General features: G+C 42.5%; 1 protein-coding gene across 2 annotated transcripts; it reads left to right on the top strand.

Moving 5' to 3' along the window:
• Positions 1–62,823: 62,823 nt before the first annotated feature.
• lrrc4ca (leucine rich repeat containing 4C, genome duplicate a) lies at positions 62,824–186,037 on the top strand. 2 transcript variants are annotated; one of them, XM_082957297.1, is made up of 4 exons: positions 62,824–64,561; positions 91,184–91,222; positions 132,922–132,993; positions 181,088–186,037. In XM_082957297.1, the coding sequence occupies exon 4, from the start codon at positions 181,144–181,146 to the stop codon at positions 183,079–183,081; it is 1,938 nt and encodes a 645-aa protein (XP_082813423.1). In that variant the 5' UTR covers positions 62,824–64,561; positions 91,184–91,222; positions 132,922–132,993; positions 181,088–181,143; the 3' UTR covers positions 183,082–186,037. The 2 variants fall into 2 exon arrangements, with proteins under 2 accessions (XP_082813423.1, XP_013980585.3); XM_014125110.3 differs by lacking the exon at positions 91,184–91,222.
• The last annotated feature ends 102,321 nt before the right edge of the window (positions 186,038–288,358 follow it).

Consider the following 288,358-nt stretch of genomic DNA (forward strand, 5'->3'; position numbering starts at 1 on the left):
AAGTGGCTCATAAATGGTAATGTAACTGCCATGGATCATGGGCAGAATTAAAGCTACGTATGATTGTTTCAGTTAACATTGAGCCTGATACACCATCAGTGTTCATTGCAGGGGTGTCAACAATGGGAACATGAGGCCTCCAATGTTGTCCAGTGGTGTATCAAGTAAATGAAGGGATTTTGTGCACACACATGAATCAAAGACTTAATGCAATTGATGTCGACATTTGTTTCTATGCTGTGCTTTTTCGTAACTCAAACCAAACCAGGCCCTTTTGGTTAAATCTGCACCTGTTTTGAAGCATCCGTTTTGACCGGGCTGCTGTTGCAGAATGATATCAAAGCAGCTTCTCCACTAGCCTCCATGGCTCAGTGGCTGGGGGTAGAGACAGTCCTGGGGCAGCCTTGTCACCTGCGGCAAGAGCCAGGTGTCCGCTAGCTGCCTGTGCCCCTTTCCGCTGGCTCTACTGCTCCCCGCTTCCAAGCCCCCACCTGGGGGGACCTGGGAATTGCGGCAAGAGCCTAGAGCTGAGGCTGCCCTGTGAGGCAGAGGATGAGTCAGACAGTGTGCTGTGCAAGGCCATGTCCCCTTTGGCAGGCCCTGAGGCCTGGAGCCACATCACTCAGCCTCCCCAGAGCAGGAGCAGCAAGGCTGGGGTGCTAACAGGGACAGGCAGGGAGCAGAGAGTGGAGAGTGGGGACCTGGTTCTCTGAAGCAGATGACAGAGAGCTGTTGAGGAAGTATTTGAGCTCGCTATCGCGCTTTCTCTCTGTCTCTATCTCTGTGTATAGCTTTCCTGTAAGTAGGACACATACTTAAGTTTATGGAGCTCTATAATGTCAGTCAGAAGAAGAGCGGGTCTCTGTAGACTGGATATTGTCAGATTCAATACCAAAAAGTATTTTCTGGGTAGGCTAGCAGAGATCCCTTTGTTCATCTGTCATTTACTCACAATATCCAATTGGATAGAAAAAGTATATCACTCAGGGTTGCCATGCCTGGCTCTTTTAATTCCATTATTTTGCCTCCAATTAAACTGTCAGGCCTTCTTCCCCATCCACGCTATTCCCCTTTATCCTCAGTCACTGTGGAGTCCCTAAGTGGGGCAGCGGCAAGCAGCAGAGAGGGCTGGGGCTAGGGCCGTGGCTGGGTGGCCTGGGAGAGATGAGGGCTGCTCCCCCTGGGGTCGTTTGCTCTCTCTTCTGAGGGCCAGAGCTAAGGGGGTGAGGACCGGCCAAGCAGTCAATCAAACACAATTGGCAGGGGGGACCAGGGTAATGACTCCCATCTGTTGGAGCCACCAATGAGAGAGGGAGAGGAGAGAAGGGGTGGGAGTGCCAGTAAGGGAAAGAAGAAGAAGAGAGGAATGATGGGATGAGAGATGAGGCGAAAGGGAAAGTGGAGCAGAACAGATTCAATGACTGAGAATGGTGATCACAAGAAGTATACACACCGTCAAACCAGGGAAATGGGGGCCTGGGCTTTAGTACATTTACATTACTTTTACTGTGCTACTGGTGTACACTTGGAACTCGGAAAGGAAACTCTCAAAGGAGAAAAGTTATTCCCATACACACTATGTTCTCACATTGATCATTTTTGTGACCTGTCTCAGTGATGAGGCAGCAGGTTCAACTATGCTGTAAGGGATCCTATAGGTATAAAACATAGACCAACGACTGTTTCTCACAGCACCTCTGCCAACTTGGCACGTGTCAGTCCAGTTACCTGGCATGGTGTTCAGCTACCATGGTGTGTTATGGAGAGGCAGGCTGACAAACACCTGGAATTAGAGTACATAGTGCTGTTGACAAGCTATTCTAAGATGAAAGGAGAGACAAATTAAATATGCTTTCTTTTTATATAATTAGTTGGTTTTATCAATGTTTCAACTAATTGCTTGATCATTTGAGTTGACCTCTTACATGTAATGTTTGTTAAACATTACACTGTGTATTCAAGGACACAGTGTAGATCTAGGAATGTGTATATAAAGCTGTCACACTGATTCAATTGATCATATTCTGACCTAAGATCTTTATCATTTGCATCATTGGTGTATCTGGTTGGCCCCACACTGGCCTTGCTGGACAAGATGTAATACATTTGATGAGACAATAGATGGTTGGAGAACCAAACTGCACTCACACTGGCTGCCCTCAGGTTTGATATGGAGTTTGTACCTTATAATTCCTGTACTGTACATTATATTACTTCAGCCAATATACACTACATGACCAAAGCATGTGGACACTTGCTCGTCGAACATCTCATTCCAAATCATGAGCATTAATATGGAGTTGGTCCCCCCTTTGCTGCCATGACAGCCTCCACTCTTCTGGGTAGGATTTCACTAGATGTTGGAACATTGCTGCGGGGACTGGTTTCCATTCAGCCACAAGAGCATTAGTGAGGTCCGGCACTGATGTTGGGCGATTTGGCCTGGCTCGCAGTCGGTGTTCCAATTTATCCCAAAGGTGTTCAATGGGGTTGAGGTCAGGACTCTGTGCAGGCCAGTCAAGTTCTTCCACAACGATCTCGACAAAACATTTCTGTATGGACCTCACCTTGTGCATGGGGGCATTGTCATGCTGAAATAGGAAAGGGCCTTCCTCAAACTGTTGCTACAAAGTTGGAAGCACAGAATCATCTACAATGTCATTGTATGCTGTAGCATTAACATTTCCCTTCAGTGGAACTAACGGGTCTGGCCTGAACCATGAAAAACAGCCCCAGACCATTATTCCTCATCCACCAAACTTTACAATTGGCACTATGCATTGGGGTAGGTAGTGATCTCCTGCCATCCGCCAAACCCAGATTTGTCCGTCGAACAGCCAGATTGTGAAGCGTGATTCATCACTCCAGAGAACGCATTTCCACTGCTCCAGAGTCCAATGGCGTACACCACTCCAGCTAACGCTTGGCATTGCATATGGTGATCTTAGGCTTGCTCGGCCATGGAAACCTGACGTTGCTTCCAGAAGCAAACTGGTACTGAGTGTTGCAGCTGAGGACAGATGATTTTTACAAGCTATGTGCTTCAGCGGTCCCGTTCTGTGAGCTTGTGTGGCCTACCACTTCGCGGCTGAGCCGATGTTGCTCCTAGACATTTCCACTTCACAATAACAGCACTTTTAGTTGACCGGGGCAGCTCTAGCAGGGCAGAAATTTGACGAACTGACTTGTTGGAAAAGTGGCATCCTATCACGGTCCCACTTTGAAAGTCACTAAGCTCTTCAGTAAGGCCATTCTACTGCCTATGGAGATTGCATGGCTGTGTGCTCAATTTTATATAGCTCTCAGTCAACGGGTGTGACTGAAATAGCCAAATCCACTAATTTGAATGGGTGTCCACATACTTTTGTATATATAGTTAATTTTCCCAGGGGAGAGAAAACACACTGCAAGCACAACCAGCAAATACCTGAACTTCATGAGGGTGACCGAGGCCTCATACCTGGAGACACTTGAAGTCCAGCGTCAGCAGCAGGATCAGCACTTCAATCAGCTGTGTGAAGATGAGGCAGCAGCTAGTGCAGCAGACAGGGCAGCTATGGCGGCTGAGATTGCCCAGACCGCCTCGTTTAACATCAGCTTCATAGCAGTCTTTGGACAGTTTGTCCAGGCCATAAAAGGACTATAGACACCAGCAGCAGACATGTCACTAGGCTAAACTGGACTAAACTAGACTAAAATGACTGAAGTTCTATGTAAATTTAATTTAGCATAACATTAAACAATGAAAATAATGTACATTTGGAGCAATACACTTATTTAACATGCTTAATTGTGTTGATTTTACATTTTTGAAATAAAGATTAGGCATACTATGATTTTGACACACTTTTATTTGACAACAAACATTGGTTGAAAAAAGAACATACAATTGTGTAGTTGGATATTCACCAGGGATAAACAAATAGACTTATAAGAACATAGGTCTAGTGGTAAAGGGAGTATAGTAGTACTTTATGATTCCCCAAGATTAAATGAATGTGATAGGGGGTACAGTAACCAAAAAATGGAGAGAACCACTGAGCTAAGGGACCAGGCATGGTCTGTCATTATAATAGTTCTGTTTTTGGTCAAGGTACTTTGTTTTCCAAAGGGTGTTGGTGGAGCTGGGTGTCTGTGAGAGGAAGGAGAAAATCACAAAGACAGAAAAAATTTAAAATCTGTTATTTGTCCCCCTAAACACCTGACAGCACCTGTCTATCAAGCACACTGTTTGCATTAGCCCCCATCCTCTCCGGAAGTGGCAATGCAGGCTGCTGAAATGTTGCATTACCTGGGGCAGCATTCCACTCCCTTCTGAGCACTTCATTATGTTGCTCACACTTTTGTGCAGTACATAACATGGAAGAGTCATCCGTTTGACAAAATCCACATTGCAGTCATTGCATTTCATAAGACACCACCAGAAATGCCAAATCCCGTGTGGCTCAGTTGGTAGAGCATGGTGTTTGCAACGCCAGGGTTGTGGGTTCGCTTCCCATGGGGGACCAGTACGGAGAAAAAAAAATGTATGAAATGTATGCGTTCACTACTGTAAGTCGCTCTGGATAAGAGCGTCTGCTAAACGACTAAAATGTAAATGTAAATTCTTTTTCGACCACTACCCTGGCCCTGCAGATTTTCTCACTGAATCTCTGTTGTTGTTTATTCAGTCTGCCAGTATCTGCAAAAGGCTTCGCCAGTGCCACAAAGTTGTATTCCCAACTCTAAAAAGGTCTTCTATGCTGCGGTATTGTGAATTTGTGGCCAGCTTCCAGAGGGCAATGGTAATTCGCTTCCAGAGATGGAAACAAAGGTGGAACACTGTATCCTGTCTCTTCAAAACAGGATTCAGCCTGTTGCAGAGGACCTGGAAAGTCTTTGACGACATGCAGAATTGATCAATCCATTGGGTGTCTGTAAATTGTGGAACACAGTGGTCCCACTACTCAGTTGACTGGCATTTGGTCCAGAAAGTGGTTGTTCGCCTGCGGCTCTGCAGCATGTGATAGATCTGAAACAAAAGATTTTTCAGATTGTTAATATAGGTTCATGATATTTTTCCTTATGGAAATAGTACTTTGTTTAGCCAATCCAGTCAATGGGAAGCACATCAACTCACCATAGCATAGGTGGAGATAATATATACTGCTCAAAAAAATAAAGGGAACACTTAAACAACACATCCTAGATCTGAATGAAAGAAATAATCTTTTAAATACTTTTTTCTTTACATAGTTGAATGTGCTGACAACAAAATCACACAAAAATAATCAATGGAAATCCAATTTATCAACCCATGGAGGTCTGGATTTGGAGTCACACTCAAAATTAAAGTGGAAAACCACACTACAGGCTGATCCAACTTTGATGTAATGTCCTTAAAACAAGTCAAAATGACGCTCAATAATGTGTGTGGCCTCCACGTGCCTGTATGACCTCCCTACAACGCCTGGGCATGCTCCTGATGAGGTGGCGGATGGTCTCCTGAGGGATATCCTCCCAGACCTGGACTAAAGCATCCGCCAAATCCTGGACAGTCTGTGGTGCAACGTGGCGTTGGTGGATGGAGTGAGACATGAGGTCCCAGATGTGCTCAATTGGATTCAGGTCTGGGGAACGGGCGGGCCAGTCCATAGCATCAATGCCTTCCTCTTGCAGGAACTGCTGACACACTCCAGCCACATGAGGTCTAGCATTGTCTTGCATTAGGAGGAACCCAGGGCCAACCGCACCAGCATATGGTCTCACAAGGGGTCTGAGGATCTCATCTCGGTACCTAATGGCAGTCAGGCTACCTCTGGCGAGCACATGGAGGGCTGTGCGGCCCCCCAAAGAAATGCCACCCCACACCATGACTGACCCACCGCCAAACCGGTCATGCTGGAGGATGTTGCAGGCAGCAGAACGTTCTCCACGGCGTCTCCAGACTCTGTCACGTCTGTCACATGTGCTCAGTGTGAACCTGCTTTCATCTGTGAAGAGCACAGGGCGCCAGTGGCGAATTTGCCAATCTTGGTGTTCTCTGGCAAATGCCAAACATCCTGCACGGTGTTGGGCTGTAAGCACAACCCCCACCTGTGGACGCCGGGCCCTCATACCACCCTCATGGAGTCTGTTTCTGACCGTTTGAGCAGACACATGCACATTTGTGGCCTGCTGGAGGTCATTTTGCAGGGCTCTGGCAGTGCTCCTCCTGCTCCTCCTTGCACAAAGGCGGAGGTAGCGGTCCTGCTGCTGGGTTGTTGCCCTCCTACAGCTTCCTCCACGTCTCCTGATGTACTGGCCTGTCTCCTGGTAGCGCCTCCATGCTCTGGACACTATGCTGACAGACACAGCAAACCTTCTTGACACAGCTCGCATTGATGTGCCATCCTGGATGAGCTGCACTACCTGAGCCACTTGTGTGGGTTGTAGACTCCGTCTCATGCTACCACTAGAGTGAAAGCACCGCCAGCATTCAAAAGTGACCAAAACATCAGCCAGGAAGCATAGGAACTGAGAAGTGGTCTGTGGTCACCACCTGCAGAACCACTCCTTTATTGGGGGTGTCTTGCTAATTGCCTATAATTTCCACCTGTTGTCTATTCCATTTGCACAACAGCATGTGAAATGTATTGTCAATCAGTGTTGCTTCCTACGTGGACAGTTTGATTTCACAGAAGTGTGATTGACTTGGAGTTACATTGTGTTGTTTAAGTGTTCCCTTTATTTTTTTGAGCAGTGTAGTTGATTGGGTTGATTCATTATCATCTGATTAGGCCAGTAAGTTTTTTCATGTATGTACAGTTGAAGTCAGAAGTTTACATACACTTAGGTTGGAGTCATTAAAACTCATTTTTCAACCACTCCATACATTTCTTGTTAACAAGCTATAGTTTTGGCAAGTCTGTTAAGACATCTACTTTGTGCATGACACAAGTAATTTTTCCAACAATTGTTTACAGACAGATTATTTCACTTAAAATTCACTGTATCACCATTCCAGTGGTTCAGAAGCTTGCATACACTAAGTTGACTGTGACTTTAAACAGCTTGGAAAATTCCAGAAAATGATGTCATGGCTTTAGAAGCTTCTGATAGTGTAATTGACATCATTGGAGGTGTACCTGTGGATGTATTTCAAGGCCTACCTTCAAACTCAATGTCTCTTTGCTTGACATCATGGGAAAATCAAAAGAAATCAGCCAAGACCTCAGAAAAGAAATTGTAGACCCCCACAAATCTGGTTCATCCTTGGGAGCAATTTCCAAACGCCTGAAGGTACCACGTTCATCTGTACAAACAATAGTACGCAAGTGTAAACACCATGGGACCATGCAGCCGTCATACCGCTCTCTGTCTCCTAGAGATGAATGTACTTTGGTGCGAAAAATGCAAGTCAATCCCAAAACAACAGCAAAGGACCATGTGAAGATGCTGGAGGAAATAGGTACAAAAGTATCTACATCCACAGTAAAACGAGTCCTATATCGACATAACCTGAAAGGCCGCTCAGCAAGGAAGAAGCCACTGCTCCAAAACCGCCATAAAAAAGCCAGACTACGGTTTGCAACTGCACATGGGGACAAAGATCGTACTTTTTGGAGAAATGTCCTCTTGTGAAACAAAAATAGAACTGTTTGGCCATAATGACCATCGTTATGGTTGGAGGAAAAAGGGGGAGGCTTGCAAGCCGAAGACCACCATCCCAACCGTGAAGCACGGGAGTGGCAGCATCATGTTGTGGGTGTACTTTGCTGCAGGAGGGACTGGTGCACTTCACAAAATAGATGGCGTCATGAGTAAGGAAAATGATGTGGATATATTGAAGAAACATCTCAAGACATCAGTCACGAAGTAAAAGCTTGGTCACAAATGGGTCTTCCAAATGGACAATGACCCCAAGCATACTTCCAAAGTTGTGGAAAATGGCTCAAGGACAAATACTAATTGAGTGTACGTAAACATCTGACCCACTGGGATTGTGATGAAATTAATAAAATATGAAGTAAATCATTCTCTCTGCTATTATTCTGACATTTAGCATTCTTAAAATAAGGTGGTGATCCTAACTGACCTAAGACAGGAATGTTTACTAGGATTAAATGTCAGGAATTGTGAAAAACTGAGTTTAAATGTATGTGGCTTTGGCTAAGGTGTATGTAAACTTCTGACTTCAACTGTACATGTAGGAAGTGTTATTGAAGTGACTATGCATGGGGGGGGCAATGCAAATATTCTGGGTAGCCATTTGATTAGATGTTAAGGAGTCTTATGGCTTCGGGGTAGAAGCTGTTTAGAAGCCTCTTGGACCTAGACTTGGTGCTCCGATACTGCTTGACGTGCGGTTGCAGAGAGAACAGTCTATGACTAGGGTGGCTGGAGTCTTTGACCATTTTTAGGGCCTTCCTCTGATACCGCCTGGTATAGAGGTCCTGGATGGCAGGAAGCTTGGCCCTAGTGATGTACTGGGCCGTTCGCACTAGCCTCTGTAGTGCCTTGCGGTTGGAGGCCGAGCAGTTGCCATACCAGGCAGCGATGCAACCAGTCAGGATGCTCTCAATGGTGCAACTGTAGAACCTTTTGAGGTTCTGAGGACCCATGCCAAATCTTTTCAGACTCCTGAGGTTTTGTCGTGCCCTCTTCACGACTGTCTTGGTGTGCTTGGACCATGTTAGTTTGCTGGTGATGTGGACACCAAGGAACTTGAACCTCTCAACCTGCTCCACTGCAGCCCCGTCGGTGAGAATGTCTTGATCACATTGAGGGAGAGGTTGTTGTCCTGGCACCACACGGCCAGGTCTCTGACCTCCTCCCTATAGGCTGTCTCATCGTTGTTGGTGATCAGGCCTACCACTGTTGTGTCAACGAGCAAATTTGCCTTGTTATGTTTGTTAATGCTTTGTAACTTAAGCTTTATGCCTTGTATTTAGAATTCCATTCTCAGACCTTCCTTGATAGTTTATTCCTGTAGCTATTGAAGAGTATTGGTTGCACATTCCTATTTATCCTTTATCTTTATGGAGTCTGATATACTTTTAATAAATTGTATAGTCTTATTTTCAAAAGATTCACATGTGAAAATTACATTTGCAGTTTCATATGTGAAAAACTTCCACATGTGAGCTTGCAATTTCACATTTAAAAGTAAAATACCAGCTTCACCTGCAAGAAAACTCCAACTGTGAAAATCTCACTCTCACATGTGGAATTGTAGAATCACATTGTGGGGTTGACATTAGGTTTTTCTCCTCACACGTGAAAAGATGATGTTAACATGTTGCAGTAGCAATGTTTCCACCGGTGTAATTAGGGTGACCACATCTCAGTTATGAACAGTTTTTCTGAATTGCCTTGTGAAAGCCTAACATTGTAAGATCATATTTTGTAACTTAGCGAGTCATGTTGGCAATAGAACAAGCTTTCAAATGATGCCCACCTGAACCAGATTGTGATTTAGAATGTGCCGTTTTTTGATTGCGTAAACCACAACAGTAATTGTGTGATTGCAGGGTTGTGTTCCATACAAAACAACTACAAGTGTGCTTGCTCTAGTTCCTCAACAGCACAGCTAGGAGAGATTTTAAAAAAGCACCTTCTAGTTGAAGACTCTTCTTTTAGTAAAAAAGTGCATTAAAACTTCTTAGTAACTATGCACACTTTGGAGAGGTGAGTGGCCACTTGGAGACAGCAGTTAGCCTAGTCCTCTCACTCAAACCCTTGTCATTTTTTGTCTTATGTTGCACCTACCCCACTATCTACAGGAATGTTCTTATCATATTACTGAATGTATCCAAAGTATTTTCAGATTTCGTTATCAACAAATGTGACAGTAAATGTAAAATGTACATAAAATCAACAGTGCAATGTTTGAATTCAGTCTCGCATCAGGTGAATTCTTGTGTCCTCAACTTTGGTATAATCATTTTTACATAATCTCCAAAATGTTCCCTTTCAATTGCTACCATGCTTATTCATTTTCATATTTCTTCTGTAAGAAACGTTTAAATTTAGACCTCCAATTCCCATGAGTGTGAAGGGTTGACAGAGTAATAATGTTATTATATCTGTCACGTCCTGACCAGTATAGGGGTTATTTGTTATTGTAGTTTGGTCAGGACGTGGCAGGGGGTGTTTGTTTTATGTGGTTCAGGGTGTGTTTTGTGTATGTGTTTAGGTAGAGGGGTATTTGATTTATTAGTCTGGGGTTTGTTAGTCATTGTTCTATGTTAGTATTTTTCTATGTTCTATCTAGTCTTTTGTATTTCTATGTTTAGTTAATTGGGGTTGACAGCTGGTTATTGTTGCCTCTGATTGAGGGTCTTATAATTAGGAGTTTGTTTTTCATGGGTTTTTGTGGGAGATTGTTCTTGTTTAGCTGTTTGCCTGACAAGACTGTCAAGTTCGTTTTGTTTTGTTTTGTTTTGTATACGTTTTATGTGTTTTCCTTCTTCACCAAATAAAAAAGATGAGTGTACATTTTCCCGCTGCATCTTGGTCTCTAACCTACGACACCCGTGACAATATCGTGCAATCCTTTAGTGAATAAATTACTTTTGTACCATCAATATCATGCACAACTTCTGAAGTCGAGAAATTATTGCAAACAAAAAATAATGATATTGAAAGCAAAACATAAACCCAAAAGTATGGATAGCAAAAAAATATTGCATAGAAATAATTTCGAAATCTGAGAATGATGGCCGAATATTTGTTTTATTTTTTATGATAACGTGATTAAATAAAATGCCTGCCATTTTCATGCAATTGTCTCTTTCTTTGGTTATGGTACCCTGGCCTTTGCTTTCTCTGCCTTTTTTCCAGTTGCAAGTTTTGGCACATTCATTCCTGCAGCCTAGCATCCCACTGCTGGTTTACATCTGAAGCTAAGCAGATTTAGTCCTGGTTAGTCCGTGGATGAGAGACCAGATGTAGCTAGAAGTGGTGAAAAAAAGAAAAAAATTAACATGTCAAAGTTCACGTGTCCAAAAACCACTTGTGTCTGACACATTTTTGTGATTTGTTCACACGTGTCCGAAGAATCATGTGATTTGTTTTGTTGTTATAAGGGTTGTGTTGTGAGATAGTAAGTCTTCAAATAGTTCATGAGTCTTTCAGATCTACTTATGGTGTTTTGAACACACACACACACAAACACACCAAGCTGGACATATTCACAACACAGTGAATATCCTTCCACTAGGAGCTCAACATTTTTATTTGTATGAAGTGTATTCCTGTCTATTGATTTGTTCTCTCCAGCCAAAGCAGTGTGTCACGGATCTGTCCAGAACTTTCATTACGCACACCTGGCCCCTATTCCCACTGATTGTAGTTGTATATATGTGCCCTTTGGTTTCCATTGGGCTGTCGATTATTGTTACAATGTCCGTTGGTGCGTGTGAGTACCTGCGCTGTGTTTTAGCTTTCGTGCCATTGTGGATTGCGCAGATGATTACGGGTCTCGTCCCGTGTGATAATCATTGTGCGTGTGTGTTATTTATTCGAGGTACTCCTCGCTCTTTTGTTTGGTTTTCAACCCTGTGTTTTGTTACGTGTTTGTTTGGTTTTCGTCTTCGTGCCTTTACACGGCACGCCGTAATTTGGGCTGAAGAAAAAACCCTATTACGCATTCCTGCGCCTGTCTCCCGAATCATATATACCAGCGTGACAGTATAAACGGTGGACACAGTGTATCAGTGATTACTGATTAAGCCTGGCTCAGATCACATCTCCCAACTCCCTGCTCCTGGTACCTGTTACTTTCTGCATTCAGCTTCCTCCTTTCATTCTGTCAGTTTTTCTCCTCCACTGTATCTTTTTATTCCTGCCGTCAGCCAGCCAGCAGACTGGACAGAAGGTCAGAGCGTCTAGTGCTGCCAAAACTCAGAAGATATTTGCCCCCCTCTTTTTTTTGTTATTTTTCCTCAGAAGTGCAGATTCTGGACCTCCTAATGAGTGTGTGTTACTCCCAGATACCATCTGTTACTCCATGCTCGCTGTGTGAACCAAATAAATGAAGAACATGTGAAATCTTTCCAATGAGCCTGGTTAATCAGTCACAAGATATCCCGCCCAGTAATCTTCTCATAGACAAGAAAATGATTCATTTTATGTCTGAAAACATGTAAATTCAACATCTATCCCACATTGATTCAACATAATTTAATTGAAATGACGTGAAAACAACGTTGACTCAAACAGTGTGAGCCCAGTGGGTTGTTGTTCAGACTCTGATTTACTATACTACTCTTGATATATTCTGGATATACTTTACAGTACACTGTGTACTTGAGCCAGCTACTCTGACTGGGTCATTGCAATGGCAGAGAACACATAACCCGGCATCCCTTAAATCTCTTTAGCTACAAATGGAGGGAGCTTATTTGATCAAAGGTTTGGAAGATTAAAGACATTTCTCAGTGGGACCGTAGCTCTCAAAGGAGGCAGGATAATATGCCCTCTGTTCAACCTGGTCATAGAGATGCCTTGTTTCCATATCCTTTAAATAAAAATAAAAAACTCTCTCTCTTTCTCTTGCTATACAACTCATCCTATCAATTGATGAGGCATCAAAGGGATATGTCCACAGCAAGTTTGTGATAAAATAGAACAAATGCACTGTCATAGCGTCTCTAAGAAACCAGGAGTTAGCATCACAGTGACAATTGGCTCACAGTAATACAAAATCCAGGTAAAGCTTGTTTCAATTTCACCCGCTCTAATTGCGAGTCATTTTTAATCTGAGTAGCGAGGTGGGTCCGTGTCTCTCCAGACAAACAGAGCGGGGGTGTTCTGTGTTCACCAGTGTTATTCCAATTAAATCCATCTCTGTCACAAACCATGAGCGTCCTTCCATTGCCTAACGACAAGTGACATGTGAGAGCTCAGCTCTGGTAGGCCAATCTGAGAACACAGAGAGGATGTTTTACATTGATTACCACGGTGACACGGAACAAGAACAGGACCAGCTCTAGGAGGAATACTGGGAGACTATAACCATCAAAACGCCATTAAGCAAAAAATATTTGATATTACCCTGTCCCAATGCACATTGCTTTTTCACATTGTAAGGGGGCTGGTTGAAGCACTTACCTCATCCACTACCAATATGCAACACCCACCAGTGTGATGATGCGACGGCATCTATTTTGCAAAGGAAGCTAACCACACAACAGCTATCACGGTGGAGAAGATAGGAGTCAATCATGCCAATAGGCATGACATTCCATTTCTCACAGACACTACTGTAATCTTAAGACATCATTTAGATATTGCTCTCTAGATGTCTTGATGATTGTTAGAAGCCATAGTATATTGATGAGACAGCGGGTAGAGAGACTATAAATGGCACATATGCCTGGAGTCATCTAGGCAGAGTGATTAAAGCTGAAAGTGATTTTAGTACTCCGAGCTAGGCCGTGCCAGACCTCCTCTGCAGTTCAGACGCCCACATGCAATATGTGTGTGTTTAAGCCCACTTGTTCTTTTGGCTCTCAGTGGTAACAGGGCTGTGGTTATTCAGTCTTTTGGTGGACACCTAACCTGGGGTTTTCCTCTGGGCTGTTCTGAGTGCAGTGGAGTCAACCTCATAGAAGAGCAACCCAATAGAGTCGATTGACACACCGGTGCATCAATCTAAGTAACATAACAAAAAAGTCCACATCAAAATCCGTCAGTTTAAGCTAGAGATATCTGTCTGTAGCGGCCAAACCATTTGGCCTACAAACTAATGTGATTCTAACGAACACGATGGTATTCTCCATTTTGCTCTAAGACCCCCACAAGTGTCACAGTACTCATCTGAATGTAATGTAAGTATGGAGGTAGTTTTGTGCCTAACCAAAATAAAAAGGGGTACTTATAGCTCATAGATATAGGACTGTCTTTTTTTCCATTTATGAATGTGTTATTCAATGTGTTTCTTATTTTTTTTATCCTTTATTTAACTAGGCAAGTCAGTTAAGAACAAATTCTTATTTAAAATGACAGCCTAGGAGCAGTGGGTTAACTGTCTTGTTCAGGGGCAGAACGACAGATTTTTAACTTGTCAGCTCAGGGATTTGATCGAGCAACCTTGCTACCTGTTGTCTATGGGCTACAGTAGTAAAATCCAAATTCAACATTTTATCGAATAATTTTTAAAATATGTTTTTGGGATAGCTAAAGGGGTCCTAAAATGTCAAATGAAATATCTAAATGATCCATGTTATGACCATCTTAAAACAATTCCTTATGTCAGCTCACTTCCTCCTCCTCTTTGTGCAGTATGGGGGCTCTGAAAAAACATGAACAAATGCTCCAAAAACACTCAAATACGTCCTTTTAGAAATGAAAGATCTCTGTATAGTGATGCAGGTCTTTGGATGTTTATCATTTCGAACTTCATCCACAACATTGTATTTGATTTTGTGAGACTCGAGCGATACATCTCAGTACATTCTAGGAGCATTTGTTAATGTTTTTCATAGCCCCCTCACTGCACAATGAGTGTCTGGACCCTTCTATAAAATGCCATTTACATAAAAATAATATATTATATTTTTGAGTCTAATGGCTGTGCCATGATATGTCATAAATATAAAACTTGGCACTTTTGTCCAATTAAAAATGATACTGTCAAAATGATGAGCAATCCTCTGGTTTTGCTATGCTGCACCAATCAATGCTTTGTCAAACATCATGACCTATACAAATTAATTTCATCTCAATGTTTGCTTAATATAGTGATCTTCTTTCCATCCAGCTCCTGTGCAAAAGTTTTGAAAACCTTTTGACCTTTTGACCTAAATAAGATACATTGAGTAGTAAGAGCTGACCTTATTGCATCAGAGATTGTGAATCTGTGCTACATTTAGTATAACTTGAGAACTTCACTTCATGTATAGTGCATCATCTGTATAGTTCAGCTCTGTACCAGAATGTATAGTGCAGAGTCCTACTGAACAGGACAGGTGCTACATGCAGGGCCCAGATAAACATGGTATGTGTGTGTCTTTGTGTATGTTTGTTGTTTGTGTCCACACGTGTGTGTGTGTGTGTGTGTGTGTGTGTGTGTGTGTGTGTGTGTGTGTGTGTGTGTGTGTGTGTGTGTGTGTGTGTGTGTGTGTGTGCCTGTGTGCGTGTGCCTGTGTGTGTGTGCGTTTGCTCGAGTGTGTGTGTACACACTGCTGCAGCCATCCACAGGCTCTCTCAGTAAATAATTCACCTGGTATGAATATCTCTCCCGCTGCCATCGTTAAAAAAAAAAAATCCAACAGTATGCATTCCATAAATCATGCGTGTTGTTACTTCACAAGCCGCAGTCTCCCACTGTCAAGCTGCATCCTGTGGCAGGCAGGGGATCCTCGGCCCTCACAGCACGTCCTGTCCAGCACCATCACACTCCCTTCCACAATATTGATCTCATCCCTTGGCAAAAAACATCTCTCAGGCAAGGTCAAATTCCTTCCACAAGGCTCCGGGTAGAGACAAGTGTTAGTGCATCAAAGTAGTGCTTACACATGCTTGAATAAAATGACCAAGCAGTGGTTTTCTTTATGTAGGTGCTCAATCTGTCTCTCTTCTGTCCTTCAACCCATCAATCCATCTATACATTTACTGTATCTAGGCTGAAAGGGTGTGCTTCGAGTCTTTGAAAAGAGGTTTGGAGTGCAATGAATTTCCTCTTGGACCTGGATGAATCAAAACAGATTTAATTGTATTTTTCCCATTGACTTTTCCATTGTCTTCTCAGAAATACAGTAGGCCCTCACGCATGCACACTCAGCCTATGATAGTCTATGTACTGTATTTTTCTAATATGTTCTTATCAAATGGCTAGAGCTGTTGAAAGCGCTATGTTCACAAACACAGTAATATGTGTGTGTTGAGGACGTAGCGCTGACCTCTGTGTGAAGGGCTGTGCACAGCTGCTCAAAGTGAAAGTGCCTGTCTGTGTGTCATTATGGCTGTGTGTATGTGTGTTCAAAGAGAGCCATACTCATTACCAGTATGATATGATTCTCTCTCTCTCTCTCTCTCTCTCTCTCTCTCTCTCTCTCTCTCTCTCTCTCTCTCTCTCTCTCTCTCTCTCTCTCTCTCTCTCTCTCTCTCTCTCTCTCGGCAGCTTGGAGAGAGAGACTGCAGCGAGCGTTACAGTACTAACTGCTATGTGAGGGCTGGCTGTGGACCTCTCTAAACACTTCCTATATTATGTCTCCATTAATGAGATCTCTCAGGCCAACCTTCACAGCTCAGAGAGGGAGGGTGAATGATAGGGGGAGCAGTGAAGAGAGAGTAAGAGATGGGGAAAGGGAGGGAGAGAAAGTGATGGAGAAAAGACAGGGAGAAAGGGATAGAGTGAGAAATGGTGCGAGAAAGGGGAGAATCCTTCATTAGAGATTTGGATTAATAGAGTAATATCATTCAGTTCAATGCATAAAATAGAGCTAATCTCTCTGTGTTTTTATTTAGTGGACTAATCTAAATAGGATAGGGTAGACTGCATGCAAGGCACAAGACCCAAAATACATTATTATGATCATATACTTTCCATGGCTATCTATCCTGTGGTCAATCAAACAAGCGCTCTCTTATTCATTACACATTCAAAACATGTGTGATGCATACTGTAGAAGTCATGATGAATACTTAGAACTGTAAAGGGAACAATGGGCAATTTCACTCACCCCATGGCCAGAATCACACACTAAATGAGCAAAGTAAAAACACACACTGCGAACCAATCAGCTCCCAGACCCCCAGAGAAGACATGTTTGTTTCCTGTGTTTGGTGTTTTATGTTTGAGGGTATTTAGACATCAAGCAGGAATCAGGGACAGTGGCCACAGAGAATAAGAATGAAGGGCATAATGAAAGAGAGAATAATCCATGCATCAGCTGGAAACCTGCTTGTCACATTTGAAACATGAAGCTCATTTACTCGAAAGGGCATTATTGTAATGGGAGAGGAAAGTGTTATAAATGCGAGTCTGGCTTTCTTCTGGCCTGTGCATGGGCAAAGATAGATTTATTTCCTCCTTTGAACCTGTCAGATGAATCTGATCATCATACACAAGACAGATTTACACTAGAAAGTCCTGTTCTGTAGAGACATCATTTTTCAGGGACATCAGATGCCTGTAACATAATACCAATTGTTTGTTTTGTGAAATCAACTACACTGTATGTGCATATGATATCAGAATGGTCTGTGCTGTGTCAGCAGAAGGGCCCTAAACCTTTTACCATGTCTCTTTGTTCTGCTCTGACATACCTGCAGAGTGAGAGAGGAATGGAGAGAAAGAGAGAAAGAGTGATTGACAAAGAAAGAAAAAGAAAAAGGGAGAGAGAGATTGAGATGGGTGTTTACGCTCAGACAAAGAGCTCTTAAGTGGGCTGACTTTCATAATGGGCGGCCGATTAGAGGGCTGTAGGAATATACAGGAGCTGCAATATTGTCACGACTTCAGCTGAAGTTGGGTCCTCTCCTTGTTTGGGAGGCGCTCGGCGGTCGGCGTCGCCGGTCTTCTAGCCATCATCGATCCATTTTTCATTTTCCATGTGTTTTGTCTTGTTTTTCCTCACACCTGGTTTCAATTCCCGCAATCACTTGTTGTGTATTTAACCCTCTGTTCCCCCCTTGTCTTTGTGTGGGATTGTTTATTGTAAGTGCTTGTGCACGTGTTGATTGGTACGCGACAGGTTTTGTACCCATATCTTGTTATTTTTATGCCGTTGGTTTTGTGATTAAACTGCTCCGGCTATTACCAAGTTCTGCTCTCCTGCGTCTGACTTCCCTGCCACAGGTTACACACCCCTTACAAATATATATTCATTGGCACTTTAAAAAAACCCTAAGGTCGATGTCCACGCACCCGTGGAAATCGAATTAGCATAATAAAGAAATCCCCATTAAAATCTATCAGTTTAAGCTAGAGATATCTGTTTTACATTGGATGCATCTCAATCCACTACATCCACCTATCCAACACTTCCGCATCTGCGGTGAAAGGTGACAAAACTAGACAGGTGTTTGTCAGACCATGAGACATCCCGAAAATCAGTTTTCTCACAAAATCGTCTGCTGCGTCTGAACTGTTTGGCCTTCAAACTATTATGGAAAGATGAGACTCTCACGACCCCCAAAAGCACCTTGGGACTCTTCCGAAGTTGGTACGGCCGATCTGCCAACTTCTGTCTGTAGCGTACGAACAGTTTGGGCTACACACTAATGTGACCCCTCTGTGTATAGCTGAGACTCTCACAAACACGTATACATGTCAGTTGTTTGAGGCCTCACAAGACTTGTCTGAAAGTCCCCTGGTATCAGTTGAAAACAGTTATGGAAGTGTATATGGAGACTGTTTATTGACAAAAATTAGGGGTTGAATGTACAAAAAATATGTTTCATGTCATGCCTTTCCTATGTCATGGCCCCCTGGCTTAGTAGACAGGGCTTAGAATCTTATGTGTTAGCCTCTTGGGGCTAGGTGGGACGCTAGCGTGCCACCCGTGGTGCACTCCATCAACAGCAGGTGCATTTCAAGAGCGGCAAATTTGAATCCAAATAAATGTCAAAATTCAAATTTTTCAAAAATACAACTATGTTACACCATTTGAAAGATAAACATCTCCTTAATCTAACCACGTTTTACGATTTCAAAAAGGTTTTACGGCGAAAGCATAAATTTAGAGTATGTTAGGACAGTACATTTACAAGAGTTGTGTGTAATGTTTTGTCAAGTCAAAGACAGGGTCACCAAAACCATAAAACCAGCTAAAATGATACACTAACCTTTTACAATCTCCATCAGATGACACTCCTAGGACATTATGTTAGACAATGCATGCATTTTTAGTTCTATCAAGTTCATATTTATATACAAAAACAGCGTTTTACTATGGCATTGATGTTGAGGAAATCGTTTCCCTCCAATAACCGGCAGTCAAGTCAGCGTCACAAATTAAATAATTAAAATTAGAAAACATTGGTAAAATATTATATTGTCATTTAAAGAATTATAGATTTACATCTTTTGAACGCAATCAACTTGCCAGATTTAAAAATAACCTTACTGGGAAATCACACTTTGCAATAATCTGAGCACTGTGCCCAGAAAAATACGCGTTGCGATACAGACTAGACGTCATGTTGGGGAGATCTAAAATCGAAAATACTATGTAAATAATCCATTACCTTTGATTCTCTTCATCAGATGTCACTTCCAGGTATCACAGGTCCATAACGAATGTAGTTTTGTTCAAAAAAGCTCATCATTTATGTCCAAAAATCTCCGTCTCGTTAGCACATGATGTAAGCCAGCCGGACTTCTCGTCATGAACGAGGGGAAAAAATATATTTCCGTTCGTTCAAACATGTCAAACGTTGTATAGCATAAATCATTAGGGCCTTTTTTAACCAGAACATGAATAATATTCAAGGTGGACGAATGCATAGCCTTTTATAACGTATTGGAACGAGGGTACCCAACATGAAGTAGCGCGCCAGGTGTCTAATGGGACATCACCGTTCCATGGCTCTTGTTCGGTCAGATCTCCCTCCAGAAGACTCAAAACACTTTGTAAAGGCTGGTGACATCTAGTGGAAGCAATAGGAAGTGCCAAAATATTCCTAAACCCCTGTGTTTTTCAATGGGATAGGTTTAAACTCAATACAACACATCAGGTATCCACTTCCTGTCAGAAAATGTCTCAGGGTTTTGCCTGCCAAATGAGTTCTGTTATACTCACAGACACCATTCAAACAGTTTTGGAAACTTTAGAGTGTTTTCTATCCATATATAATAAGTATATGCATATTCTAGTTACTGGGTAGGATTAGTAACCAGATTAAATCGGGTACATTTTTTTTATCCAGACGTGCAAATGCTGCCCCCTAGACCCAACAGGTTAAGAGGTAACACGCTGGATCCGTCATAGCCCTTCATAAGGCGTGGGGGCTCACGGGTTTGAAGAGAGAGGGAGGGAGGGATACAGGGGGGACATTGAGAGAGTGTGTTGTGTCCATTTTTTGTACCCCTAGGATTGAAATCAACTCCTAGACAGTAATTAACTGAATATTTGTAACTGTCAGCGGTGTGTACAGTCTAGCAACGTTTTGGCCGCCACTGCCTCCCCAAATGGACACAGAGATACTATCTGTCAGAGGTTGTCAAGGCGACCTGGCTCATCTGACACTCAGCGCTGTATTCCAGAGTTTGTGACGCAGAGGGGCTTCAGAGGAAGTGCACTCAATGGCTTATATAGCCTCACTGTACTTACTGTCATTGAAATGATATGTATTACCGGTATGGCACTCAATACTTTAGTTTTCCTTTCATTTCTATATTATTATCTGTGTATGTATTGTTTGCTCTCTGGTCAACGGGGTGAATTAGAAAGCTACCATCTAGGCAAGACAGAGCTGGAAGTGGGGCCATGCAATAGTATGCTTTACTGTAACTAGTAGTACTGGTTACTAACCCTGTAGCGTTGCAGTTCTTGACACAAACCGGTGCAACTGGCACCTACTACATACCCTGTTCAAAGGCACTTAAATCTTTGTCTTGCCCATTAACCCTTTGAATGGCACAAATACACAATCCATGTCTCAATTGTCTCAAAATCATTCTTTAACCTGTCTCCTCTCCTTCATCTACACTGATTAAAGTGGATTTAACAAGTGACATCAATATGGGATCATAGCTTTCATCTGTATTCACCTAGTCAGTCTATGTCATAAAAAGAGCACGTGTTCCTAATGTTTTGTACACTCAGTGTACATTAAGTAGATAGATATGCTATCTGTTAGCTTACTGTTCAGAAGTGTGCACCGCATGTCTCAAAGGTGATTTGTCTAGGACTACTCAGGCCCTAATCCAATTTCCAGCCAAGCCACTTGTCTGCCCTTTGAGCAGAATGTGGGAGCTTTGCTGGTCGATCGGGAGAGAATGAGTGTTGGTGAAACAGGTTGAGTAGTGGGTTGAAAACACAGGGCTAATGCCTCTGCCAGGGTGTACAGGCGCTCTCTTGCCTTCTCTCTTTGTGTTTCCCTCTAATTATCTGATATCCACAGGCTGCAATTTGATGGTATTGATTTGTGTTGGTTGTGCCACACACATACCATGTGTACACACACACACACACACACACACACACACACACACACACACACACACACACACCAAGCTGGGTGGGTTCTGCCCCCGCTGGGTGAGATGTGAGCTGACTGGAGAAAGTCTCTTCATGCTGCGGGCCACAAAGTGATTATCTGCTGGAATCAAATTCCCTCCACATCATCTCGATTGTCTTGGATATGAATCTTTAGCCACAAACCCAAACCATTATGTAATATGTACTGTCACAAGGATTGCTTTTAAGAGTTTGTGTGTGTGTGTTAATGTTGGAAGCTGGCAAGTTTATTACTAATGGCATTAATATAGGGAGGTCAAGCGGCACACCTCGCTCCTCCACAGATTAAACAATGCATGGATTATTGTCTCCTACACACCAACACAAACACTCACGCACGCACACACGCACGCACGCACACACATTTCAATAAGTGAACTGCTGTACCCCGGTCTCAGTATCTCAGTGTTATTTATGGATGTCTGCACTTATAGCCTGAAATAATAGACTACACCATCCAAGACGCCCGATCCCAGCTGATACTATGAACTGAGTTTTTTCTGTCTCCACGTCTGGCAATCTTAGTGGATTGTCTTAGACATGAAGCACTCCTCTTTGGAAGTCAGATGGTTAGATTACACCACAAAGAACCCTCTTGCTTCTGTGCACATATTGTTCTTGATATTTAGTAGAAACTAGATAGGCATATATACAGAACCAGTCCAAAGTTTGGACACACCTAGTCATTCAAGGGTTCTTCTTTATTTGTACTAATTTCTACAATGTAGAATAATAGTGAATACATCAAAACCGTGAAATAACAAAGTGTTAAACAAATCAAAATATATTTTTGATTTTAGATTCTTCAAAGTAGCCACCCTTTGCGTTGATGATACCTTTGCACACTCTTGGCATTCTCTCAACCAGCTTCATACGGAATGCTTTTCCAACAGTCTTGAAGGAGTTCCCACATATGCTGAGCACTTGTTGGCTGCTTTTCCTTCACTCTGCGGTCCAACTCATCCCAAACCATCTCAATTGGGTTGAGATCAGGTGATTGTGGAGGCCAGATCATCTGATGCTGTCACACCCTGATCTGTTTCACCTGTCCTTGTTATTGTCTCCACCCCCTCCAGGTGTCACTTGTTTTCCCCAGTGTATTTATCCCTGTGTTTCCTGTCTCTCTGTGCCAGTTCATCTTGTATGTTCCAAGTCAACCAGCGTTTTTTCCCGTGCTCCTGCCTTTGCTATTCTCCTTTTTCTAGTCCTCCCGGTTTTGACCCTTGCCTGTTCTGGACTCTGTACCCGCCTGCCTGACCATTCCGCCTGCCTTGACCTCGAGCCTGTCTGCCACTCTGTACCTCCTGGAATCTGAACTGGTTTTGACCGTTTGCCTGTCCACGACCATTCTCTTGCCTACTCCTTTTTGGATTATTAAACATCTTAAACTCCAAACATCTGCCTCCTGTGTCTGTATCTGGGTCTCGCCTTGTGTCATGATAGATGCAGCACTCCATCACTCTCCTTGTTGGTCAAATAGCCCTTACACAGCCTGGAGGTGTGTTTTGGGTCATTGTCCTGTTGAAAACAAATGATAATCCCACTAAGCAAAAAACTTATGGGATGGCGTATCGCTGCAGAATGCTTTGGTAGCCATGCTGGTTGTGTGCCTTGAATTCTAAATAAATCACGTCAGTGTCACCAGCAAAACACCACCGCACCATCACACCTCCTCCTCCATGCTTAACGGTGGGAACCACACGTGGAGATCAGCCGTTCACCTACTCTGTTTCTCACGAAGACATAGTGGTTGGAACCAAAAATGTCAAATTTGGACTCATCAGACCAAAGGACAGCTTTCCGGTCTAATGTCCATTGCTCGTGTTTCTTGGCCCAAGCAAGTGTCTTCCTATTATTGGTGTCCTTTAGTAGTGGTTTCTTTGCAGCAATTCGACCATGAAGGCCTGATTCACGCAGTGTCCTCTGAATGAGACGTGTCTTTTACTTGAACTTTGTGAAGCATTTATTTGGGCAGCAATTTCTGAGACTGGTTTACTCTAATGAACTTATCCTCTGCAGCAGAGATAACTCTGGGTCTTCCTTTCCTGTGGCGGTCCTCATGAGAGACAGTTTCATCATAGAGCTTGATGGTTTTTGCGACTGCACTTGAAGAAACTTTCAAAGTTCTTGAAATGTTCTGCATTGACTGACCTTCATGTTTTAAAGTAATGATGGACTGTCGTTTCTCTTTCCTTATTTGAGCTGTTATTTCCATAATATGGACTTGGACTTTTACCAAATAGGGCTATCTTCTGTATACCACCACTACCTTGTCACAACACAACTGATTGGCTCAAACGCATTAAAAAGGAAAGAAATTCCACAAATTAACCTTTAAGGCACACCTGTTAATTGAAATGCATTCCAGGTGAATACCTCATGAAGCTGGTTGAGAGAATGCCAATAGTTTGCGAAGCTGTCATCAAGGCAAATGGTGGCTACTTTGAAGAATCGAAAATAAAACATATATTTTGATTTATTTAACACATTTTTGGTTACTACATGATTCCATATGTGTTATTTCATAGTTTTGATGTCTTCACTTTTATTCTACAATGTAGAAAATAGTAAAAATAAAGAAAAACCTTGAATGAGTAGCCGTGTCAAAATGTTTGACCGATACTGTGTACTGTATATATCTTTTTACTAGACTGATGGCCTGTATCTAATGGTCAGTCTGAGGGGAGTGAGGAAGCAGCAGTGAGGCTGCCTCTCACCCGACTCATCAACATCGTCCCTCCGCTCTCACTCCCTCTGCTGAGAAAAGGGGACACAGTCTTCCAGGTGATGGCAAAACTCAAGTCGCACTGCAGTATTTCTGCCTCATGCACCAATTCATGGCTCAAGGAAACTGTGCAGACACGGTGATCTGAGCTATCTGATTGGCCAGTGGTAGGCCTATATGTGCACTTGATTTGCTCGCTGGGCCTGCCGGGTTGGCGGAGTTCTACTTTCAGACACATGAAATGGTTCAAAATGGGAACACTTTGCCTTCCCGATGCTAGGGCTGCTGAATCAAGTGCACCTACCGCCAGCAGAGTGAAACAAATAAAAAAAATAGGAACACAAGGCTTTATCATTGGGTTTTTTACAGAAATTTTTCGACTTGGAATGCCTTGCGAGAGAGACAGAGAGAGAGATATGATGCAGTACAAAAACAGTTTCAAGAATCATGCAAATAATTCAGTGAATCAAAGCGTATTTTTTTCTGAATGAGGAACTAATTCAGATGTGTAGTCACATTAAATGCTGGGTGAGGCTGGGGCAAGGCCACAAGGCTAGAGGTACAGAGGAAGGGTACAACTCATAAAACTATTGGTATTCTTCCCCTGTAAAGTCAAATAATACCAATTGTATGGATGGAAGTGCTATAGGGCCTACAGTCTGCACCAACTGGATTGCGTTTTTGTGGTGACATTTTAGTGTGTTTGTATGTTTGTGTGCACGCTTGTCTGCCCCTGCTCTGTCTCACCACTGTCAGCCTAGGATATTGTCAATGCACGCCACTGCAGCTCTTTCACGCAACTCTGGTGACATGTGTTCCTCCACCAGTATAATCACCACCAGCAATCAACTTCCCACCAGAGGAAAGCCCATTCTTTGCACAAATTCAATTGAATGTTTATGTTGATGTGTTTAAATTTGTTTAAAATATATATATATATATATATACACTGCCGGTCAAAAGTTCAAGGTTTCTTACATTTTTACTATGTTCTACATTGTAGAATAATAGTGAAGACATCAAAACTTTGAAATAACACATATGGAATCATGTAGTAACCAAAAAAGTGTTAAACAAATCAGAATATATTTTATATTTGAGATTCTTCAAATAGCCACCCTTTGCATTGATGACAGCTTTGCACAAGCTTTCCATACTCTCAACTAGCTTCATCTGGAACGCTTTTCCCACAGTCTTGAAGGAGTTCCCACATATGCTGAGAACTTGTTGGCTCCTTTTCCTTCACTCTGTGGTCCGACTCATCCCAAACCATCTCAACTTGTTTCAGGTCGGGGGATTGTGGAGGCCAAGTCATCTGACGCAGCACCATCACTCAACCTTCTTGGTAAAATAGCCCTTAAACAGCCTGCGTGAATTAGGCATTCATGGTCTAATTGCTGCAAAGAAACCACTACTAATGGACACCAATAAGAAGAAGAGACTTGCTTGGGCCAAGAAACACGAGCAATGAACATTAGACTGGTGGAAATCTGTCCTTTGGTCTGATGAGTCTACATTTGAGATTTTTGGATCCAACCGCCGTGTCTTTGTGAGACGCAGAGTAGGTGAATGGATGAAGCAATGAGGAGGAGGTGTGAAGGTGTGGGGGTGCTTTGCTGGTGACACTGTCAGTGATTTATTTTGAATTCAAGGCACACTTAACAAGCATGGCTACCGTAGAATTCCGCAGCAATACTCCATCCCATCTGGTTTGCGCTTAGAGGGACTATTATTTTGTTTACAACAGGACAATGACCCAACACACACCTCCAGGATGTTTAAGGGATATTTGACCAAGAAGGAGAGTGATGTAGTGCTGCGTCAGATGACCTGCCCTCCACAATCACCCGACCTCAACCCAATTGAGATGGTTTGGGATGAGTTGGACCGCAGAGTGAAGGAAAAGCTGCCAACAAGTGCTCAGCATATGTGGGAACTCCTTCAAGACTGTTGGATAAGCATTCCAGGTTAAGCTGGTTGAGAGAATACCAAGAGTGTGCAAAGCTGTCATCAAGGCAAAGGTTGGCTACTTTGAAGAATCTCAAATATAAAATATTTTTTGATTTGTTTAACACTTTTGCGGTTACTACATGATTCCATATGTGTTATTTCGTAGTTTTGATGTCTTCCATAATATTCTACAATATAGAACATTAATGAGTAGGTGTTCTACAACTTTTTACCGGTAGTGTACATCTGCAACTTTTATCTTTGCTGATTATCAATAGTGTTGTGTGAGAAGCTCATTTGCTTTGTTTATTTCCTACACACAGTCCAAATAAGGTATGACTCATGACTGAGGGTTCTTTCAGAATAGAAAGAGCCCTTGCCAAATTCCATCAGATAGCACATCACTCACAGAGAATGACTTTGGGTGCTGCATTACACTGCAAAACAGTCCTTATGTATAGGGCCAAGTGGTGGCAGCTGAGTGATAAAAAAGGGAATCATCATCATTATTGTAATAATCAGTATAAAGGCACTCAGTGTGTCCCCTAATCCTCTTGTGTAAGTCTGACTCATACATCCCCTCTCAAAGTGAGCCTTTGTTGAGCCCATAAAGGCCTAGTGAAAATACTGGATAGGGTTAGGCCCACTCTATAAACAAGCACAATGACTAACCTGTGTGGTTGGGAGGCCCTGTGTTTGCTGAGCTAATTAGCATGGTGAAATATGACAGCTCGGGAAGGGCATAGAACAGGATTTAAACAGCAAAGCTGGCAGGGTTGTGAACTCTAATGGACATACCTGACTCGTTTGTCCTGGGAGTAGGGGATTATATTCTACAGTGGGCCTACTGTTCCACTTCCCTTGTTTTATTGACCTTAACTCTTCCCTTCCTGCCCACATATACCAAATAGGATTAATTTCTGCTGTATTTTCTTTTGTTCAGGTACATTGGCCACCATGCAATGATGATAACTAAAATATTAGGAATACTCATGTAACTACTGTACTAAATCACATTATCAAAAGTGATTCATAAATTTCCCCCGCTAAATTACCATTTAATTTAATTTGAGGCATGTAACACCTTTGAACTTCAGGTGGCCCTACAGAAACTGCCTGCAGATTGCGGGGTGTTACTGTGATGGTGACACCTGTCAACCACATGAATAAATGATTTAATGGAAAGCAGCAGATAACACAGTTATCTGGGTGGCTGAGGGTTGTCAAGGTAGTCAGAATGTCGTTGGAGTCAGAGCAGTGGCAGCGTAGTCAGAGTATTGTTGGAGTCAGAGCACTGGCAGCAAAGTCAGAGTGATATTCGAGTCAGAGCAGTGGCAGGGTAGTCAGAGTGTTGTTGGAGTCAGAGCAGTGGCAGTGTAGTCAGAGTTTTGTGGGAGTCAGAGCAGTGGCAGGGTGGTCAGAGTATTGTTGGAGTCAGAGCAGTGGCAAGGTAGTCAGTGTTGTTGGAGTCAGAGCAGTGGCAGGGTAGTCAGAGTTGTTAGAGTCAGAGCAATGGCAGGATTGTTAGAGTGTTGTTGGAGTCAGAGCAGTGGCAGGGTAGTCAGTGTATTGTTGGAGTCAGAGCACTGGCAGCAAAGTCAGAGTGATGTTGGAGTCAGTGCAGTGGCAGGGTAGTCAGAGTGTTGTTGGAGACAGAGCAGTGGCAGTGTAGTCAGTGTGTTGTTGGAGTCTGAGCAGTGGCAGGCTAGTCAGAGTGTTGTTGGAGTCAGAGCAATGGCAGGATAGTCAGTGTATTGTTGGAGTCAGAGCACTGGCAGCAAAGTCAGAGTGATGTTGGAGTCAGTGCAGTGGCAGGGTAGTCAGAGTGTTGTTGGAGACAGAGCAGTGGCAGTGTAGTCAGTGTGTTGTTGGAGTCTGAGCAGTGGCAGGCTAGTCAGAGTGTTGTTGGAGTCAGAGCAATGGCAGGATAGTCAGTGTATTGTTGGAGTCAGAGCACTGGCAGCAAAGTCAGTGATGTTGGAGTCAGTGCAGTGGCAGGGTAGTCAGTGTGTTGTTGGAGTCAGAGCAGTGGCAGTGTAGTCAGTGTGTTGTTGGAGTCTGAGCAGTGGCAGGATTGTCAGTGTGTTGTTGGAGTCAGAGCAATGGCAGGATTGTCAGTGTGTTGTTGGAGTCAGAGCAGTGGCAAGGTAGTCAGTGTGTTGTTGGAGTCAGAGCAGTGGCAGGGTAGTCAGTGTGTTGCTGTAGTCTGAGAAATGGCAGGGTAGTCAGTGTGTTTTTGGAATCAGAGTGAGCAGTGTGCTTTCTGTCACATGACGCCAGGCCCCAGGGATGAGTGCAAAGCCATACATCATGACAAACTCAGGGAGGAGAAATACAGTTTGTCAACCCATTCTCTGCCCCCGTTATCTGATGCTGAGGCTGCATGAGGTATGCAGAACGCTACATATGTTTTATAACCTCTGAATTTCTCTTCCACTTCCTGTGTTAAATGATTAGGAACATCTGAGGGCCCTTTATGTAATTTTAACGTCCATACAGATGATGTCTATGATGACCCCTATGATGAACCCTGTTTGTGCTTTAACCTGCCAGTGCATTGGCTATATTGGAACTTATCGTTGTTATAGTGTTTCAGAGACGTAGGTTTCTCTATGGCCATGAAAAGACATTGACCCATAAACATGTTGGTATTAATCATGGAGCAAAATCAGTTGTTGCGAGCGATAGTAATAAACTCAGTACTCCTTTGTCGGCTGCTTTGACGTCAAGAATCAATGTGCGTTTGTGAGATCATTTTAAATACATACCTGTCATGGCAGTTGATGGTAACAGGATGAGATGTTGGTGTAGATTTTTATTCTTGTCCGTATCTCAGCTCTGCAGGATTGTCCCAGCTCTCAGGCAGGGGGTGTTGGGGCTTGTAGCCAGAGGCCCTGAAAGCACTGTTACCTTTTTCATCATTCATTTCATGCTTTTCTTATCCCTCAGTTGCCATCAATCTGCAGCTGGAGACAAAGAAAGAGACATAATGATTGACTTGTTGTGAAACAAAGTCAAAAGGCTGGTTTCAGCTGAAAGGGTGGTCCTTTCAGATGATCTCTGTGTTCTGATGATGCTGGATCTCTCTGAGGGCTGTTTCAATGTCCAAGTGCACATACTGGAAGAAGCACACGGGACAGCCTATATGCCACAAGAAAGAGAAATGATTTTCAGAAAAAGTAATTGATGGAGAAAAAAGCTGACTTCTTTAGTATCACAGGTAAGGAGAAAATGTACAGACACTGACAGTACAGACCAACTCTCACCAATTCATCTGTACAGTGTATCAGCCATTAAAACATGATCTTTACTCTTTTACTCACTTGTTGTTTTCCTCCTAGCCTACAATATGTGACCTTTCTCTTCTAACAACATGGGACATGAGATTGGGAAGACACCGTCTTTGCTGGCAACACTAATTATGGAAAATAACTGTGTGTGTGTGTGTGTGTGTGTGTGTGTGTGTGTGTGTGTGTGTGTGTGTGTGTGTGTGTGTGTGTGTGTGTGTGTGTGTGTGTGTGTGTGTGTGTGTGTGTGTGTGTGTGTGTGTGCCAATCACAGATAACTAATCAGGTTAACCCATCCCACGCGCTAATAGTGACCTCAATGCACTGCACTACCAAGTAAAAATATATAATTATTTCAAAAGTTATATTGTCACATACACCAGACAGGTGCAGTGAAATGTGGTGTTTTACAGGGTCAGCCATAGTAGTACAGCACCCCTGGAGAATATTAGGGTTTAGTGCCTTGCTCAACAGCACATTGACAGATTTTTCACCTTGTCGACTCAGGTATTCAAACAAACAAACTTTTGGTTACTAGCCCAATGCTCTAACCACTAGGCTAACAGACTCCCTAAAATAAATAGTGAGGGACAAGATGTGTTGGTGTTTGGATAGAAAAAGAATGTGCGATTGCATCCGTGTCTGTTTAGGAAGGAGGGAAGATAGGGAAGGTGAAATGGAGAGGCAGAGGGAGGGAGAAAGAAGTGGTAAGTGTCATATGATACAGGACACAGGCATGCCATTGTATTTGTGTCAACCTGCCATATGGTAGAGAGGGATATTATGTTGGGATTGATACTCTGGCTTGCTATACGGACCATATAGATAAATCAAAACTCTGCAAGAGAGAAGGACTAGTGAATCCTTCAGGGGGAAAGGATGCTCCTCTCCTCTGCATGTTCTTCTCCAGCCAGAAGTAACACCGGAATGGATTAGTTCAGAGAGGGAAAAAAGGCTTAAATGGAAGGTGATTGGAGCATAGTGTACGACCATTGATTTCCTGGTGCCATTTGGGCAATTTAAGGAATTGAATGGGGACTTATTTGGGGAGGAATGTAACTGTTTTTCTGGGCGATTGTGATGTTTCAAGGGTTTTTCTTTATTTTTACTATTTTCTACATTGTAGAATAATAGTGAAGACATTAAAACTATGAAATAACACATATGGAATCATGTAGTAACCAAAAAAGTGTTAAACAAATCAAAATATATGATTGATTTTAGATTCTTCAAAGCAGCCATCCTTTGCCTTGACGACCGCTTTGCACAGCTTTGCTTTTGGCATTCTCAGAACAGCTTCACCTGGAATGCTTTTCAAACAGTCTTGAAGGAGTTCCCACATATGCTGAGCACTTGTTGGCAGCTTTTCCTTGAGTCAGACTTACACAAGAGGATTAGGGGACACACTGAGTGCCTTTATACTTATTATTACAATAATGATGAAGATTCCCTTTTTTATCACTCAGCTGCCACCACTTGGCCCTATACGTAGGGACTGTTTTGCAGTGTAATGCAGCACCCAAAGTCATTCTCTGTGCGTGATGTGCTATCTGATGGAATTTGGCAAGGGCTCTTTCTATTCTGAAAGAACCCTCAGTCAAGAGGCATACCTTATTTGGACTGTGTGTAGGAAATAAACAAGGTAAATTAGCTTCTCACACAACACTATAGATAATCAGCAAAGATAAAAGTTGCAGATGTTCACAACAGGTTAAAAGTTGTAGAACACCTACTCATTCATTTTCTACATTGTAGAATAATAGGGAAGACATCAAAACTATGAAATAACACATGTGGAATTATGTAGTAAGCAAAAAAGTATTAAACGAATCAAAAAATATTTTATATTTGAGATTCTTTAAAGGATTCACCCTTTGCCTTGATGACAGCTTTGCACACTCTTGGCATTCTCTCAACAAGCTTCACCTGGAATGCTTTTCCAACAGTCTTGAAGGAGTTCCCACATATGATGAGCACTTGTTGGCTGCTTTTCCTTCACTCTGCTGTCCGACTCATCCCAAACCATCTTAATTGGGTTGAGGTCGGGTGATTGTGGAGGCCAGATCATCTGACGCAGCACCATCACTCTTCTTCTTGGTCAAATAGCACTTACACAGCCTGGAGGTGTGTTTTGGGTCATTGGCCTGTTGAAAACAAATGATAATCCCACTAAGCGCAAACCAGATGAGATGGAGTATTGCTGCTGAATGCTATGGTAGCCATGCTTGTTAAGTGTGCCTTGAATTCAAAATAAATCACTGACAGTGTCACCAGCAAAGCACCCCCACACCATCACACCTCCTCCTCATTGCTTCATCCGTTCACCTACTCTGCGTCTCACAAAGACACGGCGGTTGGACCCAAAATCTAAAGTTTAGACTGATCAGACCAAAGGACAGATTTCCACCAGTCTAATGTCCATTGCTCGTGTTTCTTGGCCCAAATCAAGTCTCTTCTTCTTATTGGTGTCCTTTAGTAGTGGTTTCTTTGCAGCAACTAGACCATGAATGCCTAATTCAGGCAGTTTCCTCTGAACAGCTGATGTTGAGACGTGTCTGTTACTTGAACTCTGAACTCAATCTGAGGTGCAGTTACCTCTAAATGAAGTTATTCTCTGCAGCAGAGGTAACTCTGGGTCTTCCTTTCATGTGGCGGTCCTCATGAGAGCCAGTTTCCTCATAGTGCTTGATGGTTTTTGCAACTGCACTTGAAGAAACTTTCAAAGTCCTTGAAATGTTCTGCATGGACTGACCTTCATGTCTTAAAGTAGTGATGGACTGTCCTCAAATTATATTTTAACAAGGGACACCTGTTCATTGAAATGGATTCCAGGTGACTACCTCATGAAGCTGGTTGAAAGAATGCCAAGAGTGTGCAAAGCTGTCATTAATGCAAAGGGTGGCTTCTTTGATGAATCTAAAATAAAACATATTTTGATTTGTTTGACAGTTTTTTGCTGACTACATGATTCCATATGTGTTATTTCATAGTGTTGATGTCGTCACTACTATTCTATAATGTAGAACATTTTAAAAATAAAGAAAAACCATTGAATGAGTAGGTGTGTCCAAACTTTAGACTTGTACTGTATATATATATACATATATCAATTCAAATATTATTAGTCACATGATCCGAATGCAACAGGTGTAGACCTTACAGTGATATGCTTACTTACGAGCCCCTAACCAACAGTGCAAAAAATATGGATATTTTGAATGATAAACGTAACAAGTAATTAAGGAGCAGCAGTAAAAAATAACAATATATACAGGGGGTGTCGGTACGGGGCACCGGTTAGTTCACTCCGTTCACTCATGACTGCACGGCCAGGCACCGGTTAGTTCACCCTGTTCACTTACAGTGGGCGAAAAAAGTATTTGATCCCCTGCGGTACCGGCGCGCCATGTCTTCTACCCCGAAGCCATAAGACTCCTGAATATCTAGTCAAATGGCTACCCAGACTATTCAAATTGCCCCCCCCCTCTCCACACCACTCTCTGTTGTCATCTATGCATAGTCACTTTAATTAACTCTACATACATCGACATACTACCTCAAATGTGTATATATATATATATATATATATATACATATATATGTATATATATATATATATATATGTATATATGCCAGTTGAGGTATATATATGTATGTACACTACCATTCAAAAGTTTGGGGTCACTTAGAAATGTCCTTGTTTTTGAAAGAAAAGCAAATACATTTTTTGTCCATTAAAATAACATCAAATTGATCAGAAATACAGTTCATGTTGTAAATACTATTGTAGCTGGAAATGACATATTTTGTATGTTATATCTACATAGGCGTACAGAGGCCCATTATCAGCAACCATCACTCCTGTGTTCCAATGGCACATTGTGTTAGCTAATCCAAGTTAATAATTTTAAAAGGCTAACTGATCATTAGAAAACCTTTTTGCAATTATGTTAGCACAGCTGAAAACTGTTGTTCTCATTAAAGAAGAAATAAAACTGGCCTTTTTTTATACTAGTTGAGTATCTGGAGCATCAGCATTTGTCGGTTCGATTACAGGCTCAAAATGACCAGAAACAAAGATCTTTCTTCTGAAACTCGTCAGTTTATTCTTCTTCTGAGAAATGAAGGATATTCCATGCGAGAAATTGCCGAAGAAACTGAGGATCTCGTACAACGCTGTGTACTACTCCCTTCACAGAACAGAGCAAACTGTCTCTAACCAGAATAGAAAGAGTAGTGGGAGGCCCCGGTGCACAACTGAGCAAGAGGACAAGTACATTAGAGTGTCTAGTTTGAGAAACAGACGCCTCACAAGTCCTCAACTGGCAGCTTCATTAAATAGTACCTGAAAAACACCAGTCTCAACGTCAACAGTGAAGAGGCGACTCCGGGATGCTGGCCTTCTAGGCAGAGTTCCTCTGTCCAGTGTCTGTGTTATTTTGCCCATCTTAATCTTTTATTTTTATTGACCAGTCTGAGATATGGCTTTTCTTTGCAACTCTGCCAAGAAGGCCAGCATCTTGGAGTCACCTCTTCACTGTTGATGTTAAGACTGGTGTTTTGCAGGTACTATTTAATTTACCCTAATATGCTCCAGGGGTGCTGTACTTCTATGGCTGACCGTGTAAAACAGCACATTGCAATACACCTATCTAGTGTACTTGACAATACAACTTTAAAAAATTGATATATTATAAAAAGTTTTACTTGGTTGTGAAGTGTATTTAGGTAACTGCTAGAGCTTGGGGTGAGCTAACATGTTCTCTGTGAACGCTTTTATGTCTCTCACACACACTTCCACACACTAGGATTTTCATTATTGTCCCAGAATATTCTACAGTTATTGTTTTTATAGCAGTGTTGTGTATTCATTTTCTGGACTAGTAATCATCTACTCATTAAATGCCTCTTATTAACCGCCTCCAACTGAAAACCTCTTGTTTTATTGAAACCATACAAGTATTCAAACCTGAAAATGAGAGAAGTACTCATAAAGTCAGAGGTCATATTTTATCACTTTTGGGGTTGAACATTATCTTTATGCAGCATTTTAACAAAGGTTGTGTGGTAAACATGCAGTGCATTTGGAAAGTAATCAGACCCCTTGACTTTTTCCACATTTTATTACATTACAGCCTTATTCTAAAATTGATTAAAAATATATATATAATCAATCTACACACAATACCCCATAATGACAAAGTAAAAACCGGTTTGTAGAAATTATTGCAAATGTATTAAAAAGGAAAAAAATGAAATACCTTATTTGCTATAAGACTCCAAATTGAGCTCAGGTGCATTCTGTTTCCCTTTATCATCCTTGAGATGTTTCTACAACTTGATTGAAGTCCACCTGTGGTAAATTCAATTGATTGGACATGATTTTGAAAGGCACACACCTGTCTATATAAGGTCCCACAGCTGAGAGTGATGTCAGAGCAAAAACCAAGCCATGAGGTTGAAGGAATTGTTCGTAGAGCTCTGAGACAGGATTGTGTCGAGGCAAAAATCTGGGGAATGGTACCAAAACATTCTGCTGCATTCAAGGTCCCCCTGAACACAGTGGCCTCCATCATTCTTAAATGGAAGAAGTTTGGCCCACCAAGACTCTTCCTACAGCAAGCCCGGCCAAACTGAGCAATTGGGGGAGAAGGGCCTTGGTCAGGGAGGTGACCAAGAACCTGATGGTCACTCTAACAGAGCTCCAGAGTTCCTCTGTGGAGATGGGAGAACCTTCCAGAAGGACAACCATCTCTGCAGCACTCCACCAATCAGGCCTTTATGGTAAAGTGGCCAGACGGAAGCCTCTCCTCAGTAAAAGGCACAGGAGTTTGCCAAAAGACACCTAAAGGACTCTCAGACCATGAGAAACATGATTCTTTGGTTTGATAAAACCAAGATTGAACTCTTTGGCCTGAATGCCAAATGTCACGTCTGGAGGAAACCTGGCCCTATTCCTAAAGTGAAGCATAGTGGTGGCAGGGATAGGGAGACTAGTCAGGATTGAGGGAAAGATGAACGGAGCAAAGTACAGAGAGATCCTTGATGAAAACCTGCTCCAAATGACTCAAGACCTCAGACTGGGGCAAAGGTTCACCTTCTAACAGGACAAAGACCTCTAAGCACACAGCCAAGACAATGCCGGAGGGGCTTCAGTACAAGTCTCTGAATGTCCTTGAGTGGCACAGCCAGAGCTCGGACCTGATCGAACATCTCTGGAGAGACCTGAAAATGGCTGTGCAACGACGCTCTGCATCCAACCTGACAGAGCTTGAGAGGATCTGCATAGAAGAATCAGAGAAACTCCCCAAATATTGGTGTGCCAAGCTTGTTACCCAAGAAGGCTCGAGGCTGTAATCGCTGCCGAAGGTGATTCAACAAAGTTCTGAGTCAAGGGTCTGAATACTTACGTAAATGTGATATTTCAGTTTTGAATTTTTAATACATTTGCAAACATTTCTAAAAAACAGTTTTCGCTTCGTCATTATGGAGTATTGTGTGTAGATTGATGGAAAAAAACATGTCATCAATTTTAGAATAAAGCTGTAATTTATAACCTGTTGGGGCTAGGGGGCAGTATTTTCACGGCCGGATGAAAAACGTACCCAAATTAAACAGGTTACTACTCTTTCCCAGAAACTAGAATATGCATATTATTAGTAGATTTGGATAGAAAACACTCTGAAGTTTCTAAAACTGTTTGAATGGTGTCTGTGAGTATAACAGAACTCATATGGCAGGCAAAAACCTGAGGGAAATCCAAGCAGGAAGTGGGAAGTCTGGTGCTTGTAGTCCTTTCAAGTGATTGCCTTGACTGTATACAGTGAGTTAGGGTTCATTTTGCAATTCCTAAAGCTTCCACTAGATGTCAGCAGTCTTTAGAACGGTGTTTGAAGATTCTATGGTGAATTTGAAGGGAATACCAGCTGTGGTAAACTGGTGTCCCATTATAAGGCATGGGCTCAAGTCACGCACAATGACTTGGGAGCGAGCTGAGTTTATATTCACTCCTAAAGAGAACGGATAGGTCCGGTTGGAATTTTATTCAAGGTATATGATAAAAACAACCTAAAGATTGATTCTATACATCGTTTGACATGTTTCTACAAACTGTAGTATAACTTTTTTGACATTTCGTCTGGACTAAGTAAGCACGCGCGTAGTGGATTTGGATAGTGAACCTAACACGCTAACAAAATGGAAATAAATATGAACTTTATCGAACATTTATTGTGGAGCTGGGATCCCTGGGAGTGCCTTCTGATGAAGATTATCAAAGTTAAGTGAATATTTATAATGTAATTTCTTAGTTTTATTGACTCCAAGATGGCGGGTTTCTGTTTGCTAGTTGTTAGTGTCATCTGGGCTGTACTCAGATTATTGCAAATTGTGCTTTCACCGTGAACCTTTTTTGAAATCTGACAATGCGATTACATTTACGAGAAGTGTATCTATAATTCTGTGCATAACACTTCTATATTGATCAATGTCTACGATGAGAATTTACGTACTATGTGTGCTCATTGTGCTGATTCACCGTTTGAAATTTGGCGCTCTGATTTCTCACTGGCTGTTGTCAAACTCAATCCCGTTAACCTCTCTAGGCTAGGCGGGACGAATTCGTCCCACCTACGTAACAGCCACTGCTATCCTGTGGCGCGATTTTCAAAACCTTAAAAATCCTATTACTTCAATTTCTCAAACATATGACTATTTTACAGCCATTTAAAGACAAGACTCTCGTTAATCTAACCACACTGTCCGATTTCAAAAAGGCTTTACAACGAAAGCAAAACATTAGATTATGTCAGCAGAGTACCAAGCCAGAAATAATCAGACACCCATTTTTCAAGCCAGCATATAATGTCACCAAAACCCAGAAGACAGCTAAATGCAGCACTCACCTTTGATGATCTTCATCAGATGACAACCCTAGGACATTATGTTATACAATACATGCATGTTTTGTTCAATCAAGTTCATATTTATATCAAAAACCAGCTTTTTACATTAGCATGTGACGTTCAGAACTAGCATACCCCCCGCAAACTTCCGGGGAATTCGCTAACATTTTACTAAATTACTCACGATAAACGTTCACAAAAAGCATAACAATTATTTTAAGAATTATAGATACAGACCTCCTCTATGCACTCGATATGTCCGATTTTAAAATAGCTTTTTGGTGAAAGCACATTTTGCAATATTCTAAGTACATAGCCCAGGCATCACGGGCTCGCTATTTAGACACCCGGCAAGTTTAGCACTCACCATAATCATATTTACTATTATAAAAGTTTGATTACCTTTTGTTGTCTTCGTCAGAATACACACCCAGGACTGCTACTTCAATAACAAATGTTGGTTTGGTCCAAAATAATCCATCGTTATATCCGAATAGCGGCGTTTTGTTCGTGCGTTCCAGACACTATCCGAAATAGTAAAGAAGTGTCGCGCGCATGGCGCAATTCGTGACAATAAAATTCTAAGTATTCCATTACCGTACTTCGAAGCATGTCAACCGCTGTTTAAAATCAATTTTTACGACATTTTTCTCGTAGAAAAGCGATAATATTCCGACAGGGAATCTCCTTTTCGGCAAACAGAGGAAAAAATCCCAAAGGCGGGGGCGGTCGGGGTCACGCGCATAAGCCAGTGTCCCTTGATCGGCCACTTGAGAAAGGCGATAATGTGTTTCAGCCTGGGGCTGGAATGACGACATTCTGTTTTCCCGGGCTCTGAGCGCCTATGGACGACGTGGGAAGTGTCACGTTAGAGCAGAGATCCTTAGTAAATGATAGAGATGGAAAACAAGTTCAAGAAATGGTCAGACAGGCCACTTCCTGTAAAGGAATCTCTCAGGTTTTGACCTGCCATTTGAGTTCTGTTATACTCACAGACACCATTCAAACAGTTTTAGAAAATTTAGGGTGTTTTCTATCCATATGTAATAAGTATATGCATATTCTAGTTACTGGGTAGGAGTGGTAACCAGATTAAATCGGGTATGTTTTTTATCCAGCCGTGTCAATACTGCCCCCTATCCTAAACAGGTTAACGGGATGAGAACGGGAAGGGGTCCTATAGAGGTTAAGAAAATGTGGAAAATGTCAAGGCATCTGAATACTTCGCTCAGTGAGCAGGTTTGAATTAATACTATCATGGTAATCTTTGCTCTAAAGGGGCGATAGTGACTTTGTGTGTTGACCCTCTCGGAATCTTGTTAAATATTTAGCAAAATATTAAAAGTGACAGGCTATTTGATTCATGTAGCAACTTAAGTTATCAAATGTTAAATGGGTAACAGTCATGCCAGCAATATAACAGTCATCCTCAGGGCTGGATTAATACAGGAGCTTACTGGGGCTGGAGCCCCTGGGCCCAGGCCGTGGGGGGCCTAAGAGGAAGCAAAAACAAAAATAAAGGAATAGAGGAAATATATACTGTATACAGTAGTGGCGAAAAGTTTTGAGAATGACACAAATATACATTTTCACAAAGTTTGCTGCTTCAGTGTCTTTAGATATTTTTGTCAGATGTTACTATTGAATACTGAAGTATTATTACAAGCATTTCATAAGTGTCAAAAGCTTTTATTGACAATTACATGAAGTTGATGCAAAGAGTCAATATTTGCAGTGTAGACCCTTCTTTTTCAAGACCTCTGCAATCCGCCCTGGCATGCTGTCAATTAACTTCTGGGCCACATCCTGACTGATGGCAGCCCATTCTTGCATAATCAATGCTTAGAGTTTGTCATAATTTGTGGGGTTTTGTTTGTCCACCCGCCTCTTGAGTATTGACCACAAGTTCTCAATGGGATTAACCTCTCTGGGGTATGTGGGACGCTAGCATCCCACCTGTGGGACACACTATTCAACAGCCAGTGAAATAGCAGGGCGGCAAATTCAAAGCAACAAAAATCTCATAATTAAAATTTCTCAAACATACAACTATTATAGCCCATTTTAAAGATACACTTCTCGTTAATCCAACCACATTGTCCGATTTCAAAAAGGCTTTACGGCGAAAGCATAACATTAGATTATGTTAGGACAGCACCTAAACAAGAAAAACCACACAGCCATTTTCCAAGCAAGGAGAGGCGTCACAAAAACCAGAAATACAGCTAAAATGAATCACTAACGTTTCATGATCTTCATCAGATGGCACTCATAGGACTTCATGTTAGAGTTGGGTATGTTACACAATACATGTATGTTTTGCTCGATAAAGTTCAAATTTATATCCAAAAACCGCATTTTACATTGGCGTGTAATGTTCAGAAATGTTTTGCCTCCCAAAACTTCCGGTGAATGAACACATCAATTTACAGAAATACTCATAATTAACATTGATAAAATATTCAACAGTTATTTAAAGAATAATAGATACACTTCTCCTTAATGCAACCGCTGTGTCAGATTTCAAAAAAGCTTTACGGCGAAAGCAAATTTTGCAATAATCTTAGTACAGCGCTAACAAGCCATACAGATACCCGCCATTTTGGAGTCAACAGAAATGACAAAAATGACATTATAAATATTCACTTACCTTTGATGATCTTCATCAGAATGCACTCCCAGGAATCCCAGTTCCAGAATAAATGTTTGTTTTGTTCGATAAAGTCCATCATTTAAGTTCAAATACCTCCTTTTTGTTCGCGCGTTTAGTCCACTACTCCAAATGCAGGAAGCGCATGCAAAATGTCACGACGAAAAGTCTAAAAAAGTTATATTTACGTTCGTAGAAACATGTCAAACGATGTATAGCATCAATTAGGATGTTTTTATCATAATTCTTCAGTAATATTCCAACCGGACAATTCCAATGTCTTCAAAAAAGAAAAGGAACACAGCTAACTCTCATGTGAGGGCGTGCCACTGAACTCATGTCATTTTTCTCAGTCGTCTACTTCCAGGACCTCTTATTCTCTCCCCATTCACAGTAGAAGCATGAAACAACGTTCTAAGGACTGTTGACATCTAGTGGAAGCCTTGGGAAGTGCAAAATGAACCCTAAGTCACTGTATACTGTATAGGAAATCACTTGAAAAACTACAAACCTTAGATTTCCATACTTCCTGGTTGGATTTTTCTCAGGTTTTTGCCTGCCATATGAGTTATGTTATACTCACAGACATCATTCTAACAGTTTTAGAAACTTCAGAGTGTTTTCTATCCAAATCTACTAATAATATGCAAAGAAAGAATCACTGACATGATGTCAGCTGGTCCTTTTTTGTCAGGGATGAATTGCAGTGTAAATGTTTTTGGGGGGATTCAGTTCATTTGTATGGCAAAGAGGGACTTTGCAATTCATCTGATCACTCTTCATAACATTCTGGAGTATATGCAAATTGCCATCATACAAACTGAGAAAACTTTGTAAAAGTTAATATTTGTGTCATTCTCAAAACTTTTGGCCACGGCTGTATATTGTATATACAGTGTATATTATATATGTAGTATCTATATATATATTTTTTGGGGGTGCATCCACCAACCACAGGAGAACTTAGGAGCCCACCTTGAATGAGTGTAGACAGGATGCTACTGCCTGCTGCCACTCTGCTAATCATCAGATGGGGGGAGGAGAGGTAGGCCCGCGTGGGTAACTGGGGGGGGCACTGCCTTGATTGGGTAACTGATTCATAAAATAAAATAAATAAACTGCACAATAAATGTGTCTTGTCAATTGTGTGAGTCAGGGGCTGGGCCCAATTCCATAGGGGGCCAAAAATACATAATTATTTGTATTATTATAATATTTTATCCAACCACCTGAGTCTGTGCTCCAAAATACACCAGAGAGCATAATTTAGCCACAGACGATCAATAGTTGAAAAATAACTGTGGATACATTTTTATCACAATCACATACAGGTAACAAAAATAAAGGAAACACCAACCACGAGCTGCCAGAACAGCTTCAATGTGTAGATTCTACAAGTGGACAAAAACTATGTCAGGAAAATGCACCCCACACCATAACATATACTATGTATTCCTCATTTACTCAGATTTTTCATTTTTTTGCAGTTACCGGTATGCCTACACTCGGGAAGGACACAGTTTGGGCAGCATCCGCGCAAGGAATACAGCTGGTTGCGTTGTGGGCATAGACATAAAATACATAGAAGTGTTTTGTAACCTCTTACCCTGACAATTTGACTGTTAAATTCATGGATACACTAGCAATATAAATAACTAAAGCCACACAACCTATAATTTCTTATTCCAGCCCTGATCAACCGGCATCACAGGGGACACTGGGCCTGAGAACGACATAAATGTTTTCCTTCTGTTTAACCAAAAGAAAATTGTGTGAAATGAATAGAAATTGAAGTGAAATTGTATGTTCAAATCAAATAAATGTTTATTAGTCACACGCGCCGAATACAACAGGTGTAGACCTTACAGTGAAATGCTTACTTACGAGCCCCTAACCAACAATGCAGATTTAAAAAATACGGATAAGAATAAGAAATAAAGGTAACAAGTCATTAAAGAGCAGCAGTAAAATACAATAGCGAGATTATATACAGTGGGGTACCGGTGCAGAGTCAATAGTTGAGGATAGTTGAGGTAATATATACACTGCTCAAAAAAATAAAGGGAACACTTAAACAACAAAATGTAACTCCAAGTCAATCACACTTCTGTGAAATCAAACTGTCCACTTAGGAAGCAACACTGATTGACAATAAATTTCACATGCTGTTGTGCAAATGGAATAGACAACAGGTGGAAATTATAGGCAATTAGCAAGACACCCCCAATAAAGGAGTGGTTCTGCAGGTGGGGACCACAGACCACTTCTCAGTTCCTATGCTTCCTGGCTGATGTTTTGGTCACTTTTGAATGCTGGCGGTGCTTTCACTGTAGTGGTAACATGAGACGGCGTCTACAACCCACACAAGTGGCTCAGGTAGTGCAGCTCATCCAGGATGGCACATCAATGCGAGCTGTGGCAAAAAGGTTTGCTGTGTCTGTCAGCGTAGTGTCCAGAGCATGGAGGCGCTACCAGGAGACAGGCCAGTACATCAGGAGACGTGGAGGAGGTCGTAGGAGGGCAACAACCCAGCAGCAGGACCGCTACCTCCGCCTTTGTGCAAGGAGGAACAGGAGGAGCACTGTCAGAGCCCTGCAAAATGACCTCCAGCAGGCCACAAATGTGCATGTGTCTGCTCAAACGGTCAGAAACAGACTCCATGAGGGTGGTATGAGGGCCCGGCGTCCACAGGTGGGGGTTGTGTTTACAGCCCAACACCATGCAGGACGTTTGGCATTTGCCAGAGAACACCAAGATTGGCAAATTCGCCACTGGCGCCCTGTGCTCTTCACAGATGAAAGCAGGTTCACACTGAGCACATGTGACAGATGTGACAGAGTCTGGAGACGCCGTGGAGAACGTTCTGCTGCCTGCAACATCCTCCAGCATGACCGGTTTGGCGGTGAGTCAGTCATGGTGTGGGGTGGCATTTCTTTGGGGGGCCGCACAGCCCTCCATGTGCTCGCCAGAGGTAGCCTGACTGCCATTAGGTACCGAGATGAGATACTCAGACCCCTTGTGAGACCATATGCTGGTGCGGTTGGCCCTGGGTTCCTCCTAATGCAAGACAATGCTAGACCTCATGTGGCTGGAGTGTGTCAGCAGTTCCTGCAAGACGAAGGCATTGATGCTATGGACTGGCCCGCCCGTTCCCCAGACCTGAATCCAATTGAGCACATCTGGGACATCATGTCTCGCTCCATCCACCAACGCCACGTTGCACCACAGACTGTCCAGGAGTTGGTGGATGCTTTAGTCCAGGTCTGGGAGGAGATCCCTCAGGAGACCATCCGCCACCTCATCAGGAGCATGCCCAGGCGTTGTAGGGAGGTCATACAGGCACGTGGAGGCCACACACACTACTGAGCCTCATTTTGACTTGTTTTAAGGACATTACATCAAAGTTGGATCAGCCTGTAGTGTGGTTTTCCACTTTAATTTTGAGTGTGACTCCAAATCCAGACCTCCATGGGTTGATAAAGTGGGTTTCCATTGATTATTTTTGTGTGATTTTGTTGTCAGCACATTCAACTATGTAAAGAAAAAAGTATTTCATAAGATTATTTATTTCATTCAGATCTAGGATGTGTTGTTTAAGTGTTCCCTTTATTTTTTTGAGCAGTATACATTTAGGTAGAGTTATTAAAACTTCTTCAGGATCGGTGTCCCTTCCACTGGACGGTTGAGCTAACGTAGGTTAATGCGATTAGCCTGATGTTGTAAGTAACAAGACAATTTCCCAGGACATAGACATATCTGATATTGGCTGCAGTGTCCAATTTACAGTTGCTATTACAGTGAAAGAATACCATGCTATTGTTTGAGGAGAGTGCACAGTTTTGAACATGAAAAGTTATCAATAAACAAATGAGGCATATTTGGGCAGTCTTGATGCAAACTTCTGAACAGAAATGTAATGGTTCATTGGATCAGTGTAAAACTTTTCACCCAGACTGATGCCATCTAGTGGCCCAAATCTAAAAAACACCTGGGCTGGAATAATACATTATGGCCTTTCTCTTGCATTTGAAACATGATTGTACAAAAAAAATAAAAAATTATGTTTGGTTTTATCTTTGTATTATATTTTACCAGATCCATTCCTTTCAAATTTCCATAAACGTCAAAGTGTTTCCTTTCAAATGGTACCAAGAACATGCATATCCTTGCCTCAGGGCCTGAGCTACATGCATTTAGAGTTGGGTATGTCATTTTAGGCTAAAGTTTTAAAAAGGGGGTAATCCTTTAAGTGACTATGAATAGATAACAACAGAGAGTAGCAGTGGTGTAAGAGAGAGAGGGGGGGCAATGCAAATAGTCTGGGTAGCCATTTCATTACAAATTCAGTTGTCTTATGGCATGGGGATAGAAGCTGTTTAGAAGCCCCTTGGACCTGGACTTGGTGCTCCGGTACCGCTTGCCGTGCGGTAGCAGAGAGAACAGTTTATGACTAGGGGGGCTGGAGTCTTTGACAATTTTTAGGGCCTTCCTCTGACACCGCCTGGTATAGAGGTCCTGGATGGCAGGAAGCTTGGCCCCAGTGATGTACTGGGCCGTTCGCATTACCCTCTATAGTGCCTTGCCGTCAGAAGCCGCCCAGTTGCCATACTAGGCAGTGATGCAACCAGTCAGGATGCTCTCGATGGTGCAGCTGGAGAAACTTTTGAGGATCTGAGGACCCATGCCAAATCTCTTCTTTCTCCTTAGGGGGAATTGGATTTGTTGCCCACCCTTCACAACTGTGTTGGTGTGCTTGGACCATGTCAGTTTGTTGGTGATGTGGTCACCAAGGAACTTGAAGCTCTCAACCTGCTCCACTGGAGCCCCATCGATGAGAATGGGGGCGTGCTCGGTCCTCTTTTTCCTGTAGTCCACAATCATCTCCTTTGTCTTGATCACGTTGAGGGAAAGGTTGTTGTCCTGGCACCACATGGCCAGGTCTTTGACCTCCTCCCTATAGGCGGTCTCTTCATTGACGGGGATCAGGCCTACCACTGTTGTGTCATCTGCAAACTTAATGTCTTACCTGGCCGTGCAGTCATGAGTGAACAGGGAGCACAGGAGGGGACTGAGCACGCACCCCTGAGGGACCACTGTGTTGAGGATCACTGTGGCGGAGGTGTTGTAACCTACCCTTACCACCTGGGGGCGGCCCGTCAGGAAGTCTAGGATCCAGTTGCAGAGGGAGGTGTTTAGTTCCTGGGTCCTTAGCTTATTGATGAGCTTTTAGGGCACTATGGTGTTGAACGCCGAGCTGTAGTCAATGAATAGTATTCTCACATAGGTGTTCCTTTTGTCCAGGTGGGAAAGGGCAGTGTGGAGTGCAATAGAGCGTGCATCATCTGTGGATCTGTTGGGGCGGTATGCAAATTGGAGTGGGTCTAGGGTTTCTGGGATAATGCTGTTGATGTGAGCCATGACCAGCCTTTCAAAGCACTTCATGGCTACAGACGTTTGTGCTACGGGTCGGTAGTCATTAAGGCAGGTTACCTTAGTATTCTTGGGCACAGGCACTATGGTGGTCTGCTTAAAACATGGTGCTGGTGCTCTCATGCATGTTTCAGTGTTATTTGCCTCGAAGCGAGCATAGAAGTAGTTTAGTTTGTCTGGTAGGCTCGTGTCACTGGGCAGCTCTCAGCCTTGGCTTCCCTTTGTAGCCCTGTCACATCCGGCGTGCATCAGAGCCGGTGTAGTACGATTTGATCTTTGTCCTGTATTGATGCTTTGCCTGTTTGATGGTTTGTCGGAGGGCATAGCGGGATTTCTTATAAGCTTCTGGGTTAGAGTCCCGCTCCTTGAAAGCGGCAGTTCTAGCCTTTAGCTCAGTGCGGATGTTGCCTGTAATCCATGGCTTCTGGTTGGGGTATGTACGTACGGTCACTGTGGGGACGACATCATTCATGCACTTATTGATGAAGCCAATGACTGATGTGATGTACTCCTCAATGCCATCGGAGGAATCCCGGAACATATTGCAGTCTGTGCTAGCAAAACAGTCCTGTGGCTTAGCATCTGCTTCATCTGACCAGTTTTTCATATTAACATGTTCTCTCATATCACTTTCTATGTAATGAGATTTCATTTTCCCAGTGAAAATGTTTGTTTGCCTATGACCGCAGATGTGGCCATCATCACCTGTGCACTATGACTGTAGCAAAGACAGTACAGTATGAACAATAGAAGTCCCTAAACACACTTGTAGGTGATGTCATGGCAACGTTGGCTAGCTAAGCTCATGCACAGAAACGTGATCGGTTCTTGCAGTCGTCTTGTGCTCAACTGCCGTCAAATCGATTTCGATGTAAAGTTGTTATTGACGCAAATGAAAATGTGTCAGTTTGTCCCTTCACAAGGTAGGAGTAATATCATGTTCAACTACGTAACATTGGCTCAAATCTAGGTTGTGACTTTAGATTTCTATAAAATGTTTCACTTTTCTCATTGACTTCTCGATTTGGCAACAAATTCCAGTCTCTAACGTTGTTGTCTATGTTTTCTCTGCCTTTAAGTAATGAATGGGACTTGCGATAGCTAAAATCCTATTCTAAACCTGTCATACATCCGACGTATAACATAGTATTTTTTTTGCATCCTACTCCTCCTACACCGTTTAAGATAGAAACATCATTCAAACTTTAAACATACAGAATGAATTTATATATTTCATACGTTTTAACTATTAAAGCTCCCCATTGTTAGAAAGTCACATGACTTCCAATATTCCATTCACTGGGAACATTGGAACTTTTGGCACAAATCAGCTACTTTGACCACATTCCCAACAAGTTATTAAAAAAGTTCAGTTGTATGAAATATTCCTTTACTTCTCTGCGATTCACATCTAAAATCAGAACAGAAATAACTTCTACCCAAGTTATTCAACTACAACAAAAATACTTTTAAACAGGTAAAGCGAGTCCAATAATTTTACTTCTTGTAAAATTACCATCTTGTTTGATTTATTCTACATTCCATTTTTTATTATTCATTCGTGCTATAAATTCTCAGACAACCCAAAGATTCCTTGATGCCCTTCCAGACTGCCTCTGCCTACCCAAGGACGTCAGAGGACAAAAATCAGTTAACCACCTAACCGAGGAACTCAATTTAACCTTGCGCAATACCCTAGATGCAGTTGCACCCCTAAAAACTAAAAACATCTGTCATAGGAAACTAGCTCCCTGGTATACAGAAAATACACGAGCTCTGAAGCAAGCTTCCAGAAAATTGGAACGGAAATGGCGCCACAACAAACTGGAAGTCTTCCGACTAGCTTGGAAAGACAGTACCGTGCAGTATCGAAGAGCCCTCACTGCTGCTCGATCATCCTATTTTTCCAACTTAATTGAGGAAAATAAGAACAATCCGAAATTTATTTTTGATACTGTCGCAAAGCTAACTAAAAAGCAGCCTTCGCAAATGGAGGATGGCTTTCACTTCAGCAGTAATACATTTATGAACTTCTTTGAGGAAAAGATCATGATCATTAGAAAGCAAATTACAGACTCTTCTTTAAATCTGGGTATTCCTCCAAAGCTCCATTGTCCTGAGTCTACACAACTCTGCCAGGACCTAGGATCAAGGGAGATACTAAAGTGTTCGTGCTCCTAGTGAGAGATCTTAGTGCCACTTTTGATACCATCGATCACCACATTCTTTTGGAGAGATTGGAAACCCAAATTGGTCTACATGGACAAGTTCTGGCCTGGTTTAGATCTTATCTGTCGGAAAGATATCAGTTTGTCTCTGTGAATGGTTTGTCCTCTGACAAATCAATTGTAAATTTCGGTGTTCCTCAAGGTTCCGTTTTAGGACCACTATTGTTTTCACTATATATTTTACCTCTTGGAAATGTCATTCGAAAACATAATGTTAAATTTCACTGCTATGCGGACGACACACAGCTGTACATTTCAATGAAACATGGTGAAGCCCCAAAATTGCCCTCGCTAGAAGCCTGTGTTTCAGACATAAAGAAGTGGATGGCTGCAAACTTTCTACTTTTAAACTCGGACAAAACAGAGATGCTTGTTCTAGGTCCCAAGAAACAAAGAGATCTTCTGTTGAATCTGACAATTAATCTGGATGGTTGTACAGTCGTCTCAAATAAAACTGTGAAGGACCTCGGCGTTACTCTGGACCCTGATCTCTCTTTTGAAGAACATATCAAGACTGTTTCAAGGACAGCTTTTTTCCATCTACGTAACATTGCAAAAATCAGAAACTTTCTGTCCAAAAATGACGCAGAAAAATTCATCCATGCTTTTGTTACTTCTAGCCTGGACTACTGCAATGCTCTACTTTCCGGCTACCCGGATAAAGCACTAAACAAACTTCAGTTAGTGCTAAATACGGCTGCTAGAATCCTGACTAGAACCAAAAAATGTGATCATATTACTCCAGTGCTAGCCTCCCTACACTGGCTTCCTGTTAAGGCAAGGGATGATTTCAAGGTTTTACTGCTAACCTACAAAGCATTACATGGGCTTGCTCCTACCTATCTTTCCGATTTGGTCCTGCCGTACATACCTACACGTACGCTACGGTGACAAGACGCAGGCCTCCTAATTGTCCCTAGAATTTCTAAGCAAACGGCTGGAGGTAGGGCTTTCTCCTATAGAGCTCCATTTTTATGGAATGGTCTGCCTACCAATGTGAGAGACGCAGACTCAGTCTCAACCTTTAAGTCTTTACTGAAGACTTATCTCTTCAGTAGGTCCTATGATTAAGTATAGTCTGGCCCAGGAGTGTGAAGGTGAACGGAAAGGCTGGAGCAACGAACCGCCCTTGCTGTCTCTGCCTTGCCGGTTCCCCTCTTTCCACTGGGATTCTCTGCCTCTAACCCTTTTACAGGGGCTGAGTCACTGGCTTACTGGTGTTCTTCCATGCCGTCCATGGGAGGGGTGCGTCACTTGAGTGGGTTGAGTCACTGATGTGGTCTTCCTGTCTGGGTTGGCGCCCCCCCTTGGGTTGTGCCATGGCGGAGATCGTTGTGGGCTATACTCGGCCTTGTCTTAGGATGGTAAGTTGGTGGTTGGAGACATACCTCTAGTGGTGTGGGGGCTGTGCTTTGGCAAAGTGGGTGGGGTTATATCCTGCCTATTTGGCCCTGTCCGGGGGTATCATCGGATGGGGCCACAGTGTCTTCTGATCCCTCCTGTCTCAGCCTCCAGTATTTATGCTGCAGTAGTTTATGTGTCGGGGGGCTAGGGTCAGTCTGTTACATCTGGAGTATTTCTCTTGTCTTATCCGGTGTCCTGTGTGAATTTAAATATGCTCTCTCTAATTCTCTCTTTCTCTCGGAGGACCTGAGCCCTAGGACCATGCCTCAGGACTACCTGGTATGATGACTCCTTGCTGTCCCCAGTCCACCTGGCCGTGCTGCTGCTCCAGCTTCAACTGTTCTGCCTGCGGCTATGGAACCCTGACCTGTTCCCCGGACGTGCTTGTTGCACCCTCGACAACTACTATGATTATTATTATTTGACCATGCTGGTCATTTATGAACATTTTAACATCTTGACCATGTTCTGTTATAATATCCACCCTGCACAGCCAGAAGAGGACTGGCCACCCCTCATAGCCTGGTTCCTCCTAGGTTTTTGGCCTTTCTAGGGAGTTTTTCCTAGGGAGTTTTTCCTAGCCACCGTGCTTCTTTCACATGCTTTGCTTGCTGTTTGGGGTTTTAGGCTGGGTTTCTGTACAGCACTTTGAGATATCAGCTGATGTACGAAGGGCTATATAAATAAATTTGATTTGATTTGATCCCAGAATTTAAGATAAGCGTTTCTTACCTGTATTATTTCCTTGTTCTCCAGGAGGTGACCATACGTGCACCCACACGTATGGTCACCTCCTGTTCCACACTAGCACTGGCTTCCTGACACAGGGTTTTCAAGTCAGTTGGTTTCAGTCCTTTGGGAGAGAATGAGGGGAACCTACAACTGTGCCTACCTCTCGCCTCCCATGGCCGTGAGACACACACGTTTGCCTTAAAGAATAAATGAAGACAATGAATTTGACAAAAGAGGTTGCAGGTTTGTTATTAGTAAATGATAAGAAAGTACCATTCTGAGTTACCATTCTGAGTTACCTAATGAAATTACAAAGTAGCAATAGATTGTTAAAGGGATACTTTAGGAATTTGGCAATGAAGCCCTTTATCTGATTCCCCCAGAGTCAGATTAACTTGGGATATAATTTTAATGTCTCTGTGTGCAGTTTGAAGTAACTTGCTAACTAGCGTTAGCGCAATTGCTTACTAGCGTTAGTACAATAACTGGAAATCTATGGTAATAGTTAGCATGCTAGTTGTAACCATAGACTTAGCATTGGCTCGCAAAACTACTTCTAACATTATTCATACTGGATGCAGAGACATGGATACCATTTTTATGAGTTCATCTGACTCTGGGGAAGTAGATAAAGGGTTTCATTACCAAAATCCTGAAGTGTCCCTTTAAAAGGAGGGGGAAGTATGCATGAACTCTTTAGCTAATGATCCTTTCTAAATGAGATTTGCAAAATATTATGCAAAAATGTCAATTGGGCATGGTCTCCCAACTTTCTCCCAACTTTGCCTCAGAGAAAAAGCTTGTACAAGCACAGAAAAATAACCTACTGTAGCCTACAAACTAACGATCCAAAACAAAAAAACTGAGATACAATGCTGGTTTGGACTCTCGCCAAGTCTTTGTTTCCAAGTAACTGTGCATTGTTCATTCTATATGGGTTCAAAACACCATTCATGCATTGTTTTATCGACATAGAAATGCTACATGCACAACTAACTCGTCAACGGTCTGCTAAAAGAAAAACAAAATCATTATGGACATGCCTACTATCACACTGCTAATGAAAACGGACAGGGAGCAGCTAAGTAGTGGAATGATGGGATTTTTAACAAGGATATAATGAGGACTTTCTGTGGGGATGGGCACGTATGTTTTTGTTGTCCGAAACTCTGAATGGGCTTTGAATATTGAGTGAGTATTTACTAAGCAGAAAGTAGGCTGTATGTGTGAGTGGTGGGGGAACTTGACAGGACACTAATAGCTCCTGTAGAAAAGTGGTTACAATCCAGTCTGACTCTGGTTACAGAACTGCTAAAGTAGCCCAAAGTTTTCACTCTGTACATTTCACTTGGCATCTGTTCCCACTCCACACTTTTGCAAAATATTTTTCTGGAACAATGTTTTCTGGAACAATGAACAATGCAGAAATACATGGTTTTAATTTAAAATAATTTACTCACTCTGAAAGCGGCCAGAGATCAAGTGTCTTTTTGCCAGCATTTTTTTCTCTGGCAATGTAGCTAGTGAAGCAGCTCTTAAACTGATGCTAACGGAGAAATGCCTAAAAGCTATCTCTGAATTTCACGCTCTGCACTGGACAAAATGTCCATGACATTTCAGGGAGAGCTAGAGCCCTCAGCCTAGACTTCAATAATATCTTCCACATATTCTTCTCCACAGCTGTAATTTTTTTTTTTATTTTTTTTTTTACTATTGAGCAGAGGGTTTGGGAGGATGTGTTAACATTATTGGCCACCGTCTCCTTGATACAGTATATCCACATTCAAATATTGACAACATATTGGCAATGACAGAGCTTTTTAATAGTAAGTGAAAGTGTCTCTGAGTTATGAAATGTGACATCATGTAACATCATTGAAAGTACCCTGTGTCGTGAGTGTCCTGTTGACTTTGAGTGGCCAGGCGGTGCTGAGAATAGTGTCTCTCTTCAGCGAGGAGGAAGGACCAGGTCAAGGGCAGGTGGACTGAACAGAGATGATTTCAGCTGGCAGGCTAGACAATCTGAAAGGGACAATGATAACCGTTACATGCCCTGTCATTTACTCACAACCTCTTAGCCAGGGTTCACAAGAACTCCCATGGAGGTGGTCAATAGCATTGACTATCAGGAATCAAAGTAAGACCCAGAGGCAGACTGTCGAAGTAATCATGTTTAATGTTCCAACAGGGGCAAGGAGAAGACAGGTCAAGGCAGGCAGAGGTCGGTAATCCAGAGGAAGGCAGAGGTGCAGGTCGGCGGGCAGGCTCATGGTCAGGACAGGCAAGGGTAAAGACCGGGAGGAAATGCAAAAGAGAATAGAAGCAGCAGTAAGGGAAAACACGCTGGTTGACTTGAAAAACATACAAGACGAACTGGCACAGAGAGACAGGAAACACAGGGATATATACACCAGGGAAAATAAGCGACACCTGGAGGGGGTGGAGTCAATCACAAGACAGGTGAAACAGATCAGGACTTGACTTTGTCGTGACATCTGCAATAAAGTCCTGTCATTCAATAGAGTAAACACTGTAGTGCTGTGGCTGACATACAGTAGTAACAGTTAATTCCTCAGGCTCTCTGCTGAAGATGTCTTTAGGACGATCAATTCATTCTATTCTATTACAGAGAGGAAGGAAACATTAAGTTTATGATTTCAAGCACACTTTAATAGCATATTGGCACAAGGGTCATCCTAAAACAATCCAACTTACAGCAATTAATAGGTGCTAACTTCACAAAGTATAGCTGTCTAATTCCAAATAATTTAATTGGTGCATGCCCTGATAGCTAATTAGCAGGTAAAAACTAGAACATTACATCCTTAAAATTTGTTACATTTTATTGGAATGGCAGAAACGCATAATTTCCCTGTTAACATGCTATTGTCAGGTTAAAGAGTTAAACCTGGCCATTCACTGTATTTAATGGTTATAGTCACATCACATTTTCCACCCACTCCATTCTTCAACTCTAGGCTAATCCCTATAAGAAATGTTACCTTGCTCATAACCTATGAGCCTCGGGAATATCTAGTTATGAATCTCTTCATTTGCCAGTCATTGACTCTTTATTGTTAGTAGTTATTAACTAGACTGTCAAACGACCTTTCTCGGGGCTGGATGAAAGTAATTGTCACTTGTGTGATGTCTCTCAGTGGGTTGCCAGACCTTTTCAAATGGAACCTCGGTCTCTGTCATGTTCTGAACTCTACTCTTTCCATTTGACCTACGCATGACCCAGTTTTGTTTGTATAAACACGAGGTTCTGATAGACTAGACTGAATCTGGAGAGATACTGTATACAGTGAGGGAAAAAATTATTTGATCCCCTGCTGATTTTGTACGTTTGCCCACTGACAAAGAAATTATCAGTCTATAATTTTAATGGTAGGTTTATTTGAACAGTGAGAGACAAAATAACAATAAAAAAATCCAGAAAAACGCATGTCAAAAATGTTATAAATTGATTGGCATTTTAATGAGGGAAATAAGTATTTGACCCCTCTGCAAAACATGACTTAGTACTTGGTGGCAAAACCCTTGTTGGCAATCACAGAGGTCAGATATTTCTTCTAGTTGGCCACCAGGTTTGCACACATCTTAGGAGGGATTTTGTCCCACTCCTCTTTGCAGATCTTCTCCAAGTCATTAAGGTTTCGAGGCTGACGTTTGGCAACTCGAACCTTCAGCTCCCTCCACAGATTTTCTATGGGATTAAGGTCTGGAGACTGGCTATCCCACTCCAGGACCTTAATGTGCTTCTTCTCCTTTGGTGCCTTGGCCGTGTGTTTTTGGTCATTGTCATGCTGGAATACCCATCCACGACCCATTTTCAATGCCCTGGCTGAGGGAAGGAGGTTCTCACCCAAGATTTGATGGTACATGGCCCCGTCCATCGTCCCTTTGATGCGGTGAAGTTGTCCTGTCCCCTTAGCAGAAAAACACCCCCAAAGCTTAATGTTTCCACCTCCATGTTTGACGGTGGGGATGGTGTTCTTGGGGTCATAGGCAGCATTCCTCCTCCTCCAAACATGGCGAGTTGTGTTGATGCCAAAGAGCTCCATTTTGTTCTCATCTGACCACAACACTTTCACCCAGTTGTCCTCTGAATCATTCAGATGTTCATTGGCAAACTTCAGCATGTGTATGTATTCTTGAGCAGGGGGACCTTGCGGGCGCTGCAGGATTTCAGTCCTTCACGGCGTAGTGTGTTACCAATTGTTTTCTTGGTGACTATGGTCCCAGCTGCCTTGAGATCATTGACAAGATCCTCCTGTATAGTTATGGGCTGATTCATCACTGTTCTCATGATCATTGCAACTCCATGAGGTGAGATCTTGCATGGAGCCCCAGGCCGTGGGAGATTGACAGTTCTTTTGTGTGTCTTCCATTTGCGAATAATCGCACCAACTGTTGTCACCTTCTCACCAAGCTGCTTGGCGATGGTCTTGTAGCCCATTCCAGCCTTGTGTAGGTCTACAATCTTGTCCCTGACATCCTTGGAGAGCTCTTTTGTCTTGGCCATGGTGGAGAGTTTGGAATCTGATTGATTGATTGCTTCTGTGGACAGGTGTCTTTTTTACAGGTAACAAACTGAGATTAGGAGCACTCCCTTTAAGAGTGTGCTCCTAATCTTAGTTCGTTACCTGTATAAAAGACACTTGGGAGCCAGAAATCTTTCTGATTGAGAGGCGGTCAAATACTTATTTCCCTCATTAAAATGCAAATCAATTTATAACATTTTTGACATGCGTTTTTCTGGATTTTTGGGTTTTTATTCTGTCTCTCACTGTTCAAATAAACCTACCATTAAAATTATAGACTGATAATTTCTTTGTCAGTGGGCAAACGTACAAAATCAGCAGGGGATCAAATACTTTTTTCCCTCACTGTATCTATTCACATGTTGTCACTTCAAGCCAACTCTTGAATATCATTGGGGTTCTTATGATGACAGCAGTGGAAGTAAACAATTAATACATTTATGGAAACATCTATTGTAAAGGATAATCCTACAGACTATCATAATGCGGTGAACCCGGAATTCGCTGTTGTCTCAAGGTGTAAATATTATACTAACTGTATTATACAGTGGAAGTGGAACCATCACACAAACACTTACACACACCTCATTACATAGCACCCTGTCTCCCATCAGCTTACAGCTTCAATGACGACACACATCCTCATGAGACAATACCAATTTGACTACCAGCTGCAGAATTAAACATGCACTCTTCCAAACAATTGTCTCTTCTGTATGGTCTGTTCGGTCGCAAGTCTGTGTTCTTCTCAGAACTGTGTATATTTAACAGTTTCTCTCTTTGTGTTTCTTAGCAGGGTTGGTGAGGATGGAGGGCTGCCCACTCCACTGCCAACGTGTCTGAACAGACACGGCCACACAGAGAATTAGAGAAGGGTTCGCCCCTCGTCACATGTATGCCACATATCTGCTCTCCTCCATGCCTCGCGACTGAATAGGTATGCCATTGTTCGGAGTAATGCTTTATTTTTTACATTATTTTTTTACCATGAGAAATGAAGCCGAGCGAGAGTCCCAGAACTGGGGTTAGTCTAAGTCTGCTATGATAGGGGATTACAAGGTTTTACTCCATGCTTATAAAACCATACCCTGATGTTAAGACAAGATATAGAGATTCAGCCTATGTGTTGGTATAGAGCTTCAACGTATCTGCTTACTCAATATGTCTGAGTGATTTCACCCTTTTCCTTTATAGCATGTCCCTCTGGTAATACTCCAAACAAGGGGAACTGACACTAATGTGACCTCACCAGTCAGTAAACATATAAAAACAAATTCCTATTTTATAAACAGAGCTGAACTAAATATATTTGAATTACTGCAGATTCGCTTTCTACATATTTTTGTTTAATTGTTATTGAAAAGCTGTTCCTGTCTACACAAATGCATTGAGGATTTGTGCATCATTTTGTTGTCACAGACATGTAACAATACACTTCACACAATAGAATGGGTGAATGAATGAGAGTGCCCATTACAGCCTGAGGAGAAATGGCAGAGAATTGCTTTTAGTTTGTCATGTATAACCTCATTCTCCGGTTTCACCTGCAGAACAAACCACTGGCTCTTTGAATCACAACATCTGAGTACATTACAAGAAGATACAATATATCTTTTGAGAGTAGCATGCCTGCCATTGAGTTGTTTTCTGACTTAGGAAGTTGTGGCAAATAAGATGGAAGAGCAATATCCATGTGAGCTATGCAAAAGGCAGTGTTAGAGCCAGTATTCCATGAGGACAAACTATAATGTGCACCACTATAATTGCAAAACAACTCTTCCTCTCCTCCTCATCCCAAATTACTAACTCACAATTAATGAGCAAGGTTTGTTTCAAAATAATTAATGAGAGAAACTGTAGCTGGGTTGGTCAGTTGGCTTTGTTTTATTTGTTCCATATCTTGTCATTTGAGGAAATCAAAAGACTGGGGTGGGTCATTTCTTGTTCAAGTGGACCCATTGAAAATTAGAAATCTGATAAACAAATGTCTGAATGGTTGATAAATGAGTCACATCGTATTTTCTATTTTTCTGACACAGTTTTCTCTTCAATTTAATTCAAAATACCCAATCAATATCAGACAAATTGCTATCATTTCAGGAAATCCAACAAACATTTGCTTTACCATACAGATAGTTCTTTGGATATCTGCAAGGGATTTTACTGAATTCCAGATGATGTTCCCCCCACTGAACCAAATACGAACCCCAGTTGACAATCTCTTGTTGAAAGATGAAATACCTTTAATTTCCTAATTTTATGCTGCTATACATTCCGATGTTAAAACTAACTTAAGTGCTCTGATTCGGGTAAGGGAAACGGAGCTGGGAAGAGACCCAGAAATCCAAGCTAACTGTTCACCTGTAACAAGGTGCAAGAGATGCAATATAAGTGTATGCAAAGGGTCCATAGGACTTCCATTATATGTAATAAAATGAATGCCAAATTCTCTGATACCTGCTGTAAGTGTAAGAAGGAAAAGGGCACCCATGGCCACTTGTTTTGGACTACAATTTTGTGGGAAAATGTAAAAACAAAGCTGGATGGCATGTTCAGTTGTCCTATAAGAATGGACCATTGGCTATTTGTATTGGGTGTCACTTACCTTAGCACAGCTCAATCTCCTTAAATAAATACTCTTTGTGGCCTGAAAATGCATCCTCCTGAACTGGATAAATGACCAGCCACCAACAATAAATAAGTGGAGATGTGAGATCTTTAAAGTGCAGCCATTGGAGAAACTGAGTGATATATTTAGGAACAAGGAAGGGGACTTCTACACAATATGGGACCCTTTTAGCTATGTTTCCCTCTAATCTCGCAGATAACCTGAGAAGTGTCAATATGAATACACTATGGGTCTTCCGTTGGTACAATTGGACCACTTTCGTGTTGCATGGTATTCTTTTTGTTGTTGTATAGCTGTAAGGCCTCTATACTCCTTTAGAGGTATTTTGTATTTTACTGTATATACTACAGCCACACACTTTGTGACAGTCAATTTAATAAAACCATGTAATGTAAAGAAAGATCATTAGGGATAATGAAACACTGGAAGAGAGAAAAAAGCTGAAAGTGAACGTATAATTATTAATTTGTGTGTGTTTGTTATAGTTTACAGTTAAGAAAAAATGTCGGTGCTTGTTGGTTATGTTATGTTTTATGTAACCTTGTTTCGTTTAGAAATGCACATACAGTTGAAGTCGGAGGTTTACATACACCTTAGCCAAATACATTTAAACTCAGTTTTTCACAATTCCTGACATTTAATCCTAGTAGAATTTCCCTGTCTTAGGTCTGTTAGGATCACCACTTTATTTTAAGAATTTGAAATGTAAGAAAAATAGTAGAGAGAATGATTTATTTCATCAGGGTTGAGGTCAGGGCTTTGTGACGGCCACTCCAATACCTTGACTTTGTTGTCCTTAAGCCATTTTGCCACAACTTTGGAAGTATGCTTGGGATCATTGACCATTTGGAAGACCCATTTGCGATCAAGCTTTAACTTCCTGACTGATGTCTTGAGATGTTGCTTCAATATAGCCACATAATTTTCCTACCTCATGATGCCATCTATTTTGTGAAGTGCACCAGTCCCTCTTGCAGCAAAGCACCGCCACAACATGATGCTGCCACCCCCGTGCTTCACGGTTGGGATAGTGTTCTTCGGCTTGCAAGCCTCCCCCTTTTTCCTCCAAACATAACGATGGTCATTATGGCCAAACAGTTCTATTTCTGTTTCATCAGACCAGAGGACATTTCTCCAAAAAATACTATCTTTGTCCCCATGTGCAGTTGCAAAACGTAGTCTGGCTTTTTTTATGCAGTGGCTTCTTCCTTGCTGAGTGGCCTTTCAGGTTATGTCGATATAGGACTCATTTTACTGTGGATATAGATACTTTTGTACCTGTTTCCTCCAGCATCTTCACAAGGTCCTTTGCTGTTGTTCTGGGATTGATTTTCACTTTTCGCACCAAAGTACGTTTGTCTCTAGGAGACAGAATGCGTCTCCTTCGTGAGCGGTATGACGGCTGCGTGGTCCACTGGTGTTTATACTTGCGTACTATTGTTTGTACAGATGAACGTGGTACCTTCAGGTGTTTGGAAATTGCTCCCAAGGATGAACCAGACTTGTGGAGGTCTACAATTTCTTTTCTGAGGTCTTGGCTAATTTCTTTTGATTTTCCCATGATGACAAGCAAAGAGCGACTGAGTTTGAAGGTAGGCCTTGAAATACATCCAAAGGTACACCTTCAATTGAAATCATTTTAAGGAATTTTCCAAGCTGTTTAAAGGCACAGTCAACTTAGTGTATTTAAACTTCTTACCCACTGGAATTGTGATAGAATTAATTGTAAGTGAAATAATCTGTCTGTAAACAATTGTTGGAAAAATTACTTGTGTCATTGACAAAGTAGATGTCCTAACGGACTTGCCAAAACTATAGTTTGTTAACAAGAAATTTGTGGAGTGGTTGAAAAACGAGTTTCAATGACTCCAACCTAAGTGTATGTAAAAGTCCGACTTCAACTGTATATGTACAATTTGTTTATGATGATGACCTGAAACAAGGAAAGTTAAATAATAAAAATATATATCTACAAGACAAAAAAACATCAATGTCAAAATAACTATTTTTAGGCATTTTAAGGCATACCCTGTTCATGTACCACCTGACAGAGTAGACTACAGGGTATTCCTCCACCACCTACTCCACTTTAGAGCATCTCTTTTAGTCATAGCATCCTAAACACTTTGTGCCGAGACAAGATATAAGGTGACATGTTTTGCTGTGATTACAACTGAGCCGAGCCATATTGCTAATTAAAATACAACTTATAATGTCACTGGTGCAGTGAGGGAGCGCCCTGGGTACAAAAATGCACATTTTCTCATTGGAAGTATGCCTGAATGCACACGTCACATTTTATCTGTCAATAGGTGTAGAGTTCTCTCAAAATGGAGTTGACTCTCGACTCCTGAAAGGTGCACATTGGATAAGTGCAAACTCTGTTTTAGTTCAGTACAGTACCTTAGCTTGAATTTGAATGAAAATCCATCTACTTTATTGAGACCTCTACATGGTCCGTGCATACATTCACAACAGTACCAAGTACTGATGAGGTTGCTGTGTTTTTTATGTGTATTCTCTTGTGTGTTACTAATGGTAGAGCTTCTGCCTGTGGGCCTGCTGCTACCGCTGCTGCTGAGGAATGGTAATGATCAATGGGATGATAGTAATTATGGTTATCATGAACATCATACATCCTGTTATCCATTCACGTGCAGAACACTGCCCTTCTCCTTTCTCCTTACTGTTCTGTGCTGCAGCCTAAATCCAATAACCCCGTCAGTTATCAAGCCCTCAGTTACCTGTCATGTACTGAAATTCAAGCAAGGCAGAGGATGCTTTTAGGGTGTGCCCGGCGCTGAATTATTAAAATGTTGCCAGCTGAATGGGTGGAATAGAGGAATAAAGGCAGTGACTGGGGGCTGCTAGCAGTGAGTTGAGAATCAGGACTGGGCTGCTGCTCTTCGATCGTGGCCCATAGAATCCTTGGATAACGAGTAGAGTGAGAGATTAGTGTGAATCAAAGTGGATATTAAACAGGATGGCAAACACATTGATGCGCCTAATTATGAAGTCCTTGAAATTTGCTGAACCTCTATGAATCACATTAATGTCGCTGAGGTGTTTGTGGGGATTTTACTCTTCGAGTTTTCCACTGTATTGTATGGCAACATGTGTTTTTCCCCGCTCTGGGCACTTACAGTGCATACAATATGTATCACCAGAGTCCTTGTTGTGTTGCAGGCAAATATTACGTTGGAGGTCAGGAACTAAAAGCATTACTGTAGCAGACAAGAGGAGCTGTCAATTGCTATTTTTATCAACAACTGTGGCTGAACATTTACTGTTAGATTTACTGTTAGACAAGGCAGTGAAAACAAAGAGAAAGCAAGCAATGAGAAAGAGAAGAGAGAGGAGATTGAAAGAGAGGTACGCCTATCACCACTGTAACCTTAGCTGCCACCAGGCCTGCTGGAGCGGAATTGAGGCCAGTGACGAGTGGCACTCTCAGAGACACAAACTAAGGCTCTCGCCTCTCAACACCTGCCTCTTCATTTCCTACATTATTCTATTTTCCTCTGAGTCCCAGGAGGACTAGCGAAGTGACGCTACTCCAAACCCTCCAAAAGCAACAGCATTAATAATAAAAACAACCTACGTCGACTCCACCAGAAATTAGAAATTTCAGAGCCATTCAGGGGTAATGTTTTGAACCAAGATTTGGAAGTGGGGTAAGTCAAGAGATGCACATACTCTGTTAGAGCCATGTGCATTATGTGCTTATCAAGCCACACTGCCTTTTCCTCTTTGCTGTGGCTTGCCTCATATCACCGTGCAGGTTGATCTTAGATTGGTTCACATGTCAAAACAGACAGCTGTAATGTCAGCAATGATGTCTAGCATAAAGTAACAAGACAAGACCCTTTTAACTGTATGCAAGGACATTAATAAAACATATGAAGAGACTAAAGTGCTCTGTTGACCATGTATTAAGGGTTAAGATGTGAAACTAATCAATATATTGTAGAATAATTACAGCTAAATGAAGTTCCTTCTCAAAACTAAAATATAATCTTTAAATAAAGACACTAACTTCAGACTACATAAAGCTGTATACTCAAAATATACTAACAAGAGAACAGGTTGATGTTTTTGACGGTAACAGTGGGATGTATCAATCAACATCCATTCAGTTTCCCCAAAAGGCACATTAATCCAGATAAAATGGCCGTTAATATGACCGCTTGTGATGGCCCCCACAGAGCAGATAGGGTTTTAAGTAAAAAAGGAGTGGTCACCAGATTCACAAGAAAGTGGTCAAATGAAAGCCTTAAATCCAAACCATTAGGCATGGCTGTCATAACATGGCTGCTATTATTGCAGAGTGCTCAATGACAGTGAACTAAAAAATACATGTGAACAGCATGAATCTACTGTGCAGAGGTGAGAGAGAGATTATTAGAAAAGGTTACTACTCTGCCTAGGTGGAAAGTGGCTGTTTGTTGCTGTTTGCAATTGTAATAGGTTACATTTGCATGGTCAGTCTGAGAAAATGAATGGTCAGTGTGTGTGTGTAGTGGGTGTGTGTGTGTGTGTGTGTGTGTGTGTGTGTGTGTGTGTGTGTGTGTGTGTGTGTGTGTGTGTGTGTGTGTGTGTGTGTGTGTGTGTGTGTGTGTGTGTGTGTGTGTGTGTGTGTGTGTGGCGGGTTGAGAGAGTGAGAGAGAGCGAGAGAGAGAGACCGTGACTGACAAAGAGAGAGAGAGAGTGACTGACAGAGAGAGAGAGAGAGACTGACAGACAGACAGAGAGTGTGACTGACAAACAGAGAGAGGGACAGAGACAGAGAGAGTGACAGAGACAGAGAGAGAAACCCTTTAATGTCAAACAATTAAAATTGCTCAATCATAGGCGAGGAATGCAGGATAATGGCAGTGCACTTTTAGTGATGAGTGGCCAACAACTGACAGACAGGCATGTTGACATTTATGAAGACTGATAGATGATGCAACACCTTCACTGTTGAGATGTGATGAGACGCTGACAGCTGGACAGATCCTTGGTCTGGCATAATAATGTTTCTCACATATACAGTACAAACATTAAAAAAAAGGGACTGCAACCACTGCAAGTGGAATGTCTCCCCCTCCCCTATCAGCAAATAGTTCTATCCATATTGTCCAGTTTTAACAGTATATGTATATCCAGTATATGTCATGTCACTCACTGCTGCTTCTTGTAGCCACTGAGAATACCATCATAAGTAGAGTGTGCAGCAGAGGTAGTTTGGTGGGCTACAGTCAAGTGATAAGTACCCTTGTCTGAGACCATAGCAAATGCATATTTATTCAAACATATAAAGAAATCCCAGCTGAACTACATTACTTTCAGTGTTACCAATAGCTTAGATTTAAATACATATTTTATCATTATTGTGATAACATGTTAGACAAGTATATGTACATACTGTGTACTCTGCACTGTATTGACTCTAATTCTATTCTAGCATTTAGAAATCACCCGACACAGCAATTAGCGATAGTACCACGCGTTGGCCTCTTTCTCTGCCTGATGATGATGTGCGTAATTTCGAGTTACATTCAACCAGACAAAAGCGCTGGTGCTTCTCATAGTTGTGTTCCCGAGTCACCCGTTCACTGAATGTTTCCAAACAGTCACATTTTGAGAACCGTTAATGCCATCTGCGCTGCTCTGGTGACGTCGCATTGCGCATCCCAATGTGAATATGGACTGGCTATTTAATTGTATCTGGTCAGGTGCTACAGATATTGCTCGATGGGTGTTTGTAAGTTTTGTTGAAACTCACGCTGAATTATGTTGGCTACAGTGGGTGTGATCTTGAGTCGTGTCTGTGTGCATAATGCACAGCATAGGCTATAAGAAAATGGACCCGTTGTGAAACGTAAGTTGATGAGAAAAGCACCGTGTTCTGCCCTGCTGCTCCAGTAGCCTGTGGCTCTGATGGTGTCATAGAGGGGGGGGGGGGGGGGGGGGGTCGGTAGGTGGCAGTCGTGTCCCATCTGGTGCAGGGAGCCGCTGAGAAACAGGCCTTCCAACCTCTCTCTCTCTCTCTCTCTCTCTCTCTCTCTAACGCACACACACACATTCTTAAGTCGTGCACGCACGGGGGCAAACACACGCGCATCCATATTACCCCCAGACGCATCGCTCCTCATGACATCAAGTGATAATGCAATTGACCAATCAGTGGGTAGATGATGGCAGGAAATTGGATAATTGTATTTCACCCATCAAAAGTGAGAAAGGGTGCGTGGGGAAAATATAGCGGGACCCACAAAAAGGCAGACGCAACACATGAATGCGCGTCAAAGGAGAGGTGTTCAGCCAGTCTAGAGGGAGTATTTCTTCTGCACTGACTGGCGATATACAAATGGTCTTGTTTTGAGTGAGGGAGGAAGCCAGTGCCGTCTGGGTGTGAGGCAACGGCACGCTGCAACAGAGGAGAAACTACTTCCCCGCACTGTCCCCTATCTATTGTCTAGACCTTCGAACTTGCACATGCATGTTATCATATGATCTATGTGAGAGTGCACAAATGCATTGCATGCATAAGTTGTAGATTGTTGGATGTAAACTAATTCTTAGCCTGATAAATTGTGGTCAGAGCTATTGGCCATCATCCCAACGCGCAATTTTTGTTGGCGAAGAGTGCACACGGAGGATCATCACTAAATGGATATTCGTTCCCTCTTGTGAGATATCAGTGGATTGGCGGTACTGGAGAGTCCTATCTGACATACGTATAGAGCAAGAGAACAGAGAGAGGAGACGATGATTGCTGTGGGGGAAAACTGACAGGAGCAGCTTGGTGAACAAACGGCTCTCGAGACGCAATGAGAAGTCGGGACACGAAACCTTTGGAACTATAATAGGCCTAATATTATAGCGTTATATTAGCTTATCCTATGAAACATACTCATACAATTTTCATTGGATTTGAGAGTCAGAGACCAAGGAAGGGGATTTCGTTGTTAACCCTGTAAACAAGGCTATAATGCATTTATAGGCTATACAACCTGCTGGATTTTCCACCTGACTCGCCGCAGGTTCTTACATCAAACATACTGACGCCTATGAACATCGATGGAATAATCTATCAGAAGACAAAGATAAGCCTGACGACTGTATCATTCTTCATCCAATCCACCCGACGAATTCATAGGCTACATCAACTCCGGGACCCCATCCAACGACATTCAATACGGAGGAAAAGATTAGTAAGAATCTTGAAATCCGCACTGGGTTGTGCGTTGAAATCTAATCAGATTCCAGTGGGGTTGCAGAGTAGCAAGGGGAAGCGTGAGAAAAGTTCCAGCTAAAAGCGTGACAGCGGGAAGACAACTATCAATCTCTTTATTTTTGCTCAATATGTCTGTCGATGATGTTCAGCCGTAGATTATGATGAGGTTTGAGGATGTTATCAATCTGGGGGTCCACGGCTGCGTGAGACGGTGTCTTTAGTGGTCTGGCTCTGAAGAGGTTGGTTTTGTTTTTATTGAAAATAAAAATATAAGGGCTGGATCTGGGAAGAGCTCGGATTTCTCCTGATTCAAAAAATGGTACCGGACAGCGACATAGATATAATTGTGCCTTGTTAACCTCACAGCGGGGTATCGCTCTGCATCGAACCATTAGTTTTAACAGTGCCTCCGTATTATTTGCCTCTTGAAAAATATGATTATGGTGATGGATAATGTGACTCTATTATCAATGTGCAAGTCCTAAATCTCAACCGATTGATATTAATTGATGGATTAAATTCTACATCGTTTGCAATCTGGGGACCGGATAAGGTGTGTGAAAGTATCACCACGGAGTCTGCCAAATTGCTTGAGAATTGCGGATGTATTTTCGATGCAGTTTTCGAGGGGAAGGAGCTGAAGAGCCAACTGTCGTTGTTTGAATCAGCTATCCTGCTAACATCAGCATCTTTGGTGACAAGTAAGTTATATGTGCTAATTTTGTTTAGTTGAATTGATTTCTAAATGGCACTAACACCTTGCCCACATTGAATTACGGTTTTAGCTAAAGCATATTGGTAATCTGGTAGAGGTAGGCTATTTAAAATCCGCGTTCCTTTGCTGCTCTATCTCACTTTGCCGTGTTATGTTACGACATAGACTAAACAAAAAGCTTCATCCGACTTCATCTGACAAAAAAACATATTTTGTGTGATGTGATGAATGGACCATTCGATGTGTGTGTGTTCGCGTGCGTATGTGGTGGAGCGCTCTGGCAAATGCTTGTCGATTCAGCCTTTATTCGACTAACCTATACACATGTTATTTTATCATGAGGCTGATGCTGATACCACAAATAGCCCAAACTGATCAAAATGTGTGGAGAGGATGGTTGACTCTGTTTTGTTGAGTAGTGGTGATGCAGTCTGTTGCATCCCATTTGCTGTATTAGGACCGTTGGATTTCAGCACCTACCAAAGGCCAAATAACATTCAGAATATCTAATATTTTATGCTGATTATAATATGCACAGTAGACCCACCAATAGCTATTTGTAGAACACATTGCTGTGCAATTGACTTCAAACTGTTATGTTATTAAGGCTCCTCGCATGCGCCAGGGTGAAAAGCCTAACATAAGAGCACTGCCATGTCTTTGAGAATGATGTTTGCAAGAACACTATAGGGCTGTAGCTAATGCACTTTCATTTCCACCTATCCATGGAGGGTAGTGTCTGTTTTAATGCGGAGGCGCTGCGCTCCAATGTGTGCTTGAGTTCGGCTCGCCGTTGCTGTTTGCTCAGTGCTCGTATTAAGGGAGCTGTCCCTCATAAACGTGGTGCTGAAATGACAAGCTTCGCTTGCGTATGGAGGCCGCTATGCAGTCTGCTGGCTAGAAACGAACGTAGCATAATGTGTGGTGTATAGCACACATACATGAAGCAGTGGTGTTTTGGTTATATTCCAGTTATGATAATTGACCACCATGCACTGATGTACAGTGTGCCATGGTATGGGATATGGTGTATCGGTTGAAACGGATTGGTTCTCCATTCATTCATTCATCCATCTCACCCATTCATCCATTTTTGGCACTAGGAGCACATGGAAATACACACACACACACACACACACACACACACACACACACACACACACACACACACACACACACACACACACACACACACACACACACACACACACACACACACCCTGAACCCTGCACCCTCCTTCTCACACAGTGGTCTCTTTGATCTCGCAGAGGGACAGCAAGACAGAAGACCACAGAGAACATGCACACACAGGGCCTTGCATCTAGCCAGTAATGAATGTTAGATTAAATTTGACTCCTTCAAAATTAGGTTTTATCATATCTGCATCCCTAAAGCAATTGTTATACAGTATACAACTCTCCTACATGTGAATTTAACCAATTGTCTTTTCTTATTTCAACCACCCATTTGTCTGAAAACAATGCAGTGCATTCAGAAAGTATTCACACCCCTTGACTTTTCCACATTTTGTTGATTTACAGCCTGAATTTAAAATTGATTAAATCGAGATGTTGTGTCACTGGAACAACACCCTATAATCTCAAAGTGGAATTATGTTTTTAGAAATGTTTACAAATGAATTAAAAATAAAAAGCTGAAATGTCTTGGGTCAAGAAGTATTCAACCTTTTGTTGTGGCAAGCCTAAATCATTTCAAGAGTTAACATTTGCTCAACAAGTCACATAATAAGGACTCACTCTGTGAGCAATAATAGTGCAATAATGACTACCTCATCTCTGTACCCCATTTCAAACACAGATTCAACCATAAAGACCAGGGAGGTTTTCCAATGTCTAGCGAAGAAGGGCACCTATTGGTAGTAAGGTAAAAAGCAGACATTGAATATCCGTTCAAACGTGTTGAATATCCATGTTTTAAATGACACTTTGGATGGTGTATCAATACACCCAGTCACTACAAAGTTATAAGGGTCCTTCCTGACTCAGTTGCCGGGGAGGAAGGAAAGCACTCTATGACTTCACCATGAGGCCAATGGTGACCTTAAAACAGTTTCAGAATTTATTGACTGTGATAGGAGAAAATTGAGGATGGATAAATAACATTGTAGTTGCTCCACAATACTAATATAAATGACAGAGTGAAAATAAGGAAGCCGGGACAGAAAAAAATATTCCAAAACATTCATCTTGTTTGCAATAAGGCACTAAAGTAAAACTGCAAAATATGTGGCAAAGAAGTCCACTTTATTTCCTGAATACAAAGTGTTATGTTTGGAGCAAATCCAATACAACACATCAGTGAGTACCGCTCTTCATATGTTCAAGCATGGTGGTGGCTGCATCATGTTATGTGTGTGCTTGTCAGCGGCAAGGACTAGGGAGATTTTTAGGATAAAAATAAATGGAATGGAGCTAAGCAAAAATCCTAGTTCTTTCCAACACACTGGGATGCAAAATCACTTTTCAGCAGGACAATAACCTAAAACACAAGGTCAAACTGGATTTGCTTACCAAGACAACATTGAATGTTCCTGAGTGGCCTAGTTACAGTTTTGACTTAAGTTGGCTTGAAAATCTATAGCAAGACTTGACAGAGCCTGATAAAAAAGAAGAATTTGCAAATATTGTACAATCCAGGTGTGCAAAGCTCTTAGAGACTTACCCAGAAAGACTCACAAGTCTAATCGCTAAAGGCGATTCTAACATGCATTGATTGATTCAGGTGTGTGAATACTTACGTAAATTATTTTTTTCAGTATTTCATTTTCAATAAATTGGTCAAGCTTTCTAGAAAACATGGTTTGACTTTGTGATTATGGGGTATTGTGTGTAGATTGGTGAGAAATAAACTATTTAATCTATTTTGAATTCAGGCTATAACTCAACAAAATGTGGAATAAGGCATTGTATATGCTGGATGCAAGCTACTATCGAATAGTATTTTTCCATAATGTTTTTACCATCTTCTCCTATAATACACATACATTGAATCATGGATATATGTAGGTCATTTTAGACGATACAGGTAGTAAGGCTTGGTGAACGCACAGAGAATATTATGACTTGGTTTTAGATTGACTAATGCAGTATCTATCCTACATATCAGTGTTGGAAGTATATACCATGTAGTAGTAATAGTAGTAGTCAGTCATTAATAATACAGCACAGTAGAAGTAATAGGAGTAGTAATGTTATAGCTTCAGTTGCAACTGAGGTTACGCTTGTCATTCTACTGTTGTAGAATTGATCACAGCTTTCTGTCACCTGATTAAAGTGGCCCCCTATTCCCTCAGGTGAGTGAGGGAGTGAACATCTTTCACCCTATTTGAGAAAGCATGTTGCCTTGGGGAGACAAATTAGACTGCTTATTTTATGTTCTTCCCCTGTCAAAGGTTTTAGCATGATAAATCCACTCTATGAATCCCAAAGATGACATTTGTTTGTTGTGGCGTGATGCAGAGCGATTCATGCCTACGAGGAGCCTATCCCTTCTGCATGTTGAGCACTTCTCAAAGGTCCACTTCCCCCCTGAACTTTCCTTTCTATAGAGGTGATAGAAAGACATCATTCTGTGGCAGGGGGTGAGGTGGGGGGTTTGGATGTACTCTATACTAACCAAGGGTAGCTTATGGTAATACATTGTTTTACTTTTGAAATACTTTTAAAAAAATACTTTAGAAAGAAAAGAACTTGGATTCTTGTTTTTTAATATTGCAGTAAGATGGTCAACATTTCAGCACGTAGAGTAGTGCCTTCATCATTGTTATAGGTCCATACTCTGTAAAACGTCAATGATACAATGACAACTTCCCATAATCTCCTAGAGTCATGTGCACCTATGTGTTTGTTTATTTTATTATGTACTGGTGACAACAACAGCATCCCCAGTGTGTCTCAGGCATCCCCAGTGGTGCAGTGGTCTCAGAGCATGTGCAGTGCGGGTACGGAGGACCGAGGGAAAAGTCCTGCTGCTGCTAGCATCAAGCCAGATTTCAGTTGATAACATTGTCACCTCCGCAGACGTCTGTTTCATGTCCAATTCCTCCCCTCGTTGCGGTCTCAGTAATCCATTGAAAATTGTGCCAAGCGGCCCTGTCAAAAAATTAATGAACTTGTCAGCCAGAAAAGGGTAGCATTGCGACAAGATGTCAGCCCCTCGTGAAGCCACAGAGCATATGCCCATGTTCCTTTTCCCACATCCTCCTTTGAAATGTTGCTTATTTCTTCAGACTGTGACTCCGTTCAGATCAGGGCCATCGCTTTGTGCCATTTAATAAATGTTCATTTGTTAAATCGGATTAATCTGGGTAAAGCCCCAGCTTAGGACACCATTAGCATTCATTTCTCTGACTGATGGGGACTTCTATCAATAATGGAACCGCCTGTACATTTTTCATATTCTCTGGGTAGAAATGTTCTCTGGGGATTGGATTGGTCGTGAAAGGGAAATTAAAAAGTCAGGCAGTTCTGTGTCATCTACACTCTTTGAAAAAAAGGTGCTATCTAGAACTTAAAAGGGTTCTTTGGCTGTCCCCGTACGAGGACCCTTTGAAGAACCCTTTTTGGTTCCAGGTAGAACCCTTTTGGGGTAAATGTTGGCTGCCAGACCAGCAGATAGAAACACCATGGGGGAGGTTGAGACAAGGAGGGGGGCTGGGGTACCAAGAGAGAGCGAGAAAAGGTAGATATGTTTTCAGGTCAAGGCAGTGCTGCGGTGCTGTGAGTATACAGTATAAGCTCTAACTGGATGCATCATCTCAGATGATTGGTGGCTTGTTACATGAGTTCAGTCCCTTGATGACTTCCCATGCCTAGGTGCTGATGTAGGCAATGGTTGAGTCTAGGGCTGTTATGGTGATTGCCACACCAGCAGTCACGAGTCATGACTGCAGTCAGATTCCACGTGACCGTTGAATCAAGGTAACTAGGCTTCTCCAAAACCACGCTCTGAAGCCGCTGATTTTCATTAGTAGCCTACCAAACTTGCTTACGGCCAGTCGCTAATGGCCTGGTACTCAGCGCTCTATTGTCCCTCTAATCACTCTGTCATCAATGCAAATGCATTCGAAAATAAAATCAAACACTTCATGAGAGCCCTGGCATTCAGAGTTTGAATGGAAAAGGATCACCTCTTTCGCAGCAAGAGCCCGCTCCTCATAGCTGGTTGATGCATGGAATTAATAAGTGTTCCCATAAGCCCTTGTTGCGCAACATTTCTATAGGCTATGCTATGCAATTACGTGAGAAAACAGAGTTTTGATGGCCTCTATTAAAAATAGGCATATCCCATGAGCTTTAATCCGTTACATGTAAGGGGTTACAAAAAACGCATAACTGTAATACATTATGTTACTATCAAAAATATTGTAATCAGATTACAGATACTTTTGAAAAACTTGATGATTACTTCGAAGATTACTTTTAAATTCAGAAGGGATATTTGTGAAAAAAATCTTTGACACTTCTTTGTTTTCTCAATGACATTCAAATCAGCATTGAAAAAAGCTCAAATTTAAGTTTGTTCCACCTGAGCGAGTCTGACCATAAGTCAGAGACCACTATGATGACAAGCTAGTGGGAAGGTTACTGTCCTTTTCTGTGGCTTAACCAACCTGGCTCGTAATTTAACAATTTGTATTCGTATTTACAGATGGCATACACGTTTGTTATTAAGGCATATGAAAGTTCACATGTTCCAAAATGTATTTCTGCTAAAAAACGCATTTTGATTAAAATAAAAGGTTTACATTCAAATGACTCTCCTGTGATGTAGTGACCTGCGACAGTTGGCTAGTTTCCTGAAATGAGTCACAAATGTGTTTGATGGATCGCGGGAAAAGCTTTTGTAGACTACAGTCCAAGCTATGTCTTCCAATGGTGCAACTGCTGTCGGCATCCAAAGATTATCCAACTTGAATAAACACTTGGAGGTAAGGATGACAGCAGTAGTGTAGTCTACGGCGATACGGATATCACTTATTATCTACATTGTGCATGGATGTGAATCACACTGCTGCTCTCTCATTTAGCTATTTGTGGCTTACTGATTGTGTTTGTTGTGGATGGCTGTTCACAAATCTAAATATGTATTTGAAGTCAATAATGGTTGAATTCAAGAAGTTTAAGCTGCCAATCAATCATTGTTTTTGAAACCAGTGTACAGCCAGTGAAAAATGCACTCCTGCAACAGCTGTACAGGGCAGATCACACCCTATGAAATAAAAGTGGTGCTTTTATTGCTCAATCTAATTCATGCTGATAAAAACAAAAATCAATAGACCTAATGAACACATGCTCAAACTCGTAAACTTTTGATAGACTTAAAGGGGCAATCTGTAGTTGCTACATCCTTTTTTGGACTTATAAGTTATATATATTAATGTATAGATATAATTTAATCGTATTATTAAATGTAGTAGAAAGCAGTGGGTTAGAAGAAGCCTACATAACCAACCCATAAAGTAAAATTTTACCTCCATATATGGCCAGCTATGTAAACTTTAACATTGATTTATCCTGCAATAGATGTTGTTCAATTGGTAACATACACTTTTATCTTCTTCTAATGCCTCTTAAGGGGAAAGTAATCTAAAAGTAACTAAATGTAATCAGATTATGTTACTGAATTTGGGTAATCCAAAAGTTACGTTACTGATGACAATTTTGGACCGGAAACTATTAACTGTAACGGATTACATTTAGAAAGTAACCTACCCAACCCAAAACTCATTGCACACATATATTGTTTAGGATATGTAAAGACAAGATTACATTGAGAATAGTCTGATGTTTGACAATATTATCACTTGTGAAGGAAGGCAAGAAACAGCACATGCATTTTTTGCGACTTTTTCAAATCATAGTCGCATGCTTTATGTAGCCTAGCCCGGTATAGGCGTATTTGTTTGGATAAGGTTTGCATTCCAACTAAAGTGGCCAAATAACTCTAAGTGTAGTCTATAGGCCTATGACCCCTGGAACAGGGTTGGAGAGCCCATAGCCTACAGAGCCTAGTGAAAGGTTTTCTTATAAGCCCAGTCATTGTGCAATCGCGCGTGAGTTTTGACTAGCCACTATTTAAAAGATGATCCCAGCTTTCTCATGCTGCTATATTTATTCCTCAATTCTTAAAATTACGCATATTAATCCGCTTTACAACCTTTGTAGACTACCTGGCATATTAAAAACGCCTCCTACATTCGAGTGCAGCTTACGGATGACATGTTTTTTTGTGGGCCATTCTAAATTAAAAATAATCCCATGCATATATTAGTAGGCTATATGTAAAGAATAGATTACACTGAGAATAGTCAGATGGGTGAGAATATTGTCAAGCTTGTCAAATTGTGAATGAGAGACTGTTGAAGTGTTTGCAGCCTTTGCAAGAAACAAAGCAGAGCACATGCCTTTCATGCACATTTTTTCTAATTATCATTAGAGTCACATCATGCAGCCTGAGAATGTATTTGAAATTAAAACAGCCTAAGGTTTGCATCACAACTAAAGTTGCATAAATAACTCTGATTTAAGCATATAGGAGGACCTGTTTCAAATTATAGGCTATGCGTGGAAGCCCGGAGATGCGAAAGTGTTTATGTTAATTAACGTTCAATTATCGTAAGACCGGCAGTTATTTTCATGACAATAACTGTCTGACAAAATTTCATGACCACCAAAGCCCTAGTTTAGTCACCCCACAACAATTGACCTTAGAAATATGTATTTTGACCCCAGCTGCAGGAAGCCGACACTCAAACTAACATACAGAAGTCCTACACAGGATGTTGGGATTGTGAGCTATTCATGCACATCTTTTCAACTCATTTCTCTTCGAAGTGGTTTATTTGTGGATGAGATGTTGAGTCATTATTTTGCTGTAGAATGGCTTAGCTAAGAGTGGACCTTTTTGTGTATTTTGTTTTATTTGTGGTTGTTATTGTTTTGTCGGCTCAAGCTAATTCTGTAGCACTACAATGATCTACACAGACATGGATGTTTATTGTAGTTCTGAACACCATTAGCGACCCTGTGCAATAGCCTACTACTAGAGTAAATAGGAACAGCAATGTGTTTTCATTCAGGTTTTTGGTAGTTAAGGTAATCAATTCAGTCTTCAAAGAGTTTTCTGATTTGGGTTCAGGCACTCCTGACATTGATCTAGATTCTTGTTAAGGATCAGAGTTACTATTTCAATCATGTGGAGACTGAAGACGTCAGTGAGCTGTGGACCAACGCACTGGCTTTCTAAATAAACTAAGTCGACAGACACGTACAGACATCCTGCACACACACACACACACACACACACACACACACACACACACACACACACACACACACACACACACACACACACACACACACACACACACACACACACACACACACACTCCTGATAAACACACACACACTCACGATCAACACACACACACAGCGGCTGTAGTGGGCTCGCTCATTAGTCATCGTCTCCAGCTTGTCTCTCTGAATCTGCCATCCAGGGAAAGGACAGCCGATCCGGAGGAAAGCAGCACTACATTCCTTCAGTCGATGGATTAATCAATGGCTGCTCCTCTCTCCCATCAATCTCAGGGAATAATCTGAGAGACATCCATTCTGTCACACTGGATGCCGGCATGCACTGCTCCTATTACTGTCCTCTCCTTTACAGCCAATTGTACTGTACCAGAGGAGGGGTAGGGGCATGTGAGGTTTGGATAAGTGACCGCAACTGTAGCGTGTGCATACCTTTTAGGGGTTGGCAGTGGTGGTCAAGAAGTCTTTTCCATAGTGGTGGTCAAGTAGACAACTCCATAGTGGTGGTCAAGTAGTCTTTTCCATAGTGGTGATCAAGTAGTCTATTCCATAGTGGTGGTCAAGTAGTCTACTCCATAGTGGTGATAAAGTAGTCTCCTCCAGAGTGGTGGTCAAGTAGTCTTTTCCATAGTGGTGGTCAAGTAGTCTACTCCATAGTGGTGGTCAAGTAGTCTAATCCATAGTGGTGGTCAAGTAGTCTACTCCATATTGGTGGTCAAGTAGTCTTCTCCATATTGGTGGTCAAGTAGTCTGCTCCATATTGGTGGTCAAGTAGTCTGCTCCATATTGGTGGTCAAGTAATCTACTCCATAGTGGTGATCAAGTAGTCTCCTCCATAGTGGTGGTCAAGTAGTCTCCTCCAGAGTGGTGGTCAAGTAGTCTTTTCCATAGTGGTGGTCAAGTAGTCTACTCCATAGTGGTGGTCAAGAAGTCTTTTCCATAGTGGTGGTCAAGTAGACAACTCCATAGTGGTGGTCAAGTAGTCTTTTCCATAGTGGTGATCAAGTAGTCTATTCCATAGTGGTGGTCAAGTAGTCTACTCCATAGTGGTGATAAAGTAGTCTCCTCCAGAGTGGTGGTCAAGTAGTCTTTTCCATAGTGGTGGTCAAGTAGTCTACTCCATAGTGGTGGTCAAGTAGTCTAATCCATAGTGGTGGTCAAGTAGTCTACTCCATATTGGTGGTCAAGTAGTCTTCTCCATATTGGTGGTCAAGTAGTCTGCTCCATATTGGTGGTCAAGTAGTCTGCTCCATATTGGTGGTCAAGTAATCTACTCCATAGTGGTGATCAAGTAGTCTCCTCCATAGTGGTGGTCAAGTAGTCTCCTCCAGAGTGGTGGTCAAGTAGTCTTTTCCATAGTGGTGGTCAAGTAGTCTACTCCATAGTGGTGGTCAAGAAGTCTTTTCCATAGTGGTGGTCAAGTAGACAACTCCATAGTGGTGGTCAAGTAGTCTTTTCCATAGTGGTGATCAAGTAGTCTATTCCATAGTGGTGGTCAAGTAGTCTACTCCATAGTGGTGATAAAGTAGTCTCCTCCAGAGTGGTGGTCAAGTAGTCTTTTCCATAGTGGTGGTCAAGTAGTCTACTCCATAGTGGTGGTCAAGTAGTCTAATCCATAGTGGTGGTCAAGTAGTCTACTCCATATTGGTGGTCAAGTAGTCTTCTCCATATTGGTGGTCAAGTAGTCTGCTCCATATTGGTGGTCAAGTAGTCTGCTCCATATTGGTGGTCAAGTAATCTACTCCATAGTGGTGATCAAGTAGTCTCCTCCATAGTGGTGGTCAAGTAGTCTCCTCCAGAGTGGTGGTCAAGTAGTCTTTTCCATAGTGGTGGTCAAGTAGTCTCCTCCATAGTGGTGATCAAGTAGTCTGCTCCATATTGGTGGTCAAGTAGTCTGCTCCATATTGGTGGTCAAGTAGTCTACTCCATACTGGTGGTCAAGTAGTCTACTCCATATTGGTGGTCAAGTAGTCTGCTCCATATTGGTGGTCAAATAGTCTACTCCATATTGGTGGTCAAGTAGTCTACTCCATGGTGGTGGTCAAGTAGTCTGCTCCATATTGGTGGTCAAATAGTCTACTCCATATTGTTGGTCAAGTAGTCTACTCCATATTGGTGGTCAAGTAGTCTGCTCCATATTGGTGGTCAAGTAGTCTACTCCATACTGGTGGTCAAGTAGTCTACTCCATATTGGTGGTCAAGTAGTCTGCTCCATATTGGAGGTCAAGTAGTGTACTCCATACTGGTGGTCAAGTAGTCTACTCCAAATTGGTGGTCAAGTAGTCTGCTCCATATTGGTGGTCAAATAGTCTACTCCATATTGGTGGTCAAGTAGTCTACTCCATATTGGTGGTCAAGTAGTCTGCTCCATATTGGTGGTCAAATAGTCTACTCCATATTGGTGGTCAAGTAGTCTACTCCATATTGGTGGTCAAGTAGTCTGCTCCATATTGGTGGTCAAATAGTCTACTCCATATTGACCACCAAGTAGTCTACTCCATATTGGTGGTCAAGTAGTCTACTCCATATTGGTGGTCAAGTAGTCTGCTCCATATTGGTGGTCAAGTAGTCTGCTCCATATTGGTGGTCAAGTAGTCTACTCCATATTGTTGGTCAAGTAGTCTACTCCATATTGGTGGTCAAGTAGTCTGCTCCATATTGGTGGTCAAGTAGTCTACTCCATATTGGTGGTCAAGTAGTCTAGCCCGTAGGAGGTAATGGCTTTAAACAAAAACAAGCTGAAATATTCTTGTTGTGCTGTGACTCAACGATGTCCCCTTTCCTCTCGCCCCTCTCCCCTCATTCTCCCGCCCCAAAACTCAACTAAAAGTAGTGACCTGGAATTCAAGTTGCCATGTTAGTCAGTCACCACAGGCCTTACCTCACCCACCTTGTCAGTCTTGCCGAGGTTCAACTTAATGACTTAGCCCCCCCCCCCTCTTTTCTCCTTCCCCCTTACACCATGCATGAATGTACAAGGTGCAGAATCGAGAGAGTGGCGGCCCCTGAAGTAAGGTTGTGCTGACGTGACAGCCTGGGTGAAGGAAAACATACACACGCATGCATACACACACGGCAACACACCACCGACACACGTGTCTCCAGAGAAACCAATCCTCTTGCCTCCAGGGCAGCGTGACAGCGTCTGCTGAAAGTGATAGTGGCCCAGGTCGCCACATTAATTTCTGCTGCTAAATGAAAAGGTTAAAGGGACTGAGAGAGGGTGACGTGTTGTCTTTCACCTCCTCCCGCCCACTCTCAGGCCTCCTCCTAATGAAGGTGAGACTATAGATCCCTTCCCTTTACTGCGAAAAAGGACCAAAAGAAAGAGACAGAGTATGGAGGGATAAACAGAGAGAGAGAGAGAAATGTTAATGATGGGAGCAGGAGTAATCTGCATGTAATAGGTTATTTGGAAATGCAGAAAAAGGGAGACTGCTGGAGTTGATTGGTCTTATTTGAGTTCATTAATGCAATTTCCCCTCACAAAGAGCCTGTGCAGAACCTTTCAAGCTAAAAGAATGACTAAATCAGTCATGGTGACTGGGCCTATGTGCTCTGTAAAAGACTGTGTCATAGCACACACATGCACACACACGTGCGCACGTACAGACACAAACACAGACTTGTCTGTGTCCCCTGTCAACAAGTGGTGTTTTGAAAGATTATAAATTGAGATGGAAGGACTTTGAGTGAAGTGGTGCCCTGATGCTGGTATGGCTGGGTGACCTGTTACTGGGGAGAGATTGTGTTTTATTTTCTGGTTGCTGCAGTCCTCTCCTCTGCAGTCCCTTTCAAAGGCATACTGTAGCCCAGTCTAGAGGGAGAATGGTGATGGCTGAAGCCAACACTCAGTATGAGGACAGGCATAATATATCACCTGTGTGTATGCATTAACCTCAGAGAGTTTCTCCTTTCATGGGTTGTCTGGAGACATCATTATTCATCACCGTTGGCTGAGAAAATAGGGCAACGGTGGTTGAGCCGAGCACATGCAATGAAAATGTAACTGTCAGCCAGGTGTTTGAAATGTTTCAGATTTACTGTGTCTGGAATCTATTTTACTGTTGCCTCTTAACTTTGGGCAAAGTCAAGGTGCCTCATTATATAATTTAAGGTTAAATTCTAAATTCTCCATTCCACGGGTCATAAGTTAGCATCAAAGGCATGGTATGTTACATTTTAGGCTACGTTTATGAGTGTGTCATTCCTTGCAAACAATAACCTCTGCTTTATGGTGTGAAGCTGTAGCATAATCATGGATTGCTATTGCATCTATTACTATGCAGATGAAAGGGCCTTGCAGAGAGTAGAGAGAGAGAAAGAGAGAGAGAAAGAAAGAGGGAGGGAGGGAGAGAGAGAAGCCTGCATCGCTGATGACTCAAACGCCCACGTATATTACCTCACATCTAGATTAATCAGAGTCTACAGAAAACTCACTAACGCGATTACAGAGCTTAATATAATCACCCCATATTCATAGTATATAATAGCATCAGATTTGATAATGGAAATGATCATGTTTTCTGTGATATGATCATGTACTCTGATCCCATTTTGAGCATTTTTATACTCACATCCTGTTGAGATGTGTGCTATAATGCAAACACAGCTGGGATCAGTCCCTCGTATGGTATCTTTGAGGTTATAGATCAGTGTTTGTCCTGCTTTTTTGCTAGATATGTGTATTACCTGCACTGAGGTGTCTCATAATCAATATTGATGAGTTTTCATATATCTCAATGAGGCAGTGTCCTTCAATCCCAGATTTTTGTACTAACATGTCTAATTCAACAAATGATCAAGGGATAAAAACACTAAGGAGAGTCATGTAATGGCTGCCATTTCCCCTCCCTCCCTCCCTCCCTCCCTCCCTCCCTCCCTCCCTCCCTCCCTCCCTCCCTCCCTCCCTCCCTCCCTCCCCCTCCCTCCCTCCCTCCCTCCCTCCCTCCCTTCCCTCTCTCCCTCCCTCCCTCCCTTCCCTCCCTCCCTCCCTCCCTGTGTGTTGGTCTCCCCCCAGACTGCAGCCTTCTGTAGACCCAGGGGTGTAGGATGAGCGTCTGGGATCTGGACAGCTGGGACGGGCTTCTCCATCTGTCTCCCTGAACCTCTCTTTAACTCCCAGACCCAATCAGCCTGGCAGGACTCAAACACTAGTGCAGCTAGCACACAGCTAGCACACAACTAGCACCGCTCCACTCTGCTCAGCAGAAAGAGCCTGGCCTGCCAGTCAATTAGTTAATACTAGAGTACAGCACAGTACACAATGTCTGTGTTTTCTTCACATCTATCTCAGCCAGTATGTATCACTTTCTCTCTCCCTCTCTCTCTCTCTCTCTCTCTCACTCGCTCTTGCTCTCACTCTCTCCCTCTTTCTATCTCTCTCTCACTCTCTACCCTTCACTCGTTCTCTCTCCCTCTTTCTCCTTGTCTCTGTCCTTGATGCGTCAGTCATTCAGCCACCTGTGTGTAGACTGGATTTGCCCTATGAGGGGAGTTTTGATCTGACAGGAAGAGACTTGAACTTGATGTAATCCTGTGTGTCTCCGGGGAGTCTAATGAGGTACTAGTGTGTCTGCCTGGTAAGGTCAGGGCCCTGTGACAGAGACTGCCAACTCACTCCCAGACAACATGGATGACAGAGGGAAAGAACGACATGGTGGAAAGTGAAAACAGCTCCTTGAGATACAGTATATTGCAGCTATTGTTTTTATATAGAAGCTATCCAATATGGTGCTACCTAAATAGTGTCTTAACTTCCCTGTGCCTTACCAAAACTACAACTTCACAGTTGACATAATCCAATGTATTTGTAATTAGAGATTGCATCTTTAATGTACACAGATAGAGTGGTGTTATGTGTGCCTATCCTATCCCCGGTCATCTACATATTACCCTATCCTATCCCCTATAATCTACATATTACCCTATCCTATCCCCTATCATGTACATATTACCCTATACTATCCCCTATCATGTACATATTACCCTATCCTATCCCCTATCATGTACATTTGACCCTATCCTGTCCCCTATCATGTACATTTTACACTATCATATACCCTATCATGTACTGCACGTTTTACGCTATCCTATCACCTATCCTGTACATATTATCCTATCCTATCCCCTGTCATGTACATTTTACACTAGCATATACCCTATCATGTACTGTACATATTACACTATCCTATCTCCTATCTTGTACATATTACCCTATCCTATTCTCTATCATGTACATATTACCCTATCCCATCCCGTATCATGTACATTTTATTTTATCCTATCCCCTATCATGTACTGTACATATTACACTATCCTATCCCCTATCATGTACATTTTACACTATCCTATCCCCTATCATGTACTGGATACACTATCCTATGCACTATCCTGTAAATATGACCCTATCCTATCCCCTATCATGTACATTTTACACTATCCCATCCCTTATCCTGTACATATTACCCTATCCTCTCACCTTTCCTCCCATCCACAGTCACACATACCCATGCCCAGATCTACCATGCCAACATGATTTAAGACGAATGGTCATTCAAAAAAAATAAAGAATAGTCTGATTGGTCACTTGGAGTGGCAGCATGTTATAGGAGGGTACTGTGACTCCCTTTCTCTCTCAATCTCGCTGTGTGTGTGTGTGTGTGTGTGTGTGTGTGTGTGTGTGTGTGTGTGTGTGTGTGTGTGTGTGGTGTGTGTGTGTGTGTGTGTGTGTGTGTGTGTGTGTGTGTGTGTGTGTGTGTGTGTGTGTGTGTGTGTGTGTGTGTGTGTGTGTGTGTTACCCCATGGCACACCTCCTGCAGCCTGCGCCAGACTCTTCGCCCTGTGGGGCACAATGTTTGGCTGTGACAGGCCCGTCTGCCACAAAACAGAACAACACTGTCACACAATTGCCAAGGTCTGTCCACATACAGTACTTATTATCATCCTCTGGTAATGCAGCAATACAGAATATCACCTCATCTATGCACACATGTACATGTATGGATATATATCTATAAAAAAATACAATGTTAGATAAAGTGAAGATAGCCAGTTAGATATGTAAACTTCACTGTTTTGTACACATCCCATTAGCTACCACATTATACCACTTACTATCCTGTGCTTCATGTGGTTCACATTGATTACAGAGTCTACATGAATGAAGGCTTTATATTCCTGCCAGGTATAGACCTTCAGGAATATATCTTAAAGGGAAAAACTTTATTTGTCACATACGCGGAAATCCACTGTAGAACTTGCCATGAAATGTTATTTTTTTATTTTATTTCACCTTTATGTAACCGGGTAGGCAAGTTGAGAACAAGTTGTCATTTACAATTGCGACCTGGCCAAGATAAAGCAAAGCAGTTTGACACATACAACAACACAGTTACACATGGAGTAAAACAAACATACAGTAAATAATACAGTAGAAAAATAAGTCTATATACAATGTGAGCAAATGAAGTGAGATAAGGGAGGTAAAGGCAAAAAAAGGCCATGGTGGTGAAGTACATACAATATAGCAAGTAAAACACTGGAATGGTAGATTTGCAGTAAAAGAAAGTGCAAAGTAGAAATAGAAATAATGGGGTGCAAAGGAGCAAAATAAATAAATAAATACAGTAGGGAAAGAGGTAGATATTTGGGCTAATTATAGAGGGGCTATGTACAGGTGCAGTAATCTGTGAGCTGCTCTGACAGCTGGTGCTTAAAGCTAGTGAGGGAGATAAGTGTTTCCAGTTTCAGAGATTTTTGTAGTTTGTTCCAGTCATTGGCAGCAGAGAACTGTAAGGAGAGGCGGCCGAAGGAGGAATTGGCTTTGGAGGTGACCAGTGAGATATACCTGCTGGAGCGCGTGCTACAGGTGGGTGCTGCTATGGTGACCAGTGAGCTGACATAAGGGGGGACTTTACATAGCAGGGTCTTGTAGATGACCTGGAGCCAGTGGGTTTGGCGACGAGTATGAAGCGAGAGCCAGCCAATGAGAGCATACAGGTCGCAGGTTTGGGTCAAGAGTGTCCCCCCGATTATAGATTATAGATTATGTCAGCAGAGTACCCAGCCAGAAATAATCAGACACACATTTTTCAAGCTAGCATATAATGCCACAAAAACCAAAACCACAGCTAAATGCAGCACTAACCTTTGATGATCTTCATCAGATGACACTCCTAGGACATTATCCTCTATGGGCTAGGTGGGACGCCTGTGGCGCAATTTTCAAAACCTTAAAAATCCTATTACTTCAATTTCTCAAACATATGACTATTTTACAGCTATTTAAAGACAAGACTCTCGTTAAGTTATACAATACATGCATGTTTTGTTCAATCAAGTACATATTTATATAAAAAAACAGCTTTTTACATTACCATGTGACGTTCAGAACTAGCATTCCCACCGAACACTTCCGGTGAATTTACAAAATTACTCACGATAAACGTTCACAAAAAACATAACAATTATTTTAAGAATTATAGATACAGAACTCCTTTATGCAATCGCGGTGTCCGATTTTAAAATAGCTTTTCGGTGAAAGCACATTTTGCAATATTCTGAGTAGATAGCTCGCCATCACGGGCTAGCTAATTTGACACCCACCAAGTTTGGTACTCACCAAACTCAGATTTACTATAAGAAAAATTGGATTACCTTTGCTGTTCTTTGTCAGAATGCACTCCCAGGACTTCTACTTCAACAACAAATGTTGGTTTGGTTCCAAATAATCCATAATTATATCCAAATAGCGGCGTTTTGTTTGTGCGTTCAAGACACTATCCGAAGGGTGACGCGCGGACGCGGAGCGTGACAAAAAAATTCAAAATATTCCATTACCGTACTTCGAAGCATGTCAAACGCTGTTTAAAATACATTTTTATGAGATTTTTCTCGTAAAATAGCGATAATATTCCGACTGGGAGTCGTTGTTTTCGTTCAAAGACTGAAAAAGTAAAATGGGCTCTTCAGGTGCATGCGCACGCCCGTCTCATTGTTCTCAGATCGACCACTTACCAAATGCGCTACTGTTTTTCAGCCAGTAACTGCAGAGTCATCATTCAACGTTCTGGCGCCTTCTGAGAGCCTATGGGAGCCTTAGAAAGTGTCACGTTACAGCAGAGATCCTTTGTTTTGGATAGAGATGACAAAGAAGGCCAAGAAATGGTCAGACAGGGTACTTCCTGTACAGAATCTTCTCAGGTTTTGGCCTGCCATTTGAGTTCTGTTATACTCACAGACACCATTCAAACCGTTTTAGAAACTTTGGAGTGTTTTCTATCCAAAGCTACTAATTATATGCATATTCTAGTTTCTGGGCAGGAGTAATAACTAGATTAAATCGGGTACGTTTTTTATCCGGCCGTGAAAATACTGCCCCCTATCCATAACAAGTAAAAAAAGAATAACCAGGCATCCTCTACTGACGGGATGATGTCAATATCCTTCCAGGATACCCGGGCCAGGTAGATTAGAAAGGCCTGCTCGCTGAAGTGTTACAGGGAGCGTTTGACAGTGATGAATGGAGGTCGTTTGACCGCTGACCCATTACGGATGCAGGCAATGAGGCAGTGATCACTGAGATCTTGGTTGAAAACAGCAGAGGTGTATTTAGAGGGCAAGTTGGTTAGGATGATATTTATGAGGGTGCCCGTGTTTACGGCTTTGGGGTGATACCTGGTAGGTTCATTGATCATTTGTGTGAGATTGAGGGCATCAAGCTTAGATTGTAGGATGGCTGGGGTGTTAAGCATGTCCCAGTTTAGGTCACCTAACAGCACGAGCTCTGAAGATAGATGGGGGCAATCAGTTCACATATGGTGTCCAGAGCACAGCTGGGGGCAGAGAGTGCTCTATAGCAGGCGGCAATGGTGAGAGACTTGTTTTTAGAGAGGTGGATTTTTAAAAGTAGAAGTTCAAATTGTTTGGGTACAGACCTGGATAGTAGGACAAAACTCTGCAGGCTATCTCTGCAGTAGATTGCAATACCGCCCCCTTTGGCCATTCTATCTTGTATGAAAATGTTGTAGTTAGGGATGGAGATTACAGAGTTTTTGGTGGTCTTCCTAAGCCAGGATTCAGACACGGCTAGGACATCCGGGTTGACAGAGTGTGCTAAAGCAGTGAATAAAACAAACTTAGGGAGGAGGTTTCTAATGTTAACATGCATAAAAACAAGGCTATTACGGTTACAGAAGTCATCAAAAGAGAGCGCCTGGGGAATAGGAGTGGAGCTAGGCACTGCAGGGCCTGGATTCACCTCTACATCGCCAGAGGAACAGAGGAGGAGTAGGATAAGGGTATGGCTAAAAGCTAGGATAATTGGTCGTCAAGGACAGCCGGAACAGAGAGTAAAAGGAGCAGGTTTCTGGGGGCGATAAAATAGCTTCAAGGTAAAATGTACAGACAAAGGTTTGGTAGGATGTGAATACAGTGGAGGTAAACCTAAGCATTGAGTGATGATGAGAGAGATATTGTCTCTTGAAACATCATTGAAACCAGGTGATGTCATCGCATGTGTGGGTGGTGGAACTGAAAGGTTGGATAAGGTATAATGAGCAGCGCTAGAGGCTCTACAGTGAAATAAACACTAACCAGAACAGCAATGGACAAGGCATATTGACATTAAGGAGAGGCATGCTTAGCCGAGTGATAATAAGGGTCCAGTGAGTAGTGAGGTTGGTTGGGGTCACGGCGATTCAGACAGCTAGCCAGGCCATGGGTTGCAAGCTGGCAGAAGATGGTCTGTTTTTAGCCACCTCGTGCATTTATGTCGGTAGATTAGTGGGGTTCCGTGTGGTAGAGGGGACCAATCCAATTGGCAAAAAAGTTATAGTTATAGTGGCCCAAGAAAATTGTCCGATAGACCTATTCAGATAGTAGCCGATAAGACAGCTAACGATTAGCGGGCCGCGTCGCGACGGAGGGGCCAGTTGGATAACTCCCTCGGGCAGATAACGTCGGTAGTCCAGTTGTGAAGGCCCGATGGGGCTCCGCATCGGCAGTAAAACGGGTCCGGATAGGTGATTTTAGCCCGGGAGTGGCTGATGGAACTCTTCAGCTGGCTAGCTCCAAAATAATTGATGTTTGCTCCGGGACCGACGTTAGCCAATAGTCACTCGGATAGCAGTGAACTGGCTAACTTCTGGCTAACTTCTGGCTAGCTTCTGTTGTGGATTTCAGATTTGAGGTGAATAATACTTTTTTTTAAACAATTGGTGAGGCGGGTTGCAGGAGAGTGTTTTGAAGTTGAGTTCTTAGAAAAAAAATATATAAAAAGATGCGAAGCAAATATGTAAATATATATATATACACGGGACAGGACAAGACGAGGACAAAGGACGAAATGCTTACTTACAAGCCCAAGTGTGCAGTTCAAGAAAGAGTTAAGAAAATATTTACAAAATAAACTAAAGTAAAAAAATTATAAAAAGTAACATAATAAAATAACAATAACGAGGCTATACACAGGGGGTACTGGTGCCGAGTCTATGTGCGGGGGTACAGGTTAGAGGTAATTTGTACATGTAGGAAGGGGCGAAGTGAATTTGCATAGATAATAAACTGCGAGTAGCAGCAGCGTACAAAACAAATGGGGGGGGGGTAATGTAAATAGTCCGGTGGCCATTTGATTAATTGTTCAGCAGTCTTTTGGCTTGTGGGTATAGGGTTTTAAGGAGCCTTTTGGACCTAGACTTGGTGCTCCGGTACCGCTTGCCGTGTGGTAGCAGAGAAAACAGTCTATGACTTGGGTGACTGGAGTCTCTGACAATTTTTGGGGTTTTCCTCTGACACCGCCTAGTATATAGGTCCTGGATGGCACTACCTGATCCATGTATGGTGTTATAGTACTAATCGGCCTTCCATGTCACGCCTGTGTCATGTTAATGAGCCAGATGCATCTCATCGGCATATTCATGAACTGGAAGGTTTGCCTTTGCTATGGGACTGCAGAGGTGACTCTGTGTGTGTGTACTCGTGTGTGTTAGTGTGTTTCTCTGTTTCTCTGTGTGGGTGTTTCTCTGTGTCTCCGTGTGGGTGGGTGTTTCTCTGTGTCTCTCTCTGTGTGTCTCTCTCTCTGTGTGTATGTGTGTGTGTGTGTGTGTGTGTGTGGGGGGGGGGGGGGGGGGGGGTGTGTGTATGTGTGTGTTTGTGTGTGTTAGTGTGTTTCTCTATGTCGCTGTGTGGGTGGGTGTTTCTTTGTGTGTCTCTCTCTGTGTGTGTGTGTGTGTGTGTCTGTGTTTGTGTGTGTTAGTGTGTTTCTCTGTGTCGCTGTGTGGGTGGGTGTTTCTTTGTGTGTCTCTCTGTGTGTGTGTGTGTGTGTGTGTGTGTGTGTGTGTGTGTGTGTGTGTGTGTGTGTGTGTGTGTGTGTGTGTGTGTGTGTCTGTGTTTGTGTGTATTAGTGTGTTTCTCTGTGGGGGTGGGTGTTTCTGTGTGTGAGTGTGTGTGTGTGTGTGTGTGTGTGTGTGTGTGTGTGTGTGTGTGTGTGTGTGTGTGTGTGTGTGTGTGTGTGTGTGTGTGTGTGTGTGTGTGTGTGTGTTTCTCTGTGTCGCTGTGTGGGTGTTTCTTTATGTCTGTCTGTGTGTGTGTGTGTGTGTGTGTGTGTGTGTGTGTGTGTGTGTGTGTGTGTGTGTGTGTGTGTGTGTGTGTGTGTGTGTGTTTCTCTGTGTCGCTGTGTGGGTGTTTATGTCTGTGTGTGTGTGTGTGTGTGTGTGTGTGTGTGTGTGTGTGTGTGTGTGTGTGTGTGTGTGTGTGTGTGTGTGTGTGTGTGTGTGTGTGTGTGTTAGTGCGTTTCTCTGTTTCTCTGTGTCTCTGTGTGTGTGTGTGTTTCTCTGTGTCTCCGTGTGGGTGGGTGTTTCTCTGTGTCTCTCTGTGTCTCTCTCTCTCTCTCTCTCTCTCTCTCTCTCTCTCTCTCTCTGTGTGTGTGTCTGTGTGTGTGTGTGTTAGACTAGGGAGGTTATGCACCCTTCACTGTTCTACTTTGATTTATGTTTTAGTCTTCCTGAGAAGCTGTTACAATGCTTGTAGTCTCTGCATCATGTTTTTATGCCACCTCTGTTGAAATGAAAAGATTTGTATAGTTGAAATCCCTGTGGACATGCACTGCATTGTAGAAAAACATGTATCTCTTTGTCTCACAATGTCTGAACGAAGGGATGTAAATAAAGAGACAGAAAAATGCGAAGACCAGGTGGTGCATGTTCAGCCATCCATTTCAAATGTAATATAACCCGAGTTGTTTTTAGGCTGCAGCATCAGACAGGGTATCCCCTCCCTTAGGGAAATGTGTGTTTGCAGGGTGATGCGGCCAGGTTAAAAGGATCCTAAGCCTTGATGGAACAGGAACGACCCCTCAGTTACTGGCGTGTTGTGCTATGCCCATCCCCCCCATCTCTTCTCCCTCCCTACCGGGGTGTTATGTATTAGCATAACACTGATGGGAGCATGAAAGAGACACGGAGTCCTTCTGCATCCATTAGCTTCATCTCAAGGTGTTTCCTTTTATTCCAGAAAGGCCCCATCACAGCCTGGTCATCACAATGACTTCTCTACACTATGCTCAAAGGCACAAATCTGCTGCGTTATTTCTTTTTCTCAGCTTTTGAAATGGAAAAATAGTCTTTGGTTAAAACGTCTTAAAAACTTAGACTCAACAACATGTACTCAGAGAAGCCTGTCCTTTCTGAGGAGCTGAGGCCCATTCCAATGAGGTCATAGAGGTTAGGTTTTGTTGAATGACGGCCCTGAGGATATGTTCAAGGTCAAACAAGTATCATAGCACACTATCAGAGAGACTGCGCTGATTTGGTTCAAGCATTATTATCTCTAATAAGACTACTTCCCATGATTCACACTGATATTTTGGCTGCTACGTACCAAGACCTGTCCACTCCACAGTCGCCCTGTGCACTCCAATCCACTCTCCTGTTCTCATCTCTCCCAGGCACTGTTGGCTAATTGGGATAAGCTCCTTGTCTGTTTGATTTCACTCCTCAGATTCAGGAGATGAACCTCAACAGACAATACAATTGTGTTTCCTGTACAGAACGAAATTACGCATAAAAAAGTGGGAGAAAAAATATTTGAGAGCCGTTGCCTACCCAATGACAAATTAGGCTTTAATGAAGAATGAGTGTCTCTGTGGAGTGTTAGCCATAGCGTCTGATCCAGCACACTGACTTAAACGTGTTGCTGAGGCATTCATTACACTTTGTTAGGAATGGCAGCTATCAATCCGTAAATGAGCCGTACAAGTCATATAAATTATGCCGAAAGCGCGGAAAACCCTTCCATAAGTGTCAAAAATGCAAATGGACTTAAATGGATGACTGGGCGCATGCCTAAAGCTTATAGGAGGGAGTTTACTCCCCAAAGCCATGTTCTCTCTCATCAGCTGTTGTGACAGCACAGGTTCCAGTCCATGTGAAGGAACATACTGTAGATCCTCAAGTATAAGGGAGAAATAGTGCTATTTTGTCCCTGGCTCTGTGGATTCCATGAATTTCTTAGTATATTTACGAAGTTTGAACATGAAAAATAAAAACAGAAACTTTGTCATTTACTTCAACTTTATTTTATTGGTGGTTCAGCATCTGGACAGGTTCTGGGCAGTGAGTCTCCTGTGAGACTGGGTAGTGAATTCAGACTTCAAGCTAAAGTAAACCCAGCAGCCTACTAACCTATGCTGACTTGACAGGAAGGGCTAAGACAAGTCTCCTGTCTCAAGCCATTGCATCCCCATAGAACCATACCTTCCCTTTGGCTGCCATTCAACTTCATCAGATGAGGATTGTTTCCAAATTCTTTACCTTATTTCCCACGTACATTAGCTAATGATGCACTGGCTTTTTCAAATCGAGTGGGCAGAATCTGCTGTTGCAGCTAGACGACAGTCTCTGCTTTCAAAGACCTCCTGATAGAGCAGAAAACTCTGGCTCTTAGTTGCAGGGGTGTACAGGGTAAGTTAGCCTGCCACCTCAGGGTGAGTCCATGTGAGGCTCCTGTAGAGTTATGTAGGAGCATGCCGGTATACACTGAGGGTGGTCCAGAGTTCTATGGGGGCAGGCAGACACACTGAGCAAACTGGCTCAAATGAAGATCCTACATCTGTACTGAGGATGGAGCAGAGATCTGTGGGGGCAGGCAGGGATACGGATCAGTTCTAAGGGGGCAGACAAATAGAGGATGAAGTAGTTGTATGGAGACAGAGAGGAACACAAAGATACTGAGAATGGAGAATAGGGTTTGAGTCTTTCTCAGAAAGACTGTAGGGTAATATGGAGACCTGTACTGTTGGGCCCAACATGAGGCTTCTTTAGTTTCCATATCTGTCTGACACATTGTGTGCTTGTGTGTCTGATACACATGAACACACACACTATGCACTTCTCTGTCAGACACTCTCTTTCACACACACACACACACACACACACACACACACACACACACACACACACACACACACACACACACACACACACACACACACACACACACACACACACACACACACACACACACACACACACAGTAGACACAAGCATTAGCGCTCACACACCAAGACAACTCCCTCTCACTTTCTCTGTTATAATCTCCCCCTCTCTGTCACACAGAAACACACAGTGAGTCTCTTTCTCTCCCATCTTTTTTTACCCCCTCCTGACTCAGTTTTCTTCTGTCTGACTAATCTCAATGTGCTCTGCGTGCTCTATGCTCAGTAATTGGTTTAGTAACTGTTTATCCCCGACCCCCACACTTCCCCACTCGCGCCACACCGAATCCGCTCCCCAGCATGCCTTCAATCAGACAGCCATTTCAGGGAGCAACAATGTCTTGGCTGATTTTGGCGCTGCCGTCCCACAGGTAATGGGAGAGATTTAAAGAAGGCTGCCGCCGACCTGCACAAACAGCCCTGAGGTTGGGGGAAAGAATAGCAGCTCATCTGGAAAGTGACCGCATCAGTGCTTTTGTTAGCCACCTAGCTGGAGATTGTGTACTTGGTGCTGATAGTTTGGCCGCTAAGCTAAGCTACCCCTGCTAAACAGAACACTGCCAACGTGTCACAATTAGCCTTGATGGCTGCAGACATGATTGCTGGGCCTGGTGGCGGTGGAGTCAATCCGTCTCCCGTCACGGTAATATCACTACTGTAGAGATCATTATCAAAGTGATGAATTCTGCAGCCTATTCACCCTGAGGATTTCACGCCTGGACAGGAATCAAGGGAAAATACAGGCAATTGTTAGCTTTGCTAGATCTCCTCCGACTCCTGTATTTAACAAGATCACAGTGGACAAAATGACCCTGGTCTCACTCACATGGTCTAATAGTAAGGCCTCAGGTCTTGGAATTGGAACAGATGAGCACTTTGTCTCTCATCAACACGTGTTCCCATAATGTATTCCTGGAAGCAGGAGCAAACCAGGTCAAATAACCAGGTCAAATAACCAGGTCGAACGGTAAGAAGGCAGAGAATCTTTTTTTTTTTTAAACCACAACCTGATATTCTGAGAAACAAGTTTGTCCAGAAGTAAATACTAACTGGACCCCTCTTACAGTTTGCATCAAGCTTTGGCCCCAGGTCTACACATGCACACACACACACACACACACACACAAACACACTTGAACAGACACATGAATACACGTCAGATTTACACAGACTCATACACCCACCCACCCACCCACCCACACACACACAGACCAAGCAGCTCTGACTGATTAGAGTGCATGATTAATTAGGAGACAGATTGCTAAATGCCTGCGTTCATGGTCTGACGTGGAGAGGTAAAGTGTCTCTGTGGTGCTGAACACCCTCCTCTGCCCCTCTTTTCTCTCTCCTCTCTCTCTCAATTCTCTCTCTCTCTTCTCTCATTTTCTCCCTGTCTATATTAAGCTCTTCTGGGCTAATCATTCCTAGAGGACGGCAGCCGAACAATATTGCCATGACTTGACACACATCTGTGCTCAATCAGATTCCAACAACCACCTTCCTTTAGACTCCAACTACTGCCACAGTCAGAGAGGATGGAAAGTATTTTTCTCCCACACGTCTCTCAATCTTATCATTTTACATTCGTTTTAATAAACTACCTGATTCTGTTTGTCCCTCTCTCTCTCTCAGCGTAATCTCTTCCTGTCCGCCTTTCATTGTGTGATTAATTGTAAGCTTTCACATTTTTTTGTTCCAAATACTGTATCCCTGCTCCTCTCCTCTCATCCCCCCCACTCCTCTGTTGTGCTTTGCTGGTGCTGGACCTTGTGGGAGGTGTGTGCTGTAATTCATGTGTTTGAATATGGAGAATATGTCCAGTGTTATGGATGGCACTGGCTTTGGCAATGCCTCCACTGGCTCTGCTCTCCACTAGTATAGGCTTCAGCTGTCTCAGAGGACCATATCCCCAAAGAGAGAGAGGCATAAATCAACAAACAAATATCACCAAACAGTCACACACACATGTAAGCTAGCACACACACACACGCACACACAAACACACACACACACAGGCTGTGGTGAAGCATGTGTGTCGTCATGAGTATAGAACACACGATCGAGAATAGAACGCTGAAAAGACTCCATGACTATCCTTTTATCTTCTTTAATAGTTTCCCATTCAGGATGGCTAGCTCTCTTGAACCTGTTCTTTTAGAAGGGTTCAAGAGGTTTGAGAAATTAGTTTTATGTCTGGACTCAATGAAATCGAATCTCACTATCCTTGAGGTTTAGAATTGATTTTCAAAGATGATTGAATGAATATTCTCAAGGTAATTGGATTTGTTTAATTGTCTTTATGAAAGATTATGTGATAGGCTGCTTCGATCACAACAAATGAATGCATTAATTTCACATCCCCACTATTTTGTTTAACACTCTCTGGAACTTGACACTTGATCTGTGAAGTGTATGTCAGACAACACTTTCTAGAGCATTGGGGTGTTTGTGGTGTTCGGTCCACAAGAGTTGAAATCAGTGGTTACCAATAATAGCATCTTCCTGGTTCACATTAGTCTGCCTGGGGATTTTCTTAATGAATGTGCTTTCAAGCTGGATGTGATCTGACTGCTAAGACACAGTGCTTGAGGCTCTCGCTGCTCTCTCTCTCCTCACTCATTTCTTTCTCCTCCTTTCTTTTTATCTATATCTCTCTCTGTCCTCTCCCTTTTCTCCTCGGCCTCCGCTACTCTCTCTCTCTTTCTCTCCTCTCTCTTTTTCCTCTCTGTCTCCTCTAATATATGTTTCTCTTTCTCTCTCTCTTTCTCTCTGGATCTTCAGCTAAAGTTGAAACCTACCCAGCTGAACGTGCCTTCAAAGGTGAGCTTTGTTTATCCCCAACTGAAACCCTATCATTTGTGTACCAGTGATCAAATGGATTTGGGATTTGTCACAGCTTAACCATGTGAATATTATATCCACCTATTTAGAAGGTTGATTTCTCACTAACCAACCCTAACCTCATCACTTGAGAGGGTATTTGTAACACTGAAGTTACAACATCTGTTTTGTGCGACTACCCCTCCTCGCATCTAAATGTATTGGGTGTGTTATGACTATTTTGGTTGCGTCCCTAAACAGTGCCCATGGGGAGACCCAGCTGCCCAGGGTTCTGATGGCAGACTGGCTGTTCTCAGGGGTTCAGTCATTTCCTCCTCCTCTGGCTGTTCCTCTGGGCTTGTTTTTTTCACAGTTTTGGAGTCTCTCAGGCCAGGCAGAGAACCACACACACACACACACACACACACACACTCACACTCACTCTGAGCCTGATCAAACACTACTGGACTTCAATTTGTAACTGCACCCATAACTAAAGAGAGAACGGTGCTTGCTTGCACTGAGTGTACGGACGTCATCTGTAATGGAATATTTGCTCCTGTTTGAACTGCAACAAGCTCCTTCTCATGAGCAAATCTGAAACAAAGCCATGAGCTCTGTTCATTTGATCCATGCATTTGATGCCAAATTAAATGCACAAGCTTCAAACTCCCGAGACAACACAGCATCCAAGAACACAGAAGAGGCCAAGACACTTCCCACTACAGTGAGGTGAATGGCAGATGTGGCAAGGGAATGTGCGTCTCTCTCTCTCTCTCTCTCTCTCTCTCTCTCTCTCTCTCTCTCTCTCTTTCTCTCTCTCTTTGTCTTTCTCTCTCCCCCCTCTCTCTTCCCCCGTCTCTATCTCTCTCTCTCCCCTTCTTTTTCTCATTATGAAAATAGTATCACAAACCTGCTTATTATTCTCTCCTACCCAGACAGGAGCAGAGGAGAACAGTCAGGGAGCGGAACTGTGCTTATTCTATTTTTAAATCCTGCTTATGTAAACCGCCAAGTGGCGACGCTGATGAAAGACAATGATCCACACATTGTTTGCTATAATTGTATAACAGGTCTAGATAAACGTGTTACTGAATATACCTGATCTGGATATGTACCTTGATGACCACAAGTAGAGAAGCTGCTCAATGTGTGTGTATGTGTGTGTGTGTGTGTGTGCGCTCACAAGTGCATGCGTACACATATACGTGTTTGCTTGTGTGTGTACCTGAGGCCTGTTCTTCTACAGTGCTACCTCATCCATGACATGCGTATCTGACACCTGAGAGTTAATGAACAGGCCCTCAGCACCTCTGGCCCTGATACATCTTCCAGACATCCACATCATAAATGACTACTTCAGCAGATCAGCCGAGCAGTCTACATATAAAAACACGTTATTTTCATCATCGCTATTCAAACAAGGCTGATTTCCGCGACAATTTCACTTTCAGTTTTCTTTTAGCTAATAAAATGAAAACATTAATTCAAACTACTTTTGGGTACCTTGTTAACATTACAATATGAAATCCATATCTTAAACATTGCTATGTTTCGGAAATGACAAAGAAAACACGTAATCTGCTTGACACATTGAAGTTACTTACCTTACAGATCACGAATCAGCTAATTACCACTCCATTCATATGCAAATCCATTTGATTCATACACTTGCTTGTCTGGCTGTCATGTTTTTATTTAACCTGCCCTTCCATTGTTTACACTGAAATAATATAATTTCGGTAGTCCTATATTATGATAAAAAAAATTCTATCTCGCTTAACTCATTATTACACCCTTGTGGTTGAATATAAATGTATCTATTGTAGGTTCGAGGATACAACAATGAATAATGTGGAACAAATAAATGCCATCAAAGGATACCTTACAACTTACAATAATGAACACCTTGTGAAAACCAACCTGGCAATATTTAAGATTGTAATACATAAACTTTGATAGCTTTTGGTACAGTTGTGTCATTAATTTATTTTCATAGTTTGTTTGTGCACTTACATGGCAATCATCGACTAAAATGCTGAATTCTGGTGTTTGGAATATAGAGGAAGTGGTTGCTGTGTGGGTGGGAGGTTTTGCCTGTCACTTGTTCTCAACAGGCAGTTAGTCTCAAAAGGAGGACTTGAAGAGGGAGACTGCAAAGTCAAGGCACTGCTGCTCACTTTGTTCTGAGTGTTTGCAGTGCTAATGTTTTTCTTTAATCTGTGTATCTCACGTATTATGTGACCAGTGTGATAGAGCAAGAAAACTTTCTTAGCAGATAATGACAACAACAGTAGCTGTAGATGATATAATGACAAGTTGGAGGGTGGTTGGTAATGGAGGACGTCAGGTGGATCCACGTCTGGGTGTTAGGCAGAACCCCTAGGTCTTGGAGAACAGGAGCAGAGTTAAAGGGAACAGGTTAGGAGACAGCGACGTAAACAAGCAAACACACAGGTTACACTTTACTGTGAGAACATTTGATGGACTAGTGCAGTGTTATAAATGGGAGATATGTACTTTTCAACACTTAGGACGGTATAGCTTACCTCAAGCTTGTCCCCCTCCGATTCAGAGCACAGAGAATCAGACTGATCTGAACTCACTGGTTCTGGTGGATGGGATAATACCTGGGGGGCTCGCAAAGTCAATGGTCCTAAAGTCATTTGGAGGTAAATTGAAGAGGTACATTTTTATAAGCTTAGCATAACTACCATTTCTTGCTTTCTTGCTTTCTCTGTTAGGTGACCTAAACTGGGACATGCTTAACACCCCGGCCATCTTACAATCTATGCTAGATGCCCTCAATCTCACAAAAATTATCAATGAACCTACCAGGTACAACCCCAAATCTGTAAACACGGGCACCCTCATAGATATCATCCTGACCAACCTGCCCTCTTAATACACCTCTGCTATCTTCAACCAGGATCTCAGCGATCACTGCCTCATTGCCTGCGTCTGTAATGGGTCTGCGGTCAAACTACCACCCCTCATCACTGTCAAACGCTCCCTAAAACATTTCAGCGAGCAGGCCTTTCTAATCGACCTGGCCCGGGTATCCTGGAAGGATATTGACGTCATTCCATCAGTAGAGGATGCCTGGTTATTCTTTAAAAGTGCTTTCCTCAACATCTTAAATAAGCATGCCCCATTCAAAAATGTAGAACCAGGAACAGATATAGCCCTTGGTTCACTACAGACCTGACTGCCCTTGACCAGCACAAAAACATTCCGTGGCGTACTGCATTAGCTTTGAATAGCCCCCGCGATATGCAACTTTTCAGGGAAGTTAAGAACCAATATACACATGCAGTTAGGATAGCAAAGGCTAGCTTTTTCAAATAGAAATTTGCATCCTGTAGTACAAACTCCAAAAGGTTCTGGGACACTGTAAAGTCCATCGAGAATAAGAGCACCTCCTCCCAGCTGCCCACTGCACTGAGGCTAGGAAACACTGTCACCACCGATAAATCCAAGAGAATTGAGAATTTCAATAAGCATTTTTCTACAGCTGGCTATGCTTTCCACCTGGCTACCCCTACCCCGGTCAACAACCCTGTCCCCCCACAGCAACTTGCCCAAACCTTCCCCATTTCTCCTTCACCCAAATCCAGATAGCTGATGTTCTGAAAGAGTTGCAAATCAGGGCTAGACAATCTGGACTTTCTTTTTAAAATTATCAGCCGCTATTGTTGCAAACCCTTTTACTAGCCTGCTCAACCTCTCTTTCGTATCGTCTGAGATCCCCAAAGATTGGAAAGCTGCCACGGTCATCCCCCTCTTCAAAGGCAGAGACACTCTAGACCCAATCTGTTACAGACCTATATCTATCCTACCCTGCCTTTCTAACCTCTCTAGGGCCGGCGGGACGAAATCGTCCCACCTACGTAACAGCCAGTGGAATCCTGTGGCACGTTATTCAAATACCTTAGAAATGCTATTACTTAAATTTCTCAAACATATGACTATTTTACACCATTTTAAAGACAAGACTCTCGTTAACCTCTCTGGGCTAGGCGGGACGAATTCGTCATTTATAAAATAGCCTCCAACACTATACTCAGCAAATTGGATGCAGTCTATCACAGTGCCATCCGTTTTTTTCACCAAAGCCCCATATACTACCCACCACTGTGACCTGTATGCTCTCGTTGGCTGGCCCTCGCTTCATATTCGTCGCCAAACCCACTGGCTCCAGGTAATCTATAAGTCTTTGCTAGGTAAAGCCCCACCTTATCTCAGCTCACTGGTCACCATAGCAGCACCCACCCGTAGCACACGCTCCAGCAGGTATATTTCACTGGTAACCCCCAAAGCCTATTACTGCTTTGGCCGCCTTTCATTCCAGTTCTCTGCTGCCAATGACTGGGACGAATTGCAAAAATCACTGAAGCTGGAGACTCATATCTCCCTCACTAACTTTAAGCATCAGCTGTCAGAGCTGCTCACAGATCATTGCACCTGTACATAGCCCATCCAACTACCTCATCCCAAAATTGTTATTTTTTTGTTGTTGTTCCTTTGCACCCCAGTATCTCTACTTGCACATTCATTTTCTGAACATCTATCACTCCAGTGTTTAATTGATAAATTGTAATTACTTCGCCACTACGACCTATTTATTGCCTTACCTCCCTAATCTTACCTAATTTGTACACACTGTATATAGATTTTTTTCTGTTGTGTTATTGACTGTACGTTTGTTTATTCCATGTGTAACTCTATGTTGTTGTTTATGTCGCACTGCTTTGCTTCATCTTGGCCAGGTCGCAGTTGTAAATGAGAACTTGTTCTCAACTGGCCTGCCTGGTTAAATAAAGGTGAAAAAAGTCAACCAAAGCGTAACATACTTTGTCTATTGGGCTTCACCGAAGTGTAGGGCGTCAGTGCTTCCAGTGGTTGACCGTCCAACTGCTCCAACTGTGGATGATTGTTGGCTTCCCCCGAGGTAACCCTAGGAAGACAAAGAGGAAATTATCAGTGGTAGGGAAGCTAAAACTAGCTTCAGGTTATTTTGTGAGCAAATGCAAATAATTATTATCTGAGATTTTTTATATTCACTTTAACAGATGGTGATCCCAACTAGGAGTGAAAGAGCTGCAAGGTTTCCCAGGTCTCGCCTTCCTTTTGTCCTTCTTCCAAACTAAGTAATTCACCCGGATGTCATAGCGCTTGGTCCCCCTCTTGATTCGGCTCTGGTAGCTCTCCTTCTGTTTCTCCTGCGCCTTGTCCATGTTCAGTCTCTCCTTGATTGATGACTAGAATACATGCAATTATATTTAATATTACAAATACATTTCTTGCATATCTCTTGGAGGGACAGAAAATAAATGAACAGCAGACAATCCTTTTTACCTGGTCGAAACCTCCACATCCTTCTCAGCCATGCCTGAAGGAAGTTGTCGAAGGCGTTCTGATCTGGTTTGACAACTTCCACCACATCAATAGCCAAACAACAACACTAAGTCAATCACACATTTGATAGACTACCGTATATGCAATAATTGCATGTAATAGAACTTGATTGATAAACAAAAAGTTATTTAACTTGCACAGCTCTCCACCTTCTTGACAATTCCCCATCAGAAGAAAGCGTAGGTTGATTTTGGCAATCATGAGCTTCACTCTGAAATGGCCAGCATGCATCTCGGTCAGCACAGCCGCCTTCTCCTCCTTAGTAAAAATCACCCTCCTGTGTGGCTGGCCATCCTTCCCCGGTAAGTAGATATGACAAGTTGGAAGAGAATAGTTGTTGAAATACCCAAGTCTAAGTACATTTGCACTGCTGTCTTTCTCTCTGTTTCTCTCTCTCCATCTCGCTCTCTATCTGTCATCCAATTTCTTCCAACCTCTCTCTCCCTCTCTCTTTCATCCTTTCTTTCTCACTTTCTCCCCCCCCCCCCCTCCCCTCTGTGTCTGTCTAGCGAAGACACCTAGTTAAGGGAATTTGAAATTACCATAATTCCTTACACCTATCCATTTAATTGATCAGGTTTAACTTATAGCTAGACAACTCAATATGACAGACATATAACTATATAATTGGAGGCTACTGAGGGGAGGATGGCTCATAATAATGTCTGGAATAGAGTCAATTGATTGGAATCAACCACATGGAAATCACATGTTTGATACCATTCCAGACATTATTATGAGCCATCCTCCCCTCAGCAGACTCCACTGAACTGTATGTATAGCTAGCACCTAGCAAACATTAGTTGGAAAATGGTTGTGAATTTCTCTGAATGTTGCGCCTCTTGTTGAGATCAGTGGTGTCTTCATAGAACTTTGCCTGGTTGGAAAGATAAAAGAGAATCTCCTCGAGGGATGCCATTGAAGTGCAAGCTACATACAAACAGAAAGCTCCAATAACAGTTACAGTAGCTTGCTTGCTAGCTAGCTAATGTTATATAAATAAACCTTATATAAGTGCAGTAGCTAACAATGTAAATCTAAAAACAGCTTAACCTCTCTGGGGTATGTGAGACACTCGCCAACAGCCAGTGAAATAGCAGGCCGCCAAATTCAAAACAACAAAAATCTCATAATTCAAATTTCTCAAACATACAACTATTATATCTCATTTTAAAGATACACTTCTCGTTAATCCAACCACAGTGTCCGATTTCAAAAAGGCTTTACGGCGAAAGCATAACATTAGATTATGTTAGGACAGCGCCTAGACAAGAAAAACCACACAGCCATTTTCCAAGCAAGGAGAGGCATCACAAAAACCAGAAATACAGCTAAAATGAATCACTAACCTTTGATGATCTTCATCAGATGGCACTCATAGGACTTCATGTTACACAGTACGTGTATGTTTTGCTCGATAAAGTTCATATTTATATCCAAAAACCCCATTTTACATTGGCGTGTAATGTTCAGAAATGTTTTGCCTCCCAAAACTTCCGGTGAATAAGCACATCAATTTACAGAAATACTCATCATAAACGTTGATAAAATATACAACTGTTATTCAAAGAATTATAGATACACTTCTCCTTAATGCAACCGCAGAGGTCAGATTTCAAAAAAGCTTTACGGCGAAAGCAAACTTTGCAATAATCTGAGTACAGCGCTCAGACATCAAAACAAGCCATAAATATACCCGCCATTTTGGAGTCAACAGAAGTCACAAATAACATTATAAATATTCACTTACCTTTGAAGACTGTTTACATCTAGTGAAAGCCTTAGGAAGTGCAAAATGACCCCACAGACACTGTATATTGGATAGGGAATCACTTGAAAAACTACAACCTCAGATTTCCACACTTCCTGGTTGGATTTTTTCTCAGGTTTTTGCCTGCCATATGAGTTCTGTTATACTCACAGACATAATTCAAACAGTTTTAGAAACTTCACAGTGTTTTCTATCCAAATATACTAATACTATGCATATCCTACCTTCTGGGCCTGAGTAGCAGGCAGTTCACTATGGGCACGCTTTTCATCTGGATGTCAAAATACTGCCCCCTATCCAAGAGAGGTTAAATTATTTATTCCTATTTAACAATATGTACTTATATAAAGACACACACATGGTAAAGAAAGTGTTCTCTTTCCAGTATTTTCGGTCCTCTGAAGCAGCAGGTAGTCAAGCAGGTTGACACCGTCAAAAACACCGTCCTTGGAGAGCAATTCTGAGGTAATACTTTTGCACGGCCTGATCAAGCATTTATGCGGTGAAATTAAACTAGAACTGCCCACATCCTCCTTTCTTCATGACCACTACCAGGTAAAATAGAGCCAAGCAACCAGCATAGCAACGAACGCTTTGGTTCATTACGTAATCCGGTCAAAATGTTTCAAGTTCTAGCAACAGCGCTAGCAACAGAAGCTAGAACTCATCGAATCCCATTGTGACGAAAGGGGGACACTATTTGGCATGACAGGCCAGTAAGTAAACATTTCACTGTTCTTTACGAAGTATGTGACAAATAAAATTGGATTTGATTTTACGCACACGCACGCACACACACACACGCACACACACCACACACACACACACACACACACACACACACACACACACACACACACACACACACCACACACACACACACAGCACCACCCCTCCTCACATACTGACTGAGGTTATCTTGTTTCCTTTGTTTAATTGTGTTTTCAGCTGAATTATCAAAGCAGTTGGATCTGCTCTAATATATGCAAATGCTAACCAAGTCAAACGAGAGAAAAGAGAACAAACAATAAACAATGGGGGCTCTTGCTCTTGACAAGGCTAACCCACTGCTGCTACTCTAGCTGAGTTCTGATGAATGCAGTGATAGATATTTTTTATATTGTAAAAACATTAAAAAGGTATTTGTGTCTTTGCATGTGAGGATATTTTATAGCATACATAGATATATTATAGCATGGTTCCATCACACAGTCATTAGAAAAACACATCATTATACTGGGGTAAAGGGAGTTGAGGACTGTTTTAATTTTAGACTTTATCTCTTCTCCATTGAGCTTATATTAATTGATTACGTAATTTAATTTGGCAGAAGAGGACCAAAACAAAGTGCTCTTTAGACTCTAATTGATGCTGGTTCTCCTGAGTCTGCACCCTCAGCATTCTTCCTCCCTCACCAATGAAGTTAACTAGGTGGGGGATGGAGAGTGGACGCAGGAGGGATGGAGGGAGAAAGGGGAAGACGGAATGAGTGGCTAGTCTGGGCTGGGTGTGTGTGTCTTGTGTGCTTGTGGATAAATACGTGGGTGTTGTTGTGTGTGGGGTGCAAATTTGATTTCCTCCCTGTCTGTCCATTGTTAGTCCAGGGCTTTGAGAGGCAAAGAAAGTGGAGATCCATTTTCTGGGCTCTGTTGTGACGGAGATTAGCTGAGGCTGGGCTTGTTTCTATTTGAATAATCTCCCTCTCTCTCTCTCTCTTTCCATCATCCCTTTTTCTCAATCTCCATGTCTCCTTGTCTTTCTTTCTTTCTTTCTTTCTTTCTTTCTTTCTTTCTTTCTTTCTTTCTTTCTTTCTTTCTTTCTTTCTTTCTTTCTTTCTTTCTTTCTTTCTTTCTTTCTTTCTTTCTTTCTTTCTTTCTTTCTTTCTCTTTCTTTCTTTCTTTCTTTCTTTCTATCTTTCTTTCTTTCTTTCTCTGTCCTTTCTCTGTCCTTTCTCGCACTTTCACCCGCTACGACAATCCACGGCACTGCTGAACAGGGTTATCTGTGACATTCTTCTCAGTTTCTCTTCTGGTTCCCTCACAGCACACATGTGGACAGGGAGGAGGAGGGATGTTTATGTACGCTGGGTCGGGGGGTCAGATTGATAAAGGAAGTGATGCTTAAACAGGAAACAGTCAGGAAGTGTAAATTCACAGGGCGCCACACTCTCATCAAGTGAGAGTTTGCAGGAAGGCTTGCTGCACCTTAATTATGTGGCTTCTCCAGACCTCCAAAATCCAATAAAATCAATGTTATTTGTCACATGCCTCGTAAACAACAGGTGTAGCCTAAGATTGAAATGCTTACTTATGGGCCCTTCCCAACAATTAACAGAGAAAGAAAATAGAGAAATAATAGAAAAGTTTTAAAACGTTAAAATAAAAGTAATAACAAAGAGACAATGAGTAATGGTAACTTGGCTTGTATACACTGGTTACCAGTACCGAGTCGATGTGCAGGGGTATGGGGTAATTGAGGTAGATATGTACATATAACTAGTAATACATGTACTATCCTGTTGGGATAGATAATATACAGTAGCAGCAGCACATGTGATCAAAAAAAGTTATTGCAAAAAGGGTCAATGCAGATAGTCTGGTTAGCTATTTGATAATCTATTTAACTATTTAGCAGTCTTGGCTTAGAAGATGTTCAGGATCCTGTTGGTTCCAGACTTGGTGCATTGGTTTTGCTTGCCGTGTGGTAGCAAAGATAACAGTTTTGGGTGGCTGGAGTCTTTGAAAAACGTAAGGCTTTCCTCTGACACCTTCTGGTATAGAGGTCCTGGATGGCAGGGAGCTCAGCCCCAGTGATGTACTGGGCCATATACACTACCCTCTGTAGTGCCTTGCAGTCGGAAGACACAAGCAGGCCTAGGAGACCCAGCTTTACTCTGCTTTATGTAGCCTCATTTCACTTCCCAACTATAACTTACACAGCAGCCCTGGCAGAGTTAAGGTGTCAGCAGAGCCGCCGTCCTCATCATAAACCTTGTCCGATCCCAGGAATGAAAGGATGAAAGGAAAACACAAGAGAGGACGGAGGGATGAGGACTCTGGAGTGGGATGGGGGTGCCGTTAATGATCAGGGATTGAATAAAAGTGTGTGTGCATGTGTGTGTGCGTGCCTGCGTGTGCACGCTTGGTGTGTGTGTGTGTGTGTGTGTGTGTGTGTGTGTGTGTGTGTGTGTGTGTGTGTGTGTGTGTGTGTGTGTGTGTGTGTGTGTGTGTGTGTGTGTGTGTGTGTGTGTGTGTGTGTGTGTGTGTGTGTGTGTGTGCTCTCCCACATAGAGTCAGACAGGACTGATGAGGAGCCTGGATCTCAGCATGGCTGTCATGGTTCAGTATGGGCTGAAAGGAGTTTGAATTAGAGGTGAGACGGCTGGAGAGGCAGCCGGGAGGAGGAGGGAGACTAGAATGAGCAGAGTGTGAGCTCACTGGGGAAGATCAGAAAGGTGGGAGATAGAGAGAGAATGGTGGGCAAGAGAGGGTAAGAGAAGAGAGAGAGCAAGAGATAGAGGTAAAGCAGAGAGAAATGCAGAAAGAAAAAGGAAGATAGGAAGAGAGAGACAGGGAACCCCAAGAGTGTACATCCCTAGTCAGTAATTCCACTGGGGCTCTCCACACAGCTCTTCAGTTTCATCTCCAGATGAAAAATATATAACCTCTTCAGATGCCCTGCTTCTCCACAGAGAGAAGCGTGCGAGAGAGAGTTGCTCATTTTCCATCTGTCTCTATCTCTATCATTTCACATGCCTACTCTCAGACACACATGTAGACTCTGTCTGGTAAGCCTGCTGTTGACACACACACACACACACACACACACACACACACACACACACACACACACACACACACACACACACACACACACACACACACACCACACACACACACCTCCACTGATAGCCATCAATTACAGAAAGCACATTGCAAGCATGGCTCCTTTCACTGAAATATGGCCTATATCATTTCATTTATCTGACACCGGAACGATCTCGCCCCAGTCTAGCCCATAGCCTCAGTGCCAACAGAGCTTTTACCCAAATACACTCTTAGAAAAAAAGGTGCTATCTAGAAACAATAATGGTTCTTTGTCTGTCCCCATAGCAGAACACTTTTTGGTTCTAGGTAGCACCTTTTTTCTAGGAGTGTAGATATGGCCAATATATCAGATGTCCCTGACTGTATAGATGAGCAAACAAAACCAGCAGAACTATTCAGTCTTGATAACCAAACATGTTTATGGAATACAGGCTGTACTGTAGCTTCTCCAGTTTCTCTTCAGCTCTATCCTGCTATATTTTCTCTGTCCCTCCCTATAGCTCTCGCTCTCTCGTACAGACACGTTCTCACTGACTCTCTTTCTCTCCCTTTATAACTCTTTCTTCCCTCTGTCTGTTACCTCCTCACATCTCTAACCCACCCTTTGTCAAAGCTGCAACCTACTTATTCAGAATCCTGTACTAAATACAACATCCAATCCTACTCTCCTCACTGTGACTCTCTCTGCTATGTTTCGGTGTCAGGGAGTCTGCACGGCAGGCAGTTTTGCTACTGTATCTGACTGTAGTACCCTGACGATTGTCTGATGCGTTGGTGCGTACACTACACCCCCTGGATGGGGAGGGCTGGCGGGCAACAACAGCTGCTGCTGGCACTGAGGCTATGGGCTAGACTGGGGCGAGATCGTTCCGGAAAGCACCGGAAGACGGATGGTTTGGGCAAGACAGAGACGCATGGCTGATGGCGCGTGGCCTGTACTCCTTATCATCAGCTGCCTCTCTCCCTCCCTCTCTTCTTTTATCTCTCTCCTTCTCTCTCTCTCTATATATATATATATATCTGTCTATATCTCTATCTTTCTTCACTGTCCCTCATGCAAGAGATTATCAAAGAAAAGGAAAATATGTCTTCACGCAGTGCTCTCTTTCTCTAGCAGTGCTCTCTTCTCTCTCTAGCAGTGCACTATCTCTCTAGCAGTGCTCTCTCTCTCTAGCAGTGCTCTCTCTCTCTAGCAGTGCTTGCACTCTCTCCAGCATTACTCTTTCTCTCTAACATTACTCTTTCTCTCAAGCATTACTCTTTCAAGCAGTGCTCTCTCTTTCTCTGCCCCCCGCCGCCCCCCTCGCCCTCTCTCCCTCTCTCTCTGGCACTGCTCTCTCTCTCTAGCAGAGCTCTCTCTCTAGCAGCGCTCTCTCTCTAGCAGTACTCTTTCTCTCTAGCATTATTCTTTCTCTCAAGCAGTGCTCTCTCTCTAGCAGTGGTGCTCTTTCTTTCTAGCAGAGCTCTCTCTCTCTAGCAGTGCTCGCTCTCTCCCCAGCATTACTATTTCTCCCTAACACTACTCGTTCTCTCAAGCATTACTCTTTCTCTCAAGCAGTGCTCTCTCTCTATCTTGCAGTACTCTCTCTCTAGCATTACTCTTTCTCTCTAGCATTACTCTTTCTCTCAAGCAGTGCTCTCTCTCTCTCTTGCAGTGCTCTCTCTCTAGCATTACTCTTTCTCCCTAGCATTACTCTTTCACTCTAGCATTTATCTTTCTCTCTAGCAGTGCTCTGTTGTGCTTGCAGTGCTCTCTCTCTCTCTCTCTAGCAGTGCTCTATATCTCTAGCATTACTCTCTCTATTGCATTACTCTTTCTCTCTAGCAGTGCCCTCTCTCTCTATTAGTGCTCTCTCCTGCAGTGCTCTCTCTAGCAGTGCTCTCTCTAGCGATTCTCTCTCTAGCAGAGCTCTCTCTCTCTAGCAGCAGTCTCTCTCTCTAGCAGTACTCTTTCTCACAAGCAGTGTTCTCTCTAGCAGAGCTCTCTCTCTCTAGCATTGCTCTCTCTAGCATTACTCTTTCTCTCTAGCAGCATTCTCTCTCTCCAGCAGTGCTCTTTCTCTAGCATTACTCTTTCTCTCTAGCAGTGCCCTCTCTCCCTTGCAGTGCTCTCTACAGCAGTGCTTTCTCTCTCTCTCTAGCAGTGCTCTCTCTACCAGTGCTCTTTCTCTAGCAGTGCCCTCTCTAGCAGTGCTGTCTCTCCCTAACAGTGCTCTCTCCAGCAGTGCTCTCTCTATCTCTAGCTGTGTTCTCTCTAGCTGTGTTCTCTCTAGCAGTGCTCTCTCCAGCAGTGCTCTCTCTCTAGCAATTCTCTCTCTCTAGCAGTGCTCTCTCTCTAGCAGTGCTTTTTCTCTCTACCAGTGCTCTGTCTCTCTAGTGTTACTCTCTCTCTCTAGCAGTGCTCTCTCTCTCTAGCAATACTCTTTCTCTCTAGCAGTGCTCTCTCTCTCTCAAGCAGTACTCTTTCTCTCTAGCAGGGCTCTCTCTCTAGCAGTGCTCTCTCTTTAGCAGTACTCTTCTCTCTAGCATTACTCTTTCTCTCTAGCATTACTCTTTCTCTCTAGATGTGCACTCTCTAGCAGTGCTCTTCCCAGCAGTGCTCTCTCTCTCTCTCTAGCAGTGCTCTCTCCATCTAGCAGTGCTCTCTCTCTAGCAATTCTCTCTCTCTGGCAGTTCTCTCTCTCTAGCAATGTTTTTTCTCTAGCAGTGTTCTTTCTCTCTAGCAATTCTCTTTCTCTAGCAGTGCTCTCTCTCTAGCAGTGCTTTTTCTCTCTACCAGTGCTCTGTCTCTCTAGTGTTACTCTCTCTCTCTAGCAGTGCTCTCTCTCTCTCTAGCAATACTCTTTCTCTCTAGCAGTGCTCTCTCTCTCAAGAAGTACTCTTTCTCTCTAGCAGGGCTCTCTCTCTAGCAGTGCTCTCTCTTTAGCAGTACTCTTCTCTCTAGCATTACTCTTTCTCTCTAGCATTACTCTTTCTCTCTAGATGTGCACTCTCTAGCAGTGCTCTTCCCAGCAGTGCTCTCTCTCTCTCTCTAGCAGTGCTCTCTCCATCTAGCAGTGCTCTCTCTCTAGCAATTCTCTCTCTCTGGCAGTTCTCTCTCTCTAGCAATGTTTTTTCTCTAGCAGTGTTCTTTCTCTCTAGCAGTGCTGTCTCTCCCTAACAGTGCTCTCTCCAGCAGTGCTCTCTCTATCTCTAGCAGTTTTCTCTCTAGCTGTGTTCTCTCTAGCAGTGCTCTCTCCAGCAGTGCTCTCTCCCTCTAGCAGTGCTCTCTCTCTAGCAATTCTCTTTCTCTAGCAGTGCTCTCTCTCTAGCAGTGCTTTTTCTCTCTACCAGTGCTCTGTCTCTCTAGTGTTACTCTCTCTCTCTAGCAGTGCTCTCTCTCTCTAGCAATACTCTTTCCCTCTAGCAGTGCTCTCTCTCTCAAGAAGTACTCTTTCGCTCTAGCAGGGCTCTCTCTCTAGCAGTGCTCTCTCTTTAGCAGTACTCTTCTCTCTAGCATTACTCATTCTCTCTAGCATTACTCTTTCTCTCTAGATGTGCACTCTAGCAGTGTTCTTCCCAGCAGTGCTCTCTCTCTCTCTCTAGCAGTGCTCTCTCCATCTAGCAGTGCTCTCTCTATAGCAATTCTCTCTCTCTGGCAGTTCTCTCTCTCTAGCAATGTTTTTTCTCTAGCAGTGTTCTTTCTCTCTAGCAGTGCTGTCTCTCCCTAACAGTGCTCTCTCCAGCAGTGCTCTCTCTATCTCTAGCAGTTTTCTCTCTAGCTGTGTTCTCTCTAGCAGTGCTCTCTCCAGCAGTGCTCTCTCCCTCTAGCAGTGCTCTCTCTCTAGCAATTCTCTTTCTCTAGCAGTGCTCTCTCTCTAGCAGTGCTTTTTCTCTCTACCAGTGCTCTGTCTCTCTAGTGTTACTCTCTCTCTCTAGCAGTGCTCTCTCTCTAGCAATACTCTTTCTCTCTAGCAGTGCTCTCTCTCTCAAGAAGTACTCTTTCTCTCTAGCAGGGCTCTCTCTCTAGCAGTGCTCTCTCTTTAGCAGTACTCTTCTCTCTAGCATTACTCTTTCTCTCTAGTATTACTCTTTCTCTCCAGATGTGCACTCTCTAGCAGTGCTCTTCCCAGCAGTGCTCTCTCTCTCTCTCTCTAGCAGTGCTCTCTCCATCTAGCAGTGCTCTCTCTCTAGCAATTCTCTCTCTCTGGCAGTTCTCTCTCTCTAGCAATGTTTTTTCTCTAGCAGTGTTCTTTCTCTCTAGCAGTGCTGTCTCTCTATAGCAGTCTCTTTCTCTCTAGCATTACTCTTTCTCTCTATCAGTGCTCTCGGTCTCTATCAGTGCTCTCTCTCTAGAACTGATCTCTCTCTCTAATAGTGCTCTTTCTCTCTAGCAGTGATCCCTTTCTCTAGCATTACTCTTTCTCTCTAGCAATGCTCTTTCTCTAAAGCATTACTCTTTCACTCTAGCATTACTGTCTCTCTAGCAGTGCTCTTTCTCTCTAGCAGCATTCTCTCTCTCCAGCAGTGCTCTTTCTCTAGCATTACTCTTTCTCTCTAGCAGTGCCCTCTCTCCCTTGCAGTGCTCTCTACAGCAGTGCTTTCTCTCTCTCTCTAGCAGTGCTCTCTCTACCAGTGCTCTTTCTCTAGCAGTGCCCTCTCTAGCAGTGCTGTCTCTCCCTAACAGTGCTCTCTCCAGCAGTGCTCTCTCTATCTCTAGCAGTTTTCTCTCTAGCTGTGTTCTCTCTAGCAGTGCTCTCTCCAGCAGTGCTCTCTCCCTCTAGCAGTGCTCTCTCTCTAGCAATTCTCTTTCTCTAGCAGTGCTCTCTCTCTCTAGCAGTGCTTTTTCTCTCTACCAGTGCTCTGTCTCTCTAGTGTTACTCTCTCTCTCTAGCAGTGCTCTCTCTCTCTAGCAATACTCTTTCTCTCTAGCAGTGCTCTCTCTCTCAAGAAGTACTCTTTCTCTCTAGCACTACTCTTTCTCTCTAGATGTGCACTCTCTAGCAGTGCTCTTCCCAGCAGTGCTCTCTCTCTCTCTCTAGCAGTGCTCTCTCCATCTAGCAGTGCTCTCTCTCTAGCAATTCTCTCTCTCTGGCAGTTCTCTCTCTCTAGCAATGTTTTTTCTCTAGCAGTGTTCTTTCTCTCTAGCAGTGCTGTCTCTCTATAGCAGTCTCTTTCTCTCTAGCATTACTCTTTCTCTCTATCAGTGCTCTCGGTCACTATCAGTGCTCTCTCTCTAGAAGTGATCTCTCTCTCTAATAGTGCTCTTTCTCTCTAGCAGTGATCCCTTTCTCTAGCATTACTCTTTCTCTCTAGCAATGCTCTTTCTCTAAAGCATTACTCTTTCACTCTAGCATTACTGTCTCTCTAGCAGTGCTATTTCTCTCTAGCATTGCGCTCTCTCTAGCAGTGCTCTTTAAATCTAGCATTACTCTTTCTCTCTAGCAGTGTTCTTTCTCTCTGGCAGTGCTTTTTCTCTCAAGCAGTGCTCTCTCTCTCTAGCAGTGCTTTCTCTCTAGCAGTGTTCTTTCTCTCTACCAGTGCTCTCTCTCTCTAACAGCACTCTTTCTCTCAAGCAGTGCTCTCTTTCTCTCTAGCAGTGCCTCTCTCTCTCTTTCAGTACTCTTTCTCTCAAGCATTACTCTTTCTCTCTAGCAGTGCTCTCTCTCTTGCAGTATCTTTCTCTCAAGTAGTGCTCTCTCTCTCTAGCAGTGCTCTCTCTCTAGCAATGATCTCTCTCTCTATCCATACTCTTTCTCTCAAGCGTTACTCTTTCTCTCTAGCAGTGCTCTGTCTCTAGCAGTATCTTTCTCTCTAGCAATGCTCTTTCTCTCTGGCAGTGCTTTCTCTCTCTCTAGCAGTGCCCTTTCTCTCTAGCATTACTGTATCTCAGGAGCTGTGCTTTTTCTCTAGCATTACTCTTTCTCTCTAGCAATGTTCTTTCTCTCTGGCAGTGCTCTCTCTCTCTAGCAGTGTTCTCTCTCTATTAGTGCTCTTTCTCTTTAGCAATGCTATTTCTCTCTGGCAGTGCTCCCTCTCTCTTGCAGTGCTCTTTCTCTCTAGCATTACTTTTTCTCTCGAGCAGTGCTCTTTCTCTCTAGCATTGCACTCTCTCTCTTGCAGTGCTCTTTTTCTCTAGCATTACTCTTTCTCTCGAGCAGTGCTCTCTCTCTCTAGCAGTGATCTCTCTCTCTCTAGCAGTGCTCGCTCTCTAGCAGTGCTCTCTCTCTCTAACAGCGCTCTCTCTCTCTAGCAGTGCTCTCTCTCTCTAGCGCTACTCTTTCTAGCAGTGCTCATTCTCTCTAGCATTACTCTTTATCTAGCATTACTCTTTCTCACTAGCAGTGCTCGCTCTCTCTAGCAGTGCCCTCTCTCTCTAGCATTACTCTATCTCTCTAGCATTGCTCTCTCTCTAGCAATGCTCTTTCTCTCTGGCAGTGCTCTATCTATCTAGCATTACACTCTCTCTAGCAATGCATTTTCTCTCTGGCAGTGTGCTATCATTCTAGCATTACTCTCTCTAGCAATGCTCTTTCTCTCTAGCAGTGCACTTTCTCTATAACAGTGCTCTCTTTCTAGCATTACTCTCTCTCTCAAGCAGTGCTCTCACTCTCTAGCAGTGCTCTCTCGCTCTCTAGCAGTGCTCTCTCTAGCAATGCTCTTTCTCTATAACAGTGCTCTCTTTCTAGCAGTGCTCTTTCTCTCTAGCATTACTCTTTATCTAGCATTACTCTTTCTCACTAGCAGTGCTCGCTAGCAGTGCTCGCTCTCTCTAGCAGTGCCCTCTCTCTCTAGCATTACTCTATCTCTCTAGCATTGCTCTCTCTCTAGCAATGCTCTTTCTCTCTGGCAGTGCTCTATCTATCTAGCATTACACTCTCTCTAGCAATGCATTTTCTCTCTGGCAGTGTGATATCTCTCTAGCATTACTCTCTCTAGCAATGCTCTTTCTCTCTAGCAGTGCACTTTCTCTATAACAGTGCTCTCTTTCTAGCATTACTCTCTCTCTCAAGCAGTGCTCTCACTCTCTAGCAGTGCTCTCTCGCTCTCTAGCAGTGCTCTCTCTAGCAATGTTCTTTCTCTATAACAGTGCTCTCTTTCTAGCAGTGCTCTTTCTCTCTAGCAGTGCTCTTTCTCTCTAGCAGTGCTGTTTCTCTCTTGCAGTGATGTCCCTCTCTTGCATTACTCTTTCTCTCGAGCAGTGCTCTCTTTCTCTAATAGTGCTCTTTCTCTCTAGCAGTGCTCTCTTTCTCTAGCAGTGCTCTTTCTCTCTAGCAATACTCTCTCTCTAGTAATGCTCTTTCTCTCTAGCATTACTCTTTCTCACTAGCATTACTCTTTCTCTCTAGCAGTGCTCTCTTTCTCTAGCAGTGCTCTTTCCCTCTAGCAGTGCTCTCTTTCTCTAATAGTGCTCTTTCTCTCTAGCAGTGCTCCCTTTCTCTAGCATTACTCTTTCTCTCTAGCAGTGCTTTTTGTCTCTAGCATTACTCTTTCTCTCTAGCAATGCTCTTTCTCTCTGGCAGTGCTCTCTCTCTCTAGCAGTGGTCTTTCTCTATAGCATTACTCTTTCTCTCTAGCATTACTGTCTCTCTCTAGCAGTGCTCTTTCTCTCTGGCTGTGCTGTTTCTCTCTAGCATTGCTCTCTCAATCTATTAGTGCTCTTTCACTCTAGCAGTGCTCTATTTCTAGCATTACTTTTTGTCTCGAGCAGTGCTCTCTCTCTCTAGCAGTGCTTTCTCTCTAGCAGTGCTCTTTCCTCCAGCAGTGGTCTCTCTCTCTCTAGCACTACTCTTTCTGTTTAGCAGTGCTCTCTCTCTAGCAATTCTCTCTCTCTAGCAGTGCTTTTTCTCTCTAGGATTGCTCTTTCTCGATAGCATTACTCTTTCTCTCTAGCAATGCTCTCTTTCTCTAGCAGCACTCTTTCTCTCCAGCAGTGCTCTCTCTCTCTCCAGCAGTGCTCTCTCTCTCGATCAGTAATCTTTCTATCTACCATTACTCTTTCTCTCTAGCAGTGCTCTCTCTCTCTAGCAGTGCTCTTTCTCTCTAGCATTACTATTTCTCTCAAGCAGTGCTCTCTCTCTAGCAGTGCTCTCTCTCTAGCAGTGATCTCTTTCTCTAGCAGTGCTCTCTCTCTCTCTTGCACTACTCTTTCTTTCTAGCAGTGCTCTTTCTTTCTAGCATCACTCTTTCACTCTAGCAGTGCTTTTTCTATCTTGCATTACTCTTTCTCTCTTGCAGTGCTCTTACTCTCTAGGATTACTCTTTATCTAACATTATTCTTTCTCACTAGCATTACTCTTTTTCTCTAGCAGTGCTCTTTCTCTAGCAGTGCTCTTTCTCTCTAGCAGTGCCCTCTCTCTCTAGCACTAATCTTTCTCCCTAGCAGTGCTCTTTCTCTCTAGCATTACTCTTTCTCTCTAGCAGTGCTCTTTCTCTCTAGCAGTGCTCTATTTCTCTAGCATTACTCTCTCTTTAGCAATGCTCTTTCTCTCTGGCAGTGATCTTCTCTCTAGCACTACTCTTTCTCTCTAGCGGTGCTCTTTCTCTCTAGCAGTGCTCTATCTCTCTAGCCTCTCTTGGCTAGGCGGGACGAATTCGTCCCACCTACGTAACAGCCACTTGCAGCCTGTGGCGCGATTTTCAAAACATTAAAAATCCTATTACTTCAATTTCTCAAACATATGACTATTTTACAGCTATTTAAAGACAAGACTCTCGTTAATCTAACCACACTGTCCGATTTCAAAAAGGCTTTACAACGAAAGCAAAACATTAGATTATGTCAGCAGAGTACCAAGCCAGAAATAATCAGACACCCATTTTTCAAGCCAGCATATAATGTCACCAAAACCCAGAAGAAAGCTAAATGCAGCACTCACCTTTGATGATCTTCATCAGATGACAACCATAGGACATTATGTTATACAATACATGCATGTTTTGTTCAATCAAGTTCATATTTATATCAAAAACCAGCTTTTTACATTAGCATGTGACGTTCAGAACTAGCATACCCCCCGCAAACTTCCGGGGAATTCGCTAACATTTTACTAAATTACTCACGATAAACGTTCACAAAAAGCATAACAATTATTTTAAGAATTATAGATACAGACCTCCTCTATGCACTCGATATGTCCGATTTTAAAATAGCTTTTTGGTGAAAGCACATTTTGCAATATTCTAAGTACATAGCCCAGGCATCACGGGCTCACTATTTAGACACCCGGCAAGTTTAGCACTCACCATAATCATATTTACTATTATAAAAGTTTCATTACCTTTTGTTGTCTTCGTCAGAATGCACACCCAGGACTGCTACTTCAATAACAAATGTTGGTTTGGTCCAAAATAATCCATCGTTATATCCGAATAGCGGCGTTTTGTTCATGCGTTCCAGACACTATCCGAAATGGTAAAGAAGTGTCGCGCGCATGGCGCAATTCGTGACAATAAAATTCTAAATATTCCATTACCGTACTTCGAAGCATGTCAACCGCTCTTTAAAATCAATTTTTACGCCATTTTTCTCGTAGAAAAGCGATAATATTCCGACAGGGAATCTCCTTTTCGGCAAACAGAGGAAAAAATCACAAAGGCGGGGGCGGTCAGTTACGCGCATAAGCCCAGAGTCCCTTGATCGGCCACTTGAGAAAGGCGATAATGTGTTTCAGCCTGGGGCTGGAATGACGACATTCTGTTTTTTCCCGGGCTCTGAGCGCCTATGGACGACGTGGGAAGTGTCACGTTAGAGCAGAGATCCTTAGTAAAAGATAGAGATGGAAAAGAAGTTCAAGAAATGGTCAGACAGGCCACTTCCTGTAAAGGAATCTCTCAGGTTTTGACCTGCCATTTGAGTTCTGTTATACTCACAGACACCATTCAAACAGTTTTAGAAACTTTAGGGTATTTTCTATCCATATGTAATAAGTATATGCATATTCTAGTTACTGGGTAGGAGTGGTAACCAGATTAAATCGGGTATGTTTTTTATCCAGCCGTGTCAATACTGCCCCCTAGCCCTAACAGGCTAGCATTACTCTCTCTCTAGCATTACTCTTTCTCACTAGCAATGCTCTTTCTCTCTAGCATTACTCTTTCTCTTGCATTGCTCTTTCTCCCTAGCAGTGCTCTTTCTCTCTAGCAGTGCTGTTTCTCTCTTGTGGTGTTCTCCTTCTCTAGCATTGCTCTCTACCTAGCATTGATTTTTCTCTCTAGCATTACTATTTCTCTCTAGCAGTGCTCTATTTCTCTAGCAATACTCTCTCTCTAGCAGTGCTCTCTCTCTAGCAGTGATCTCTCTCTCTGTAGCAGTGCTCTCTCTCTCTAGCAGTGCTCTCTCTCTGTAGCAGTGCTCTCTCTCTAGCAGTGCTCTCTCTCTATTAGTGCTCTTTCACTCTAGCAATGCTCTTTCTCTCTGGCAGTGATCTCTTTCTCTAGCAGTGCTCTTTCGATCTAGCATTACTGTTTCTCTCGAGCAGTGCTCTCTCTCTCTAGCATTGCGCTCTGTCTCTAGCAGAGCTCTTTCACTCTAGCAGTGTTCTGTCTCTAGCATTATTCTTTCTCTCGAGCAGTGCTCTCTCTCTCTAGCAGTTCTCTCTCTCCCTAGCAGTGCTCTCTCTCTCTAGCAGTGCTCTCTCTCTAGCAGTGCTATTTCTCTCAAGTTGTGCACTCTCTCTCTAGCAGTGCTCTCTCTCTCTAGCAGTGCTTTCTCTCTAGCAGTGTTCTTTCTCTCTAGGAGTGCTCTCTCTCTATCAATTCTCTCTCTCTGGCAGTGCTCTCTCTAGCAATGCTTTTTCTCTCTAGCAGTGCTCTTTCTCGCTAAAATTACACTTTCTATCTAGCAGTGCTCTCTTTCTTTAGCAGCGCTCTTTCTCTCCAGCAGTGCTCTCTCTCTAGCAGTGCTCTCTCTATATCAGTACTCTTTTTCTCTAGCATTACTCTTTCTCTCTAGCAGTGCTCTCTCTCTAGCAGTTCTCTGTCTCTCTAGCATTACTCTTTCTCTCAAGCAGTGCTCTCTCTCTAATAGTGCTCTTTTCTCTAGCAGTGCTCCCTTTCTCTAGCATTACTCTGTCTCTCTTGCATTACTCTCTCTCTCTTGCAGTGGTATTTCTCTCTAGCATTACTCTTTCTCTCAAGCATTACTCTTTCTCTTAACCTCTTGGGGCTAGGTGGGACGCTAGCGTGCCACCTGTGGTGCACTCCATCAACAGCAGGTGCATTTCAAGAGCGGCAAATTTGAATCCAAATAAATGTCAAAATTCAAATTTTTCAAAAATACAACTATGTTACACCATTTGAAAGATAAACATCTCCTTAATCTAACCACGTTTTACGATTTCAAAAAGGTTTTACGGCGAAAGCATAAATTTAGAGTATGTTAGGACAGTACATTTACAAGAGTTGTGTGTAATGTTTTGTCAAGTCAAAGACAGGGTCACCAAAACCATAAAACCAGCTAAAATGATACACTAACCTTTTACAATCTCCATCAGATGACACTCCTAGGACATTATGTTAGACAATGCATGCATTTTTAGTTCTATCAAGTTCATATTTATATACAAAAACAGCGTTTTACTATGGCATTGATGTTGAGGAAATCGTTTCCCTCCAATAACCAAGCATTACTCTTTCTCTCTAGCATTACTGTCTCTCTCTAGCAGTGCTCTTTCTCTCTAGCATTGTGCTCTCTTTCTAGCAGTGCTCTATCACTCTAGCAGTGCTCTCTCTCTCTCTCTCTAGCATTACTCTTTCTCTCTAGCAGTGCTCTCTCTCTCTCAAGCAGTGCTCTCTCTCTATTAGTGCTCTTTCACTCTAGCAATGCTCTTTCTCTCTGGCAGTGCTCTCTCTCTCTCTAGCAGTGCTCCCTCTCTCTATTAGTGCTCTTTCACTCTAGCAATACTCTTTCTCTTAAGCATTACTCTTTCTCTCTAGCATTACTCTTTCTCTCGAGCAGTGCTCTCTCTCTAGCAGTACTCTTTCTCTCTAATAGTGCTCTCTCTCTCTAGCAGTTCTCTCTCTCTCTAGCAGTGCTCTCTCTCTAGCATTACTCTTTCTCTCTTGCAGTTCTCTTTCTCTCAAGCAGTGCTCTCTCTCTCTAGCAGTGCTCTCGCTCTAGCAGTACTCTTTCTCTCTAGCATTACTCTCTCTCTAGCAGTGCTCTCGGACTCTAGCAGTGCTCTCTCTCTAGCAGTGCTCTTTCTCTCTAGCAGTGCTCCCCTTCTCTAGCAATGCTCTTTCTCTCTATCAGTGCTCTCTCTCTCTAGCATTACTCTCTCTCTCTTGCAGTGGTGTTTCTCTCTTGCATTACTCTTTCTCTCAAGCATTACTCTTTCTCTTAAGCATTACTCTTTCTCTCTAGCATTACTGTCTCTCTCTAGCAGTGCTCTTTCTCTCTAGCATTGCGCTCTCTCTCTAGCAGTGCTCTTTAACTCTAGCAGTGCTCTCGCTCTATCATTACTCTTTCTCTCAAGCAGTGTTCTCTCTCTCTAGAAGTGCTCTCTCTCTCTAGCAGTGCTCTTTCTCTCTAGCATTACTCTTTCTCTCTAGCAGTGCTCTTTCTCTCAAGCAGTGCTCTCTCTCTCTAGCAGTGCTCTCCCTTTCTAGCAGTGCTTTCTCTCTAGCAGTGTTCTTTCTCTCTAGCAGTGCTCTCTCTCTCTCTTGAACTACTCTTTCTCTATAGCAGTGCTCTCTCTCTAGCAATTATCTCTCTCTGGGAGTGCTCTCTCTCCAGCAGTGTTTTTTCTCTCTAGCAGTTCTCTTTCTCTCTAGCATTACTCTTTCTCTCTAGCAGTGCTCTCTTTCTAGCAGTGCTCTCTCTCTCTAGCAGTGCTCTTTCTCTCTAGCATTACTCTTTTTCTCAAGCAGTGCTCTCTCTCTAGCAGTGCTCTCTCTAGCAGTGCTCTCTCTCTAGCAGTGATCTCTCTCTCTCTAGCGGTGATCTCCCTCTAGCAGTGCTCTCTCTCTCTAGCAGTGCTCTCTCTCTATTAGTGCTTTTTCTCTCTAGTAATGCTCTGTCTCTCTGGCAGTGCTCTCTCTCTCTAGCAGTGCTCTTTCTCTCTAGCATTACTGTTTCTCTCGAGCAGTACTCTTTCAAACTTGCATTGCGCTCTCTCTCTAGAAGATCTCTTTCACTCTAGCAGTGCTGTCTCTCTAGCATGACTCTTTCTCTCGAGCAGTGCTCTCTCTCTCTCTAGCAGTGCTCTCTCTCTCTGGCAGTGCTCTCTCTCTCTAGCAGTGCTCTTTCTCTCAAGCAATGCTCTCTCTCTCTAGCAGTGCTCTCTCTCTATTAGTGCTCTTTCACTCTAGCAATGCTCTTTCTCTCTGGCAGTGATCTCTTTCTCTAGCAGTGCTCTTTCGATCTAGCATTACTGTTTCTCTCGAGCAGTGCTCTCTCTCTCTAGCATTGCGCTCTCTCTCTAGCAGAGCTCTTTCACTCTAGCAGTGTTCTGTCTCTAGCATTATTCTTTCTCTCGAGCAGTGCTCTCTCTCTCTAGCAGTTCTCTCTCTCCCTAGCAGTGCTCTCTCTCTCTAGCAGTGCTCTCTCTCTAGCAGTGCTATTTCTCTCAAGTTGTGCACTCTCTCTCTAGCAGTGCTCTCTCTCTCTAGCAGTGCTTTCTCTCTAGCAGTGTTCTTTCTCTCTAGGAGTGCTCTCTCTCTATCAATTCTCTCTCTCTGGCAGTGCTCTCTCTAGCAATGCTTTTTCTCTCTAGCAGTGCTCTTTCTCGCTAAAATTACACTTTCTATCTGGCAGTGCTCTCTTTCTTTAGCAGCGCTCTTTCTCTCCAGCAGTGCTCTCTCTATATCAGTACTCTTTTTCTCTAGCATTACTCTTTCTCTCTAGCAGTGCTCTCTCTCTAGCAGTTCTCTGTCTTTCTAGCATTACTCTTTCTCTCAAGCAGTGCTCTCTCTCTAATAGTGCTCTTTTCTCTAGCAGTGCTCCCTTTCTCTAGCATTACTCTGTCTCTCTTGCATTACTCTCTCTCTCTTGCAGTGGTATTTCTCTCTAGCATTACTCTTTCTCTCAAGCATTACTCTTTCTCTTAAGCATTATTCTTTCTCTCTAGCATTACTGTCTCTCTCTAGCCGTGCTCTTTCTCTCTAGCATTGTGCTCTCTTTCTAGCAGTGCTCTATCACTCTAGCAGTGCTCTCTCTCTCTCTCTCTAGCATTACTCTTTCTCTCTAGCAGTGCTCTTTCTCTCAAGCAGTGCTCTCTCTCTCTCAAGCAGTGCTCTCTCTCTATTAGTGCTCTTTCACTCTAGCAATGCTCTTTCTCTCTGGCAGTGCTCTCTCTCTCTCTAGCAGTGCTCCCTCTCTCTATTAGTGCTCTTTCACTCTAGCAATACTCTTTCTCTTAAGCATTACTCTTTCTCTCTAGCATTACTGTTTCTCTCGAGCAGTGCTCTTTCTCTCTAGCATTGCGCTCTCTCTCTAGCAGTTCTCTTTCACTCTAGCAGTGTTCTCTCTCTTGCATTACTCTTTCTCTCGAGCAGTGCTCTCTCTCTAGCAGTACTCTTTCTCTCTAATAGTGCTCTCTCTCTCTAGCAGTTCTCTCTCTCTCTAGCAGTGCTCTCTCTCTAGCATTACTCTTTCTCTCTTGCAGTTCTCTTTCTCTCAAGCAGTGCTCTCTCTCTCTAGCAGTGCTCTCGCTCTAGCAGTACTCTTTCTCTCTAGCATTACTCTTTCTCTCTAGCAGTGCTCTCGGACTCTAGCAGTGCTCTCTCTCTAGCAGTGCTCTTTCTCTCTAGCAGTGCTCCCCTTCTCTAGCAATGCTCTTTCTCTCTATCAGTGCTCTCTCTCTCTAGCATTACTCTCTCTCTCTTGCAGTGGTGTTTCTCTCTTGCATTACTCTTTCTCTCAAGCATTACTCTTTCTCTGAAGCATTACTCTTTCTCTCTAGCATTACTGTCTCTCTCTAGCAGTGCTCTTTCTCTCTAGCATTGCGCTCTCTCTCTAGCAGTGCTCTTTAACTCTAGCAGTGCTCTCGCTCTATCATTACTCTTTCTCTCAAGCAGTGTTCTCTCTCTCTCTAGAAGTGCTCTCTCTCTCTAGCAGTGCTCTTTCTCTCTAGCATTACTCTTTCTCTCTAGCAGTGCTCTTTCTCTCAAGCAGTGCTCTCTCTCTCTAGCAGTGCTCTCCCTTTCTAGCAGTGCTTTCTCTCTAGCAGTGTTCTTTCTCTCTAGCAGTGCTCTCTCTCTCTCTTGAACTACTCTTTCTCTATAGCAGTGCTCTCTCTCTAGCAATTATCTCTCTCTGGGAGTGCTCTCTCTCCAGCAGTGTTTTTTCTCTCTAGCAGTTCTCTTTCTCTCTAGCATTACTCTTTCTCTCTAGCAGTGCTCTCTTTCTAGCAGGGCTCTCTCTCTCTAGCAGTGCTCTTTCTCTCTAGCATTACTCTTTTTCTCAAGCAGTGCTCTCTCGCTAGCAGTGCTCTCTCTAGCAGTGCTCTCTCTCTAGCAGTGATCTCTCTCTCTCTAGCGGTGATCTCCCTCTAGCAGTGCTCTCTCTCTCTAGCAGTGCTCTCTCTCTATTAGTGCTTTTTCTCTCTAGTAATGCTCTGTCTCTCTGGCAGTGCTCTCTCTCTCTAGCAGTGCTCTTTCTCTCTAGCATTACTGTTTCTCTCGAGCAGTACTCTTTCAAACTTGCATTGCGCTCTCTCTCTAGAAGATCTCTTTCACTCTAGCAGTGCTGTCTCTCTAGCATTACTCTTTCTCTCGAGCAGTGCTCTCTCTCTCTCTCTAGCAGTGCTCTCTCTCTCTGGCAGTGCTCTCTCTCTCTAGCAGTGCTCTTTCTCTCAAGCAATGCTCTCTCTCTATCAGTGCTCTCTCTCTGATAGTGCTTTCTCTCTAGCAGTATTCTTTCTCTCTAGCAGTGGTCTTTCTCTCTGGTTGTGCTCTTTCTCTCTAGCATTGCTCTCTCTTTCTAGCAGTGCTCTTTCACTACAGCAGTGCTCTCTCTCTAGCATTACTCTTTCTCTCGAGCAGTGCTCTCTCTCTCTAGCATTGCTTTCTCTCTTGCAGTGTTCTTTCTCTCCAGCAGTGGTCTCTCTCTCTCTAGCACTACTCTTTCTCTTTAGCAGTGCTCTCTCTAGCCATTCTCTCTCTCTGGCAGTGCTCTCTCTCTAGCAGTGCTTTTTCTCTCTAGCAGTGCTCTCTCTCTCTAGCAGTGCTCTCTCTCTCTAGCAGTTATCTCTCTCTCTAGCAGTGCTCTTTCTCTCTAGCATTTATATTTCTCTCAAGCAGTGATCTCTTTCTCTAGCAGTGCTCTCTCTCTCTCTCTCTCTTGCAGTGTTATCTCTCTCTAGCAGTGCTCTCTCTCTAGCACCACTATTTCTCTATAGCATTACTCTTTCTCTCTAGCATTACTCTTTCTTTCTAGCATCACTCTTTCTCTCTATCAGTGCTTTTTCTGTCTAGCATTACTCTTTCTCTCTAGCAGTGCTTTCTCTCTCTAGCAGTGCTCTCTCTCTCTACCAGTGCTCTCTCTCTAGCACTACTCTTTCTCTCTAGCATTACTCTTTATCTAGCATTATTCTTTCTCACTAGCATTACTCTTTTTCTCTAGCAGTGCTCTCTCTCTCTAGCAGTGCTCTTTCTCTCTGGCAGTGCTCTATCTCTCTAGCATTACTCTCTCTCTAACAATGCTCTTTCTCTCTGGCAGTGCTCTATCTCTCTAGCGTTACTCTCTCTCAAGCAATGCTCTTACTCTCTAGCAATGCTCTCTTTCTCAAGCAGTGCTCTCTCTCTCTCTCTCTCTCTTGCAGTGCTCTCTCTCTCTAGTAGTGCTCTCTCTCTAGCATTACTCTTTCTCACTAGCATTACTCTTTCTCTCTAGCAGTGCTCTTTTTCCCTAGCAGTGCTCATTCTCTCTAGCATTACTCTTTCTCTCTTGCATTGCTTTTTCTCTCTTGCATTACTATTTCTCTCTTGCAATGCTCTTTCTCTCTAGCAGTGCTCTCTTTCTCTCTAGCAGTGCTCTTTCTCTCTAGCAGTGCTCTCTTTCTAGCATTACTCTTTCTCTCAAGCAGTGCTCTCTCTCTCTAGCAGTGTTCTCTCTCTCTCTAGCATGACTCTTTCTCTAGCAGTGCTCTTTCTCTCTAGCATTATTCTTTCTCTATCATTACTCTTTCTCTTTAGCAGTGCTATTTCTCTCTTGCAGTGCTCCTGTGGTGCTCTCTCTCTAGCATTACTCTCTACCGAGCAGTGCTCTTTTTCTCTAGCATTTATCTATCTCTCTAGCATAACTCTTTCTTTCTAGCATCACTCTTTCTAGCAGTGCTCTTTCTGTCTAGCATTACTCTTTCTCTAGCATGACTCTTTCTGTCTAGCAGTGCTTCTTCTCTCTAGCAGTGCTCTTTCTCTCTTGCGGTGTTCTCTCTCTCTGGCATTACTCTCTCTCCAGCAGTGCTCTTTTTCTGTAACATTACTCTTTCTTTCTTGCATCACTTTTTCTCTCTCGCAGTGCTTTTTCTCTCTAGCATTATTCTTTCTCACTAGCATTACTCTTCCTCTCTAGCAGTGCTCTCTCTCTCTCTAGCAGTGCTCTCTCTTTAGCATTGCCCTCTCTCTCTCTAGCATTACTCTTTCTCCCTAGCAGTGCTCTTTCTCTCTAGCATTACTCTTTCTCTCTAGCAGTGCTCTTTCTCTCTAGCAGTGCTCTATCTCTCTATCATTTCTGTCTCTCTAGCAGGTCTCTTTCTCTCTAGCAGTGGTCTCTTTCTAGCTTTACTCTTTCTCTCAAGCAGTGCTCTCTCTGTCTGTCAGTGCTCTCTTCCTCAGCAGTGCTCTCTCTAGCATTACTCTTTCTCTCTAGCATTACTCTTTCTCTCTAGCTTTACTCTTTCTCTCTAGCATTGTTCTTTCTCTCTTGCAATGCTCTGTCTCTCTGGCAGTGCTCTCTTTCTCTAGCAGTGCTCTTTCTCTCTTGCGGTGCTCTCTTTGTCTAGCAATACTCTTTAACTCTAGCATTACTCTTTCTCTCTAGCATTGTTCTTTCTCTCTTGCAATGCTCTTTCTCTCTGGCTGTGCTCTCTCTCTCTAGCAGTGCTCTTTCTCTCTGGCATTATTCTTTCTCTCTAGTAGTGATCTTTCTCTCTAGCGTTACTCTTTCTCTCTGGCAGTGATCTTTCTCTCTAGTAGTACTCTTTCTCTCTAGCAGTGCTCTCTCTCTCACTAGCATTGCTTTCTATCTGTCTCTTTGTCTGTCTATCTTTCTCTCTGTCTGTCTGACTGTCTGTCTGTCGCTCCTCTTTGTTTGCTTTTATTTTTTTAGGTCTTTCTCCCACCTTCCCTCCCATTATCTCTCCTCTGTCATTCCCCTTATTTCATTTCCATTGTTCAAGCTTAAACCTAATCAATTTGAGTGATATCATCTGACTTCATTATTGTTATTTGTTGTTGCCATTGTTGTTGATGCATAACAATTAGTTGTTATCAAACACATAATTGTCAGCATCATCATTTGTGTCAACATTTTAAGCAATAAAATGATTAGCATCCATATTCAAGTGAAAATGATAGTACTTCTTATCAATTGTGCTTTGTTAAACTGATATATTTGTAAGATAACCAAATGAGCATATTGTTGGCACAGTGTGTGTAATCATTAAACCTCTAAAGAATCCACTCAAAGTTTCTATTGAGAGATCTGGTAGACGTGATCCTTTGAGCTCTATCCGTGGTGCTATGCAGTGCGTGCGTGCGCACACACACATGCACACACTCTAGCACACACTTGCACAAACACATACACACATACACACACACTCGCACCAACAGGCACACACACACATACACACAAGCATGTGTGTCTCCCCTTCTGTATCTGTTTTTTCACACAAGCAATCCTAGCTGTTGAGTAGAAGATGAGTGTGTTTGTGTTTGTGTTTGTGTGTGTGTGTGTGCGCGTGTGTGTGTTTGTGCGTGTATGTGCGGTATGAAGCTATCTGGCTCACAACTCTTCTGATACAAGGCAGTCTTCTAATCTGGCCTACAGACGGTACATTACTCTCTGCTTCTCTGGTACCACGTCAGCAGTTCCTTTCTTAACTCCACCATCCACTTCCCCTCCTCAACACCTGTAATGGACGACATGCTTAGCACTGATATCTGAAATCCTCTTAACCTGTTAGGGCTAGGGGGCAGTATTGACACGGCTGGATAAAAAACATACCCGATTTAATCTGGTTACCACTCCTACCCAGTAACTAGAATATGCATATACTTATTACATATGGATAGAAAACACCCTACATTTTCTAAAACTGTTTGAATGGTGTCTGTGAGTATAACAGAACTCAAATGGCAGGTCAAAACCTGAGAGATTCCTTTACAGGAAGTGGCCTGTCTGACCATTTCTTGAACTTCTTTTCCATCTCTATCATTTACTAAGGATCTCTGCTCTAACGTGACACTTCCCACGTCGTCCATAGGCGCTCAGAGCCCGGGAAAAAACAGAATGTCGTCATTCCAGCCCCAGGCTGAAACACATTATCGCCTTTCTCAAGTGGCCGATCAAGGGACACTGGGCTTAGGCGCGTGACCCGACCGCCCCCGCCTTTGGGATTTTTTCCTCTGTTTGCCGAAAAGGAGATTCCCTGTCGGAATATTATCGCTTTTCTACGAGAAAAATGTCGTAAAAATTGATTTTAAACAGCGGTTGACATGCTTCGAAGTACGGTAATGGAATATTTAGAATTTTATTGTCACGAATTGCGCCATGCGCGCAACACTTCTTTACTATTTCGGATAGTGTCTGGAACGCACGAACAAAACGCCGCTATTCGGATATAACGATGGATTATTTTGGACCAAACCAACATTTGTTATTGAAGTAGCAGTCCTGGGTGTGCATTCTGACGAAGACAACAAAAGGTAATCAAACTTTTATAATAGTAAATATGATTATGGTGAGTGCTAAACTTGCCGGGTGTCTAAATAGCGAGCCCGTGATGCCTGGGCTATGTACTTAGAATATTGCAAAATGTGCTTTCACCAAAAAGCTATTTTAAAATCGGACATATCGAGTGCATAGAGGAGGTCTGTATCTATAATTCTTAAAATAATTGTTATGCTTTTTGTGAACGTTTATCGTGAGTAATTTAGTAAAATGTTAGCGAATTCCCCCGAAGTTTGCGGGGGGTATGCTAGTTCTGAACGTCACATGCTAATGTAAAAAGCTGTTTTTTGATATAAATATGAACTTGATTGAACAAAACATGCATGTATTGTATAACACAATGTCCTAGGGTTGTCATCTGATGAAGATCATCAAAGGTGAGTGCTGCATTTAGCTGTCTTCTGGGTTTTGGTGACATTATATGCTGGCTTGAAAAATGGGTGTCTGATTATTTCTGGCTTGGTACTCTGCTGACATAATCTAATGTTTTGCTTTCGTTGTAAAGCCTTTTTGAAATCGGACAGTGTGGTTAGATTAACGAGAGTCTTGTCTTTAAATAGCTGTAAAATAGTCATATGTTTGAGAAGTTGAAGTAATAGGATTTTTAACGTTTTGAAAATCGCGCCACAGGCTGCCAGTGGCTGTTACGTAGGCAAGCGTCCCACCTAGCCCATAGAGGTTAATAACCTCTACAGGATCACCCCCCCCCCCCCCCCCCCCCACAGGACGGTTAAGCTAACGTAGGCTAATGTGATTAGCAGTGCTCTATCTCTCTAGCCTCTCTGGGCAAGGCGGGACGAATTCGTCCCACCTACGTAACAGCCACTTGCAGCCTGTGGCGCAATTTTCAAAACATTAAAAATCCTATTACTTCAATTTCTCAAACATATGACTATTTTACAGCTATTTAAAGACAAGACTCTCGTTAATCTAACCACACTGTCCGATTTCAAAAAGGCTTTACAACGAAAGCAAAACATTCGATTATGTCAGCAGAGTACCAAGCCAGAAATAATCAGACACCCATTTTTCAAGCCAGCATATAATGTCACCAAAACCCAGAAGACAGCTAAATGCAGCACTCACCTTTGATGATCTTCATCAGATGACAACCCTAGGACATTATGTTATACAATACATGCATGTTTTGTTCAATCAAGTTCATATTTATATCAAAAACCAGCTTTTTACATTAGCATGTGACGTTCAGAACTAGCATAACCCCCGCAAACTTCCGGGGAATTCGCTAACATTTTACTAAACGTTCACAAAAAGCATAACAATTATTTTAAGAATTATAGATACAGACCTCCTCTATGCACTCGATATGTCCGATTTTAAAATAGCTTTTTGGTGAAAGCACATTTTGCAATATTCTAAGTACATAGCCCAGGCATCACGGGCTCGCTATTTAGACACCCGGCAAGTTTAGCACTCACCATAATCATATTTACTATTACAAAAGTTTGATTACCTTTTGTTGTCTTCGTCAGAATGCACACCCAGGACTGCTACTTCAATAACAAATGTTGGTTTGGTCCAAAATAATCCATCGTTATATCCGAATAGCGGCGTTTTGTTCGTGCGTTCCAGACACTATCCGAAATAGTAAAGAAGTGTCACGCGCATGGCGCAATTCGTGACAATAAAATTCTAAATATTCCATTACCGTACTTCGAAGCATGTCAACCGCTGTTTAAAATCAATTTTTACGACATTTTTCTCGTAGAAAAGCGATAATATTCCGACAGGGAATCTCCTTTTCGGCAAACAGAGGAAAAAATCCCAAAGGCGGGGGCGGTCGGGGTCACGCGCATAAGCCCAGTGTCCCTTGATCGGCCACTTGAGAAAGGCGATAATGTGTTTCAGCCTGGGGCTGGAATGACGACATTCTGTTTTTTCCCGGGCTCTGAGCGCCTATGGACGACGTGGGAAGTGTCACGTTAGAGCAGAGATCCTTAGTAAATGATAGAGATGGAAAAGAAGTTCAAGAAATGGTCAGACAGTCCACTTCCTGTAAAGGAATCTCTCAGGTTTTGACCTGCCATTTGAGTTCTGTTATACTCACAGACACCATTCAAACAGTTTTAGAAAATGTAGGGTGTTTTCTATCCATATGTAATAAGTATATGCATATTCTAGTTACTGGGTAGGAGTGGTAACCAGATTAAATCGGGTATGTTTTTTATCCAGCCGTGTCAATACTGCCCCCTAGCCCTAACAGGTTAATCTAACTGCACTGTCCAATTTACAGTAGCTATTACAGTGAAAGAATACCAAGCTATTGTTTGAGGAGAGTGCACAATTATGAACTTGAAAATGTATTAATAAACAAATTAGGCACATTTGGGCAGTCCTGATACAACATTTTGAACAGATATGCAATGGTTCATTGGATCAGTCTAAGACTGTGCACATACACTGCTGCCATCTAGTGGCCAAAATCAAAATTGCATTTGGGCTGGAATAATACATTATGGCCTTTCGCTTGCATTTCAAAGATGATGGTACAAAAAAAAATTAAAACACGTTTTTTCTTTGTATTATCTTTTACCATATCTAATGTGCTATATTCTCCTACATTAATTTCACATTTCCACACACTGCAAAGTGTTTCCTTTCAAATGGTATCAAGAATATGCATGTCCTTGCTTCAGGTCCTTAGATTTGGGTATGTCATTTTAGGCGAAATATGAAAAAGGGGGAAGATCCCTTAAGGAAACAGCACCCCCTCCTCTCTCTGTCTTTCTCTCTCTGGCTGAGAGGGAAGGATGGAAAACCACATCGCATGAATTTCCTCCCGTTGCGTGTTCTGTTCTCTCCTCGACAAGACTTGTGTGGGATGTTACACTTTGTGGTGAGACGTGTCCGTGAGGATTTTGAGATTGGGCTGAGGAGGAGCAGAGAGGTGTAAGAAGGGTGTAAGCGTGCGGAAACACAAGGCTTACATGCTCTGGGAGGCTTCTCTCAAACTGAGACACACAAAGCTTGATTCAATCAGATCTGCTTTAGCCGCATCCGACACCGCCAAAACATCTGCTATGCGGGTAGCTGCTATCACCGGTTAACACTTGATCTGATTGAATCTAGGCCTCAGTCTCCCAAATACTGGCTGCTCCCACCCGAGACAGAGAATCCGGATTGAGGAACTTGTATATGTGTGTGCGTGCTAGATACATGGAAGTCGGTGGAAATGGTTGTTTGTTGGAGTTGTAAGAGTTGGGAGGGACAGAGTGATGTGTTGTGAGCTGAGGCAGTTAGAAGAAGTGACAGAATCTTCAGTTCACACTCTCAGTCACTTCCCAAACCAATAAATATTTTATGCAGTTAGTTCAGCCTGCACATTATCAATGCATATAAACACTTAATGGTTCAGATATTCACTGTTGATTTTATTACACAGTTAAACAATTTAATTGAATTATAACAACAGCTTTATGTGACCATGTAAAATGTAGAATAAAAGCAGCAGCCAACCTGTGAGGCAGCTGAGGAACCAACAGGACTTCCATCCCTGGAGGAGTCTCCTGGGAGTAAGAGAGGGGAACATCAGAGGTGTTGCTCTAATTTGTAAAATACCCCAGTCCTTTAGCATGGCCCTTTGATGAGAGACCAGGAGCCTGAGTCTTCATGGCCCCGGTATGCTCCACGATCCTGCACGTGTGTGTGTGTGTGTGTGTGTGTGTGTGTGTGTGTGTGTGTGTGTGTGTGTGTGTGTGTGTGTGTGTGTGTGTGTGTGTGTGTGTGTGTGTGTGTGTGTGTGTGTGTGTGTGTGTGTGTGTGTGTGTGTGTGTGAGTGATGTGGTCACTTCCCCCTGGCCCAGAGAGACAGACTGACTTCACGCCCTGTGACCCAGACTAGCCTCAGTGGTGGACAGATGAGTAGGCCTACTGAATCACCACGAGCCAATCACTCTACTCTCCTCTACCATCATACTTTATGCCTTTCTCAACTTTTTTGCTCTTTGCCCTCACTCCTCTTCCTTCCCACTGCTCTCCTTTTCTCTTCTTTACTCCATGCCTCCCTCATCACGTTCTCTCTTCTGCCTTTTTTAAAAACTATTTTGATCTTTCCCTCCCTCACTCCTCTCCACTAGTCTTATGCTATTTCTCTTCTCCACTTTTCCTAACCCCTTTCCACCCACATAGGTCCATAGAAAACAGCTGTAATAAACGTGTCATTTGAGGCCAGTTTCAACAGTAACCATGTTATGGGTATTATACAACTCAGCTAGCATGCTCCATGAGAAAGTTAAAACAAGTCATATGAAATGTGCATGTAATGTGTCTTCAGATGACTCCCTCAGTGTCATGCTTAAAGCCCCAAACCTTCCTATGTTCCAGTGTTTGGCAGGCTTTCATAGGACACTCAAGCATTCTGAGGGGTGGGTGATTCCATATATTGTTAATTAACTCCTCTCACCCGGGCCTCACCATATAGGGCTTTCATCTTCTCGGCTTTCTGCTTTTTCACAAACTACTTTTCCCAATCTTCTTCCTCTGCCTGTTGAATTTTTGGCATTGTCTCCTTTTTTCTCTCTTCTTAGGAGGAAATTATCTTTGTACCTGCCTTCATATCTCCTCTCCCCAGTTGAGCACCTTCATAAGGCCCACTCATCTTTAATACCAGTATCTCTCTCAGTAAAATTTTTTCATAATTTATTCTGTGAATCTGCAGTTTTCAAGGGGCCAAAACAATTATCTTCCCCTTCATGAAGAATTGACAGCTGATATGTGTACTACTGAAAACCTAAGACAGAAGGGTGAATAGGAATCAATTTCACAGTCAGATGAATCGGAGGAACATTTCCTTGTCAAAAATAATTAATCAAAGAGAAGAGACGGCCCCACTGTAACTAGACGAGGTAAAACCAGGAAATATTATCTTCTCAGATGGTTCGCTGTCCGTCTGTAATGACATATTTTTTAATATAATTCACTCCCTTCAAAAACCTCCTTACACTCCACATGCTAATTCAGTCAGCCACTTAATCAGACATATTAATCCTATATCTCTCTCCTGATTGTGTTAATTCTACTCGGCAGAGAGTTTATGTGTATATATATTAGGCAGGCAGATAAAGATCCCTGCCTACTTCTGGAACTATATAACATAGCGTGTTAAGTATCCACATTTGTTAATACAATTGTGTATTAGCACTGTGTGGCTAAACCATTGAATAGACTCCATGGCTGTGGTTGTACATTGGGGCAGTTAGGAACTGATAATGCTATAATATGGTAGGTAATGTCCATCACACATTGTTGCTGTTAATCGTCCCTCTTGTCATTGGTTTTATAAGACTGGCAGCCATTTCTGAGGTCTTGACAGATGTTGTGAAAGACCAGATGCAGCAGGCCTGTCACCTACATTACAATAAGCAGGCCTTCTCTGTCGTCATTGTCAATGACTGAGAATGGCATCTGGCTAAAGCACCATACCATTGTTTCTGTATTAGCCTGTCTGTGTGAAACATAATGGTGTCGTATTTTTCAGTATTACAGGCTGGTTGTCAGTAGAGGCGATTACAGGGAAACATGTAAACACATCATGTTGCAAATAATGCACACACGCACGCACGCACACACACACACACTTTTTGTTTCACAAAAAGTGAAACATCGCTTTTGTTCATATTTCCATGAAAGCTGTACACCACCTGGGTACAAAGATTGTCTTGGGGCCATTTTGGACCCGGCAGTTATAAAATGATTTACACACCACAAAAACCACAAAGTCTCTCACACACACACACACATACACACACACACACACACACAGAAAAAAAAAAAAACACACACACACACACACACACACACACACACACACACACACACACACACACACACACACACACACACACACACACACACACACACACACACACACACACAATACACATAAAAGGCTTTGACAGTTTCACAAAATAGGTTGAAACAGAAAAGCCTGTAAGCACAATTTAAGAGAAATTATGTATATGGCTGGGAAATGTGTTAATTACAAATCATATTAAAGTAGAGCTTTAGCTGCATTTTAATTTAATGAAGTCACAGATCCTGTAACACAGAATTACCAAATCATATTCTTTGTTCCAGATAAATGTATTCCCACTTAATTCCCACTTTAGTCTCTAATTTGCCTTATCTCATCACCATCATCTCCCCAGACGTATTTATTATAATAAAAGAAACCAGCATTACTTATAAATCCCTGTCTGTATATGAGACTCGTCAAGACAGGAATAAAGCAGCATTCAATTGTTATGGATCACTGTTAGGTCTTAGTTATGACTCTATTATAACTATCATTGGCAGCTGGGAAAAGCTGTCTGCTTCTCCCCAACCTCCTAGTTAGAGGTCTGCACGGGACTGATTATTCCATCCCGCTCCCACCCACACCCGCAGCTTTTCATACTGCACCCGCCCACACCCGCTGGCTTTCTGTCCGACTCCCACCCGCTACTGCAAAAAACTGGTCCCAAACCCAATTGCAGTCCAGCAATGCTATTTTAAGCATATGTGACGCAGCACACTTGCCAGGCATAGTCCCAGGAAACCTGCGCCCTATAGTTAATATCAAAATGCGCAAAAATAACCTAAGAGAAAATAACAAAAAATCAGCTAAATTACCAGAGATTCTCACATGGCCCATTATATTAGGCTATCGGTATTACTAGTCTTAGTTTGAAGAGAGTAGAGTTGGAAAGACTTGCACTTTCTCCATTTTCAGACGGAGACAAACATATTTATTTTAGGCAATGTAGTAAACTATAGCCTAATCATATTTATAAAGTACATTTCCGTGGACAGATAAACTGCCCCGTGATTCTCCGCCCATGCATAGGCTATAGCCCACTCTTTGAGACCACACATGGCTACTTGAAGCAGCAAGCATGATGACAGCGGGTCACTTGCACTTTCTCTTACGTTTTGTATATAGGATATAGCCTACCTTTTAGGATGAGGATTTGCAGGCAGAGATAAATACATGGGTAATCAATATTTATTGAAACATTTTTGGACTGCACTTTGACTCATGTTGGTTGAGCCCCTTTCACTTCTTTACATTATTAATATTTATTTACAGACACCGTACCAAACTATTATTCTAATCATAATTAAGTTAATTTCCTTGGAAAGATAACTGCCACGTGATTCTCCACTCATTCATAGGCAGCCTACTCTCTTTTATTGAGACCACACATATAGGCTACTACAGGCACACTTGAACACGCAAACACAACTAGAAGAGGAGAGGTAGACTGATTGAAGTCGAAGCAGCTGATTTTGAGTTTGTGAATAATGCAGCAAATATGTGCTATTAATAATAAAGGTAGGCCTATGCTAACCCATGCCAAGCAGAAAAAAGACCGTTTCCAAATAATCTGCAGGACTCAAAAAATATTTTCATCCCAAAGTTGTCTGTCTGACCTCCTGCTCCCACCCACAGCACGAAAAATGACGACCGCAACACAAAGATTGCTGTCGGGCCCGCAACCCTATACTCCTAGTCAACCTCCTGGTGCCTTCATAAAGATATTTGAAGTATGTGTGATGAACAGCTATTCAGATACAAGTCTTTCAAATGTTTCATTGACATTTGTTGTCTCGACACCAATTGTTGTCTGGTCTTCAGACATTGTCCTAACAGCGGGGCATCCAGACATTCTTTATTAGCTGGATTGCACACACAGCAGGCTATTCCCTCCCTTCATTTGATCTCTTTTTCCCAATGTCTTCATTCTTCTCTCCACCCCAAACACATCTCCATCTACGTGTACTATTATTTCTCTTTCTCTATACATCTCTTTCTTCCTTTTCTGTCTCTCTTTCAATTACATCCCCCTCTCCCCTTCCTCCCTCCCTCTCTCTTGTTACTTGGTGGTGAGGTCAGTGTGTGTGTGCTGGCCTGGTGAGAGAGCTGGTCCATCCACAGATGGATTTACCATTAGGTGATGATTAATGGGAGGACCGGCCCAGGTGATTTCAGCATTCACAGCACCTCCGGGACCTCCTGTTCCTGGCCAGGGTGGCCTCACCTTCACCCTTCACCACCCCAGCCTCGACCCCCCCCCCGCCAGCCCAAGCCTTAATTATACAAGCGGCTGTGTTGCCCATTAATTGGGCCTGACAGCACTTCTTGGTCATTTCCACAGGGTGATGGAGGGTGACCTGTGGGTCAGATGGGGATAGGGCGGCCAGAGGAGTAGAAGGAGCGCAGATTGCTGACATCGCTTGATTTGTTGGACTTATACTCCTGGAGCGATACACCTTGTGTCCATGAGTTCAGGAGAGATAAAGAGAGGGAGAGATACGAGTATGGTATATGTTAGCCCCACTGCTGTAGTGGGGAGGTGGTAGCTTACAAGCATAAGTCTCTGGAGATTTGGAGGAGGTATTGCAATCTCTAGGTTTATTGGGTTGAAATTGAGGTTGCACATTGTGTGGAAAATTACTTCAAGGGTTGGTGAATTCAGAGGTTATTATCAGTAGACCAAAAACCACTAGTAAATTGTTGTACTTATCCCATACATAGGACCCATCATTTGATACAATCGGTTAGAGTGCCATTCACCCATATGGAAAGGTAGAACACATTTCACAGAAAAATACAGAAATCGAAGTGAAATGGTGCCTTGAATACAATTTCAGGACTTTTCTGTTAGGATTTTTTATTAATGTTGAGAGATGTCTTGACAACTATTCAAAATATATGCTGCTGTTCTTTCCATCCATTCTCCTCCTCGGAGCATCAGCTGCACTAACCTGAACTCTCTCCATCCCGTGGCTGAGCTGAAATAGACAGCATGTCTATATATTAACTATATATAGTTCAAACAGTGAATGCATATCAATGAACTGTAGGTTACATCTCCCCATCCTCCCATGGTAGGACCCAGCCACAGAGGAGGCTTCTCCAGCCCTTGTACTCGTCTCTCTCTGACATAATATTTGAATATGTATTTTCCTCTGTCCTCATTAGAGAGAACAAATATCTCTCCACGTTATGAGACATTGACTCTGGATCCACAGTTGGAAATGTGATGATGCAGTGTTTTGTCAAAGTAGGAGGTGTGTGTGTGTGTGTGTGTGTGTGTGTGTGTGTGTGTGTGTGTGTGTGTGTGTGTGTGTGTGTGTGTGTGTGTGTGTGTGTGTGTGTGTGTGTGTGTGTGTGTGTGTGTGTGTGTGTGTGTGTGTGTGCATGTGCATGTGCGTGTTTGTTTTATGGAGATATCATTGTTGATGAGGATGAGGATGATGATGATTAGTGTGGCAATGCTCATATCCATCATCTCCGTCATCTTCTTTGTTAGTATAATTAGTCACTCTCAGTTGAATATATGCTTTGCGGCGTCAGCTAGCTCCAGAGAGAAAAAGAGAGAGTGAGCGAGAGATGCACTGTTTTGGGCCCTCAGGGAGTGTATTGTGTGATGTGTGATGAGTTCATTGTTGTACACACAAACCCTCTCTTGCTCGTTCTCTCTCGATACAATTTCTCAAACACACACACACACACACACCCATGCACGCACACACAAACACACACAAACACACACAGACCAAGTCCCACACACAGAGACACACATTTGGATGCTCTGGGCTTACGCAAGGCTTTACTGCCATTAGCTGCGTGCCCCTGCAAATAATGCAACAGTAATGTGGAACAGCGCCCACTGGGCCGCAGCATGGATGAGACAGCGAAAAAGCGAGAAAACCCTGACAAGGGATCTCAATTGTCTACAGAGACTTCCTCTCCATGTCTCCTGCCTTCATCTGCTCTGAGGGGAAGGAAATGTACAGGTGAAAGCAAGTGCTGGATAGGGAACAACCATATTGCTATCACCTGTTCTTTGTTTTCAGAACAGAACAGTGCAGATGAAGGTGATGAGACAAGGAGAGGAGTCCACTGTAGACCCAGTCTGAAAATAAGGACAGCGGTCAGGAAAGGCCTCCACTTTTATGTTCCTGAGGATCAAACACTCCCTTATTAACACTCGTCCCTTTGCATTAATGGATGGAAGGATTGAGGGCTTTATCGGTGTGTTTTTCCCCCCCTCTATCATTTATTCAGTGAGCGGATCCTCTATTTCCTCTCCTCCGTCTATGGTTAGATGTGACTGTCCGCTGTCCCTGGGGTATGTGGAGCAGACCACCCCCCATTGAGTAGAAAGTCTCCTTTTTGGCCCAGCTGGACGTTTGCTCCTCCAGTTATGTAACGCTTGGTTCCTCAAAAGCACCGAAACCTGCCTCAGCAGAGCCGAAAGGGAGATGAGGAGGAGGGAGAGGAGGAGGAGGGAGGGGGCAGGGGATAGAGCCAGGAATGTAGAGAGATATTTTTAGAGAAGAAAGGGTTTTGGGGAGGTATGAGTTATTTTTTTGTCAGGTGGGTGGATAAGATTTTTATGGTTTCCACATGGTTAATGAAAACAGGTTCAGTCTGCCAACATTGTCTCCAGCGATACTCGATATAGGCCTAGCCAGAATTCTGTGTCAGTAATGTATTTTTAAAGGTCTATAGCTGGAGTGGGATATACTAATAAGAGTCTCTGTGATTCCATGCCTATCCGGTAGAACATTTCCTTTCGCTAAGCCCTTGCTTTGGCGGTACTACAATCGCCCCGCTTCAACAAAGACCTTGGCACCCTCTACGCAGTACCAATGCACTCCGCTAGCCGCCGTTGCCAAGTGAGGAGTCCACAAAACCAAGTGTCATCCAAGCAGCTTGGCTTGTCGTTGTAAACACAGTCATTCTTTTCTCTTTTTTTAAGTATTCATAATGAGTAATTTTTCCCTCTTCTCCTTTCAGGGTGAGCCAGCAGCCGAAGCGAGCAAACGTGAGGATGGCCAGAAACCACGGAGACTGTGAATAAATTGGCAGGTGAGAGCAGAACAAGAGGCAAAAGGAGAAAAAGAGACAACCAGAGGCTACAGGCTGATCCTGGATTAGCCGCAGGGCCTGACTCCGCCCAGTCTGATGGGGAGGGGCGGAGCATGGGATTTAGTGACAGGGATATGACTCCTCATTGGCCTGAAGGGAGGTCCAAAGAGACCTGGGTTTCGGGGTGGCCTTTGTCAGGCAGTGGTGTCCTATTACAATAAAAATTGATATCTCAGTTCCAATAATCTTCCTTTATGCAGTTCCAGGAAATAACAAAGCATATAGTAGCACCAAAGGTGCGCTAATTCCTTAGTCATTGTGGATGTATGATTATGTATCTAAAAAACTGTATCAAGTTCAAGTATTCGACTCTTGTTTACTAAGTTAGCCCCTTGATATTTACTCTCCTTAGCACTTTGATAGCAATATTAAATTATCTTAATTCTCTGTGTTGTCCCCTATGCAATGGCGATTTAAGCATGTAAATCTTGGTGGGGCAAACCCCCCAAAAAATAGTTTGATGCATGCCAGCTGTCACAGCTGTTAGAAGGAGCGGACCAAGATGCAGCGTTTTTGTGGTTCCACATATTTATTTAACCAGTGAAACCGAATGCAACAATTAACTTCTCTAGGGCCGGCGGGACGAAATCGTCCCACCTACGTAACAGCCAGTGGAATCCTGTGGCGCGTTATTCAAATACCTTAGAAATGCTATTACTTCAATTTCTCAAACGTCCCACCAACGGTTCACACTATTCAACAGCCAGTGAAAAATCAGAGCGCCAAATTCGAAAACAACAAAATGTCATAATTCAAATTTCTCAAACATACAACTATTTTACACAATTTTATAGATAAACATCTCCTGAATCCAACCACGTTATCCGATTTCAAAAAGGCTTTACGGCGAAAGCATAAAGTTAGATTATGTTAGGACAGTACATAGACAAAAAATTACACACAGACATTTTCAATGCAAGGACAAGCATCACCAAAAGCAGAAAAACAGCTAAAATTATGCACTAACCTTTGACAATCTTCATCAGATGACACTCCTAGGACATTATGTTAGACAATACATGCATTTTTTGTTCTATCAAGTTCATATTTATATCCAAAAACAGCATTGCGTGATGTTCAGAAAATATTTTTCCTCCGAAACTGCCGGTGAATCAGCACAACAAATTACAAAAGTACTCATTATAAACGTTGATAAAATATTAAACTGTTATTCAAAGAATTATAGATTAACATCTCCTGAATGCAATCGTGTTGACAGATTTCAAAATAACTTTACTGGGAGAGCACACTTTGCAATAATCTGAGTACTGTGCTCAGAAAAAAAAAGCAGGCAATTATAGACACCGGCCATCTTGGAGTCATCTAAATGCATAAATAGCATAAGAAATATTCACTTACCTTTAATAATCTTCATCAGAAGGCGCTTCCAGGAATCCCAGGTCCACAATAAATGTTGTTTTGTTCAATAAAGTTCATAATTTATGTCCAAATAACTCCATGTTGTTTGCGCTTTCAGTAGGCTACTCAAAATGTAGGTGCGTGAGTAAACCTTCACGACGAAAAGTAAAAAAAGTACTATTTACGTTCGTTCAAACATGTCAAACGTTGAATAGCGTCAATCTTTAGGGCCATTTTAAGTTCAAACTTCAATAATATTCCAACCGGACCCATGCATTATCTTGAAAAACGTTTTGTAACGCAGGTATCTTCTAATGTGAATGTGCACAATGAACTGAAGTGTTTTTCTGGTCACCTGCTTACCAGCGTTCTCCTTCGGGCTGTGTTTACCGCAAAAGGCTCAAACAACTTTCTAAGACTATTGACATCTAGTGGAAGCCTTAGGATGTGCTATTTGAGTCCTAACTCACTGTGTGTCGGAAAGGCAAGGACTTGAGAAAACTACAGGAACCAGAATTTAATTTCCTGGTTGGATTTCTCTCAGGTTTTTGCCTGCCATATGAGGTCTGTTATACTCACAGACATCATTCAAACAGTTTTGGAAACTTTAGAGTGTTTTCTATCCAAATATACTAATAATTTGCAAATTTTTTACTCTGGGCCGGAGTATTAGGCCGTTTACTCTGTGCACGCTTTTCATCCAAAAGTGAAAATACTGCCCCCTAGCCCTAAAATGAAGGGTCAAAAATGACCCCCCACTATGTTTAACAGCAGAGAAAACCCCCTAAATTATATTTTTTCAACTTGAAATTTGATGACTTTTCCTAGAGTGACCGCAAAATTAGAAAAAGTGAAACATCGCCTTTGTTCATATTTCCATGAAAGCTGTACACCACCAGGGTACAAAGATTGTCTTAGGGTCATTTTTGAACCGGCAGTTATAAAATGATTTACACACCACAAAAACCCACACACACACACACACACACACACACACACACACACACACACACACACACACACACACACACACACACACACACACACACACACACACACACACACACACACACACACACACAAAATGAGAAAATTAGATTATGTGTGCTACTGATTGAACTCAGCCAGCAGCTCCTGAAGAGGAAGATCACCATGGTTGGCACAGTTAGAAAGAACAAGCCTGAGCTCCCCCCTGCTTCTCCTCGCAACAAGGGGGAGAGAGGCCTTCTCATCAAAGTTTGCCTTCACCCCTGCCACCACTCTAGTTTCTTACCTCCCAAAGAGGAACAAGAATGTGTTCCTCCTGAGCATACTGCACAAACATCTGAGATGAGTGATCGTGAGTACAGGAAGCCAGCCATCATCCTGGACTACAACCACAACAAAGGAGGCATGGACAACCTGGACAAGGTGATTGGAACTTACAGCTGCAGGGGGATAACTGCCCGCTGGTCCCTGGTCATCTTCTGTAACATCATTGACGTGTCCTCATACAATGCCTTTGTGATATGGAACAAGATCAACAAGATCAACTACCTGGATGCCTGAAAAGCGGAATAAGTGCCTTTTCCTCCTGGAGCAGCAGGGAAAGGCACTTGTGACCCCACACATTCAAAGAAGGGAGCACCTCCCCCGCACAGCAGCCTCTGCAGCGCTTATGAAAGCTGTTCAGGGGGCTGAATCTTGTCCTGATCCACCTGAGGCTGCAGCGGGGGCAGGCAAGAGGAGGAGATGCCAATTCTGCCACCAAAGAAGGACTGGAAAACAAATACTATGTGCTCCACATGAGAGAAATACATCTGCAAAGTCCATGCACACACACCTGCATACTGTCCTACATGTGCTAATTAGAGTTGATTGATTTATGTTCTTCACATTTTTGTTTTGTATCTATTACCTTATTTTATTCTTATTTATTGTTGTTCTTTATACACCTTGTGGGTGGGGCAATGGTTAAAAAAATGGGAGAAGACAAGTATTTTGTAGTTGAATTCCTCATTGTACAGTATATAAGAATATATCACCATGTTGCCAAAAAGGTTCAATACTGTTATTGTTTCCCTTCAATAAAATGCATTCAAAACTACATTCTGCACATTTCTGCTACTTTCTTATGCTATACAAGTGCAATTTCTTGCAAAAAATATATGTTTACAGCTATGCAGTACCTTTAGCAATAATAATAATAATAATAATAATAATAATAAAACTCTACTTTAGTAAAGAAAACAATTATGACAGGTGTGTTGTAATTAAAAAGAGTGGTGCCCACTGATTAAATGCAGTCTTTCTGCATTGTGTAGAAAGAAAACCCAGATATTCACAAAGTATGTGATGAATGACAGGTTATTTTTTCATGCAAAATGGATTTGAAGTTTAAAATTCAATTAAGCTGCTTTATTTCAGGGGTTTAGTGAAAGCGGGTTATTTTTTACACTTAGGACAAAGGGAGTATACAGCACGTTAAGACTACACAAGGGTTAAACAAATGTGGTTTCTACTGACAATTGAGATGTACAAACTATGGCATTAGGGGATGATGAGTGGATAAGAGGCAATCCGTAATTTAGAATAAGACATTAACCTGTTGAGGACAAACGTTCTGCTAGCGGGAACCCCATTCTGCCTGCGGAACCCCTAGCCAACAGCCAATGGCATCGCACGGCGCGAAATACAAAACCAACTAAAATACCACAATTCAATTTTCTCAAACAATCAACTATTTTACACCATTTTAAAGATAAGACTCTCGTTAATCTAACCACATTGTCCAATTTCCAAAAGGCTTTACAGCGAAAGCAAAACATTAGATTATGTTAGGAGAGTACATAGACACAAATAATCACACAGCCATTTTCCAAGCAAGCATATATGTCACATAAACCCAAACCACAGCTAAATGCAGCATTAACCTTTGATGATCTTCATCAGATGACACTTCTAGGACATTATGTTATACAATACATGCATGTTTTGTTCAATCAAGTTCATATTTATATCAAAAAACAGCTTTTTACATTAGCATGTGATGTTCAGAACTAGCATACCCACCGAAAACTTCCGGTGAATTTACTAAATTACTCACGATAAACGTTCACAAAAAACATAACAATTATTTTAAGAATTATAGATACAGAACTCCATTATGCAATCGCTATGTCCGATTTTAAAATAGCTTTTTGGCAAAAGCACATTTTGCAATATTCTGAGTAGATAGCTCGCCATCACGGGCTAGCTATTTTGACACCCACCAAGTTTGGCACTCACCAAACTCAGATTTACTATAAGAAAAATTGGATTACCTTTGCTGTTCTTCTTCAGAATGCACTCCCAGGACTTCTACTTCAATAACAAATGTTGGTTTGGTTCAAAATAATCCATAGTTATGTTCAAATATCCTCTGTTTTGTTCTTGCGTTCAAGACACTATCCGAAGGGTGACGAAGGGTGACGCGCGGACGCGTATCGTGACAAAAAAATTCTAAATATTCCATTACCGTACTTCGAAGCATGTCAAACGCTGTTTAAAATCAATTTTTATGCGATTTTTCTCGTAAAAAAGCGATAATATTCCGACCGGGAAACCCTGTTTTCGTTCAAAGACTCAAAGTTGAAAATGGCCTCTTCACGTGCACGTGTGCACCCGTCTCATTGTTCTCAGATCGACCACTTACCAAATGCGCTACTGTTTTTCAGCCATGGGCTGCAAAGTCATCATTCAACGTTCTGGCGCCCTCTGAGAGCCTATGGGAGCCGTAGGAAGTGTCACGTTACAGCAGAGATCTTCAGTTTTCAATAAAGAGAGTGTAGAAGGCCAAGAAATGGTCAGAGAGGGCACTTCCTGTACAGAATCTTCTCAGGTTTTTGCAGTATTAATATGGTTTCTGGGCAGTAGTAATATGCAGATTAAATTGGGTACGTTTTTTAATACTACCCCCTACCCTAGAGAAGTTAAAGCAGACAATGAAAGCTCGTACAATATTCAATGATTATATTTCTTTAAAACAGGCTATAAGGTAACATGTGTACCACCAATTCAGAACAGTAGGCTAAGTTATGTGGGGGAAAGGGACCAAATTATTAGGGTGAGGCACATGGGCTACTAACAGCTTACTACACAACATACACTTAGTATTACTTTCTTAGCTACAGTATGCATATCTCCCTGGCATATTACATCATGTATGCAGCAGCATACAAGCCATTTTTGGACTCACCTTGTTGTACTGCGCTCACTTGAACAGGAAGGTGGCACGGCAGTCCTTCTTGTGGGCAAATTTTGTCATAAAACTTTGTCATCAAAGATTGGCATTCACTGGATTCATGGTGCGTTCAAGACAACTGGGGACTTGGGAAAAAATAAGGTTGAATCATGATGTCAGTGATGTTCAGGTCCCAATGAGTGACAGAACACTGAGCCAATCATGGCGCCACTCAGGAACATTCAATGTCATCTTGGTAAGCAACTCCAGTGTATATTTGGCCTTGTGTTTTAGATTATTGTCTTGCTAAAAGGTAAATTCATCTCCCAGTGTCTGGTGGAAAGCTGAACCAGGTTTTCCTCTAGGACTTTGCTGTGCTTTGCGCAATTCCTTTTATTTTGTATCCTGAACAACTTCCCAGTCCTTAACTCTTTCAAGCATACCCATAACATGATGCAGCAAAATGTGGAAAAAGTCAAGGGGTGTGAACACTTTCTGAAGGCACTGTACATGCTTATATAAATGTTTATAACTGTTAGGGGTACCCAAGCTATATTCCATCAACAAGATGCAGTTTCAAAATATTTGTGTCCCATCTATTTTCAAATTAGTCCCTTTCGCAAACTGCTAGTGCCATTTAGACTTGGTTAGCCTAGGGCTACACTATAACCCCCCTAAACATAGACTCGTTACACACTCAAAATATGCAAAAACATTGGTTTGATGAAGACAAAGATAATGTTTTCTTCAGAATCATTAAACCTAGGCCTACTCACCAAACAGATGTGTGGCTGTAATTCATCACCATGCAGTTTTCGATGTGGAATTGTCCATTTAGAAAATTCCAAATAACAGGCAGAATAAACTAAATCGAAAATATTCTGTTCCATTTTATTCTGTTATATTACCTTGTGTTTTTTTACTTTAATATAGGTGTGTCTTGACTGTGATAATGGCTCAGTAAATACGTATCTTGTCTGCTAAATTAACAAAACAAGGCTATGCCATTTCACAGCTATAGGCTTCTACAAGCAAGCACAACTGCTAAGGTTACTGCATTTAAGATTGTGTTCTATGATATAATATCACCAGGTGATATTGTAATTTCAATAAATCAATCTTTTAACTGAGTATACACTGAGTGTAGAACATATAAGGAACACCTTCCTAATAGAGGTGCACCCCCTTTTCCACTCTGAACAGCCTCAATTTGTTGAGTCATGGACTCTACAAGGTGTCGAAAGCGTTCCACAGGGATGCTGGCCCGTATTGACTCCGATGCTTTCCACAGTTGTGTCAATGTTAAGGTAAGCTTAAATAAGTTCAGGAGTAATAATGTGCTTAACAAGTCACATAAGACATTTCATGGACTCTGTGTGCAATAATATTGTTTACCATGATTTTTCTTATGACTACCTCATCTTTATACCCCCACATATACAATTATAGTCCCTTATTCGAGCAGTGAATTTCAAACAGAGATTCAACCACAAAGACCATAGAGGTTTTCCATTGCCTCGTAAAGAAGGGCACCTATAAATAAAGGAGACATTGAATATCCCTTTGAGCGTGATGAAGTTATTAATTACACTTTGGATTGTGTATCAATGCACCCAGTCACTACAAATATAAAGGCATATTTCCTAACTCAGTTGCCAGAAAGGAAGGAAACCGCTCAGGGATTTCACCATGACGCCAATGCTGACTTTTAAACAGTTACAGAGTTTAATGGCTGTGATAGGAGAAAACTGAGGATGGATCAACAACATTGTAGTTACTCCACAATATTAGCCTAAATTACAGAGGGAAAAGACGGAAACCTGTACAAAAAAATATATATTCCAAAACATGCATCCTGTTTGCAATAAGGCACTAAAGTATAACTGAAAACCTTGAGTGAAATGTGGCAAAGAAATCAACTTCAGGTCCATAATACAAAATGTTATGTTTGGGGCAAATCCAACACAACACTTCATTGAGTGCCACTCTTCATATTTTCAAGCATGGTGGTGGCTGCATCATTTTATGCTTATGCTTGTCATCGTCAAGGACTAGGGAGGGTTTTTTTACATAAAAATAAACATAATAGAGCTAAGCGCAGGAATAATCCGAGAGGAAAACCTGGTCTTCTTTCCAACAAACACTGGGAGAGAAATTCATCTTTCAGTAGTACAGTTACCTAAAACACAAGGCCAAATCTACACTGGAGTTCCTTAACAAGACATCATTGAATGTTCCTTAGTGGACTAGTTACAGTTTTGACTTAAATCGGCTTGAAAATGTTTGGCAAGACTTGAAAATGTCTGTCTAGCAATGATCAACAACCAACTTGACAGAGCTTGAAGAATTTTTTTAATAATAATGTGAAAATATTATACAATACAGGTGGCAAAGCTCTTATACATTACATTACATTTAAGTCATTTAGCAGACGCTCTTATCCAGAGCGACTTACAAATTGGTGCATTCACCTTATGATATCCAGTGGAACAACCACTTTACAATAGTGCATCTAAATCCTTTAAGGGGGGGGGGGGGGGGGGGGTTAGAAGGATTACTTTATCCTATCCTAGGTATTCCTTAAAGAGGTGGGGTTTCAGGTGTCTCCGGAAGGTGGTGATTGACTCCGCTGTCCTGGCGTCGTGAGGGAGCTTGTTCCACCATTGGGGTGCCAGAGCAGCGAACAGTTTTGACTGGGCTGAGCGGGAACTGTGCTTCCTCAGAGGTAGGGGGGCCAGCAGGCCAGAGGTGGATGAACGCAGTGCCCTTGTTTGGGTGTAGGGCCTGATCAGAGCCTGAAGGTATGGAGGTGTCGTTCCCTTCACAGCTCCGTAGGCAATCACCATGGTCTTGTAGCGGATGCGAGCTTCAACTGGAAGCCAGTGGAGAGAGCGGAGGAGCGGGGTGACGTGAGAGAACTTGGGAAGGTTGAACACCAGACGGGCTGCGGCGTTCTGGATGAGTTGTAGGGGTTTAATGGCACAGGCAGGGAGCCCAGCCAACAGCGAGTTGCAGTAATCCAGACGGGAGATGACAAGTGCCTGGATTAGGACCTGCGCCGCTTCCTGTGTGAGGCAGGGTCGTACTCTGCGAATGTTGTAGAGCATGAACCTACAGGATCGGGTCACCGCCTTGATGTTAGTGGAGAACGACAGGGTGTTGTCCAGGATCACGCCAAGGTTCTTAGCACTCTGGGAGGAGGACACAAGGGAGTTGTCAACCGTGATGGCGAGATCATGGAACGGGCAGTCCTTCCCCGGGAGGAAGAGCAGCTCCGTCTTGCCGAGGTTCAGCTTGAGGTGGTGATCCGTCATCCACACTGATATGTCTGACAGACATGCAGAGATGCGATTCGCCGCCTGGTTATCAGAAGGGGGAAAGGAGAAGATTAATTGTGTGTCGTCTGCATAGCAATGATAGGAGAGACCATGTGAGGATATGACAGAGCCAAGTGACTTGGTGTATAGCGAGAATAGGAGAGGGCCTAGAACAGAGCCCTGGGGGACACCAGTGGTGAGAGCGCATGGTGCGGAGACAGATTCTCGCCACGCCACCTGGTAGGAGCGACCTGTCAGGTAGGACGCAATCCAAGCGTGGGCCGCGCCGGAGATGCCCAACCCGGAGAGGGTGGAGAGGAGGATCTGATGGTTCACAGTATCAAAGGCAGCAGATAGGTCTAGAAGGATGAGAGCAGAGGAGAGAGAGTTAGCTTTAGCAGTGCGGAGAGCCTCCGTGACACAGAGAAGAGCAGTATCAGTTGAATGCCCAGTCTTGAAACCTGACTGATTAGGATCAAGAAGGTCATTCTGAGAGAGATAGCAGGAGAGCTGGCCAAGGACGGCACGTTCAAGAGTTTTGGAGAGAAAAGAAAGAAGGGATACTGGTCTGTAGTTGTTGACATCGGAGGGATCGAGTGTAGGTTTTTTCAGAAGGGGTGCAACTCTCGCTCTCTTGAAGACGGAAGGGACGTAGCCAGCGGTCAAGGATGAGTTGATGAGCGAGGTGAGGTAGGGGAGAAGGTCTACGGAAATGGTCTGGAGAAGAGAGGAGGGGATAGGGTCAAGTGGGCAGGTTGTTGGGCGGCCGGCCGTCACAAGACGCGAGATTTCATCTGGAGAGAGTGGGGAGAAAGAGGTCAAAGCACAGGGTAGGGCAGTGTGAGCAGGACCAGCGGTGTCGTTTGACTTAGCAAACGAGGATCGGATATCGTCAACCTTCTTTTCAAAATGGTTGACGAAGTCATCCGCAGAGAGGGAGGAGGGGGGGGGAGGGGGAGGAGGATTCAGGAGGGAGGAGAAGGTAGCAAAGAGCTTCCTAGGGTTAGAGGCAGATGCTTGGAATTTAGAGTAGTAGAAAGTGGCTTTAGCAGCAGAGACAGAAGAGGAGAATGTAGAGAGGAGGGAGTGAAAGGATGCCAGGTCCGCAGGGAGGCGAGTTTTCCTCCATTTCCGCTTGGCTGCCCGGAGCCCTGTTCTGTGAGCTCGTAGTGAGTCGTCGAGCCACGGAGCAGGAGGGGAGGACCGAGCCGGCCTGGAGGATAGGGGACAGAGAAAATCAAAGGATGCAGAAAGGGAGGAGAGGAGGGTTGAGGAGGCAGAATCAGGAGATAGGTTGGAGAAGGTTTGAGCAGAGGGAAGAGATGATAGGATGGAAGAGGAGAGAGTAGCGGGAGAGAGAGAGCGAAGGTTGGGACGGCGCAATACCATCCGAGTAGGGGCAGAGTGAGAAGTGTTGGATGAGAGCAAGAGGGAAAAGGATACAAGGTAGTGGTCGGAGATTTGGAGGGGAGTTGCAATGAGATTAGTGGAAGAACAGCATCTAGTAAAGATGAGGTCAAGCGTGTTGCCTGCCTTGTGAGTAGGGGGGGAAGGTGAGAGGGTGAGGTCAAAAGAGGAGAGGAGTGGAAAGAAGGAGGCAGAGAGGAATGAGTCAAAGGTAGACGTGGGGAGGTTAAAGTCACCCAGAAATAGACTTATAGACTTACCCAGAAAGACTCACAGCTGTAATCACTGCCACATGTGATTCTAACATGTTTTGACTCAAGGGTGTGAATATTTATGTAAATTACATATGTGTATTTGATTTTCAATAAATGTTTAAAAGATATATGTCATTGTTTTCACTTTGTTATTATGGGCCATTGTGTGTAGATAGGTGAGAAAAAAAACATATATTTAATCCATTTTCATTTCAGGCTGTACCACAACAAAATGTGAAATATGTCAAGGGGTATGAATACTTTTTGAAGGCACTGTATATTAGGAATTGTTCTGCACTGTTTGCATATAGGCCTAGATAAATGCACACATATTTTTTCTGGCCTTGTGTGTTTCATTCAAGTATTCAAGTTAAATATAATTTATTGTGGCGGAACCTAATAAAAAAGTGGTGTTCTGTTCATAAATATGAAGAAATGTTGTAATATGAATATTTTATTTTTGCACCCCCACTTTCAGACAAAGTCATGCGACCATGCGTGTTGTGAGTATCTGTTTGTCTGTGTGCTCGTCTTGTGTGTTACTGATTGGCTAAAAGCAGAATCACCAGGAGCTCGGCAGCAGTGCAACAACAAACATCAGTGTCATTGCTAAATGTTCCCAAGCGCGTTTGAAAGGTAAACCTGGTTGAACACAAACAATTGCACTGGTGTGTACTGAAATAGACGGGGCATGAGAGAGAGCTCCTGGAGCTCAATTAGCTGTTATTAACTAGATATAGGCACTCTATCGTGGGAATGACACTCCTCCATCCATAGGCTTGGTGTCTAGATTTCTCAGTTGACTCTGTCTCTTCCTCCATTCTTTGGTATGTGTATTGTAGCTCAGTCAACATGAGTCATTAAACTCCTCGATGCAGTGTTCCACACAAGCACTTCAAGATGAAAACTACATATAAAGATACACCTCTGGTTTATATGCTGAAACAGAAATGCAACGGGTTGTTACTGTACTGTGCTTATTCAATTGTATTTGAAACAAAAATCCAAATTCATAACACACCTTTGATTATAGTTACCCCATTCACAGAAACCAAATGGGTCACAAAGGTTATTCAACACAACACTTCCTCCATTCTTCACCAAACACCTGGATTGGTTAGTTGTTGCCCTCCCTGGTAGCCTTTAGCAGACAGCTGTTCCCTGGGAGCTGCCTCTCTGACTCTCTCTCTTCCTGGTCCAGCAGCTGTTGCGTCTGTGGCACGTCTTCCATCACACAGACCAGAAGCTGCTGTTGCTGCTGCTCTAGCCTGCAGCCTGGCGGCCCAGGGTTGTGACCTCTAGATGGCCGGGTCAGACTGGATGTTGTGCATGGTCACCCTGTCCTCTGCCAGACACCCAGGTTGACAGGACTAATGTGGACAGAGAGAGAGAGAGAGATGCTTCTGACTGCCTCACACAGCCATGAAATGACAGCATAATGTTTAGCGGCCATTTTCTAACCACAGTCACTCGGAAACCTTAACAGGATGAAGCATCACAGAATGGGAGGTACACACACGAACACACAGCATGACCAAATGCAGACTCACACAAACGCAAACATAGACAGACTCACAAAGGCACACAAACACAGACTTGGGGATTTTATCCTTGCCTATGTGATAGAGCTATTTGGACATTGATTGTGAAAGAAAACATGCAGGGAGATTGATCTAGACCGATACACATCTCCTGAGTTGTGCCCTCCCCTCCCTCTCCTCAGCCTGAAATGATCGATAAAGCACCTGGGTGTCAGATTCTGCTTAATTGTGGAAATAAATCAGTGACATTAAAGGACAACAGACTACAACAACAGACCTCTCTCTCTCTCATTGGTTAGTGAAGAAATTGGTCAGGAATTCAGTGAGGTATACACAATAGCAATGACAAAGAAAATCTGTGTTTGTGAAAGGAAGGGAGGTATTGACAGAGGGTATGTGTATGTCTGTGTATGTGTGTGTGTGATGTGGGTTTGAATGAATGAGCCTGTGTGTTTGCAGAATGTAAACTTACCTTAACACGACGCTCTGTGCCTTCTGTCTGTGTGTGCATTTGTGTGCCGGTGTGTGTCTATATCCGTATCTATTCATGAGTGTGTGTGTGTGTGTCTGCGTGCGTGTTTGTGTGCATGTGCATGACGCTGTGGTCGTACATGGGTTTCAGGGCCAGCAGTCTAAATGAGCTCTCTGCCCGAAACTCGTGTCTAAAGAGGCCAATCGGAATTACTGCGCCTCATTTGTCATGAAAATGTGTTGCTCCGGGGTCATTCCCCGACTGGGGAATCGGACGATTGCTCCAGCTCTGTGGCTGGCTCGGTGCTGTAGACGTAGCCCGTGGATATGATCCCAGCTCATTTGTATAGAGAATGGGCTGCCCTGCAGACACGTTACATGGTTATTTTCATGCTCCGATGGCCACATCGCCCTCCCTGACACTGGCTGGATGTAGACCGATGGTCAGTGTTGACTCACAAATGAGCCACTGCCAGCCACCCCAGTGGCAGAAATTGAGAAATGTGTTATATATCAAAATAGCGTCAAATAAAAGTGTGCGGTGAGAATCTTAGTTGTGTGTGGTTGTATTTGAATGTATCAGGTGCTTCACAGTAGAGGTGGGAACCTTAAATAGTCTAGTACCTTAAATAATGGTTGTTCAAATTAGCATAATCAAAATGCATGATTATACGTTGCTTCTATATAACATACACTCACTCAGGTGTTTATAGAAGAACCATGTAAGAGTTAATTTAGAACCATTGCAAGGTATCTCTCAAGGGCTTACAAATGACAAGGCTCGTTTCTGTAACTCATAACCTTGATATGTTGCTTTAGTGTACTTTTCTTTTCTTATTTTGATACAAGCATGCTACACATGCAGTATAAGATTCAATGGGTATAGCTACAGTGCATTTGAAAAGTATTCAGACCCCTTGACTTTTTCCACATTTTCCTACGTTACAGCCTTATTATAGAAACCAGGTGTGTAGAAAACAAAGACAAAACAAATGGAAAATGGAAAATGAAAAGTGGATCGGCGATGGCTAGAAAACCGGTGACGTCGACCGCCGAACGCCGCCCGAACAAGGAGAGGGACCGAGTTCGGCGGAAGTCGTGACCATACCCCTCCCACTCCACGAGGTACTGAAGGCCCCTCGCCCGATGCCTCGAGTCCAGTATGGCTCGATCTGCATACGCCGGGGGCGGAGGTACCTCCCGCACCTCAGACTCCTGGAGTGGACCAGCCACCACCAGCCTGAGTAGAGACACATGGAATGAGGGGTTAATACAGTAATCGGGGGGAAGCTGTAACCTGTCTCAAACCTCGTTCAGTCTCCTCAGGACTTTGAATGGCCCCAAAAACCGTGGGTCCAGCTTCCGGCAGGGCAGGTGGAGGGGCAGGTTTCGAGTCGAGAGCCAGACCTGGTCCCCCGGTGCGAACACCTGGGCTTCACTGCGGTGGCGGTCTGCACTAGCTTTCTGACGCCTCACGGCCCGCTGAAGGTGCACATGAGCGGCGTCCCATGTCTCCTCCGAGCACCGAAACCAGTCGTCCACCACAGGAGCCTCGATCTGGCTCTGATGCCAAGGCGCCAGAACCGGCTGGCACCCCAGTACGCACTGGAAGGGGGAGAGGTTAGTGGAGGAGTGGCGGAGTGGCGGCGCGAGTTTTGGGCCATCTCTGCCCAGGGTATGAACGTCGCCCACTCCCCCGGCCGGTCCTGACAATAAGACCGCAGAAACCTACCCACATCCTGGTTCACTCTCTCCACCTGCCCGTTACTCTCGGGGTGAAAACCTGAGGTAAGGCTGACCGAGACCCCCAGATGTTCCATGAATGCCCTCCAGACCCTTGACGCGAACTGGGGACCTCGATCAGATACTATGTCCTCAGGCACCCCATAGTGCCGGAAGACGTGTGTGAACAGGGCCTCCACAGTCTGTAGGTCCGTAGGGAGAACGGGCAAAGGGAGGAGACGGCAGGACTTAGAAAACCAATCCACAACGACCAGGATCGTGGTGTTACCCTGTGAGGGAGGAAGATCCGTTAGCCTGTTGGGGCTAGGGGGCAGTATTGAGAATTTTGAAAAAAATATGTGCCCATTTTTAACCTCTTGGGGCTAGGTGGGACGCTAGCGTGCCACCCGTGGTGCACTCCATCAACAGCAGGTGCATTTCAAGAGCGGCAAATTTGAATCCAAATAAATGTCAAAATTCAAATTTTTCAAAAATACAACTATTTTACACCATTTGAAAGATAAACATCTCCTTAACCTCTATGGGACCGGCGGGACGAATTCGTCCCACCTACGTAACAGCCACTGCCAGCCTGTGGCGCGATTTTCAAAATCTTCAAAATCCTATTACTTCAATTTCTCAAACATATGACTATTTTACAGCCATTTAAAGATAAGACTCTCGTTAATCTAACCACACTGTCCGATTTCAAAAAGGCTTTACAACGAAAGCAAAACATTAGATTATGTCAGCAGAGTACCAAGCCAGAAATAATCAGACACCCATTTTTCAAGCCAGCATATAATGTCACCAAAACCCAGAAGACAGCTAAATGCAGCACTCACCTTTGATGATCTTCATCAGATGACAACCCTAGGACATTATGTTATACAATACATGCATGTTTTGTTCAATCAAGTTCATATTTATATCAAAAACCAGCTTTTTACATTAGCATGTGACGTTCAGAACTAGCATACCCCCCGCAAACTTACGGGGAATTCGCTAACATTTTACTAAATTACTCACGATAAACGTTCACAAAAAGCATAACAATTATTTTAAGAATTATAGATACAGACCTCCTCTATGCACTCGATATGTCCGATTTTAAAATAGCTTTTTGGTGAAAGCACATTTTGCAATATTCTAAGTACATAGCCCAGGCATCACGGGCTCGCTATTTAGACACCCGGCAAGTTTAGCACTCACCATAATCATATTTACTATTATAAAAATGTCATTACCTTTTGTTGTCTTCGTCAGAATGCACACCCAGGACGTCTACTTCAATAACAAATGTTGGTTTGGTCCAAAATAATCCATCGTTATATCCGAATAGCGGCGTTTTGTTCGTGCGTTCCAGACACTATCCGAAATAGTAAAGAAGTGTCGCGCGCTTGGCGCAATTCCTGACAATAAAATTCAAAGTATTCCATTGCCGTACGTCGAAGCATGTCAACCGCTGTTTAACCTCTTGGGGCTAGGTGGGACGCTAGCGTGCCACCCGTGGTGCACTCCATCAACAGCAGGTGCATTTCAAGAGCGGCAAATTTGAATCCAAATAAATGTCAAAATTCAAATTTTTCAAAAATACAACTATGTTACACCATTTGAAAGATAAACATCTCCTTAATCTAACCACGTTTTACGATTTCAAAAAGGTTTTACGGCGAAAGCATAAATTTAGAGTATGTTAGGACAGTACATTTACAAGAGTTGTGTGTAATGTTTTGTCAAGTCAAAGACAGGGTCACCAAAACCATAAAACCAGCTAAAATGATGCACTAACCTTTTACAATCTCCATCAGATGACACTCCTAGGACATTATGTTAGACAATGCATGCATTTTTAGTTCTATCAAGTTCATATTTATATACAAAAACAGCGTTTTACTATGGCATTGATGTTGAGGAAATCGTTTCCCTCCAATAACCGGCAGTCAAGTCAGCGTCAGAAATTAAATAATTAAAATTAGAAAACATTGGTAAAATATTATATTGTCATTTAAAGAATTATAGATTTACATCTCTTGAACGCAATCAACTTGCCAGATTTAAAAATAACCTTACTTGGAAATCACACTTTGCAATAATCTGAGCACTGCGCCCAGAAAAATACGCGTTGCGATACAGACTAGACGTCATGTTGGGGAGATCTAAAATCGAAAATACTATGTAAATAATCCATTACCTTTGATTCTCTTCATCAGATGTCACTTCCAGGTATCACAGGTCCATAACGAATGTAGTTTTGTTCACAAAAGCTCATCATTTATGTCCAAAAATCTCCGTCTCGTTAGCACATGATGTAAGCCAGCCGGACTTCTCGTCATGAACGAGGGGAAAAAATATATTTCCGTTCGTTCAAACATGTCAAACGTTGTATAGCATAAATCATTAGGGCCTTTTTTAACCAGAACATGAATAATATTCAAGGTGGACGAATGCATACTCTTTTATAACGTATTGGAACGAGGGTACCCAACATGAACTAACGCGCCAGGTGTCTAATGCGACATCACCGTTCCATGGCTCTTGTTCGGTCAGATCTCCCTCCAGAAGACTCAAAACACTTTGTAAAGGCTGGTGACATCTAGTGGAAGCAATAGGAAGTGCCAAAATATTCCTAAACCCCTGTGTTTTTCAATGGGATAGGTTTAAAGTCAATACAACACATCAGGTATCCACTTCCTGTCAGAAAATGTCTCAGGGTTTTGCCTGCCAAATGAGTTCTGTTATACTCACAGACACCATTCAAACAGTTTTGGAAACTTTAGAGTGTTTTCTATCCATATATAATAAGTATATGCATATTCTAGTTACTGGGTAGGATTAGTAACCAGATTAAATCGGGTACATTTTTTTTATCCAGACGTGCAAATGCTGCCCCCTAGACCCAACAGGTTAAAATCAATTTTTACGTCATTTTTCTCGTAGAAAAGCGATAATATTCCGACAGGGAATCTCCTTTTCGGCAAACAGAGGAAAAAATCCCAAAGGCGGGGGCGGTCGGGGTCACGCGCATAAGCTAGTGTCTCTTGATGGGCCACTTGAGAAAGGCGATAATGTGTTTCAGCCTGGGGCTGGAATGACGACATTCTCTTTTTTCCCGGGCTCTGAGAGCCTATGGACGACGTGGGAAGTGTCACGTTAGAGCAGAGATCCTTAGTAAATGATAGAGATGGCAAAGAAGTTCCAGAAATGGTCAGACAGGCCACTTCCTGTAAAGGAATCTCTCAGGTTTTGACCTGCCATTTGAGTTCTGTTATACTCACAGACACCATTCAAACAGTTTTAGAAAATTTAGGGTGTTTTCTATCCATATGTAATAAGTATATGCATATTCTAGTTACTGAGTAGGAGTGGTAACCAGATTAAATCGGGTATGTTTTTTATCCAGCCGTGTCAATGCTGCCCCCTAGCCCTAACAGGTTAATCTAACCACGTTTTACGATTTCAAAAAGGTTTTACGGCGAAAGCATAAATTTAGAGTATGTTAGGACAGTACATTTACAAGAGTTGTGTGTAATGTTTTGTCAAGTCAAAGACAGGGTCACCAAAACCATAAAACCAGCTAAAATGATGCACTAACCTTTTACAATCTCCATCAGATGACACTCCTAGGACATTATGTTAGACAATGCATGCATTTTTAGTTCTATCAAGTTCATATTTATATCGAAAAACAGCGTTTTACTATGGCATTGATGTTGAGGAAATTGTTTCCCTCCAATAACCGGCAGTCAAGTCAGCGTCACAAATTAAATAATTAAAATTAGAAAACATTGGTAAAATATTATATTGTCATTTAAAGAATTATAGATTTACATCTCTTGAACTCAATCAACTTGCCAGATTTAAAAATAACCTTACTGGGAAATCACACTTTGCAATAATCTGAGCACTGCGCCCAGAAAAATACGCGTTGCGATACAGACTAGACGTCATGTTGGGGAGATCTAAAATCGAAAATACTATGTAAATAATCCATTACCTTTGATTCTCTTCATCAGATGTCACTTCCAGGTATCACAGGTCCATAACGAATGTAGTTTTGTTCAAAAAAGTTCATCATTTATGTCCAAAAATCTCCGTCTCGTTAGCACATGATGTAAGCCAGCCGGACTTCTCGTCATGAACGAGGGGAAAAAATATATTTCCGTTCGTTCAAACATGTCAAACGTTGTATAGCATAAATCATTAGGGCCTTTTTGAACCAGAACATGAATAATATTCAAGGTGGACGAATGCATACTCTTTTATAACGTATTGGAACGAGGGTACCCAACATGAACTCGCGCGCCAGGTGTCTAATGGGACATCATCGTTCCATGGCTCTTGTTCGGTCAGATCTCCCTCCAGAAGACTCAAAACACTTTGTAAAGGCTGGTGACATCTAGTGGAAGCAATAGGAAGTGCCAGAATATTCCTAAGCCCCTGTGTTTTTCAATGGGATAGGTTTAAAGTCAATACAACACATCAGGTATCCACTTCCTGTCAGAAAATGTCTCAGGGTTTTGCCTGCCAAATGAGTTCTGTTATACTCACAGACACCATTCAAACAGTTTTAGAAACTTTAGAGTGTTTTCTATCCATATATAATAAGTATATGCATATTCTAGTTACTGGGTAGGATTAGTAACCAGATTAAATCGGGTACATTTTTTTTATCCAGACGTGCAAATGCTGCCCCCTAGCCCTAACAGGTTAATAGCCTGTTGGGGATCTTATCCCGGTATAGGGATTCATTGTCAAGAGACCATGGTGGGAAATTCTAAACTGCAAGAATCTAATAATTTCAATTTCTCAAACAATCAACTATTTCTCACAATTTGAAAGATAAACATCTCCTAAATCCAACCACATTGTCCGATTTCAAAGAATAAATGTCAAAATTCAAATTTTTCAAAAATACAACTATTTTACACCATTTGAAAGATAAACATCTCCTTAACCTCTATGGGACCGGCGGGACGAATTCGTCCCACCTACGTAACAGCCACTGCCAGCCTGTGGCGCGATTTTCAAAATCTTCAAAATCCTATTACTTCAATTTCTCAAACATATGACTATTTTACAGCCATTTAAAGATAAGACTCTCGTTAATCTAACCACACTGTCCGATTTCAAAAAGGCTTTACAACGAAAGCAAAACATTAGATTATGTCAGCAGAGTACCAAGCCAGAAATAATCAGACACCCATTTTTCAAGCCAGCATATAATGTCACCAAAACCCAGAAGACAGCTAAATGCAGCACTCACCTTTGATGATCTTCATCAGATGACAACCCTAGGACATTATGTTATACAATACATGCATGTTTTGTTCAATCAAGTTCATATTTATATCAAAAGCCAGCTTTTTACATTAGCATGTGACGTTCAGAACTAGCTCTTGTTCGGTCAGATCTCCCTCCAGAAGACTCAAAACACTTTGTAAAGGCTGGTGACATCTAGTGGAAGCACGTCTGGATAAAAAAAATGTACCCGATTTAATCTGGTTACTAATCCTACCCAGTAACTAGAATATGCATATACTTATTATATATGGATAGAAAACACTCTAAAGTTTCTAAAACTGTTTGAATGGTGTCTGTGAGTATAACAGAACTCATTTGGCAGGCAAAACCCTGAGACATTTTCTGACAGGAAGTGGATACCTGATGTGTTGTATTGACTTTAAACCTATCCCATTGAAAAACACAGGGGCTGAGGAATATTTTGGCACTTCCTATTGCTTCCACTAGATGTCACCAGCCTTTACAAAGTGTTTTGAGTCTTCTGGAGGGAGATCTGACCGAACAAGAGCCATGGAACGATGATGTCCCATTAGACACCTGGCGCGCGAGTTCATGTTGGGTACCCTCGTTCCAATACGTTATAAAAGAGTATGCATTCGTCCACCTTGAATATTATTCATGTTCTGGTTAAAAAAGGCCCTAATGATTTATGCTATACAACGTTTGACATGTTTGAACGAACGGAAATATATTTTTTCCCCTCGTTCATGACGAGAAGTCCGGCTGGCTTACATCATGTGCTAACGAGACGGAGATTTTTGGACATAAATGATGAGCTTTTTTGAACAAAACTACATTCGTTATGGACCTGTGATACCTGGAAGTGACATCTGATGAAGAGAATCAAAGGTAATGGATTATTTACATAGTATTTTCGATTTTAGATCTCCCCAACATGACGTCTAGTCTGTATCGCAACGCGTATTTTTCTGGGCGCAGTGCTCAGATTATTGCAAAGTGTGATTTCCCAGTAAGGTTATTTTTAAATCTGGCAAGTTGATTGCGTTCAAGAGATGTAAATCTATAATTCTTTAAATGACAATATAATATTTTACCAATGTTTTCTAATTTTAATTATTTAATTTGTGACGCTGACTTGACTGCCGGTTATTGGAGGGAAACGATTTCCTCAACATCAATGCCATAGTAAAACGCTGTTTTTGGATATAAATATGAACTTGATAGAACTAAAAATGCATGCATTGTCTAACATAATGTCCTAGGAGTGTCATCTGATGGAGATTGTAAAAGGTTAGTGCATCATTTTAGCTGGTTTTATGGTTTTGGTGACCCTGTCTTTGACTTGACAAAACATTACACACAACTCTTGTAAATGTACTGTCCTAACATACTCTAAATTTATGCTTTCGCCGTAAAACCTTTTTGAAATCGTAAAACGTGGTTAGATTAAGGAGATGTTTATCTTTGAAATGGTGTAAAATAGTTGTATTTTTGAAAAATTAGAATTTTGACATTTATTTGGATTCAAATTTGCCGCTCTTGAAATGCACCTGCTGTTGATGGAGTGCACCACGGGTGGCACGCTAGCGTCCCACCTAGCCCATAGAGGTTAAACATTCTGTCTCCTTCCTAGGGTACCGCATTTCCACTTCAGGGGTGGAGATGGAGAGTGACCGCATTTCAGCCGTGCGTAATTGGCAGACTCACACCACGGTAAAGGAAGTGCAGCAGTTTCTAGGGATTGCCAACTACTACCGAAAGTTTATCCAGGGTTTTGGTCAGGTAGCGGCTCCCATTACCTCACTGCTGAAGGGGGGACCATGTTTTTTACCCGTTTTGTCTTCACCCTGTCCTACAGGCCAGGTTCCCAGAACGCTAAGGTAGACGCACTGTCCCGGATGTATGACACGGAGGAGCGGTCCATGGATCACACTCCCATACTCCCGGCCTCTTGCCTGGTGGCACCGGTAGTGTGGGAGCTGGATACGGACATCGAGCGGGCGTTGCGTGCAGAGCTCACTCCCCTCCAGTGTCCCGCTGGGCATCTTTACGTTCCATCTGCTGTCCACGACCGTTTGATCTATTGGGCCCACACGTCACCCTCCTCTGGTCATCCGGGCATCGGTCAGACAGTGCGCTGTCTTAGTGGGAAGTACTGGTGGTCCACCTTGGCTAAGGACGTGAGGGTTTATGTTTCATCCTGCTCAGTGTGCGCCCAGTGCAAGGCCCCTAGGCACCTGCCCAGAGGAAAGTTACAACCCTTACCCGTTCCACAGCGGTCGTGGTTGCACCTGTCGGTGGACTTCTTAAAGAACAGACATTTCTCAGCCTTGACGTACACGTCATGCTCCAACAGTTGACCAAGCACCTTGCGCACCAGGGACACATGCTCGGCGCTTGTATATCAGAATGTCATCAATATACACCACTACACCCTGCCCGTGCAGGTCCCTGAAAATCTCGTCTACAAAGGCCTGGAAGACTGATGGGGCATTCATCAATGCGTACAGCATGACGAGGTACTCATAGTGCCCTGAGGTAGTACTAAAAGCCGTCTTCCACTCGTCTCCCTCCCGGATACGCACCAGGTTATAAGCGCTCCTGAGATCCAATTTTGTGAAGAAGCGCGCCCTGTGCATTGACTCTATCCAACTGGCTATGAGAGGTAGCGGGTAACTGTACCACACCGTGATCTGGTTGATGCCTCAAAAGTCAATACACGGGCGCAGACCTCCATCCTTCTTCTTCACAAAAAAGAAACTCGAGGAGGCAAGTGAAGTGGAGGGCCAAAGGAATTCGGAGACATATGTTTCCATAGCCGCTGTCTCCTCTTGTGACAGGGGATACATGTGACTCCTGGGAAGTGCTGCGTCTACCAGGATATTTATCGCACAATCCCCCCGTCGATGGGGTGGTAACTGAGTCACCTTCTTTCTACAGAAGACGAGAGCCAAATCAGCATATTCAGAGGGGATGTGCACAGTGGAGACCTGGTCTAGACTTTCCACCGTAGTAGCACTGACGGAAACCCCTAAACACCTCCCCGAGCACTTTCGTGACCACCCCGTGAGAGCCCTCTGTTGCCACGAAATAGTGGGGTCATGACAGACCAGGGTAGGCCCAGCACCAATGGAAACGCAGGAGAATCAATAAGGAAAAGACTGATTCTCTCCTTGGGACCCTCCTGCGTAACCATGCTCAGTGGAGCGGTGGCCTCCCTAATTAGCCCGGACCGTAATGGTCGACTATCTAGGGCATGCACAGGGAAGGGCATATCCACTGGAACAATAGGGATCCCTAAACTATGGGCAAATGAACTGTCAATAGAATTCCCAGCTACACCTGAATCTACGAGCGCCTTATGCTGGGAATGCGGTGAAAACTCAGGAAAATTAATAAACAAAAACGTGAGCAACAGAGGGCTCTGGATGAGCCTGGTGCCGACTCACCTGGGTTAACACGAGAGTACCCTGCCTGCTGCCTCGACTCCTAGAGGAACCTCCCCAGCACCGACCGGCAGTGTGCCCTCTACGGCCACAGATTGTGCATGGAACGGCCCCTCCTCCGGTCGCCCTAAGCGCAACACCTCCCAGCTCCATGGGCGTCGGCGCGGTGGTGCTGGGTGATGGAATCAACAGACCCCGATCTGGACGTCCGCGGGTAGCCAGCAGGTTATCCAACCGGATGGACAGGTCCACCAGCTGGTCAAAGGTGAGATTGGTGTACCTGCAGGCCAACTCCCATCGGATATCCTCGCGCAAACTACAACGGTAGTGATCAATCAGGGCCCTGTCGTTCCATCCCGCGCCGGCGGCCAGGGTCCAAAAGTCCAATGCAAACTCCTGTGTGCTCCTCGTCCCCTGCCTCAGGTGGATGAGACGTTCACCTGCCGCTCTACCCTCAGGCGGGTGGTCGAATACTGCCCGGAAGCGGCGGGTGAAATCCTCGTATTGGTCCAGCACCGCTTCTCCTTCCCCCCATATGGCGTTGGCCCACTCCAGGGCTTTCCCTGAGAGACAGGAGACGAGGGCGGACACGCTCCCACGACCCGAAGGAGCCGGGTGAACAGTTGCCTGGTAGAGCTCCAGCTGGAGTAGGAACCCCTGACATCCGGCAGCCGTCCCATCATACTCCCTCGGAAGAGCAAGCCGAATACCACTGGGACCGGGTGAAGGAGGGGTGAGTGGTGGTGCCTGTGGTGGTGCTGGTGGAGGCGCTGGAGGAACTCCTCTTCTCTCCCAACGATCCATGGTCTGCAGGACGCGATCCATGGCGGTGCCGAGATGCAGGAGCATGGCAGGGTGCTGCTGGATGCGCTCCTCAACCCCTAATACCAGGGCACCTGCTCCTGCTGACTCCATTTTGAGGTGCGTGTTTCTGTCAGGCGGTGGGTAATTGGTGCAGTGAATCAGGCGCAGGAGAGCAGAAATGAGTGTACAAGGTATTTAATTCCACGTCAGCACCAGTATACAGACAATACTCAAGGTGCGGAGAAATATCGGTCACTCGAAAATAACGGGCGTAAATACATAACCCGGCAAACATAACCAGCCGACAAGTACCGTCATGAACAATCAATAAACATGCACACTAACATGTGGGCAACAGAGGGTTAAATAATGAACATGTAATTGGGGAATAGAACCCAGGTGTGTAGAAAACAAAGACAAAACAAATGGAAAATGAAAAGTGGATCGACGAAGGCTAGAAGACCGGTGACGTCGACCGTTGAACGCCGACTTCGGCGGAAATCGTGACACTTATTCTAAAATGGATTAACCTCTCTAGGGTAGGTGGCACCAAATCGTTCCACCTACGTAACAGCCAGTGTAATCCCGTGGCGCGTTATTCAAAAACCTCAAAAATGCAAAAACTTCAATTTTTCAAACATATGACTATTTTACACCATTTTAAAGACAAGACTCTCGTTAATCTAACCACACTGTCCGATTTCAAAAAGGCTTTACAACGAAAGCAAAACATTAGATTATGTCAGCAGAGTACCCAGCCAGAAATAATCAGACACCCATTTTTCAAGCTGCATATAATGTCACATAAACCCAAACCACAGCTAAATGCAGCACTAACCTTTGATGATCTTCATCAGATGACAACCCTAGGACATTATGTTATACAATACATGCATGTTTTGTTCAATCAAGTTCATATTTATATCAAAAACCAGCTTTTTACATTAGCATGTGACTAGCATGTGACTAGCATTCCCACCGAACACTGCCGGTGAATTTACTAAATTTCTCACGATAAACGTTCACAAAAAGCATAACAATTATTTTAAGAATTATAGATACAGAACTCCTCTATGCACTCGATATCTACGATTTTAAAATAGCTTTTTGGTGAAAGCACATTTTGCAATATTCTCAGTAGATTGCCCGGCATCACAGGGCTAGCTATTTAGAAACCCAGCAAGTTTAGCACTCACCAAAGTCAGCTTTACTATACGAAAAATGTTATTACCTTTGGTGTTCTTCATCAGAATGCACTCCCAGGACTTCTACATCAATAACAAATGTTGGTTTGGTTCAAAATAATCCATAGTTATATCCAAACAGCAGTGTTTTGTTCGTGCGTTCAAGACACTATCCGAAAGGGTAAATAAGGGTGACGAGCATGGCGCAATTCGTGACAAAACATTTCTAAATATTCCATTACCGTACTTCGAAGCATGTCAACCGCTGTTTAAAATCAATTTTTATGCCATTTTTCTCATAAAAAAGCGATAATATTCCGACCGGGAATCTGCGTTTAGGTAAACAGACGAAAGAAAATAAAGCATTCGGTCGACTCGGGCACGGGCCTAAGCCCATAGTACTCTGATCGGCCACTTGCCAAAAGCGATAATGTGTTTCAGCCAGAGGCTGCCTCGATATCGTTCAGCTTTTTCCCGGGCTCTGAGAGCCTATGGGAGCCGTAGGAAGTGTCACGTTAGAGCAAAGATCCTCAGTCTTCAATAAAAAGAGCCCAGATGAAACACAACTTGTCAGACAGGCCACTTCCTGCATGGAATCTTCTCAGGTTTTGGCCTGCCATTTGAGTTCTGTTATACTCACAGACACCATTCAAACAGTTTTAGAAACTTTAGGGTGTTTTCTATCCAAAGCCAATAATACTTATTATATTCTAGTTACTGGGCAGGAGTAGTAACCAGATTAAATCGGGTACGTGTTTTTATCCGGCCGTGTCAATACTGCCCCCTAGGCCTAACAGGTTAAATAAACACATTTCCTCATCAATCTACACACAATACCTCGTAATGACAAAGTGAAAACAGGTTTTTAGAAATGTTTGCAAATGTTTGCAAAAATATATATCACATTTACATAAATATTCAGACACTTTGCGATAAGACTCAAAATGGAGCTCAGGTGAATCCTGTTTCCATTGATCATCCTTGAGATGTTTCTACAACTTGATTGGAGTCCACCTGTGGTAAATTCAATTGATTTGACATGATTTGTAAAGGCACACACTTGTCTATATAAGGTCCCACAGTTGACAGTGCATGTCCGAGCAAAAACCAAGCCATGAGGAAGAAGGAATTGTCCGTTGAGCGCCAATACAGGATTGTGTTGAGGCACAGATCTGTGGAAGGGTACGAAAACTTTTCGGCAGCATTGAAGGTCCCCAAGAACACAGTGGCTTCTATCATTCTTAAATTGAAGTAGTTTGGAATCAAAGTGCAGAGTGATCGTTGATGAAAACCTGCTCCAGAGCACTCAGGACCTCAGACTGGGGTAAAGGTTCACATTCCAACAGGACAATGACCATAAGCACACAGCCAAGACAATGCAGGAGTGGCTTCGGGACAAGTCTCTGAATGTCCTGCAGTCAGAGCCCGGACTTGAACCCGATCAAACATCTTTGGAGAGACCTGAAAATAGCTGGGCAGAGACGCTCCCCATTCAACCTGACAGAGCTTGAGAGGATCTGCAGAGAAGAATGAGAGAAACTCCCCAAATATAGGTGTGCCAAGCTTGTAGCATCATACCCAAGAAGACTCGAGGCTCTAATCGCTGCCAAAGGTACTTCAACAAAGTACTGAGTAAATGGTCTGAATACTTATGTAAATGTGATATTTTTTTTATACATTTGCAAACATTTCTAAAAACCAGTTTTTGCTTCGTCATTATGGGGTATTGTGTGTAGATTGATGGAAAAAAACATGTCATCAATTTTAGAATAAAGCTGTAATGTAAGAAAATGTGGAAAATGTCAAGGCATCTGAATACTTCGCTCAGTGAGCAGGTTTGAATTAATACTATCATGGTCATGGTCAAACTGTTTTTGCTTTTTCTTTATGTGGTATTGTGTGTAGATTGATGAGGAAGGCTGTAACGTAACAAAATTTGTAAAAAGTCAAGGGGTCTGAATACTTTCCGAATGAACTGTAAATATCATTAATTTAAATGAAAATTGCACAGCAGAAACTATTACAGTACAGAATGTGTTTTAAAGTTAAAATAATGTTCTCCCCTAGCCTCTCTCAGTTAATGAGACATTAATTCCCTCAGATATGATTCAGTAACTGGGACCTTTTACGATATGCTGTGCTTGACCACTGGCCTATGCATTTCATCCTGATGAACTTTTATTCCAGTTCTGTGTGGATGAATAGATGAGATTTGAGCACAGTTCACATTATGTATGCAGTTCATTTCTCTGTATGTCATTTATTTCTCTGTCCCATTCCCCCTCTCTTACAGCCCTCCTCTCTATCTCTACCAGTTTAAGGAAGAGCACTCTAATCCAAAATGTTGAAATCCCACAAAACACTGACTGAGATTTATTTATCAAAAATGTGTTTTCATATTTGTTTCTCACTAAATGTACTTTTTGACAAGTCCTGTTGCATTTATTTATTCATGAATTTTTTTAGTCTTTCATGCATGGTGTTTTCCAATTATCCTCCATAGGCTTACTCTTCCCAAACTACACTGAACAGCCTCAATTCAGCAGGGCATGGACTCTACAAGGTGTCGAAAGCGTTCCACAGGGATGCTGGCCCAAGTTGACTCCAATGCTTCCCACAGTGGGAGGTTGACCATTCTTGATACACAAGGGAAACTGTTGAGCATGAAAAACCTAGCGGCGTTGCAGTTCTTGACTCAAACTGGTGCACCCGGCTCCCTCTTACTATACCCCTTTCATAGGCACTTACAGTTTTTGTCTTGCCCATTCACCCTCTGAATGGCACACATGCATAATCCATGTCTCAATTTTCTCAAGGCTTAAAAATTATTATTTAACCTGTCTCCTCATCGTCATCTAAACTGATTGAAGTGGATTTAACAAGTGACATCAATAAGGGATCATAGCTTTCACCTGGATTCACCTGGTCTGTCTATGTCATGGAAAGAACAGGTGTTCTTAATGTTTTCTATACAGTCTATTTCACCAACAACTTAAAAAAACAAATAGGTTAAAATGGTTACCAAAGGAGTTATGTGACTTAAAGCTTAGCCTGTCACTTAAAGGGTCAGATTTCCTTCAAAATAATACTGTACTAAAATGGCTTTGCAAATTAAAACTGTAATGTTGTGCCAGAAAAGCTTGCGTTGTGATAGACTGTTAGTCTCTACAGAAGCTTGTACAGATAATGCAGAAAAAAAGTGATTTAATTGTAAAGACTAAAAAGAAGATTGCTTTTTGAAATGTGATTTTGATCCATCAACCAAACCCTTCAGTCTCTCACTCATTGTGGACAGTATTGTCATGTCGTAGCATCAGCAGGATTATATGTTGACCAGTGTAATCAAAGGTCAATCAGGATTGGCTGCTATTCAATCAATTGCGCTTTCAGAAGTGTGTTTGATTTGCACAGCAGCATTTCCCAGATAGACGTAGTTGACACTTGATTTAGGAGACTGGAAGTGCCCTGGTGTGGCCCCTTCCCACCATAGATACAAACACAATTTGGACTAATGCATGTTTCTTACAGAATGAGCCCTGATATGTTCAAATAATCTCTACAATGTTACTGTGTCCATTCTCTTGTGCAGTTTCAATGTACACAGAACATAGCCAGTTGCACAACTGAATGCATTCATCTGAAATGTGTCTTCCGCATTTAACCCATCTCCTCTGAATCAGAGAGGTGTTGGAGGCTGCCTTAATCGGCATCCATGTCAATGGCGCCCGGGAGCAGTTGTTGTGGGGGGTTAACTGCCTTGCTCAAGGGCAAAACTGCAGATCTTTTCCACCCTGCCAGCTCGGGGTTTCAAACCAGCGACCTTTCGGTTACTGGGCCAACGTTCTTAACCCGCTGGGCTACCTACCTACGTATGAAGCTATTGTAATGGTAAAGATGATTCAAGGATAGAGAGGTATTAGATAGAGAAAAAAATCTCTCATAGACGTGTCTTGGGATTCAGTGGGAGGAAGGACAGTGAAGAGTATTATACAACAATCTAGTATGCCTAGCAGCGGTATTTCCTTTTGTGATCGTTTGCATGGCAACCAAGGACAGGAAGTAAAATGATGCCAACCAAAGAATGATCACCAACGAGACTCGAAGTAGTAACTTTGTGCGGTCCCCTGATGAAGTGTGTGTGTGTGTGTTGTGTGAGTATGTGTTGGGGGCTGGGAGGGGAGGCAGCTGGGGTATCAATGGGTGGGGTCTGTTTAGTTGTAGCATGCTGCTATGGGAATCCCATGTCCCTGGGCATCCCATGCTGTAACACTGTAGGGTTTCTCCAAATTATTCACTGTGCTTAAACAAATAGCACAATTTCAGTACCGGTGCTATGCTTGCTGTAGTCATGCAGAAAACAAGTGCTCTGGGTGTACTCAACAGCAACAACACTCGCTGTTTTTTAATCTGTAGACTTTGCCCCAAAGGAAAATTGTGCCCTCTGTTCCCACCTCTCTCTCCATACCCATGCTTAAGATTAACAGCAGTAAACGCTTTGCTTATTAAATACAACCATGCCAGCGATAACATCTATGGTAATCCTATCCGTTGCATTGGTCACAGGTTTTGTTTTTCTCATGTTCAGTTTGTGCTCATGGTTATGTGAGATGCATAGTGAGAGTAGTACAGTGAGGGAAAAAGGTATTTGATCCCCTGCTGATTTTGAACGTTTGCCACTGACAAAGAAATGATCAGTCTAAAATTTTAATGGTAGGTTTATTTGAACAGTGAGAGACAGAATAACAACAAAAAAATCCAGAAAAACACATGTCAAAAATGTTATAAATTGATTTGCATTTTAATGAGGGAAATAAGTATTTGACCCCTCTGCAAAACATGACTTAGTACTTGGTGGCAAAACTGTTGTTGGCAATCACAGAGGTCAGACGTTTCTTGTAGTTGGCCGCCAGGTTTGCACACATCTCAGGAGGGATTTTGTCCCACTCCTCTTTGCAGATCTTCTCCAACTCATTAAGGTTTCGAGGCTGACGTTTGGCAACTCGAACCTTCAGCTCCCTCCACAGATTTTCTATGGGATTAAGGTCTGGAGACTGGCTAGGCCACTCCAGGACCTTAATGTGCTTCTTTTTGAGCCACTCCTTTGTTGCCTTGGCAGTGTGTTTTGGGTCATTGTCATGCTGAAATACCCATCCACGACCCATTTTCAATACCCTGGCTGAGGGAAGGAGGTTCTCAACCAAGATTTGACGGTACATGGCCTGTCCATCGTCCCTTTGATGCAGTGAAGTTGTCCTGTCCCCTTAGCAGAAAAACACCCCCAAAGCATAATGTTTCCACCTCCATGTTTGACGGTGGGGATGGTGTTCTTGCTGTCATAGGCAGCATTCCTCCTCCTCCAAACACGGCGAGTTGAGTTGATGCCAAAGAGCTCCATTTTGGTCTCATCTGACCACAACACATTCACCCAGTTGTCCTGTGAATCATTCAGATGTTCATTGGCAAACTTCAGACGGGCATGTATATGTGCTCTCTTGAGCAGGGGGACATTGCGGGCGCTGCAGGATTTCAGTCCTTCACGGCTTAGTGTGTAACCAATTGTTTTCTTGGTGACTATGGTCCCAGCTGCCTTGAGATCATTGACAAGATCCTCCCGTGTAGTTGTGGGCTGATTCCTCACCATTCTCATGATCATTGCAACTCCACGAGGTGAGATCTTGCATGGAGCCCCAGGCCGAGGGAGATTGACAGTTCTTTTGTGTTTCTTCCATTTGCAAATAATTGCACCAACTGTTGTCACCTTCTCACCAAGCTGCTTGGCGATAGTCTTGTAGCCCATTCCAGCCTTGTGTAGGTCTCCAGTCTTGTCCCTGACATCCTTGGAGAGCTCTTTGGTCTTGGCCATGGTGGAGAGTTTGGAATCTGATTGATTGATTGATTCTGTGGACAGGTGTCTTTTATACAGGTAACAAACTGAGATTAGGAGCACTCCCTTTAAGAGTGTGCTCCTAATCTCAGCTCGTTCCCTCAATAAAAGACACCTGGGAGCCAGAAATCTTTCTGATTGAGAGGGGGTCAAATACTTATTTCCCTCATTAAAATGCAAATCAATTTCTAACATTTTTCACATGCGTTTTCATGGATTTTTTGTTGTTGTTATTCTGTCTCTCACTGTTCATATAAACCTACCATTAAAATTATAGACTGATCATTTCTTTGTTAGTGGGCAAATGTACAAAATCAGCAGGGGATCAAATACTTTTTTCCCTCACTGTATGTGCTGCAGCTAGGGTTGCAAGGGATGGAATATTACTGGAAACATTTGAAGTTTACCAGTAAACTGACAGAAATTTGGTATCTTTTAAGGATTTTATGTAATCTATCACAAGACATCTAGATGGCCCTTTTGGGTACTTCCAATTATCACAGGTGTCTGTAATAATCTCTGGCCCTCTCTGTGGCCTAATCACATGTCAAATACAGTTGAAGTCGGAAGTTTACATACACCTTAGCCAAATACATTTAAACTCAGTTTTTCACAATTCCTGACATTTAATCCTAATAAAAATGCCCTGTCTTAGGTCAGTTAGGATCACCACTTTATTTTAAGAATGTAAAATGTCAGAACAATAGTAGAAAGAATTATTTATTTCAGCTTTTATTTCTTTCATCACATTCCCAGTGGGTCAGAAGTTTACATACACTCAATCAGTATTTGGTAGCATTGCCTTTAAATTGTTTAACTTGGATCAAACATTTTGGGTAGCTTTCCACAAGCTTCTCACAATAAGTTAGGTGAATTTTGACCCATTCCTCCTGACAGAGCTGGTGTAACAATCAGGTTTGTAGGCCTTCTTGCTCGCAAACACTTTTTCAGTTCTGCCCACACATCTTCTATGGGATTGAGGTCAGGGCTTTGTGAGGGCCACTCCAATACCTTGACTTTGTTATCCTTAGGCCATTTTGCCACAACTTTGGAAGTATGCTTGGGGTCATTGTCCATTTGGAAGACCCATTTGCGACCAAGCTTTAACTTCCTGACTGATGTCTTGAGATGTTGCTTCAATATATGATGCCATCTATTTTGTGAAGTGCACCAGTCCCTCCAGCAGCAAAGCACCCCCACAACATGATGCTGCACCCCCGTGCTTCACGGTTGGCATGGTGTTCTTTGGCTTGCAAGCCTCCCCCTTTTTCCTCCACACTTGCGGTTCTGGGGGGGGGGGGGGGGGGGTCGTACTCCAAAAAGTACGATCTTTGTCCCCATGTGCAGTTGAAAACCGTAGTCTGGCTTTTTTATGGCGGTTTTGGAGCAGTGTTTTTTTCCTTGCTGAGCGACTGGAATTGACCCACTGGAATTGTGATACAGTGAATTAAAAGGGAAATAATCTGTCTGTATACAATTGTTGGAAAAATCACTTGTTTCATGCACAAAGTATATGTCCTAACCGACTTGCCAAAACTATAGTTTGTTCACAGGAAATTTGGAGTGGTTGAACAAGTTTTAATGACTCCAACCTAAGCGTATGTAAACTTCCGACTTCAACTGTATATGAAATAATTGAATAAGATGACAAAAAATATATAGAATGACAATGCTGTGAAACATTGTCCTAAATATAAACCATCAACTTAATGAATACCATTGGTGTTTAATATGATTGTTTCAGAATGAAATATCCTTTATATTTTTTTACACACTTTTAATTTGTTTGACTAGAATATGTCAATATGTACTTGAGTTCAGTGTTTTGGCGTCAAACTGGTGGCAGTTGTGAGAAAAGTCAATAGTTGAATGAGTTGCAGAGTTAACCTGTTGGGGCTAGGGGGCAGTATTTGCACGGCCGGATAAAAAACGTACCCGATTTAAACTGGTTACTACTCTTGCCCAGAAACGAGAATATTCATATAATTAGTAGATTTGGATACAAAACACTCTAAAGTTTCTAAAACTGTTTGAATGGTGTCTGTGAGTATAACAGAACTCATATGGCAGGCCAAAACCGGAGAAGATTCCATACAGGAAGTGCCCTGTGTGACAATTTGTTGTCCTTCTGTGGCATCTCTATCAAAAATACAGCATCTCTGCTGTAACATTGCATTTTCTAAGGCTTCCATTGGCTCTCAGAAGGCGCCAGAAAGTGGAATGACGTCTCTGCAGTCTCTGGGCGAAAAACAGCAGGAGTTTTTGTGAATGGTCAGGCAGGGAACAATGACACTGGAGATGCGCGTCCACGAGACGACTCCATGTTTTTCTTTCAGTCTTTGAATGAATACAACGTCGCCCGGTTGGAATATTATCGCTATTTTACGAGAAAAATAGCATACATTTTTTTTTTAACAGCGTTTGACATGCTTCGAAGTACGGTAATGGAATATTTTGAATTTTTTTGTCACGAAATACGCTCGCGCGTCACCCTTCGGATACTGACCTGAACGCACGAACAAAACAGAGCTATTTCAATATAACTATGGATTATTTGGAACCAAAACAACATTTGTTGTTGAAGTAGAAGTCCTGGGAGTGCATTCTGATGAAGAACAGCAAAGGTAATCAATTTTTTCTTATAGTAAATCTGAGTTTGGTGAGTGCCAAACTTGGTGGGTGTCTAATTAGCTAGCCGTGATGGCCGGGCTATCTACTCAGAATATTGCAAAATGTGCTTTCGCCGAAAAGCTATTTTAAAATCTGACACCGCGATTGCATAAAGGAGTTCTGTATCTATAATTCTTAAAATAATTGTTATGTATTTTGTGAACGTTAATCGTGAGTAATTTAGTAAATTCACCGGAAGTTTGCGGTGGGTATGCTAGTTCTGAACATCACATGCTAATGTAAAAAGCATTTTTTTGATATAAATATGAACTTGATTGAACAAAACATGCATGTATTGTATAACATAATGTCCTAGGAGTGTCATCTGATGAAGATCATCAAAGGTTAGTGCTGCATTTAGCTGTGGTTTTGGTTTTTGTGACATATATGCTTGCTTTGAAAATGGCTGTGTGATTATTTTTGGCAGGGTACTCTCCTGACAGAATCTAATGTTTTGCTTTCGCTGAAAAGCCTTTTTGAAATCGAACAATGTGGTTAGATTAACGAGAGTCTTATCTTTCAAATGGTTTAATATAGTCCTATGTTTGAGAACTTTGAATTATGACATTTTGTGGTTTTAAAGTTGGCGCTCTGATTTGTCACTGGCTGTTGAATAGTGTGGTACAATTTCGTCCCACGTACCCTATTAATAAGAAAATAATGCAAATGTTGATTAGATGCATTTTTCATTAGATAGGCTATTTGCTCTTGAACCATATGGTCGATCTACTAGAAACTCATGGACAATATGGTCACAGATGTAATACATTATTACTGTATATTCATGTTTTTAAAAGTTATCAAAGTATAAATTCCCAAAGTTACAATAGATTGCCATATATGTTCTGTTTGTATTTGTATTTATTATGGATCCCCATTAAGCTGCTGGCAGCTACTCTTTCTGGGGTCCAGCAAAATTAAGGCAGTTATACATTTTAAAAACATTACAATACATTCATAACAGATTTCACAACACATTAAGTGTGTGCCCTCAGGCCTCTACTCTGCTACCACATAACTATAACAGAAAATCCATGTGTACATGTGCGTATGTTATCGTGTGTTTGTATGTATATGTCTATGTTTGTGTTGCTTCACAGTCCCTGCTTTTCCATAAGTTGTATATTTATCTGTTAAAAAAAAAAATCTAATTCTACTGCTGTCATGAGTTACTTGATGTGGAATAGAGTTCCATGTAATCATGGCTCTATGTAATACTGTGTGCATCCCATAGTCTGTTCTGGACTTGGGGACTGTGAAGAGACTCTGGTGGCATGTCTTGTGGGGTATGCATGGGTGTCCGAGTTGTGTGCCAGTAGTTTAAACAGACAGCTTGGTGCATTCAACATGTTAATACCTCTCACAAATACAAGTAGATACTGTTGATTACCAAGATACAAGTAGATACTGTTGATTACCAAAATGACTAAAGATTCCGGTAACTTTGGTATACAGCAGCTACCACACTTCTAGCAACAATCCTTCTCAGGTGCTATTCCAGCCAGAAAACACCTCCTGACAGCTCGAATACAATCAAATCCACCACAGCAATGTTAACATAATGTTACAAGGTGTTAGCAATAGGACTTGAAATATGGGAAAAAGAGAGAAAAAAATATGGGAAAAGGAGCTCCTACTTAAATACTGCATTGCGAGTGTGATTGATTTGGTATTTTTGGTCCCCTGTTCTCTCCTCCTCTTATTGGAGTACTGTGTAAAACGTCAGGCTCTGCCAGGAGCTGACCTGATTCAGTTTTGCATCTCATTAATGTGTGTCTCTCTGTAGGCACCTCACAGTGCCATCGTGTCATTTCCTTCCACCATCCACAGGCCGTCCCTGCCAGCCCGCCTCCTCCTCCCTCACAGAACATCTTCTGGGTTCCTAACATCCTCCTTCTCCTATCCTCTCATACCATCCATGCTATCCATATCACATGCCAAGCTCTGTCAAAGCCCCATCATGTGGCTGGCAGTCATGACAAAAAAAACTCATCATGATTGCGCGCTGAACCGATGACCAAGTGGAAAAAGCCTCAGCAGCATTTTTTCGCTGGTTTCTTCTCTCCCTTTTATCCCTACTCTATGGCAGCCATGAATGTGGCTGCAGTGAAGGGGGAAAGGGAACGTTTGTGGGCCGCAATTTATTTTAAGTCCTTTCTAAGTTGTGTCCTTGCCCAGGGTAGAAGCAGACACCCTTGTCTCTTTGTGTGCTGCTGTTGCGGGGGCTGGGGGGTTGTGTGTGAGTTACTGTGCTTGTGTTTATGTACACACGCATGTGCCTTTGTGCAGGCATACTTTAGTGTGTGTGTATGTATGTTTGTATGTGTGTATGTGTTTCCCTGTTTCTCAGGTTCATCGAGGAAGGTATCTGACAGGCCGGGGTGGGCTGAACTCACTGAGCAAGGTGTCCTTTGTGTTTGTGAAGTATGAGCCCCTCCACTGGAGGGATATTGATTTGGTGTATCATGCAAAAGATGGGCCTTTTGTTTTTGCTGCTGCCAAAGCCTATTTCCACTTGGTTGCCTCCAGGTGCTGCGTTGACAGGTCCTCCTATCATGTCCAAAAGAGCGAGAGAGAGAGCGAGAGAGAGAGCGAGAGAGAGAGAGAGAGAGAGAGAGAGGGGGAGAGGGTGTGAGGCAGGATCATACCAGTATTCTTTGAGTATTTGTGCTGTGGGCTGTAATAGAAATTACAGTGTTTTCAGACACTGTGTGACTAATGCTTCCAGTCAAACAGAGTTAGGTTACATCTACAGTTTGCATACTATGGACATTATGCAGTTACCAGTTATGCCTTTCCATAGGTAAAGAGTATATCAAATGAAACATTGAAATTGGTTGAGATTATTGCAGATAATATTTATATTTTAACCTTAAAAAAGAACATCACATCACTCACTACGGAGCCTTTCATTTTCTGATTGCACAGGACGTACTGGGCCTTGGAGGCACACTGGAGGTCTGGCGCTCAGGGCTGGCACAACCCGTCCTGGCCCGATGCTGACTATAGCCCGGGAAGGGCGGATCGCTGGCATAGGACGAACTGGGCTGTGCTGGGGAATGCGGGGCGCCGTACATGGAACAGGCGTAGAAAATCCTGGGCCCAGGATTCCTACTGGAGGTCTGCCACTTACAGCTAGCATAACCCGTCCTGGCTCAATGCTCACTCTAGCCCGGCAAGGGCGAAGTGCTGGCACAGGACGAACTGGGCTGTGCTGGGGAATGCAGGGTATCGTGCCTGGAGCAGGCGTAGGATATCCTGGGCCGAGGAGCCGCACTGGAGGCCAGATATGTTGAGCCGGCGCACTTTTTCCTGGCTGCCGGCTAACTGTCGCACGACAACGTTGAGGAGCCTGTATCGACCGCACCGGGCTGTGAGTACGTATAGGCGACATAGTGGGCCTTCCTCCATACTGCCTAGCTCCTCCCTCTGTGCGTTATTCGCTCTTGACTCCCCGACCGGCTCTGGTTTCCTCCATGGCTCCCTCCGAAATGCCCGGTTCCCCCCTGACCTAGCAAAACTTCCCTTATGCCCCCCCCCAAAAAATGTTTTGGGGCTCCCTCTTCACCTCCTGAATAGGAGGATACAACGCCTCGTAATTCCGTCGTTCCCTCTTCGCTTCCTCCAGCTCCTCCTTCGGGCGCTGGTACTCCCCAGCCTGGCTCCATGGACCCTTTCCATCGAGGATCTCCTCCCACGTCCACGACTCGAGATACCTCCTCTCCTGCTCCTTACCCCGCTGCTTGGTCTTCTTTTGGTGGGTGGTTCTGTCACAACCGTCGATGAAAGGGGACCAAAGCGCAGCGGGTATACAGTGCTCATCTTCTTTTATTATCGTAATAACGTGAACACTTAGACAAAAATAACAAACCGACAATCAACAGTTCCGTAAGGTTCTCAGACTATACAGGAAACAACCACCCACAACCCACAGGAAAAAACAGGCTGCCTAAGTATGACTTCCAATCAGAGACAACTAACGACACCTGCCTCTGATTGGAAACCATACTTGGCCACACAAAGTTAAACAAACATAGAAAATCAAAACTAGAACATATCCCCTGGAAACAAACAAACCCCAAAACAGACAAAAACTACACCCCCTGCCATGCCCTGACCAACTACAAAGACAAATGATCGTTTTACTGGTCAGGATGTGACAAGATAAAAATATTGTATAAATATTTTATCATTATTAGATGACGCTTACCTGACACACTTCTCTAAAGTGATGGGTCATGTGAAGGAAATGCTATAACCACCCCCCAGCCACATCTAGCTAAGTGGATGGGTCACTATTGTCTAGACATATACACATGAAATACAATAGATGGCCATAATCACCCCCAGACACAGCTGGCTAATTTGATGGGTTATGTAATAATCCAGCTGAAGTGGAGTCTTTTATTTAGACATAGAGCTAGCTAGCTAGCTAAAGAATGAACCAACATAATCCCAATTCATACTACTACCAATACAAACATTGTCATATCTGTAGTATGAATCTGCAGGTAGCTAAAGCTAACAAACTAGGTTCAGTGTTAGCTAGCTAACATTAGGTTATTTCTGTTGACTAACCCCATTCCCTACAAATGTGTGCATCCACGGCATTCAAACGAGGCTGCAATGAAAACTAATGGGACTGTAGCGACTGTGTTGGCATCAAAACCTTGGGTGTGAACTATGTTTCTATTCAAGCATTGATTGACATGGTAATGGCCCGATAGTATTGGAGAAAAGTTGAAAAAACTGAGCCCTCTGTCGCTGTATATTAAATTGTGACGTGTCATGGCGTAATGTACAGCACGCATAATGCAACTCATTCTGTGTCATACAGTCTCTCTCCACCAGGTGTAGTGCTTATCTCGCAGTTGAAAAAAAAGGAAGGGACAGAGACAGGGTAAGGGGGATACCAAATCAATTGTACAACTGACTGCATACATTTTTTGCATCATCACTGCAAACCATCATGACTCTCAAAAGCCGTGACATTCGCTGTTTACGTCTGAAGATAACTTTAGCGCCGCCCTATAGGGACCCTGGGCATCTTTCTTTTGGTGTTTTTCAGAGTCAGTAGAAAGGCCTCTTTTGTGTCGTATGTTTTTATAACTGTGACCTTAATTGTCTACTATCTGTAAGCTGTTAGTGTCTTAACGACCGTTCCACAGGTGCGTGTTCATCTTTGAAAGACAGGGTCCAGAAAAAGGGCCGTTTCTTTTTTTTGCTGAGTTTATATACCACAAGTGGACTACAATCAAGTTGTAGAAACATCTTAAAGATGATCAATGGAAACAGGATGCATCTGAGCTCAATTTCGAGTCTCATAGCTAAGGGTCTGAATACTTATGTAAATAAGGTATTTCTGTTTTTAATAAATTGCATTAATGTATAAAAACTTGTTTTCACTTTGTCATTATGGGGTATTGTGTGTAGAATGATGAGGAAAACAATTATTTAGTCAATTTTTAAAAAGGTATTAACGTAGCAAAATGTGAAAAAAAGTTAAGGGGTCTTAATACTTTTCGAATGCACTGTGAAGGTAGTGAGGTCTAAAAGACAGTTCATAAGATTAGCCTAGAGTCCAGACATAGGATGTAAATACAGATATTTGAGGAAATTAGCCGAGACCTGCACAAGGAAGGCTGCACTCGTGAGAGGACAAGCCTTTGATCTATTTTCAGATGAGCCTGATGTTTAAGATGCAAGCTGATTTTGTAGTATCACATATGTGACTCGTTTCAGGATATTAGGCTTATGTCGATCTTCACGACTTCACATGAGCGGCATTCTAATGTTTTTTTATTTTTTTATCTAAATGCGTTTTTTGACAGAAATGCCTTCTGGAACATGTGACTGTTCATGTGCCTTAATAACAAACTTGTATTTCATCCATGAATACGAATACAATTGTTACATTATGAGCCACGGAAAAAGTAAGGAACCTTCCCACTAGCCATAATTGGCTTAGATAATGTATGGGCTGGACATGCCGAGAGATGAGTTTGGATTGGTCTGCCATGTAGCATGCTTCTGTCTATAACGTGAGCTGTTCAGTATGTGTTGACAGTCATTTCTACCTCACTGTTTTTGAAAGACATAACGTTAGCCATTGAGAACTACAACATTTTTTAAACATTTCTCAACAACATTGATGCCCTGAATTTACCAGGCGCTATCGACAGATCGGTTGGAAAAAGTGATGTGCTACTTTCTGCACACGCCACGGTCAGCGTGAACCAGAGTGACTTGACACAACGCTGGCCAAACAAGATGTAGCTACAAACAAAACAGAGTTCAACGGTTCCAGCCTGTTGTGAAGCGTTCATCCATGTCTAGCTGCATTTTCAGATATACGCTTCTAATTTTGTCAGAAAGTCATATTTATTGCAAGTTAAGGCGTACTGCTCGTTAGCTAGCAAACGTGTACGATCTGTGTAGTAATAATATTCTAATCAGAAATCCATTTGCATTGCTAGCATAGTTAGCTAACGCACTTTTGTACATTGCGCTGTAACATACAAGTTACCTTATTTTAGCACCCAAAAACGTAATAATTCCAGGTTATCAGTAATATGAAAACCATTGTAATGCACAATTTCTCCCCTTTCCAGCGATATCAATGACAAGACCTTCATGCTGCCTGAGGCTGTACGACACAGAATGAGTTGCATTATGCGTGCTGTACATTATGTCATGACACGTCACAATTTAATGTACAGCGACAGAAGGATCAGTTTTTTCAACTTTTCTCCAATACGATCGATCCCTTACCATGTCAATTAACGCTTGAATAGAAATATAGTTCCCACCCAAGATTTTGATGCAAACACAGTCGCTACAGTCCCATTAGTTTTCATTGCAGCCTCGTTTGACCCATTGCGGTTGCCCAAATTTGTACAGAATGGGGTTAGTCAACAGTACCAATTTTCAAGAATTCACTATGTGAAATGGAATTTGGAAACTTATACAGGCTGATGGTGAGTTGTCCAGTTTTTATTTGTGTTGTGTGTTGTGTGGACACAGCTAGAAGTGACCTGTGCTTTGAAATCTGCAACATCTAGACCAGTCTATTTGAGTTACATTGCTATTTTCAATGCAGTGTTGAATGAACCCAGCACTCTACTGACTTGTGCTTTCAAATGTACGAAACATTAAGAACAACTGTTCTTTCCATGACAAAGACTGACCAAGTGAATCCAGTTGAAAGCTACATTATACAGTTGAAGTCGGAAGTTTACATACATAGATTGGAGTCATTAAAACCTGTTTTTCAACCACTCCACAAATTTCTTGTTAGCAAACTGTAGTTTTGTTATGTCGGTTAGGACATCTACTTTGTCCATGACACAAGTCATTTTTCCAACAATTGTTTACAGACAGATTATTTCACTTATAATTCACTGTATCACAATTCCAGTGGGTCAGAAGTTTACATACACTAAGTTGACTGTGCCTTTAAACAGCTAGGAAAATTCCAGAAAATGATGTGATGGCTTTAGAAAGCTTCTGATAGGCTAATTGACATCATTTGAGTCAATTGGAGGTGTACCTGTGGATGGATTTCAAGGCCTACCTTCAAACTCAGTGCCCCTTTGCTTGACATCATGGGAAAATGAAAAGAAATCAGCTAAGACCTCAGAAAATAAATTGTAGACCTCCACAAGTCTGGTTCATCCTTGGGAGCAATTTCCAAACACCTGAAGGTACCACGTTCATCTGTACAAACAATAGTACGCAAGTATAAACCCCATGGGACCACGCAGCCGTCATACCGCTCAGGAAGGAGACGCGTTCTATCTCCTTGAGATGAACGTACTTTGGTGCAAAAAGTGTAAATCAATCCCAGAACAACAGCAAAGGACCTTGTGAAGATGCTGGAGGAAACAGGTACAAAAGTATCTATATCCACAGAAAAATGAGTCCTTTATTGACATAACCAGAAAGGCCACTCAGCAAGGAAGAAGCCACTGCTCCAAAACCGCCATAAAAAAGCCAGACTACGGTTTGCAACTGCACATGGGGACAAAGATTGTACTTTTTGGGGAAATGTCCTCTGGTCTGATGAAACAAAAATAGAACTGTTTGGCCATGATGACCATTGTTATGTTTGGAGGAAAAGGGGGGAGTCTTGCAAGCCGAAGAACACCATTCCAACCGTGAAGCACAGGGGTGGCAGCATCATGTTGTGGGCGTGCTTTGCTGCAGGAGGGACTGGTGCACTTCACAAAATAGATGGCATCATGAGGAAAGAAAATTACATGGATATATTGAAGCAACATCTCAAGACATCAGTCAGGAAGTCAAAGCTTGGTCGCAAATGGGTCTTCCAAATGGACAATGACCCCAAGCATACTTCCAAAGTTATGGCTAAATGGCTTAAGGACAACAAAGTCAAGGTATTGGAGTGGCCATCACAAAGCCCTGACCTCAATCCCATAGAAGATTTGTGGGCAGAACTGAAAAAGTGTGTGCGAGCAAGAAGGCCTAGAAACTTGACTCAGTTACACCAGCTTTGTCAGGAGGAATGGGCCAAAATTCACCCAACTCATTGTGGGAAGCTTGTGGAAGGCTACCCGAAACGTTTGACCCAAGTTAAAAAAAATTTTGACAAACTTCTGACCCACTGGGAATATGATGACAGAAATAAAAGCTGAAAAAAATCAATCTCTCAATTATTCTGACATTTCACATTCTTAAAATAAAGTGGTGATCCTAACTGGCCTAAGACAGGGACTTTTTTACTAGGATTAAATGTAAGGAATTGTGAAAAACTGAGTTTTAATGTATTTGGCTAAGGTGTATGTGAACTTTCGACTTCAACTGTATATAGAAAAATATGTGTACACTCCTTCAAAATAGTGGATTCGGCTATTTCAGCCGCACCCGTTGCTGACAGGTGTATAAAATCGAACACACAACCATCTCCATAGACAAACATTGTTAGTAGAATGGCCTTACTGAAGAGTTCAGGTACTTTAAACGTGGCACCGTCATGGGTTGCCACCTTTCCAACAGATCAGTTCTTCAAATTTCTACCCTGCTAGAGCTGCCCGGTCAACTGTAAGTGCTGTTATTGTGAAGTGTAACAACGGCTCAATCGCGAAGTGTCAGGCCACACAAGCTCACAGAACGGGACCGCCGAGTGCTGAAGCAGGTAGAAATAGTCTGTTATTGGTTGCAACACTGACTATCGAGTTCCAAAATGCCTCTGGAAGCAACGTCAGCACAATAACTGTTGGTCGGGAGTTTCATGAAACGGGTTTCCATGGCCGAGCAGCCGCACACAAGCCTAAGATCACCATGCGCAAATTTTGCTGACATTGGACACTGGAGCAGTGGATGCCAAATCCAGACTAAACTGGATTTGGTGGATGCCAGGAGAACACTACCTGCCCGAATGCAGAGTGCCAACTGTAAAGTTTGGTGGAAGAGGAATAATAGTCTGGGGCAGTTTTTCATGGTTCAGGCTAGGTCCCTTAGTTTTAGTGAAGGGAAATCTTAATGTTACAGCATACAATGACATTATAGATGATTCTCTGCTTCCAAGTTTGTGGCAACAGTTTGGGAAGGCCCTTTCCTGTTTCAGCATGACAATGCCCCCATGCACAAAGCGAGGTCCATACAGAAATGGTTTGTCGAGATCGGTGTGGAAGAACTTGACTGGCCTGCACAGAATGGAAGCATGTCCCCGCAGCAATGTTCCAATATCTATTTGAAAGCCTTCCCAGAAGAGTGGAGGCTGTTATATCAGCAAAGGGGGGACCAACTCCATATTAATGCCTATGATTTTGGAATGAGATGTTCAACGAGCAGGTGTCCACATACTTTTGGTCATGTAGTGTATGATCCCTTATTGATGTCACTTGTTAAATACACTTCAATCAGCATAGAGGAAGGGGAGGAGACAGGTTAAAGAAGGATTTGGAGTCCAACTCAATATTAGGAAGGTAATGTTTGGTATACCTACCTACAGTATGTGGTGAATTTAAGTCAAATTTATATTGCAGTGGTTACACCTTATATACTGTAAAGGTTGATCTTTTTTACCCTGATATTTGTATTCATGTTTGATGTTGTGTACAGTTTGCGATCCTTAACCTCAAAGTATTGTCCAGTCATTGCTCTGAACTGGGTCTGCATTGCTTACTCTTCCCCTGCTGTCTGATGGCTTGGAATTTAGTTGAAACATATGCCTCTGGCTACATTGGCTTTGTCGTATCAAAGGGCATATAAATCCTCAAAATAAGAGACTGGGCAGCAGAACTAGTGATGCTCTTCTCCTGCTGCCTGATGGCACATGGGCTGTAGTCATTACACCCACTGTACCTAGCAGTGTGGCGAGAGGACTATCAGGGAGCGTGATTGCATAAAGCTATGCCATGATGCTGGGCCATGCTCTGAGGGCAGAGAGCTACTGTGCTGATCAGGGTAATTGGCCTCTGCAGTCCAGCTCTAGGAGTCGGTAGTAATTGTCTCAGACTGCTTGTCCAGGGTCAGATGGTGTTATACTTCTAATGATCAAGGTTGGGTTTTCAGTCTGAATCTGATCCTACATCTTTGGTGAGGCACAACATCTACCCTGTGCGTAACTCTAATCACCTGGAATTGCCTGATTGTTGTCATTGTGGAGGCTTTTTCATTTCATGACAGAGATGGCACGTTTTAGACAGCTCTCCTTCTCCTTAAACAGTTCTCCCCATTGTCAGCTACATAGAAAATGAATTCACAAATCTTGCTTATCTAATTTTTGATGCTTTCTGCCGATCTGGGTCATGCTTTAGCCGTTTCCCCTGCTCTCAGGCTTCCAAGAAGCCTACTGCCAGTTCATCGTCTCTTATGCGGACAAAAGTTTAAAAACCTATTCATTTCTTAATCTCATTTTGTTTATCTTTTTTCCATCTAATTCCCTCCCAGCTCTAAATCCAATTTCGCTGCTCTCATTGTCAGTGAGGAGACGGATTGCTTTGTAAATCAACTTCATCTTCTTTTCTCTCTCGTCATGAATTGGATTGCGTACCTCTGATTTCATTGTTTAATTTATTTCAAGGCTCTATTGGTGGAGAATTAGGGGATGAGGAAATAAGTAGAGAATGACATTGCATAAGGGGATAAGGGATACAGCTGTCGATGGGGTGCTTTAAAAGTAGCTACTAATTTAACTTCTGCTTTATGTAGGAAGTGAGTCTTACTGTATCTTATGGGTAAAAGTTCAATCAGCTTAATGTACTGCACTGAATATATCCCCTGAAATAGTCACCTCCAATACAATGTCAATCCACAAGGCATGGTAACCAATGAGTTATGAGAAAGAGATCAGGCAAGCCAAAATAAAGTAACATTGTGCTCTAAATTTCTAACACTTGTCAATTGCTTTCTGCCTTAATGCCCAACAAATTAGAGGATGTGTAATAGAATGTGATTTTCAGCCTTGTGTGTGATCCCTGTCACATTTCCCTGATCTCCTGAACAGAAACACCATGTCCACCCTCAGGCTATGGGCTGATCAGAATTGGGATAAAGGTAATTAAATAATTAATGGCCTTGGTAATCATGAAATTAATCGGTAGTTACAGTAATAGCCTGCACATCCTCCAGTGAAAATGGGACGTATTTTGTTCCAGAGCTGGCCCTATGGCTGGACTCACACAGTGGAGAATGTACTGTAGCTAAGAACTTCTTCAAGAGCACTAGTGTGGCCCCCTCATACATACTGTAGGTTGCAACACTGAAGTCAAATTAAAATACATTACTGCATCATGGTGATTCCACTGATCCATAGTGACAGTCAGACAGACTCAAAGCTATATGAGTACAAGCATCAAAAATATATACTCATCTCTGAACCTGCTGCAAAAGAACAAATAGAAACTTAAGAGCACAAACACATGAAAGTACAGACGCATAATTTATTCTTACATACTAAGGCATGCATGCACACATGCCCGCAAGCAAGCAAGCAAACACACAGCCCCCCCCCCACACACACACACACACACACACACACACACACACACCACACACACACACACACACACACCACCCTCTCTCTCTCACACACACACACAAACGAACACACAAACACACATGCCAGCACAGAGGGGAGGCAAGCATAGTACAGCATACACATCCCCTAACAACATGACATAAGATAGATCATCATTCCCTGCTATCTTTGTGGCTCTGCCTTTTCACAGTCCAGTCACAGAAGCCTCTGAGCATCACTGCGAAGTATAATCAGAACTTTCCTAAAATGTCTGCTTGATTGAAGGACTGGTGGGTGGCAACTTTCCTGTTATTTATGTCCCCACAGGCTGAAATATAAATCACATCACAGCTTCAGATATGGCTGTGCCTGCCTCCACACCTCCTCTCCACTGGAGAGATACAACACAGATGTTGGAGGAATTATTGTGATTTTGTTTTATGTGACTGAGATTGAGACTGCAAGGGGAACACTCTCAGAAACAGAAATAGATACAAAACACACAGCCAAGGTCATCGCCGGTTCATATTGTGGTACACAGTGTGAGTGAGTGAGTGAGTGAGTGAGTGAGTGAGTGAGTGAGTGAGTGAGTGAGTGAGTGAGTGAGTGAGTGAGTGAGTGAGTGAGTGAGTGAGTGAGTGAGTGAGTGAGTGAGTGAACGAACGAGTGAGTTTCCCTCTCATTTCCCTCTCTGTTTTTATGTTTGGGGTTTTGGCACCTTACGGTCTTGTCAGATCCTATCTGAAATGGTTGATGTGGCCATACCCTGTGTGCACCTGTAAATGACAGGGGATTGCTTATATTTTGGGCTCTGTGTGGTGCATGTCTGTGTGCATGTGTGTGCGTGTGTATTTGTGTCTCTGTCTTGTGTGTGTGTATGTGCAGTCAAATTCCACGTGAACGTTTAGTCACAGTAATTAGGCTTCTCCAGGCTCTGATGCTGCTGATGGCCATTAGTAGCCTACCAAACTTGATAACTGACTGGTACTCAGCACTCTACTGGCCCTCTAATCACTCTGACATCAATGAAAATTTGAAAATCTAATCAAACACTTCATGACAGCATGAGCTCATGTTGCGCAACATTTCTGTAAGCTATGGAATTGCGTGAGACAACAGAGTGATAGCCTCTGTTAAAAAGAGGAAGATCCCATCAGCTTTCTACACACTAGGCCTACTATATTTATTTCTCAACTTTCCTAAAATTAAGCACATTGCTTCTCTTTGCAACAGGAGTATAGCCTACCTGGCTGGCATGAAAAGGAACCACGGGAAAAGTGTCCTCCATATGCTATTTAAGTGCATAGATGACATGTATTTTTTTCCGCTGCCCCTGTTTCGAGTCAGGTGCATGATAATGGTCCATTCTAAATCACAACAAATTTAACACATATATTAAAGACATACATATATATATATATATATATAAAGTTCTGAAACTTTGCACATACACTGCTGCCATCTGGTGGACACTATCGGAATTACAACCAGAGTGATGGCTATAACAGTGACCTTTCTCTTACATTTCAAAGATGGTGGTAAAAAAACACAGGTTGGTTTTTTCTTTATATTTTCTTCTACCAGATCTATTGTGTTATATTCTCCTACATTAAATTCACATTTCCACAAACTTCAAAGTGTTTCCTTTCAAATGGTACCAAGAATATGCATATCCTTGCTTCAGGGCCTGAGCTACAGGCAGTTAGATTTGGGTATGTCATTTAGGCGAAAATTGAAAAAAAGGGGGGCAATCCCTATGAAGTTTTAAGCATATAGGAGTACCTGTTTATTTGTTAACTGCTCAACACGGAATAGCCACTTGTGTGCACTCCCTCAAATTATTTGGGGAACATATCCTTTCTATTTTATTCAGCTATGTTCAGTGGTATTCTTCATACTATAAAATAATAAAAAATAATGCCATGGATCTCTAAGAATATCTTGTCAGCTAAATGAATTAGTGTAGCCCATAGCCATTGGCATAGCCAGATCATGGCCTACAGTAACACAAGGGCAACTCAAAGTATGCTATTCTGTTCTTCTAAAATAGACTACATATCATGTTTCGTTAGACCTGTCTAAAATAAATAATGTATTTATTGTGATGGTGTAGGCTTTATTACATGGATTTATTAGACTTTTTAAAATGTAGATGTTCCAAAGGTCTGCATCAGTGGATTGTAGGCTATGTGTGGAAGCCAGGAGAAGCTAAATGTGTTTATGTTAATTAACGGTCAATTACCGTGAGACCGGCAGTTATTTGCTTGACAATCACCGGATGACTAAATGTAATGACCGCCACAGCCCTAATTATGCACGGTTTATCCTTTCAATGTTTCATTGCACAAGAACTGCATTAAAAGGCTTCAGAGCATGTGTCATCACTCAGAGCTCATGTACACATGATATAATTATATCTTGTAAACACATTATAATCTCATCATATTGCAATACATGATGGTGTTGCATTTACATTCCTCCCTTTTAACCTACCCCTCCCCTTTCTCTCTTGTTCTCTCATTTCAGCCTTCCCCAACCCCGCCTCTTCCCAAAGAGTGGATGATCCAGCCAATGAATTATGAATGTTGAACAAAATGACCTCTTCTTGGCAGCAGCAGACGATGAGAGGTCCTAGGTGGAACCGGGTCCTGTCCGACCCTTTGTTCGTGCTGCTCCTGGCCCTCCAACTCCTGGCGGTGGCGGGCCTGGTGCGTGCGCAGACCTGCCCATCCGTCTGCTCTTGCAGCAACCAGTTCAGCAAGGTGATCTGCACCCGGCGGGGACTACGTGATGTCCCAGACGGCATCTCCACCAACACACGATATCTGAACCTTCAGGAGAACCTCATCCAGGTGATCAAGGTGGACAGCTTCAAGCACCTGCGGCACCTGGAGATCCTCCAGCTCAGCAAGAACCACATCCGCAACATTGAGATTGGGGCTTTCAACGGCCTGGCTAGTCTCAACACCCTGGAGCTATTCGACAACCGCCTCACCACCATCCCCAACGGAGCCTTTGAGTACCTCTCCAAGCTCAAGGAGCTGTGGCTGAGGAACAACCCAATCGAGAGCATTCCCTCGTATGCGTTCAACAGGGTGCCCTCGCTACGGAGGCTGGACTTAGGGGAACTGAAACGCCTCTCGTATATCTCAGAGGGAGCTTTCGAGGGACTCAGCAACCTGCGCTACCTGAACCTGGGCATGTGCAATCTCAAGGAGATTCCCAACCTCATCCCTCTGGTCAAGCTGGACGAGCTAGAGATGTCAGGGAACCAGCTGACGGTCATCAGACCTGGCTCCTTCAAAGGGCTGATCCACCTGCAGAAGCTGTGGATGATGCACGCCCAGATCCAGACCATTGAGAGGAACTCCTTTGATGACCTGCAGTCGCTTGTGGAGCTCAACCTGGCCCACAACAACCTCACTCTGCTGCCCCATGATCTCTTCACCCCCCTGCACCACCTGGAGAGAGTCCACCTCCACCACAACCCCTGGAACTGTAACTGTGACATCCTGTGGCTCAGCTGGTGGCTCAAAGAGATGGTGCCGGCCAACACCAGCTGCTGTGCCCGCTGCAGTTCCCCAGCAAGCCACAAGGGGCGCTACATCGGTGAGCTGGACCAGAACTATTTCCATTGTTATGCACCGGTTATCGTAGAGCCTCCGGCTGACCTGAACGTGACAGAGGGCATGGCAGCAGAGCTGAAGTGCAGGGCCAGTTCTCTGACCTCAGTCAGTTGGATTACACCCAATGGCTCCATTATGACCCATGGTGCATACAAGATCCGCATTTCCGTGCTAAACGATGGCACGCTCAACTTCACCAACGTCACCATGCAGGACACGGGCACCTACACCTGCCTGGTGAGCAACTCAGCGGGCAATACCACAGCATCTGCCACGCTCAACGTGTCATCCACAGAGAACGTCCTTAGCTACTTTACCACAGTGACAGTGGAGACCATAGAGCCAGTGCATGACGAGGGGCGCACCACAGTTGGGCATAATGTGGGCCCTACCCCCTCTGCCGGCTCCTGGGAGACCGTCTCATCCACCTCTACCACCACCACCACGGCCCGAACACCCCTCTCCACCCGGGTCACAGAGAAGACCTTTACCATCCCCGTCACAGACCTGAACGGCGGCTCAATGACCGGCCTGGACGAGGTAATGAAGACCACCAAGATCATCATCGGCTGCTTTGTGGCCATCACCCTCATGGCTGCTGTCATGCTCATCATCTTCTACAAGATGAGAAAGCAGCACCACCAGCAGAATCACCATGCACCCCAGCGCACCATCGAGATCATCAACGTGGACGAGGACTGTGTGACGGGCGGGCCGGCCATGGAGGGCCACCTGACTCTTCCCCCGCTCGAGCATGAGCACCTCAACCATTACAACACCTATAAGACTGCGTACAACCACGTCTCCACCATCAACTCCATACACAGCTCTGCGCACGAACCTTTGTTAATCCGGGCCAGCTCGAAAGACAATGTACAAGAGACCCAGATCTAAAACTTTTTTCATAATGAGACGAATTGATAAAATTACTAAAAGGGACATTATTGGATATTAGTTATGAGGACTATGAATGGGAAGTGGAGGACTTGACTCGCTGTGTGTCCAGGGTATCAGTGGTTGATGTTTATTCAATGACATTGGGAAGGAACTAGGGTATGTCTAATGTTTCAAAAAGTGTCTTTACAAAACAGAAGTTATTTATTTAAGAAAAAATATATTGTGGTTAATCAAGAAAAAAACTGTATTCTGCAATTATTTTTTCAGCACTTATTTCATCAGATGTTTTGTTTTCTTAAGTTGAGGGAGGGTGGTTTACTAATATGCTTACAAACTCTATGTGAATCTAATGCTAACCATAAGTCTGTATGTGATGGCAAGTTGGCAATCTCTTTTTACCCCACATACTTTGAGAATTTCTACATAACCACAGAGATTTCCTCCTGCCACAAATTAATTGATGAAATCTTTTGTGACCATCTGTTAATTTAGATGGATTAAAAGCTTGGTCGTTATCTGAGGGTGAACGCTGGGACTGTCAGCGATGAAATCTGATAATAACACAATATTTCATTAAATCTTCCACTCAAATGCATTAGACACAGATGTACACTTGGCTCTGCCATCAATAGATTGGGGAAGTTAAACGAGGGAAGTGTGTTCCAAACTAACCCAGGGCCAACTGTTAGCAACAAGCGATTCATAGTTGTTTCACTGTGTTTATTGCGCCAGAAAATCACACGTTTCACACAGTGTTTTTGTCTCATTTACACGTTGTGCATTTATACTATTTGTGATTCCTTCTTCATTCTATTTGCTCTAATCCATCATACCTTTGTGAGTCACACAAAGATGCTTTAAGATCACTTTGGCAAATGTAGTCAGGCATATGAGAGCTCCCTGAATGTCATACCCCTTGTTTCCATCTGACACCATCTGTTATAATGGTGTGCCATTCCATCACAGATATGGGCGCATTTCCAGAAGATTGCTGTATCATATTAATGTGGTTCCTGAGAAATTAAGCACTTCTCCAGGTGTTGAAATATCTAATAATTTGTCCAAAAGAAGATACCTAGAACTCCCCCAATAATTCTGATGAGACTCCTGTATGAACTCGCTGTGACCTCTGACCCCTGACTTCAAGGAGCTGACTGGTGAGTGGGAGTGGGGGTTTAGGACCCCGAACACAGCTGTTTCTTCCAGCACATTGCCTGTCGTCTGTAGTCTGTTCCCACATTGGGCACGGCAGCCTCAGATTCACACCGGGCTCCTGCCAAGCGCAGGATGAAGCCCAGAGGACAGAGTGCCAGGGCTTTTGCAGAGAGAGGATTTAGGTATGAGGCGTGTGACTTCGGGCATCAAGCAGATGTTCAGGTCACACCTGCATCCCTCTACTTCGGCCATGGCACCATTTCCATTTTAATTGATGTGCCTGCAGGGGCTTTGGGTGGACAGCTTTTCACAGGCACCCTGTTCCCTGGAAAACGTTCAATGGGCCCCACAGTGAAAGATGGTGCCATAAATACAGAGGCCAAACAAGTACCCTTCACATCCAAGGCTTAGCCACATGCCCCAGGTGTCTCTTTATAGATGAAGTGAACTGATATTTTTTTCTTCCTTTTTACTTTTGATCTCCACACCCTCCATAATGTCAAACATCTAAGAAAGATTATGCAACAGTCCTTTTTCATTCGGTTCCATTCTGTTTCTGAGAAAATAAATGATTGTGTACTATTTTACATTTTCCAGAAGGTTGGGGGTAAATTCTTATCATTGTTTCCCATCTAGATGTCATCTAGTTCTTCTCTGGGAGAAAGCACTATTAATGATATGATGTCAAATACAGTAGTGGGCTGATTCATTCACCATAGAAACCATGACCTTGAGCAGAAAGGCATGAGCTAACAGAGTTCCCATTGGCTAGATGCTTTACTCATTACTCATAGTCAAATGGAAATATTTCTATGGATAGCGTTAATGGAAATGCACCTCAACTATGTTACAATATTTTTACAGTGACGTAATAGCATGTCATCCCCTTGCACTTGACCAGTGTTTGGCATTAAACAGTAGGCTATAGAGGTTGTTGCAGATGATAATGCTAAGTTGTGTCATCCCTGTTACTTTTCCACTTAAACCCAGACAGTAGGGGATGCAGGACCAGAGAATAGACAAATGATGCAATCAGTATAAAAGTCACTTCTACGGTATACTTTAGGCAGCAAGTGCACAGAAAGATGTAATCCACAAAGATGAATGAATAACTTATTTTAATGTCATGTGGCACTTAATGACGTCATTAATAATTAAGTAAATTCCATCTCACATGAGCTTCTACAACCCAGTTTTAGTCAACATGAAACAAATATGTTCCTCAGTGTGACATCCCTTCCAATACAATAACTACTCATGGTGAAACATGTTTACATGAAGTTTAGCACAGTGGTAAACCATGTCTTTGTGTGTTTGGAGATAATGGTGGGGTCTGGATCCAAAAGTTTGAAATAAGAGTTTATCCATCTTCCCTTCTCTTTCCTTCATCATTTGGAGACTTTTATGGTGAATCTATTGAAATTTAGTCAATCCATCTCATTCTGTATGTACTGTATCTCAGTGTTTTGGTTGGGTAGATGGGGCAAGATGTTTTTCTTTCCACGTCATTTTTATTTTTCTCTGAAAGGGAATGCTGTTCTAGTGGTAGATTTATATAAAGATACATTTTGAAATAAAAAAATAATAAAAAAAAAACATTTGTAAATTTTAATTTTACATGTGCCAACAAACTGTTCAACAAGTGAAAAAGAGAAACATGCTGTAAAAGAATAAGAAATTGATTATCATGTAAGTATACTTTCATGACCTTTTAAAAAAAATGAAGATTGAATATAGAAACCAGAGTTTGTAGTTCATACACAAAAATAAGGTTACAAATAAACTATTGTTGTTTTTCTGTATGGTCTGGTTCTTATTTACAACCTTTTTTATCTATAGTTAGAGCCACAAAACAACACACCACCCAGAAGTGTTTTCTGTGCAAGGAAGGTCATCCGTTGAGGTTGCGGTATAAGTAAGTGAATATGACAGCTGTATATGGAGTGATAATAGCTTTTTCTCCTTCTATTCATTGCATACAGCATCACGGTCTCTGCATATAATTATGGAGATTGCCAGCAGGTTACAACAATGACTAATGTTCTTGTAAATGGTTGATTGTCTACAGTGGGAATGATTATCAAATTACCACTAGCACTCGTCCTTGTCAAGTTTCATATTAAAGACTTTGATATAGACCTGGAAAGTGTGAATGATGATGGTTATTACTTACATTAATTGTTGTACAATCTGGTGAAGAACAGGAAACTGTAACAGGGTCAAAAGGATACAAGGTGCCAACAATATGCCTTGGTTCTCAAATGAAAGACCTTTTACAAGTAAGATAACATGTCTTGTGCTGTTACTAACTACTTACTAACTAGTAATGATAACTAACTCTGATTTAACAGCCACAACAGTAAACACATTGTCACCATCCCCGTAAAACCCCACACCATCAGCAGTTAGTGAAAAGCATGTGTTCGTACAGTACCCTCCCGAGAGGAGAGGTCAGGATTTCCAATTGCGCTTGACTTTTTCACACCAAGGTTTATGAGATTTGGATTAAACTAATCATAAAATCTGATTGTAATTACAGATAATCTAGGCAAGTCTATTGTTAGCACACTTTACATAACTGAGGATTCAGACGCTTGAGGGGAGGAGAAGAAGCATTAACAATGAAATTCAATTGAATTGTAAATGTCTGCAACTTGGATGAATTTGTCTTTTGTGTGTTTGTTTTTGCAATAACATGGTGTACAACAAGGTGTTGATACAAGCCACAGTCATTATAACCCAGTTGCCTCCTCAAAATCAAATCAAATCCCAGTTGCTTCCTCAGTGCAAACATATTTTGAAGTTCGTAATAGGCACCTGTAAACTATTTGAAATGGGATGTCTTACACCCTGTTTGCCTTACAAGCCTGTCTGGCTTCGTTTGCAGAATCAAGTAAAATGACATTTACCTGAAATAATATGTTCTTGTATCCATTGTAGACACATTTTTACCAAATCGTATCTATGTATGTTTTTTTTTCTTTTGTTATTTCACCTTTATTTAACCAGGTAGGCCAGTTGAGAACAAGTTCTCATTTACAACTGCGACCTGCCCAAGATAAAGCAAAGCAGTGCGACAAAAACACCAACACAGAGTTACACATAAATAAACGTACAGTCAACAACACAAAATAAAAATCTATGTACAGTATCTGATAGACTCAAAGTTCTCTGGTGTGTAAAATAACATCAAACTTTAGAGGACTTTACATGCATGTGTATTAGACAAAAATGCCTACCAGCCTGTGACAGGATCTTGTCATTTTCTGCCTGGATTACATTTTGCAGGCGTTATTGAATGAGGGATTCAGAAGCCTGAGTATAGGACCTGTGCATCAGTAAACACAGTGTGTGCTACTGTCTGATCCTGCAAGGAATGCTACAGCTGCTTTACAACACAGCAGGCAAATGTGTAGTTAGCCATGTTTAAATGTACTATACCTGTTTTACTCTTATTATGTTTGAGCACTAAAAACAGCATGACAGTCTACTGTCGGGTTTGCTTTGTTATTGAATAGAATACATTTTCTCTCAGCCTCATGGAAAAATGTGTAGAATAGCATGAGATTAGCTAGACAACTTTAGCTATACAATTAGCTATACATTTTTTCTCTTTGCCCAACAGTGTGTGTGTTTGAAGGACAGGTTGGGGGTGGCGGGCTGCTTTGGTTCCAGCAGGTGTTAGGGCGAGAGAGTGGGCATTGCTGAATATTTTTTTTAGCTCTAGCAGGCTTGCCTGCCAATGCGTAGGACTGATCCAGCATTACTCCTGATTTTAGAATGGGGACAAAACGGTGCACCATGGTTTTAGCAGTTTGGTGCACATAATTGGTATAGATGTTGATACCTCTGTCTCTATCTGTTTCTATCTCTTTCAATGAATGCTATTTCAATTGCCAAAATAATTTATTTAAACCGCAATTCATTACACTACATTTTTCAAATGTTTTCCTTTCTGCTCAGAGCGATGTGCAAGGTGCACAAACAAAAACCTGAGGATCCTGCTGTTCCTTGAAGGAACAATGCATTACGATGCCAAGCACTTTTCCCTTTGATCAAGGTCGAGGATGTGCCATGGTTAGTATTCATAACATCAGTCTATTCAAAACACAGCCCAGGGCCCACTGTTCCACCTGCTTCTCCTTAATACACCATTAAACTCCTCATTTCTCTCCTTAGCCTTCGCTTGAGGCAGCCTGGGTAAATTAACGGCTGATCCATGCTAGGGCCTAGTGTGCCACTCTCATGTTCCCCTTAGCTGTGCCCTGTCTCTTTGGAACCACTCTTAGAGATGTGTAGCTTTGTTGTTGTGTACCTCTTACAGCCTCTTACATTCTCCTTTTTTAGGAAAATAAATGACTGATGTCAGTGAAACCATATTGGTCTTCCAGTCCCTTTCAGAGCACCCTTCAGAATGGATCTCTGGTTTGCATAGGTGTGGATGTTTTGTCACTCACTGCTTTTCATATGCTGGTGATTGGTATCATAATTACATCACAAAATCAATCTCCCCATCCTTCAGAGGGCTTATTAATCCGCTTTGTCATTTATGTTTATCAATTCATCATCAGCCAATTAACCACAATGAACTAGTCCTGCTTACAGGCTCTACACACACACACACACACACACACACACACACACACACACACACACACACACACACACACACACACACACACACACACACACACACACACACACACACACACACACACACACACACACACACACACACACACACAATCAAGAACTCTAAACAGGTTGTTCTGGGATATATATACAGTGTTTTTAATTGCTTTGGTGCAATTTTAATTGTATTTGGTAAAATTTCACAACTGTACAAAACTCAAAACAATCATCTCAACTTTAAGCATATTTTCAATTGACTAAGTGCAGCACACAAGCATCTCCATGTGCACATGTCACGGTTGTCGTCGGGAAAGGAGGACCAAAACGCAGCAGGAATGTGGATGCTCATCTTGTTATTTATTGAAACCAAGGAAACACCAAAATAACAAACGACGAAGAACTCACGAACAACCAAACAGTCTTGTAAGGCTCACACACGCAAAACAAGAGACAATCTCCCTCAAACACTAAACCAAACACATACCCATATATAGGACTCTCAATCAGAGGCAACGAGAAAGCACCTGCCTCCAATTGAGAGTCCAACCCCCCATTAACCTAAACATAGAAATACAACTAACTAGACTAAACATAGAAATACATTAACAAGGAACAGTGCCCCCAAAAAAACGGAATACCTAAATCAAATACCCTTCCACAAAAAACACCACCCCGAACCACATAAAACAAATACCCTCTGCCACGTCCTGACCAAACTACAATAACAAATAACTATTATACTGGTCAGGACGTGACAGTACCCCCCCCCCCTAAAGGTGCAGACCCCGGATGCACCTCATAAATAAACAAAACTCAAAACAACAACAAAAAATCCCCCTAAACTAAAGGGAGGGAAGGGAGGGTGGCTGCCGTTACCGACGGCACTTGTGCTACACCCCCCCTCCCCAACCCACCTATACAGGTGGTGGTTCAGGCTCCGGCCTACTGTCCTCCAGAATGCAGACAGACTTAATCCGTTTCGGGCCGTAGGCAGACTCCCCTCGTTCCGGATCGTAGGCAGACCTCCTCCATTCCACACTGTCGGCAGACTCATTTGAAACACAGTTACTTATATTTAGTTCTGGATCATTAATAGACTTACTCAGTTCCGGGTTGCTGCTAGACTCCTTTGGTTCCGGGTCATAGGCAGACTCACCCGGTTCTGGGTCACAGGCAGACCCCTTCGGTTCCGGGTCACAGGCAGACCCCTTCGGTTCCGGGTCACAGGCAGACCCCCTCGGTTCCGGGTCACAGGCAGACCCCTTCGGTTCCGGGTCACAGGCAGACCCCTTCGGTTCCGGGTCACAGGCAGACCCCCTCGGTTCCGGGTCACAGGCAGACCCCCTCGGTTCCGGGTCACAGGCAGATCCCCTCGGTTCCGGGTCGACGGGCCACTCTGGCAGCTTCGGGCAGGCGGGCCACTCTGGCAGATCCGGCGCGGCGGGCCACTCTGGCAGATCCGGGCAGACGGGCCACTCTGGCAGATACGGGCAGACGGGCCACTCTGGCAGATCCGGCGCGGCGGGCCACTCTGGGAGATCCGGCGCGGCGGGCCACTCTGGCAGATCCGGCGCGGCGGGCCACTCTGGCAGATCCGGCGCGGCGGGCCCCTCTGGCAGATCCGGCGCGGCGGGCCCCTCTGGCAGATCCGGGCAGACGGGCCACTCTGGCTGATCCGGGCAGACGGGCCACTCTGGCTGATCCGGGAAGACGGGCCACTCTGGCTGATCCGGGAAGACGGGCCACTCTGGCTGATCCGGGCAGACGGGCCACTCTGGCTGATCCGGGCAGACGGGCCACTCTGGCTGATCCGGGAAGACGGGCTACTCTGGCTGATCCGGGAAGACGGGCCACTCTGGCTGATCCGGGCAGACGGCCACTCTGGCTGATCCGGGCAGACGGGTCACTCTGGCTGATCCGGGCAGACGGGCCACTCTGGCAGCTCCTGACTAGCGGGCGGCTCTGGCGGCTCCTGACTAGCGGGCGGCTCTGGTGACTCCTGACTGGCGGGCGGCTCTGGCGACTCCTGACTGGCGGGCGGCAATGGCGACTCCTGACTGGCGGGCGGCAATGGCGACTCCTGACTGGCGGGCGGCTCTGGCGACTCCTGACTGGCGGGCTGCTCTGGTGACTCCAGACTGGCGGGCAGCTCTGGCGACTCTTGACTGGCGGGCAGCTCTGGCGACTCTTGACTGGCGGGCAGCTCTGGCGACTCCTGACTGGCAGGCAGCTCTGGCGACTCCTGACTGGACACTGTTGCCGGATACTCTGGACTGCACACTGTTGCCGGATACTCTGGACTGCACATTACTGCCGTACTCCGAGGCTGGGCTGACGCACTGGAAGCCTGATGCGTGGTGCTGGTACTGGAGGTATCAGCCTGGGGACACGCACCTCAGGGCTAGTGCGGGGAGCGGGAACAGGCCGAGTCGGACTGGGTTGACGCACTGGAAGCCTGGTGCGTGGTGCTGGTACTGGACGTGCCAGACTGAGGACACGCACCTCAGGGCTAGTGCGGGGAGCGGGAACAGGCCGAGTCGGACTGGGTTGACGCACTGGAAGCCTGGTGCGTGGTGCTGGTACTGGACGTGCCAGACTGGGGAAACGCACCTCAGGGCTAGTGCGGGGAGCATGAACAGTACGAGTCGGACTGGGCTGACGCACTGGAAGCCTGGTGCGTGGTGCTGGTACTGGACGTGCCAGACTGGGAACACGCACCTCCGGGTCCGCACGAGAGACAGGAACTGGAAACACCAGGCCATGGAGGCGCACAGGCGGTCTTGATCTCACCTCCTGCACAACCCGTCCTGGCTGGATAGAACTAGTAGCCCTGTACGAGCGGGGTGCTAGTACAGGGCGAACTGGGCTGTGCATGCATATGGGCGAGATTGTGCGCACTTCAGCAAAACACGGCGCCCTCCACTCCATACGGTCCTCCATATAAACACGGGTAGCTGGCTTATGGCTCATCCTTGGCCCAGCCAAACTACCCGTGTGCCCCCCCCCCAAAAAAAATTATTGGGGGTGTCTCTCGTGCTTCTCCCTCTGCGCGTACAAGGCCTCGTACATCCACCTCTCCGCCTTGGCTGCCTCGATTTCCTCCCTTGGGTGACGGTATTCCCCAGCCTGGTGCCCAGGTCCAGCCCCGTCCAGAATTTCCTCAAAAGGTCAATTTCTCCCACCAGTCCATCTCGAAATCCCTTTGCTCCTTAAAGTCCACCTGTTGCTCCTTCCTCCGCTGCTTGGTCCGTTTGTGGTGGGAGATTCTGTCACGGTTGTTGTCGGGAAAGGAGGACCAAAACGCAGCAGGAATGTGGATGCTCATCTTGATATTTATTGAAACCAAGGAAACACCAAAATAACAAACGATGAAGAACTCACGAACAACCAAACAGTCTTGTAAGGCTCACACACGCAAAACAAGAGACAATCTCCCACAAACACTAAACCAAACACATACCCATATATAGGACTCTCAATCAGAGGCAACGAGAAAGCACCTGCCTCCAATTGAGAGTCCAACCCCCCATTAACCTAAACATAGAAATACAACTAACTAGACTAAACATAGAAATACATTAACAAGGAACAGTGCCCAAAAAATCCGGAATACCTAAATCAAATACCCTTCCACAAAAAACACCACCCCGAACCACATAAAACAAATACCCTCTGCCACGTCCTGACCAAACTACAATAACAAATAATCCTTATACTGGTCAGGACGTGACAGCACAGCTGTCTCTGAAGATTGTGTGGTAGGATGCAGGCCATTCCTTGGATCCTACAATGCTGCACACCTCATTGTGTTTCTCAATGAAATTGAGCAAACCTGTCAAGGATGAAGGGGTCACTTACAGTGCATTGGGAAAGTGTTCAGACCTCTTGACTTTTCCACATTTTGTTACGTTACAGCCTTATTCTAAAATGTATTAAATCATTTTTTTCTCTCATCAATCTACACACAATATCACATAATGAAAAGGCAAAAACATTGTTATTTTTTATTTATTTTTATTTTTACTGAAATATGTATTACATAAGCATTCAGACCCTTTCCTAAGTACTTTGTTGAAGCATCTTTGGCAGTAATTACAGCCTCGAGTGCTTTTGGGTATAACGCTACAAGCTTGGCACACCTGTATTTGGGGAGTGTCTCCCATTCTTTTCTGCAGATCCTCTCAAGCTCTGTCAGGTTGGACAGGGAGCGTTGCTGCACAGCTATTTTCAGGTCTCTCCAGAGATGTTCGATCGGGTTCAAGTCCGGTCTCTGGCTGGGCCACTCAAGGACATTCAGAGACTTGTCGCAAAGCAACACCTGCATTGTCTTGGTTGTGTGCTTAGGGTCGTTGTGCTGTTGGAAGATGAACCTTCGCCCCAGTCTAATGTCCTGAGTTCTCCGGAGCAGGTTTTCATCAAGGATCTCTCTGTACTTTGCTCTGTTCATCTGCCCCTAAATCCTGACTAGTCTCCCAGTCCCTGCTGCTGAAAAACATCCCCACAGCATGATGCTGCCACCAACATGCTTCACCGTAGAGATTGTGCCAGGTTTCCTCCAGATGTGACGCTTGGCATTCAGTCCAAAGAGTTCAATCTTAGTTTCATCAGACCAGAGAATCTTTTTTTCTCATGGTCTGAGAGTCTTTAGGAGCATTTTGACAAACTCCAAGCGGGCTGACATGTGCCTTTTACTGAGGAGGGGCTTCCGTCTGGCCACTTTACCATAAAGGCCTGATTGGTGGAGTGCTGCAGAGATGGTTGTCCTTCTGGAAGTTTCTCCCATCTCCACAGAGGAACTCTTGAGCTCTGTCAGAGTAACCATTGGGTTCTTGGTCACCTCCATGACCAAGGCCCTTCTCCCCCGATTGCTCAGTTTGGCTGGGGAGCCAGCACTAGGGAGAGTCTTGGTGGTTCCAAAATGATTCTCTTTAAGCATGATGGAGGCCACTGCGTTCTTGGGGACTTTAAATGCTGAAGAAATGTTTTGGCACCCTTCCCCAGATCTGTGCCTTGACACAATCATGTCTCTACACTCTACGGACAATTCCTTCAAACTCATGGATGGTTTTTTCTCTGACATGCACTGTCAACAGTGGGATCGTATGCTGACAGGTGTGCCTTTCCGAATGCTCTGTATGTCATTGTGTGGGCGGTCCATAAGCGCAGACGAAGGATATCAAGGATCTGGAATGATTCTGTATGGAGGAACGGTCTAAGATCCCTTCCAATGTGTTCTCCAACTCATTAAACTTTTTAGAAAAAGGCTCAGTGCCATTATCCTCGCAAGGTGAGGTACTGAAAGGTATTGAAAATAGGGATGTCAATCATTTTGTTCCCTATCTTTTTGAGAAACAAAAATATTACTTGTTAAACAAAATCTCTTTCTCTGAGCTATTTAATTAGTATAAAATAATATAATTGTCAAATTTTTTCTTTGCAAACAATAGAATAATTATTTATTTCATTCAGTCATTTTTGCTAATCTTTATCAAGGGCGTCAATAATTTCGTACCTCACTGTATATCCCAGAACAACTTGTTTACAGGTCATGATTTTGAGGTCATGATTTTGTGTGTTCTTCTATCAAATATCTTGGATTTTACAAAACTGCAAAAAGTTAAGAGAATGAAATTGCAAACACAATGTTATAGTATACAGTATCATACACAATTATTTGTATATCACAGCCCATAACCTTATCTTATAGCACCAGTAGGCTTGAAATCTTGTATTTCAGTCACATTTCAATGATATTAAATATGGTATTGGCAGCTTGTGTCTGTTGTTGCTACTGCTGTCCATCAATGAGTTGGATGTGGTCTTACCCTGTACATTACTGATAAAGGGCATGCCCTGAAAACCAGTCTGTTTATTAAGGGGCTGAAAATGCTCTCTCTCTCTCTCTCTCTCTCTCTCTCTCTCTCTCTCCTGCAGGGCCACGTTGTCTAAAAATTCCATTCCACTTCATCTGCTTTCCCAACATATGCAACTACCGACAATAATTGCCCTCAGCAAAATCCCATTAAATGCATAGATCTGTGAAAAGGGGAAGCTAGGGTAGCATTCTGGAAACTCTATATCTAGGATCCAATGGAGTAGAGGAATGGGTCTTTCTGTATTAGATTTATGAGGTGATTTTTGATTCACTGAATATGTTTACCACTGGTGAATATGGAAAAGTTGCATGAAAATTATTACAGGGATTTTGTTGGATATACAGAGGCGGAGGACAGTCTGAGAGAAAGGAATGACTAAGCGCTGTTGAACATATACAAATGACGCAGGTCACAAGGCCCATTTGTTCTGAGAGATTAATGTCCTGTGCTCTGCAACAAAATTTCTGTTGTGACTTTCGGGGGAGGAAGAGCTGAGCTACAAACAAATGATATATGCATGTAATTGGTGGGCTAATAATATATGGTCCTCCAATTCATCTTGCCATCAATGGTGTGGAGAGGCTTATTATTGCATTACTCCTCCATAGGCCATTTGTTAGCTGTGTATGTGGATCACGGTGAGGATAAACATAATGTACAGGAGGAGTCCTTGGGTGTACAGCTGGAGACCTTGGAAATAGAATAGAGAATGAGATAAAATAAGATGCATACACATGAGTTACTTCAGGACAAGAAAACGGTATACTTCAGGGAAAGAACATAGTAAAGCTTCTGGGAGAGTGGTGAGTTATGCCAAACCCTTTCAGATCCAAAAAAGATTTACCCCTAGGAGAAATTTGATCACGCATTGTAGAGTGCTTGACATTTAAAAGTAATTTCAGATTCCGCAGTGTTTACAGTGAACGTGATCTCTGCAAACGTGGGACCATTGCCTTTAAAAGCCATATTGTTGACAGTGCTCTACAAAATTAAGTTGTAATGAATCCCAGTCAAGATCTTGTCTGTCAATCAAAAATCCTCATTCTGACGTGTCATCTGTATGTGCAGCAGACCAACTATCTCATAGAGGAAATAAAAAGGTATTCATTAAGACTGAAGTTAATGTATGCCAGTCTGCAGATAGCTGCTGGGTATACTGTATCTAGCTCTCTCTATGACCTCTGAGTGCACATGCTAACTAGAAAGCCCTAGTTTGAGAGTAAAAAAATTGCAACACTTTAAATTAAGTTGCCCCTATTACTATGTAACTGCACAGTAATAACTGTAGTAACAATATAGTAGTTACATTGATAATACTATGTTAATGCAGTATAATAGGTTGTAGTGGTATTAGTTATTACACAATTGGAACAAGGACTGTGTAATTACCCATCCACTTGCTGGAAGTTATTCCACACGTGTAATTACTGATGTTTTTACAAATGTTGTTGTTCCACTATGTAACTAATGTTTAGTAATTACATGTGTAATAACCTCCAGCAAGTGGATGCACAAGCATTAACATCTGCTAATCTGTGTAAAAGAGAAATTGATTGTATTTGGTTTGAAAATCACCTGTGAAATACCATATTAATAATTCAAACCAAAATGTGACCTTGTTACCTGTAACTACACACTTTGAAATGGGGAATTGAATTTGAAAGCTTTCAATATGAATCTTTGTTAAATCCATTCAAGAAAAGTCAAACTGAAAACTTTCCTCCTTTCTCCTAATTTCTCATGTTTAGCCTATTCTATCAACAAAGGTTGCTATATTGTAACTAGATTAGTAATTAAACATATCACTTCACTTTACATTCAATTGCTTGCTCCTGGATAAGTACATTGTAAATACATGTATATACCTTGTAAAAACATTGTAATTACAGAATTAGTTGTTAAAGATTATTATATTGTAAGTACAATGTAACTAAAAGGGTTATTTGTCTCCTAATTCTTACATTATAGTTAAAAAGGTTATACCCTGTTGGGTTTCACTTTACATTAAGTTGCTTGCTCCTCGGTAGGTGCATGATAATTATAATAATAATGTATGTAACATTAGCTACAAATTGGAACAAGAAAATGTGTAAGACATCCGTAATTACACATTCCTCGTTCCAACTGTGTAATGACTGATACCGCTGCAATCCTATTAGCATGTAATTACCTAGCAATGCTACGCTATGAGGAGACAGATTGCCATACAAGCAAGATATCTACTTATGTAGGCTACAACTTTTGTAACAAAGTTTTCCAACTTTACCTTAAAATGGGCTAATTTGAAACACATGAATATATACCCATCTTACTGAAATGTTATTCATGCTTTTTCTCTAGACAGTGCCATCTGACTGTCTACAAGAACACAATATGGCTATTTTGATGAATTGTCTATGTCAGCAAGTGAAATTTTAGCAAATAATCCATATAAAGTTGTGGTGAAATTAAACTGGCAGAAAGTTGATGACAATGATAGATGTGCTCATTTTGCAAACCCAAAATATATCTCTGTTTCCCAATAACTGCTTCATCCTGACAAAAATATTGATCTAATTTCGGACAAAGTTTGCCACTTCACGGTAAGTTATGCATTCTCCAGTACCATTCTGCCGAGCCTTACAGCATGCTGAACATACATTGTCACGTACACGTACGACAGTACATTAGGGGTGTTAAACTCATTCCACTGAGGTCTTACTGTCTGCAGGTTTCTGTTTTTTACTTTAAATTAAGACCTAGACAACCAGGTGAGGGGAGTTCCTTATTTTTATGGTTAAGTGCCTTGTTTGATGGCACATCGACAGATTTTTCATCTAATTGGCAATGGGATTTGAACCCAACACTCTTAATCGCTAGACTACCTACACCTTTGACATGCCTTCTTGCCCTGAGGAAGAACCTTTTCGTGCCCTGAAGTAACTCATGTGCATGCATTGTTTCTGTACATCAATTATCATTTCTAAAGTGGAAGTTGGAAAAGTTATATTTGAGTGTTTCAGTGAATGGTTAGTGAGGGAGGCCCTGCTCTCTCGCTTCCCCAGTTGTTTAGTTAATTTTCATTCCAATCTCCTTTGCATTAGCGTAGCCTCTCCTGTAGCCTGTCAACAATGTGTCTGTCTATCCCTGTTCTATCCTCTCTGCACAGGCCACACAAACACTTCACACCGCGTGGCCGCTGCCACTCTAACGTGGTGGTCCCAGCGTGCACGACCCGCGTGGAGTTCCAGGTCTCCGGCAGCCTCTGGAACTGCCGGTCTGCGGCCAACAAGGCAGAGTTCATCTCAGCCTATGCTACCCTCCAGTCCCTCGACTTCTTGGCGCTGACGGATACATGATTACCAGAGAAAACACTGCTACTCCTACTGCTCTCTCCTCGTCTGACCACGTTCTCGCATACCCCGACAGCATCTGGTCAGCGGGGTGGTGGCACTGGAATCCTCATCTCTCCCAAGTGGACATTCTCTCTTTCTCCCCTGACCCATCTGTCTATCTCCTCCTTTGAATTCCATGCTGTCACAGTCACCAGCCCATTCAAGCTTAACCTCTATGGGCTAGGTGGGACGCTAGCGTCCCCCCCGTGGTGCACTCCATCAACAGCAGGTGCATTTCAAGAGCGGCAAATTTGAATCCAAATAAATGTCAAAATTCAAATTTTTCAAACATACAACTATTTTACACCCTTTGAAAGATAAACATCTCCTTAATCTAACCACGTTTTACGATTTCAAAAAGGTTTTACGGCGAAAGCATAAATTTAGAGTATGTTAGGACAGTACATTTACAAGAGTTGTGTGTAATGTTTTGTCAATTCAAAGACAGGGTCACCAAAACCATAAAACCAGCTAAAATGATGCACTAACCTTTTACAATCTCCATCAGATGACACTCCTAGGACATTATGTTAGACAATGCATGCATTTTTAGTTCTATCAAGTTCATATTTATATCCAAAAACAGCGTTTTACTATGGCATTGATGTTGAGGAAATCGTTTCCCTCCAATAACCGGCAGTCAAGTCAACACCACAAATTAAATAATTAAAATTAGAAAACATTGGTAAAATATTATATTGTCATTTAAAGAATTATAGATTTACATCTCTTGAACGCAATCAACTTGCCAGATTTAAAAATAACCTTACTGGGAAATCACACTTTGCAATAATCTGAGCACTGCGCCCAAAAAAATACGCGTTGCGATACAGACTAGCCGTCATGTTGGGGAGATCTAAACTCGAAAAAACTATGTAAATAATCCATTACCTTTGATTCTCTTCATCAGATGTCACTTCCAGGTATCACAGGTCCATAACGAATGTAGTTTTGTTCAAAAAAGCTCATCATTTATGTCCAAAAATCTCCGTCTTGTTAGCACATGATCTAAGCCAGCCGCACTTCTCGTCATGAACGAGGGGAAAAAATATATTTCCGTTCGTTCAAACATGTCAAACGTTGTATAGCATAAATCATTAGGGCCTTTTTTAACCAGAACATGAATAATATTCAAGGTGGACGAATGCATACTCTTTTATAACGTATTGGAACGAGGGTACCCAACATGAACTCGCGCGCCAGGTGTCTAATGGGCCATCATCGTTCCATGGCTCTTGTTCGGTCAGATCTCCCTCCAGAAGACTCAAAACACTTTGTAAAGGCTGGTGACATCTAGTGGAAGCAATAGGAAGTGCCAAAATATTCCTCAGCCCCTGTGTTTTTCAATGGGATAGGTTTAAAGGTAATACAACACATCAGGTATCCACTTCCTGTCAGAAAATGTCTCAGGGTTTTGCCTGCCAAATGAGTTCTGTTATACTCACAGACACTATTCAAACAGTTTTAGAAACTTTAGAGTGTTTTCTATCCATATATAATAAGTATATGCATATTCTAGTTACTGGGTAGGATTAGTAACCAGATTAAATCGGGTACATTTTTTTTATCCAGCCGTGCAAATACTGCCCCCTAGCCCTAACAGGTTAACATCCTTATCATTTATCGCCCTCCAGGTTCCCTTGGAGAGTTCATCAATGAGCTTCACGCCTTGATAAGTTCCTTTCCTGAGGATGGCTCACCCCTCACAGTTCTGGGTGACTTTAACCTCCCTATGTCTACCTTTGACTCAGTTCTCTCTGCCTCCTTCTTTCCAAACCTCTCCTCTTTTGGTACCTCACCCTCACACCGTCCCCCCCTACTCACAAGGCAGGCAATACGCTTGACCTCATCTTTACTATATGCTGTTCTTCTACTAATCTCACTGCAACTCCCCTCCAAGTCTCCGACCACTACTTTGTATCCTTTTCCCTCTCACTCTCCTCCAACACTACTCACTCTGCCCCTACTCAGATGGTATTGCGCCGTCGCAACCTTCGCTCTCTCTCTCTCCTGCTACTCTCTCCTCTTCCATCCTATCGTCTCTTCCCTCAGCTCAATCCTTCTCTAACCAATCTCCTGATTCTGCTTCCTCAACCCTCCTCTCCTCCCTTTCTGCATCCTTTGACTCTCTATGTCCCCTATCCTCCCGGCCGGCTCGGTCCTCCCCTCCTGCTCCGTGGCTTGATGACTCATTGCGAGCTCACTGAACAGGGCTCCGGGCAGCCGAGCGGAAATGGAGGAAAACTAGCCTCCCTGCGGACCTGGCATCTTTTCACTCCCTCCTCTCTACATTTTCTTCCTCTGTTTCTGCTGCTAAAGCCACTTTCTACCACTCTAAATTCCAAGCATCTGCCTCTAACCCTAGGAAGCTCTTTGCCACCTTCTCCTCCCTCCTGAATCCTCCTCCCCCTCCCCCCCTCCTCCCTCTCTGCGGATGACTTCGTCAACCATTTTGAAAAGAAGGTTGACGACATCCGATCCTCATTTGTTAAGTCAAAAGACACTGCTGATCCTGCTCACATTGCCCTACCCTAGGCTTTGACCTCTTTCTCCCCTCTCTCTCCAGATGAAATCTTGCGACTTGTGACGGCCGGCCACCCAACAACCTGCCTGCTTGACCCTATCCCCTCCTCTCTTCTCCAGACCATTTCCGGAGACCTTCTCCCCTACCTCACCTCGCTCATCAACTCATACTTGACCGCTGGCTTCGTCCCTTCCGTCTTCAAGAGAGCGAGAGTTGCACCTCTTCTCAAAAAACCTACACTCGATCCCTCCGATGTCAACAACTACAGACCAGTATCCCTTCTTTCTATTCTCTCCAAAACTCTTGAGCGTGCCGTCCTTGGCCAGCTCTCTTGCTGTCTCTCTCAGAAGGACCTTCTTGATCCAAATCAGTCAGGTTTCAAGACTGGTCATTCAACTGAGACTGCTCTTCTCTGTGTCACGGAGGCTCTGCCGCACTGCTAAAGCTAACTCTCTCTGCTCTCATCCTTCTAGACCTATCTGATGCCTTTGATACCGTGAACCATCAGATCCTCCTCTCCACCCTCTCCGAGTTGGGCATCTCCGGCGCGGCTCACTCGTTGATTGCGTCCTACCTGACAGGTCGCTCCTACCAGGTGGAGTGGCGAGAATCCGTCTCCGCACCACTTGCTCTCACCACTGGTGTCCCCCAGGGCTCAGTTCTAGGCCCTCTCCTATTCTCGCTATACACCAAGTCACTTGGCTCTGTCATATCCTCACATGGTCTCTCCTATCATTGCTACGCAGACGACACACAATTCAACTTCTCCTTTCCCCCTTCTGATAACCAGGTGGCGAATCACATCTCTGCATGTCTGGCAGACATATCAGTGTGGATGATGGATCACCACCTCAAGCTGAACCTCGGCAAGACGGAGCTGCTCTTTCTCCCGGGGAAGGACTGCCCGTTCCATGATCTCGCCATCACGGTTGACAACTCCATTGTGTCCTCCTCCCAGAGTGCTAAGAGCCTTGGCGTGACCCTGGGCAACACCCTGTCGTTCCCCGCTAACATCAAGGTGGTGACCTGATCCTGTAGGTTCATGCTCTACAACATTCGCAGAGTACGACCCTGCCTTACACAGGAAGCGGCGCAGGTCCTAATCCAGGCACTTGTCATCTCCCGTCTGGATTACTGCAACTCGCTGCTGGCGGGGCTCCCTGCCTGTGCCATTAAACCCCTACAACTCATCCAGAATGCCGCAGCCCGTCTGGTGTTCAACCTTCCCAAGTTCTCTCACGTCACCCCGCTACTCTGCACACTCCACTGGCTTCCAGTTGAGCTCGCATCTGCTACAAGACCATGGTGCTTGCCTACGGAGCTGTGATGGGAACGGCACCTCCGTACCTTCAGGCTCTGATCAGTCCCTACACCCAAAGAAGGGCACTGCATTCATCCACCTCTGGCCTGCTCGCCTCCCTACCTCTGCAGAAGCACAGTTCCCGCTCAGCACAGTCAAAACTGTTCGCTGCTCTGGCACCCCAATGGTGGAACAAGCTCCCTCACGACGCCAGGACAGCGCAGTCAATCACCACCTTCCGGAGACACCTGAAACCCCACCTCTTTAAGGAATACCTGGGATAGGATAAAGTAATCCTTCTAACCCCCCCCACCCCCCCCCCCAAAAAAAAAATATATATATAGATGTACTATTGTAAAGTGGTTGTTCCACTGGATATCATAAGGCACCAATTTGTAAGTCGCTCTGGGTAAGAGCGTCTGCTAAATGACGTAAATGTAAATGTAAAATGTATGCTTTTTCATGTGTTCCTATGAACTTGAGAGAAGTGCTCCTTTTACGTGCCGTCATGACGTTGGCCTGTGGGTGAGGTTTATGACCCCTTGTCACGTCCTGGCCAGTATAAGGGTTAATTGTCATTGTAGTTTGGTCAGGACGTGGCAGAGGGTATTTGTTTTATGTGGTTCGGGGTGGTGTTTTTGTAATAGGGCGTTTGATTTAGTATTTCCGGGTTTTTGGTTTATGGTCTATGTTTATGTATTTCTATGTGGAGTCTAGTGAGTGTGTTTCTATGGTTGATTAATTGGTTGGGACTCTCAATTGAAGGCAGGTGTTTTCCCTTTGCCTTTGATTGAGTGTCCCATATATTAGGGTGTGTTTGTTTGTCATTTGTGGGAGATTGTTTCTTGTCTAGCGTATGTGTGCCTGAGAAGACTGTCTATATCGTGAGTTCGTTTTGTTATTTTGTATGTTCATTTTGAGTCTAATAAATGTACAAGATGAGCCAACACAATTCTGCTGCATATTGGTCCTCCTTTTCCGACGATGATTTCGCCATATCGTCTGACGATGACGAAAACCCTGACACCCCCCAATAAATACCTTTCTCCCTTTCCTCTCTCTTGACTCTACAGAAGGACTCTTGAAAAGCCTTTGTTAAACATAGAGAGTCTGGGAACATCAAAAGATGGGGGGAAAGGAACCATATTTCAATAATTCAACCAGTTGAAAATATGCGTTGGGACTTAATGAATATGATGTCAGTTCAGTTGGCGTCTGAGACATGATTACTGATGATAGGATTATATAAACTGTATCTTGGAAAGTCTACACAGTATAGTTATCAGATCAACATGGAATTGTTGTGCAATTTAAATGTTTAAATATGAAACAATTTGTGAAAAGATTAAATGTAATTTTAGCTTCCAAATGAGAGAATTGGGATTTCATGAGTGAACTATTCTCAACTCAGTGGCCCTGCCCATATGAACAGACATTGGTTATAAACTATGAAACATCCCCTTCTCTCCCCTCCTATATAAAGCCCTTGATGAAAATGTAACTTTTTGTTCCGAGGACATTAGGGCGACAGTCCTAACGTTTTCCTTATGACATAATAGGTCCATCAATGTATGATTCATTCTGTGTATATGATTCATTTTGGGTATATTTAATTCTGTGTGATTAGTTAGGTATTTAGTAAATAAATAATTAAACCCAATTTTGTATTGCTGATTCAACTTGTTACCCAGGGTTTGTGAAGATAGCCTAGAATTTACCACTTTCAGATGAGACTAAACAAGGTGCCGATTAAATATTGACTGCTATTGGTGTAAACGATGACCAGGTCTTTAAGAGTTTATTCGGAAGATAACAGCTCTATAAACATTCTTTCGTGGTGCCCCGACTTTCTAGTTAATTATTTACCTGATTAGCTTAATTAGGTAATATTAATTACAGATAAATTATTTTATAGAATAGCATGTCATATCACTTAATCCGGCATAGCCAAAGACACGACAGTGCATACATAATGCTTTTAAGCAGAAACCTGTCCTGTTTGTTGACACTTTGTAATCATCCTAGGCTACACTGGGGAACATACACTGAGAATACAAAACAATAGGACCACATGCTCTTTCCACGACACACTGACCAGGTGAATCCAGGTGAAATCTATAATCCCTTATTGATGTCACCTATTAATCTACTTCAATCAGTGTAGATGAAGGGGAGGAGACAAGTTAAAGAAGGATTTTAACACTCAAAAGTTTCCTGTGTGTATCAAGAATCGTCCACCACTCAAAGGACATCCAGCCAACTTGACACAACTGTGGGAAGCATTGGAGTCAACATGGGCCAGCATCCCTGTGGAACGCTTTTTTCACACCTTGTAGTCCATGCCCCCAAAAATTGAAGCTGTTCTGAGGGCAAAAGTGGGTGCAACTCAATATTTGGAATGTGTTCCTAATATTTTCTACACTCAGTTGAGAGTAGAGACTTAGGAGGTGGAAAGAGAGAGAAAGAGAGAGAGAAAGTGAGAGATTTTTAAAAAAATGTAGAGAGAGGAAGAGAAAAGCAAGAAAGTGGTGTAATTGTAATTGACAACAGAAGGTGGACATGCCCCAGATGAGTTGACTTTGTAGAACCACCTCTTTGTCCCGACTCAAGGTGAGTACTCCAGAGCTTTTGTGTGCATGTGTGTACAGTATGTGTGTTGAAGGGGTACTGCACAGCCCCACCACTGAGAGAAACACTGGGACGTTTAGTCATCGCAGACAGCCAGACAGCTGTGGGTCTACACCAGGAACCTGCTGTTAGATTAATGCCACTACTTGGATGGATCTCTCTGCCCGCGGGCACTGCTGACGTAGCAGGCGATTGGCTTTGTGGCAGAAAAGAATCATGCCATCTAAACCATTTCATTACTGTGGTGCGAGTAAAAGTTTTGATATTGATTGTAATTTTTTTGCCACTGTTGAATTTAATCTTAAATGTTTATTTTCCGTGTGCTTCAATAGCCACCAATGGGGTCATTGATTATGTTTCTGTCAAATGCCTTTTTTCCCAGTACATTTTACCCTAGCATCTAAAACACTATATATGTAATGTATCTCCCCCATGGTTTACTAAGCAATACCACTATACTCCCATCCCTCATTCATAGGAAACTGTGTCTGGATGAATACAGAGAATAATACATAGGTGTTTTCTATTATTAGCATGTCATTACAATCTCAAGGACATTAAAAACATCTACAACATTAGCATTGCATAGTGATAGGGAAGTAACTGCTGTGGCCCAATGAGGAATAGGAGGACATGAGGATACAGTGGCTTGTGAAAGTATTCACCCCCTTGGCATTTTTCCTATTTTGTTGCCTTACAACCTGGAATTAAAATAGATTTTTTGTCGGGTTTGTATCATTTGATTTACACAACATGCCTTCCACTTTGATAATGCAAAACATTTTTTATTGTGAAACAAACAAGAAATAAGACAAAAAAACAGAAAACTTGAGCGTGCATAACTATTCACCCCCCAAATTCAATACTTTGTAGAGCCACCTTTTGCAGCAATTACAGCTGCAAGTCTCTTGGGGTATGTTTCTTTAAGCTTGGCACTTCTAGCCACTGGGATATTTTCCCATTCTTCAAGGCAAAACTGCTCCAGCTCCTTCAAGTTGGATGGGTTTCGCTGGGGTACAGCAATCTTTAAGTCATACCCCAGATTCTCAATTGGATTGAGTTCTGGGCTTTGACTAGGCCATTCCTAGACATTTCAATGTTTCCCCTTAAACCACTCAAGTGTTGCTTTAGCAGTATGCTTAGGGTCATTGTCCTGCTGGAAGGTGAACCTCCGTCCCAGTCTCAAATCTCTGGAAGACTATAAAAGGTTTCCCTCAAGAATATCCTTGTATTTAGCGCCATCCATCATTCCTTCAATTCTGCCAGTTTCCCAGTCCCTGCCGATGAAAGACATCCCCACAGCATGATGCTGCCACCATCATGCTTCACTGTGGGGATGGAGTTCTCGGGATGATGAGAGGTGTTGGTTTGCGCCAGACAAAGCGTTTTCCTTGATGGCCAAAAAGCTCAATTTTAGTCTCATCTGACCAGAGTACCTTCTTCCATATTTTTGGGAGTCTCCCACGTGCCTTTTGGCGAACACCAAACGTATTTGCTTATTTTTTTCTTTCAAACTTCTTATGGCTTGGGGGCAGTATTTCGAAGTCTGGATGAGAAGCCTGCCCAAAGTAAACTGCCTGTTACTCAGGCCCACAAGCTAGGATATGCATATAATTGGTAGATTTGGATATAATACACTACAGATTCCAAAACTGTTAAAATAATGTCTGTGAGTATAACAGAACTGATATGGCAGGCGAAAACTTGAGGAAAATCCATCCAGGAAGTGGGATTTTTTTTATTTGGGTATTTTCAATTGAATACCTATAGAGTATCTAATGGGTTAGGACCCATATTACACTTCCTATGGCTTCCACTAGATGTCAACAGTCTTTAGACATTGTTTCAGGCTTGTTTTCTGAAAAATTAAGAAGAATGAATGTCTGTGGACTGAGGAAGAATGCAGAGCTGGTTTGCTAGCGTGACCGAGTGCGCGCCCTTCGTTGTTCTTCCTTTCTATTGAAGACGCTATTGTTCGGTTGAAATATTATCGATTATTTAGACAATTGACAACCTGAGGATTAATTCTAAACATCGTTTGATGTATTAGGATGTATTCGTTTGCATGTTTTGACCGCCTTTGAGCCAGTGGATTACTGAACAAAACGCGCCAACAAAACAGAGTTTTTGGGATGTAAAGAGGACTTTATCAAACAAAACTAACATTTATTGTGTAGTTGGGACTCTTGTGACTGCAACCATATGAATATCTTCAAAGGTAAGTGATTAATTTTATCGCTATTTCTGACTTTTGTAATTCCTTTACTTGGTTGTAAAATGTTTGTATGCTTTTGTAAGCGGGGCGCTGTCCTCACATAATCGCATGGTATGCTTTCGCCGTAAAGCCTGTTGAAATCTGACAAAGCGGCTGGATTAACAAGAAGCTAATCTTTAAGCCGATGTATAACACTTGTATTTTTTATGAATGTTTATTATGACTATTTCTGTATTTTGAATTTGGCGCTCTGCAATTTCACCGGATGTTGTCGAGGTGGGTCGCTAGCGGAACGCCTGCGCCAGAAAGGTTAAGCAATGGATTTTTTCTGGCCACTCTTCCATAATGCCCAGCTCTGTGGAGTGTACGGCTTAAAGTGGTCCTATGGACTGATACTCCAATCTCCGCTGTGGAAGCTCCTTCAGTGTTATCTTTGGTCTCTTTGTTGCCTCTCTGATTAATGCCCTTCTTGTCTGGTCCCTGAGTTTTGGCAGGTTTGTTTTGGTGCCATATCAGATATTTTTTCGTAACCCAACCCTGATCTGTACTTCTCCACAACTTTGTCCCTGACCTGTTTGGAGAGCTCCTTGGTCTTCATGGTGCCGCTTGATTGGTGGTGCCCCTTCCTTAGTGGTGTTGCAGACTCTGAGGCCATTCAGAACAGATGTATATATACTGAGATCATGTGACAGATCATGTGATACTTAGATTGCACACAGGTGGACTTTATTTAACTAATTATGTGGCTTCTGAAGGTAATTGTTTGCACCAGATCTTATTTAGGGGCTTCAAAGCAAAGGTGGTGAATACATATGCACGCACCACTTTTCTTTTTTTTGAAACATTTTTTTAAGCAATTTATTTCATTTCACTTCACCAATTTGCACTATGTCCATTACATGAAATCCAAATAAAAATCTATTTAAATTACAGATTGTAATGCAACAAAATAGGAAAAATGCCAAGGGGAATGAATACTTTTGCAAGGCACTGTACAAAACAGATTAGCTTCTTAGAGGCGAGATCAGTGCTTTAGCTGGAAAGCCATGGGGATGTGTCCGAACAGCACTATTTCATCCATATTTGTTCTCCCTCCGCTTTGCAGTGTTTGGTTGATCCTCTTGAGGCAAATATAATACTTTTTACGACAGCGAGACCGTGGCAGACATAAAAGAGGAGATACAGAAACAGCATTCACCAGCAGAATTAGTCTCCTCAGAGGTTGCCAACCCAGGACAGGAGGCAAAACCAGGTGAGGACAATGCTCCTCCATTATTCACATACAGTTTCTGATGATCTTATCTGTAGACATTACCACATAATAAATATGAATGTTCACCTGTATTTACTGTAAGTTGTTATATAATGTGAATAAACAATACGTTTTACAAAATACAGTGCAATCGGAAAGTTTTCAGAACCCTTGACTTATTGCACATTCTGTTACGTTACAGACTTACTTAAATTGATTAAATCATTTTTTCACTCAGCAGTCTACACACAATATCTCATAATGACAAAGCAAAACAGGTTTTTATACATTTTTGCAAATGTATAAAAAAACAGCACATTTACATAAGCATTCAGACCCTTTACTTAGTACTTTGTTGAAGCACCTGTGTCAGTGATTACAGCCTCGAGTCTTAATGGGTATGACGCTACAAGCTTGGCACACCTGTATTTGGAAAGTTTCTCCCATTCTTATCTGCAGATCCTCTCAAGCTCTGTCAGGTTCGATAGGAAGCATCACTGCACAGCTATTTTCAGGTCTCTCCAGAGATGTTAGATCGGGTTCAAGTCCGGGCTCTGGCTGGGCCACTCAAGGACATTCAGAACCTTGTCCCCGAAGCAACTCCTATGTTGTCTTGGCTGAACCTTCACCTCAGTCTGAGGTCCTGAGCACTCTGGAACAGATTTTCTTCAAGGATCTCTCAGGTTTCATCAAGGATCTCTCATCAGAACAGAGAATCTTGATTCTCATGGTCTGAGTTCTTTAGGTGCCATTTGACAAACTCTAAAGCGGGCTGTCATCTGCCTTTTACTGGGAAGTGGCTTCCGTCTGGTCACTTTACCATAAAGGCCTGATTGATAGAGTGCTGTAGAGATGGTTGACTTTCTCTAAGGTTCTCCCATCTCTACTGTCATGTCTTTCCCTCCTGGGTGAGGATCAAGAGAGGAGGGGGGTGGTACTATGACTTTAACGACCATTCGTAAACTCTCTCTCTCTCTGCACTGCAATATGGAGAAGTCAAAGATCCTGTGTGTGTAGAGAGAGACTCTGCCCCAAAACTTTAACATCAAAAGGTTGGACATTGAAACAACATTTATAATGTAAATAATGTTGGAAATGTTTGGTGGGTCTCTAAACAGTAATCATGTCAAATCAGTTGTTGTTTTGTGGTATCATTAAGGACGGTATAACCAAATAATGGTAACTCTACAAATGTATACGTCCCAGTTATCAGATTTACATCTAAATGTTGTGGAACTTATATAATTAAATATGAAACTATGTGTGAGAAGATTAAATGTGATTATAGCCTTCTAAATGAGATAATAGTTTTTCATGTAAAGTTTTATCCAGTCAGTAACCACGCCCACCTGAGCACAGACATTATGCCAAAAGGACTCCTAACAAAATGTACATTAGACCAGACAGTGTAGAGCAGTCCTAACAAAATTTACATTAGACCAGACAATGTAGAGCGGTGGCTACATGGCTGAGAAATGGTTTAAAACTAAAGACCAGTATATGTACAGCATGAGCTGAATACGTTACAAAATGGTTTAACCTGTTGGGGTGTAGGGGGCTGTATTTTCACGGCCGGATGAAAAACATACCCAAATTAAACTGGTTACTACTCTGGCCCAGAAACTAGAATATGCATATTATTAGTGGATTTGGATAGAAAACACTCTGAAGTTTCTAAAACTGTTTGAATGGTGTCTGTGAGTATAACAGAACTCATATGGCAGGCAAAAACCTGAGAAGAATCCAACCAGGAAGTGGAAAGTCTGAGAATTGTAATTCTTCTTTTGATTTTCTATCAAAACTACAGTTTCTGTGGGGTCACGTTGCACTTCCTAAGGCTTCCATTGGCTGTCAACAGCCTTCAGAAAGTTCTTTCAGAATTCTCTTGTCACTGGGCAGATAATAGAAGCTCAGTCAATCAGTGGACTGCCTATGGACAAAGGGATTGGATATGCGCCATCCCGTGAGCGCACCATTCCTTCTTTTTCTTCTTGAATGAATATGCTTATGTCCGGTTGGAATATTATCGCAATTTTACATTACAAATACAATAAAGATTGATTTTAAACAGCGTTAGACATGCTTCTAGGTACGGTAATGGAACATTTTGACTTTTCGTCTCTGGTACCGTGCTCGCGCGTTATGCCTTTGGATAAGTGATCTGTACGCATGAACAAAACGGAGGTATTTGTACATAAATATGGATTATTTCGGAAAAAAAAAAAACATTTCTTGTGGAAGTAGCAGTCCTGGGAGTGCATTCTGACGAAGATCAACAAAGGTAAGAGAATATTTATAATACTAATTCTGAGTTTAGGTGACCCCGAACTTGGCGGGTGTCTGTATAGCTTGCTGTGATGGCGAGCTATGTACTCAGAATATTGAAAAATTTGCTTTTTCCGTAAAGCTATTTTCAAATCTGACACAGCGGTTGCATCCAGGAGTAGTCCATCTATAATTCTTTAAATAATTGTTTTATATTTTGTCAACGTTTAGGATGAGTATTTTTGTAAATTGATCTGCACATTCACCGGGCGTTTTGGTGGGAATACATTTTCTGAACATCACGGGCCAATGTAAAATGCTGTTTTTGGATATAAATATGAACTTTATCGAACAAAACATACATGTATTGTGTAACATAATGTCCTAGGAGTGTCATCTGATGAAGATCGTCAAAGGTTAGTGCTTCATTTAGCTGTGTTTTGGGTTTTATTGACACATGTCCTTGCTTGGAAAATGGGTGTGTGATTATTTTTGTCTATGTACTCCTAACATAATCTAATGTTTTGCTTTCGCTGTAAAGCCTTTTTGAAATCGGACAATGTGGTTACATCAAGGAGAAGTGTATCTTTAAAATTGTGTTTTTAATTAATTAATTTAATTTAAAATAGCCCATAGAAGTTAATGACTACAATACCAGAAAATGGTAAGACCCACTGAAACTCTTTGAAAGAAGAAGACTACACAGGAACATTCAGTCTGCAGCTGTTTATGCACTGTTAGCCTAGGAAACTCGCCCGAAGAGGAGAGACAAATAACTATTTCCTCTCACCACTGTAGGTATCTCTAGGGTATCTATTCTAAACAAACAGAGTGAAGGACAAACCCACTGAACATCGCGTGGTACACCTCTGGAAGATCCGTTCTAACAGACGCTCCGAGACCAAGAAGCTACGACTACAAAGGACATGGTGATCTCTGGTGGACAACCACAGACTTACACAACCAGAGACTTTCTGTCGACTGACTCCCCAGAAAATGGACCAGGCAATTTCAACAGACTGACGTCAAGGACATACAAGAGTAAATATGTACATTGCATTTCTAAATACGAATGAGCGGCTGTTAGGGTGCTAAATATCCATATTTACGATGAGCGTATTATTCAACTGTATGCAGGATAGTTGAATTCCTTTGTCTCTCCTTCTCCCGCTCTTTCATTCCCCACCCCCTTTCAACCGTCATATCGGGTTAGTCCACTAGGTACTTTTCATTGCATCATGTTAATTATCAGTGTTTAATCTATCCTGTGTGTATGTTTATGTAATTCTGTGTGATTATATCATTAGTTAGTGTGTCAATAATTATGCCAATTTGTGCAAGCTGATTCCTCATGGAGACTAGGGTTCGTGCAGATTTATAGGATAGTACAATTTTCAGAATGAGACTGAAATAGGAGCAAATGATTGATGATGACAGATAGTAAATCGAGTTATTCTGATATTCTTGAGTTAATTCGGGAAACAGTAACTCGTTAAATAAACTTTAACCGCAGATTACTACTTATTTAATTGTTATATGATTAATTGAATCACATAATAATTGAACATGGTATGATTAATTAATAAATGAATAGCCGACATCTCGCATTTATTGAAGTCACGTCACATCACCACAGAAGAACTCTAGATCTCTGTCAGAGTAACCATCGGGTTCTTGGTCACCTCCCGGACCAAGGGCCTTCTCCCCTGATTGCTTAGCCGGGCGGCCAGCTCTAGGAAGAGGCTTGGTGGTTCCAAACTTCTTCCATTTAAGACTGATGGAGGCCACTGTGTTCTTGAGAACCTTCAATGTTGTAGACCTTTTTTGGTTCCCTCCCTAGATCTATGGACAATTCCTTTGACCTCATGGCTTGGTTTTTGCTCTGACATACACTGTCACTGTCAACTGTGGGACTGTCAACTGTGTGCCTTTCCAAATCATGTCCTATCAATTGAATTTACCACAGGTGGACCCCAATCAAGTCGTAGAAACATCTCAAGGATGATCAATGGATACAGGATGCACCTGTGCTTAATTTCGAGTCTGATAGCAAAGGGTCTGAATATTTATGTAAATAAGGTATTTCTGATTTAGTTTTTTTAGACATTTGCAAGAATTTTCAATAAACTGTTTTCACTTTGTCATTATGGGATTGTCACGTGCTGACCATAGAGTGCTCTTATTTTCTATGGTAGAGTAGGTCAGGGTGTGACTGGGGGGTTTTATCTAGTTTCTTTTTTCTATGAGGCAGCTGGTCATCGTTGTCTCTAATTGGGGATCATATTTAAGTATTTGTTTTTCCCACCTGTGTTTGTGGGAGATTATTTTGAGTTAGTGCATGTTGCACCTCTGTTGTCACGGTTTGTTGTTTTGTTTATAGTTTATTGTATGTCTTGCATAGTTTCACATAGTAATAAAGATGTGGAACAATACTCACGCTGCGCATTGGTCCATTTCTACAAACGATCGTGACAGAATCTCCCACCATCAGAGGACCAAGCAGCGTGGCCAGGAGGAGTGGACTTGGGAGGAGATCCTGGACGGCAAGGGGCCCTGGACGCAGATTGGGGAGTATTGCCGTCCAAGAGAGGAGATAGAGGCAGCAAGAGAGGAACGGCGACGATACGAGGAATTAGCGACGGAAGCCCGAGAGGCAGCTCCAAAACATTTTTTTGGGGGGCACACGGGGAGATTGGCGGAGTCAGGATTTAGTCCTGAGCCAACTCCCCGTGCTTACCGTTTGGAGAGTGTGACTAGTCAGACACCGTGTTATGCAGTGATGCGCACTGTATCTCCTGTGCGTATTCACAGCCCGGTGTGCTCGTTGCCGGCTCTCCGCATTTGCTGGGCTAAAGTGAGCATTCAGCCAGGATGGGTTGTGCCGGCTCAGCGCTCCTGGTCTCCGGTGCGTCTCCTCGGTCCAGGATATCCTGCACTAGCTCTACGCACTGTCGCCAGTGCGCCTTCACAGCCCAGTGCGTCCTGTGCCAGTGCCCCGCACTTGCCGGGCTAAAGTGAGCATTCAGCCAGGACAGGTTGTACCTGCTCTACGCTCCAGACCTCCAGTGCGCCTCCACGGTCCAGTATATCCTGCACCGGTTTTACGCACCAGGACTCCAGTGCGCCTCCACAGCCCAGTACGTCCTGTGCCTCCTCCTCGCACTCTCCCTGAAGTGCTCCTCCTCAGTCAGGTACGTCCTGTGCCTCCTCCTCGCACTCTCCCTGAAGTGCGTGTCCTGAGTCAGATACATCCTGTGCCTGCTCTCCGCACTCGACCTGAGGTGCGTGTTACCAGTCTGGCGCCACCTGTGCAGGCCCCACGCATCAGGCCTCCAGTGCGCCTTCCCGTTCCAGAGCTTCCGGCGACAGTTCCCAGTCCAGAGCTTCCGGTGACAGTTCCCAGTCCAGAGCTTCCGGCGACAGTTCCCAGTCCAGAGCTTCCAGCGACAGGTCCACAGTCCAGAGCTTCCTGGCGACAGGTCCACAGTCCGGAACCTCCAACGACGGTCCACAGTCCGGAACCTTCAACGACGGTCCACAGTCCGGAACCTCCAACGATGGTCCACAGTCCGGAACCTCCAGCGAAGAAGATTACATTGACTTGAATTCATTTTTACCCAATTTCATTAGGCATACAATTTCAGTAAAAGGCGTGCACTCACTTATTTCAATCCATTTATGAAGTAGATAAATAAAACCAAGAAAATCACTGACATATCATTTTTTTATAGCATAGTTTGCTGCCATCACAAAAATTATTGGGCAGACTGAGTAAATATATAATGAATAGAAAGATATACAACATCTGCTTGCATGAAGCAAGAACAGCTGGCCTGAAATACCATACAGCGGTATCTGAAAAGTTAGACGATATCTGGCAGAACAAATAATCTACTGTGTCTGTGTCTGTTAGCCTTCCCTGTAGCTCAGTTGGTAGAGCATGGTGTTTGCAACACCAGGGTTGTGGGTTCGATTCCCACAGGGGGCCAGCACAGATAAAAAAATGTGTGAAATGTATGAAATGTATGCATTCACTACTGTAAGTCACTCTGGATAAGAGCGTCTGCTAAATGACGTAAATGTATGCACAATACTAATAGTATACACTTGGCACAGACAATTATTGTGGCATCAGTAGCCTCTGAAACATTAGAAACCTGTCTGAGACCACAGACAAGTTCCCTCAGAATATGCTGAATTCGTCAGGGTGTGGACGTACTAAGGTGTTGAAAGCGTTCCACACGGATGCTGGCCCATGTTGACTCCAATGCTTCCCACAGTTGTGTGAAGTTGGCTGGATGTGCTTCGGGTGGTGGACCATTCTTGATACACATGGGAAACTGTTGAGTGTGAAAAACCCAGCAGCGTTGCAGTTCTTGACACAAACCGGTGCGCCTGGCACCTACTGTATTACCATATCCCGTTCAAAGGCACTTGCATCTTTTGTCCTGCCCATTCACCCTCTGAATGGCACATGTACACAATCCATGTCTCAATTGTCTAAAGGCTTAAAACATTTTCTTTAACCTGTCTCCTTCCCTTCATCTACACGAACTGAAGTGGATTTAATAAGTGGCATCAATAAGGGATTATAGCTTTCATTTGGATTCACCTGGTCAGTCTATCTAATGGAATATATGTTTTATCGATTTTGATGTGAAAAAAAAATCTCTTACCAAAAAATGTCATAACATTGAATGAAGCCCAATGTTGCATTTTGATAACGATGCTCGAAACTTTGAAATTCTAACTTGAAATAATCAAATGTTATTTGTCACACGCGCCGAACACAACAGGTGTAGACTTTACCATGAAATACTTACTTATGAGCCCTTTCCCAACAATACAGATTTAAAAAGTAAGAGAGTATTAGCAAAAAATAATAATATAAAAATAAAGGAAATAGTAACACAATAAAATATCAACAATAAACAAGGACTATCGGTCCCGAGTCAATGTGCAGAGGTACGAGGTAGTTGAGGTAATTGAGGTATTATGTATACATGTAGGTAGAGGTAAAAGTGAGTAGGCAATCAGGATAGATAATAAACAGAGTAGCAGGACCGTATGTGAAGAGGGTGAAAGTGTGTCTATGTGTGAGTGTGTGTGTGGCGTCAATATGCATGTGTGTTTTGTATTTGTGAGCGTATATAGTGTGTGTGTTGGAGTGTCAGTGAAGTATGTGTGAGTGTGTGGGTAGAGTGTGCATAGAGCCAGTGAGTGTGCATAGAGCCAGTGCAAGAATGTTAGTGCAAAAACAAACCAAACGAAAAAAAGGGGATTTATACAAATGTTTCTGAAGGGTAATACATATTTCTCCTCATTTGAATCTATCTGTGGGTCTCACAGTGTGTCTTTCTCCTGCCTTCCTTGTCTTGACACTTTCCATCCCACCTTGGGTGGTTGTCAGCCTCTGAAATGATGGCTGCCTCTTAACAGGTCTCCTCTCTCTCCTTTCTTCAGCCCTTTGCCTGTCTCTTTCTGGTTTCTCCCCACCACCTGGACCTGGACAGATAAGCTTCAGAGGGAGCGCTCCCTGTGAAGCTCTAACATCCTCCATGTTTGCTCAGAGGTAGTTAGACATCTGTACTGCGGCACAGTGTAGGGGAGACCTCACACATCCAATAAAAACAAAAGTCAAAGTGAGGGAGGTGCAAGGATCCAACTCAACTTTAACTGGCTAGTGACAACATGGCTGTGTTTTGAAAGCCTTAAGGTGCTTTCTTTTTTCCTTCCTAATTGCATGTCACTGTTGATAAAGTACCACACAGTGTCTGAATAGCTTCTGCCATGTTACACTTCATTCTGCCATGCATGGCTACTCTGACCAAGAGTTTATAACTGCAGTAGGTAATGGATGGCAAGCTCGGATGTTACTATACAGCTGAGTGGGTCAGATGTCCTCCATCCCCATCTTAACTCCAGAGGAAGGAGCTCATGCACAGGAAAGTGTCAGCTTTGCCTATCAATAGATGGGAGCGTGCAAAGGGCCTCTGATAAACCATGTGGAAAGAGCAGAGAGATGTGGAAGAGTATGGGGCAGTGTCAGTACGGGGCAGTAATCATGAACTTAATCCAAATTCTCTGAAATGAATGAAACATTTGACAATCATCCAGCAAACATTCATAGGTAGGAAAAGCCACCCCTGCATTCCCTCGATAAACATGCACTGATAAGGAGTTGACGTTCGCCTGTTATCCAGTCAATGACTAAACCATGCACATATGAACAAAATCAAGGGAGGTCAATGGAAATGGGCACGTCATTTGAACTGTCACAACTTTCATATTAATTACAAGGATCCAAAATGTGTGTAGAACTAGTGGGTCATGGACACTGGTTTGAGTTGCTAAGCTGCCTCTCTACCACATAGATGGTATTGGAGTTTTTACATTAGTGCTCTCTGATCTATTACTGACCAAAAATATGAACCCAAGATGTCAAGTATTGGTCCCATGTTTCATGAGCTGGAATAAAAGATCCCAGAGATGTTCAATACACACAAAAAGCTTCCCTCAAATTTTACGCATACATTTGTTTGCATCCCTGTTAGTGAGCTTTTCTCCTTTGCCAAGATATTCCATCCACCTGACAGGTGTGGCATATCAAGAAGCTGATTAAACATACTCGCTACAAGGCATGCAACACTGAAGCATGCATGAGAGCACCAGCCGTTCCGGATGACTGTGTGATCACGCTCTCGGTAGCCGATGTGAGCAACACCTTTAACCTGTTATGGCTAAGGGGCAGTATTTTCATGGCTGGATAAAAAACGTACCTGATTTAATCTGGTTACTACTCCTGCCCAGTAACTAGAATATGCATATAATTATTGGCTTTGGATAGAAAACACCCTAAAGTTTCTAAAACTGTTTGAATGGTGTCTGTGAGTATAACAGAACTCATATGGCAGGCAAAAACTTGAGAAGATTTCATGCAGGAAGTGGCCTGTCTGACAAGGTGTCGTTCTTCTTGTCTCTGTTTGTTGAAGAGTGAGGATCTTAGCTGTCCCGTGACACTTCCTACGGCTGCCATAGGTTCTCAGAAGGCGGCAAAATGCTGAATCGTGGCTTTGCAGGCTCTGGCTGAAACAAAGTAGCGCGTTTGGGTAGTGGCTGGTTACAGTACTGTGAGACTCAGGCTCGTGCCCGCGTCGACCGAAAGCTTTGTTTTCTTTCCTCTGTTTAGCTAAATGGACATTCCCGGTCGGAATATTATCGCTTTTTTACGAGAAAAATGGCATAAAAATGGATTTTAAACAGCGGTTGACATGCTTCGAAGTACGGTAATGGAATATTTCGATTTTTTTTGTCACGAATTGTGCTATGCGTGCGACCCTTCTTTACCATTCGGATAGTGTCTGGGACGCACAAACAAAACGCCGCTATTCGGATATAACGATGGATTATTTTGGACCAAACCAACATTTGTTATTGAAGTAGCAGTCCTGGGAGTGCATTCTGACGAAGACAACAAAAGGTAATCAAACTTTTATAATAGTAAATCTGATATTGGTGAGTGCTAAACTTGCCGGGTGTCTAAATAGCTAGCCCGTGATGCCTAGGCTATGTACTTAGAATATTGCAAAATGTGCTTTCACCAAAAAGCTATTTTAAAATCGGACATATCGAGTGCATAGAGGAGTTCTGTATCTGTAATTCTTAAAAGAATTGTTATGCTTTTTGTGAACGTTTATCGTGAGTAATTTAGTAAATTGTTAGCAAATTCCCCGGAAGTTTGCGGGGGGTATGCTAGTTCTGAACGTCACATGCTAATGTAAAAAGCTGTTTTTTGATATAAATATGAACTTGATTGAACAAAACATGCATGTATTGTATAACATAATGTCCTAGGTGTGTCATCTGATGAAGATCATCAAAGGTTAGTGCTGCATTTAGCTGTCTTCTGGGTTTTTGTGACATTATATGCTAGCTTGAAAAATGGGTGTCTGATTATTTCTGGCTTGGTACTCTGCTGACATAATCTAATGTTTTGCTTTCGCTGTAAAGCCTTTTTGAAATCGGACAGTGTGGTTAGATAAAGGAGAGTCTTGTCTTTAAAATGCTGTGAAATAGTCATATGTTTGAAAAATTGAAGTTTTTGTATTTTTGAGGAATTTGTAATTCGCGCCACGCCTATCATTGGATATTGGAGCAGGTGTTCCGCTAGCGGAACGTCTAGATGTAAGATTAACCTCTATGGGCTAGGTGGGACGCTAGCGTGCCACCCGTGGTGCACTCCATCAACAGCAGGTGCATTTCAAGAGCGGCAAATTTGAATCCAAATAAATGTCAAAATTTAAATTTTTCAAACATACAACTATTTTACACCCTTTGAAAGATAAACATCTCCTTAATCTAACCACGTTTTACGATTTCAAAAAGGTTTTACGGCGAAAGCATAAATTTAGAGTATGTTAGGACAGTACATTTACAAGAGTTGTGTGTAATGTTTTGTCAAGTCAAAGACAGGGTCACCAAAACCATAAAACCAGCTAAAATGATGCACTAACCTTTTACAATCTCCATCAGATGACACTCCTAGGACATTATGTTAGACAATGCATGCATTTTTAGTTCTATCAAGTTCATATTTATATCCAAAAACAGCGTTTTACTATGGCATTGATGTTGAGGAAATCGTTTCCCTCCAATAACCGGCAGTCAAGTCAGCGTCACAAATTAAATAATTAAAATTAGAAAACATTGGTAAAATATTATATTGTCATTTAAAGAATTATAGATTTACATCTCTTGAACGCAATCAACTTGCCAGATTTAAAAATAACCTTACTGGGAAATCACACAAAAATACGCGTTGCGATACAGACTAGACGTCATGTTGGGGAGATCTAAAATCGAAAATACTATGTAAATAATCCATTACCTTTGATTCTCTTCATCAGATGTCACTTCCAGGTATCACAGGTCCATAACGAATGTAGTTTTGTTCAAAAAAGCTCATCATTTATGTCCAAAAATCTCCGTCTTGTTAGCACATGATCTAAGCCAGCCGGACTTCTCGTCATGAACGAGGGGAAAAAATATATTTCCGTTCGTTCAAACATGTCAAACGTTGTATAGCATAAATCATTAGGGCCTTTTTTAACCAGAACATGAATAATATTCAAGGTGGACGAATGCATACTCTTTTATAACGTATTGGAACGAGGGTACCCAACATGAACTCGCGCGCCAGGTGTCTAATGGGACATCATCGTTCCATGGCTCTTGTTCGGTCAGATCTCCCTCCAGAAGACTCAAAACACTTTGTAAAGGCTGGTGACATCTAGTGGAAGCAATAGGAAGTGCCAAAATATTCCTCAGCCCCTGTGTTTTTCAATGGGATAGGTTTAAAGTCAATACAACACATCAGGTATCCACTTCCTGTCAGAAAATGTCTCAGGGTTTTGCCTGCCAAATGAGTTCTGTTATACTCACAGACACCATTCAAACAGTTTTAGAAACTTTAGAGTGTTTTCTATCCATATATAATAAGTATACGCATATTCTAGTTACTGGGTAGGATTAGTAACCAGATTAAATCGGGTACATTTTTTTTATCCAGACGTGCAAATGCTGCCCCCTAGCCCTAACAGGTTAAACAGGTCAACATTCACAAAGCCGCGGGACCAGACGGATTACCAGGACATGTACTCAAAGCATGCGTGGACCAACTGACAAGTGTCTTCACTGATCGAGTCTGTAATACCTACATGTTTAAAGCAGACCACCATAGTCCATGTGCCCAAGGAAGCGAAGGTAGCCTTCCTAAATGATTACTGACCCGTAGCCCTCCCGTCAGCAGCCATGAGGTGCTTTGAAAGGATGGTCGTGGCTCACATCAACACCATCATCCCGGAAACCCTAGGCCCACTCCAATTCGCATACCACCCCAACAGATCCACAGATGATGCAATCTCAATCACACTCCATACACCCCCTTTCCCACCTGGACAAAAGGAACACCTATGTGAGATTGCTGTTCATTGACTACAGCTCAGTGTTCAACACCATAGTGCCCACAAAGCTCATCACTGGGCTAAAGACCATTGGTCTAAACACCTCCCTCTGCAACTGGATCCTGGACTTCCTGACGGGCCACCCCCAGGTGGTCAGAGTAGGCAACAACACACCTGTCACGCTGATTATCAAAACTTTGGCCGCTCAGGGGTGCATGTTTAGTCCCCTCCTGTACTCCCTGTTCACCCACAACTGCGTGGCCAAACACGACTCCAACACCATCATTAACCTGTTTGGGATAGGGGACAGTATTTTCACGGCCGGATAAAAAATGTACCCGACTTAATCTGGTTACTATCCTGCCCAGAATCTAGAATATGCATATAATTAGTAGATTTGGATAGAAAACACTCTAAAGTTTCTAAAACTGTTTGAATGGTGTCTGTGAGTATAACAGAACTGATATGGCAGGCCAAAATCTGAGAAGATTCCATACAGGAAGTGCCCTGTCTGACAATTTGTTCTCCTTCTGTGGCATCTCTATCAAAAATACAGCATCTCTGCTGTAACGTGACATTTTCTAAGGCTTCCATTGGCTCTCAGAAGGCGCCAGAAAGTGGAATGACGTCTCTGCATTCTCTGGGAGAAAAAAAGCAGGAGTTTTTGTGAGCGGTCAGGCAGGGAACAATGACAGTGGAGATGCGCGTCCACGAGACGACTCCATGTTTTTCTTTCAGTCTTTGAAAGAATACAACGTCACCCGGTTGGAATATTATCACTATTTTACGAGAAAAATTGCATAAAAATTGATTTTAAACAGCGTTTGACATGCTTCGAAGTACGGTAATGGAATATTTAGAATTTTTTTGTTACGAAATATGCTCGCGCGTCACCCTTCGGATAGTGACTTCAACGCACGAACAAAACGGAGCTATTTCAATATAACTATGGATTATTTCGAACCAAAACAACATTTGTTGTTGAAGTAGAAGTCCTGGGAGTGCATTCTGACGAAGAACAGCAAAGGCAATCCAATTTGTCTTATAGTAATTCTGAGTTTAGTGAGCACCAAACGTGGTAGGTGTCAAATTAGCTAGCCTGTGATGGCCGAGCTATCTACTCAGAATATTGCAAAATGTGCTTTTGCCGAAAAGCTATTTTAAAATCTGACACCGCGATTGCATAAAGGAGTTCTGTATCTATAATTCTTAACCTCTCTAGGCTAGGCGGGACGAATTCTGGGTAGGAGTGGTAACCAGATTAAATCGGGTATGTTTTTTATCCAGCCGTGTCAATACTGCCCCCTAGCCCTAACAGGTTAAAATAATTGTTATGTTTTTTGTAAACGTTTATTGTGAGTAATTTAGTAAATTCACCGAAAGTTTGCGGTAGGGGGTATGCTAGTTCTGAACGTCACATGCTAATGTAAAAAGCTGGTTTTTGATATAAATATGAACTTGATTGAACAAAACATGCATGTATTGTATAACATAATGTCCTAGGGTTGTCATCTGATGAAGATCATCAAAGGTGAGTGCTGCATTTAGCTGTCTTCTGGGTTTTGGTGACATTATATGCTGGCTTGAAAAATGGGTGTCTGATTATTTCTGGCTTGGTACTCTGCTGACATAATCTAATGTTTTGCTTTCGTTGTAAAGCCTTTTTGAAATCGGACAGTGTGGTTAGATTAACGAGAGTCTTATCTTTAAATGGCTGTAAAATAGTCATATGTTTGAGAAATTGAAGTAATAGGATTTTTAAGGTTTTGAAAATCGCGCCACAGGATAGCCGTGGCTGTTACGTAGGTGGGACGAATTCGTCCCGCCTAGCCTAGAGAGGTTAAAAACATCTAGAACATTAGCATTGCATAGTGATAGGGAAGCAACTGCTGTGGCCCAATGAGGAATAGGAGGACATGAGGATACAGTGGCTTGCGAAAGTATTCACCCCCTTGGCATTTTTCCTATTATGTTGCCTTACAACCTGGAATTAAAATAGATTTTTTTGTCGGGTTTGTATCATTTGATTTACACAACATGCCTTCCACTTTGATAATGCAAAACATTTTTTATTGTGAAACAAACAAGAAATAAGACAAAAAAACAGAAAACTTGAGCGTGCATAACTATTCACCCCCCAAATTCAATACTTTGTAGAGCCACCTTTTGCAGCAATTACAGCTGCAAGTCTCTTGGGGTATGTTTCTATAAGCTTGGCACTTCTAGCCACTGGGATATTTTCCCATTCTTCAAGGCAAAACTGCTCCAGCTCCTTCATGGGTTTCGCTGGGGTTACAGCAATCTTTAAGTCATACCCCAGATTCTCAATTGGATTGAGTTCTGGGCTTTGACTAGGCCATTCCTAGACATTTCAATGTTTCCCCTTAAACCACTCAAGTGTTGCTTTAGCAGTATGCTTAGGGTCATTGTCCTGCTGGAAGGTGAACCTCCGTCCCAGTCTCAAATCTCTGGAAGACTATAAAAGGTTTCCCTCAAGAATATCCTTGTATTTAGCGCCAGCCATCATTCCTTCAATTCTGACCAGTTTCCCAGTCCTTGCCGATGAAAGACATCCCCACAGCATGATGCTGCCACCATCATGCTTCACTGTGGGGATGGAGTTCTCGGGATGATGAGAGGTGTTGGTTTGCGCCAGACAAAGCGTTTTCCTTGATGGCCAAAAAGCTCAATTTTAGTCTCATCTGACCAGAGTACCTTCTTCCATATTTTTGGGAGTCTCCCACATGCCTTTTGGCGAACACCAAACGTATTTGCTTATTTTTTTCTTTCAAACTTCTTATGACTTGGGGGCAGTATTTCGAAGTCCGGATGAGAAGCCTGCCCAAAGTAATCTGCCTGTTACTCAGGCCCACAAGCTAGGATATGCATATAATTGGTAGATTTGGATATAAAACACTACAGATTCCAAAACTGTTTAAATAATGTCTGTGAGTATAACAGAACTGATATGGCAGGCGAAAACTTGAGGAAAATCCATCCAGGAAGTGGGATTTTTTTTATTTGGGTATTTTCAATTGAGTACCTATAGAGTATCTAATGGGTTAGGACCCATATTACACTTCCTATGGCTTCCACTAGATGTCAACAGTCTTTAGACATTGTTTCAGGCTTGTTTTCTGAAAAATGAAGAAGAATGAGACCTTTCTGTCTGTGGGCTGAGGAAGAATGCAGAGCTGGTTTGCTAGCGTGACCGAGTGCGGGCTCTTCATTGTTTTTCCTTTCTATTGAAGACGCTATTGTCCGGTTGAAATATTATCGATTATTTAGACAATTGACAACCTGAGGATTAATTATAAACATCGTTTGACATGTTTCGACAATCTTTACTGGTACTATTAGGATGTATTCGTTTGCATGTTTTGACCGCCTTTGAGCCAGTGGATTACTGAACAAAACGCGCCAACAAAACAGAGTTTTTGGGATGTAAAGAGGACTTTATCGAACAAAATTAACATTTATTGTGTAGTTGGGACTCTTGTGACTGCAACCATATTGTCATGTCCTGACCAGCAGATGGAGCTGTTGTAGTAACCCCCCCCCCCCTTAAAAGATTTAGATGCACTATTGTAAAGTGGTTGTTCCACTGGATATCATAAGGTGAATGCACCAATTTGTAAGTCGCTCTGGATAAGAGCGTCTGCTAAATGACTTAAATGTAAATGTAGTAGTTTGGGGGTCAGGACGTGGCAGTCTTATGTGTGTGTTTGATTGTTCTGTGTGTCTTGTGACTCCTGATCAGGAACAGCTGGGGATCGTTGTTCCTGATTGGGAGTCATATATGTAGGAGTATGTTTCTCACTGGGGTTTGTGGGTGGTTGTTTTTGCACTGCGTTTATAGCCTGCAGAACTGTCACTGTTGTCACCTTTTTTGTGTTGTTAAGTGGATGCTTTACTCCTTATTTTTAATTAAAGATGAGTATTCACATACCTGCTGCGCCTTGGTCCATTTATGAAGACAGCCATTACAGAACCACCCACCAAAGGACCAAGCAGCAGAAGAGGAGGAAGCCACAGGAGAGAAAAAAGGAGGAATGGACTTGGGAACAGATCCTGGACGGAGAGGGACCATGGACTCAGGCTGGGGATTATCGCCTCCCGCAGTGGGAGATTGAAGCGGCGAGAGCGGAGAGGCGCTATTACGAAGATAGAGAACGCAACGAGCGCGAGAGGCACCCCCAATAAAAAAAAATTGGGGGGGAACACAGGTAGCTTGGCCAGGCCAGGGAAGAGCCGTAAGCCAGCTACCCGTGACTACAGGGAGGTGCATATGAGGTGGAGGGCGCCATGTTACGCTGAGGTACGCACCATCTCGCCTATACGGACGCACAGCCCAGTTCGCCCAGTACCAGCGCCCCGCAGGTGCCAGGGCAAGGTGAGCATCGAGCCGGAAGGGGTGATGCCAACCCTGCAATCAAGACCGCCAGCGCGCCCTTTCGGTCCGGTGTTTCCCGCTAGACGCACTAGCATGGAGGTGCGTGTCTCCAGGCTGGCACGTCCAATACCAGCCCCACGCATCAGGAGTCTAGTGTGTCAGCCCAGCCTCGCCAGTCAACAGTCACCAGAGCTGCCCGCCAGTCAACAGTCACCAGAGCTGCCCGCCAGTCAACAGTCACCAGAGCTGCCCGCCAGTCAACAGTCACCAGACTGCCCTGAACTGCCAGAGTGGCCAGACTGCCCTGAACTGCCAGAGTGGCCAGACTGCCCTGAACTGCCAGAGTGGCCAGACTGCCCTGAACTGCCAGAGTGGCCAGACTGCCCTGAGCTGCCAGAGTGGCCAGACTGCCCTGAGCTGCCAGAGTGGCCAGACTGCCCTGAGCTGCCAGAGTGGCCAGACTGTCCGGTTCTGCCAGAGTGGCCAGACTGCCCTGAACTGCCAGAGTGGCCAGACTGCCCGGTCCAGCCCGAGTGGACCTCCTGTCCCCCGGCCCAGCCCGAGGGGCCCTCCTGTCCCCCGGCCCAGCCCGAGGGGCCCTCCTGTCCTCCGGTCCAGCCCGAGTAGTCCGTCTGCCAAGGTCAGCCCGAGTGGCCCGTCTGCCCGGCGCAGCTATCGGCGCCATCAAAGTGGGCGACGCCGAAGGTGGAGCGAGGTCCACGGCCTGCACCTGAGCCACCTCCAGGATAGGTGGGTTGGGGAGGGAGGGTGTAGCACAGTGCCGTCGGTGACGGCAGCCACCCTCCCTTCCTTCCCTTATTGTTTAAGGGTTAGTGTTTATGGGTTTTGTTGGGGATAATGTTTGTTGGTGTTTTTTTTGTGGTTAGGTGCATTCCGAGGTCTGCACCTTGAGGGGGGGGGTACTGTCACGTCCTGACCAGCAGATGGAGGTGTTGTAGTAGTTTGGGGGTCAGGACGTGGCAGTCTTGTGTGTGTGTGTTTGATTGTTCTGTGTGTCTTGTGACTCCTGATCAGGAACAGCTGGGGATCGTTGTTCCTGATTGGGAGTCATATATGTAGGAGTATGTTTGTCACTGGGGTTTGTGGGTGGTTGTTTTTGCGCTGCGTTTATAGCCTGCAGAACTGTCACTGTTGTCACCTTTTTTGTGTTGTTAAGTGGATGCTTTACTCCATATTTTTAATTAAAGATGAGTATTCACATACCTGCTGCGCCTTGGTCCATTTATGAAGACAGCCGTTACACATATGAAGATCTTCAAAGGTAAGTGATTAATTCTATCGTTATTTCTGACTTTTGTAATTCCTTTACTTGGTTGTAAAATGTTTGTATGCTTTTTCACCGGATGTTGTCGAGGTGGGTTGCTAGCGGAACGCCTGCACCAGAAAGGTTAAGCAATGGATTTTTTTCTGGCCACTCTTCCATAAAGCCCAGCTTTGTGGAGTGTACGGCATAACCTGTTAAAATAATTGTTATGTTTTTTGTCAACATTTATCGTGAGTAATTTAGTAAATTCACAGGAAGTTTTCAGTGGGTATGCTAGTTCTGAACGTCACATGCTAATGTAAAAAGCTGTTTTTTGATATAAATATGAACTTGATTGAACAAAACATGCATGTATTGTATAACATAATGTCCTAGGAGTGTCATCTGATGAAGATCATCAAAGGCTAGTGCTGCATTTAGCAGTGGTTTTGGTTTTTGTGACATATATGCTAGCTTGAAAAATGGGTGTGATTATTTCTGGCTGGGTACCCTCCTGACATAATCTATTGTTTTGCTTTCGTTGTAAAGCCTTTTTGAAATCGGACAATGTGGTTAGATAAAGGAGAGTCTTGTCTTTAAAATGGTGTAAAATAGTCATATGTTTGAAAAATTGAAGTTTTTGCATTTTTGAGGTATTTGTAATTCGCGCCACTCTATACCATCGGATATTGGTGAGGCGTTCCGCTAGCGTTCCGCTAACGTCTGTCCCTAACAGGTTAGCTAGGCAAGTCAGTTAAAACAAGTCAAAATGAGGCTCAGTAGTGTGTGTGGCCTCCACGTGCCTGATTGACCTCCCTACAACGCCTGGGCATGCTCCTGATGAGGTGGCGGATGGTCTCCTGAGGGATCTCCTCCCAGACCTGGACTAAAGCATCCTGCAACTCCTGGACAGTCTGTGGTGCAACATGGCGTTGGTGGATGGAGCGAGACATGATGTACCAGATGTGCTCAATTGGATTCAGGTCTGGGGAACGGGCGGGCCAGTCCATAGCATCAATGCCTTCCTCTTGCAGGAACTGCTGACACACTCCAGCCACATGAGGTCTAGCATTGTCTTGCATTAGGAGTAACCCAGGGCCAACCGCACCAGCATATGGTCTCACAAGGGGTCTGAGTATCTCATCTCGGTACCTAATGGCAGTCAGGCTACCTCTGGCGAGCACATGGAGGGCTGTGCGGCCCCCCAAAGAAATGCCACCCCACACCATGACTGACTCACCGCCAAACCGGTCATGCTGGAGGATGTTGCAGGCAGCAGAACGTTCTCCACGGCGTCTCCAGACTCTGTCACGTCTGTCACATGTGCTCAGTGTGAACCTGCTTTCATCTGTGAAGAGCACAGGGCGCCAGTGGCGAATTTGCCAATCTTGGTGTTCTCTGGCAAATGCCAAACGTCCTGCACGGTGTTGGGCTGTAAACACAACCCCCACCTGTGGACGTCGGGCCCTCATACCACCTTCATGGAGTCTGTTTCTGACCGTTTGATCAGACACATGCACATTTGTGGCCTGCTGGAGGTCATTTTGCAGGGCTCTGACAGTGCTCCTCCTGCTCCTCCTTGCACAAAGGCGGAGGTAGCGGTCCTGCTGCTGGGTTGTTGCCCTCCTACCACCTCCTCCACGTCTCCTGATGTACTGGCCTGTCTCCTGGTAGCGCCTCCATGCTCTGGACACTACGCTGACAGACACAACAAACCTTCTTGCCACAGCTCGCATTGATGTGCCATCCTGGATGAGCTGCACTACCTGAGCCACTTGTGTGGGTTGTAGACGCCGTCTCATGCTACCACTACAGTGAAAGCACCGCCAGCATTCAAAAGTGACCAAAACATCAGCCAGGAAGCATAGGAACTGAGAAGTGGTCTGTGGTCCCCACCTGCAGAACCACTCCTTTATTGGGGGTGTCTTGCTAATTGCCTATAATTTCCACCTGTTGTCTATTCCATTTGCACAACAGCATGTGACATTTATTGTCAATCAGTGTTGCTTCCTAAGTGGACAGTTTGATTTCACAGAAGTGTGATTGACTTGGAGTTACATTGTGTTGTTTAAGTGTTCCCTTTATTTTTTTGAGCAGTGTATTATGGTCTTCTCTTGCGTTTTGAAGCTGATGTTTGTATTATCTTTTACCAGATCTAATGTGTTATATTCTCCTACATTAATTTCACATTTCCACAAACTCTAAAGTGTTTCCTTTGAAATGGTATGAAGAATATGCATACCCTTGCTTCAGTTGCTGAGCTACAGGCAGTTTGATTTGGGTATGTCATTTTAGGCAAAAATGTAAAAAAAAAGGGTACGGTCCAGCTGCTACCCCCAAGCCATAAGACTAATAATGATGAATAATCGAATGGCCACCCGGACTATTTACATTGACCCCCCCCCCCCCCCCCTTTGTTTTTACACTGCTGCTACTCACTGTTTATTATCTATACATAGTCACTTTACCCCAACCTACATGTACAAAGTAACTCGACTAACCTGTACCCACGCACATTGACTCAGTACCACTGTATATAGCCTCGTTATTGTTCTTTTTATTGTGTCCCTTTTTGTTTTAATTTGACTATTTTTACTTTAGTATATTTTATAAATATTTTCATCACTCCTTCTTGAACTGCATTGTTGGTTAAGGGCTTGTAAGTAAGCATTTCACGGTAAGCATGTGACAAATTTGATTTGATAGAGCATGATCATTACAGAGGTGCACCTTGTGCTGGGGACAATATAAGGCCACTTAAATGTTCAGTTTTGTCAAACAACACAATGCTACAGATGTCTCAAGTTTTGAGGGAACATGCGGTTGGCATTCTGACTACAGATATATCCACCAGAGCTGCTGCCAGAGAATGTAATGTTAATTTCTCTATCATAAGCCACAGAATGTCCAACCGGCCGCACAACCGCAGACCACGTGTAACTACAACAGCCCAGGAGCTCCACATCCGGCTTCTTCACCTGTGGGATCGTCTGAGACCAGCCACTCGGACAGCTGATGTAACTGAGGCGTATTTCTGTCTTTAATAAAGCCATTTTGTGGGAAAAAGTTATTCTGATTGGCTGGGGCTGGCTCCCCAGTGGGTAGACCTGGCTCCCAAGTGTGTGGGCCTATGCCTACCCATGGCTGTGCCCCTGCCCAGTCATGTGAACTCCATAGATTATGGCCTAAAATATTTATTTAATTTGACTGATTTCCTCATAGGAACTGTAACTCTGTAAAGTTATTAAATGAATGCATGTTGAGCTTATATTTCAGTATATATATGTTCAGTACATATATATAGAGCACCACTAAGCATGACCAATCAATCATTGGATTAAGCAAGCAGCAAGTCAGCTAGCTTCATGAAAGGTCAGAGTGATCTTAATTTTGTATTTTCTTTCTGGCACTGATTTGTCACTTGCCCATGTGTAATATTACATAATTAAGACATACTATAGTTACTAAGTAAGAAATCAATGTTCATCTAACATTTACAGAACAGCTAGCCAGTTGGCTATGTATTACATCATGGGTGTAGGGCCAACCCCTCTCCTGAAGAACCAACACTGCTCCACATGACAATGAGAACACCTCTCTTATGTCAGGTTTATCTTCATCTGGAAACATGCTTAGCTGTAATGTTGAAAGATTCCAATGCCACTTTATAACATGCCTGAGTCATGTCTGAAATGGGATAGTTATTCGGATGGAGAATGAGTGAAGTTTAGTGTGTGTACAGGTGTATGAGTGAGCCTGTGTGATTATGTGTAATCATCTATTCTCTGTTACCTTGTATCAGAGGCTAAGATCACGGTGATGTCAACACCTCCAACACCTAAACCTCTGTTCTCGTCCCTGTGACAGGCTTCCCTGAGCACACAGCGGGCCCACAATGCCTGAACTGATTAAATGTGATTATTCATTTGCCTGAGCACTTTGAGAAAACAACATGAAATTATCGGGTTAGCATCTATTTGAAGTAATCATCACACTTCATTTCTCCATGCAGGACTGTGACTGAATTATTCCCATTATGAATCTGATTAGGCGACAGATGCAGACATGTGCAAAAGAACATCCACTTCACAAAACTGTGGGAGCAAGTCGAGTGGGAGTGGGTTGATTGCTTCGGCTCCCTCTTCTTCTTGAACCCCGTTCTTTCCCTCAGACATCAGCACCCCTGCACACATCCACAGTCACACACACATTCACACACACGCTCCAATGCAGTTTACCTACCTGATACTGCATTCTCTTTAGTTTTGATTTCAAATGCACCAGAAAAAATTGTTCACATCCTTCCTACACATGAATTTTAATGCCAGTCTGTCAAGGTGGGTGGAATTATTTTCCCTTCCTCCGTGCATCTAATATGCCACATGCTCATAATGATAAGGTGTAGCACTACTCAAATAACACCCGAACACACACACACACTATTAACCTCAATCTGTCCACTGAGCTCATGCTGTTGTGTTGTGTTGTCAAGACTAGTTGATGAGCCAATTGCATGTAAATCTAACATACTGGTCACATAGTGTTAACAACCCACTGTTTTCATCTGTCATCGTGACTAAAATGCTCCATTTGATTAGATGTGGCTGTCGAGAAGCGAGGGTGTTTTGCATTTTTACTCTGAACATATAAACTATAGTTTTGCCGTAAAGACATTTAAAGCAATAAATCAGTTACGATGTTCTCTAAGTGGAAATCTGTGTACTTTAATTCAATTCACAATGGTCACATTTGTAAGGCAAATTTTCCCCAAAATGTAAAATTAAGAAAGATAATAGGCTATGTTGCATAAATTGTGACATTAATGGTGACTTCAATTCCTATAATTAAGAGCACTCTCTTCTACTCTAAGCAAAGGACCAATGGAGGGGGTGTTTCAGAATTAGAATCACCTTTTTCCCCAAGGACATTTACACATACCTAGAATTTGATTAGTGAATAGGTGCTGCCAGCAATAGACAATATACAAACATAATACAGACAAGTCCACAGATATCATACAGAATATCAAATATCGTAACAGTAAACTCTGGAGGACAGGCTGATTGCAGTGGGAATATACAATTTACAAAGGGGATATATCTATATACTGTAAGCAGAGGGAGGGATGCTGCCATTGCAAATACACTGAGTGTACAAAACATTCTTTTACATTTTAATAATTTAGCAGACACTCTTATCCGGAGCGACTTACAGTAGTGAGTGCATATTCTTTTACATTTTCATGAACACCTGCTCTTTCCATGACATAGATTGACCAGGTGAATCCTGGTGAAAACTATGATCCCTTATTTATGTCACTTGTTAAATCCACTTCAATCAGTGTCCTTCATCTACCTTAGATTGAAATATATGAAAGCCAAGCACAGCTCCACAAAAGTCACTACTGAGAGTCAACGCCCTACACGTCTATTCTGAGTGAAAGCAGCAAGCGCTTCTGAGGCCAGCAATTCAAAAAGGGCAGGCAATCCCATCTGAGAACCCAATCTGTTCAATAGCATCCCCCACCCACCCCATCCTGTGGCCACCACCAGCACCCTCCTCCACAGTGTGTGTGTGTGTGTGTGTGTGTGTGTGTGTGTGTGTGTGTGTGTGTGTGTGTGTGTGTGTGTGTGTGTGTGTGTGTGTGTGTGTGTGTGTGTGTGTGTGTGTGTGTGTGTGTGTGTGTGTGTGTGTGTATGTCTGTGTGTGTGTGCGTGTTATGTGTATGTGTTGTAAAAAGCACTCCCCGGGTATTAGAAACCGTCCAAAACATAAATGAATAACCACAATCACCTTTTGAAAGGATTACATCCATTGACATTTTGACATTTGTATACACAAATTATATCTTCGTTTTGGAAATGCAAGCTATCTGTCTGGCTGCCAAGAGGCTGGTAGCTGGGGAGGGATCGTGAGCGACTGGGTTTCAGTTGATTAGTTGTGATGCCAGGACAACAACCTCTCCCTCAACGTCAGCAAGACAAAGGAGCTGATCGTGGACTAAATGAAACGAAGGGGCTGTAGTGCAATTCCACGGTGTCGACATCACTAAGTATCTATCATGGTCCAAACATACCAACACAGTCGTGAAGAGGGCATGACATCGCCTCTTCCCCGTCAGGAGGCTGAAAAGATTTGTCATGAGCCCTCAGATCCACCAAGCGGCTGCATCACCATTTGGTATGGAAACTGCTTGACAACCGACCGCAAGGCGCTACAGAGGGTAGTGCTTACGAACCTTTATACCAGGCGGTGTCAGAGGAAGGCCCTAAAATTGTCAAAGACTCCAGTCAGTGCTACTGCACGACAAGCGGTACCGATGCACCAAGTCTGGAACCAACAGGACCCTGAACTGCTTCTACCCTCAAGCCAAGACTGCTAAATAGTTAGTTTAATAGTTAACCAAATAGCTATCTGGACTATCTGCACTGACCCTTTTTACACTAACATTTTTACTCATCTCATATCCTGCTGGTACTGTTTATTATCTCTCACTTTATTCCTAGTTATATGTAATATCTACCTAATTAACTCATACCCCTGCACATTGACTCGGTACTGGTACCCCGTGTATATAGCCAAGTTATCGTTACTCATTGTGTACTTATTATAACTTTTATTATGTGTTTTACCTTTCTATTATTTCTCTATTTTATTTCTCTCTGAATTGTTGGGAAGCACTTTAAGTCTACACCTGTTGTTTACTAAGCCTGTGATGAATTCAATTTGATTTGATTTAGTTGAGATGGATACAAGGTACTGTGGAGAGACCAGACATGTCGGTCAATACAGGTGGCAGGGGGAAATTAGATAAATGCAGTTAGGAATCATGCCCACGCTGAGGATATGCGAGACATGGCCAAGATTTAGTATATTATCAGTGTAATACCCTGTTAAAACCATGTATTAGTAACACTGCATTTTACTGTCGAGACAAGATTGTTTTGCATTGCATCAAACACTTGTGTTTTCTTTAATGTGCAAACTTCAAAGAAAAAACATGTCAACCCTTTGAGAGTCACTGTTGGTGGAATTCTCTAATGTGCCGTCCACTTCATTATTTTGACATTTGACGTTCAAGTAAACTGAAGTAACCTGGTTTGGTTTGGCCAATGAGAGGCTTTGTTAAGTTTTTGGGCCAATCACCTTTGCTATTGGGAGGAAAACTCTTTGGGTCTCGGGCTCGTGATGCTGCTCAAGAGATGTGAGGGAGAGAGAGACAGACACTAATGTTATTGAGCTTAAACATGTGAAGAGATTATGAATTGCATTTAGCAAAGACTGTTTCTTCATCTTACCTGTTACAACTCTAGAGAAAGTCTAGTTAAATACTGAATTTACCTGAAATCGGCTTCTCTAGAGAATTTAGTTAGCCTAGCTTGTCGGATCTGTAGCTGCAGAGGGTTTTGATCCAAGCGAGCTGAGGTCTTCTTTTGTGACTCTTTTTTATTGCATGCGCCATAGATTACCGAGAGGCATCAGCCCTGAAATTTTTGTTTCAGGGGGTTTGCTACATTTGCTGAATCATTCGTCTTCTATCAAAATTCATTGAGCTCCAACCAATGCCAAAGTTAATTTGCAAGCTTGCTAGGATGAAAAGTGTTAGTGCCTGAGTTTTAAGAGTGCACTCTATACCTGTGGGTTATATTTGTATTCCTATATTGTGATTGGTTGTGCTGTGTTACTGATCATTTATATTTACTACAGTAGCTAAGGCTGTGTTTAGACAGGCAGCCTAATTCAGCAATTTTTTTTCACTAATTGGTGTTTTGACTAATCATATCCGATTCTTTCATATCCGATTTTTTTTCAGAGCTGATCTGATTGGTTAAAAGACCAATTGGTGAAAAAAATGCAGAATCGGGCTGCCTGTCTGAACACAGCCTAATACAATTTGTGGTTGTATTTTCATTGAGTCTTTAATTCTTGTTGCATGGGTGAACATTCTGGAAACATTAATCTAAACCTTTATACACTGAGTATACCAAACATTAAGAACACCTTCCTAATATTGAGTTTCCCCCCCCCCCTTTTGCCCTCAGAACAGCTCACTTCGTCAGGCATGGACTAGAAGGTGTCGAAAGCATTCCACAGGGATCCTGGCCCATGTGTACTCCAATGTTTCCCACAGTTGTGTCAAGATGGCTGGATGTCCTTTCGTGGTGGACCATTCTTGATATACACGGGAAACTGTTTGGCATGAAAAACCACAACCACAACAAATAATCACAATACCAAAGAATATTAAAGTTTAGAAAGTATTATCATAAAAACAAGCTAAAGATTCAAGAGAACAATGTGCAAGTGTCATTCTGTATTTAAGTTGAAAGATTATGCAACATATAGTATAATTACCATTTGATTATTATTGTTGTTAGTATAGATGTGTGCTATAGCAATACTCCTTTTAGCACATTTGCATTAACCTCTTGGGGCTAGGTGGGACGCTAGCGTGCCACCCGTGGTGCACTCCATCAACAGCAGGTGCATTTCAAGAGCGGCAAATTTGAATCCAAATAAATGTCAAAATTCAAATTTTTCAAAAATACAACTATGTTACACCATTTGAAAGATAAACATCTCCTTAATCTAACCACATTTTACGATTTCAAAAAGGTTTTACGGCGAAAGCATAAATTTAGAGTATGTTAGGACAGTACATTTACAAGAGTTGTGTGTAATGTTTTGTCAAGTCAAAGACAGGGTCACCAAAACCATAAAACCAGCTAAAATGATGCACTAACCTTTTACAATCTCCATCAGATGACACTCCTAGGACATTATGTTAGACAATGCATGCATTTTTAGTTCTATCAAGTTCATATTTATATCCAAAAACAGCGTTTTACTATGGCATTGATGTTGAGGAAATCGTTTCCCTCCAATAACCGGCAGTCAAGTCAGCGTCACAAATTAAATAATTAAAATTAGAAAACATTGGTAAAATATTATATTGTCATTTAAAGAATTATAGATTTACATCTCTTGAACGCAATCAACTTGCCAGATTTAAAAATAACCTTACTGGGAAATCACACAAAAATACGCGTTGCGATACAGACTAGACGTCATGTTGGGGAGATCTAAAATCGAAAATACTATGTAAATAATCCATTACCTTTGATTCTCTTCATCAGATGTCACTTCCAGGTATCACAGGTCCATAACGAATGTAGTTTTGTTCAAAAAAGCTCATCATTTATGTCCAAAAATCTCCGTCTCGTTAGCACATGATGTAAGCCAGCCGGACTTCTCGTCATGAACGAGGGGAAAAAATATATTTCCGTTCGTTCAAACATGTCAAACGTTGTATAGCATAAATCATTAGGGCCTTTTTTAACCAGAACATGAATAATATTCAAGGTGGACGAATGCATACTCTTTTATAACGTATTGGAACGAGGGTACCCAACATGAACTAGCGCGCCAGGTGTCTAATGGGACATCATCGTTCCATGGCTCTTGTTCGGTCAGATCTCCCTCCAGAAGACTCAAAACACTTTGTAAAGGCTGGTGACATCTAGTGGAAGCAATAGGAAGTGCCAAAATATTCCTAAACCCCTGTGTTTTTCAATGGGATAGGTTTAAAGTCAATACAACACATCAGGTATCCACTTCCTGTCAGAAAATGTCTCAGGGTTTTGCCTGCCAAATGAGTTCTGTTATACTCACAGACACCATTCAAACAGTTTTGGAAACTTTAGAGTGTTTTCTATCCATATATAATAAGTATATGCATATTCTAGTTACTGGGTAGGATTAGTAACCAGATTAAATCGGGTACATTTTTTTTATCCAGACGTGCAAATGCTGCCCCCTAGACCCAACAGGTTAAGTTCCATGCACTTTACAGTATCTCAGGGTTGAGGACGGTAGCTAAGGACCAAACCCTGTGATTGTAACACCTATTCATTAGCTTTATTAGACCAAGCAAACTCTTAGTCTGCTTTGATCAGGTCCCTGGGTACCTTTTATTCATTTACTATACTCTTCTCATTCCAAGCTGCAGTTGGAGTCTTAAGATTGTAGAAAACCCTCCTCCTGCTTCTCAGGAGAGAACAAAGTAAACAACAGACACTTGAGGATTGCACTTCATTAATTAGGTGGTTTTGATAAACAACATTTAAATACATTCAGAGAAATTAAATGCACTAATCAAGTAGAACAACTATTGTACAATCACCTTGTAAGCACCTTTAGGGGATTGCATGACAATCTTCATCAGAATTTTGTGGAGATTTGCAAAATAAAAAGCGGTGTGCAGTCAAACTGGTTGATTACTGTTGAGGCCAATTGACCAAGTGGTTGAGAATGGAAAAGGCAAGGTATTAAATAAGAATGCAAATAAATAAGCATAAAAATGTATCTCAAGAGATTTCATAATCTTTGACAATTGTTACAGTATGACCCATCCTAAAAGGCCCAGCGCAGTCAAAAACGTCATCATCCTTAGATTTATATATATTTCCACACGGAGGTTGGAATAATACTGTGACATTTTGAAAATGATGATAATGCCCTTTTAGTGTAAGAGCTGTTTGAAAAGACTGCATATTTTGGTGGGATGGAGTTTTGGCCTTCCTTGTGATATCACCAGGTGGTAAATTAGCTAATACACAAGAGAGTTCCAAGCCTCTCTGACAATAACAATTCGTTTTCAGTTTTCCCTTTAATTGTTACTTAATTGTTACCCAGAAATGATTTGATATTGAGATAAAAAGAGTTGCATTGGGCCTTTAGAAATAATGCCTCTCAATAAGGATAGATTCAAAGATCAACTACTTTTCAGAGAACCTGATCTAAAGAGATCCAGCCAGGAATATGCAAATAGTTTCAATGGGGGTCACTCATTTACATGACTGCACTTAGTTAAACAGTTGTACCCATGTTGACATGGATGGCACAGCAATAAGCTTTTGCTTCTTTAGCCTAGATTCTACTACTTAGTGTGCAGTCCCATTAATCTATGAAACTGGAATAGTATAATGGAGGGAGAGCGGAACACATGAGAGAGAGCATGCAATGTCCTGCATTATTTAGATATAACAAATAATAGATGTGGAGACCCTCAAAGGCTAAATGACCTGTAGGAAAAATTATGAAGTACTTAGTGCATGCATGCAGCACTAGCGGAGGAGTCATTTCATTACTACGATAAGCAAAAGTGATTCAATGCCCACATATCAGCAGGAACGAAAAAACTACTGAAATATCCCACTCAAGTAGAAGTACTGTTAATTTAATTACATCTTACTCAAGAAGAAGTAAAATTACAGGTGTAAAAAAACAGCTCAAGTAAAAGTAAAAAGTAGCTAATTTAAAAAGTACTCAGAGTAAATATAATTGGGTAAAAGAAAAAAATGTACCTTGATAATTAGATAATTTCACTAAGGTTACCTGAATGATGTCACACATTCTCTTTTCCAAGCATTACATTGAAAAAAGGAGAGAGAAAATGAATAGTAGAAAAAAACAAAGGATTTACAAGCATTACAAAATAAAGTGCATAAACAATAGTTGCCAGACTTCAATATATTTCTTCCTCCAGCAATAAACTTGCCTAATTCTTTCACCCATTCAATCACTCATTCACACCTTTGTTAGTTATTACTTGTCCATGGGACTGGCTGACAGTCACTCACCCATTCACACTCTTCCCCTCACTCCCTCTTTCCTTCACTACCTCTTACTTCACTCACTCACTCACTCACTCACTCACTCACTCACTCACTCACTCACTCACTCACTCACTCACTCACTCACTCACTCACTCACTCACTCACTCACTCACTCACTCACTCACTCACTCACTCACTGTCAGTCACCAAGGGTGGAAAGAGTACTGAAACATAATACTCAAGTAAAAGTAAAATTGCTGACTTAAAAAACACAAAAAAGTATAAGTACTCAAAAAAGTTACTTAATTACAATAACAAGAGTAGTTGTAATGACTTACTTTACAAACCTGCAAATCAGTCTATCTAAATTATTCAGTGTCTTTAAACATGCACGAATCTAAACACAATGCAACAGGGGAAATAGGCAACTTTTCGTGAAAGATTGCATGTTTTACTTATTCATTCCAATGACACAGTGGAATTCTGAAGCTTACACCCACTTAGGTTGGAATCATTAAAACTTATTTTTCAACCACTCCAAAAATGTCTTGTTAACAAACTATAGTTTTGGCAAGTCGGTTAGGACATCTACTTTGTGCATGACACAAGTCATTTTTCCAACAATTGTTTACAGACAGATTATTTCATATAATTAACTGTATCACAATTCCAGTGGGTCAGAAGTTAACATACACTAAGTTGACTGTGCCTTTAAACAGCTTGGAAAATTCCGGAAAATTATGTCATGGCTTTAGAAGCTTCTGATAGGCTAATTGACATAATTTGTGTCAACTGGAGGTGTACCTGTGGATGCATGTCAAGGCCTTCCTTCAAACTCAGTGCCTCTTTGCGTGACATCATGGGAAAATTAAAAGAAATCAGCCAAGTCCTCAGAATTTTTTTTTGAAGACCTCCACAAGTCTGGTTCATCCTTGGGAGCAATTTCCAAATGCATGAAGGCACAACGTTCATCTGTACAAACAATAGTATGCAAGTATAAACACCATGGGATCACGCAGCCATCATACTGCTCAGGAAGGAGACGCATTCTGTCTCCTAGAGATGAACGTACTTTGGTGCAAAAAGTGCAAATAAATCCCAGAACAACAGCAAAGAACCTTGTGAAGATGCTGGAGGAAACAGGTACAAACGTATCTATATCCACAGGAAAACGAGTCCTATATCGACATAACCTGAAAAGTCGCTCAGCAAGGAAGAAGCAACTGCTCCAAAACCACCATAAAAAAGCCAGACTACGGTTTGCATCTGCACATGGGGACAAAGATCGTATTTTTTTGAGAAATGTCCTCTGGTCTGATGAAAGAAAAATATAGCTGTTTGGCCATAATGACCATCGTTATGTTTGGAGGAAAAAGGGGGGAGGCTTGCAAGCTGTGCACTTCACAAAATAGATGGCATCATGAGGCAGGAAAAGTATGTGGATATATTGAAGAAATATCTTAAGACATCAGTCTTATGGGTCTTCCAAATGGACAATGACCCCAAGCATGCTTCCAAAGTTGTGGTAAAATGTCTTAAGGACAACAAAGTCAAGGAATTGGAGTGGCCATCACAAAGCCCTGACCTCAATCCCATAGAAGATTTGTGGGCAGAACTGAAAAAGCGTGTGTGAGCAAGGAGGCCTACAAACCTGACTCAGTTACACCAGCTCTGTCGGGAGGAATGGGCCAAAACTCACAGAACTTATTGTGGGAAACTTGTGGAAGTCTACCCGAAACGTTTGACTCAAGTTAAACAATTTAAAGGCAATGCTACCAAATACTAATTGAATGTATGTAAACTTTTGACCTACTGGGAATGTGATGAAAGAAATAAAAACTTAAATAAATCATTCTCTCTACTATTATTCTGACATTTCACATTCTTAAAATAAAGTGGTGATCCTAACTGACCTAAGACAGGGAATTTTTCTAGGATTAAATGTCAGGAATTGTGAAAAACTGAGTTTAAATGTATTTGGCTAAAGTGTATGTAAACTTCTGACTTCAACTGTAAGTAACTTTTGGTGTTCCTGAGACCAACTACAGATCTGCAATGTATGAAAGGTTTCAGGGATGTGAAGGCTTGCATCTTTACCCAGCCTCCTTTACTGCAGCCCTCTATTTGTGCTTCTTTATTAATGCATAGAGCCTGTACCAGTGGTCTAGTAAATAAGATGAATATCTATCCTTACAACATGCATGCTACGGTAAGTAATGAAATACTGCCTTAAGAGCAGCCCTGTTTGGACTCCCTGTACTGTAAGTGTCTGAAAAAAGGAAATTGCTTCCTCTCAATACTCAAATCTGGTGTTATGACATAACATCATTTGGTAACCATTAATTTTATTGTACAGTAATGATGAGGTAATAAGTAGGTAAAAACCTCGTAAGAAAAAGTAAATACATGGTAACGATTTAGTCCCAAACATACTTACTTGGAAAAAAGCAAATAAGTACTACATATTTACTTAGTAAATACAAAATTACAAAATGTAATTGTATAATAGTACCGTTAAACCCAAAGGTAGGTATTGAGAACCTTAAAAGTAGATACAAGTTACTTATTATGTAAAGACCAAGTAACAACATCTGCAGATATTTTGTTTATTTATTACCACATACTTACGACATCAATACCTTCAAATCAATCATTCTAATGGTGGTAGTCTTTCACAATGTTTCTACAGTGAGGGAAAAAAGTATTTGATCCCCTGCTGATTTTGTACTTTTGCCCATTGACAAAAAAATTATCAGTCTATAATTTTAATGGTAGGTTTATTTGAACAGTGAGAGACAGAATAACGACAAAAAAATCCAGAAAAACGCATGTCAAAAATGTGAAAGATTTCTGGCTCCCAGGTGTCTTTTATACAGGTAAGGATCTGAGATTAGGAGCACACTCTTAAAGGGAGTGCTCCTAATCTCAGTTTGTTACCTGTATAAAAGACACCCGTCCACAGAAACAATCAATCAATCAGATTCCAAACTCTCCACCATGGCCAAGACCAAAAAGCTCTCCAATGATGTCAGGGACAAGATTGTAGACCTACACAAGGCTAGAATGGGCTACAAGACCATCGCCAAGCAGCTTGGTGAGAAGGTGACAACAGTTGGTGCGATTATTCGCAAATGGAAGAAAAACAAAAGAACTGTCAAACACCCTCGGCCTGGGGCTCCATGCAAGATCTCACCTCGTGGAGTTGCAATGATCATGAGAGCGGTGAGGAATCAGCCCAGAACTACACGGGGGGATCTTGTAAATGATCTCAAGGCAGCTGGGACCATAGTCACTAAGAAAACAATTGGTAACACACTACGCCGTGAAGGACTGAAATCCTGCAGTGTCCACAAGGTCCCCCTGCTCAAGAAAGCACATATACTTGCCCGTCTGAAGTTTGCCAATGAACATCTGAATGATTCAGGCGACAACTAGGTGAAAGTGTTGTGGTCAGATGAGACCAAAATGGAGCTCTTTGGCATCAACTCAACTCGCCATGTTTGGAGGAGGAGGAATGCTGCCTATGACCCCAAGGACACCATCTCCACCGTCAAACATGGAGGTGGAAACATTATGCTTTGGGGGTGTTTTTCTGCTAAGGGGACAGGACAACTTCACCACATCAAAGGGACGATGGACGGGGCCATGTACCGTCAAATCTTGGTTGAGAACCTCCTTCCCTCAGCCAGGGCATTGAAAATGGGTCGTGGATGGGTATTCCAACATGACAATGACCCAAAACACACGGCCAAGGCAACAAAGGAGTGGCTCAAGAAGAAGCACATTAAGGTCCTGGAGTGGCCTAGCCAGTCTCCAGACCTTAATCCCATAGAAAATCTGTGGAGGGAGCTGAAGGTTTGAGTTGCCAAACGTCAGCCTCGAAACCTTAATGACTTGGAGAAGATCTGCAAAGAGGAATGGGACAAAATCCCTCCTGAGATGTGTGCAAACCTGGTGGCCAACTACAAGAAACGTCTGACCTCTGTGATTGCCAACAAGGGTTTTGACAACAAGTACTAAGTCATGTTTTGCAGAGGGGTCAAATACTTATTTCCCTCATTAAAATGCAAATCAATTTATAACATTTTTCACATGCGTTTTTCTGGATATTTTTGTTGTTATTCTGTCTCTCTGTCAGTGTGCTCAAGGAAGCAGGAGGGTCGAAGTCAGGCGCAGGAGACACAATTCCGTGAACTCACGTAATTTAATAAATAATCCACACGTTGCCAAGAAAACAGGTAAAGCAGGGCAAAGCAATACAAATGCCCAAATAACAGCCTGCACGCAGCGTAGGGACGCAGCCCAAAACACGCTGCCACAAAACCCACAGGCAGAGGGAAAAAACACCTGCACCTCAGAACAAACACATGATGAAAATGAATCACGCACAAAGAACAAACCTACACAGAACGACTAAATAACCCTCCCCCACTAATGAACTAATACTAAACAGGTGCCAACTAAACTAGACCTGTCCAACAGAAAATAAAAGAGGATCGGTGTCAGCTAGTAGGCCGGTGACGACGACCGCCGAGCGCCGCCCGGGCGAGGAGGGGCGCCACCTTCCGTCGATGTTGTGACACTCTCACTGTTCAAATAAACCTACCATTAAAATTATAGACTGATCATTTCTTTGTCAGTGGGCAAACGTACAAAATCAGCAGGGGTTCAAATACTTTTTTCCCTCACTGTATATACTTTGCCTTTAATTACCATGTATGGTTGTATTAAAACCCTCTAAGGTCAATGTCCGCTCCCCGTGGAAATCTAAATAGCATAATAAAAAAATCCCCATAAAATTCCATTAGTTTAAGCTCGAGATAGAAAGGGTTCAGATCCCTTGACTTTATCCACATTTTGTTACGTTACAGCATTATTGTAAAATTGATTTAAAAAAATATCATCATTCTACACACAGTATCCTATAATGACAAAATGAAAACAGGTTTCTATACATTTGCAAATGTATTAAAAATGAAAAAACAGAAATAACTTATTTACATAAGCAGTCAGACGCTTTTGCTATGAGACTCAAAATTGAGTTCAGGTGCATTCTGTTTCCAATGTTCATCCATGAGGTTTCTACAACTTGATTGGAGTCCACCTGTGGTAAATTTAATTGATTGTAAATGATTTGGAAAGGCGCACACCTGTTTATATAAGGTCCCACAGTTGGCAGTGCATGTCAGAGCAAAAACCAAGCCCTGAGGTCATAGGAATTGTTCGTAGAGCACCGAGACAGGATTGTGTCGAATGAAAGGTCCCCATTCTTAAATGGAAGAAGTTTGGAATCACCAAGAGAGCTGGCAGCCTAGCCAAAATGAGCAATCAGGGGAGAAGTGCCTTTTTCAGGGTGGTGACCAAGAACCCGATGGTGACTCTGACAGAGCTCCAGATTTCCTCTGTGGAGATGGGAGAAACTTCCAGAAGGACAATCATCTCTGCAGCACTCCAACAATTAGGCCTTTATTGTAGAGTGGCCATACGGAATAAACTCCTCAGTTGAAGGCACATGACAGCCCACTTTGAGTTTGCCAAAAGTCACTTAATGACTCTCAGACCATGAGAAACAAGATTCTCTGGTCTTATGAAACAAAGATTGAACTCTTTGGCCTGAATGCCAAGCGTCACGTCTGGAGGAAACCTGTCACAATCCATAAGGTGACGCATGGTGGTGGCAGCATCATGCTGTGGGGATGATTTTCAGTGGCAGGGACTGGGAGACTAGTCAGGATCGAGGGAAAGAGGATTGGAGAAAAGTACAGAAAGATCCTTGCTGAAAACCTGCTCCAGAGTGCTCAGGACCTCAGACTAGGGCAATCATTCACCTTATAACAGGATAGCGACCCTAAGCACACAGCCAAGACAACTCAGGAGTGGCTTCAGGACAAGTCTCTGAATATTCTTGAGTGGCCCAGCCAGATCTCTGGAGAGACCTGATAATAGCTGTGCAGCGATGCTCCCCATCCAACCTGACAGAGCTTGAGAGGATCTGCAGAGAAGAATGGGAGAAACTCCCCAAATACAGGTGTGCCAAGCTTGCGTCATACCCAAGAAGGCTCGAGGCTGTAATCGCTGCCAAAGGTGCTTCAACGAAGTATTGAGTAAAGGTTCTGAATACTTGTACAAATGTGATATTTTTTTATTTTATTTTTTAACAAAAATGTAGAACAACCTGTTTTTGCATTGTTATTATGGGGTATTGTGTTTAGATAGATGAGAGAAAAAATACAATTTTATCAATTTTAGAATAAGGCTTAATTGTAACAAAATATGGAAAAAGTCAAAGGGATCTCTCCGAATACATGTGGACACCCATTCAAATTAGTGGATAGGATATTTCAGCCACACCTATTGCTGACAGGTGTTTAAAATCAAGCACACTGCCATTCAATCACCATAGACAAACATTGACAGTTGAATGGTCTTACTGAATAATATTTTAATATTTTCCATCTCTGTAACATTGCAATAACACTGAAAAGCTAATCCATGCTTTTGTCACTTCTAAGCTGATTTTTGACCACAATGATGAAATGGGACGGTGAAAGGTGAACGATAGCTGACAAGAAAGAGGTAAGTTCGATAGTTATTCAGTAGAGAAATTAGCTAACCAACTAACTAGCTAGCTAATCAACAATGATTTTAATACTGAAATTGACGTATGTAGTTTTTTTGGTCTTCTGTTATTAAAGCAGGCTATTAATGAGGCAAGCTAGGTTAACTTACATTTTACATTTTAGTAATTTCAGCTAGCTAGGAGGCTAACTAGCTGATGTTAGTTAACTAACTAGCTAGCTAACATTTAACCATGTGGTTTAACCAAAACCAAGTTAGTTTAATTTTCAATACTGTCTCTGGTTTAACTGAAAGCATTGTAGCTATGTCGAGGAGGGTATTTAGTAGAGGAGGACTTGGAAAACCAGCATGACTGAGTGTCAGAAGAGGGTGGGAAGGCAGGGTGAGAACAGACAGGGAAGATGTTATACTCCGAATAATTGCCAGTATTGTAAACCTCTAAGCGCATACTTCGAGATACAGTCTGATTGAAATAAAGATTTGTTAACTTTTACTCTGTCAGTTTTTCTGCAGTCACAATAAATGAATGACCTCAAACCATTTCTCTCTCTCCAAACCCTCTTTCAATGCAGGTCTACTGTCATTAATTTAAGGTGATAGTTGTTCTCTGTTCAGCTAACAGAGACAGGAGACGAAGGAGTCCATTCTCCTGTAGGTTACCTTAGCTCGCCTCTATGCACAGAGCTCTAGGGAATTCCTACAGGTAACCTTGACATTAACCAAACACCCCCGTAACTTACAGTAAATATTTGCCTATTTTTTATGTTATACTGTTTTTGTGCATCTCTGAGCGATGTTCTATCAATTCCCTGGGTCAATTCATGTTTTCATGTGTATCTGAGATATTGTTATTCAAGCAGGCAGAAATTCAGTATGACGTAGCATTGAGATAAAGCCGCTCTCACTACACTGGAAGTTAATAGGAATACGACTTTTAGATCACGAACACGTCTATCATACATGTCAGATTTCAATACTGGCCATGTCATAATGCGGTAGGTTGTCCTCTCTCAAATAAGCCATTGATCATATTTTTGCAATATTCCTACCTTGAGAAATTAGCAATTTAACAGAGGGTCTAACACATTTCTCCTATTTGTCTGCCTCTTCAGTCCAGGGTGTGTTGCATTGTGCCGTTACAAATGTCAGACTCCACTCTGAGGCACATCGATCTACAGGTTGAACATGGTGAGATTGTAGACTCCTAAATTGATAGTGCAGTTTGTTTAGGTGATTTTATAACTAACTAGCTAATTCACGTGCGGATATTGACTTTGGAATTATTGTGTGTAGCTACGTTTGCTAGCCAGCCAGCCCATAGAGATAGCATTGCATTGTGGGCTTTCTAGTCGACTTGAGGTGAAACAGATTTCAACAACGATTTTCACATGTTACTACCAACCTTATTTTAACAACGAAAAAATATTGTTCTCACATATTAGTGTTACGTAACACTGTACATTAGAGCAATGAGTAGTTTTGTGGGGATTTTTCCGTTAATTAATCATTAATGGCAAAAGAACATTTCGATTTAGAGCAATAAAGAAATTTAATAAATTAACTGAGCAAATCAGAAACCTTTCAATATATAAATTTAAACATTATTTTAAAACAATTTAAATATAATACACAGAAATGTTGTGGGATTACAGTAGATGAAGAATTCATATTTTTTAGATTGATTATTTATAGGTTTATTACGTTAGTATATTATGTATGTTTGTAATAGTGTGTTATATGTGAAATTGTGTTCGTATATAAATTGTATTTTAATATTTAAGGACTCTTGGAAGATTAGTCCAAATGGGGACTAAAAGAGATCCAAATCAAATCAAATCAAATCAATGGTAGTGAGAGTTCCTCAAATATCTTGTACACTCCATGAAGGCATTGTGCATTGGACATTTGTCACATAGAGAGGATGATGACCAACTGCTTTCTATTGGTTAGAAAGATTGCTCTAGACAGATGATGGTTCTGTACTGAATGTATGTGATTGTCATTGCTAAACAATATGAGTAGTGCAGGTAAGGGATGAAGTGAAAACCTATAGGAGGACAGCTTACCACGAGGTGGGTTGGGCATGAAACGACAGCAGGCTGTTCAATGATTTAGAATTCAAGGCATGGCTACCACATCATTTTGCAGCGATACGCCATCCCATCTGGTTAGCGCTTAATGTGACTATCATTTGTTTTTCAACAGGACAATGACACAACACACCTCCAGGCTGTGTAAGGGCTATTTGACTAAGAAGGAGAGTGATGGAGTTCTGCATCAGATGACCTGGCCTCCACAATCACCCGACCTCAACCCAATTGAGATAGTTTGGGATGAATTGGACCGCAGAGTGAAGGAAAAGCAGCCAACAAGAACTCAGCATATTTGGAAACTCCTTCAAGACTGTTGGGAAATCATTCCAGGTGGAGCTGGTTGAGAGAATGCCTAGAGTGTGTAAAGCTGTCATCAAGGCAAATGGTGGCTACTTTGAAGAATCTCAAATATTAAATATTTTTTGAGACTTGTTGTTTAAGACTTTTTTGGTTACTACATGATTACATATGTATTATTTCATAGTTTTGATGTCTTCGCTATAATTCTACAATGTAGAACATAGTAAAAATAAAGAAAAACCCTTGAATGAGCAGTTGTGTCCAAACTTTTGACTGGCACTGTATATCTTTGTTCTACTTGTGCTATTTCCACAGATGGCTCTGGCTTGCTGATAACATCTGATCTGGTGACACTCCCTATGTGATTTGACTCCTGTATTACTGACTGTATTCAATAAAACTTCCAATGCCAAATTTAAATAATTTGGGATTCTGCAATTGATAGACAAGTTGTTTCCAATCAAACAATTACTGTAAAACACATACAGTATGTTTTCCTCAGTGCAATATTTGGTGAATACGTGGTGTTGTTTTGTCCTCAGTCCTCCTTTTAATGTTTTGTGTACTGATTCAGTTCTAAATTATCCTCACCTCGATCACTACAACGGATTGTCCTGTCTGCTGAGAGGGTCATTGGCTGCCACCTGCCCTCCGTCGAGGTCCTGCACGACTCTAGGGCAAGGAATCATGCAGGAAATATATTTATATTGCCTTAAAAGTATCATTATCTGTGAGTACACATATTGATTATAATGATATGAGCATTACCATGTTGTTATTTAGTCGAACATTGTACTTTTACCAGAATTAAAAGATCGCTATCTATGAATGGATTAGCCGTCCGTTTAAATTAATGGTGTTTAGCCTGGCAGTTTGGTTTCCACATAGAAATTAATGCGGTTCACTTTTGTTGTGGTGCTAGCTTGTATGATTTTATGATTGTACATTAACACAAATGTTTTCTACTGACCTCTGGTGGATTTTCATAAAATAAACTTCACTCTGAGTTGAGTGCTTGTCGTAACTGTGAAATGTTCCCACTTTATATTGCACTGAAGTAAATTTAGTACAATTGTTTGATTGGGCATCTTGCCTATGCTTCTTGGTCATTAGTCATCCATATATTTACATGTATATATTATTATTCCATTCCTTTACTTAGATTTGCGTGTATTAGGTAGTTGTTGTGGAATTGTTAGATTACTTGTTAGATATTTCTGTACTGTCAGAACTAGAAGCACAAACATTTCGCTACACTCACAATAACATCTGCTAACCATGTGTATGTGACCAATACAATTTGATTTGATTTGATTTATTTACATCGTAATATGAAAAGCTTAATTTTACAGCCGTCTTACCCCGTGCCTACCATGTACTGTAAGTGTGAAGGTGGTATTATGTAACAACAGGTTAAGATCACAGACACGATTTGCTGTCTTCTTCATGGGATGGAGTCATCCCATGTGATATGTGATAGTATTTCACAAGTAACTATGTTTAATCTAACAGACACCACTTCATTTGACAGCCCTTTTAATACAAACATACATGGTAACTAAAGGCACAGTACATAGAAACAACGTGAGAGAATATCAAGGATGATTGGGCTCCCGAGTGGTGCAGCGGTCTAAGGCACTGCATCTCAGTGCTGGAGGCGTCACTCCCGACCTTGGTTCGATTCCAGGCAGTATCTAGAGTCCCGTAGGGCAGCGCACAATTGGCCCAGCATTATCCGGTGTAGGCTGTCATTGTAAATAAGAATTTGTTCTTAACTGATTTGCCTAGTAAAAAAATTAATACAAAAATGATTAACTTGAAGTTATTTATGTGGTAAGTACATGGTAATAAATATAATATCACATATATGTTGTTACTAGGTATTTACAAAATAAGCACTTTGCACTTACTTATAAGGTCCTTAATACTAACCTGTGGAATCAAAGGGGACTACTATATAAGCTTTTTTTACTCAGTATTTACTAAGTATGTAGAACTTACTTGTTTGTGTCACGTCCTGACCAGTAAAGAGGTTATTTGTTATTGTAGTTTGGTCAGGACGTGGCAGGGGGTGTTTGTTTAATGTGTTTCGGGGTTTGTTGGGCAATGTTCTATGTTAGTCTATTTCTATGTCTGTGTCTAGTTGATCTATTTCTATGCTTAGTTTATTGGTTTGACCTTCAATTGGAGGCAGCTGTTTCTCGTTGCCTCTAATTGAAGGTCCTATTTAGTAACGGTGTTTTTTCATGGGTTTTTGTGGGTAGTTGTTCCATATGTGTAGCTGTGTGCCTCACAGGACTGTTTTTCGCCGTTGTTTTTGATTAAGTGTTTGTTTGTTTTTTCTTCGTTATAAAGAAGATGTGTTCACACATTCCTGTGTCACAGAAAATGTCGTACTCTTCGGCGAATATGTCGCATGGGAGAGAGAAGGACCAAGGCACAGCGGGATTGTGGACACTCATGTTTATTACTGACAAAACATGTAAGGCATCCACTTGAAAAACAACACTAGACAGTACTCACGACATGGACAGTCTTGCAGGCTATACAAAACGCAGTGCAAAATCAATTCCCCACAAACCCAAAGAAAAACACACACACCTATATAGGACTTCCAATCAAAGGCAACTATACACACCTGCCTTCAATTGGAAGTCCCAATCACCAACACAACATTTAACAAACACAAACCACCTGCCACATCCTGACCAATACTAAGCAATACGCCCTCTGCTGGTCAGGACGTGACATCCTGTTGCGCCTTGGTCCCATCTTTATGATGAACGTGATCGTTTGGTACCTAGTAGGTACATTTAGGACTAAATAGTGAATACCATGAATTTACTTTTTGTTACTAGGTATTTAGTTATTGCCTAGTAATTACCGGGCTGAAATTCCTCCTACAACAAGTTCTCCATGCTGTTCCTCCATCTTTTCCTCTGTGAAATTACGCTCTAGACACAAAGGAAAAGTTTCAACTTAAGACCAGGCTGGAATTGAAATGACAAAAAAAGCTACCGTTTAAATAGTGAATTGAGCCCTGGGTAGTCATTTACATTTAACTAGTAAATAGGAAACCATGGTATGTGCTAAATATATGGGTTGTTAATCTGACATGCAAACATGTGTGAGGATACATAATGAAAAGTGCAATTGGCTCTGGTCCAATTGTTGGCTGAGTTAACCCCTGTGCGGCCTCGGGACGGACATCCAGCGAAAAATCATATCGCCATTAGCATAACAAAATGTAATAATTTTTTTAAATCGTTTTATAGATACACCTCTCCTGAATCGAACCACGTTGTCCGATTTCAAAAACGCTTTAGAGCAAAAGCAAAACATTAGATTATGTTAGAGGAGTATATCGTAAAAGTAGCCACATAGCCATTTTCCGACCAACCACATGCATCACAAATAACCAAAAAACAGCTAAATGCAGCACTAACCTTTGACAATCTTCATCAGATGACACACCTAGGACATCATGTTACACAATACATGCATTCTTTTGTTCGATAAAGTTCATATTTATATATAAAAACAGCATTTTACATCGGTGCGTAACGTTGACTAACTATTTTCCCTCAAATGCATCCGATGAAACAGAGCTACAATTTACTAAATTACTATTCGAAAACATTTTTAAAATGTAATATTGTCATTCTAAGATTAACCTCTTCAGCGTCTGATCTCGTTAGCGGGATCAAAATCCAGCGAAAAATCATATCGCCAATTAGCATTAAAAAAATATCATAATTGACGTTGACTACATAATTTCCCCTCAAAACCGTCCCGGTAAACAATGCTACATTTCCCTAAATTGCTATACTATAACGATTTTTTAAATGTATATTGTCAATCTAACATTTATAGATGAATATCTCTTGAAAGCACCTGTAATACCAGATTTAAAATGAACTTTACTGGGTAATCATACTTTGCGATGAAAGGGGATGCGATACTCTGAAAAATAGGCTAACGTTACATGTCAGCGCCATCTTGGAACAATCGCATATCACATCTAGTCTTGTATACTATTGTCAATAATCCCTTACCTTTGGTTGTCTTCATCAGAAAGCATTTCCAGGAATCCCAGGTCCACAACAAATGTATTTTCGTCCGAAAAAGTTCATCCATTATGTTCCATTAGCTTGTTCTTGTTAGCGCGTCTGAAGGCTGATCCAAATCCTCTGTCGGGCGCGGGACAGCCATTTCGACAAAAAGCATTTTTTTCCCATTTAGGTTCGTTCAAACATGTCAAACGTTGTATAACATAAATCTTCAGGGCCTGTTTCAACAAGTGAGCCAATAAGATTCGAGGGGGACGATTGCATTGTGTTTCAAAACGTTTCGAAAGGCGAGGGTAACCTGGGGCGCCGGCGTCATAATGGTGATGGCCCTCTCCGTGTGACCACGTTCCACAGCATCTCATTCATTCAATTTTAACAGTAGAAGGCTCAAACCAATTTGTGAAGACTGGGGACATCTAGTGGAAGCAATAGGAAGTGCTCAATGAACCATAGCTCACGGTGTGATTAATAGGCAACGTGATGAAGTTGAGTTCGCAATTCAGAATTCCACTTCCTGTTTCCATCTGTCTCGGGGTTTTGACTGCCATATGAGTTCTGTTATACTCACAGACACCATTCAAACAGTTTTAGAAACTTTAGGGTGTTTTCTATCCACAAGTATTAATTATATGCATATCCTAGCTTCTGAGTTTGAGTAGGAGGCCGTTTAACCTCTCTGGGCTAGGCGGGACGAATTCGTCCCACCTACGTAACAGCCACTGGCAGCCTGTGGCGCGATTTTGAAAACCTTAAAAATCCTATTACTTCAATTTCTCAAACATATGACTATTTTACAGCTATTTAAAGACAAGACTCTCGTTAATCTAACCACACTGTCCGATTTCAAAAAGGCTTTACAACGAAAGCAAAACATTAGATTATGTCAGCAGAGTACCAAGCCAGAAATAATCAGACACCCATTTTTCAAGCCAGCATATAATGTCACCAAAACCCAGAAAACAGCTAAATGCCGCACTCACCTTTGATGATCTTCATCAGATGACAACCCTAGGACATTATGTTATACAATACATGCATGTTTTGTTCAATCAAGTTCATATTTATATCAAAAACCAGCTTTTTACATTAGCATGTGACGTTCAGAACTAGCATACCCCCCGCAAACTTCCGGGGAATTCGCTAACATTTTACTAAATTACTCACGATAAACGTTCACAAAAAGCATAACAATTATTTTAAGAATTATAGATACAGACCTCCTCTATGCACTCGATATGTCCGATTTTAAAATAGCTTTTTGGTGAAAGCACATTTTGCAATATTCTAAGTACATAGCCCATGCATCAAGGGCTCGCTATTTAGACACCCGGCAAGTTTAGTACTCACCATAATCATATTTACTATTATAAAAGTTTGATTACCTTTTGTTGTCTTCGTCAGAATGCACACCCAGGACTGCTACTTCAATAACAAATGTTGGTTTGGTCCAAAATAATCCATAGTTATATCCGAATAGCGGCGTTTTGTTCGTGCGTTCCAGACACTATCCGAAATAGTAAAGAAGTGTCGCGCGCATGGCGCAATTCGTGACAATAAAATTCTAAATATTCCATTACCGTACTTCGAAGCATGTCAACCGCTGTTTAAAATCAATTTTTACGTCATTTTTCTCGTAGAAAAGCGATAATATTCCGACAGGGAATCTCCTTTTCGGCAAACAGAGGAAAAAATCCCAAAGGCGGGGGCGGTCGAGTCACGCGCATAAGCCCAGAGTCCCTTGATCGGCCACTTGAGAAAGGCGATAATGTGTTTCAGCCTGGGGCTGGAATGATGACATTCTGTTTTTTCCCGGGCTCTGAGCGCCTATGGACGACGTGGGAAGTGTCACGTTAGAGCAGAGATCCTTAGTAAATGATAGAGATGGAAAAGAAGTTCAAGAAATGGTCAGACAGGCCACTTCCTGTAAAGGAATCTCTCAGGTTTTGACCTGCCATTTGAGTTCTGTTATACTCACAGACACCATTCAAAAAAGTTTTAGAAAATTTAGGGTGTTTTCTATCCATATGTAATAAGTATATGCATATTCTAGTTACTGGGTAGGAGTGGTAACCAGATTAAATCGGGTATGTTTTTTATCCAGCCGTGTCAATACTGCCCCCTAGCCCTAACAGGTTAAAATGGGCACTAATTTTTTTCAAAAATCGCTTTAGCGCCCCCTATCCTAGGGGAACGCCAAGAGGTTAACCTCTTACATCTAGACGTTCCGCTAGCGGAACACCTGCTCCAATATCCAATGATAGGCGTGGCGTGAATTACAAATTCCTCAAAAATAAAAATCAACTTCCATTTTTCAAACGTATGAATATTTCACAGCATTTTAAAGACAAGACTCTCCTTTATCTAACCACACTGTCCGATTTCAAAAAGGCTTTACAGCGAAAGCAAAACATTAGATTATGTCAGCAGAGTACCCAGCCAGAAATAATCAGACACCCATTTTTCAAGCTAGCATATAATGTCACAAAAAACAAAACCACAGCTAAATGCAGCACTAACCTTTGATGATCTTCATCAGATGACAACCCTGGGACATTATGTTATACAATACATGCATGTTTTGTTCAGTCAAGTTCATATTTATATCAAAAACCAGCTTTTTACATTAGCATGTGACGTTCAGAACTAGCATTCCCACCGAGCACTTCCGGTGAATTTACTAAATTACTCACGATAAACGTTCACAAAAACATAACAATTATTTTAAGAATTATAGATACAGAACTCCTTTGTGCAATCGAGGTGTCCGATTTTAACATAGCTTTTCGGTGAAAGCACATTTTGCAATATTCTGAGTAGATAGCCCGGCATCACGGGCTAGCTATTTAGACACCCAGCAAGTTTAGCCTTCACCAAAGTCAGATTTACTATTAGAAAAGTTTGATTACCTTTGGTGTTCTTCGTCAGAATGCACTCCCAGGACTGCTACTTCAATAACAAATGTTGGTTTGGTTCAAAATAATCCATAGTTATATCCAAATAGCGGCGTTTTGTTCGTGCGTTCAAGACACTATCCGAAGTGTAAATAAGGGAAATGCATGACGCATTTCGTTACAAAAAATTTCCAAATATTCCATTACCGTACTTCGAAGCATGTCAACCGCTGTTTAAAATCAATTTTTATGCCTTTTTTCTCGTAAAAAAGCGATAATATTCCGACCGGGAGCGGTTGTTTTCGTTCAAAGATAAAACATGGAGTCCACTCGTGCACGAGCCTGAGTCTCACAGTACTGTTACCGGCCACTATCCAAACGCGCTACTTTTTTTCAGCCAGAGCCTGCAAAGCCACGATTCAGCTTTTTGCCGCCTTCTGAGAGCCCATGGGAGCCGTAGGAAGTGTCACGTAACAGCAGAGATCCCCTGTAATGGATAGAGATAATCAAGAAGGCCAAGAAATTGTCAGACAGGGCACTTCCGCATTGGAATCTTCTCAGGTTTTGGCCTGCCAAATGAGTTCTGTTATACTCACAGACACCATTCAAACAGTTTTAGAAACTTTGGAGTGTTTTCTATCCAAAGCTCATAATTATATGCATATTCTAGTTGCTGGGCAGGAGTAATAATCAGATTAAATTGGGTACGTTTTTTATCCGGCCGTGAAAATACTGCCCCCTAGCCATAACAGGTTAAACAGCTTGGAAAATTCCATACAGTGATGTCATGGCTTTAGAAGCTTCTGATAGGCTAATTGACATCATTTGAGTCAATTGGAGGTTTTCCATGGGGATGTATTTCAAGGCCTTCCTTCAAACACAGTGCCTCTGCTTGACATCATGGGAAAATCTAAAGAAATCCCAGAACAACAGCAAAGGACCTTGTGAAGATGCTGGAGGAAACAGGTACAAAAGTATCTATATCCACAGGAAAACGAGTCCTATATCGACATAACCTGAAAGGCCGCTCAGCAAGGAAGAAGACACTGCTCTAAAACCGCCATAAAATAGTTTGCATCTGCACATGGGGTTAAAGATCGTACTTTTTGGAGAAATGTCCTCTGGTCCGATGAAACAAAAATATAACTATTTGGCCATAATGACCATCGTTATGTTTGGAGGAAAAAGGGGGAGGCAAGCAAGCCAAAGAACACCATCTCAACCGTGAAGCATGGGGGTGGCAGCATTATGTTGTAGGGGGTGCTTTGCTGCAGGAGGGACTGGTGCACTCTCGTTGCCTCTAACTGAAGGTCCTTCACAAAATAGATGGCATCATGAGGCAGGAAAATTCTGTGGATATATTGCAGCAACATCTCAAGACATCAGACAGGAAGTTAAAGCTTGGTCGCAAATGGGTCTTCCAAATCGACAATGACCCCAATGACCCCAAGCATACTTCAAAAGTTGTGGCAAAATGGCTTAAGGACCGCAAAGTCAAAATATTGGAGTGGCCATCACAAAGCCCTGACCTCAATCCCATAGAACTGAAAAAGCATGTGTGAGCAAGGAGGCCTACAAACCTGACTCAGTTACACCAGCTCTGTCAGGAGGAATGGGCGAAAATTCACCCAACTTATTGTGGGAAGCTTGTGGAAGGCTACCTGAAACTTTTGACCCAAGTTAACCTCTTGGGGCTAGGTAGGACGCTAGCGTGCCACCCGTGGTGCACTCCATCAACAGCAGGTGCATTTCAAGAGCGGCAAATTTGAATCCAAATAAATGTCAAAATTCAAATTTTTCAAAAATACAACTATGTTACACCATTTGAAAGATAAACATCTCCTTAATCTAACCACGTTTTACGATTTCAAAAAGGTTTTACGGCGAAAGCATAAATTTAGAGTATGTTAGGACAGTACATTTACAAGAGTTGTGTGTAATGTTTTGTCAAGTCAAAGACAGGGTCACCAAAACCATAAAACCAGCTAAAATGATGCACTAACCTTTTACAATCTCCATCAGATGACACTCCTAGGACATTATGTTAGACAATGCATGCATTTTTAGTTCTATCAAGTTCATATTTATATACAAAAACAGCGTTTTACTATGGCATTGATGTTGAGGAAATCGTTTCCCTCCAATAACCGGCAGTCAAGTCAGCGTCAGAAATTAAATAATTAAAATTAGAAAACATTGGTAAAATATTATATTGTCATTTAAAGAATTATAGATTTACATCTCTTGAACGCAATCAACTTGCCAGATTTAAAAATAACCTTACTGGGAAATCACACTTTGCAATAATCTGAGCACTGCGCCCAGAAAAATACGCGTTGCGATACAGACTAGACGTCATGTTGGGGAGATCTAAAATCGAAAATACTATGTAAATAATCCATTACCTTTGATTCTCTTCATCAGATGTCACTTCCAGGTATCACAGGTCCATAACGAATGTAGTTTTGTTCAAAAAAGCTCATCATTTATGTCCAAAAATCTCCGTCTCGTTAGCACATGATGTAAGCCAGCCGGACTTCTCGTCATGAACGAGGGGAAAAAATATATTTCCGTTCGTTCAAACATGTCAAACGTTGTATAGCATAAATCATTAGGGCCTTTTTTAACCAGAACATGAATAATATTCAAGGTGGACGAATGCATACTCTTTTATAAGGTATTGGAACGAGGGTACCCAACATGAAGTAGCGCGCCAGGTGTCTAATGGGACATCACCGTTCCATGGCTCTTGTTCGGTCAGATCTCCCTCCAGAAGACTCAAAACACTTTGTAAAGGCTGGTGACATCTAGTGGAAGCAATAGGAAGTGCCAAAATATTCCTAAACCCCTGTGTTTTTCAATGGGATAGGTTTAAAGTCAATACAACACATCAGGTATCCACTTCCTGTCAGAAAATGTCTCAGGGTTTTGCCTGCCAAATGAGTTCTGTTATACTCACAGACACCATTCAAACAGTTTTGGAAACTTTAGAGTGTTTTCTATCCATATATAATAAGTATATGCATATTCTAGTTACTGGGTAGGATTAGTAGCCAGATTAAATCGGGTACATTTTTTTTATCCAGACGTGCAAATGCTGCCCCCTAGACCCAACAGGTTAAACAATTTTTAGGCAATGCTACCAAATACTAATTGAGTGTATGTAAACTTCTGACCCATTGGGTATGTGATGAAAGAAATAAAAGCTGAAATGAATCATTCTCTCTACTATTATTCTGACACTTCACATTCTTAAAGAAAGTGGTGATCCTAACTGACCTAAGACAGGACCTTTTTTTACTAGGATTAAATGTCAGGAATTGTGAAAAACTGAGTTTAAATGTATTTGGCTGAGGTGATCCTAGATCTTAGTGCCGCTTTTGATACCATCGATCACCACATTCTTTTGGAGAGATTGGAAACCCAAATTGGTCTACATGGACAAGTTCTGGCCTGGTTTAGATCTTATCTGTCAGAAAGATATCAGTTTGTCTCTGTGAATGGTTTGTCCTCTGACAAATCAATTGTAAATTTCGGTGTTCCTCAAGGTTCCATTTTAGGACCACTATTGTTTTCACTATATATTTTACCTCTTGGGGATGTCATTCGAAAACATAATGTTAAATTTCACTGCTATGCGGACGACACACAGCTGTACATTTCAATGAAACATGGTGAAGCCCCAAAATTGCCCTCGCTAGAAGCCTGTGTTTCAGACATAAAGAAGTGGATGGCTGCAAACGTTCTACTTTTAAACTCGGACAAAACAGAGGTGCTTGTTCTAGGTCCCAAGAAACAAAGAGATCTTCTGTTGAATCTGACAATTAATCTGGATGGTTGTACAGTCGTCTCAAATAAAACTGTGAAGGACCTCGGCGTTACTCTGGACCCTGATCTCTCTTTTGAAGAACATATCAAGACTGTTTCAAGGACAGCTTTTTTCCATCTACGTAACATTGCAAAAATTGTTACTTCTAGGCTGGACTACTGCAATGCTCTACTTTCCGGCTACCCGGATAAAGCACTAAACAAACTTCAGTTAGTGCTAAATACGGCTGCTAGAATCCTGACTAGAACCAAAAAATTTGATCATATTACTCCAGTGCTAGCCTCCCTACACTGGCTTCCTGTTAAGGCAAGGGCTGATTTCAAGGTTTTACTGCTAACCTACAAAGCATTACATGGGCTTGCTCCTACCTATCTTTCCGATTTGGTCCTGCCGTACATACCTACATGTACGCTACGGTCACAAGACGCAGGCCTCCTAATTGTCCCTAGAATTTCTAAGCAAACGGCTGGAGGTAGGGCTTTCTCCTATAGAGCTCAATTTTTATGGAATGGTCTGCCTACCAATGTGAGAGACGCAGACTCAGTCTCAACCTTTAAGTCTTTACTGAAGACTTATCTCTTCAGTAGGTCCTATGATTAAGTATAGTCTGGCCCAGGAGTGTGAAGGTGAACAGAAAGGCTGGAGCAACGAACCGCCCTTGCTGTCTCTGCCTTGCCGGTTCCCCTCTTTCCACTGGGATTCTCTGCCTCTAACCCTATTACAGGGGCTGAGTCACTGGCTTACTGGTGTTCTTCCATGCCGTCCATGGGAGGGGTGCGTCACTTGAGTGGGTTGAGTCACTGATGTGGTCTTCCTGTCTGGGTTGGCGCCCCCCCTTGGGATGTGCCATGGCGGAGATCGTTGTGGGCTATACTCGGCCTTGTCTTAGGACGGTAAATTGGTGGTTGGAGACATCCCTCTAGTGGTGTGGGGGCTGTGCTTTGGCAAAGTGGGTGGGGTTATATCCTGCCTGTTTGGCCCTGTCCGGGGGTATCATCGGATGGGGCCACAGTGTCTTCTGATCCCTCCTGTCTCAGCCTCCAGTATTTATGCTGCAGTAGTTTATGTGTCGGGGGGCTAGGGTCAGTCTGTTACATCTGGAGTATTTCTCTTGTCTTATCCGGTGTCCTGTGTGGATTTAAATATGCTCTCTCTAATTCTCTCTTTCTCTCTTTCTGTCTTTCTCTCGGAGGACCTGAGCCCTAGGACCATGCCTCAGGACTACCTGGTATGATGACTCCTTGCTGTCCCCAGTCCACCTGGCCGTGCTGCTGCTCCAGTTTCAACTGTTCTGCCTGCGGCTATGGAACCCTGACCTGTTCACCGGACGTGCTTGTTGCACCCTCGACAACTACTATGATTATTATTATTTGACCATGCTGGTCATTTATGAACATTTTAACATCTTGACCATGTTCTGTTATAATATCCACCCTGCACAGCCAGAAGAGGACTGGCCACCCCTCATAGCCTGGTTCCTCTCTAGGTTTCTTCCTAGGTTTTTGGCCTTTCTAGGGACTTTTTCCTAGGGAGTTTTTCCTAGCCACCGTGCTTCTTTCACATGCATTGCTTGCTGTTTGGGATTTTAGGCTGGGTTTCTGTACAGCACTTTGAGATATCAGCTGATGTACGAAGGGCTATATAAATAAATTTGATTTGATTTGGCATCTTCACCAGCGGGATCGTCTGGGACCAGCCACCCGGACAGCTGATGTAAATGTAAGTTTGCACAACCGAATAATTTCTGCACAAACTGAAACCAACTCAGGGCAATTAATCTGCGTACTCGTCGTCCTCACCAGCGTCTTGACCTGACTGCAGATCGGTGTCGTAACTGACTTCAGTAGACAAATTCTCACCTTTGATGGCCGCTGGCACACTGGAGAAGTGTGCGGCATTATGTGGGCGAGTGGTTTGCTGATGTCAGCGTTGCGAACAGAGTGCCCCATGTTGGCTGTGGGGTTATGGTATGGGCATGCATAAGCTATGGACAACGAACACAATCGCATTCTATCGTTGGAAATTTTAATGCACAGTGATACCGTGACGAGATCCTGAGGCCCATTGTCATGCCATTCAGCAGCCGCTATCAACTCATGTTTCAGCATGATAATGCACAGCCCCATGTTGCAAGGAGCTGAAATTGTACCTATTCCACAGTTTACAATCAACAGCCTGATCTACTCTATGCAAAGGACATGTGTTGTGCTGCATGAGGCAATTGGTGGTCACACCAGATACTGAGTGGTTTTCTGATCCACACCCCTATCTTTTTTTTGGTATCTGTGACCAACAGATGCATACTGTATCTGTATTCCCATTCATGTGAAATCCATAGATTAGGGCCTAATTCATTTATATCAATTTAGTGATTTCCTTATATGAATTGTAACCCAGTAAAATCTTTGAAATTGTTGCATGTTGCATTTATATTTTGGTTTAGTGTAGTTGTATGAATTGTAACATTTGGAAATCTTTTTTAGTTTTTGGCATACATTTTAATGTGAAAAATGTCAAATGGTAATTCTGTTACCATTGAATTGCCCAGCTTAATCTTTCTAAATGTTTCCATTTCAGTAAGGCTATTGACCAGCCCTGTCCCCCATCAGATCTGATTTCTGAACACCTGGGTGAAATCTATTCTGTTTCGACTCAAATAAAGATGTAAGGTCAAAATCTGTCGTTCTGCCCCTGAGCAAGGCAGTTAACCCACTGTTCCCGGGCGCCGAAGATGTGGATGTCTATTAAGGCAGCCCAATGCACCTCTCTGATTCAGATGGGTTGGATTAAATGCAGAAGACACATTTCAGTTGAAGGCATTCAGTTGTACAACTGACTAGGTATCCCCTTTTCTCCTTTCCCCTTTACTGTACTAGGAATCTACTAGAGACAGAATACAGAACATTTCACCATGATTCTCATTTTTCTTTTTTTTGTGTACAGTAGTCCGACTCTACAATCTCTCAGCCTACCTCAGTCCATCTGTCAGCCTGTCAGTTTATCCACCTTTTATTATGGACATTATGGACAAGGGATCGTTGGCCAGCTATCACACTGTACTTCATCATAATCACACTCAGCATTTTTTCACATGTACATCCAAATCAAATCAAAGTTCTTTATAAAGCCCTTTTTACATCAGCAGATCTCACAAAGTGCTTATACATAAATACATTCTAAAACCCAAGCAATGCAATGCAGAAGCATGATGGCTAGGAAAAACTCCCTAGAAAGGCAGGAACCTAGTAAGAAACCTAGAGAGGAACCATGCTCTGAGGGGTGGCCAGTCCTCTTCTAGCTGTGCCCCATGTAAATTATAAGAGTACATGGCCATTAAGGCCAGATTGTTCTTCAAGATGTTCAACCATTCATAGATGATCCGCAGGGTCAAATAATAATCACAGTGGTTGTAGTAGACGAGACAGATCAGCACCTCAGCAGTAAATTTCAGTTGGTTTTTCATATCCGAGCATTCAGAGGTCGAGACAACACGTGCGGTAGAGAGGGAGAGAGAGAGGGGGAGGGAGCGAGATAAAAAGAGGGATGGTCAAAAACAGCAGGTTTGGGACGAGAGAGAGCGAGAGAGAGAGAGAGAGAGAGAGAGAGAGAGAGAGAGATTGGAGGGCGCATACTTAAGTTCACACAGAACACCAGCTAGACAGGATAATTTCACCAGATAGGACATACTGACCCTAGTCCCCCGGCACATAGACTATTGTAGCATAGATACTGAAGGCTGAGACCGGGGGGGGGGGGGGGGACACTGTGGACGTGGCCCCCCGGACAAGGCCAACCAGGCAGGATATAACCCAACACAACTAGAGGGATATCAACACAGCACCAACTTACTACCCGTAGACATGGCTGAGTATAGCCCATGAAAGATCTCCTCCACCGCACGAGCGCATGGGGCACAAAACCGGACAGGAAGATCACGTCAGTGACTCAACCCACGCATGTCGAGTATAGCGAAAAAGCCTGGCAAGACGTGTCGCACCCCTCCTAGGGATGGCATGGAAGATCACTAGTAAGCCTGTGATTCAGCCCCTGTAGCAGGGTCAGAGGCAGAGAATCCCAGTAGAGAGAGGGGTGCCAACCAGGCAGAGATAGCAAGGGCTGTTTGTCACTTGTGAGGGAAATTTCTGTTAAACCTTACTAATGCTTGTGTACTAAGATTTCCTTCTTTAAACCTAGACATTGGGCTTGAGATTGTTAAATAAACTAACTCATATAACATAGAAAAGAGTGTGCACGAATTAATATAGGCCTGTTCTAACTGTTCTGCTCTGTTCTGTTCTGTGGAGAATGAACCCATGATGTCCAGGCACACAGCCAAGAATATGACAGAAACTGACTGGTTCCTCTTGATCCTAGACAGAGTAAAGGTTATATCCTGTACACCAATAACAGAGCTATTGTTCTGTTTTGGAGCCTTTTTCTGGGGAAAGATTATGGTGGAGAAATCAGAATTAGCTAGGGGGTGGCAGATAGCCTAGTGGTTAGAGCATTGGGACAGTAACTGTAAAGGTTGCTAGATCGAATCCCTGAGCTGACAATGTACACAACTGTCGTTCTGCCCCTGGACAAGGCAGTTAACCCACTGTTCCTAGGCTGTCATTGTAAGTAGGAATTTGTTCTTCACTAACTTGCCTGGTTAAATAAAAAAATGTAACACTGATCATTTATATGTCTTATCTGCAGAATATACTTATATAATTGAACTGTTGAAACTCTTGTTATTAGAATGTCTCATTTCTAGTGTTTGCAGCTGCACTTCCTCAGTCACCTTCGGTCCAGAGAGGGGAGAAGGGGAGAAGTCAGGACCCAAGGTCAGGCACAGGATGTGTGGGGAACCATTCTACCTCATATCTGAAGTTGGACCTATCCTGAGATATTATACAACCCAAAGGTCGAGATCGAGCCTGCGTCTCTCACATGGATAGGCAGACCATTCCAGAAAAATGGAGCTCTATAGGAGAAAGCCCTGCCTCCAGCTGTTTGCTTAGAAATTCTAGGAACAATATGGAGGCCTGCGTCTTGTGACCGTAGCTTACATGTAGGTACTGTATATACGTCAGAACCAAATCGGAGAGATAGGTAGGAGCAACCTTAAAATCAGCCCTAGCCTTAACAGGAAGCCAGTATAGAGAGGCTAGCACTGGTGTAATATGATCAAATTTGCTGGTTCCAGTCAAAATTCTAGCAGCCATATTTAGCACTAACTGAAGGTTATTTAGTGCTTTATCTGGGTAGCAGGAGAGTAGAGCATTGCTGTACTAGAAGTGACAAAAGCATGGATTATCTCTTCTGCCCAAAACAACGACAAACACGTTCAGACTTTTGCAATGATACAAAGATTTAAAAATGTATTTTCATATGTTCTTCAACAGAGAAATCAGGGTCCAGAGTAACGCCGAGGTCCTTCACAGTTTTATTTGAGACGATTGTACAACCATCAAGAAAAATTGTCAGATCAAACAGCAGATTTTTACCTTTATTTAGCTAGGCAAGTCAGTTAAGAACAAATTCTTATTTTCAATGACAGCGGGTTAACTGCCTTGTTCAGGGGCAGAAGGACAGATTTGTACCTTGTCACCTCAGGGATTTGATCTTGCAACCTTGCGGTTATTAGTCTAACGCTCTAACCACTATTCTACGCTGCCACCCCAGCACCCCAGACCTCTTTGTCTCTTGGGACCTTTAACCTCTCTGGGCTAGGCGGGACGAATTCGTCCCACCTACGTAACAGCCAGTTGAATCCTGTGGCGCGATTTTCAAAACATTTGAAATGCTATTACTTCAATTTCTCAAACATATGACTATTTTACAGCTATTTAAAGACAAGACTCTCGTTAAACTAACCACACTGTCCGATTTCAAAAAGGCTTTACAACGAAAGCAAAACATTAGATTATGTCAGCAGAGTACCAAGCCAGAAATAATCAGACACCCATTTTTCAAGCTAGCATATACTGTCACAAAAACCCAGAAGACAGCTAAATGCAGCACTAACCTTTGATGATCTTCATCAGATGACAACCCTAGGACATTATGTTATACAATACATGCATGTTTTGTTCAATCAAGTTCATATTTATATCAAAAACCAGCTTTTTACATTAGCATGTGACGTTCAGAACTAGCATACCCCCCGCAAACTTCCGGCGAATTCACTAACAATTTACTAAATTACTCACGATAAACGTTCACAAAAAGCATAACAATTATTTTAAGAATTATAGATACAGAACTCCTCTATGCACTCGATATGTCCGATTTTAAAATAGCTTTTTGGTGAAAGCACATTTTGCAATATTCTAAGTACATAGCCCAGGCATCACGGGCTAGCTATTTAGACACCCGGCAAGTTTAGCACTCACCAATATCAGGTTTACTATTATAAAAGTTTGATTACCTTTTGTTGTCTTCGTCAGAATGCACTCCCAGGACTGCTACTTCAATAACAAATGTTACTTTGGTCCAAAATAATCCATCGTTATATCCGAATAGCGGCGTTTTGTTCGTGCGTCCCAGACACTATCTGAAATGGTAAATCAGGGTCGCGCGCATGGCGCAATTCGTGACAAAAAAAATCTATATATTCCATTACCGTACTTCGAAGCATGTCAACCGCTGTTTAAAATCCATTTTTATGCAATTTTTCTCGTAAAAAAGCGATAATATTCCGACCGGGAATGTCCATTTAGCTAAACAGAGGAAAGTAAACAAAACTTTCGGTCGACGCGGGCACGAGCCTGAGTCTCACAGTACTGTAACCAGCCACTACCCAAACGCGCTACTTTTTTTCAGCCAGAGCCTGCAAAGCCACGATTCAGCTTTTTACCGCCTTCTGAGACCCTATGGCAGCCGTAGGAAGTGTCACGGGACAGCTAAGATCCTCACTCTTCAATATACAGAGACAAGAAGAACGACACCTTGTCAGACAGGCCACTTCCTGCATGAAACCTTCTCAGTTTTTTGCCTGCCAAATGAGTTCTGTTATACTCACAGACACCATTCAAACAGTTTTAGAAACTTTAGGGTGTTTTCTATCCATATGTAATAAGTATATGCATATTCTAGTTACTGGGTAGGAGTGGTAACCAGATTAAATCGGGTACGTTTTTTATCCGGCGGTGTAAATACTGCCCCCTAGCCCTAACAGGATAACTAAACTGACATAACTAACTGTTTTGTCCGACATTAAAAGTAAAATATTTACCGCCAACCACTTCCTCATGTCTGAAACCCAGGCTTCCAGGTTAGGCAATTTTGGGACTACATCATGTTTAATCGAAATGTACAGCTAGCTGTGTGTCGTCCACATAGCAGTGAAAGTTAACGTTGTGTTTCCAAATGACATCCGTTTGTATTCTTGACAGGCACTTTTTCTCTGTGATTAGGTATTGGAGAACATTTTTTTTGTCAGATGCGCTGAATACGGTGCAATGGTTACTTACAAGCCCTTAACCAAAAATGCTTTAAGAAGTTTTTAGAAAAAATAAGTGTTAAGTAAAAAAGAGATAAGTAAAAAATTGAAAATAAAAGTAACAAACAATTAAACACCAGCAGTAAAATAACAATAGTGAGGCTATATACGGGGGTACCGGTACAGAGTCAATTTGCGGGGGCACCGGTTAGTCAAGGTAATTGAGGTAATATGTACATGTAGGTAGAGTTAAAGTGACTATGCGTAGACAATAAACAGAGAGTAGCAGCAGCGTAAAAGAGGGGTCTGGGTAGCCCTTTGATTAGCTATTCAGGAGTCTTATGGCTTGGGGCTAGAAGCTGTTAAGAAGGCTTTTGGACCTAGACTTGGCGCTCCGGTACCACTTGCCGTGCGGTAGCATAGAGAACAGTCTATGACTAGGGTGGCTGGAGTCTTTGACGGGCCGTAATGCATACGGCCCAGTGATGTACTGGGCCGTATGCATTACCCTCTATAGTGCCTTGTGGTCGGAGGCCGAGCAGTTCCCATACCAGGCAGTGATGCAACTAGTGAGGATGCTCTTGATGGTGCAGCTGTAGAACCTTTTGAGGATCTGAGGACACATGCCAAATATTTTCAGTCTCCTGAGGGGGAATAGGTTTTGTTGTGCCCTCTTCACCACTGTCTTAGTGTGTTTGGACCATGATAGTTTGTTGGTGAGGTGGACACCAAGGAACTTGAAGCTCACAACCTGCTCCACTACAGCCCCGTCGATGAGAATGGGGGCATGCTCAGTCTTCCTTTTCCTGTAGTCAACAATAATCTCCTTTGTCTTGATCATGTTGAAGAAGAGGTTGTTATCCTGGCACCACATGGTCAGGTCTCTGACCTCCTCCGTATAGGCTGTCTCATCGTTGTCGGTGATCAGGCCTACCACTGCTGTGCCATCGGCAAACTTGATGATGGTGTTGAAGTCGTGCCTGGCCATTCAGTCATGAGTGAACAGGGAGTACAGGAGGGGATTGAGCATGCACCCCTGAGGAGGCCCTGTGTTGAGGATCAGCGTGTCAGATGTGTTGTTACCTACCCTTAACACCTGGGGGTGGCCCATCAAGAAGACCAGGATCCAGATGCAGAGGGGGGTGTTTATTCCCAGGGTCCTTAGCATAGTGATTAGCTTTGAGGGCATAGTGATTAGCTTTGAACGCTGAGCTGTAGTCAATGAATAGCATTCTCACATAGGTGTTATTTTTGTCCAGCTGGGAAAGGGCAGTGTTGAGTACAATAAAGACTGCATCATCTGGGGATCTGTTGGGGTGCAAATTGGAGTGGGTCTAGCCTTTCTGGGATAATGGTGTTGATGTGAGCCATGACCAGCCTTTCAAAGCACTTCATGGCCACAGACGTGAGTGCAACGGGTCGGTAGTCATTTAGGCAGGTTACCTTAGTGTTGTTGGGCACAGGGACTATGGTGGTCTGTCTGAAACATGATGGTATTACCGACTCAGTCAGGGACAGGTCAAAAATATCAATAAAGTCACTGGTCAGCGCATGCTCAGAGTACACGTCCTGATAATCTGTCTGGCTCTGCGGCCTTGTGAATGTTGACCTGTTTAACCTGTTAGGGCTAGGGGGCAGCATTGACACGGCTGGATAAAAAACATACCCGATTTAATCTGGTTACCACTCCTACTCAGTAACTAGAATATGCATATACTTATTACATATGGATAGAAAACACCCTAAATTTTCTAAAACTGTTTGAATGGTGTCTGTGAGTATAACAGAACTCAAATGGCAGGTCAAAACCTGAGAGATTCCTTTACAGGAAGTGGCCTGTCTGACCATTTCTGGAACTTCTTTGCCATCTCTATCATTTACTAAGGATCTCTGCTCTAACGTGACACTTCCCACGTCTTCCATAGGCTCTCATAGCCCGGGAAAAAACAGAATGTCGTCATTCCAGCCCCAGGCTGAAACACATTATCGCCTTTCTCAAGTGGCCCATCAAGAGACACTAGCTTATGCGCGTGACCCCGACCGCCCCCGCCTTTGGGATTTTTTCCTCTGTTTGCCGAAAAGGAGATTCCCTGTCGGAATATTATCGCTTTTCTACGAGAAAAATGACGTAAAAATTGATTTTAAACAGCGGTTGACATGCTTCGACGTACGGCAATGGAAAACTTTGAATTTTATTGTCAGGAATTGCGCCAAGCGCGCGACACTTCTTTACTATTTCGGATAGTGTCTGGAACGCACGAACAAAACGCCGCTATTCGGATATAACGATGGATTATTTTGGATTTAGACACCCACCAAGTTTAGCCCTCACCAAAGTCAGATTTACTATAAGAAAAATGTTATTACCTTTGCTGTTCTTCGTCAGAATGCACTCCCAGGACTTCTACTTCAATAACAAATGTTGGTTTGGTTCAAAATAATCCATAGTTATATCCAAATAGCGGCGTTTTGTTTGTGCGTTCAAGACACTATCCGAAAGGGTAAAGAAGGGTGACGCGCCCGACGCGTTTCGTGACTAAACATTTCGAAATATTCCATTACCGTACTTCGAAGCATGTCAACCGCTGTTTAAAATCAATTTTTATGCCATTTTTCTCGTAAAAAAGCGATAATATTCCGACCGGGAAACCGTGTTTTAGTACAAAGAGAGAGAAAATAAAAACATGGGGTCGCCTGGTGCACGCGCCTCAGTATCATTGTCCTCTGATAGACCACTTACCAAAGGCGCTAATGTTTTTCAGCCAGGGGCTGCAATGACATCATTCAGCTTTTTCCCGGGTTCTGAGAGCCTATGGGAGCCGTAGGAAGTGTCACGTTACAGCAAAGATCCTAAGTTTTCAATAAAAAGAGTCAAGAAGCCCAAGGAATGGTCAGAGAGGGCACTTCCTGTACAGAATCTTCTCAGGTTTTTGCCTGCCATATGAGTTCTGTTATACTCACAGACACCATTCAAACAGTTTTAGAAACTTTAGGGTGTTTTCTATCCAAAGCCAATAATTATATGCATATTCTAGTTTCTGGGCAGTAGTAATAACCAGATTAAATCGGGTACGTTTTTTATCCGGCCGTGCAAATACTGCCCCCTACCCTCAACAGGTTAGCTCATCTGGTAGGCTCGTGTCACTGGGCAGCTCGTGGCTGTGCTTCCCTTTGTAGTTTGTAATGGTTTGCAAGCCCTGCCACATCCGACGAGCGTTGGAACCGGTGTAGTACGATTCAATCTTAGTCCTGTATTGACACTTTTCCTGTTTGAAGGTTCATCGGAGGAAATAGTGGGATTTGTTATATGCTTCCGGGTTAGAGTCCCTCTCCTTGAAAGCGGCAGCTCAACCCTTTAGCTCAGTGCGGATGTTGCCTGTAATCCTTGGCTTCTTGTTGGGTTAGGCGGCCGGTAGCCTAGTGGTTAGAGCGTTGGACTTGTAACTGAAAGGTTGCAAGATTGAATCCCTGAGCTGACAAGGTAAAAAAGGCTGTTGTTCTGCCCCTGAACAAGGCACTGTTCCTAGGCTGTCATGGAAAATAAGAATTTGTTCTTAACTGACTTGCCTAGTTAAATAATGATAAAATATGTTTGTATGGTCGCTGTGGGGATGATGTCATTGATGCAATTATTGATTAAGTCAGTGACTGATGTGGTGTACTCCTCAATGCCATTGGAAGAATCCCAGAATCCCAGTCCTGTAGCTCTGCTTCATCTGACCACTTATTTATTGATCGAGTCACTGGTGCTTCCTGCTTTAGTTTTTGCTTGTAAGCAGGAATCAGGAGGATAGAATTATGGTCAGATTTGCCAAATGGAGGGTGAGGGAGAGCTTTGTATGCGTCTCTGTGTGTGGAGTAAAGGTGGTCTAGAGTTTATTCCCCTCTGGTTGCACATTTAACATGCTGGTAGAAATAGGTAAACCGGATTCAAATTTAAGACACAGCGGCAGAAACATTATGTCAAAAATAAGTTATAAATAACGCAAAAAAACACTCACAATAGCACAATTGGTTAGGGGATTGTAAAAGGGCAGCCAACTCCTCCGGCAACATTACACAAGTGGGATGTCCCCCTTTACATGTTTTAATTGTGTTTATTGTGTTTGCTTGACGCACGTCTTGTTTTTTTCCTACAGACACTGGCAGTTGTTGATGAATCATCGTAACAAATCATGTTTGTATATTACTTCACTGATGATACATCATGATCAGTCTCTCTCTACATCTTGGCACAATCTTCATAACTGGGACAACATTTACCTACAGAACACTCATTATTGTGTGTCAGACTTTGGTTGGTACACAATAGGATGTGGTGCTTACAGAGGTGGCATATTTCCTAGTAAAACACAGTATGTTGGTTATTAAAATGTATTCTCTTTGAAGTACTAATTACCCTGAGCTTTCATCTGCGTTCATCTCTGACGCCACATTGTCTGCCTTTCAGTCCCAACAACTTTATGTGTTTAGTTTTTTTGGGGCATCTCTTTTCATGATAAAGTTCTTATGCTCAAGGGTACGGTGGTGTGTGCCACCAAAAATAAAAACAAGTTCATCTTAATGAGATCTTAATATCAAGCAGGGCTACATTAGTAATGTAAAAGCTTCTGCTTGTAAAAGTCTTACTTCTTGAATTCAACTGTACATACTGTTCCAAATGGCATTGCAGTGTCTTATTGTTTTCTAGTTTCAAATGACCCTATTTTCTCCTGATTTGTAACTTCTCTTGGCAGAAGTGTTTTTGCTGTTTATTTACAACATCTAAGAAGCAAGGACATACAACAAGAGTTATGGAGACGGCGAGAAGATAATGACATCTCTTGTTGCTACCGATCAGAAAGTGTGAGAGAGGGAAATAAGACAGAAAGGCTGTTGTTGCCTGGCAAGCACTCCTCCTAAGAGGCCTGGACAGTGACTCCAATGGCTCTCCGGCCGGTTTATTAGAGCAGGCTGTGGGTCCCCAGAGGGCTGTCTCTAGGCCCATTTCCCCTTCTGCTAATGCCACCACCTCATTACGCACAGGGGTCCTTGAAAAATCCCCCTGGGGAGGGAGAGAAGCCCAGACCAGCTAAGCCCAGCCAGACCCAGGAAACACAGCCTGTTTGAGCTCCTATATTAGTGAAGGCAGTATGATATTTTGTTAGTGATGGAAAAATGGATCTATCTGTACTCTGGAATACTGTAGAGTGCATGTATGTTCCCCTGCACATGTGAAATAATATGGGCTATTAAGAACTATTATCATAGTTCATAGGTTTGCCACATTAGATTCATTAGAACGCATATAAGGGAAACTTACTAATGTACAGTACTGTATCTATTAATAGGTTTTACAAAGAACTAGCTATACAGTATATATATGGAGTAGGGAACAATGATCATGTAAGTGTATGCATAATGGGATGTAAAGGGATATGGGACAAAGAGAGTCATGTAACAATGACTGTCAATGCTTTTTAGTGCTTGGATCATATTAGTCAAATCCTCCAGGAGAAGAGCATTATCACAATACATACATAGTGAGTATCTCATTGTCCTTTGGGGGTTGATCTTCTCCCTTTCAAATATGAAATATAGACACAGTTAATATTTCATACCAGTGACTTAACACTAATCACACATGGCCATTGGGGCTATTTAAATGTCAACATCAAAGCATCAAAGGTGAAGGGCATTATTTATGGTGTTGGGGCGATGGGGATTGTGTTTCGACCTGCACAATTATCTTCTTACATGAACCACCATTTCAATCTGCCTTCCAGGTAAAACCAAACCAGATATTTTTTCTTCAGTGGAAACAGTCCCACAGAGAGCGCTGTGCACATCCCAAACACACAACATACATAGGCCCCTCCAGGCAGTTGTGTCCTATTGAACAAGCACTCTAACAGGGGAGCGACGGTAACAATTACAATTTGGGTTCTACACAGAAGCCTCAATTCTAATTTTAAAAGCCTCACATTAGCCTGCTAGGTGATTCAATTTCTGGGGAAAAGGAGGGATGGAGATGGTTATCACAAAATGGTTGTTGCGCTGATGTCTGTCTTTGATTTCCTATATTTTCGATTGAGATTAGATGGTTGATACTAAATGCATTGGGGGTGTTTCATAAAAAATCGATTTGAATTATGGCATTAGATCAACTTTTACCAGTATGCTCAAACAGCTTGTCAATATCATCTAAACCTTCAGAAAGAAATGTTTAGTAATATAAAAAGAACAGTTTGATCCACCTTTTTTGACAGATGGTTTGTAAAGAGATTGTTCATCAAACATGCATGCAACACACATGTGCACGCATAATATCAAAGGTTATCATTGACCTGGACAGCAAAATCAAACTTGAATATTGATTCGCCAGAGGGGACGGAAGTAACACACTAAAAGGATTTTGTTCTGGCTGGAAGCAGTAGGTATTGAGAGCTGACCCTGGAGATTTGTATGTAGCTCACGTTGCAGCACTGGGACAGCTGCTGGAACAGACTCAGGTAAACTGGTCCATAAGGAAGAGTCAAAGAGAGTTGAGAGACAGTAGAAAACCACACCAATGCCTGCTGTCTATCCTCTTATTGATAATGGAAGTACAACAGCTACCATGTCTAATCATTACATTCTACATTTACATTATAGTCATTTATCAGTCGCTCTTATCTAGAGCAACTTACAGTGCATTCATCATAAGATAGCTAGGTGGGACAACCACATATCACAGTCATAGTAAGTACATTTTTCCTCAATAAAGTAGCTATCAGCAAAGTCCGAACTAGTAAGGGAAAGAAAAAGTAAAGTATGAGTGTTAGTACACGAAAGGCTTTTACATTTTTATTTATAAAACAAATTGGTGAGTGGGGGTTAGGGGTCAGATTAAGGAGGGGTGCGGGGGTGCTGTGGGATTATTTAAGATACTCTATGAGGTGTTTTCAGAAGATGAGCAGGGACTCTGCCTTCCTAGCTTCAGAAGGAAGCTGCTTTTACCGTTAGTGTGCCAGGACAGAGAAGAGCTTGGACTGGGCTGAGCGGGAACCAAGAGGCCAGAGGGGGCATTAGACAAAGGGTTTGAATTCTTATCTCAGATCCAGGGATTCCTTGCTATACCCCTGTGTTGCATTTACAGAGAGACGTGGGTTGATGATCAAGTTAGCAGCCTTTACTCTGTAGCTTGCAGTGAGCGTGCAACAAATAATCCTGGCTACAGAAAAAAGCTGTAGTAGGTGGTGCGTATACCACATAGCATCAATCCGCACAAGTCAACGGTCACTGGTTACCCTATATTGCAACTGGCTTTCACAGTCTCACGTCAGAATTAGACGTTCATTCATGTTTCTCAAATGTCACATTTTGAAGTTGTTGCAAACATCAAATTGTTCAAGGTTAAGTTTTAGGCATTTATTCTATATTTTTAACCTCTTACATCTAGACGTTCCGCTAGCGGAACACTTGCTCCAATATCCAATGATAGGCGTGGCGCGAATTACAAATTCCTCAAAAATACAAAAACTTCAATTTTTCAAACATATGACTATTTCACAGCATTTTAAAGACAAGACTCTTTTATCTAACCACACTGTCCGATTTCAAAAAGGCTTTACAGCGAAAGCAAAACATTAGATTATGTCAACAGACTACCAAGCCAGAAATAATCAGACACCCATTTTTCAAGCTAGCATATACTGTCACAAAAACCCAGAAGACAGCTAAATGCAGCACTAACCTTTGATGATCTTCATCAGATGACAACCCTAGGACATTATGTTATACAATACATGCATGTTTTGTTCAATCAAGTTCATATTTATATCAAAAACCAGCTTTTTACATTAGCATGTGACGTTCAGAACTAGCATACCCCCCGCAAAGTTCCGGCGAATTCACTAACAATTTACTAAATTACTCACGATAAACGTTCACAAAAAGCATAACAATTATTTTAAGAATTATAGATACAGAACTCCTCTATGCACTCGATATGTCCGATTTTAAAATAGCTTTTTGGTGAAAGCACATTTTGCAATATTCTAAGTACATAGCCCAGGCATCACGGGCTAGCTATTTAGACACCCGGCAAGTTTAGCCTTCACCAAAATCAGACTTACCATTATAAAAGTTTGATTACCTTTTGTTGTCTTCGTCAGAATGCACTCCCAGGACTGCTACTTCAATAACAAATGTTACTTTGGTCCAAAATAATCCATCGTTATATCCGAATAGCGGCGTTTTGTTCGTGCGTCCCAGACACTATCTGAAATGGTAAATCAGGGTCGTGCGCATGGCGCAATTCGTGACAAAAAAAATCTAAATATTCCATTACCGTACTTCGAAGCATGTCAACCGCTGTTTAAAATCCATTTTTATGCCATTTTTCTCGTAAAAAAGCGATAATATTCCGACCGGGAATGTCCATTTAGCTAAACAGAAGAAAGTAAACAAAGCTTTCGGTCGACGCGGGCACGAGCCTGAGTCTCACAGTACTGTAACCAGCCACTACCCAAACGCGCTACTTTTTTTCAGCCAGAGCCTGCAAAGCCACGATTCAGCTTTTTACCGCCTTCTGAGACCCTATGGCAGCCGTAGGAAGTGTCACGGGACAGCTAAGATCCTCACTCTTCAATAAATAGAGACAAGAAGAACGACACCTTGTCAGACAGGCCACTTCCTGCATGAAACCTTCTCAGTTTTTTGCCTGCCAAATGAGTTCTGTTATACTCACAGACACCATTCAAACAGTTTTAGAAACTTTAGGGTGTTTTCTATCCATATGTAATAAGTATATGCATATTTTAGTTACTGGGTAGGAGTGGTAACCAGATTAAATCGGGTACGTTTTTTATCCGGCGGTGTAAATACTGCCCCCTAGCCCTAACAGGTTAAATAGCTGTAAAATAGTCATATGTTTGAGAAATTTAAGTAATAGCATTTCAAAGGTTTTGAAAATCGCGCCACAGGATTCAACTGGCTGTTACGTAGGTGGGACGAATTCGTCCCGCCTGCCCCAGAGAGGTTAATGTGCTTCTTCTTGAGCCACTCCTTTGTTGCCATGGCCATGTGTTTTGGGTCATTGTCATGCTGGAATACCCATCCACAACCCATTTTCAATGCCCTGGCTGAGGGAAGGAGGTTCTTACCCAAGATTTGACGGTACATGGCCCCGTCCATTGTCCCCTTGATGCGGTGAAGTTGACCTGTCCCCTTAGCAGAAAAACACCCCCAAAGCATAATGTTTCCACCTCCATATTTGACGGTGGGGATGGTGTTCTTGGGGTCATAGGCAGCATTCCTCCTCCTCCAAACATGGCAAGTTGAGTTGATGCCAAAGAGCTCCATTTTGGTCTCATATGACCACAACACTTTCACCCAGTTGTCCTCTGAATCATTCAGATGTTCATTGGCAAACTTCAGACGGGCATGTATATGTGCTTTCTTGAGCAGGGGGACCTTGCAGGCGCTGCAGGATTTCAGTCCTTTACGGCGTTGTGTGTTACCAATTGTTTTCTTGGTGACTATGGTCCCAGCTTCCGTGTAACTCTTCGATTTTATTCTCAAAGGACTGCACTTTTGCTAGCAGAATAGAGGGAAGTGGGGGTTTATTCGATCGCCTACGATTTCTCAGAAGGCAGCCCGCCCTTTGGCCCGTCGTTCTCCGCCTCCTCTTCATGCAGATCACGGGGATCGGGCCTGTTCCCGTGGAAGCAGTATATCCTTTGCGTCGGGCTCGTCAGAGTTGTTAAAGGAAGAAAAAGGATTCTGCTAGTCCGTGGTGAGTAATCGTAGTCCTGATGTCTAGAAGTTATTTTCGGTCATAAGAGACTGTAGCGGCAACATTATGTACAAAATTAATAACAAAATAAGTTACAAACAACGCAAATAAATGAACAAAAAAACACAATTGGTAAAACGTCTGCCTTCTCTGGCATCAAGTGGGGTTAAATATCCAAAAGCTTATAGGTTTTCTGGTGCTTACTCAATTAAACCGTGCTGGCCACATCATCGCATGTCAATTAAAAGTTTACATTCTGTAAAGCAATAGTAATGAAATTACCAAACACTTCATGATTTATACAAAGATTCATGACAGATACAAGATCATTAGAATATTAGTTCCATATCTATTACATTTTTTTTTTAGCAAATGTTGTTTATCCACTTCCAAGCACCTGGTCATTCATTTCAGTTCTGTGCATGTATTCACAGAGCAAGGCAGTGTTTTTGCTAGCGCTTATTTACCATCATGATTACTGCCCTGGGTCACAATGCAAAACCGCCATCAATTAGCATAAATTATCCCTGGGGCTGTGCAGCAGGTAGTGGATCTGTTAGTAAACAGGTTCAAATGATGGAACGAGAGGGTAGATAGAACCTGTGTTAGCTAGCGCGTAATGATCAGAGAGTTGCTGGTGGGATTTCCGATCGGGTGAAGGACGATAGTGCAGGGTCCTCTAGCATCAGCTGTAAGAAAAGGCAAAAGATGAAACGATAGACAAACTGCAAACGCACACAGAGTGATTAGGAAAAAAACGCAGGCAGACAACCAAAATGTCCCATCAGGCCATACAAATTTAATTAGCACTATAACGGATATCATTTTTTGAAAAGTGAAGTGAGAGAGCAAACAAATAAATCATAATAAAAAATGTAGTAAAGTTGTACTCCTTGCAATAATATTACTCAACCTTAGCACAACACCTAATGACCTCACCAGGAGATTTGAACCAGGGTCGCTGGCGTGAAAGGCAAACACCCTACTCAAAAGGAGTGGCTGAGAAATCTGTCTGCACAGTTGACTGGTTGACTTACTGTTAATTGATAAATGATGTGACTAAAGTCAACAAAAGAAGAAGAAACTATATTATGAAGCCAAGATCAATGATATAAAGAATGTTGGAGAAAAAAAATGAAAATGTTTAGTTAAATTATGGGCAGAAAGATAAATTCAAGTCCATCTTTCATCGAATGGCTTATTTATTACAAAACCATTTGATGTTGCCAATTATTTTAATGATTATTTAATTGGCAAAAAGGGCAAACTTAGGCAAGAAATGCCATAAACGAACAGTGAGCAGTGGTGGATAAAGTATTACATTGTCATACTTGAGTAAAAGTAAAGATACCTTAATAGAAAAAGTCACCCAGTAAAATACTACTTGAGTAAAAGTCTAAAAGTGTTTGGTTTTAAAAATACTTAAGTATCAAAAGTAAATTGAATTGCTAAAATGTACTTAAGTATTAAAAGTAAAAGTATAAATAATTTCAAATTCCTTATATTAAGCAATCCAGACTGTAACGGTTGTCGTCGGGAATAGAGGACCAAAACGCAGCAGGAATGTGGATGCTCATCTTGTTATTTATTTTAAATAAAAGAGAACACCAAAATAACAAAACGAAAAAACGCACGAACAACAAAACAGTCTTGTCAGGCTCACACAGGCATAACAAGAAACAATCTCCCACAACACCAAACCAAACAATTACCCATATATAGGACTCTCAATCAGAGGCAACGAGAAAGCACCTGCCTCCAATTGAGAGTCCAACCCCCCATCAACCTAAACATAGACATACAACAAACCAGAAAGAACAGAGAATACAAACCTAGAACATAACCCCAAAACCCGGAAATAATAAATCAAACACCCTACTACATAAAACACCACCCCGAACCACATAAACAAAATACCCTCTGCCACGTCCTGACCAAACTACAATAGCAAATAACCCTTATCCTGGTTAGGACGTGACAGTAGCCCCCCCCCCCCTAAAGGTGCAGATCCCGGATGCACCTCAAAAAAAATAAAAAAAATAACAACAAATAAAAAAATCACCCTAAACTAAAGGGAGGGAAGGGAGGGTGCCTGCCGTCACCGACGGCACTTGTGCTACACCCCCCCTCCCCAACCCACCTATACAGGAGGTGGTTCAGGCTCCGGCCTACTGTCCTCCAGAATGCAGACAGACTTGCTTAGTTTCGGGCCGTAGGCAGACTCCCATTGTTCCGGATCATAGGCAGACCTCTTCCTTTCCACACTGTAGGCAGACTCATTAAATACATAGTTAATCATATTTAGTTCCGGATCGTCAACTGACTTACTTAGTTCCGGGTTGCTGATAGACTCCCTTGGTTCCGGGTCATAGGCAGACTCACCCGGTTCCGGGTCGCAGGCAGATTCCCTCGGTCCCGGGTCGCAGGCAGACTCCCTCGGTTCCGGGTCGCAGGCAGACTCCTCCGGTTCCGGGTCGCAGGCAGACTCCTCCGGTTCCGGGTCGCAGGCAGACTCCTCCGGTTCTGGGTCGCAGGCAGTCTCCTTCTGTTCCAGACTAGACACTGTTGCCGGATACTCTGGACCGCACACTGGTGCTGGATACTCTGGACCGCACACTGGTGCCGGATACTCTGGACCGCACACTGGTGCCGGATACTCTGGACCGCACACTGGTGCCGGATACTCTGGACTGCACACTGTTGCCGAACTCTCGAGGCTGGGCTGACGCACTGGAAGCCTGATGCGTGGTACTGGTACTGGATGTGACCGTCTGGGGACATGCACCTCAGGGCTAGTGCGGGGAGCGGGAACAGGCCGAGTTGGACTGGGTTGACGCACTAGAAGCCTGATGCGTGGTGCTGGTACTGGAGGCATCAGCCTGGGAACACGCACCTCAGGGCTAGTGCGGGGAGCGGGAATAGGCCGAGTCAGACTGGGTTGACGCACTGGAAGCCTGATGCGTGGTGCTGGTACTAGAGGTATCAGCCTGGGAACACGCACCTCAGGGCTAGTGCGGGGAGCGGGAACAGGCCGAGTCGGACTGGGTTGACGCACTGGAAGCCGGATGCGTGGTGCTGGTACTGGAGATATCAGCCTGGGAACACGCACCTCAGGGCTAGTGCTGGGAGCGGGAACAGGACGAGTCGGACTGGGCTGACGCACTGGAAGCCTGGTGAGTGGTGCTGGTACTGGACGTGTCAGACTAGAGGTTCGCACTTCAGGGCTAGTGCGGGGAGCGGGAACAGGACGAGTTGGACTGGGCTGACGAACTGGAGGCCTGGTGCGTGGTGCTGGTACTATCTTCACCAGACAGCTAGCACGCACCTCAGGACTAGTATAAAACGCTAACTCAGGTGATATCATTAGGACACGCTCTGTAGGGCGAATGTCGTACCTAATACACCAATACAGTAGCTCTCTCATCCTTTTCTCCTCCAATTTTCCCATCAACTCCTTTATAGTCTCTGTTTCTCTCACCTCCAAATTTACCCCGACTAGCTCTGGTTCCATCCTCGGCTCCGCCGGTCTGTCCGTGTGCCCCCCCAATTTTTTTTTATTGGGGCTGCCTCTCCGGTTTCCTCGCCAGTCGTGTACCCCGGTAGTGTTCCCGGTCCTCATCAGACTTCCTCCATGGGCCCTCTCCGGCCAGAATCTGCTCCCACGTCCATTTCTCCCGCCAGTCCATATCGAATTCCCCTTGCTCCTTACTCCGCTGCTTGGTCCAGTTTAGGTGGGAGATTCTATAACAGTTGTCGTCGGGAATAGAGGACCAAAACGCAGCAGGAATGTGGATGCTCATCTTGTTATTTATTTTAAATAAAAGAGAACACCAAAATAACAAAACGAAAAACGCGCGAACAACAAAACAGTCTTGTCAGGCTCTCACAGGCAAAACAAGAAACAATCTACCACAACACCAAACCAAACAATTACCCATATATAGGACTCTCAATCAGAGGCAACGAGAAAGCACCTGCCTCCAATTGAGAGTCCAACCCCCCATCAACCTAAACATAGACATACAACAAACCAGAAAGAACATAGAATAAAAACCTAGAACATAACCCCAAAAACCCAGAAATAATAAATCAAACACCCTACTACATAAAACACCACCCCAAACCACATAAACAAAATACCCTCTGCCACGTCCTGACCAAACTACAATAGCAAATAACCCTTATCCTGGTCAGGACATGACACAGGCGGAACAATTTTATTGTCTGTTTTTTTATTGACGGATAGCCAGGGGCACACTCCAACACTCAGACATAATTTACAAACAAAGCATTTGTGTTTAGTGAGTCTGCCAGATCAGATGCAGCAGGGATGACCAGATTAATAGATATCTTGATAAGTATGTGAATTGGACAATTTTCCTGTCAAAATGTAACGAGTATTTTTGGGTATCAGGGAAAACATATGGAGTAAAAAGTACATTATTTCCTTTCAGAATGTAGTGAAGTAAAAGTTGGCAAAAATGTATAGTAAAGTACAGATACCCCCCAAAAATACGTAGGTAGTCATTTATAAAAGTATTTTTACTTAAATACTTTACACCACTGACAGTGAGTCATTGTAAAATGAAGAAGAAAAGCATTGCAAGTTTGCAAAGTTAGTGTGGAAGAGGTGGAAAAATGTTTGTTATCAATCAATAATTGAAAACTTAGATGGAAAACTACTGAAGATGGTAGCTGACTCTATAGCCACTCCTTTCTATCATATCTTTAATCTGACCCTAGAGGAAAGTTTTTGTCCTCAGCCCCAGAGATGCTATTTCTCTGTAAACAAATTAACAACAAACTTTCAGCATCCTTATAGAGAAGGGTACTCAACATGTACTGCACTGACACAAATGACTGATGATCGGTTGAAAAAAACTGATAATAATACGGTTTTCGGTACTGTCAGATTTCAGTGCAGCCTTTGATGTTATTGACCATAACCTGTTGTTGAGAAAACCTATGTGTTATAGCTTGTCAACATCCGCGAGATCTTGGTTTCAGAGCTATCAATCTAATAGAACTCGAAGGGTTTTCTTTAATGGAAGCTTCTCTAATGTCAAACATGTAAAGTGTGGTGTACTGCAGGGCAGCTTTTTAGGCCCTCTACTCTTTTCTATTTTTACCCATGACCTGCCACTGGCATTAAACAAAGCATGTGTGTCCATGTATGCTGATGATTCAACCATACAGTTCATTTGGAAAGTATTCAGACCCCTTCTCTTTTTCCACATGTATTCTGTTACAGCCTTATTTTAAAATAGATTAAATAAAAAAATGTCATCAACCTACACACAACAACCCATAATGACAACGAGCGAAAACAGAATTTAAAAAAAAATGTTTGCAAATGTATTAAAAATAAAAAACAGAAATTACTTATTTACCTAAGTATTCAGACACTTTGCCATGAGATATTTGAAATTGAGCTCAGGTGTTTCCTGTTTCCATTGATCATCCTTGAGATGTTTATACAAGTTGATTGGATTCCACCTGTGGTAAATTCAAATGATTGGGCATGATTTGGAAAGGCACACACCTGTCAATATAAGGTCCCACAGTTGACAGTGCATGTCAGAGCAAAGACTCAGCCATGAGGTCAAAGGAATTGTCCGTAGAGCACAACGCTCCGAGATTGTGTCGGGGCACAGATCTGGGGAAGGGTACCAAAAAATGTCTGCAGCATTTGTAATTGCATTTATTATGGATCCCTATTAGTTGCTGCCAAGGCAGGGCAGCAGCTAGGTAGCAGCTACTCTTCCTGGGGTCCAGCAATATTAAGGCAGTTATCCATAAAAACATTACAGTACATTCATTACAGGCCTCTACTCTACTACTACTCTACTACCACATATCTATAACATAAAATCCATGTGTACGTGTGTATAGTGCGTCTATTATCATGTATTTGAGTTCCATGTAGTCATGACTCTATGTAGTACTGTGCACCTCCCATAGTCTGTTCTGGACTTGGGGACTGTGAAGAGACCTCTTGTGGCATGTCTTGTGCGGTATGCATGGGTGTCCGAGCTGTGTGCCAGTAGTTTAGACGGACAGCTCGGTGCATTCAACATGTCAATACCTCTCACAAATACAAGAAGTGATGAAGTCAATCTCGCCTCCACTTTAAGCCAGGAGAGATTGACATGCATATTATTAATGTTAGCTCTCTGTCTACATCCAAGGGCCAGCCGTGCTGCCCTGTTCTGAGCCAGTTGCAATTTTCATAAGTCCCTCTTTGTGGCACCTGACCACACAACTGAACAGTAGTCCAGGTGCGACAAAACTAGGGCCTGTAGGACCTGCCTTGTTGATAGTGCTGTTAAGAATGCAGAGCAGTGCTTTATTATAGACAGACTTCTCCCCATCCTAGCTACTGTTGTATCAATATGTTTTGACCATGACAGTTTACAATCCAGGTTTACTCCAAGCAGTTTAGTCTCCTCAACTTACTCAATTTCCACATTATTTATTACAAGATTTAGTTGAGGTTTAGGGTTTAGTGAATGATTTGTCCCAAAAACAATGCATTTAGTTTTGAAATATTTAGGACTAACTTATTCCTTGCCACCCATTCTAAAACTAACTGCAGCTCTTTGTTAACCTGTTAGGGCTAGGGGGCAGTATTTGCACGGCTGGATAAAAAAAATGTACCCGATTTAATCTGGTTACTAATCCTACCCAGTAACTAGAATATTCATATACTTATTATATATGGATAGAAAACACTCTAAAGTTTCTAAAACTGTTTGAATGGTGTATGTGAGTATAACAGAACTCATTTGGCAGGCAAAACCCTGAGACATTTTCTGACAGGAAGTGGATACCTGATGTGTTGTATTACCTTTAAACCTATCCCATTGAAAAACACAGGGGCTGAGGAATATTTTGGCACTTCCTATTGCTTCCACTAGATGTCACCAGCCTTTACAAAGTGTTTTGAGTCTTCTGGAGGGAGATCTGACCGAACAAGAGCCATGGAACGATGATGTCCCATTAGACACCTGGCGCGCGAGTTCATGTTGGGTACCCTCGTTCCAATACGTTATAAAAGAGTATGCATTCGTCCACCTTGAATATTATTCATGTTCTGGTTAAAAAAGGCCCTAATGATTTATGCTATACAACGTTTGACATGTTTGAACGAACGTAAATATATTTTTTCCCCTCGTTCATGACGAGAAGTCCGGCTGGCTTAGATCATGTGCTAACAAGACGGAGATTTTTGGACATAAATGATGAGCTTTTTTGAACAAAACTACATTCGTTATGGACCTGTGATACCTGGAAGTGACATCTGATGAAGAGAATCAAAGGTAATGGATTATTTACATAGTATTTTCGATTTTAGATCTCCCCAACATGACGTCTAGTCTGTATCGCAACGCGTATTTTTCTGGGCGCAGTGCTCAGATTATTGCAAAGTGTGATTTCCCAGTAAGGTTATTTTTAAATCTGGCAAGTTGATTGCGTTCAAGAGATGTAAATTTATAATTCTTTAAATGACAATATAATATTTTACCAATGTTTTCTAATTTTAATTATTTAATTTGTGGTGTTGACTTGACTGCCGGTTATTGGAGGGAAACGATTTCCTCAACATCAATGCCATAATAAAACGCTGTTTTTGGATATAAATATGAACTTGATAGAACTAAAAATGCATGCATTGTCTAACATAATGTCCTAGGAGTGTCATCTGATGGAGATTGTAAAAGGTTAGTGCATCATTTTAGCTGGTTTTATGGTTTTGGTGACCCTGTCTTTGAATTGACAAAACATTACACACAACTCTTGTAAATGTACTGTCCTAACATACTCTAAATTTATGCTTTCGCCGTAAAACCTTTTTGAAATCGTAAAACGTGGTTAGATTAAGGAGATGTTTATCTTTCAAAGGGTGTAAAATAGTTGTATGTTTGAAAAATTTGAATTTTGACATTTATTTGGATTCAAATTTGCCGCTCTTGAAATGCACCTGCTGTTGATGGAGTGCACCACGGGGGGGACGCTAGCGTCCCACCTAGCCCATAGAGGTTAAGTGTTTCAGTCATTTCAGTCACTGTGGTAGCTGACGTGTATAGTGTTGAGTCATCCACATACGTAGACACACTGGCTTTACTGAAATCCATTTGCATGTCGTTAATACAGATTGAAAGAGTAAGGGGCCTAGATAGCTGACCTGGGGAATTCCTGATTATACCTGGATTTTGTTGAAGAGGCTTCCATTAACCTGTTGGGTCTAGGGGGCAGCATTTGCACGTCTGGATAAAAAAAATGTACCCGATTTAATCTGGTTACTAATCCTACCCAGTAACTAGAATATGCATATACTTATTATATATGGATAGAAAACACTCTAAAGTTTCCAAAACTGTTTGAATGGTGTCTGTGAGTATAACAGAACTCATTTGGCAGGCAAAACCCTGAGACATTTTCTGACAGGAAGTGGATACCTGATGTGTTGTATTGACTTTAAACCTATCCCATTGAAAAACACAGGGGTTTAGGAATATTTTGGCACTTCCTATTGCTTCCACTAGATGTCACCAGCCTTTACAAAGTGTTTTGAGTCTTCTGGAGGGAGATCTGACCGAACAAGAGCCATGGAACGGTGATGTCCCATTAGACACCTGGCGCGCTACTTCATGTTGGGTACCCTCGTTCCAATACGTTATAAAAGACTATGCATTCGTCCACCTTGAATATTATTCATGTTCTGGTTAAAAAAGGCCCTAATGATTTATGCTATACAACGTTTGACATGTTTGAACGAACGGAAATATATTTTTTCCCCTCGTTCATGACGAGAAGTCCGGCTGGCTTACATCATGTGCTAACGAGACGGAGATTTTTGGACATAAATGATGAGCTTTTTTGAACAAAACTACATTCGTTATGGACCTGTGATACCTGGAAGTGACATCTGATGAAGAGAATCAAAGGTAATGGATTATTTACATAGTATTTTCGATTTTAGATCTCCCCAACATGACGTCTAGTCTGTATCGCAACGCGTATTTTTCTGGGCGCAGTGCTCAGATTATTGCAAAGTGTGATTTCCCAGTAAGGTTATTTTTAAATCTGGCAAGTTGATTGCGTTCAAGAGATGTAAATCTATAATTCTTTAAATGACAATATAATATTTTACCAATGTTTTCTAATTTTAATTATTTAATTTCTGACGCTGACTTGACTGCCGGTTATTGGAGGGAAACGATTTCCTCAACATCAATGCCATAGTAAAACGCTGTTTTTGGATATAAATATGAACTTGATAGAACTAAAAATGCATGCATTGTCTAACATAATGTCCTAGGAGTGTCATCTGATGGAGATTGTAAAAGGTTAGTGCATCATTTTAGCTGGTTTTATGGTTTTGGTGACCCTGTCTTTGACTTGACAAAACATTACACACAACTCTTGTAAATGTACTGTCCTAACATACTCTAAATTTATGCTTTCGCCGTAAAACCTTTTTGAAATCGTAAAACGTGGTTAGATTAAGGAGATGTTTATCTTTCAAATGGTGTAACATAGTTGTATTTTTGAAAAATTTGAATTTTGACATTTATTTGGATTCAAATTTGCCGCTCTTGAAATGCACCTGCTGTTGATGGAGTGCACCACGGGTGGCACGCTAGCGTCCCACCTAGCCCCAAGAGGTTAACCTCTCTAGGCTAGGCGGGACGAATTCGTCCCACCTACGTAACAGCCACTGCTATCCTGTGGCGCGATTTTCAAAACCTTAAAAATCCTATTACTTCAATTTCTCAAACATATGACTATTTTACAGCCATTTAAAGACAAGACTCTCGTTAATCTAACCACACTGTCCGATTTCAAAAAGGCTTTACAACGAAAGCAAAACATTAGATTATGTCAGCAGAGTACCAAGCCAGAAATAATCAGACACCCATTTTTCAAGCCAGCGTATAATTTCACCAAAACCCAGAAGACAGCTAAATGCAGCACTCACCTTTGATGATCTTCATCAGATGACAACCCTAGGACATTATGTTATACAATACATGCATGTTTTGTTCAATCAAGTTCATATTTATATCAAAAACCAGCTTTTTACATTAGCATGTGACGTTCAGAACTAGCATACCCCCCGCAAACTTCCGGGGAATTCGCTAACATTTTACTAAATTACTCACGATAAACGTTCACAAAAAGCATAACAATTATTTTAAGAATTATAGATACAGACCTCCTCTATGCACTCGATATGTCCGATTTTAAAATAGCTTTTTGGTGAAAGCACATTTTGCAATATTCTAAGTACATAGCCCAGCCATCACGGGCTCGCTATTTAGACACCCGGCAAGTTTAGCACTCACCATAATCATATTTACTATTATAAAAGTTTCATTACCTTTTGTTGTCTTCGTCAGAATACACACCCAGGACTGCTACTTCAATAACAAATGTTGGTTTGGTCCAAAATAATCCATCGTTATATCCGAATAGCGGCGTTTTGTTCGTGCGTTCCAGACACTATCCGAAATAGTAAAGAACTGTCGCGCGCATGGCGCAATTCGTGACAATAAAATTCTAAGTATTCCATTACCGTACTTCGAAGCATGTCAACCGCTGTTTAAAATCAATTTTTACGACATTTTTCTCGTAGAAAAGCGATAATATTCCGACAGGGAATCTCCTTTTCGGCAAACAGAGGAAAAAATCCCAAAGGCGGGGGCGGTCGGGGTCACGCGCATAAGCCAGTGTCCCTTGATCGGCCACTTGAGAAAGGCGTTAATGTGTTTCAGCCTGGGGCTGGAATGACGACATTCTGTTTTTTCCCGGGCTCTGAGAGCCTATGGAAGACGTGGGAAGTGTCACGTTAGAGCAGAGATCCTTAGTAAATGATAGAGATGGAAAACAAGTTCAAGAAATGGTCAGACAGGCCACTTCCTGTAAAGGAATCTCTCAGGTTTTGACCTGCCATTTGAGTTCTGTTATACTCACAGACACCATTCAAACAGTTTTAGAAAATGTAGGGTGTTTTCTATCCATATGTAATAAGTATATGCATATTCTAGTTACTGGGTAGGAGTGGTAACCAGATTAAATCGGGTATGTTTTTTATCCAGCCGTGTCAATACTGCCCCCTAGCCCTAACAGGTTAATTTAACCACACTGTCCGATTTCAAAAAAGCTTTACAACGAAAGCAAAACATTAGATTATGTCAGCAGAGTACCAAGCCAGAAATAATCAGACACCCATTTTTCAAGCTAGCATATAATTTCACAAAAACCCAGAAGACAGCTAAATGCAGCACTAACCTTTGATGATCTTCATCAGATGACACACCTAGGACATTATGTTATACAATACATGCATGTTTTGTTCAATCAAGTTCATATTTATATCAAAAACCAGCTTTTTAAATTAGCATGTGACGTTCAGAACTAGCATACCCCCCGCAAACTTCCGGCGAATTCACTAACAATTTACTAAATTACTCATGATAAACGTTCACAAAAAGCATAACAATTATTTTAAGAATTATAGATACAGAACTCCTCTATGCACTCGATATGTCCGATTTTAAAATAGCTTTTTGGTGAAAGCACATTTTGCAATATTCTAAGTAGATAGCCCGGCATCACAGGGCTAGCTATTTAGACACCCAGCAAGTTTAGCCTTCACCAAAATCAGATTTACTATTACAAAAGTTTGATTACCTTTCCTGTTCTTCACAGAATGCACTCCCAGGACTTCTACTTCAATAACAAATGTTGGTTTGGTCCAAAATAATCCATAGTTATGTTCCAACAGCGGCGTTTTGTTCGTGCGTTCAGGACACTATCCGAATGGTAAATAAGGGTCACGCGCACGGCGCATTTCGTGACAAAAGATTTCTAAATATTTCATTACCGTACTTCGAAGCATGTCAACCGCTGTTTAAAATAAATTTTTATGCCATTTTTCTCGTAAAAAAGCGATAATATTCCGACCGGGAATCTGCAATTAGGTAAACAGCCGAAAGAAAATACAGCATGGGGTCGACTCGGGCACGCGCCTAATTCCTTTGTCCTCTGATCGGCCACTTGGCAAAGGCGATTATGTGTTTCAGCCTGGGGCTGCCTCGATATCGTTCAGCTTTTTCCCGGGCTCTGAGAGCCTATTGGAGCCGTAGGAAGTGTCACCTTACAGCTAAGATCCTGACTCTTCAATAAACAGAGGCAAGAACAACAACACCTTGTCAGACAGGCCACTTCCTGCATGAAATCTTCTCAGGTTTTTGCCTGCCATATGAGTTCTGTTATACTCACAGACACCATTCAAACAGTTTTAGAAACTTTAGGGTGTTTTCTATCCAAAGCCAATAATTATATGCATATTCTAGTTACTGGGCAGGAGTAGTAACCAGATTAAATCGGGTACGTTTTTTTTATCCGGCCGTGTAAATACTGCTCCCTAGCCCTAACAGGTTAAATCTAGAATTGGCTTCCTATTTCGCAAATCATCCTTCACTCATGCTGCCAAACATACCCTCGTAAAACTGACCATCCTACTGATCCTCGACTTCGGCGATGTCATTTACAAAATAACCTCCAATACTCTACTCAATAAACTGGATGCAGTCTATCACATTGCCATCCGTTTTGTCACCAATGCCCCATATACTACCCAGCACTGCGACCTGTACGCTGTCGTTGGCTGGCCCTCGCTACATACTCGTCGCCAAACCCACTGGCTCCAGGTCATCCACAAGACCCTGCTAGGTAAAGTCCCCCCGTATCTCAGCTCACTGGTCACCATAGCAGCACCCACCTGTAGCATGCGCTCCAGCAGGTCATCCCCAAAGCCAATTCCTCCTTTGGCCGTCTCTCCTTCCAGTTCTCTGCTGCCAATGAATGGAACGACTACAAAAATCTCTGAAACTGGAAACACTTATTTCCCTCACTAGCTTTAAGCACCAGCTGTCAGAGCAGCTCACAGATCACTGCACCTGTACATAGCCCATCTATAATTTAGCCCAAACAACTACCTCATCCCCTACTGTATTTATTTATTTTGCTCCTTTGCACCCCATTATTTCTATTTCTACTTTGCACTTTCTTCCACTACAAATCTACCATTCCAGTGTTTTACTTGCTATATTGTATTTACTTTGCCACCATGGCCTTTTTTGCCTTTACCTCCCTTATCTCACCTCATTTGCTCACATTGTATATAGACTTATTTTTCTACTGTGTTATTGACTGTATGTTTGTTTTACTCCATGTGTAACTCTGTGTTGTTGTATGTGTCGAACTGCTTTGCTTTATCTTGGCCAGGTCGCAATTGTAAATGAGAACTTGTTCTCAACTTGCCTACCTGGTTATATAACGGTGAAATAAAATAAAATAAATAAAATACACAATATTAGGCACAGCCTTTGGAACTTTGATTTTCCTAGATAGGGCTACTATATTGTGATCACTACATCCGATGGACTTGGAAATTGCATTCAAAACAAATTATGCAGCATTAGTAAAGATATGATCAGTACATGTTGATTATTTAATTCCTGTACGGTTTGTAACTACCCTGGCAGGTTTATTATTAACCTGAAGCAGGTTGCAGGCACTAGTTACAGTTTGACACTTTCTCTTGAGTAGGCAGCCTGATGAAAGCCAGTCAATATTAAAATCATCCAGAAAGTATACCTCTCTATTGATATCACATATATTATCAAGCATGTCACAAATGTTATCCAGATACTGCCTGTTAGCACTTGGTCCTCTATAGCAGATTCCAACCAGAATGGACTTCAGGTGAGGCAGATTAATCTGCACCCATATTACTTCAACAGTATTTAACATGATATCCTCTCTAAGGTTTGCAGGAATGTGGTTCTGAATATAAA

This window comes from Salmo salar, chromosome 10 (assembly GCF_965601325.2).
Source record: "Salmo salar chromosome 10, fSalSal1, whole genome shotgun sequence".
Classification (NCBI taxonomy): Eukaryota; Metazoa; Chordata; class Actinopteri; order Salmoniformes; family Salmonidae; genus Salmo; species Salmo salar.

Coding starts and splice junctions, on each gene's coding strand:
- lrrc4ca (XM_082957297.1), top strand. CDS start 181,144: ATGTTGAACAAAATGACCTCTTCTTGGCAGCAGCAGACGATGAGAGGT.